This window comes from Pristis pectinata, chromosome 2, assembly GCF_009764475.1.
Source record: "Pristis pectinata isolate sPriPec2 chromosome 2, sPriPec2.1.pri, whole genome shotgun sequence".
NCBI classification, from domain to species: Eukaryota; Metazoa; Chordata; class Chondrichthyes; order Rhinopristiformes; family Pristidae; genus Pristis; species Pristis pectinata.
This window is the reverse complement of record NC_067406.1, coordinates 103,194,315-103,474,128: the sequence shown is the minus strand read 5'-3', so window position 1 is coordinate 103,474,128 and position 279,814 is coordinate 103,194,315. Positions and strand designations below refer to the sequence as shown.

General features: G+C 40.0%; 6 protein-coding genes across 7 annotated transcripts; 2 read left to right on the top strand and 4 right to left on the bottom strand.

Annotated features, from left to right (window-relative positions):
* Positions 1 to 7,208: 7,208 nt before the first annotated feature.
* lrit3b (leucine-rich repeat, immunoglobulin-like and transmembrane domains 3b) lies at positions 7,209 to 19,520 on the bottom strand. Its single transcript, XM_052040778.1, has 4 exons — positions 19,405 to 19,520; positions 15,892 to 16,361; positions 12,543 to 12,848; positions 7,209 to 8,260 (listed from the first exon to the last, which is right to left on the bottom strand). Exons 1-4 carry the CDS (start codon positions 19,518 to 19,520, stop codon positions 7,209 to 7,211), a joined length of 1,944 nt encoding a protein of 647 aa, XP_051896738.1.
* A 7,724-nt stretch (positions 19,521 to 27,244) lies between these two features.
* Positions 27,245 to 40,541, bottom strand: rrh (retinal pigment epithelium-derived rhodopsin homolog). Of its 2 annotated transcripts, none has more exons than XM_052010429.1 (7): positions 38,068 to 40,541; positions 37,180 to 37,370; positions 34,523 to 34,622; positions 33,237 to 33,390; positions 28,295 to 28,463; positions 27,531 to 27,709; positions 27,245 to 27,446 (listed from the first exon to the last, which is right to left on the bottom strand). In XM_052010429.1, exons 1-7 carry the CDS (start codon positions 38,183 to 38,185, stop codon positions 27,341 to 27,343), a joined length of 1,017 nt encoding a protein of 338 aa, XP_051866389.1. In that variant the 5' UTR covers positions 38,186 to 40,541; the 3' UTR covers positions 27,245 to 27,340. The 2 variants fall into 2 exon arrangements, with proteins under 2 accessions (XP_051866389.1, XP_051866390.1); XM_052010430.1 differs by having other exon boundaries at positions 37,258 to 37,370.
* Positions 40,542 to 40,670: 129 nt separating this feature from the next.
* Positions 40,671 to 53,116, bottom strand: gar1 (GAR1 homolog, ribonucleoprotein). Its single transcript, XM_052010432.1, has 7 exons — positions 52,963 to 53,116; positions 50,140 to 50,298; positions 49,225 to 49,379; positions 47,966 to 48,025; positions 45,360 to 45,492; positions 43,294 to 43,380; positions 40,671 to 41,040 (listed from the first exon to the last, which is right to left on the bottom strand). The coding sequence occupies exons 2-7, from the start codon at positions 50,282 to 50,284 to the stop codon at positions 41,024 to 41,026; spliced, it is 597 nt and encodes a 198-aa protein (XP_051866392.1). The 5' UTR covers positions 50,285 to 50,298; positions 52,963 to 53,116; the 3' UTR covers positions 40,671 to 41,023.
* Positions 53,117 to 85,159: 32,043 nt separating this feature from the next.
* htra3b (HtrA serine peptidase 3b) lies at positions 85,160 to 109,471 on the top strand. Its single transcript, XM_052039198.1, has 10 exons — positions 85,160 to 85,614; positions 85,827 to 86,323; positions 89,079 to 89,178; positions 90,311 to 90,536; positions 92,424 to 92,618; positions 95,881 to 95,913; positions 96,229 to 96,343; positions 99,394 to 99,451; positions 105,943 to 106,038; positions 107,525 to 109,471. The coding sequence occupies exons 2-10, from the start codon at positions 85,849 to 85,851 to the stop codon at positions 107,688 to 107,690; spliced, it is 1,464 nt and encodes a 487-aa protein (XP_051895158.1). The 5' UTR covers positions 85,160 to 85,614; positions 85,827 to 85,848; the 3' UTR covers positions 107,691 to 109,471.
* Positions 109,472 to 123,320: 13,849 nt separating this feature from the next.
* On the bottom strand, positions 123,321 to 243,894 carry acox3 (acyl-CoA oxidase 3, pristanoyl). The gene is given in 19 exon segments (XM_052041392.1): positions 123,321 to 124,368; positions 126,253 to 126,339; positions 127,846 to 127,913; positions 129,432 to 129,606; positions 150,310 to 150,425; positions 172,383 to 172,493; positions 177,431 to 177,553; positions 177,758 to 177,878; positions 180,943 to 181,065; positions 181,760 to 181,942; positions 182,824 to 182,920; positions 206,062 to 206,150; positions 209,070 to 209,213; positions 214,090 to 214,179; positions 217,652 to 217,726; positions 218,629 to 218,790; positions 218,792 to 218,860; positions 233,431 to 233,617; positions 243,761 to 243,894. Coding segments are annotated over 18 exon segments (2,118 nt in total). The 5' UTR covers positions 233,596 to 233,617; positions 243,761 to 243,894; the 3' UTR covers positions 123,321 to 124,248.
* An 88-nt stretch (positions 243,895 to 243,982) lies between these two features.
* trmt44 (tRNA methyltransferase 44 homolog) lies at positions 243,983 to 270,337 on the top strand. The gene is made up of 11 exons (XM_052041405.1): positions 243,983 to 244,377; positions 249,563 to 249,686; positions 252,094 to 252,313; positions 253,312 to 253,380; positions 256,141 to 256,248; positions 257,864 to 257,935; positions 259,586 to 259,692; positions 260,192 to 260,375; positions 262,257 to 262,671; positions 266,520 to 266,636; positions 268,857 to 270,337. Exons 1-11 carry the CDS (start codon positions 244,050 to 244,052, stop codon positions 269,069 to 269,071), a joined length of 1,959 nt encoding a protein of 652 aa, XP_051897365.1. The 5' UTR covers positions 243,983 to 244,049; the 3' UTR covers positions 269,072 to 270,337.
* Positions 270,338 to 279,814: the final 9,477 nt, after the last annotated feature.

Below are 279,814 nucleotides of genomic sequence, written 5' to 3'. Positions count from 1 at the left end.
AGGCTGCTTGCCTAAAGAACCCTCCAGGCATCTCCTTTCATGCTACCCCTGCTCCTCCTCTTCATCCTCACCCAACCAATGGTGGACCTTCTCCTTGGCTTACTCTAGGCTGCCAACTACTGTTCTAATCTCCCATATCACGGAAGATAGAATATAGAACAGTACAGCACAGGAACAGACCCTTCAGCCCACGATGTTGTGCTGAACTAAACTAGTAATTAAACACCTCATTAAACTGATCACTTCTGCCCACATAAGGTGCATATCTCTCCATTCTTTGCAAATGCATGTGCCTATCTAAGGATATCTTAAATGCCTCTATTGTATTCGCCTCCAGCACCACCCCGGCAGCACATTCCAGGCATCCACCACCCTCTGTGTAAAAGACATGCCCCACACATCTCCTTTGAACCTACCCCCTCACCTTAAATGCATGCTCCTGGTATTAGAAATTTCAACCCTTGGAAAAAGATAACGGCTGTCTACTCTTTCTATGTCTCTCGTAATCTCATAAACTTCTATCAGGTCTCCCCTCAGCCTCCACCACTCCAGAGAAAACAACCCAAGTTTGTCCAACCTCTCCTTATAGCACATGCCCTCTAATCCAGGCAGCATCCTGGTAAACCTCTTCTGCATCCTCTGCAGAGCCTCCGCATCCTTCCTATAATGGGGCGACCGGAATTGAATGCAATACTCTAGATGCAGCCTAACCACTGTTATAAAGCTGCAACATAACTTCCTGACTCTTGAACTCAATGCTTCGACTAATAACGGCAAGCATGCCAGATTCTATTCTTCACCTCAGGAGCTGGCAATGTAACTTTAAACTCTTTAAAATGCTTACTGATGGTGGTAATTTAGACTCGCCCCCTCAGAAAGAAGGAAAACTCAGAGTTGTACATAATAACATGAGGACATAAGAACATTAGAAACAGGAACTGGAGCAGACAGTTGGTTCTTCAACCCTGCTCCACCATTTGTCAAGATCAGAACTGATCTCCTACCTCAACATTGTTTTTCAGCACTAACTCCCTATATCGTGATTTATTTTATGTCCTGAAATCTAGCAATCACTCTGTTCAAAGATTGAGTCTCCACATCCTTGCATCTCCATGCAAGTTGTTTACCTCTTGACACTGTGACCCCCAGTTCTAAATTCCTCAGCCAGGGGAAACGAATTTCCTGCATCCAGCCTGCTGAGTTGTGTAAGAACTTTGTGAGTATCAGTGAGATCTTCTCTCATTCTTCTAAACTGTAGAGAACACAGGGCAAAGCTACTCTATGGTATTGAAGACAAAAGAGGCTGCAGATGTTGGAATCTGAAACAAGAAACAGGACACTGAAAGAACTCAGCGGTCAAGCAGCATCCATGGAGGCAAAGGGTGTAAGTTGACATTCTGGGTCGAGACCCTGCATCCGAAAAATTGACTTACTCCTTTTGCCTCTGCAGATGTTGCTTGACCTGTCGAGTTCTGTCAGCGCTCTGTTTTTTTTGTTCTATGGGATTGAAATTAGTTTGGACAAATTGAACACACAGATTTAGCAGTGGAGCATTCTGTGGTAAATCATGGGTTCAAAAAGTACCCTTAGAACATGAACATATGTTAATGAGAAGGCATAATGCTTGCTTTAAACCTTCTTCCTGAAATCGGGCTTCTCCATTTGGATTGTCTGTTGTCTTCAGAATGCTGGAGGCCACCATCAGAAAGCTAATTTTCTTAAAATATTCTTGCTTCAATCAAGATGCAGCTGGAACAGAACTCACCCCACCCATTTCTGTTATTACCCATTGGTCACTGGACGAGGTGCCTGGAGACTTCAGGCATCCACAGCTGTCAGTATCATTTAAAAGAAATCCAAAGCCCAATTCTCGTTTGGTCTCAGGACTGTCTGTTTCAATGTAACGATAATTCCCTAAAACCAAATCACTCAGACAGACCTCTGCTATCCTATTCCTGACTCAAACTCTTTACATAGTAGGCCAAAATTTGACTGGGAAACATTGACAGTTCTGTGGCAGACCATCAACATTAACCTTCCATGGGTGCCAACAAGCTTGGTACTTCCAGGATGTGGGGATCAAAACACAGAAGCTCCAAACTTGCCAATACATTCCAACCAGCAGATCAGTCAGTGTGCTCCACATGTTGCCCGGCAGTGGAGCACAAACTTGCTGAGATCCCCCAGCACTTATACTTCAAGATGAGTGGGAATCTGCTCATGGATACCATGTCAGGTTAGATCTGATGCAGGATTCAGGAGTTCATTTATTTCTGTGGAAATTTTAATGCTGAAAGAAAAGCTCAACTTACTTACTTTAACATTGAAAGTGGTCAGTTGCCCTTTGATACAATGCCAGCTCCCAGCAGATTAATCCCATTTGCCACGTTTCCCTCTCTTATTTCCCTGTGACATGCCCACTAACTCCCCTTTGTGGTTGAAAGCAATGCAGCAAATCTAAGCTACTATCCTTTTACTTTGCTTTGAAACAACAATATATTTTATTTATATAGCAGCTCTAAGATTGGAGGCTGCAGCAAGAGGGATACAGAACAAAATCTGACACCTGCCATGTAAGGAAATATTAAAGCAGGTGAGAGAGTGATTTTAAAGGAAAAAAGGGAGGTAGAGGAATAAAGAGTGTAGGGAGGGAGCTGCAGATTATGAAGTCCTGCTATGAGATGCCTTAACTACAAAAGATAAGAGCAATTAAACTTGGGGAGGACCAAGGGGCCAAAACTAGAAGTTTGCAGGTAATTCAGCAGGTTGTGGAACAGGAGGAGATTCCAGGATCAGGAAAAGTCAAGGCCACAGAGAAATTTAAAAATAGAGAGACTTTTAAAACTTAGATAAAAACAGAAACAGGTGGAAACATTCAATAGGCTGGTCAGCATCTTTGGGGAGAGAAACAGAGCTAAAAATTTAACTCTCTTTTTCTGCAGACCCTGCCTCACCTGTTGAGTTGTTCCAGCACACTGTTTTTATTTCAGATTCCCAGCAACAGCAGTGTTTTGCTTCCTAAGCCTGAATCTTCTTTTGCCCACGTTCACCTCAGCTCAGTATTAAATTGATCTCTCAAAGAGTCACTCACCTTCTGCAGAGTTTTTCTTGCTCCAGCATCAAAATTGGAACAATTCCTTTTTCCTCAATCATTTCACTCTTGACAGCATTTACCTGCATGTCTCTTCCAAATTCGTAGGCGCCAGTCCTGCATGCACTCATCAAGGACTAACTCCTGCACATGTCCATTGCTATTCATTGCTTTCTCCTTTTTTATATCTCTTTATCTACTCTTGTAATGCTGTCCTTGCTCTTTCCTCCATCTCATTTTGTCACCGTAACACTTTCCCCCTTTCTTTCTTTTTTTTAAATGCTTCTTTTCTTTATCTTTCTTACATTTCCCTTCCATCTCTGCCAGAGATGGTCAAACTGAGGCAGACAATGACAGATGCCATTGTGGGTGGAAGGGTCAAGCTTAGAAAGACAGCTGGAAGACCATTTAGAAAGCTAAGTGGTAACAGGAAATTGCTATTGTTGCCCTGAGACGAATACAAGAAAAGTTGAATGTAATCAACCTATTTACAAAGAACTTCCATTTTGAAGTAAGATCTTCTCAGGATCATATGTATTCATAACACCTGGCAAGATGCTACATGTGAAATTGAGGGTTGATTTTCTTTTGGGAATATGTTCTGAGTACTTCCGCATGTGTTTTTTTTGGGAAATTGTTACATATTTTTGTGATAAAATATTTTCAAGAACCTTCATTAGTTTGGAGAATTTAGAACCTAGAACATAGAACACTACAGCACAGTACAGGCCCTTCGGCCCACAGTGTTGTGCCGACACTTTATCCTGCTCTAAGATCTATCTAACCCTTCCCTCCCGCATAGCCCCCTATTTTTCTATCATTCATGTGTCTATCTAAGAGTCTCTTAAATGTCCCTAATGTATCTGCCCCCACAACCTCTGCAGGCAGTGCGTTCCACGCACCCACCACTCTGTGTAAAAAAAACTTACCCCTGACATCCCCCCCTACACCTTCCTCCAGACACCTTAAAATTATGCCCCCTCATGTTAGCCATTGTCACACTGGCAAAAAGTCTCTGACTATCCACTCAATCTATGCCTCTGATCATCTTGTACACCTCTACCAAGTCACCTCTCTCCTCCTTCTCTCCAAAGAGAAAAGCCCTAGCTCACTCAGCCTATCATCATAAGACATGCTCTCCAATCCAGGCAACATCCTGGTAAATCTCCTCTACACCCTCTCTAAAGCTTCCACATCCTTCCTATAATGAGGCGACCAGAACTGAACACAATACTCCAAATGTGGTCTGACCAGACTTCTAAAGAGCTGCAACATTACCTCATGGCTCTTGAACTCAATACTCCGACTAATAAAGGCCAACACTCCATACGCCTTCTTAACAACCTGATTGACCTACGCAGCAACCTTGAGAGATCTATGGACGTGGACCCCAAGATCCCTCTGTTCCTCCACACTGCTAAGAGCCCTGCTATTAACCTTGTATTCTGCCTTCAAATTCGATCTCCCGAAGTGTATTACTTCACACTTTTCCGGGTTGAACCATCTGCCACTTCTCAGCCCAGCTCTGCATTCTATCAATATCCTGTTGTAATCTATAGCAACCTTCTACACTATCCACAACACCACCAACCTTTGTATCAGCAAACTTACTAACCTACCCTTCCACATCCTCATCCAAGTTATTTATAAAAACCACAAAGAGCAGGGGTCCCAGAACAGATCCCTGCACAAAACCACTGGTCACCGACCTCCAGGCAGAATGCGCTCCATCTACCGCCACCCTCTGTCTTCTATGGGTGAGCCAATTCTGAATCCACACAGCCAAGTTTCCCTGGATCCCATGCCTCCTGACTTTCTGAATAAGCCTTCCATGAGGAACCTTATCAAACACCTCACTAAAATCCATGTACACCACATCCACTGCTCTACCTTCATCAATGTGCTTTGTCACATCCTCAAAGAATTCAATCAGGCTCGTGAGGCACGACCTGCCCCTCACAAAGCCATGCTGACTGTCCCTAATCAGCCTATGCTTCTCTAAATGCCCATAAATCTTGTCTCTGAGAATCTTCTCCAGGAATTTGCCCACCACTGAAGTAAGACTCACTGGTCTGTAATTCCCAGGGTTGGGAATTATTTATTGCAAGGAAACTTGATAAGAGAAAATAAAAATGAGATACAGATTAAGTGTAATGTAATTAATAAATAAGCATAAAAATCATAACAAAGATGACAGGGATTTAACAGTGAGGAAGAAAATTAACAGATTACTGCCTGTTTCAGCAAGGAGAAAAACATGGGGAACTCAGAAATCCAGGAAGGCCATGTGTAAGTCTAGCCTTTTAGACAGAAATTCAATAAGATGTTGATAATACCTCACCCTGAATTCTCCATTCAGCTTCCATAACAGCCTGAATGAAAAACATGATGATGCTGGAGGAACTCAGCAGGCCAGGCAGCATCCATGGAGAAAAGCAGGCGGTCAACATTTCAGGTTAGGACCCGCCTTCAGGACTGAAGATAGGAAAAGGGGAAGCCCAATGTATAGGTAGGAGGGAAAAGCAGAGCAGTGATAGGTGGACAAAAGAGGGGAGGTAGGGTGGGCACAAGGTGGTGATGGGTAGGTGCAGGTAAGAGATAGTGATAGGCAGGTGCGGGGGAGGAGGGGAGAGCAGATCCACCGAGGGATGGGTCAAAGGTGAGGGGAGAAAGGAAAAAAAGGGGTAGAAAAAAGAGAGATTGGCTAGGAAAGGGAAGAAAAGAAGAAGCATGGTGGGGGGGGGGTGGGTTGTGGGGAAAGCAGGTGGGGATTACTTAAAGTGGGAGAATACAACGTTCATGTCGTTGGGCTGCAAGGTTCCAAGACGGAAAATGAAGTGATGTTCCCCCAGTTTGTGCTTGGAATTCTCCTGGCAGTGGAGGAGGCCGAGGACTGACATATCAGTGATAGTGTAGGAGGGGGAGTTGAAGTGACTGGCAATGGGGAGATGCAGATCACGGTTACAGACAGAGTGCAGGTGTTCTGTGAAACGGTCACCTTGGCTGCGTTTGGTCTCACCTATGTAGAGGAGGCCACACTTGGAGCACCGAATGCAGTAGATGATATTAAGAGAGGTGCAGGTGAGACAGAGATTCACCTCTCCCCTCCTCCCCCGCACCTGCCTCTCAACTGCATCTACTTATCACCACCTCGTGCCCACCCCGCCTCCTCTCTTTTGTCCGCCTGTCACTGCTCTGTTTTTCCCTCCTATATATTGGGCTTCCCTTTTTCCTATCTTTTTTCCTGAAGAAGGGTCCTGACCCAAAACATTGACCGCCTGTTTTTCTCCACGGATGCTGCCTGGCCTGCTGAGTTCCTCCAGCATCATCGTGCTTTTCATCTAGATTCCAGCATCTGCAGTCCTTTGTTTCTCTCCATGACAGCCTGTTTGGTATAAACCCTCTGTCCAACACAAATATCACCCATGGGATTACAAGCGACAGTGATAGGAGAAGAAAAGTTGATTTCCTCATTTCCACCCTCTTTTAAACCTAGTACCCTATACCCAGAAAGCCAATGCACTGGGGCCAGAACAGCACATAAGAGTTGGGATTTGACCATACCAGGTCAGTTCATACTGACCACTCCAATTATTAGATTGGACTCCATTGAAAAAGATTTGATGATAGAAGGAAGAAGGATTATTGGCCAATGGCCAGGAGCTACATTAGTAGCTGGGCAGCATCATATTCCTTCCACCCTTCCTGACATGCACCAAGGAGATGCACCCATGGCAACTTGGGAAAGATCAGTGATATTTAAGTCATGAATTTCCAATTCTGCATTCTCTTTCAGGGTTAGAAGCTGACGTCACTGGCAGATGCTCACTGGCACTTATGCCGGAGGAGTTATCCGATACAGTTTTAAGGCCAAAGACACCAACATCCAAAAAGAAAGAGCATTTCCAAATTCCCACCCATCCAATTTAGATGATGATCACAACAGACACAAGCAATTATATTACAATTTTATTATAAAGCTTTGCATTCAATATGAAACTCTTTATGTGTTGAATATTGTTTGAAAAACTAAGACATTATAGAAATGTGTGCTTAGCCAATAAACAATAACCTACGTACACTTCAAGGTTTTCACTGTACACTGGTGCTTCACAAATTAGCAAAGGTACTCAGACCTAGAACTGTCACTTTTGAAGGTTATCTGTGAATCTATGCTGGATCTTGAGCATAGCAATAGTCTTTGGGATTCAGTGTCACGCCGAGTCCACAGTTCATTCCCTCTCTTTTTTGGCTCTGCTTTGAGGGATACTGTTTCAAATTGTATGTAAGAATCTTTAATTAGCTCTTGTTCTGCTGGTTCTTTCCTTTTGCAGTGGCCTTTGATGATGACAGAGCACAGTGCAAAAACAATTCCTAATCCAGAAACACACCCTACACTAATACCGATAATAATCAGCAGGGATTGATGGCTACCTGTGCTGATATCTCCTTCTGTTGAGAAAACAATGCATTGTTCTCTTTTAGGTTGGATTCCCTTTGGGCATATACAGACTGTATATTTTGTGTTGGGCGTCAGTCCGCCTATCGAGATTTTGCTTTTGCTAGGATCTACATTAATTTTCTGCACACGTTTATCACCATACTTTGAGTAGAGTGCATTTAAGGCTGTGCCACTTCCATAATCTGAAGCTTTCCAGGTCACAAGGACTTTCTGGTTCGTCTCACTGATAACGCGCAGATTTTTAATAATAACATTCTGTTCTGATGTTGCTGTTGTATTTACAGATACACTTTCTTTCTTGTTTTCATTGACTTCTTGAGTTATTTTGTTTGAATTTCCCTCTACTTGCACCTTACTAAGCTTCTTTTCATCTGCCATAGCCTTGGCTTGGTCAACAGAAGTGACTTTTTTCTTAGTCGCTGTTGTGGTGGGGGTGGATGATGATGCTTCAGTTGTTAAACTTCCCATTTGTTCCTCCACGCTCGTTTGAGTTGAATTATTTTTCTCTACAGTCTGTTTCCTTATAAAGTTCCTCCTTTGTGGGGCAGCTGTGGTGACGGTTCCTACAACAGTGAGAGTGATGGATGCTTCTGAAGTTCCAGCCAAATTTTTTGCTCTACATCTGTATTCACCAGCATCCTTGTAGGAAATTCCCGTCAAACTTATTATCGACCATCGGATCCCATCTGCTGGTGATTCTTGTATGACTAAGGGGAATAATATTTTAAATATAGTGGAAAAATTAATTAACACAGTATAATATTACCCAGTAAAATATATTTGTAATTGTGATTTTTTTTTCACCAAGGACTTTAGTATTTCGATCATAATTAAATACAAGTGAACCAAATGGAAAATACATTTATCAATAAACAAATATTTACATTTGCCCTGCACCAGAATCATATGATTTATTGAATTTCCAACTTAAAAACAATTCTAAGTCAATGGTGATATAATGAAAGAATAAAATAATTCGAGACAATCTGGTCAAAGATATTATTGCCATAATTGTATAATAGATTAGAAAGGAGCAAAGTGGTATGCAACATTTCAGGTCACATACTTGAAGGTTTGGAACGTCAATTAATACCACAGCAATAACAACTTTGGCCTTGCAGATCAAATCTAGCCCCTTTTTCAGATTTATACATCCATGGAGCAGCTCTACACAAGAACTGGCCCTCTGGCTAAATGCACCTCAATATAGCACTAAGCATAGCTGCAGAGATGTGAATCAGTGATGAAAGCTTTAACAATGAAAATCAGTCCACCCTGAAAACAGAAACAGGTGGTCAACTATGAGGATGAAAGACTTAGAGAGTATGGTCGGTACTTCTCAGAGGGAATGTACTTGGCATTTATCTTTCTCCTGACTGTGCTATCTAGCCCCTTCTAATCAACATCTCTGGAACCCAGCATGATATAGACTTTCAAATCCATAATGGGCTTTCAAATCCCTTTGGGACAGCACCATACCACCTGCAGTCCTTTGCCCATAAATGACACATGCTCTCAAAATCTGAATAACCATGGTTGGATCTCTTTGCCTCCACAGAGCCTTCAGCCAAATGCTCTTTCACACTGTTTTCTTGATAACTCCTGTGCCTTGCTACTTCCTATTTTTAACAACACGAAAGAACTGCACGAAAGGCCGATGTGGAGGTGAGGGAAAACAAGAGGAAGGGGACACAGTGGTCTCCTTTGCGTGTAGGCAACTCTCTCGTGATGGAGTGTGCTGAGCAAGGTGCACATGTAAGTGACCCCCACAGCACTGTGAGGTATGTGATGGTCAAGGGAGACTTCATGGTGACTGAATTAAATCAGCAATGAAAACCTTGGATTGACCTTGCTGCTCTGTCTATTTAGTGAAGTTTGGGAAATCAGAGTTTGCAGGATGTAGCTCTGACATGAATCATATAAAATGGCTGTGATCACTGAAAGATTTACCAACTAGGTTTCCAAATCCTGAGCAATGAAACTGGCAGGTGCTGTGTGCTAGACATCAGTATCACAGTGCCAATCCTTTAATTGACATTTCATTGCCAATCCTAATGCCAATGTGCTGCTAATTTTGTTTTTTTTTTGAGTGTTCAACAAAGATCTTGGAGTCCACCTAAAAAAACCCAGTTCATGCCAGAGATCAAGCTAATATTTGGTGACTTGAGATGTCAGATGTGTGACTGACACCAGGTAACTGTAAGCAGTGCAGTGGTGATTTGTACAGGGTAGTGTTCAGACCATTTCCTGATGCACACAACTTCTCCCGGAAATCATCACAAGCATGGTCTGATACAGATAAAGTCATTTTCATGTGCAATCTGCACATATAAAACAAGCGTTAATGGATCAGATTTCCAGTTTAGGATGTTTATGTTGAGAAATTCCTGCTGAAACCTTTTGAAGCTATCCACCATCAATCACCAAGATGATGAATCTTTCTTGGACCTCACAGTGACTGAATTGAATCAACAATTAAGACCAAGGATTGACCTTGTTGCTCTGTCTATTCTGTGGTTGCAATTGTTTCTTTTTAGCAACTCTCTGCTGTAAACTTTGGGAAATCAGAGGAATCTGCATCCATAACCTTAAAGCTGATATGTCCCTTTAGGTTCACACCATTCTCGAGCCCTGGTTTCTTAGGTATACTGTATTTCCATTGGAAACCATGCTTTCAGTCATCCAGAACCTAAGGTCATAAAAACACACAAAAACAAAGCCAGAAGTAGGTCACTAGACCCCACCCCAATTCCCTCATGCCATCCTTTATCTCAACTCAATCTTTCTGCACTAACCCTTCTTAGGTAAAAATTATTAATGCCTTGGGTAGAGAATGTAGAGAATTCCAAACATTCACAACCTACTGGGAGAAGATATTTCTCTTCATCTGCATCCTAATTGACTGACTCCTTATTTTGAGACTATAATCCATTGATCTAGACTCCCCAGCCTGGGAAAACATCAACTCTGTTTCTGACCTCTCATAGGCCATGTCTTCTTATTCGCCCCTCACATGACAAATCCATCATCTCAAGGATCAATCCAGAGAACAGTTGCTGCACACCTTCAATCCCAAGTCTTTGAGTAGGGTGACCGGACTTGTGCACAATATTCTAGATGCAGCCTTACCAGGGCTCTACATAATTGGAGAAAGGCACCTCTAGTCAAATTCTCCTGCAACAAAGCAAAATTTGATTCCTAATTGTTTACTTTGCCCACATGTTAACTTTCAGTGATTCACGTTCAAGGTCCCTCTGAATACAAAGAACTTTCAATCACTGGAAGCACAAGAGAATGCAGATGCTGGAATTTGGAGCAAAAAGCAAACTGCTTGAAGAACTCAATGGGTCAAGCAGCATCTGTGGTGGTAAAGGGGTGATTGACATTTTGGTCAAGACCCTGCATCAGGACAATCCTCCATCATTACTCTTCATCTTCATCTCTCACCATGGCTTTGTGAAGGGAAGATCTTGCCTCACAAGCCTGATAGAGTTCTTTGAGGAGGTGACCAGGAAGATTGATGAGGGTAGTGCGGTGGATGTGGTTTACATGGATTTTAGTAAGGAGTTTGATAAGGTTCCTCATGGTAGGCTTCTTCAGAAGGCCAGAGGCCAAGGGATCCAAGGAAGCTTGGCTGTGTGGATTAGGAATTGGCTTGCATGTAGAAAGCAGAGGGTTGTGGTGGAAGGAGTGCCCTTGGATTGGAAGGCAGTGACTAGTGGTGTCCCGCAGGGATCGGTTCTGGGACCTCTACTTTTTGTGATATTTATAGATGACTTAGATGAGGGGGTGGAGGGCTGGGTTAGTAAGTTTGCAGACGACACTAAGATAGGCGGTGTTGTGGATAGTGTGGAGGGCTGTTGGAGCTTACAGAGGGATATTGATAGGATGCAGAGCTGGGCTGACAAGTGGCAGATGGAATTCAATCTGGAGAAGTGTGAGGTGGTACACTTTGGAAGGACAAACTCCAGGGCAGAGTACTGGGTGAATGGCAAGGTACTTGGCAGTGTGGAGGAGCAGAAGGATCTGAGGGTTCATATTCACAATTCATTGAAAGTTGCCTCACAGGTGGAAAGAGCAGTTAAGAAGGCCAATGGGATGTTGGCTTTCATAAGTCGCGGGATTGAGTTTAAGAACCGCGAGGTGATGATGCAGCTTTACAAAACTCTAGTTAGGCCACACTTAGAGTACTGTGTTCAGTTCTGGTCGCCTCATTATAGGAAGGATGTGGAGGCGTTGGAGAGGGTGCAGAGGAGATTTACCAGGATGCTGCCTGGATTGGAGAGCATTGAATATGAGGAGAGGCTTAAGGTGCTAGGGTTTTATTCACTGGAAAGGAGGAGGATGAGAGGAGACATGATAGAGGTATATAAAATATTGAGAGGAATAGATAGAGTAGACAGTCAGCGTCTCCTTCCCAGGGCACCAATGCTCAAGACGAGAGGTCATGGCTTTAAGGTTATGGGTGGGAGGTTCAGGGGAGATGTCAGAGGGAGGTTTTTCACCCAGACAGTGGTTGGTGCATGGAATGCACTGCCTGGGGTGGTGGTGGAGGCAGATACATTGAACAGGTTCAAGAGCTTGTTGGATAGGCATATGGACGAATGTGAGATAAAGGGATATGCGGGAGGAAGGGGTTAGGTAGTGTGAGGGTGGTCTGATGGACGGCACAACATGGTGGGCCGAAGGGCCTGTTTTGTGCTGTATGGTTCTATGGTTCCATGGTTCTATGTTCCATATGTCCTTACCCATTCACTTAACCTGTCTATATCCCCCCTTGAAGTCTCTCTACACCCACCTCACAACATACAATGCCTCCTAGCTTTATAAGCTCTGGAATTCCCTATCAAAACATGCTTTCCATTGCTTCATCTTTTTAAGCAATCTTCTTAAAACTCTTCCACTTATGCAGTTTGGTGTCACATTGCTATGGAGTAATTTGGGATTTTTACCATGTGTTCTATAATAACTACAAGCTGGAAGAATTACCTGTATTATTAACTGGTAAGCCATCTGCCCTGAACCAGATGAGAAATGGGGTGGGATATCCAGTTGAGTCACAACGGAGTAGAACATTGCTTCCAAGTGGTGATGTAATTTTGGTTGCTGAAGTCATGACTGATGGTTTGAGACACTGTTCAAGCTCAACCCGCTGGAATAAAAGACCTGCAATGTCATCAGGCCCACTGCATGTCACCAGAGGATCCATGAGAATGACTAATGTTTCTTCTGACTTAGAAAGTTCAATTAACTTTGATATTCTACAGTCACAGAACCATGGATTGTCTTGGAAACCTAAAAAAAGAGAATGATATTTTAGGCCATTATTCTTAAAAACTGTGAATAAAATGCAAATAAAATCCTGTTTTTGTAATACATTACCAAAAAACTTCACTCAAACTAAAACCTGCAACTTAACATAAAACTCCTTCAGTAAGTTATGCATAATTTTTGGCATTGCAGACTGATTATCTCCCCTTTCAGAAATCCCGTCCTACTAATTAACAAGTGGATGTTTTATTTGTTGTTGCCAAGGCATTACTTGAAGTACTGGACAAACTTCAAAAAATTGTGGCTGCATTTTGAACATGCAAAATTGAGGAAAAGTAAAATTTACTTTTATTACTTTCAAGGTTTTGCAAAAGTCAGCTTGTCATGGCTGGTTGTTGTGGGTGGAAAACAGATTAAACTACATAAACTCTATTTATACATTTTTATAAACAAGTAGATCATGCTATTAAATCAGTCCATGAGGGTTTTACCTTTGTAACTCTGCTTGCTTTTTTTTTAACCAAATATCCCTCGGTGCTACGCATTTCCTTGATCTAGTCAAGGGACATGATTGTTCAGGTTCTTGGGGTCTGCTGAAGAAACAGGCAAGTCTGGAACCTGACATTGTGTGAACAGACAACAAACGTCAGGAAGTCAGAGAAGCCAGTAGCAACCGAGACGGAGGACAGATATCCAGGAAGTGGGTATGGGTAAGATGATACAGCCCACCATGATAAAGGCCTGATATTGAGGAATATCTTGCAATTTTCCCAACACTACCATTTAGTGAATGCCTCAGCTACTGCATATAATCATTCTCAAAAGCTTTGTACAGGGCTTCCAACAAGACCACTTAGAAATTAAATGCTTTCTTTATTCCACGGGAGTAGCCCAACAAATGGACACTTTATGGAATTTTATATGTTTTTAAAGCAGGTATGTAAATTAAGTTTAAATGTGATGGAGATGAAAACCACCTTTTCAGGGTGTTTCAATGTAAATGGGGCATGTTTATGGTAAAGGCTGCAAAATAGATGAGAACTCAGATAGCTCAGGTCTTTAAGTTGAATATAACAGATAAGAAGCTGGATTTCTGCATTTGGCCAAGGAGGGTGAAGGCTGGGATCAGAGCCCCTCAACAACTTGAATTCCCACATTCCCAGTCCTTCATTGGCTTTGTGGCAAAAGCCAAATGGTCCATAAAGGAGTTTCAGAACAGCAGCCATAAAAACTTCAGGTAATTATTTGTCTTGTCATTTTACATAACGATGAAGTATGGTAGGTAAGGAAAACCATGTAGCTCATAATTGTTTATCCAACCAGAAGAACCCCAAATCCTTCCAATGTTATGTTGGTTTGATTGTAAGCTCTATCCAAGAATTTTATCTTCAGTAGTTTGGCCAGAAATCCATTCCAAATACTGATCACTCTCTCCATGAAGAAAATACATGACTTCAGGAATGACAAATCATAAAATGCAGAATAGAGCACTGTTCACTGCCAATATGATATTTAATGATTGAATAAAGCTGACAAGTCATTCATATTTTATAATAAATATAACAGTTTGGTGCCAGAGCAGAGCAGAACTTTGGAAACTTATTCAATGAGCTGGGATTTTGGACAAGATTTTCTTTTTAAACTACAGCTGATGTTCATTATTGCTAATAATTTTTTCCAGATGGTTTTTGACAATTGAATGGATGGAAGAGCAAGCTTTGGTTATAAGGAAATGCATCTTGGCTAATACAATAAAAATTGAAAATAAATGTCTTGTAAATGCAAGGATGGCAAATTTGGATTAAATGATGGACAGAATATCCCCAGGGACCAACATGATGATAACTAAGCATGTGTTTACAGCACAAGACAACACCTGCTGTAGAGGATTTGACTGAAATTCTCACTCCCAGAATTACTTCAGTGCCAACAGCCCAAATAACTTTGCTTGAAGACAATGTTACTAATATCTGATTTATGTCTACACTTATAATGATGCAGAACTCATCAAATAACAAGTAATTTTCAATTGTACCAACTGGAAGGAAACTGCCATAATGGATAAAAAATTATGACGTACAATTAATGCATTCAAATACATGAAACAGAAATGAATTGGTTTGGGTAACAGAAAATGTAAATCAAAAAACCACTCCTGTGAATCTGAAATAAAAATGCTGGAAACACTCAGCAGGTCAGGCAGCATGTGTGGAAAGAGAAAAGGTAACATTTCAGGTCAAAAACCCTTCATCAGAATTGGGTTGGTTAACAGTTGGGCTACCTGTTCCACTGGTTAACTGACCTGTGACTAAGTTGAAAATGATCTCAACACCTTTATTGCATAAGTTATTATGAGTAATGTTTTCACATGGCTAACCAAGGCAGCCACAGGAAATTTTGGCCCATATCTTGGTGGAGCAGATCCACTTGCTGGAAAGCCTATCATTGGTAGTTGCCAAGTGTAGATTGTAACAAAGCTCAGCAGAAGGGCAACCTGTGCTGGTGGAATCATCATGACATCCACCTGCACAGCACCAGCTTTCAGGCTGGGAAGTCTGTGCTCTGAGAATGAAGCTGGTATGTAGACTGGCTCCATTAAATTTAGTGGTCGATTTAATTTAGTTTAAACATCTTTAATTGCCTTTAAGTATGTGAGTGGATGTTTTACAGTATTTTAACTTTCAATATTTTTATTTGTTTAAACTTTGTTTTTTAAGTCCTAGGTGATTTTTAATATTTATGGAAGTCCTAGACATTGATTTACATTCAGTAATAGTGGCAACTTTGACAGCTTTTGAGTTAGGTGACAGAATGCCATCAGCTGTTAAAGCCATTCACTTCTGCTGAGAGTGGCCCTGCACATAAGCTCTCCTGAGCATAAAGCTTAGGGCTGACTGGGGACTGTAACCAGACCCTTTCCCTTGCATATTACTGCTTCACCACTGAATTCAATGATGGATCCAGTAATGCAGCAGACAGGCAGATGCACCAACATTTGACCCCCTAATTGACATCAAACAGCCAGTAAGCACAGTTCAGTCCATTATATTCAGAGATTAGAACATACCTAGGATCACTCTCTGTATTGGACCTTTGTCAAACATTTGGTGTGTTGAGTAAGCTGGCCAGAGGTCCAACAAGTCAGATGGCAGTGTGGTCAGTTTGTTGCTGGAAATATCGATGTTGGTTATATTCCTGAGGTATTGAGCTGCATTTGCAGGAATACTTGACAGCCTGTTGTTGTGCAGGTCAAGGGTTCGAAGGTTTGGCGTTTCCTGCAGTGAATCCCAGGGAAAAGTAGACAGCATATTTCCATCGAGGCGCAATTCATGGAGTTCTTTTAAATTGTAAAAGCTACGAGGATCTATGGTGTTGATGGCATTATATGTTAACCAAAGATATCTTAAATCAACAAGGTAATAAAACGCTTCACGTGGAAGTCGTCGGACAACAGTCTTCTCTACTCGAAGTTTAACAGTGTCCACTGGCACATTGACAGGGATCTCAGACATATCTGGGTCATTGCATAATATGGACCTGTAAAAGCAAAGTTATTCACTTTACTTGTCTTTTACTGAACATTTTTCATGTTATTTCACTTTAAAATCCTCATAAACTATTAAAGAGAAAGATTTTAATGTGGTGCATTTGTCAACTTCTGTTTTTTCTGTAGATTTTTGCCTTCTGTTTATTAACAAAGATTTATTGCCTGTCTTTTGCCCCCATCTTCTTCAATGACACTTTAATTAAAAGTGCATGTGTTTTTGTTTTACTGTTGTATAACTTCTAAATGTAACTAGCTCTTTATTGTGCATTTTATTCTCTTTAAAAGTTACAAGTTAAGATACTCATGATTGATAAATAAAATAGGTTATTATGCTTTATAATAGACTATTTGGCCACAGTTTTACATTCATAGGGTATGTATTTCTTTAAGACCATAAAGCATTCTTCAGAAATTAGGAAAACAATTTCAAGAGCTATTGACAATAAACAAATAGGTAATTATTTTTCCTAAAATGATCCACAAGAATATTGGCAGATGAGATTTCTGCATGATTAAGAATCAATTTTATGTTTTTGTTCGCAGCATGGGACTTTATTTCCTGACTGCATAAATCAGGGACTCAGATAAATACATTTATTCCTACTCTCTGTTTTCTCTCCATTGAACAGTACTCAACCCACCCATTATACAACCCCTACACACTGTGCTCTAATTGTGTTTGATAATCTCTTGCATGGCATATATTGAGGACCTTCTGAAAGTCCAAATACCCCACATCAACTGATTCCCCTTATCTATTGTGCCAGTTGCAACCTCGGAAAACATTAACATTAAGTATAATTTCCCTTTCATTAATCCAAATTGATTCTGTCCGATCCCATTATTTTCCAAGTGCCTGTTGCTATTTTCTTAATAATTGATTACAGTAATTTTCCCAATACTGATGTTGGGCTAAACCATGTTTTTCCCTATTTACTTTCTCCCTTCTTTCTGAAATAGTAGCTTATAGCTACACATCTGAACCTTTGGGAGCTCTCCTAGAATATACAGAATTTCAGAAGATGACAATAGATCTCCACAGTCATCTTCTTGAAAACCCTAGGACGCAGGACATCAGGTCCTAGGAATTGATCACCTTTCGGTCTCATTAATTTCTCCAATACCAGTTTTTTTGCTTATGCTATTTTCTCCAAGCTCTCATTTCCAGGAGTTCTTTCTGTTTCTTCTTCTGTGATGATAGACTCAAAATATTTGTTTAATTTCTCTGCCGTTTCCTTACCAGCCCCCTGATATCATTTCTCCTGTCTCAGTCTGTAAGAGGCTGACATTAACTTGTGTTATTTTTGTTTCCTTCTTACATATCTACAGAAGCTCTTACAGTTGTTTTTCATTAGGTATTCTGGTATTCCACTATAGCCAATGTATTACACCTCATGCTTTTATAGCTTATTTTCTTCAGGTGTAAGACCCTGGTTCCAAATTGAATAATGTAAATGCATTTGTAATCAATATTCATTTTTATTATCTCACAATTTTATGGCAAACTTTGAGCAGATTTCTTACACTGAATAATGGGACATAAATAAAGTGCACTATGGTACATAGAATCATAGAAATCTGCAGCACAGAGAGGAGACCATTTGACCACATTGTCCACACCAGTCAACAAAGTACCTTTTTATGTTAATCCCATTCCCACTTCTCAATCTGGAATGTTGAAGTTCATCAAATACTTGTCCAGCTACATTTTAAACATGATGAAAGTTTCTACCTCTATCATGCTTTCAGGAGGCAAGTTGTAGAAATCACAACACTTTGGGTGAAAAAGATTTTCCTTAATGCCCTACAGCTTGAATGCAAGTCCTCAAATTATTGATCTACCAAGAGAAACAGGTCCCTTCTTTTCAAAAATAAAGTCAGAAAATGCTGGAAACACTCAGCAAGTCAGACAGCATCCCTGGGAAGAGAAACAGAGCTAATATTTCTCATCAATGCTCACGTCAGAAAACAGTAACTCTGCTTCTCTCACCATGGATGTTGCCTGATCTGCTGAGCATTTCCAGCATTTTATGGTTTTATTTCCAGTTCCAATCATCTGCAGTATTTTGTTTTTCCCCACTCTCCCCCGTCTAGTTTCTTATAGTTTTATACACCTCAATTAATCTTCTCCTCAGAGAAATAAAGGACTATAGATGCCGGAATATCTAGATGAAAAACACCATGACTGAAGAAGGGTCCTGCCAAAACATTGACTGCCTGCTTTTCTCCGCGGATGCTGCCTGGCCTGTTGAGATCCTCCGGCATCATCGTGTTTTTCATCTAACTTTCTCCTCAGCACTCTTTCTTGCAAAGAAAGCAAGATCCTGGCCAATCTCATTCCACAATTAAAATTCTCTAGCCTCAGCAAATTGCTTGCAAATTCTCTCTGCACCTTACAACTTCCCCGTAGTATGGCGACAATTGTACACAATTCGCTAGCTGTGGCCTAACAAATGTTTTATTCAGTTCTACAATGACACACCCACTCAACCCCACTATCTTCCTATTCTTATAGTCTATGTCCATATGTCATATATACATTATTGCATTGACTCGTATGGCCGAAAACATTCATTGATAACAGGCAGCATAAAAAGCCTTCACAGTATTATGCTCAGCCTTGTGAGATATTTCTATTACTCATTTAATCTTTTTATTTGAGGCTTTACTACACAACAAAAATGGAAAACATGCTCTCAATAGATTGTAGATTCAGGAACATACACCTGATTTATCAGGATTGTGTCAACAATTAGCAACATTCACAATCAAGCATGTAGTAGAAAGCATTGTGTACTCACTGGCACTTTGCTAGTGAAAAAAGGATTATAAGTAATCTCACACCATCGTACAACATTAAGAAAATATATTACATCTAAATTATTGGAATTTTTAAAAAATGGCTTTTAACAACTATTATGGGATGGTTTAAAAACAGTGGAATCAAAATTTATTTTTCTGCTTTGCATTTCACAAATCATCATCTAGCTCTGGGACTACTTCCATCCATCTCTCTAATTTTAATTGACTTACCTAGTCCCGGTGCCATCACTTCTACCGTGGAAAATGCAGGTACATTGGGAAGGGCAGAAGGGGGATACTTCTTTACAAATAGTAGTCAACAAAAAAAAGATAGTAATCAAATACATTATTCAAAGTCACCAAAACTAGGCACAAAATAAAGCATTTAGTCTCTATTTCGATGCATCTTCTGTTTCAATTCATGGAGGAATCAGACCGGTAACAGAGGATTACAGGAGATTAGCTGAGATTTGTAGGTCATGTAACCTTCAGGCATCCCTGGGAAGAGCTTAATTTTCAGCTAAACATACTTAGAGAGGTATTGTTTCATTGCCCAGCAGTAAATAATCTATGCTTGGTGCTGTTTACAATTACATTATCTTAGTTACATTTCTATTACTGCAAGTCCAGTTCATCAGATTTAAATATTCTTCTTAAATAATATCAACTAGCTGCCCAACAATTCATAATTTACAGTTGAAATTGGTATATTGTGGAAAAAGAATTAAATCATGAAAGCTGATGCACAATACAGAAGTGTGAAGTAGATCGCTAAAATGAATTCAACACTTCTATCTATAAAAAAAGTCAAATGAAAATGTTTTCCTCAAAGGGATATAAAATAGTTTAGTCCAAATGGTTGACTGTTAATGATGATGAATTACCGAGGAAGGCTACCATTAAAGTCAGTGTCTGTTAGCTGATGCTCTGAATCATCCTTTTCTTACTAAGCCTGCTCAACCACACTATAACATCTTACATATTTATTAACATATCACAACACGGAATGAGGTGTCATTTGGCTCATTAAGTCCATACTGTCCCATGCAGAGCAATCCCATCAGTTCCATTTCCCTTCTCTTGATTTCCCTGTACCCCTGCAACTTGTATAAATGCCCACCAACTCCCCTTTGATCCTTCTTACCACCCAGCTAGAGGAGGGTAATTTACAGTAGCCAATTAACATACCAGCCAGTGTATCTTTGGGTTTAAGGAAGAAACTGGAGCTTCAGGAAGAAATCCTTGTGTTCATGGAGAGAATTCACAAAAGCAGCACCCAACTGCAAGATCAAACATGTGTCCCTGGAGCTGTGAGGAGCAGCACTAACTGCTGTGCTGCATAATAAAGGAACCAGGCGCAAGGATTTCATTACACTTCTCATCAAGAGGTACATGAATTAAATGAAGAGCATAATTATTTTTAAAATGAATAAAAGAACTTTTATTATTTAGCCTGAGAGTCAGAAAGAATAAAGACCACTGACAGCTTTCTCTGATACGTGTCTCATATGGGACCAGTAGTGACACTACTAGATTGCAAAATAATGGCATCAAAATCAGTAATGAATGAATTTGACAATAAATAAATTTTGCCGTTCCTTTCCAGTGCTCTTCCCTGTTCTTCTGTAGATGTTGAATTGCGATGGGTGCAATCCCAAGGATGTCAAAATCGCTCTGAATTTTCCACTTATTGGGTGTTTTTTATTTGAGTATTAAAGTCCATATTGGAACTCCACTGTTAGTGAATCACATGAGAATCTCGGGCAGATTGCTCTCCTCCTCAGCCTTGTATCAGTTACACCCATGATATTGACCCAACTGTAATTGAATAACTCAGATAGAGTAGGAATTGAAAATGGGTCTCTGATTTGTCCGATAATCAAACACAGGGCACTTTCTTTACCATGCTGAGAAGCGAAAAGATGTACTTCAGATTTCACAAAAAAAATTAAGTATTTTAATCAGTTTTCCACAGAACTAACCAAGATTATACTTGGGCTTGTGATCTTGGGGATAAGTGTGAGCTCTACAGACTAAAGGTCTGGAATGTGTGCTTCTCACGATAACAAAATGCCTGAACATTTTGTCATTAAATTATATGTTATAAAATTAAATTCTTAGAAGTGCAAGTCTAGGGCTACTCAATAACACAGCTCATTGGTTCATCCATTTCATATGATCCAGCCAGTCGAGGGACTGAGTTATAGAGGGAGAGTGAGCAGGCTTGGACTTTATTCATTGGAGCGTAGGAGAATGAGGGATGATCTTACAGAGGTGCATAAAATCACAAGGGACATAGGGTGAATGCATACAATCTTCTTCCCAGGGTTGGGGAATCAAGAACTAGAGGATGTGGGGTTAGGGTGAGAGGGGAGAGATTTAATAGGAACCTGAGGGGCAACCTTTTCCCCCAGAAGGTGGTCAGTACATGGAATGAGCTGCCAGAAGTGGTTGAGGCAGGTACATTGACAACATATAAAAGGCACATGGATAGGAGAGGTTTAGAGGGATATGGGCCAAACACAAGCAAATGGGACTGGCTTAATTGGGAATCATGGTAGGCATGGACTAGTTGGACTAGTGGGGCTGTTTCCAATGCTGTGTGACTCTATCTTCTTGCTGGATTTCACCTTTTCCGACATTGGTTGCTGCCAAACATCAGACCTAGGTGACCAATCGGCAGTGGAGCGGTAACATCTCTGAGGAAAATCCAGGCCTTTATTTAAACAAATTGAGCAGCTCTAGGCACTTATCCTAGGGAGAAACAAATCTTCTCATCTTAAGTACAACTATACAGTGAAGTTTCTCCTTTCCAACCATGCTATCAGCACATTTTACTCCAAGTGGTTGAGCAATGATAATTAAGAGGTGCCAGCCTCTGTAATTCAGCCCCCTTCACTGGCAGAACAAATGTACCTGTGCCATAGGCATGCTATCAAGGAAGATTTCCCAGTTTATGCAAAAGAATGCTTCGAATCAAAGTAACTTTGACCCAGAAGCAGCAGGATTCACACAATTCACCATTTTTCTCCCCAAAAGTCAGTAAAACCACTGGAGGTGCAAACTAATTGGAATTGGGGATCTGGGATGACTAAACCAATAGTCTTTCATTTTATGGAGACACAAGAGATTCTGCAGGTGTTGGAATCTGCAGCAACACACACAAAATGCTGGAGGAACTCAGCAGGTCAGGCAGCATCTATTGAGGGAATAAACAGTCAATGTTTCAGGTCGATACCCTTCATCGCTCCTGATGAAGGGTCTCGACCCGAAACATCGACTGTTTTATTTCCCTTCATAGATGCTGCCTGACCTAATGAGTTCCTCAGCATTTTGTGTGTGTTGAGTCTTTCATTTTAATCAATAACACTTAAGGAATGATTAGCTCTGAAGTATCAGCTTGAAAATCATGTAAAGGATATTCATCACTGAATTACATACAGGAACGTGTTTTTTTTTCCCCAAACAGCATGAAGTATCGGCATGTGAATAAGAACATTTTTTGTACCATTATTCATTTTTATAATTCACATGTTCGTTGTGGAGTCAGCATAGTGGCTGCGAGCTACTTGCAGATTAATTGGAGGGAGGTGGGCTGTAGAGGGAAAGGAATTGCAACAACAAATCAATTTAATCAATTAAGAAAATCACTTTATCTTGCATTCTTAATGCAGCTTGTGCAATTATCATTTAATTATAAATAAAAAGGGACCCAATGCCCTTTCTACGAAGAATTTAATTCACTTTTACTGACAAATACCACAACTTCCTGACACTTATCAGGAGGTTAGCAGTGTACTTTAGTTTCTGGGCGGCACATGGCAGAGTTGTCACAAATCATCCAGCAATTTGCAACTATCACTTCCTAACCACTAATTGCTGAGCATTTATTTTTAAGCATTATTAATGACACATACCTTTAAGTTGTCATTATATTGCCAGAAAATTTGAGGGTGGAGAGGGTGTGGGTCAATAGATTGAAAAAGGCTGAATACACATCTTTTCTGTTCTTTTATTGAATGCAAATGGACAAGGTCAGCTCCCTTACAAGCATACACCCAGGAAAATAGAGTTTATACGTTAAGATTACATGTAATCTCACTGGAAAATCATCAAAACTATTGTATGGTTTAATTAAAAAAATCCCCTCCCTAATTTCAGTGTACGTCTCTGTGCTGGCCCCTGCTGGTGAAACAATTATGAATTCAACCACAACGGCCTTTGAAAAGGAGATAGCAGTTACATTGTGCCTTCTCTGCTTTCAGCACATCCCAAAGCACTTTATACCTAATGAAGTGATTATGCAGGGGAAACAGGGCAGCCAATTTATACACAATGCCCACACAGAGCAACCTGATTATGAAACAATATGCTGGGGCAACTCAGCAGGTCGAGCAGCATCTGTTGGGGGAGGGGGGGGGGAAGGACTCATCGATGTTTCGGGTCAAAACAGTGAATCACACTGAGAGTGGTGAGACAGGAGCCTGAGGTGATTGGTGGTCTGAGGAGGGGTGAAGGATGACGGGCAGGTCAAGCCATGTAGGAGATGGGAGGGGTGGAGTTGGGAGACAGAGGCAGGTAAATGGAGGCAGAGGGGCTAACACAAGGAGGGGCAGATAGAGAGAGGTGGGGGAGGGGAGAGTGAAGTTGGAGACAATTGACCACTCTCTTGAAAATAGTATCATCTTTTAGGTTTTCTTGTTTTAACATCTCATAGAAATTCAGCACATCCACCAATGTAGTTCCACAATGTTAGTCCATAGTTTTGTGCTTGTGACAATTGAACCTAACACCTTCTGATTCTGAAAGGAAAGTGTATCAAATTATCCATGGCTTACACAATTACAGAGACGTGCAAGTTACCCAACATCCAGCAAGATTAACTCACCCCCATCCAACACCTTCACTAATCCTTCCTGAGCACTAATGCCTGCAGATTAGACTATCATAGAGACCGGGGTTGCCAGTGGATTGAGTGACTGTTAGTACGTACAACATAGTAAGTTCGCACTAGCATCTTCTCCCTCTTCTCTTTTAAACCCGAGCATAAGCAATAATAAAACAAAAACTAGAAATGCTCTACAGGTTAGGCGGTATCCTGGGATAGGGAAAGAGAGTTAACATTTTGGGTTAATTATCTTTCATCACAACTTGTTGAGTATTTCCAAGAGTTGCTGTTTTATTCTGACTCTCCATCATCAGCAGTATTTTAGTTTTGTAGAATCAATCAGTACAAAAGTCTGCTCATGTTTCAGTCTCCAGAAAGTCTACAATTTGTCTACATTATTCATGATGTGAAAGGTGTTTGAAAGCATTACAGATTCTATGTCTAAAAGTAAAACAATAATGTACTGCACAAGATGGATGTAATGCGCAGTGATGAAAGCTTTCAAAGTAACTTGGCAATTCCACCCTGGCTCCTGTAAAGACACTAGATCACTTTTTTCTTCCTTGGGTCAAACTGATGCATTGATAAAGATCATGGAGTCTCTTGCGATTTGTTTAGGATTGCCTTTAATGACTACAATTGACATTACCTTGGATTTGCTGCAACACAATTTCTCACAAAATAAAATACAAATGGATCAGTGAACACTATACTCCACGTTATTTGATGTCCTGATCGTTAGAAGTCTGAATTTAATTTCAGTTTTTCTTAATGATAATCTATATACTCAGAGTGTATATACATATTTTAGTATGTCTTAACAATGAAAAGCTCCATAAAGCATTCATTTATGATGGGCACATTGCAATGCTGACTATACAAATGCACCTGGAATTCTAATGTCATTACTTTCAGATTAGAGATGATGAATGGAAGATGCTACATGCTATATGAACTAATTTTGAGAGTCGAAAAGTCTGCAGAAGCACAGGTGGAGGATTTTAAAGGAATTAAGTTCAGGTGGGAAGTCAAGAGCAAGTAGCACAAAACATGTGATTTTTATCTGAGATTTTTAATTTAAAATAGAACTGAACCTGTCAATTAACGGTCAATCATCTGCTAGTGGATCATTGGCCTTGTGCTACTATACTGTGGCCTCAACATTAACCCTTCTATGATCAACAGGAGAGAATTGGAGATAGTTGGCATCATGGTTATAAAGTCAAATGTGTGAATTCTTAGAATGGCAGATATCAGGGCCAGAGTGAGCAACCACAGACAGATAGTGTGTTTATAATCATATTTATAAATGAATTTGTATAAGTGAGAGCATAATATAAAATTTCCTGCTGATATCTATTTGTTTTGAAGGTGAACAAGAAGGATCTTAAGCATTACTAGACATGAAAAGATCAAGGGGCCGAAAGCTATACTTTGCCAAGTGTAATAAATGTGCAACAAACTCTTCTTCTGAAATTTGGTTCCATTCATTTCAGAAGATGAAATTCTGCTCACATAAGCCACACTCCTATGAAAGTGTGAAATGGGAGAAACTATTTACCAACAAGGATGTGGAGGAAAACGTTCCTTTAAGATGCAAAACTAAGTTATCTTTAGAAAATTAAATAAAGAAATTAAAGAGTAAAATATTGCATGGGAATTGGATTACGAAGTCTGTGATTGGTGTTCCAGGTCCCCATACATCTGACAAGTAATGCATTAAGAACCCTTGCACATGGGTTTTGCCACCCAACCATCCTGGGCATTATTCTGGGATTCTCATTCTCTTTTCAGTGGTCCACAGACCACTCCTGCAGAAGCAAGATTTCACAGCATGAAAGTAGTGGGGACTATATGTATGCTGCTCCCAGACTCCTTTACGTTATTTGCTTACATGACAGGAGGGGGAGTAGGTCATATTGCACTGAACTTGCTCGACCATTTAATGGTTTATGGTTAATTTGATCTTGGCATTAGCTAACTTACTGGCTCCATCAAGCCCACAACCTCACTTCTCCCATGGTGCTAAGCCCACACACACCCAAAATCTTGATTTCTCGAACATGCCACTCACCAATCAGCCAACGAGACCCTCCTGCCCTTCAATCACCTCTTTACCCCTTATGACTGGCCAAACACTCATAATCCCAACCTGACTGGACACTGCAGCCTTTCTTCCCCCACCACTGATAACTAGCAGACAACATTCACCCCAACACCACTTCCAATCCACAAGAGGAATCCATTTGTGGATCTCTTTCCAAATGAGCATCCATGTTTCCAATTCCCTTCATGTGCTCTGCAGTAGTACAGCACATAAAGCAAAAGTTTTCCTGCACAGAAAGATATAACAAAAACTTGAGGTTGGTTCTTTCCTTCATGCACTGCACCAATATTGAATGTACTTCCCTCACGCAAGGCCAGTCCCACATCTTGGATCTTACTGAATTCCCAAGAGGCAGGCCCATGACCGTGACCAACACAATTTTTGATACACACTCAGTGGTCCTTTAACACAGTTCAGCAGTGCTGAGGAAATTCATGGCCAGCAGAGATAACTAAGGAAGTTTTAGAAGATATCAGGAAGAAGTGTAGAAATGTTAACATGTTGAAGAAAGGAGCAAAATGATGAAATCAACAAGGCCAGGTGGATTTGGAAAGCCAAAAAGTTGATGAAAGGCTAAGAAAGGAAAATACACAAGCTGTCGCCGTAAAAATAAATGAAATACCTTCAAGCGTGTCAGAATCAAGTAACTGATGCAAAGGTTTTGAACCTCGAAAATGTATATAGGAGAGTGATTGAGGGCAAGGAAACTGCTCTAATAACTGCATTAAGCTGCAATGATATTTCTAAGACAAAATGGTGAGAAGTGCCAACATTGAAACTATGATTCAAGAGTGATGGTAATTTTCTTTTCAATTTTGGCCATGACGAGGACATAAACATATAAATTTATTGGAAATAATTTAGAGGGGTCTATAATGCAGAAAAGATTTAGAAGAGTGGATTGTGCAAGATTTTCTACACTGTCTTGTAAACCTACAAGGAGGTGGAGGGCATTATATAAAGGTCTTTAACATTTTGAGGGATGTGCAAAAATTACATCCTGTAATGTTTTTGCAATATACTAAAATTCAGTTTAAAATAAAAAGATCTAAAGTAACATTAACAACACTAGAAGATAAAATAAAAGTCTAACAGATGAGGAGGAGGATGGTGGAACTATATATCACAGCACAATGGCGCACATTTTGGAGCATATTTAAATGTAAAGGGTTTCATTCTGCTAAAGGAATTCGGGAAGTGGTCATTGGTAAAGTGTGACTGATGGTTAAATCCTGTTGAGTCTGACAGCGTATCATTGCAATGATGGCTCTTCGAAATCTGAAAAGGAGAAACGTACATTAATATATTAATGTACAAGTACTGTGCATAAAAGCCTCTATCTGCGAGCAAGTAGACTCTTACTTCTTATTTGCAATGACGTAAATGCAGGGATTGTAGAAAGTGGAAGACTTGGCAAAAAGTGGAGCAATAATCGCCATTGCAGGTGGGATGAGTTTTGGATTTCCAAAGGACGACCATAAGCAGACAATAGAGTAAGGAGACCAAGCCACAAGGAACATGATAATCATCACGACAGACATCTGGAAGATGAGAACATAAAGTTATACGTGCATCATTTAAATTCATAATTTTTCTTCTGCCACTGTGGAACCCTAGAATATAAACTGTCTTGATAATAAGTAAAAACGTGGGCAGACTAAGATGCACCTGTATAGAAGGAGAGCTTTTGGCTATATACTGTGCTGGGACACCAAAAACTTGAACCATGAGAAGGTAAGGTCAGGCAAGAGGATTGCAGAGGAAAAGAGTGAAGGAGAATGGAGTGGTTCATTGATCTGAACATCATAAAGTACACAAGACAGCATGCCATGGCTGAAATCATACCAGGGTTTTGCATTGTATATGGATGGGCATGTGACTGGAACAAAGCTCAAACAAGCTGTCAGGAGAGAGGCGAAGGTAGAATTAAGGATATGACCATGGGATATTTGAAGGCATGTGACTGGAACAAAGCTCAAACAAGCTGTCAGGAGAGAGGCGAAGGTAGAATTAAGGATATGACCATGGGATATTTGAAGGCGACAAGAGTATAACTGAACAAAAACTTAAATATCCATTTTTTTCCTCTAGGATGTTGTAATTATGTTGTGAAATAAATTTCCTACCTTTGTAACGTCTAGTTGATCAGACCAATCCAAGGTTACATTTTCCAGGCCATTGTGTTGTGTAAGTCGTTTCATTGTCTTTGACACATTGTAGTAACAGAAGAACATGATCGATAGTGGCACCACAAAATTAACTGCAATTACAGTCATAGTATAGGAAACAAATAGCCTAGGAATAAAGCCAGGCAATAAATAAAATCAATTCACAATGATTGGCTGATGTTGCGATGATACCCTGAATAATTTATTTGTAGTCAGTTATGCCTTGTTTTGTAAACTGAATAATGCAAAGTCCATATCAGTATATTGGTTTGGATCCATTCCAACTCCAGATTGTAAAACAGATTAACTCGAATGTAACGGGAAAGCCAGGGCCAAGAATAAACATGAAAAAAATATATATATAAATAAATAACACACACATAAACACACAGTTAAAAATAACACTTACACCCTGGCCTTCACATACATGCATTTTACTTTCCTAAGATAAAGAATGGGTAAATGTAACAATTTCTGCATGTACGATTGACTTCACCTGTAACTAAAATAGCAATAAGCATTCCGCATGCCAAGCAGAGAGAGTGGAGAACATTTGTACCTTACTACCTGCTTGTATTCTAAACAAGATATGCGAAAGATCGCAGATCCATAGCATCATAAGGGCAAATGATCATTAAATTTAACTCCACAGTACAATTTGTTTAAGCTAGATATCTTAAAAGCATAAATCAAGCCTGCAGGTGACAACTGCTTTGTATTTTTCAATCATAACTGGTTCTGGCATAAAATCATCTGAGCTCCAGGGTGGAATCCGCCCAGTCACCTAACTAAAACTAGTAATGGACAGTAATGGTAAGATTAGAAAACAAATACTGAGTATGTTTACTGCTATTTTAATGGTAGTCTTAACATTTTATTGTAGAGTTTTTCTTTCTTTCTCAATCTTTTTATTGAATTTCAAATTAACTCAAATTGATGTACATAATATTAATAATTATACATATGATACAAAGAGATCGGGATAACAATGACAGTTAATATTTATACTTACAGGAAGTAAAATATATAATCTAGATCTCCCGCACTCTTGCTAAGTGTACATGATGGGGAAAAAAATCATTGAAAAGAAATTTAATTTTATGAAGAGAAAACCCCCAAATCAAAAAAAAATTAAACAAAAGCAAACCAAAAACTTCAAAGAAAAAAAAAACTGGACTGATATTTCTTCGATTAAAAAAAACACATTCTTATGTAACCAGCTCTGCTCCTCTATATTCAAAGGTTATTGAAGGGGATTCGAAAAAGGTCTGTTCATATCGTATGGAAATATTGAATAAATGGATTCCAAACTTCCTCAAATTTAAGCGAAGGATCAACAGCACCACTCCTAATTTTTTCTAAGTTTAAACATCTTATAGCTTGAGAAAACCATTGAAATGTAGTAGGGGGTATAGGGTCCTTCCATTTAAGTAGAATGGATCTCTTGGCTATTAATGTAACAAAAGCAATCATACAACAAGCAGAAGTGGATAAGTGGCCAGAATCCATCAATGGTAACCCAAAAATTGCAGTAATAGGAGGGGTTGTAAATCAATATTCAATACAGTTGAAATAATACTAAAAATGTCTTTCCAATATTTTTCCAAAAGAGGACAGGACCAAAACATATCTGTCAGGGAAGCCACCTCTGAATTACATCTGTCACGTATAGGGTTTATATGGTGATAAAAATGGGTTAACTTGTCCTTCGACATATGGGTCCTGTGGACCACCTTAAGCCGTATCAAAGAGTGTCTAGCACACATTGAGGAAGTATTAACTAACTGGAGAATTTTCTTCCATGTCTCTGTAGGTAAGAGTATCTGGAGTTCTCTTTCCCATTCATTCTTAATTTTATCAAGTGTCTCTAGACATATTTTCATAATCAGGTCATACATTATTGCTATCAAGCCCTTCTGATAAGGATTAAAACCTAAGATTTTTCCCGTAATTTCAGTTTTATATAGTATCAGAAAAGAAGGTAAAGTGACTTTTAAAAAGTTTCTAATCTGTTAATATCGAAAAAATGTGATCTAGGCAAATTGTATTTATTAGACAACTGTTCAAAAGACATGAAACAGTTATCAATGAATAAATCACGAAACATGTTATTCCTTTCATTTTCCATAAAGAAAAAGCTAAGTCAATTCTAGACGGTTGAAAGAAAAAATTAGATTGAATAGGACTTGATAAAATGAATTTATTCAATTCAAAAAATTTACAAAATTGAAACCATATTTGTATTGTATGTTTAACTATTGGGTATACAGTTGAATTTTTAAAATCCTTTTCTGATCTTCTCTCTCCCTGGTTAGGTAAAATTTTTAAAGATGCCCTATTAGTAGGTAAATTACCACAATCTTTTTATGAAGCAACTATCTCTATAATTTTGAAAAAGGATAAAGATCCTACTGAATGTGCATCTTACAGACCCATTTCTTTATTGAATGTGGATTCCAAAATTTTGGCTTCTAAGACTAGAAAAGGTACTCCCACAAATTATTTCTGATGACCAGACAGGATTTGTTACGAATCGTTATTTGTATTTTAATATTAGGTGAATGAATATTGTATATACTCCTTCATCTACAATCCCAGAACGTGTTATCTCGCTAGATGCCGATAAGGCGTTTGATAGAGTTGAATGGGAATATTTATTTAACACACTTGAGAAATTTTAGTCCAAATTTTATATCCGCGATTAAATTGATTTATCATATACCTATGGCTTCAATACTTACTAATAATCAAAGATCCCCTTTTTTAGGCTTTTTTGAGGCACTAGGCAGGGTTGTCCTTTGAGTCCTTTATTATTTGACATTGCCTTGGAACCCTTGGCAATTGCCCTTCGGGACTCTTCTAACATATTTGGTATTACTCGTGGAAAGGGGATCCATATCACTATATGCAGATGACCTGTTACTCTATATCTCTAACCTAGAGAAATCTATCCCTGCAGCATTATCATTGCTTGCTCAGTTTAGTGTTTTCTCTGGTTATAGATTAAATCTTGATAAGAGTGAACTTTTTCCACTAAATATGCAAGTCTCAATTTATAGGCAATTACCATTTAGATTAGTGACTGATTAGTTTACGTATCTGGGTGTTAAAATTACCAAGAAGCATAAGGACTTATTCAAAGTTAACTTTTTACCTTTAATTGATCATGTTAAACAATTGTTTACTAAATGGTCCCCATTGTCTCTAACATTGATTGGTCGAACTAACGCGGTTAAGATGAATATTTTACTAAAATTTTTGTATTTATTTCAGGCGGTTCCAACTTTCATACTGAAATCCTTTTTCGATTCTATTGATTCTAAAATTCTTTCATATATATGGCAGAATAAAAATCCAAGGTTAAGTAAGAAATACTTACAAAAATTAAAAAAAAGATGGTGGTATAGCTTTGCCTAAATTTAGATTTTATTATTGGGCAATTAATATTAGATACTTAAAATTTTCTGGGCACAAGATTTAGATGTAATTCAATGTCCTCGATGGGTGTATCTTGAGTATGAATCAGTGCAAGGATTTTCTTTAGCTTCTATTTTAGGAGCCTCACTCCCTTTTGCACTTACTAAATTGAGTAAACAAATGATTAACCCAATAGTGGATTTTTAATCTTGTGTAATACAGTCTTACAATATCATGGTCAGGCTTTTCCTAATTCTGGAGTGAACCAAAATTAAACAAGAAAAAATGAACTAGCACACTCTCCTTTCACCTCTTGAACACCAATTTGTTTCCAAGAAGATAATGGAATGAAAGGCTCCAATCTTTATGGTCCTTAAAAGGACTTGTGTGAAGTAGGTTAGAACATAGAACAATTACAGCACAATTCAGGCCCTTCTGCCCACAAAGCTGTGCCAAACATGTCCCTACCTTAGAAATTACTAGGCTTACCCATAGCCCTCTATCTTTCTCAGCTCCAGGTACCTATCCAAAAGTCTCCTAAAAGACCCTATCGTATCCGCCTCCACCACCGTTGCCTGCAGCCCATTCCACACACCCATCACCCCGAGTAAAAAAAACTCACCCCTGACATCTCCTCTGTATCTACTCCCCAGCACCTTAAACCTGTGTCCTCCTGTGGCAACCATTTCAGCCCTGGGGAAAAACCTCTATCTTCCTGATCAATGCCTCTCATCATCCCATACACCTCTTTCAGGTCCCCCCTCATCCTCCGTCGCTCCAAGGAGAAAAGGCCGAGTTCCCTCAACTTGTTTTCATAAGGCATGCTCCCCCAATCCAGGCAACGTCCTTGTAAATCTCCTCTGCACCCTTTCTATGGCTTCCACACGAATTTTGTTTATTTTGAGACAGAAGGCAATGTCATTAAACAGCCACTCAACATCCCAATTCAGTATGATTATGATTACTACAGGCAATGGATCGATCTTCAGTGCTGAAGCAAATATGCGCCTTTCAAAGTTGTGAGTGCAGGCAAGTTATGGAGTTAACCAGGGAAGGCTGGCCCCACTTTTGATTCTGAATACAAGTTGGGAAGTGCTTTACTTTGTTAATGAGGAGAAAATAATTGGTCACTGCAGAGAAAATAACTGGTCATTGTTCTGGCCATAATGGGAAGGATCACTATTATAGTCACATAAGTGGATGTTGTCTGTAATAGAATCAGGCTTTACCATGAAGCTGCAATAGTTAAGAACCTCACAGTTAAGGCTCAGGAAAGAAGAATGGTGGAATACTCGAAATATTTCACGAGGTGAGAAGGAAAATAGTAAATTACATTAAATGTAAATAGAATTAATTGAAAACATTCCACTACGACAATATTTCCCATAAAATGTTTTAATGTGTTTACTTTCAAAGTTAGAAATAAGGAATTTTTTTTTGAGGAGAGAAAAAAATATGCAAAGCAAATATGTAAAAAGCATACGAGTCATTGTTTCTCCAGTTAATGGTACATGTGGCTCCTGTTGGATCAGGTCCATAGCTTGCCCATCCCACCACTGGCATGAGAGCCCAGAAGAGGCCATTCACCCAGGCAACTGTGATGAGAGCTGTGTAGGTAGCACCAGTCATCTTCCTTCCTGTTGAAAATAATTGATAAATGGACCACAATAGATTTATACAACTATGCAAAATTCAACTTATCCACAAAACAATGCAAATTGTAGGATGGCAAAAGCTATCCCCAGCTAACTGCAAGGTTGTGCTACAGATGCAAGGTGCTGCAAAATTGATATACTGTATGATACAAATATGCATTACTATAAACTAGATATGGTTAAAAAAAGTCAATATGTTTATGAAGGCAGATTTTACCACTTGGCTCACTAAGAATTTTTGCCCATGCTTTGGTCTCCATTGTACTCAAGAAACAGGGGTCAGTGATGTCTGTCCCTATATTGCACAGTTATTAATCAAAGGGTTATTAGAATAATGTAACTAATGGATATGAAATAATATTGATGTGCGATTGGAAAATGATTTGCCTATCAGAGATTATGTGATTGCAGCCTACACAATTACAAAAGTGCAGAGAGCAAAAGCCTTGCAACAGTTATTTCCTTATGATATCTTTTATATTTCATTGTGATGAAAAACAAGATTGTAGTACCACTCTGATGGCTGTAATTAACTGAAATCCAGAAAGTTTTGCAAAGAGCAATGTCCTATTACAATCTTAGGAATGTCCTATAACAATACTATTTGGACTCAGCTGCTCAGAGCTGAGAAAATATCAGTGCCTACATTTTGCTACGTGGGAAGTTTCTCATCTCAGCTGTGACTTCTGGGGAAGACACCCAAGTGCAAACAGGTAGATCCCCACAGGAAGTGACGGAAAAATAACATGAGTGTTCAGTCTGGGCCACTCTCACAAAGCACAGAAGCTGCACTGATAGAGGCCTAGGCAGGTCTCCTATTGACAATGCAGCACAAAGTACTTTTGTTTGACCCAAAGATGCAAGAAGAGAGAAGAAATTGGTACAAGTGGATGGAGAAGCAAACAACATCCAAGACTCCACTTACAGTCTGCATTGTACCTCCTATGTTTAACTGTTGACCCTGGCCATTCATATTTTGATCTACATGAACTGAAAACTTTGGTATTTTTACCTTCAATAACTATGAAAGTTAAAATAAAGAAAATGTTAAGGAATTCAGAGCAATACAATTGTCTTAATTATTCTATAATCAACTTATGACTATTGGTTTTACCTAGTTCAGGCTTACTAATGGTCAAGTACCGGTCAATAGCAACCACTGTAAGCAATCCAATGCTTGCCATCCCAAAAAAGATATTTAGAGCTGCATATGCCTGAAAGAAAGCAAACATAATTGAAACAGAAAAAGGAACAACATCCTATTGGACGGAAACACTTGCTTTAAGATTGCGGGGCGTAAGGTGCTGTCCTTTAGATGGCTCTTCTCTGGCTGCACAGCTGGTTTCTGGTAGAAATTAATGCACCACTCTTCAAAAAGCAGAGAGATCTGTCGAAGTAACTTAAGTAATCCATTGCAGACAAAATGTTTTGTGATGAGAGATGATATTTCATGTCAAAGATTCCCTCAAGGCACACTCTAAATACTTTTATGGTACTTGTGTGGAAGGACGTCAGTAGTAAAATTATTATTCTGTGGATTTACAAAATTTGACAAATCTTCTCACTTTAGTGCCCAAAGATAAAATATGCATCAACTGCCAATCTGAGAAGTCCAAGACCTGGGGTCACAGATTTAAAATAAGGGGTCAGCCTTCAGGATAAACATGAGAAGACTATTTCCCCCTCACTCAGAGGCATTTTTCTACCTAAGAGGGGAGTGAAGACTAAATTGCTCAATACATTCACGACAGAGTTCAAAAGATCAAGGGATTGAGTTAAGTGTGGGAAAGTAACACGGAGGTTAAAAAAAATCAGCTATCATAAAAGAAAGCATCGACTATTCATTCATACCTTCAACCAGTAAAGGGACAAAATCAGTTTGACCACCCAAGCTTGACTTTCAAATCAATTAAAGTAAAAATATCAGATGCATATAGGGCAATTTATCTCTTGTCCATTTAATGCCGAGCAAAAACTAAACCTTTGCTCTTGTACCAGGCATGTCAGCAGCTCTGACAAGCCCATCCTTAGTGCCCTAGGGATATGGTGATGAAACTTTACCTTAAATGGTACTTAAGCACTAGGATTGTGAATATCAGATATGGCATTTTTTATGTCATTTCAATTATGATGTGAAAATAGAAAATTCTATCAAAGTTAGGATAGTGAATGATTAGAATGGGAACTTACTTCACTACCTGTAACTTCATACTTAGCATTTCTGTGTGTTTTAAAGACGGGCTTTCTAGACTTTCTTACTATCCATTTTGAATAACTGTTAAAATACACCACATCTAATCTTTTGTCAGACAATGTGCTGCAAAAAAATGACCAAATCCGATTCCAAGTCTAACTCTCGTAACTAAAACATCTAAATTTCAGCAGAGTCCATGCATCATTCTGCCCAGGTCTCATCTCCTCTTCTGTGCCATCAATTAAAAAAAAATCAACTTCCTCTTTAAATATCCCCAATGAGCTGCCCTCCACAATCCTGCAATGTAGAGAATTCCAGAGATTCACCAGCCTCTGCAAGTCCTACAGTTTCAAATGACTGCCCTCTAATCTTGTAACTACATGCTTGTTTGAGATTCTCCCTCTAGCAGAAATATCTCAATATCTACCCTGTCATACCCTCTGTTCTAATGTTTCAATACAATCACCCCTCATTCTTCTATACTATAAAGGATGTAGATTTTACTTCTTTGGCCACTTGTGACAGGACAATCATCTCATCCCAGGAATTAGCCTTGTGAATCTCTTCTGGACTGCATCCAAGGACAGTACTTCCTTTATTTAATTAAGGGGGGCAAATACTATGCACAGTACTTCAGTGCAGCCTCAGCAGTAACCTGTAACAATACTTCACTATTTCTAAATTTCAAACCTCTTGCAATAAAGGCTAAAATGCCTTTTGCTTTCCTAACCAGTTGCTACATCTCCCTGGTAACCTTTTGTTATTTGTGCACAAGTACACCTAGACCCTTTTGTGCTGCACTCATATGTCGGCTTTCTCCACTTAAATAATACTCTGCCTCTAGATTTCTCTTACTGAATGCATTATCTCCCACATCCCTGCATTAAAGTCTATCTGGAAAGTTTTTGCCCACCTTATCCTAATTATATCCAGCTGCAGAGTCCCAACATGCCCTCCTACTTACTTTTGTGTACCTTATATTATCCCTTCCTCCAATTATTAACTGTTTATATTAATGAACTGAAGGCTAAAGTCTGATCCTTGGTACACTCCACTAGTTATACCAATCATGAAACTCCCATAACTGCTGTTGAATCGAATGGTGCACATTTCATTGTTCCCAACTCAAACAAGATCACTTGAGTTGTTAAATACAAGTGTTTTCACCGATATTCTAAACGACTAGTATTTAAGCATATATTCTAGTCAGTAGGAAAAAGATTATTCTTTGTCCTTCCGATGCCATAAACAAAGGCAAATGTTTCTAAAACTTGTAAAATTATATAGACCCCTTTGCTGCAGATTGAAACAAAAATGTTTTTCAGTCCAATGTACTGAGATGCCTTATTTTGGATTAGGACACTTTAGTAATAACAATTAAAGTCATTTTTCTGGTTCACTATGGTAAAGAAAACATACAAACTCAGGAGGAGAGGGGAAGAAATATGGAACTGAATTGCCGACAAAATTCGGCAGTGAAGAAACTATAATAATGAATGAAAATTAATACATTTTCAAAGTACTGCATGTTTTTTTTTCTCCACCAAACATTAACAATAGAATGTCCGCAAACTGACCTGACATCCCAAATAACCAAATTTCCAGCTACCATGCAGGTCTGAAGCAGCTGACATGGGGTAGCCAATGGCACTCACCCCAATGTCAGTGAAAGCCAGGTTCACAATGATTGCATTGGTTGCTGTGCGGAACTCCTTGAACTTAACAAACATAATTAATACTACTATGTTGCTGAGCAGACTTAATATTCCTGCAACGAAGCACAATGACAAGTTTCTCATTAATATTTCTATTGTTATCAAATTTAACATTCATTTTTAAGATCTACACTGCTGTTCTTTTTGTAACACCATTAAGCTTTCATTTATTATAAAAATTACACAAAATTTAAGACATAGAAGGAAGATGTTTGGCCCACCATATCCATGCACTCAAAAAATAATCCAATCCAGTATTAGAATCCGTAACTTTGCAGGGCACAGCTCAAGAACTCATCCAAATATTGTTTATACTGTGATGGGGTGGGAGGTTGGGAGGGGGTGGGGGGGGGGGGGAAATGAGGGTTCTTCCTTTATCAGTCTTTCAGTGAGTGCCAGACCCCTACCCTTACTTGGGTGAAAAATAGCTTTTGTAATTTCCCTCACATTCTTGGAGAATTACTTTAAATCTATGCCCCCAGTTACAAATATGGAAACAGGCAAACAATATTGATATTCTGCCATAAATTTCAACTTACTGACTCAATTACGAGTTCAACATTTCATAAATCTGTGTCTCTATGCTGCAGCATGATCTAATTTGATGTAGGAATTAGTTTGACTAATAAAATATTCTTACTGGTCCAAAGAAAATCATTACTCTTTTCTAACCATAAGCATGCAAAATACTTTATACCCACTGTCTTCTTCACTATCCATCGCTACTTTTAAACAATAACAATCAAGTACCTGCTGTTATCAAGTATGCTGCAACAATGTTATGCTCCATCTGGGAAAAGACAGATTTGGGTTCCATTTCAGTAGAACCTGTGGAGGAATTGATGGGGTTTTCCAGAGGATCTTCCATTACAGCAATTAGAAACCCCTTAGGATTCAAATAGAGTCTGAAAGATTTTGTTTATATCTATTCAATTGTAAATTTGGAGGCAAAGACTCGTCTTCATACAATAGTTTGCCGTAATTCTGATTGCTGAAGGGTTAAACGGATCAACCAGTGAAAGGATTTAAAATCTGGAACACAAACTCCCTAGTTACTTGAACAAAGAGTACCACAAATCTGGTACTTTACAGAGCACAGGATTACTCAAACAGGGTTTATGGTAAGTCACATGCTGTTTTTCCCTGCTTACAATAAATAAATTGTACTTTAAGCACCATTCTGATACAAACAGGTTTCAGCTACGTACATTCCAAACTAGCAAATGCTTACACAAGCATTATATGTAGAAGTGACAAACCTACATTAAAGCAAAGTTCATTATTGGCACCCTGAATATCTTTCTGCATGTTATGTCCATATCCATGTTCAAGGAAACAGAAACACATCCTGCAAGTTTAATCTACCTTCTCTACAAAATAACTATTCATTACATTACAGAGTTCTTTGTGGAAAATTGGAGGCTAGAGTTCATTAAACAAGCATAAACAGTTTTTAGGATACAAACACACCCCAATCTGGACATGACAGCTCACACTAACAGACTGAGAACCTTAGACATGCAAGGGTAAAAAAAATTGCAAAGCTGCAAATTGTCAAGCAAATAATCACGCTGCTGCTTTTTTCCAACATTAGCTTTTGCAGAATTGTCCAAGATTACACAACCTGATAAACAGCAATTGACCAGAAACAGTACACTGTTTCTCTCCAGATACTGCATATTTCCAGCTTTTTCCATTTTTGACAAAATTCTGAATTTTGCAGACTTTACATGTTAATGTCAAAGAACTGCATTTTTGATTTCAAAAGTAGTCAATTAAAGACGTTTTCATATGTGTGGGTATTTAAATTATTCATAACCATTAAGAATGGTGGCATAACTAACAAACACTTTAATAAGTTTGAATTTAAAGCAGTTGCAGGCTGTAAACCAAAATAATTCAATCTTAAAAGAGCAGTTACCATGTGATTTAATCATATGCCACCTGAACCTGTCATTTAAGTTTGAATGCAGTATGTTCAAAGATCCAGAAAATTATGCTTTTCTGGGTCAAAAACATTCTGTTCAACTAAACATCAGTTTAGAAAGGGAGTAGGGTAAGGAGAGAAGGTAGGGTCTGGATCAATTCCCAAGAAATGTTAGATTAATTAGTCTTTCACAACAGAAAAGGATACATCAAAAAAAGACAAAAATTAAGTCAAATACCGGAAATGTTTCATTTGGCCCATAGTTGTTTGGAATCTTGATTTACCATTATTATATAGCATTAGGCTACTTATAGTCTTGTTAGCTTTCATTTAACTTTTTTTTAAAACTTAAATCATTTCTGCCAATGATGCTCTACTAATTTAGAAGCTTAAAGGGTAATGACACACATCTGGCAGCCAATGCACTTACCAGATGGGCGAGCGGCTTTCTCTTCTGAGCAAAATACCCAAACCTTAATTAGACTTTTTAGGCAAAGATGTAGAAAAATAATGGGGATATGTAACTGCAAAGTCAATCATGGATCAAACAGTGGGAAACACAAAATCACTTTTTGTTCATTTTCTTTTTAAAAAAAAGAATTCCATCAACTGCCTAAGTTTTAAAATGTGGTTAACCATTACAATCATAGGTTTTCAAATGGTCTGCTAGTCTAATTTTTGCCCAAATTCAGAGGCCATTAAAAATCATCCAGGCACAGCTCCTGCAAATCAAAAAAGCAATTTCTTCTTTGGCCATTTGATCCAATCATAGGATTGAGAGAAATTTTAAACTAGGGACTGGTTGCCATGTCAATATGCAAATTTTTACCAAAACATTTTTTGTAATGTTTCCATTTGAGTGGCTGAAAATTTATTTTGAAAAGATCCTAGACTATTGATATTGTGCCAGGGATCCTCCCTGCTCCCCTGGATTGAAACATTTGAAAACTTACTGCTCAATGACAGGGTGAACTTATCATTCACATTGTGTTACAATAAGAGGAGGCCAGTCAGCCCAATGAGTCTAAGCTAGCACACAGCAACCCTATTCCCCTCTAATTGCTTTCAATATATCCTATTCTCCCCATAGTCCCATCAACTACCTCCAAATTCTGGCACCAACCAACACAGTAAGGCCAATTTACAGTGGCCAACTAACCTACCAAATTGCATGCATTTGGGATGGGAGGAAACCAGAGCACCCCAGGGAAAATCCACATGGCCACAGGGAAAACTCCACAAAGGCGGCACTGGATGCCAGGATTGAACCCAGTTTGTTGGAGCTGTGAGGCAGAAGCTCCACGTGGTGAGCAACTTATTTTATGTAAATACCATCCCAATGATTATTTTCGTGCTAAAACTACTTGCACGTGGTCTCAGTCAGTGGGCTCCCAGGTAAAAATCCACACAAGTCTTTGTAGTAACATTTACTTTAAAACAAATTTTTACTGAACCATTATCTCAGAATGTACTATGTTGTAAACCAAGTACTTTTATATCAGTAGAACATTGTAAAATTTAATTAATTCAATAAAAATGACTGCTTTTGTACTTGTGTACAAATAGGTTCCGAACTTGTTGAATTAGAATACAAACAAATTACATACAAACTGGACCCTCAAGTACATCTAAATCAATTATTACTATGCAAATACAAAAACCTATGCTAGATTTAAAATATACTTCAATTTGGTACAGTCCATAAATGTAAAAGCACGGCTTGCAGAACGAATGAAGAGTATGTTTGGAGGTTGCTGCCCAAATCTTAATTATCCATGTTCACCTTCCTCCGCCACCTAATAGGGAGAATAAAACAATATAGATCACAAGTTCAGTCACCCAACAAGCAATACATGATAGAAAACTACAAAAATACATGAATACAGAGGTTTAGGCTTGGCTGAAAGCCTGATGAAATTTAGCTCAAATGGTTACATGGTCTAGAGGACCCCACGGAACTGGACACAAGCATAAACTGTTAGAGCTTAAATTGCTTTTAAATGACTAACCAGATAAGTTAAAAATCAATGCAGTAGATGGGATTCTCAGAAGGCTGAATGAGGTGACTCTAAATTAATATTCCAGAACACAAGAAGACATGAATTGCTTGGATCTAAGGAAAGTATAGAAATGTTGTGCATACCAGCTCCATTTTTGTTCCCATCACATATAAACTTTAAGTTTACCAGTGCAAGGACCACAATCTTAAATTGGGCAACCATATACCATTACAACTACGCATTTCAAAACAAAAATCACTCTTTAGCAACAAAGTACAAACAAAGTTTGACAACAAAGTGCCCAAGAAGATATTTAGACAGATGCTTGATCAAAGTGATTGGTTTTAAGGACTACGTTGATAAGGGAAAAAGATATAGAGGGAAAATAATTCTAAAGCTCAAGAGCTTATTAACTAAAACTTGGCTGCCAACAATGAAACAATTAAGATCAGGTAACCTAAAGGGGCCAGAACTGGAGGACCGCAGCAATGTCAGAAGACTATAGGGTTCAAGGTGCCAACAGGAATACACAACAGCAAGACAAATAAAAGGAAACTTGCAAATTGGTGAATATTTCTAAATCAAGACACTGCTTAAGGTACCAAGACCAGTGAGTACAGGGTGAAAGATGATTGAGATAGTGAGAATTTGGACACAGAACCAGAGTGCAGCAGAGTTTCAGATAAAAGTTAGATTTACCGAGAATAGAAAATAGAAATCCAGCAAGGAGTACACTGGAATGGTCAAATCTAGGGATAACTGTGGCATAATGAAGGTTCTGGCAGCCAATGGATTGTGGCTGGCTACAGTTGGGCAATTTTACAGAAACAAAACGGGAAAATGCTGGAAGCACTCAGCAGGCCCAGCAGCATCAAAAGGGAGAGAAGCAACGTTTTGCTTTAAACATTCTTCATTACAACTGGAAAAGTGAGAAGGCAAGAATGTTTTAAATTGCAGAGATGGGTAGGGGTGAAAAGCACTGAGAGAATATCTGTGATAGGGAAGAGACCAAAGACGTCAAAGTAATAATTACTATAAAAACCAACAGAAAAGAAAAAATAAACAAATTGAAAGAGACAGACACAATGAAAAAGATGGGTATCAAGAATTGTTAAATCTAATACTAAATCCTTAGGGTTATAACATACCCAAGATGAAAGACAAGATGCTGTTCCTCAAGCTCATGTTGGGCATCATTGGAATAGTGTAGAATAGGAGTGGGATGGAGAACTAAAATGACAAGTCACTGGAAGCTTAGTGTCACCGGTGCAGGTTGAAAGAAGGGATTGCCCAAAGCATTCGCGCAACCTGTGTTTGGTTATACCAATGTAGGAAGATCATAAAGTGAGAATTGAAACCAACACACTAAATTGGAAGTAGTGCACATGAATCAATTCTTCACTTGAAAGGACTGTTTGGGTTCCTAGATTGTTGGAAGCAAGGGGGTAAAAAAGGCAGGTGTTGCATCTCCCACAATTTCATGGGAAAGTATCATGAGGAGTAATTGATGGAGATGATGGACCAGGAATGGCAGAAAGAACAGTCCCTTTGGAATACTGAATGGGAAGCGTCAGGGGGGGCGGGGGGGGGGGGTGTGATTGGTGAGAGGGGAATCAAGCTTGGTGGTGGAATTCTGTTGGAGGTGGCAGAAATTAAGCAGGTTGATCTGTTGAATGTAGAGGCTGGTGGGGTGGAAGGCAAGAACAAAAGGAACATCATCCTTTCTGTCTAGGATTGGGCGAGAGTAGAAGCATGAGAAATAGGGATTGAAATTATGTTAACATTGGTAAAAAGCCACAGTTAAGAGATAAAGGCAAACACATTAAGGGCACTGATGTGGAAAGTCTCACCATCAGACCAGATATGACGTTAACTAAAAATCTGGTAAAGTGGAATAGAGACCTTACAGGATGGTGGGAAAGATGGATTTTTTTAAGAAATGCACAATTTTTTTTATTATTTAAAGTCTGCATTTTAAATTTAACTTGTCTAGAAAGCACTGAAAATGACTGTAAGACAGTGTAGTATAATCCAAGCTCTGTAATTTACCTCTATAGCCACGTCCTCCTCCTCCTCCTCCTCCACCTCTGCCTCTGCCTCCTCTGAAACTACCTCCTCTGCCTCCTCTGAAACCACCTGGATAACAATCAAAAATACAATCATGAATTTATTTTTCAAAAACTTTTACTCACCACCAATAATTCTTAAAATAGAGATGTCTGCTGCACCAATGCAACATACAACTTTTAAAATTTCTACTGAACAAGTTACTTCAACAAGTGTACATAGTTAAATTTTACAAAAAACAATTGAGCAGTGTACCCTTTCCAAACAACTCATCACTTTAAAGTGTGACCAAAGCCCAACTTTACATACAAACCTTAACCTGATTAAATTGTTGAAGGTAGTTGATTTTCAAATGTTGGGGTTTTGCAGAATCAATGATCTACTCTCAGTCAACCCCTAATCAATACCAATTAAAGTTATTCGAAAATTATGATCATTTGTCCTGAATTCCTATTTGTCCATATATTCCTTTGAAATACTCAATTTCATATACATTGAGGAAGTAACCCCATTAAAATCTATTTTCAAAGAACTGTATACCAAATCATTGAATATAATGCTTTACCATGTTATGGAACTTCATCAGCAATACCAGATAAAATTCAAATCATATTATCAAATTTGACAGTTAAGGTGTAGAGCATAAAAATAACATGCTTTAGATTTGCCTGTTAGCCAAAGAACAGCCCCTCCCAAAAAAAACCAATTTAAACATATGTTTTCTGGTTTACAGTGAGATGCCCCATTTGTGAAACATCGCCCACCTGCCCATGCTTCAGCTAGTCTGCTGCTAAGACCCCGCTTCCTAGCACTTATCTCTGGAATTCACTATTTCACCTTCCCTGGCCTTGAGGTAATTCAAAACCCAGCTCCATATGTCTTCATGCACATTACGCCATTCATCCACCACTTCTATACTTGGTGTCCTACATTGACTTGTGGGCAGAAAAGTCTCCATTGTTGTTTGCAGCTCACTCCTTTGCCTGTTACGGATTAGGCTGCTATTTGGTGAATGTCCCTTTAAGACAGAGTATGTGTGTGTGTGTGTGGGGCGTCATTATGACAACAGCAAGATAACAATGTGCTGATGTTTATGGTTCAGTCAGAAAAGAGAGAGAGGGAGAGAGACACACCGACTGCTGGTCTCTGTATCGATGGATGAAAAACAATAACTGTGTCTGTCACTACAATCCACATATGGATTTGTGGAGTAATCCAGTGGAGTCCACTTTGTCGTTAACCTGTAGAGGGAAACAGATATTTCTGTGGACGGCCACGTCTCGAATGCCTTTCAGAGTGGCAGATACTTCGGAACAAAGCAGTGGAGATCATCAGTGACAGGTATCGTATGGGTTCCATCGTGGAACATTTGGATTTCGTAATTTCTCCCTATTCTCTCTCTACATTTCCTCTTCAGTCAATAGTGGTTTTGCAAAAGCCTTTGCTCACGTTTCACCTTATGACTTGCTGAACTGAACTTTGAGAACCATTCCTGGACTTGGAGTTTGGGAATTTGCCACACACACTTCGAGTTTAGTTTTGGGGTTAATGTTTAATATCTAACATTTTTACTTTTCTTATCATAAGTAGTTATTAATAAAATAGTTTCTAACACTTATACATGACTTGGTGTGCTTCTTTTGTTGCTGGTACGTAACACCTCACCTTACCACGACCGCTCTCCCCAGTCCATACAATTCCCCTCAGCCTCAACACGCATACAAACATCTAAGCTATCTGCGCTCCTCCAGTTCTAGCCTCTTACTTATTCCTTATTTTAGTCAATCAATTGGAGGACTTGTCCTCTGCTTCCTAGGCAGTAAGCTCTAAAATTCCCTCCCCAAGTCTCTCCACCTCCCTACCTCGTCTCTCTCTTTTATGGTATTCTTTAAAACCTACTTCTATGGCCAAGCATCTCCCTTTCGTGATTTAACATCAGATTTTGTTTGACAACACTGCTGTGAAGTGCCCTGGAACGTATGCAACATTAAAAAGGTGCTTGTTTAGCTACCTTGTAGATCTTATTCAATTAGTGGAACATTTCTTACCGCCCCTGCCACCGCCTCGACCACCACGTCCACCTCGGCCACCACCACGAGCTCCCCTCCCCTGCCCTCTTACACCAGGTGGTCTAGGCAGAAATCGCTGAAGCGGGAGTAGTTTTGCTGGATCGATATAAAACTGGAAGGGATAAAAAAAAAGGAAATAAATCCAAGTACACTCGAGGTAGTTAGTTTCACATAAAAAAATGCATTCATTGTGCTCCAAGAAAAAGATGGATTAACGACCTTTTGCCTGTTCTTATGTGCATGACTGCAATAACATTTATAAATTGGGTTTGAAATACGTAAGTTACATATGACTTTTTCAAAGAAGGATTTTATCTTGAAGACATCGCCATCAAATAGTCCGTTGTTTGATCCAGGATACTGCTTTCACTGGTAGGGAGGTTGATTTGCCACTTATTCATTAGATAGCCACATCACCCATGGCACGTTGTTTGGTTTGTTTGGATCCTGAACTTCAAGGCTGGCAGAACCCAGGGAGATTGCTGTCGAGTCTCGAATGAGTTCCTCATTTTGGCTAATGCTTTTGAAACAGTCTTTATTCCATTTGTCTTCACTGTTGAAATTGACATGGCAAAGGCAGCACAACCAGAAAGAGCTCCTTGAAACCCTGCAGTCAGCTGGGGTTTCGGAGAGGTACTGAAGGATATGCTGGTGCAGCTAGACAGCTTGGATTACTGACAAACTACACAAACCCTGGGTGTTTCAGCTTCTTGACAAGGGTGAGGAAAGGCAATATTCCACAGCACCATTGAGTTGGGGATGAATGCAAGATGGTAGGCACCAATACGTTTAGCTGCATGCCAACAGGTTTTATATAAAGCGCCTTCCTTATCAAACCAGAGCATGGTACTCAGTGATACAGTACATGTACACGAAAGCGGAGAGTCTGTAGCACCCCCGGGTCGGCACCTTAAGCAGTGCCTATGAATTTGCTGATTATGCTAATCTGTATTTCAGTCTTGGTTGCAACCTTCTGCAGATGTTTGCCAAATGGTTAGTAACCAGTCAAAGGTATTGTGGTGTTGGCTCTCAGTAATTTTTTCTCCACAGAAAAGAATGTAGAGTTTTAATGCAATGCTGTGCTTGCCAGGCAGTTTGCACAACCTGGCTTTTGCTGGCTTTGGTTGTAGCCTCTACTTTAAGCAACATTCAATCGCTGCAGTTAAGCCTACCATCACAGTGATCTCAAGGCTCTTGAAGGATTTTGTCTGCATCACAAGGGACAGATCATTAGTATAGGCAGCCATAATCATTAATGACATTAAGAAACACTGGAGGAAGAACATTTTCTTGGGGTATCCAATTATTATGGGTTAATGGCATTCAGATCTTATCCCACAGGTGATCCTCATTTTTCAAAAGCTTATAAGTCTTCATTGTAGGCATGGCAACTTGGCACATGGCAGCAGCTTGAAGAACTTGAGCATAACCCAGTGTAATTTTGAATTAATTTTGTGCACTGACAAAGGGATAATTAATAATCTTGTGGTTAAAGGGCTTTAAGGAAAGAACAATCATAATGTGATAAATTTTACAAGAAGACTGGAAGTGATTTAGTTCAATCCAAGACCAGTTTCTTAAATCTGAACAAAGCAAATTGTGAAAGCACGGGGCACAAATTGGCTCTGGTATACAAGGAAATTACACAAGAAGGTATGACAGTAGAGAAGGAATGGGTAACAACAAATATATATTCTGTATAAAGCACAACACACAAGAGCAAAAGTGATCCAAGCATGGCTAACAGGAAGTGTTAATGGTGACAACAACAGCTTCTAAATATGTGGAAAGGAAAAGAGAAGTTAATGTGGGTCCTTTACAGACTGAGATATAAAACTGGGGATCAGCATAGAAACTCAACAATAAGGTGGAGGAAAAATAAAAATAATACTGCTGAAATAAATTAATCGTTGATAAATCCCCACAATCTGATGATGAGCCTCAAAAAATTTCAGAACCGTTCACACAAATTGGAAGGTAGCAAATGTAACCCCACTATTTAAAGAGAAGAGAGAAAACTGGGATGACAGATCAGTTACTCTGATGTTTGTAGAAGGGAAAATTCTACAATCCATGAAGGATGTATGAACAGGGTACTTAGAATGAACATGGATTATGAAAGGGAAATCACATTTGACTTTCTTTTAAAAAGAATATTATAGGTTTCGACTATCAGAATAGACAATAAGGAATCAAGGGATATGATACATTTAGACTTTGAGGGTCTTTGATAAGGTACCACAAAAAAGTTTAAACAAAATTAGAAAACATGGGATTAGAGGTGTCAAGAGTGTCATACAACATAGAAATAGGGCCTTCAGCCTGATGAGACGAAGCAGACCATTGAGCACACATTTCACAATTCTTTGCAGCAAGTATAAGGGTGTGCCAGTCAGTAAAATCCACAAATATTATCGAGTACCCAAATATCACTTGCTGTAACAAGAATTTGCTGTGCAATTTGTACATGTTGCTAATCTAAATGGGAGAAAACTTTTTACAAGAGAACTGTAAAACTGGAATATAAATGGCATTATTTTCAGAGAATTAACATTTTTAAAGTTAATCTTCACAATAAAACTTGCCTTCTGTGGTCGCTTAAAGGAACTAGCACTCATGTTGTCTGATAATTTAACTGAAAAATACTATTAATTTCAGTTAAGGAAAAATTAGATAGCATTATTTTTCAGCAATTTTAAGCAAAGAGGAAATGATTTTAATATTATTCCATGGAAATATAATTTTAAGATAAATGAAGATGGTGCACAGTATTCTCGTGAGTGTACTGATCAGTAGGATTGTAGAGATGTTTCATTTCCACTGTACCTCAAAATGTTCACCTGCAAGTAATCAGTCCCAAATAAACTATGAGCTCCCTCATAATGTTGTCCTTCCAATCCAAGGAGATTTCTGGCATCCTCTTTCTTCCCCCAGCCTACAGCCAATTCAACAAGAGTTGAGGGAAAAAAAATGAAAATACAGATAATTCTAATTAAAAATGAAGTGAGCATATCAAAGTGAAAAACAACTTTGTGGAAACACAGGAAGGAAACAGTATAAATTGAGTTTGCACTTCAATGCCAAGTAAAACTGATGATTCTCAAATTTCAGTTTTTCTGGTGAACAATTGACAGTGTTCATTCAATTTCCCACAACCTTGAAAAGCACAGCATTTCATTAAGCTAATGGATTCTGCTCGAATGACTATGAAATTCTATCTTTCACAGCATCTGCGTCCATCACACACAAGAATAAAAGGCTGAACAGTGTCATTTTTGACACTGTAAAACGCTGCCTAGTGGCACACTAACACTAATATGACTCCCTCCTATGGATGGAATGGTCTGAGCAAAACTTAGTGATAGGGTTGGTGATTTGGACTGAGTGGAGGAGGAAGGGTCCAAGACACGGATGTGGCTCTTTTTAGTATAGGGCTCATATCACAAGTTAACACAAATGAATAATCTCAATCTAAGCAAAGTGCATGTATCAAAGTGAAAACAGAAGCACAGTGAGGGGTACTTTTCACGAAGCTGTGATCAGGGCAGCAGTTCTGCGAGAACTTGCTGTGAACTGCAGAATATGAAATACATGTTTGGAATCCCTCATCTGTGATTATTTACATATTTTAGTAATAGAATTCTTAACACTGTGAAACAACTAATATTAGCAATTAAACCCACATGCTAGCTGGTGTGTAGCCAAGTACTTTGGTGTTTTTTTTTACCACTGGTACACCCGAAAGCAACACAAGCTATCAAAGAAAATGTTGACTGATGTAATGTCTTCAAATGTAGCCCAAGAATCTTCTACGAATTCCCAACAGTAACTCTCAAAAGGATACAAAATTTCTAAGCTGTCCAAATATTTCATCAACTTTTCCGATTTGTTCTTTGTTTTCCAAGTAAACTGGTGCATTGAAGTAAGGGACTTTATTTTCTTCCGAGGTGCACTTGCAAATAATGTCGTCTTCACACGGATGCATGAAATGTCCCAGTTCTACACAAAGGCGGCCAAGAGTTAAAGAAGCATAACCACATTTAATCTGCACATCAAAAATCATTAACTATACGTGGAAATGTTCTCCTTCCATTTTTTTAAAATTAATTTTCCATCTGAATCCAAGTCCAATGGAAAGTCTGCTGAATCACTGTACCATCCAGATCTCCCAAGTTCATCCATTTACTTTAAAGGACTTTTAAACAATGTAAATATGGAAATCCAAACTAGATTTAGCACTTCATAAAGACAATAAGTATTTGTGATTAAGAGGCTTGGAATCAATCCAAATTTAATCAAGTGCATTGATTTGACAGAATGAATACAAAATATTTCCAATATCTTATTTACAGACAGGGTGTTACACCAAGGTTTGCACCAGCAATAAGGTACTTGCAGTACTTATTATTTTACGTGTGTTACTGCAGGTTATTACTATTGTTACCGAAAGCCATGAATAAAAGAAAAAACAGAATCCCTACTGCAACAAAGAACGGAACATATGCTCTACAACAGGTTTATTAGAGATGCAGCATTTATATTGTATTTCTCTCTGTTGTGCAGCATTTATATTATTTCTGTAACAAAGACCAAACAGTTGCTAACATCTGTAGCCAGCCAGCCTTCTACACTGGAAACCTTTTCAGTAAAAGTGGACTAATGACATAGCTGCAGAGGTATTTGAAATATTTATCTGAATTACAATTAGCTCTTGGTTTAAGACAATGCAATTTTAGCTAAACATGTTGTTCTTACATACCTACTACCCTTTCAGGTGGCCCCTGATCAAATGTTCTATTGAAGCTTCCTCGCCCACCACCTCGGTACCCTCCACCTCCACCACGTCCTCTTCCTCCGCCGTAGCTGCCACCTCTTCCCCCGCCCCTACCTCCACGAAAAGACATTTCAATTTAAATTTCTGAAAAAGATTACATTTAGTTAGTAAATAAAGATTGGTTCTCTTCACTGAAGCACAGTATCAAAGCATGCAATCTTGCACCCTGGATTTATTATTCACCATCATTGAAACATAGCAAGAGACATTGTGCATCATCATCAAATTTATTATTTACCACTACTTGAAGCTAAGAAGCAAGCAAATATACCAGAAATTCTGCCCTGTCACATAGCAGAATTATTATTCATCAAGGAATTGCTTCTCTCAGTACCACCAGGAAATGCAATTAAAATCCTAAAAGTGCAAAGGTGCTCAGTGTTTCTGATCATCAAAAACACCAGGTATAAAGCAGAATGGAGTATCAAACAGCAACATATTTAGGATCACATTCAGGTTTCTTGAAGTATGGCTGTAAATAGTTTCCGGAAAATGGATGAACTTCACAGCCAATACCTTCACTTTCATCGGAAGACATCAAATGTGAGGAGTTTATGAACTTAGAACAAAAACTGAAAAGTTGTCTCCAGCCACCTTCCCACTGCCTTCTCACAGCAGTGGGAACCTGGTTGAATCCAAACAGAAGAGCACAAGGAAAGAGATGCAGGAGTATGCACCTGGTCCCTCAAGCCTGCCCCATCATTGAGTATGATGCCAGCTGATCTGCATCAGATCTCCACTATTCTTCCGTCAGTTCAACATAACCCTCCCTAATCTTTCATGAATTTATCTACAGTCCAAAACAAAAGATCAGGAAGCATTGGTTCAGAAATCCCAATGATTTGGTACCTGGCTCACTCATTAGCATACCACGACTCTATAGATTGGCATACTTGCAAGGTCAGCCAGGTTTTATTCGGAGTGTAGACAGGTGTGCAGCAGGAGTCGGGAATGCAGGTGGCATGAACATGGATAGCTTGGGAGCTGGAGTCAGAGCCTGGAACATGTCCCTGGTGTGGAGCCCAAGACAGGATCCAGAATGTTTGTATGTTTTCAACAAGCTGAAACTTATAAATTGAAACTCACCAGGGCTCAATGGAAAAATTATATCACTGTGTATAATGCAAAAAAGGGAAATAAATAACTCAAATACCGATGAGTTGGAATACAGGAAGGAGATAGAGAGCTTAGTGACATGGTGTCATGACAACAACCTTTCCCTCAATGACAGCAAAATAAAAGAGCTGGTCATTGACTTCAGGAAGGGGGGCGGTGCATATGCTCCTGTCTACATCAATGGTGCTGAGATCGAGATGGTTTAGAGATTCAAGTTCCTAGAAGTGAACATCACCAATAGCCTGACCTGGTCTAACCACGTAGAAGCCACGGCCAAGAAAGCTCACCAGCACCTCTACTCCCTCAGGAGGCTAAAGAAATCTGGCATGTCCTCATTGACTCTCACCAATTTTTAATCGATGCACCACAGAAAGCATCCTATCTGGATGCATCAAGGCACGATATGGCAACTGCTCTGCCCAGGACCGCAAGAAACTGCGGAGAGTTGTGGACACAGTTTAGCACGTCACAGAAACCAGCCTCCCCACCTTGGATTTCGCACTTCCTCAATAGAGCAGCCAGCATAATCAAAGACCCACCCACTCAGACATTCTCTCTTCTCTCCTCTCCCATCGTGCAGAAGATACAAAAGCCTTAAAGCACATACCACCAGGCTCAAGGACAGCTTCTATCCAGTTGTTATAAGGCTACTGAATGGTTCCCCAGAACGATAAGATGAACTCTTGACCTCACAATCTACCTCACTATGACCTTGCAACTTATTGTCTACCTGCTCTACACTTTATTCTGCATTCTGTTATCATTTTGCCTTGTACTACCTCAATGCACTGTGTAACGAATTGATCTGTTTGAAAGGTATGGAAGTCATTGTACCTCAGCACATGTGACAATAAAAAACCAATTCCAAAAGTGTGCTGTAACAGGAGCAACTTCCAAGGTGGGCAACAGGGTGGGCACAAGGTGGTGATAGGTAGATGCAGGTAAGAGATGGTGATACGCAGGTGCGGGGGAGGAGGGGAGAGCAGATCCACCAGGGGGTGGGTGAAAAGGTAAGGAGAGAAGGAGAAAAAAAAAGGTTAGGAAAGGGAAGAGAAGCATGGTGGGGTGGGGTCCTGACCCGAAACATTGACGCCTGCTTTTCTCCACGGATGCTGCCTAGGCTGCTGAGTTCCTCCAGCATGATAGTGTTTTTCAGATCTAAATTACGTCAGCCATTCGTGACAGGACAAACCTCTCACCCTAGCTCTCAGAAACCTCCCGTCAATCCTATTCTTCCCCCCTCCCCCCATTTATTTCCATGCAACCTATTCTCTCTCACCTACCCAGCCACAACGTCTGGTTCTTCCACCAGCCACTCACCGTGATTTACAGCGGCCAATCAATGGAACATATCCATCAATCCCCCACCACTCGGTGTTTACCGCGGCAGTGGGCAGGCCCCCGGCCCCCAACCCCAGGCTTCAGCTCAGCGCTGCCCGAACCCTGCGCGGGTCCCGGAATGTTGCCCGGAGCGCCCGCTGCCCGAACCCTGTGCCGGCCGTGGAACGTTGCCCGGAGCGCCCGCTGCCCGAACCCTGTGCCGGCCGTGGAACGTTGCCCGGAGCACGCGCTGCCCTCCCGCCACGCGTGGCCGCGACAACCAGCAGCAAAAGCAGAGACAAGTCCACTTACTCCTCAACCCTGCTGTGGGAAAACGTGGGTTTGTTCGATGAATGGGTTTAATTTGCACGATGAAGGTTGAATTCCCAACTCCAACTCTCCCCCCCTCCGGCTACTCTATGGGACTCCTTCTTGGCGTTGTTTTTTTACGACAGGATGCGACTTCCCTCTGACCTGCCGTATCACAAACTCACGTGGTGCAGCTTCTGCAGGAACCAGAGCCACTATTGCAGGAGGGCGACAGTATGTAGTAGGTGTGCACCCTCCAGTGGCAGGCTGCTTCCTCGGCTGCCGCTCAGGATCCGGACTCACTTGTTTCCCACTTTACTTCTCGCTGTTCCACTGTGAACTTGCAGGCTGTGCCACCGGTGGGATGGGGCGAGCCGGTGCCTAGAATGAGACGTAGTAAAGTCTTGTGCCAGTGGCGATGGGGACCAAGCTAACAGGAGACCAGGCTCGGCTGTATGGAGACAAAAGAGACTGCAGATTCGGGAATGGTATATTGCTGTGTGGGTGATACTATAAAGGTGGGCACATAAACAGGTTGACACCTGACATATGTGTAACTCACAGGCATGCACGCTTACACGTTTGGGCTTAGGCACAGGACACCTTGTTCCACGCATCCTTGCTTTCCTCCTCGTTTCTCATCCAGTCACTAATTCCTGAGCCCATTATCACGCGTAACCCTGTTCTGGATCCAACTGCAAATCTACCCACATTCCTGACACTTGGCTCTGACCACACATCCAGCATTTTTTCCCAACCCCTGCACTGGCCACACACCACCCCACCCTGGTCTCACACCTGCACACAGTCCTAGCTCTGGCCACACAACTGGCCCATGTTCCCAAATTCCCTGCTGCAGCCACACACTGACCCACTCACTGGCTCCAGCCTCGCATCTATCCCAGCTCTGACCTCACACCTATCCACATTACTGACCCTTAGCTCCAGTCCCACACCTTTTAACATTCCTGAACCTCTGCTCAGACCAGGTTCAATGTATTGACACAATGTTAGATCATTGAAGAACAGGGACAGATCAAGATCCCAGGGCTGGCATAAAGCTCATGGTGTACTGGGCAGCAGTGATCTCTTCTGTATGCTTCTAAAACCTAGACTGCCTACAGCAGCACCTCAATGTCCTGGAAAAACAACATCCAATTCTGTCTCTGGAAAGTCCTTCACTGGAAGTATAAGCAAACTAAGGCCAACACTCCCCACATTGAGTGCCTAGTTACTTTTGGTCAGCTACATTGGACAGGCCACGTGGCTAACATGCATTACACCAGACTACAAAAACAGTTGCTATATTCCAAGCTCTATTATTGGAGAAATTATCAGGCATTCTGAGAAAAAGGTTCAAGGATTGCTCAAAGCTTCCTTGAAAAAGGTGCAACATCCCTAATTCTGGGAACCTCTGGCCCATGACCACTCAGTGGAAGAAGAGCATTTGAAATGGTTCTGAGAATTTTGAGGCTATGCGATTCAAACACATGGTAGACCTGTGTAAGTGGTAGAGGGAGTGTGCCACCTTACAAACTACTCACCCACCCACCTGCTCCATCAGCCACCTCCTGCCCCATCTGTGGTATGGACTGCAGTTCTCACATCTTCCTCAATAACCACCTCAGAATCTACAAAACCAGAGTGGAACAAGTCATCCTTGAACCCAAAGGACTGCCTAAGAGAAGTATGTGCGTGTTTTTCCACTGTTTGTTCTTGGAATTCCATGTGCTTCAGATATGAGGTTCTCATTGCCTTCTTGGATTCTGCTTCTCCCATTTTGAGCTGTCATGGCCAGAGATTCCCATGTCGTGGGGATGCTACACATTTTCAAGAAGACTTTAAATAGTTCCTCAGTTCTCTTGAAAATCCTTTGTCATGATGGAGCCTAGAAGAGGGTGACTTGTTTTTTGGAGTCTGGTGTTGGGACATGTGGATGATGTGGCCTGCCACATTGTGCTGGTTGAGCAAAGGTTTTACGTTGAGGCTGTTGGTTTTGGGAGAAGACCCTGAAGTTGGTTCATTTTTCTGTCAATGTATCTGGAGGATTTTTGCAGAGACAGTGTTGGTTGGTACTTTTTCCTAGCTTTGAGGTGCACTGCTGTAGGATGTTCATGTCTCTGAAGCATACAGGAGGGCTGAGATTCCATGAGTGGTAGGGTTTTGAGATCCAACCGCTCTTTTGCTCAGTCAGTTGATGCCTGTCATGATGGATTGGAGGCAGTGGTGAATTTCATTACTGATGTTTGCCTTGGCTTCCAAGATAGGAAGGAGATCCACATATTCCAGGGTCTTGCAATAGATCTTAATTGTTGGGGGGGTGGGGTGGGGGGTGGAGGTGGAGGTGGTGCAGTGTCATGTGCCAAGGGAACCCTTGTCTTTCATGTTTATAGATTTGTAATTTCATAATGACACTTAAGGAAGGCCATTTGGTCCATTAAGTCTATGATGGCTCTCAATCAATACCATACCTCTTATTTATTCCCGTAATCTATTCTTTCATACACACCCATTAACAACACCCCTCCTCCCTTCCAATTCTCTCACCAGCCACCTACACAAGGACAGATTTACTGCAACCAATTTATCTACCAACCCACCTGTATTTTGGGTGTAGGAGGAAATCAACCATGGTGGTTCTGATTGGAACCACAATTCATCATTATTGACAGGGTGAACCTTTTACACCTTGCTTATCAACAGTCTATGCCTCTGCCTTGAAAATATTCAAAGAGCCTGCTTCTACAGCCCTTTGAGAAGAATGTTCCAAGGATTCACGATTCTCTGAGAGAAAATAATTTGGAGCATCTCTCAAATGAGCAACTCCTTATTTTACACTGCAGTTTGAACTGCGTCAACACCAAAGTGGGACTTCATCTGCTGATGTGAATTACTGCTGTACATAATTTGTTCCACATCTGCAGTGGAGAAACATTATCATATTGACGAATACCAAATTACTGAAAAATTTACACAGCTGGACATGTTTTTGATTTTCCAATGATGAGTATGTACAAGTTTAAATCCAGATGGACATGAGTGAAGAATCAGAGGATCTCAAGTAAGTTCATAAATTGGATGAGCTACAAATATGCAGTCTTCCAGGGCAAGATGCTGCTGTTTCCCACCACTTCCCTACTGCATCCATTTGGATATTAGTACAAAAACTATCCAGAGCAGAGTGAGAAGAACTCCATCTCACAGAATTTACTGTTGAGTCACATATATATTTCTCATAACTCCTAACAACATAGAAAGGAGACCATTTTATCTACTGAGTCTATGTCGGCTCTCAGAACAATCCCATCAATCTATTCCCCTTATCATAGGACGCTCAAAGCGGCTGCGCAGGTTGACTCTGTGGTTAAGAAGGCAGATGTGTATTGTCCTTCACCAATCGGGGAATTGAATTTAGGAGCCAAGAGGTATTGTTGGCAGCTATATAGGTCCCTGGTCAGACCCCCACTTGGATTACCGTGCTCAGTTCTGGTCACCTCACTACAGGAAGGATGTGGAAGCCATAGAAAGGGTGCAGAGGAGATTTACAAGGATGCTGCCTGGATTGCGGAGCATACCTTATGAAAGCAGGTTGAGGGAACTCGGCCTTTTCTCTTTGGAGCGATGGAGGAATGAGGGGGGACCTGATAGAGGTATATAAGATGATGAGAGGTATTGATCGGGTAGATAGTCAGAGGCTTTTCCCCAGGGCTGAAATGGTGGCCACAAGAGGACATAGGTTTAAGGTGCTGGGGAGTAGGTATAGAGGAGATGTCAGGGGTAAGTTTTTTACTCCTGACATCTCCTCTATACCTACTCCCCAGCAGAGTGGTGAGTGCGTGGAATGGGCTGCCGCAGCGGTGGAGGCGGATACGATAGGGTCTTTAAGAGACTGTTGGATAGGTACATGGAGCTGAGAAAATAGAGGGCTATGGGTAAGCCTAGTAATTTCTAGGGTAGGGACATGTTCAGCACAGCTTTGTGGGCTGAAGGGCCTGAATTGTGCTGTAGTTTTTTCTATGTTTCTATTTCCCTGTAGCCTTATTTTCTTTCACTTCCCCAGCAACAACTGTTCTACCACCAGCCAACTACTGTAATTTACAGTCATCAATTAATCTAACATACCCATCAACTCTCCACCACATTCCCAGTTCCTCACTGCTTGGTGTTTACCAAGCAGTGTTGGAGTCCTGTGGACCTGCTTGATCTGGGGTTCAGATTGACAATCTGCTTCAGGGAGATAAATGGTTTTGGAACACAACAATTTCATTTTATAGCGACTATCAACTCATATTATGGCACTAATTACATCAGAAAACATTATTAAAATAGAATAGTTAAAAATAAACTATATTGGTGGTTAATTTTTTATTAATATTATTTAAATATCTGAGACCCCATAACTCAAACATTTCATCAACATTTGAAGGGGCTGAGGTTTTTTGAGCATTGACTCAAGTTGGTGTCATAAAGAATATACTTCAGAATCATTGATACTCATAAATCAAAATAACACATTCACAGACGTAGCCCAAAACACGGAAAGATTTCTTGATGCAAAGAAACTTAATTTGGAATAATGTGGTGTCAGGTTGTGATAAAAATTTAGTAAAATCAATGTTGGTAAACAAGTCCTTCAACAAACTAATGCACTGCTCTTCCATAATTTGTATCTGAAGTTACCCTGGTACATTATGCATCCTTTCCAAAAATGGCATGCAGTAAATTGAAATTCTTCATGGTTCCTAAATTCAGAGTTCCTTCAAGTTCCTCTCTCAGTTAGGTAATCTACCATTTTGCGTTTTGAATCTTAACAGTGTCCCCAGCACTGCCATGTAATGTAGGAAATGAATCAAATTAGTCTGGGAAATCTGAGTCTCTCACAACTGAAGCTTCATCCCTAAAGTTTTTAATTTTGTTACTCTATTTTGTTTCATCTCAATTGTGCTGTTGCATTCTTCTGTCAAGTCCGTTCGGGGGCTCTGTAATATCCACCATGAAAGCAAGTCTTGGAATTATCCTACAATTCAATAATGTTTTCCAAATCTAAAATTGACTTGTGGGCAGAGAGGAAAGAATAATGGCCAACAGGTCTTTTAGCGACTGGAAACTGCATTGCAGTTCTGCAAGGTTATGTGTAAGGTTCCTTGCTTTTTGTAGTAAATGATTTAGTTGATCAGTATATTTACCAATGATGCAAAAATTGGTAGTGTGGTTGATAGTGAGGAGGAAAGTTGTAGCCTGCAGGAAAACATCAATATGCTAGGCAAGTGAGAAGAAAAATGGCAATGGAATTCAATCCACAGATGTGTAAGATACAGCATTTGGGAAGAGCAAATAAGGCAAGAGAATAAATGGTTGGATACTCAGCAACACAGGGACATAGAATCCACAGATCCCTGAAGGTAGCAGCATAGATAGATAAAGTATTAAGAAGGCATTGACAATTCCTTTTCTCCCACAGATGCTGCTTGCCCCGCTGAGTTCCTCCAGCCAATTGTAGCTCAAGAAGGCAATTGATATTTTTTCCTTTATTGTCCAAAGATTAGAACTTATGAACAGGAAAGTCATTCAAAAGCTATAAATTCTAATTAGACCACATGTAGAGTACAGAATACACGTGCAGTAACACACTACAGAAAGCATATGATAGCACTAGAAAAGGTCCAGAAGAGATTTACAAGAATATTGCCAAGACCGGAGAAGTTTAATTATGAAGTAAGATTGGCTAGCCTGAGGTTTGTTTTCTTTGGAACAGAGAAGACTGAGGGAAAATTTAATCAATTAATAAATTATGTGATACCTAGATATGAATAATAGGAAGGACCTGTTTCCTTTGGCTGAGAAGTTAATAGGTAGGGAAATTAGATTTAAGTTCATTGGTAGCAGGAGTAGAGTGGAGTTATAGAAATAATTTTTTTCACCAAGAGTGATGGTGGTCATGAATTTAGTGTCTGGAATGGGGATGGGGGCAGAAACCTTCATCACAAATTCACCAATGACACCACAGTTGTTGCAGAGTCATGGATGGTGACAAGGTTATATATAGGAGTAAAACAGGTCAGCTGATTGAGTGGTGTTGTCACAAAAACCTGTGCTCAAACATCAGCAAAACAACTAAGGAACTGTGTGATGATATTGAGTGTACCATTGAAGAGCTCTAAACTTAAGACTTTAAGTTCTATCTGGCATGAGTATCTACAAGTACCCTCACTATAGGGAGATTATACTGTATCAACCTACACTTCAAGGACTAGTTTACATCACTACTTTAATCTCTACGGAAAGGACTAGCTGTCAATAATCACTATTCAAGTGGTGGATCCCTCCTCTACAACCAAGGAGAAGATACTTCCACCTAAGGAAGCAATTTAAAACACCGTTTATTTTAAGTGAGACACGTTTAATTGTAATAAGTAATTCTTAACAATGACTTGTGTTTGGAAATCTTTTGTAAGTTACAAGTACAATTCGTACAAGCTAAAAAGTCATACCAACAAGTTGCAGACAAACAAGTCATCTGTCGCAAAAAACAAAGGCTGAGGAATGAATTCTAGGTCTTCTTTCGGTTGCCCCTTCTCTCTGTCATTTTCCCCTACCCTGACTGCTTACTAATATTTATGCTGTTTTTTCACACTGAGTTGACATCATTGGCATATGACGTTTTTTCAACCATTTTTTCAGGCCAGGTGACTGGAGTGTTTGATTAAGTAGACGTGGATCAGTTGTTCTCTTGTTGATGTTAACAGGCTGAGCAGGGAATATTAGTTAGAAGTTTTAACTTAGCAAACAACAAACATCTTGAGCCTTGAACAATTTCATGCTGTTTTTTGCAAAAGGGATTTTAGCTTAATGAGCAACCACTTCTTGACCTTTGGACGGTCATGCTGCTGTGCTAAAAGCTGAGGTTAGCAATAAGCCATTTTGGGGGCCTGAAAAGTGAATATCCATCACAACTGATTGTGGAACTTTAGGAAGGGGAAGTCGAGGCGAACAAGCATCAGTCCTCATTGGAGGGTCTGCGGTGGAAAGGGTGAGCAGATTCAAGTTCCTGGCTGTCAACAACTCAGAGGATCTGTCCCTGGGCCCAGCACATAGATGCAACCATGAAGAAGACCAGCATCTCTACCTTTTTATAAGTATAAGGAGATTTGGCATGTCATCGAAGACTCTGACAAACTTCTATAGAATGTACAGTGGAAGGCATTCTGTCTGGTTGCATCACAGCTGGTATGGAAACTCCAATGCACAAGGAATGCAACAGAGATTGGTGGACTCAGCCAGTTCCATCACCGGTACGGCTCTCCCCAGCATTGGAAGACATCTACATGAGGTGATGTCTCAGGAAGGCGACATCCATCATTAAGGATCCCTGCCATCCGGCCATGCCCTCTTCTCGTTGCTGCCATCAGGCCAAGAGGTACAGGAGCCTAAAGATCCACACCCTCAATGTTCAACAACAGCTTCTTCCCACTGCCATCAGGTTCTTGAACCGATCTGAAAAACCCTAATTCTACCTCGGACTATATTTCCCTCAACTTGCACTAATGTTGTTATGTTTATTTTCATTTATTTTGTCGTGTAAGTTATGTATAATGTATGTTAATTGAAGCTTAAGTCATTTATGTTTGTCATGTTTGTAATGTACCATTCTGCTGCTGTAAAAAGATAATTTTTATGGTGTTTATACCTGCATATGATAGGTTCATGACAATAAACTTGAACTTGACGTCCCTGACCCTGGCACCAGGAAGGCAACAAACTATTCTGGAGTCTCATTTTCTGTACCCCTCACTAACAATGGCACTTGCCTAAAGTTTTCCCTCCCATACTGTGCACCAGAACCAACCAGTGCCACAAACTTGGTGGTTGCTGCCACTTTCCTCTGAGAGGCCATCACCCACAACAGAATCCAAAACAGTATACCCGTTTGAGAGGGGAATGACCACAGGCGACTCGTACACTACCAGCCTGCACTTACTGCCTTTCCGGTGGTCACCCATCTCCTCCCTTTCTGCTATCTGCAGTGCAACCAACTCACTAAACATACTGGAGGACATGAGAGATTACAGATGCTGGAAATCTGAAGCAACATGCAAAAGGCACTGGATGAACTCAGTGGGTCAGGCAGCATCTATGGAGGGAAATGGGCAGTCGAACGTTTCAGGTTGAGACCCTTCGTCTGGACCAGGTGAAGGGTCTTGACCCTAAAAGTTGACTGTCCATTTCCCTCCATAGTTGCTGCCTGACTCGCTGAGTTCCTCAGTATCTTTGTGTTGCTTCACTAAACATACTATCTACTACATTTTCCACATCCTGCATATTCCATAGCAAGACCAACCACAGTTCCATGCAGTCTGACAGAAGCTGCAGGTGGACATACCTCTGGCAGGTAATGTCCTGATCTTGCACTGGAGGAGTCTACCACTTCCTAGCTTTGATATCCTTAATCTCCGGTCCCTTCAACTGAGAGAATAAAAACCCACCTAATCATTTACTCACGTTCCTCACCAAAGCTCGATGCTCACCAAGGCTTGTACTTCCACCTCACAGACCCTTCAAAATGGCCACTCCCAAGGTAACTGCTCTGACTCTACCTGGAGCTCCTTTTATAACTCGCTGCCGACTATCCTGCTGGTGCTGCTGGTCCCACTGATGTCTCTAGGCCTTGCCTCTCTCGCTCTCAATTATCACGTAGGTGTTGCTGCTTCAATGCCTTACCTTAAGTATGTTACCAGAGCATGGCAGCAGAGTGTAACAATGTAAGTGACACCACAGTGCAACACTTAAAAGAAAGTGACACCAGAATATGACTCCTGAAGTGTATAATGTCGTCAGAAACCTGTACCTGGGTTATGAATGGATTCCGATTTTACAGACGTCCATAGGTCAATTTTGTCCAAAGTCCCTCAATATGGTAACCATACTGCCATCCTATTGTAAGGAAGGGTGTCGATGACAGCCATTAACATAAGCCTTTATTTATTATCTTCCCCTGCCTAGTTACAAGGGTACAGAGGCACAAGAGATTCTGCAGATGCTGGAATCTGGAACAATACACACAAAATGCTGGAGGGACTCAGCAGGTCAGGCAGCATCTATGGAGGGAAATAAACAGTTGACGTTTGGGTTGAGACCCTTCGTCAGGACTCTTGAAGGGTCCTGATGAAGGGTCTTGACTCGAAATGTCGACTGTTTATTTCCCTCCATAGATGCTGCCTGACCTGCTGAGTTCCTCTAGCATTTTGTGTGTATTGCTACAATAGTACAGAATCAGGATTGTCCTACACTCAATGGCTGGTATGGATGGGCTTGAAGTATCAGGGGCCATTACATTGTTTCATAGAATACTATTGCACAAGTACAGGTCCTCCACAGCTGATAAATGCCTTATTTATGTACAGTCCCACATTCGAACAAGTGTTTGGGAGACCAGCGGGATGGATTTTCCGGCAGCTGCGGGACTGCAGGCATCTCCTACTGTGTGGGAACTTGGTTTGCGGCAGTACTTCCGACTTGAGAAATGTTTGGGTTATGAACAGTTCACGGGAATGGAGCCCCATCATAACCTGGGAAGCATCAATAAAAATGATTGCTTGTCAATTTCCAAAGCAACCCTCTTATGTGGCCTTCAGCGGTGAAAATGCCAGCCTGTGTTCTTAAAAGACAATGATGTCTGATTACTGTGGGGAGGTTACATGTAAACAAGTTTTTTTTCCAAGACTGGTTCTCATTTCAATGTAATAATATTTATGGGAGCTCATTCATATGTACAGGTGCCCATAAGTCGGGATTCATAACCAGGGGAGGGCCTGTTAATAGATTTACAGATAGATATCTTCAATTGCTGTAGCATCACTACCTTTCAATGTTGAATTTTCTGTTTCTGTTTTGCTCCTGTGTTGGAGATGTTCTTTATGAAGCAATGTGATAGAGTTTCCATGGAGCCTATAGAATCATCCACTGTAGTTTTCAGTGAAAGATTAGCAAAGACCGAAGAGGAAGGCAATGCAGGCATCTGGCATAAGTTTTTAACTTCATCCAGTGGGTGGTGCATTATTGTTCTGTGTAAAGAGAAACATTACCATGACTTACCACAGAATGGCAGCACTAAGCTGCTTGTTGGATGATACTTGAATAGATTTTGTCCAGCACTTTTCATAGAGTCATAGAAATTTACAGTACAGAGGGCTGCCATTTGGCCCAGTATGAGTATCTGGTCATAAATGGATGCTAAATTAATCCCACTTCCCAGCTCTTGGTCTAAAGCCCTGAAGTTCATGACTCTTCAAGTGCTCGTCCAAGTACAGTTTAAATGCAGTGAGGATTTCTCATAAAGACTTATAATGATATAAAAGGATACCATTCAAGCCATCAGATCCATGCCGGCTCCCGAGATCAATCCCATTTGTCCTCTTCCCACTTTCCCTGTTTCCCTCACAAAATGCTGGAGGAACTCAGCAGGTCGGGCAGCATTTATGGAGGGAAATAAACAGTTGGCATTTCGGGTCGAGACCCTTCATCAGGACTGGAAAGGAAGAGGGCAGAAGCTAGAATGTAGGGGGAGGGGGAGGAGCACACCTGGCAGGTGATAGGTGAGTCCAGGTGAGAGGGGGAAGGTAGGTGAGTGGGGGATGAAAGGGAATGATGTGAGAAGCTGAGAGGTGATAGGTGGAAGAGGCAAAGGGCTGGAGAAGGGAATCCAATAGGAGAGGACAGTAGACCATGGAATAAAGGGAGGAGGTGGGGAACCAGAGGGAGGCGATGGGCAAGTCATGAGGGCAGGAGAGGGGAAAGAGAAGGGGAGAGGGGCCCACAGGAATGAGGGAAAACAAAGAAGTGGACTTGAAGAGGCTGGCCCACTGGGAGATCCAGGCTGTAACAACAGACAGAGCAAAGGTGTTTGACAAAGCGGTCACCAGCCACTTCAGTTCCACTTCCCATTCCCACACTGACATGTCTGTCCACAGTCTCCTCTGCTGCCACTTTGAGGCCAGACACAGGTTGGAGGAGCAACACCTCATATTCCATCTTGGTAGTCTCCAACCTGACGGCATCAACATCGATTTCTCTAACTTCCAGTAACCCCTCCCCTCTATTTTACCTTCCCCCCTTTTGTTTTCCCTCATTCCTGTGGGCGCCTCTCCCCTTCTCTTTCCCCTTCCCCGCCCTCACGACCTACCCATCACCTCCCTCTGGTTCCCCACCTCCGTCCCTTTACTCCATGGCCTACTGTCCTCTCCTATCAGATCCCTTCTTCTTCAGCCCTTTGCCTCTTCCACCTATCACCTCCCAGCTTCTCACATTATTCCCTTTCAATTCCACCCCCCCCCCCCACCTTCCCCCTCACACCTGGATTCACCTATCACCTGCCAGCTTGTGTTCCTCCCCCTCCCTCTACCTTTTTATTCTGGCTTCTGCCCTCTTCTTTTCCAGTTCTGATGAAGGGTCTTGACCTGAAACATTGACTATTTATTTCCCTCCATAGATGCTGCCTGACCTGCTGAGTTCCTCCAGCATTTTGTGTGTGTTGGTCCAGATTCCAGCATCTGCAGAATCTCTTGTATCTCCTTGTTTCCCTGTACCCTTGCAAATCCTTCTCACTCACACATATTCATCAACTCCCTTTAATTCTCTTTTGCCATTTAATCGACACTCAGGGGTAGTTAACAGAACCAATTAACCTACCGACATGTCTTTGGGATGTGGAAGGAAACTAGGGTATCCAAAGGAAATCTGTGCAGTCATGGAGAGAATGTGCAAACTCTGTTCACACAGCATGCAAGTCAGGAGCAAGTTTTACACCTCCATCACTCATTGGATGAAATCATTTTTTTCTCAAATTCCCCCTAACCTTTCTACGAGGTAAATTAATGTTCCTAGTTACTAATCTATTGTAAGGGAAATACGATCTTACCATTTATCTGATTAAGCTTCCCATTAATTAATAGAACTCAAGTAAACCTCTCCTCAGTATCCTTTATTCCAAAAACAGCCCGTCTCTCCTTATAACCCTGATATCCCAGCCCTGGCAATATCCCCAAAATCACTGCACACTCTCTACTACTCCTATATTTTTCCTGTGGTGTGGTGACCAGAACTGTTTTTGGTACTCTGGCTGTGGCCTAACACTTGTTTTTTTTTAATGACGAGGACCATTTGACTCCATATGTCATCAAAGATTTAGTCCAAACATGCACCAAAGACCTGAACTCCAGAGTGAGATTGAATGCCCTTGGAGTCAATGCAGCATTTGACAAAAAATAGGTCAAGGTGATAAAACTGAAGTCAATGGGCATCAAAGAAAAAAACACTCTGATTGGTTGGAGTCTTTCCCTCACATAGAAGAAGAGGGTTCTGGTTGTTGGCGATCAGTCAGCCCAGCCCCAGAACATCAGTGCAGGGGTTCCCGATTGTCCTGAGCCCAATCATCTTCAATTGCTTTGTCAATGACTTTCCTTCTTCTATAAAGTTAGAAGTGGGTATGTTGGCTGATGATTGCACCACGTTCAATGACATTCACAACTACCCTGCAAATGAAGCAGCCCATACCTGCATGCAGCAAGACCAAGACAATAAATTGGTGATTGTTTAGTGTTTCAAATAGTTTGTATATGCTCTGTTTATTAATTCCAGGTATAGTTTTGGACTTAACTTTAACACAAAAGTGGCTTCAATGTAGCTAAGCCATAATTTATATCTTCTGGCATTGCACATGGGAGAGAATTTCTTGTGGAAAATTGTACATGAAATTACATCCATTTGCCAACAATTTATTCTTAAATTTCCTGAGAAATTCATAAATTACACAGGAACATAAATTTTGGTGTAAACAAAGAAACTGATGTGAATAATCAGAGCTTAGCAATGATTGGCCAGACTGTATAAATAGCCAGCTGGCCATTGCAGGAAATATTTTCTGCAGAGCACATGTGCAGGGGATGGCCTTGGGCAGTACTGAATTTTGCTGCAACGGGCCCACAATCAAAGTGATCATTAGGACCCTGCAGAGTGACCTGTTAGCACACTTATAATGGTACAGGGTCACTCTCTAGGCAATACCATTTAAAAATCTGTCATTAAAGTGAGTACTTATGTGCGTATGTTTTCAAAAAGCTTCTGTTTGTTTATATATTCATACTGAAAGCTTTGTGAAGGTAGGAGAAACATTGGATAATATGGGGCCAAATTTCCTTGGTTCTTCAAACAAATACCTGCTGTAACTGTGGGGAGTTTACTAGAAGGCTGCACTTTCACATTGGCCAGGGTAGACTGAAGATCATTAGTTCTGTTTTCAGACTTCTTTTGAAATAGGAGCACCATTTCAAGCAGAGCTGAGTGAATTTCTGATCCTGGATGGTGCCCCTGACTTTCTCGCTCACAGAACTGCTGGATTTCCCATTAGCTTAGGACTAGTGTATGGCTGACATATTCTTATCAGGCTATGAATATCCATTGGCTCTGTGGATATACTCTCCTGGCCCTGAAGAGGCCGGTTCTGGGAAGTACCTGTGATGAGATCACATGCCATGGAAAGTTAGTCCTAACTTGTATTTACTTCAAATTGGGATATCAAGCAATGGTATATGTAGGAAGCTTTGAAGGTGGGGGAGAATAGTGTGGAACACCGTTGGAATTTCAAGGTACGATCCAAAGAATAGGGACTGAGAAGCTTACAAAATTCTGACAGGTTGAATATGAGGAGGAAGGTTCCCAGACTGGGGAGTTTGGAACAAGGGTTTATGGTCTCTGATTACAAGGCAAGAGATCTAGGAGTGAGATGAGGAGAAATTTCCTTACACAGAGGCTGTCGAACCTGTGGAATTTATTACCAAAGTGCATTCCAGAGGCCAAGTTGCTGACTATTCTAAGAAGGAGATGAATAAGTTTCTGACATGCAAAAGACATCAAGAGGTATGGGGAGAGAGTATGAATATGGTATTGAGATAGATGATTGTATTGAATAGTGAAGCAGGCTCAGATGGCCGAATGGCCTACACCTGCTCCTATTGTTTGTGTTTCTAGGAGATGCATTAAGCTCATCTATCAACAGTAGAGAAGGAGCCAGATTCAGAGAAATAAAGTGCATAAGCAAGAAACTGCAGTTGCTGGAGGTCTGAAACTAGAACAGGAACTGCTGGAAATACTCAGCAGGTCAGGTAGCATCTGTGGAGAGATAAACAGAGTTAATCTTTCAGGTTGATAACCTTTCATCTGACCCACTGAGCATTTCCAGCATTTTCTGTTATTGAATGAAGTGTATAGTTGGAATATGGGATTTACATGCATAAGCTGAGTTAGTGTGTGGGGAGAACTGTAAAAAGTATTTAAATTTGTTGTGTCCAGTGACAGTGTTGTGTTTTATGAATGAGGTTGATGCTACCTTCCCCCAATCTCCCCCAAAGTAGAATGTCTCACCTTTAAAAATAGCCCTTTGGAAAAGGAGCCATGGTCGTTTTATGTGACCATTGCCCCTTTAATTGTTCTTTTGCCTGAAGTTTGAACAGGGCTTTATCCTATGAGCCCTAATTTCCTGGCTGAGACCTTCACTGTTCCATTAAGTATATGTGCTACAATGTTGCAGCAGTGCCAACTGATGTCGCTCTCAACAGCTTTCATGCATGGACACATCATGTGCTTGGAACAGCATAATTCATGTTCCCATTGTGCAGTATGTGCGCTCAGAAGGGTTGATTATTTGTAGCATTCAATTCTGCATTTTGATTCTGCATTCCCTTTCAATCACAAAGATCATAACGTACATCAGCAATGCAAATGGAATCTTGGCCAAAGAGCTTACACCATCTGATTTTATATCTCAAAGCACAGAAAATGTTAAACGTTAACTGTTAAAATGAATTTAGTCAGCAGGTGCGAGTGGTTGAAACTAAAAACAGATATAAGGGCATTTTTGCAGAAGATCAACAAAATGGTTGATATTATTCTGAGGCAGTTTTGCTTTATCTGCCACATGATGTTGGACAAATAGGTCTAAAATTCAATCAGAGTGCTGCAATTTTATGAACATAAATATTGACTTCAAATCTATAGGGTTGCTTTCCTTCTTATATCTCACTTTGACATCCCACTCTTTTGGTTGCTTCCCAAAGCCATTTGTCTTCCTCATAGTAGAGTTCCCTTTTAAAGTAATTTACAAGCTCAACAACCGTTTTGGGACAAGGAATTCCAAATTCAAGCCACCCACTAAATAAAGAAACTTCCACTTTATTCCTTCTATGATTATCTAATTTGTGTCTCACTGACAGTGAAAATCAAACTAGGACTATGATATATCTCTTGATAAACTTTAACCTCTTTCTCAGGTCACCACTTAACCTTTTTTACCCCAGGGAAAAAGATTCAATTTCTCACATCTCTCTTCACATTTGTACATTCTTTCTCTGCCAGTAACTGTACCTTTCCAGCACTTCTTACATCTTTTCTATGATCAGGTTTCCAACGTTGCACAAATCCTAAATGTAGCCTTGAATAGGTTTAATATAATTTCCTTGATTTCTTTACTTGCTTCAAGATATAAAATCAATGATCTGAATGCCTTTTGCAGACTTATTTTTCTGGTAAGTTTTGGAGAGCTTGCTTCTGCACATCAAAGTCACTATGCTCTTCTGCCTTATGTAAGTCTTACCAACTTCAGATCCACTCCATTTCCCATTCTTATATAATAAAGATTCTGTTGGTTTTCCACACCATTTCAGATTGTCACTCTGGATCTGGCTTGAAGGGGTGCAAGTTGCTACAGGAGTAGAAAAAGCAATAGCTCTAGGAGATTGTGAGCACCCATGTGGTGATGAGGGCATTAAACACAAAGCTAGGGGAATGATTGAGTAAAGCAATTTTCCATTAGGGTGAGAAAATGCAATCAATGTTCAGGCCATAATTCTCCACCTCTGTCCCTATGTATATATAAAAATTCTGGTTTCTGCTTGTCTATTGGCTCTCTACAAATTGTGTGGAGACATTTTCCTACAAGAAAGGAAGAAATGGGTTCTGCAAACATGGCAGACAAGCAAGCACTGCAAGGTATTCATCACCCTGACATACAATGCAGGATGTCCCATACAGCCTGAAAGGATGCTATTGGGATTTTCCTTAAGAACTTCATCCAGGATAACAGTTCGCCAGACTTTCATGTTTCATTCTGATTCAGCTGGTTTAGGAAAGGTGAGAAGTTTGGGAACGAAGACTGGTTCTAATAACATAACCATGCTAATCAAAACTGTTCCCACTGGCACAACCAGGTACATTACCCACTGTTGGTGATGTGTAGGAGATCATGGAGCATCTCATGGAGCCCAGTCTGCCTGATGCCTTTGCAGTTTGTCATCTTCCTCTGAAAATATCAGTTTGAGCACATACTCTGGAGCCAGAAAAGAATGCTTTTGGCAAAATATCACTGATACAACGGCACACGGAAGCCGAAAGAAAATGTAAGTACAAGGTGGGTCTTACTTCGTAAAAGCAATAACTACTGAGTGCTCTCCTAACTGTAGATCTGTCCAAGGCTTCTTCATCAGCCTTCCCTTTAATATTCTGGAACCCAGCATTCAGTATGTTATCCACCTACGCCACTGTCCTGCCATTGTCCTCCAACCTGCATCAGATAGGAACCTTAGACACTCAAAATAAATCCAACCAGAAGATTCAAAAGAGCCCAGAATTTGTGACAATCTGGCAGAATTGATTTCTGCCATAGTTTCCAGTTTCTATTGCTTCAATAATGATCCATCTAACAAATGATTAAACTTGTATCTTCTTTGTCAGGTGATAATTAAATGTTTAATTATAGTTATCGATAAAGATGAATCTCAAAAGGGAATTACTAAATGCACTGTGGCACTCTAGCCCCAATATTGGTAGGCTTTTTCTATGGGTTGCAGGCAGATTTGGACAGGATAGGATGCAACCATTTTACTTGGCGGTTCCATTCCAAGAGATAGCTTGATCAACAGATGTGCTTCTAGTTGGGCAGGATTATTTCAGGACAGTTGTTGTTACTGTGTTAATTGGGAAGTACCAGCTCTGTTAAGACCATAAATGGTTGGGTTAAGAATCAAATATAAATTTTTATAAAGTCTCAAACTGACACCAACTGACCTGCTGTTTGGGGTTAAAGCTTTTCCCTTTTCACAAAACATGAATCTCTTAGGAGCTTATCCATATTGATTTAAAAAAATCCTCAAATGAACAATGCAGATGTCTCATAGTTTCAACACCGTTTCTTTCCTGTCTTCTCTGTTTTCATTCTTCTATTTGCATCTCCTCCAGAAAGATCAGCTGTGATTCATTAGTTTTCACCACCTTCTCTCCGGCAGCACCAACACCACTTGTGTCATTTAGTCTCTCTCGATCTCCCCCTTATCATAGCATTTCCTTTATTTTCTCCATCCCTCCCCTTCCTCTGCAAGTTAGGACATGTTCAATTTTGGGGCAGGCACGGTAGTATAGTGGTTAGCATAACGGTATTACAGCGCCAGCGACCCGGGTTCAATTCTGGCCACTGTCTGTAAGGAGTTTGTACGTTCTCCCTGTGTCTGCGTGGGTTTCCTCTGGGTGCTCCGGTTTCCCTCCCACATTCCAAGGATGTATGGGTTAGGAAGTTGTGGGCATGTTATGTTGGCGCCGGAAGTGTGGCGACACTTGTGGGCTGCCCCCAGAACACTACACAAAGATGCATTTCACTGTGTGTTTCGATGTACATGTGACTAATAAAGATATCTTGTCTTTTTAACCTTTCCTTGTATGAATGAAAGGTCATTGACTTGAAACATTAACTCTGTTTCTGTTTCCACACCAGCTGCCTCTCCTGTTGGGTAATTTGTGCACTTTCTGTTCTTATTTCAGAATTCCAGCATATGCAGAATTTTGCTGCAGGAGTTATCTGACATTGGTAGGTATCTGATTTCTCAGCTTTTTTTATTTCTAGTGTATCTTGTATTTTGCAAACTGAACCTGTTCTGCCTTGTTCTGATTGTGAAAAGTGGCATACAGTATATTTCACCCTATAACATCGTGCTTCCCATTTGGTTAGCATTTGAATTATTTCATAGATGGAGAATTTTGGATAGCAGAATTAATGATAACTCCAGCAGCTTGTCACTGAAATGTGAGTTGGGAGATGGAATATGTACACTTCTGTAACTTACGGAATGCATTCCATTTCTAAGCATAATATTAAAAAGGAAACTATAAAAATTGTACAATAAACTATAAATTTGTATAACATAATAGCCCAGCAGTTTACCATTCCAGCACACTGAATCCAGAACTATTAAGATATAGCTGTAACTAAGTTCAGCACTGTTCCTGCAATCAGAGGAAGGTGTTGAATGAAAGGCATGCTCCATTTCACAGGGATGGCAGTAACGATGCTAACATACTTAGTGGGCCGTTGTAGTTTGTTGTAGTTTCATTGGGAGAAGTCTGTGAAAAGGTCACTTGCATAGCATGGTTTAGCAGAGCAGAAAATAAAGAGGGAAAAGAGAAAAATAGCATGAAAATAAACATATAAAATTAAAATATGTAAATTGTATCTATCTTACTAACATACACATAAAATAATTTAGGAGAAAATTTCCTAATAATTACATTCTTAATTGTACACACCAGAATCATAAACACTCTCATAAGGAACATGTTTGTGGTTATTTCTTTTCTCCCCCCTCTAAGCAACATTAAACAAAATTCTCAATCAATATTCCCTTTATAGGACACAGAAGAAACAGGTTTAAATAAACAGCAGTATCCCATCGTAAATATGATCCAAATGCCCAAAATAAACAAAGTAATCCTTAACCAGAAGATGTAATGAATGCCCTCCATTCACTCTAACCATTTTTTTCTATTACTGGTATAATGTGTGATCCACCAGAAACTGTCTATATTGATGCTAACCTCAACATCCTGACCTGTCACTGTCTGAAGGTTAGAGCTGAATTCCACATTTCCTCCATTATAAACAAGGGAAAATTCCACCTACATAATGTCCACTCTCACCACTCTGTAGAGCTTATTTTCCAATAATAGAAATATAAGTAAAGAGAAAGGCAGAAATATGTCTGATCAGCTTTACCAAAGTGTTCAGATACTGAATTTATAGTTAATAATTGCCATATAATATTAGATTTTCAACAAATTGTTTTATATGTGTGATGTTATTTTTAAGAGTTTTGATAATTAACAATTGTTCATCTCCACTGCTGCTTTTACCAAGCTTGGTATTCTCCACCATGTTTTCACCTTTAAGTCTATAGGAAGGCAATGTTATAAATCAAGCCATTCACTTGTTGTTGTATCTGGCAGTACTTTCCTGCAGTCATATACAGGACACAAGAAGAAGGCCAGTAGCTCCCTCAAAAAATCAACTCTTCTGTTGGTTGTAACTTTTATTTTAACAATTGTCATCCTTTCATTAATATTCATCTGCACTTTACTCATTTTTCTTTCAGAGTCAAATATGCTTTTCACACAGTCCCTTCCTCCCTGCATCATTCCATTTTGAAATCAACAGAGTTATTTTCTGAGGACATAGAAGTGACTCATCAGATGCCAGTGTATTTTGCAACATTGTGGGCATGTTGCCTACATTTCATTTATGTCAGTGATTTCAATAGACTGAAAGCCCAATAAATCATTTTTCAATAATAAGTACGGCCAACCAAAACCTTCTGTTGCAGCCTGTGCTTGAAAATTTACTCCCTGCTCTCTTGAGGGTTTCTTTATTTCAACCCATTTTATCCCCAGAATCTGAAAGCGATAGAACTTCTTGCTTCCTTCACTGTTTTCCTTTTTTTTCAGTATAGACAAATTTGGTGTTTTCTGATCAACATTTTTGATCGATTTGTTTTATATTTTACATTTTCTAACTTTGGTCATGCAGCCACATAGGCAGGTTTCTACCCACAATGGGCAGGTGTGAGAGAATAAATTACAGAGAAATAAATGAGGGGATGAGATTGCTCTGAGAGCCAGAACAGATTTGATGGCTAAATGGCCTCCTTCCGTGCTTAAAGAAATATGAAGTATAATATGGAATATGTTACTTTGAAAAAGGCTGAAATTAATATGTCTTTATTTTGCAGCAAATACATGTCCACTGGTTTAAATATCCTGGATATTTGTAGTATTTACTGGTGAACAGCAATGAGATTAAGTGGGACACAATATAGCTGTGTACAACAAAATGCAGAATATCCCTGAAGTAACAGTTGTTTCACTATGGCATAACAGCCGATAGAATTCTATGTCATAAGTTCTAAAATTCAGATGAAGGCTCCCTGACCTGAGATGTTAATTGTTTCTCTTTTCACAGATGCTGCCTGATCTGCTGAATGTTTCCAGCACTTTTGAATTTATTTCAGTTTTCCCAGCATCTTCAGTTTTTTTTGATTATCAGAAATTCTAATAACGGCTTACAAAATGACCATGTAAATCTGCGTCTTTGTTCAATTAATCACGCAGATATTGTAAAGTGAAATATTTCATTGTAGAAAACAGAATATTGCATGTAAAGATCATTTGTAAGTAAAAATCCTGTATGTGCAAGATTGAGGAACAAAAAACATGAATAATTGGAGAATATTTTGGCCACAGCATTCTGCTGCATTACATTCTTTGTTAGGGTCTACAGATTCAGATTTGTGTCCGGCTTGCAGTGCCTTGAGGTGTGTGCATATTTTAGCAAAGATTGGGTAGACTGTCCACTAGATGTATGTAGATTATTATATCAATCAGCATGTGACATTGATTTGATTCTAGTGCTAACAAATTGCAGCTCCATTATGCAGCTAACACCATATGTTCAACATGCACAGACAACCACGCATTTAGCAGCAGGATTCAGGACTCACCTCTGCTATTTGAGGGAAGGTTAAATACTGTAAGTTTACTGTTGATTGATTTATAGAGTGTTTTCTTGAAAACATTTTGATGGTCCAAACTTCCTCAGAGTAATGCAAAGTCTACCAGGAGTGATTTGACAAGAGCTCAAGGAATTTGACTACTGGAATGCCTGTTGCTTAGAGACTCTGGTCTCATAGTAGTCATTACTTTCAAAATGCAGAGTGACAGAGAGAATGAAGAGAAAGTCAAACTGAGAGGCAGCGCTGATGCAAAGTTGGGGGGGGCGGGGGGGAGAGGGGTAAAAGAGCTGTTTGCAAGATGTCTTATCCATCAATGGTTCTTCCAGGAGCAGTAACTTTGCGTTTACTTGACCAAGGAACAATGCTCAAGATATCTGTGATTCAATAAAGAAGTCAGCACTAAAAAAGAACATAGAACGCTACAGCACAGTACAGCCCTTCGGCCCAACAATGTTGTGCCCACATTTTGTCCTGCTCTATCTAACCCTTCCCTCCCACAGAGCCCCCCTATTTTTCTATCATTCATGTGTCTATCTAAGAGTCTCTTAAATGTCCCTAATGTATCTGCCCCCACAACCTCTGCTGGCAGTGCATTCCACGCACCCACCACTCTCTGTGTAAAAAACTTACCCCTGACATCCCCCTTATACCTTCCTCCAATCACCTTAAAATTATGTCCTCTCGTGTTAGCCATTGTCGCACTGGGAAAAAGTCTCTGACTGTCCACTCGATCTATGCATCTTATCATCTTGTACACCTCTATCAAGTCACCTCTCATTCTCCTTCTCTCCAAAGAAAAAAGCCCTAGCTCACTCAACTTATCCTCATAAGACATGCTCTACAATCCAGACAACATCCTGGTAAAGCTCCTCTGCACCCTCTCTAAAGCTTCCATGTCCTATCTATAATGAGGCGACCAGAATTGAACACAATGCTCCAAGTGTGGTCTGACCAGAGTTTTATAGAGCTGCAACATCACCTCGCGGCTCTTGAACTCAATACCCTGACTAATGAAGGCCAACACTCCATCCGCCTTCATAACAACCCTATCGACTTGCATGGCAACCTTGAGGCCACAAGAAATTCTGCAGATGCTGGAATCTGGAGCAATACACAAAAAGTGCTGGAGGAACTCAGCAGATCAGGCAGCATCCATGGAGGGAAATAAACAGTCAATGGTTCGGGCCGAGACCATTCATCAAGACTGGAAAGAAAGAGGGCAGAAGCTAGAATAAGGAGGTGGGGGGAGGGGGAGGAGTACAAGCAGGCAGGGTATAGGTAAGTTCAGGTGATAGGTGAGTCTAGGTGAGAGGGGGAAGGTAGTGGGTTGGGGAGGGGGAGAAGATGTAATAAGCTGATAGGTAGAAGAGGCAAAGGGATGGAGAAGAAGGAATCCGGTAGGAGAGGGCAATGGACATTGGAATAAAAGATGGGGGAGGGGAGGAGAGGAAATGGTCAGGTCATTAAGGAGGAAGGGAGCCATAGGAATAAGGGAAGACAAAGGAATGGGGGGGGGAGAAAAAGAAGGGGTAGGGCTACCAGAAGTTAGAGAAATCGATGTTAAGGCCATCAGGTTGGAGACTCCCAAGGTGGAATATGAGGTGTTGTTCCTCCAACCTGCGCCTGGCCTCAACCTGGCAGTAGAGGAGGCCGTGGATAGACATGTCAGTATGGGAATGGGATGTGGAATTGCAGTGGGTGGCCACCTGGCTAAATTAGGCCACATGGTTCAGTCACGGCTACATGAGCCAGAAGCAACATTTTCACAGGCTGTGTTGAGTTTGCTCCAGGATGGAACTGGAGCTATCTGCAAGATATCTCAGTTTGCTTTACATTGTTGCATAAAGGAGGACACAGTCAAATCAAGCCAAGTCAAGTCAAGTTTATTGTCATATGTACAAGTACAGTGAGGTACAGGTACAATGAATAACTTGCTTCCAGCAGCATCACAGGCACGTAGATGCTTTCTAGTTCAAGAAAACTGAACACTTCTCTTTCTCCCTTAATGGGGAACAACAAGAAGATCAAGCACTTCCCAAGTAGGCTTCCCAAGGAAGTAGGGTGCCTCTGATTGCAACAATTTGACATTGCTTTAAAGACACTGAACGTCAACTTGGATATATACCGCAGTAGGAGGGGAAATAACTCCCAGAATGTGCAATTGGTAATGATTGCCATATCTGGTTTTCCGGGCAGGAATTGTGATGCATTCAGTTTACAGAAATACACTGTGTCATCAATATATAAACCTTCACAGTTTGTGCCTGGTTGACCCCCTGGCCCTGCTGTGGATGGATCCTGCCTTATACCCATCGCTTCCTTTCAATCTTCTGGTGCAATATCAAGAAGTGAATGGAGCCCTGTTAATGTGGCCATGCATGTTTAGCCATATTCACTGTTACATGCTCCACTACTTCTCAAAACCACAAAGCACTTCCTACTTGAGAAAGCAGTCTGTAAGTGATCCAGGCAAGCTTCCACTGGCACGAGACATTCACAAAGTTGGCTCCTCTTGTTAATTCACTAAAAAACTTAATGACAAGGTGAATGCTTGGCAAATGCCACAACTAGGTCAATGGGCAGGCAGCAAAATGTTTAGTCCTTACTGTTACATATGCACGGAGCAAGAACAACAACAGTGTGGTAGAATAAACGTCTTTACTGATTCATATTAATCACAATACAGAAACTGAGCAACTTACAATTGTAGATCCATGAGAAGGTCTGCGCAGACCTAAAGGCATGCGAGTCCCCGAAGTCCCATGCCAAAAGTGAAGTTGCGTGTGTCATAGGGCGTTGTTGCTCCGCGTGCGACTGGCCGGACAGTGCATGCATGCGTATAGGTGTGTGCATGTGTACTGCCACATTCGCGCCATTGATCCACTGGACGATCGACCAACCAGCACGTGCATTTGCCGCGTTCTCCATATGGTTCATCCATACAGTTCATCCCTTCCTCCTATAGGGGGGACAGCAGGGGAAAAAATAGGTTAGGTGAACATAGGGAGACGTTGAGATTTTTCCACCACTATTCTGCCTGGTATCGGTCGACCGGCTGACGCACCCTCATGGACCGCTGCAGGGGAGCGGCTTCTCTCTCGGTGTCTTCCCGATGCCGAGGTGGGTGGGCTGTGAAGGTCCTCCCCTCTTGATGAAGCTTCCATTGGTTCATCTATTTAAAAGGTAGCTTCATCGGCAGGGGACGCTTCTGTGGCTTCACCGGGTCCTCTGTCGGTTCGCCGGCGAACATGATCCAAATGTCTCCTGATAATTCGTCCCTCCGTCAGTTCAAGTTCTGCAACTTGACTATTACAATGTCGGATGACGGCCGGTTGCCAGTTTTGATTGGTGTTTCATCTAGGCTTTGTAACAGGTGAACAACTTCACACAGAGGGGTGTTGGATGCTGTGCCCTCAACAATTGGTAATCTGCTTAAGGCGTTGGCAACGACATTTTCATTTCTGGGGGCATACTTCATTGTGTAAGAGTAAGCGGATAAGGTCAATGCCCATCGTTGCATTCTCAGTGATGACATTTGTTGGATACCTCGTGTCTACCCCATTAAGCCTAGCTGAGGCTTTTGATCTGTGTGGATTTCGAGAGGCTGCCCAAATATATATAAATGGAGTTGCTTGATGCCAAACATAATAGCTAGGGCTTTTCAGTCAAGCTGTGAATAATTCGTCTCTGCCTGAGACATAGTCCTTGAAGTGAAAGCAATAGGCATCTCTGTTTCGCAAAGCATTCAATGTAGGAGGGCGGCTCCGACCCCGTATGGCAAGGCGTCACATTTCATGACTATAGGCTTTTCAGGATCATAATGCACCAACACGTACGAAGAACTGAGGACGGTTTTTCTTTGTTCAAATGCCTGTTGCTTACTTCTTGACCATACCCAGTGTTGGTCCTTCTGGAGTAGTCAGTATAAGGGCTTTAACACTGTAGCTGATTGATTTAAAAACCAGTTGTAATGTGTGACTAGTCCCAGGAATGAGCGTAAATGTGTCATGTTTCGTGGATGTGGAGCCTCTTCAAAGGCTTTGATTTTGTGCTCCTGCGGATGGAGACCTGTTTTGTCGACTTTGAAGCCCAGGTAATCGACTGAGTCGGCCAAAAACGTGCATTTCTCCTTCTTTAGAGTAAAGCCGGCTTCCTCTAAATGGGAAAGTACTCTTCTAGTGTCTCAAGATGATGGAGATCTGATGTACCGGTTACTAAAATATCATCAAGGTAAGTACAGACATGAGGAATATACTTCACTAAATTTTCAATAAGGCATTGGAATATCCCAGGTGCAGAACTCACTCCAAATGGCAGCCACTTGTACCAAAACAGGCCTCTGTGTGTATAGATTGTTGTAACATCCCTGGAATCTTTGTCCAGGGTGACCTGATTGTAGGCGTGTTTCAGGTCTAGCATTGAGAACTGTTGGCCTCCCGACATGGATGCATACAAGTCCTCAATCCGTGGCAGTGGATGCGCATTCAGTCTTGTCGTGGGGTTTGCGGTCAGTTTGTAGTTGCTGCAAATGCGCCCTGATCCATCAGACTTGAGGACAGGTACGGTCAGAGCCTCCCACTCTGAGTACTGCACCTGCTCTACCACATCCACTTTCTGTAGGCGGTCAAGTTCTTCTTCTACCTTTGGGCCCACAGCATACGGCACTGGGCGGGCCTTGTAAAACTTCAGTTGGCAGTTCTCCTTAAATTTGAACTTAGCCACCGGACCATGGTATTGACCTGAAGCCTCGGCTTGGAATACATGCTGGTGCTTTCATAGTAGAGTATTCAATGCAGGGCTTCCCCTGATACGATTGATGCAGGATAGCACTAATGGAATGTTTTTAATCCAGCTTCTGCCCAGGAAATTAGGCTGTTGGCCTCCCCTGACAACATGGAACAGTAAGTGGAACAGGTCTCTGTGGTGGACCACTTCTGCTGTGAATACGACCCATATGTTGATGCTGTTCCCAGTGTAGCTGCAAAACACCGAGCTTGGAGGTTGTAGTTTTGGAATCCGGCATAAAGGTGATTTGCAGACCAAGGTGACGGCTGACCCGATATCCAGCTCAAATTTCACGAGCTGTTTGTCCACTGTTACCATAACCAGAGGCTGGTTCTGATCGCCCAATTCATGGGTTTGGAAGATAGTGTCCTCTTCTTCGCCGTGGCCGTCTCCTTGCGTGGAGTTGATGGTCAAATTCTATCGCTTTCCCATGGCGCGTTGCTTTGTGAAGCACACCTTCTCAAGGTGCCCTACCTTCTGACAGAACTGGCAGACGGTCTTTTGATGCTTGCATTTGGATCACTGGACATGACTTTCACCACAGCGATGGCATTTCTGTGAAGGCTGACATGATTTTGACTGGAAGCTGCAGGTCTGCAAACACTGTCAAACACTGACGTTTTTGGAAGGGGGCTCTTGCTCCAATACTGCCTGAATAAGTGGTGCTGGGGTCAGTTGAATCTGTGTAAGGCCTCCCTGTGACAAACTGTGGAGCATGCTTTGTCCCAGGACAAATCGTGCTTTTCGGCCAGGAGGTTCTCCCAAGTGCATGTGAAGCAGCTTGAGTTTGGTAGCTTCCTCCAGCTCCACTATTGGTGTTAAAATTGGTTCAAGTTCTATGTAGTCCTGGAAGGATTTTATCCATTGTAGCCAGGTTTCTGGTCTTGGTTTTGCCACAGTTGCGGCCCAAAATGGATTGGGTGCTTGAAGTAGAGAGGCCATTCTTGTTTTGATCCTCATCGCCAATTGTTACGTATGCACGGAGCAAGAATGACAACGGTGTGGTAGAACTGATTCATATTAATCAAAATACAGAAACTGAGCAACTTACAATTGTAGATCCACGAGAAGGTCTGCGGAGACCTGAAAGGGCGTGAGTGCCTGAGGTCCGGCACCAAAAATAAAGTTGGGTGTCATTGCTCTGCTGAGCGATCGGCCGGCCAGTGCGCACATGCGTATAGGGGCGCGCATGCATACTGCCACATTCGCGCCATCGATCCACTGGATGATCGACCGACTGGCATGTGCATTCGCTGCATTTGCCACGTTTTCCATACGGTTTGTCCGTATGGTTCACTTACTCACACAGGTTTGAATAGGCATGTGGTTAATTGAGAATTATGATCCTTGTATCCATTTTTCAATGTTATCCAGTTTAGCCTCTATTGCGATTGAAAACAAAAATTAGACAGAAAATTGAATGCAAAACAAGTCTTGTGCAGCATGGTGGTGCAGCAGGTAGTTGCTGCCTCATAGCTTCAGCGACCCAAGTTTGATCCTGATCTCTGGTGCTGTGTGTGTGTGGAGTTTGTACTTTTTCCCTATGACCATGTGGGTTTCCCTTGAGTGCTCTGGTTTCTTCCCTCATTCCAAAGAAATGCTGGTTGGTAGACTGACTGCCTATTGTAAATCACCGCTGTAAATTTTATGCAGTGGAAGATTCGGGTACTTGATAGATATGTGAAAAAGAATATGTTGCAGGGGATTTGATGGTGGGTTGGGACTGTGGAAGTGCTCTGAGAGCTAGTATAGACTTGATGGGCTGAATGTCCTATATCATAAGGAAATATAAGAAATATGAAATATGTGAGTTGATTCGTTCTAATTCAGAATCAGAATCAGGTTTATTATCACTGACATAAGTTGTGAAATTTGTTGTTTTGTGGCAGCAGTACAGTTAACTTAATGATTAGAACAATCACATACTTATATGCTATCAACAGCAAAAGCATCAGGCATTAAACAGAACTAACAGATCAGATGAAAACTGTGATCCTGCCACATCAAGTCATGAATGAGTGGAATGTTTGCTGATGATTGCACAAATATTCGGTTCCATTTCCAACTCCTAAAAACATGAACAAGTCCATGCTTGCCTGCAAAAAGACCGGGATGACAATAAGGCATGATCTAATATGCAGTGGGTTGTCGTTTGCACCACGAGAATGCCAGGAAATGGCCATCCCCTATAAGAGGCAGTAAAAGGATCTTCCCTTGATATTTAATTGCATTTCTATCACCGAGGTCCCCTCATCAATATATTGGGAGGATCACCATTGTCCAGAATCTCAATTGGATCTGGCGCATGGATACTATGGCTACAAGAGCATGTCAGAGGTTGGGTATCCTGCTGCGAGTGACTCGCCCGCTGATACCCAAAGCCTCTCACCATTCACAAGGTACAGTGAGGGGCATAATGGAATAAGCTTCAATTGCCTGAATGATTGCAGCTCCAAAAACATCCAAAAAGCTCTACACATTCTATAAAGCAGTCTATTTGATTAGCACCTCATACTGCTCCTTAGACGTTCATTCTCTCCATTAATGTGGCTGCAGTGGTACCATCTACAAAATGTACCCGCTGCAGTTACTTGACCTAGCTACCTCAACAACACCTCCCAGACTCAAAATCAAGGACAAGGGCAGCAGGCTCATTAGGTCTTTAGGTTCCCCTCCAAGTTGCATATCATACTGACCTGAAAATATATGGCGACTCCTTCATTACATGTAATTATTATTCCTGGAATTCCTTACCTGACAACATTGTGGGAGCACTATCACCAGAATGCCTGTGGTGGTTCAAGAAAGTGGTTCACCACTACTCTGTAAAGAGTAATTTGGGATTGACAACAAATAATGGTTTGCCAGCAACACCTACAACCTGAAAAATGAATATAAGACAAGTGTGTAAATAATAACAGAAACCTACAGGTCAAGTAAGCTTGGAGAATGAATGTGTTCACTATAGTCTGGATGCACAGGACTACACACTAACAAATCATGAGGAGTCATTGCAGACAGTGTGTTTGCTTGGCTCTGTCGAGTCTTAAGGAACGTGGCCAAACCAAATACCACAGTTTATTTGTATCTTTCTGGAACTCCAAAAACAAATTGTTGTATATTTGCAATTACTTAATTAAAAAGCATAGAATTCAATGTACTTAAGTACACTCATCTGATGCTCTACTGAATAGCTTAATGAGACCACATTTTATACACCTTTTGTGCCCCAGTGGATTGACTTTGATCCAAATTCTTACCTTCAATCATTCACATTACTTCATCGTAATACCTCAATAATCTTCCATAGCCTTATGTCTGTAAATATATGGTCTTACTCTCCATTTCTTATTTGTTTTTGACCACTTTTCATTCATTGGTCAATAAAACAGTTATAGATATCTAACTGTATATAAAGAAAGCTATCAAGGCACAAGTGACTTATACTTCATTTGGCCTGTGGATGACACACAAGGTTCAAAACAGGAAGTTGCATTGCTCCTGAGGTGAATACATTTAACATTTTTCTCAAATGATAGAGGTTGAAATGCTATGGGGAACTCACAAATGGCTCAGTAATAAATTATTGTGGATAGCAGCTTAATGAGGATAAGATATCTTTATTAGTCACATGTACATCGAAACACACAGAAATGCATCTTTTGCGTAAAGTGTTCTGGAGGCAGCCCGCAAGTGTCGCCACGCTTCGGGCGCCAACATAGCATGCTCATAACTTCCTAACCTGTACGTCTTTGCAATGTGGGAGGAACCTGGAGCACCTGGAGTAAATCCACGCAGACACAGGGAGAACCTACAAACTCCTTAAGTGGCTGGAACTGACCCGGGTGCTGGCGCTGTAATAGCGTCACGCTAACCACTACACTACCGTGCTGCCCTCTACACTACTGTGCTTGCCCTATTAATGGAATAAATAGAATGAGTCTATATATTATATATTCATGTCTTTGCTAAAAAGTATGAAATGTCATCTCATTATAACACATAAACCCAAATGGAATGCTAACATTACTTAAGACAATCTTACACTCTATTTTATTTGTGATGTACTACAGCTTTTGGTTAAATGCAAATCTGTTTCGTTTAAACAATTGCAGAGGTATTGTTCTCCTTCCACTGCTGTCTTTCTCACCTTATACCTAAATATATATTTTGTGTAAAATTAACAGGGAAGGAAAAGGGAGGGAGGAAAGGAAGGAAGCAAGGAAGGGAAGGGGATGAGGGAGGGAGGAAGGAAGGAAGGGGAGGAGGGAGGGAGGAAGGAAGGAAGGGAAAGAGAGGAGGGAAGGAAGGAGGAGGAAGGGGAGGAAGGAAGGGGAGGAAGGGAGGAAGGAAGGAAGGAAATATTTCACTGCATTGTGGAGTTTACTACATGCAGTTGCCAGTACCATGTTAATTCTAAATCCAGCATAATGAGCAGAAAATTTTGATATGGTAAAAATATGCTTGTATAAAGGAACATTGCATTAGCATTTTCTTGCAGTAATACAAATCATGATGTCATAATTTTAAAACTTTTGTATTCATGAAACTTAAAATTTGGATGTTATTCCTTCTGCCAATAACATTTGCAAAAGAAATCACAATTTTGGTTTTGAAAGGAGAAATTTCATCTACACTCAGTGGATAACATCTGGTTTATTGTTCAGTTATATATAACACTTCTTAAAAAATTACACATGGAAGCATTATGCACATATGTAGCTCAGAAGAAAAATTTGAAGCATATCACTGATTATTTTATCCAAAGAAGTATTTAGGAACATAAAGAAGGAACAGATAAATTGAAATACATTAGATACCAGTATTTAGCCTCAGTCAACATAACTACACAGTCACATAGCATGGAAACAGGTCTTTCGGCCCACTGAGACTAATCCTTTGTTAATCCCATTTTTTATTTTTCCCATATTCTTTGCAACACCCTCCAATTCTACCATTCACCTACACACTAGGGGCAATTTACAGTGGCCAATTAATCTAACAACTGCACGTCTTTGGAATATGGGAGGAAACTGGAGCGCCCAGGGAAAACATGCAAAGTTCACACACAGCAACTGAAGTTGCAATTGAACCCAGATCTCTAGTAGCTGTGCCATTGTGTTGTGCTATAGCTTTTGCTTCTTTGTACTTTGCTGCTTGTGGGAGCTTGCCATGCATAAAATGGCTGCTATGTTCCTACATTAGCTCCAAAGCACTTTGGGACAACCTGAGTTGTGAAAAGTGCTATAGAAATGTAAGTCTTTTTCCTGGAGCTGGCAGTGGTGGGAGTTCATTCTTTTCTGAATTTTCTATGTATCTGCACAGTAAATCCATTTCCAAAGGGCTGCTTCTGGCTGTGATCCCCAACTGTGTATTCAATATCAAAGCCGTAAGGTTTAAAATTATGCAGCTGCAGCTATTTTATTCAGCATGAGGAAAAAAAACACAGCTTGAATTATTTCCAGGTGGTTGTATAAAATGTGTCAATATGAATTAAACTGGGGGATCATGCATGTGGTAATGGTATTTTAGTATACTATTTCTGCATTTGGGTCTCCCTCAGACTGTCAGCACCTAGAACCTTGTCCCTTGCAAATAAAGAGTTCAGAAACAATTTCTATCTTGTTGTGGCTGGAGAGAAACTTATTTTCCTGCTCCTGAACTATAATCTTCTAGCCCCCTGGGAATCGGTTCTTGCAACACTATTCCCCTTCATTTTTCTCATCTCCATATATAACATCGTTCAACTTCAGCTCTGCCTAAACTCATTTGCTGCTGAAATCTTCATTCATGCCTTTCTTACTTCTAGGCAACACGTGCACAAAGCCATGGAACTTAGTCCTTTTACAAGTACAAATAAATACAAGTTGTTATTGTTGTAGCCCTGGATGTTCATTATTAACCTGGCTGACTTCCTATCTTCCACATCTCATAAATTTGAGTTTATCTGAAGATGCTTTCCCACTTTGTTTGCGAAAATTGGTAAGTTTTTGATTTTCAACCGATTAATTTCAGAATTCTTATTTTTAAATCTTTCTGAGACCTTCCCCCTTTCTATCTCCCCCCTTATTTGAGTGCTTTTTAGAAAATCTCTCCTCCATTAAGATGCTCCTTCAAGCATACTTTTGACCAAGATTTTGGTTTTCTAACATTTCTTCGTGTCAAATTTTCCTTGATAATACTCCTCTGAAGAGCCTCGGATTATTTAATGATACCAAAATATAAGTTGTGGTATATATATTTACATGGTAAACCAAAAATTTTGGTGCTTACATTGTGTTCTGGGATATATACAATTCATTTGTTTACTAATTTCCTTTAAAGACACAGGAGATACATTATGCATTATTACAGGTGCAATTTAAAATGAATAATAAATTGTATATAATAAATGCATTCAGTTAAATGCGTAATCCAGATACACTTGTTGAGCTAACTTTGGAGCTCTCATTCTAAACTGTTCTGCTAGCCAGTTTGTAAATTAAAATATAACCAGTAAACAACTCTTTGCACTGCTTATTGTGTCTTGCTATCTTAACTTTTGTGTATATATAAATCTTCTCCCAACAGAGGTTAGTTTTTAGATGAAACGGTGCATATAATATGGTTTGAGAAATTATTTATATACTGTACATAACTGAATTATGAAGAAAATTAAAGAACAAGTACAAAATCAAAGATTAAATACAGAATACTGTATTTGGTATATGTGTGTCATTGTGGTTGGGTCAGTCCAGCTGCGGGATCTGGAACAACGCTCCAATTTCATAAACATTGGCTAAAGCTTGGTGAGTCAGCCGGAAAACTCATCAAGGCTTCTTTATTACCGTTTGCTTTCAAGGCTTATACATCATTTTCAGCAGCGGCTCGGAGGCTGATTCCACCCTTGGATAACTTCTTTTTTCTCTTCTGGGGGAGATTAGCATTTTACAGTTAGAAAAGTCGCTAATGCTTCGGGTTTTCGTTCCTCGTTGTAATTTTTTTGTGTGCAAAGGTTTGATGTCCTTTGTTTAGTCGTGCAAACTTTAAATACTTCAAAAACGCTTCGGTTTTAAACAAGATTTTCACTCTTTTGCATTATCTTCCACTTCGTAACAACCATTTAAAAATACTGTCGTTTGTGAATCGTCGTTTTAATCTTACAAATTGCAGAAAGTATATTTTTGGGAAGTATCTTTACAGGTCAGTCTCTTGTTTTTGTTTCAGCTCTCCCAGTTGTGTCTATCCAATGCACGCATTGAATTTTGCTGCAACAATGGCCAAGTGCCTTTGGCCTCTGCTCCTGGGGACCTGGTTGCTCCACTCCAGCTGCAGAGCCGCCCCCGAACCCGCGTACTCCCCGGACACCAACCAGCCTGCGTGTCCGCAGCGTTGCGACGTATCCACGTGCCCGAGTCCCAGCTGTTTCCATGGTTACGTGCACGACACCTGCCACTGCTGCCTGGTGTGCGCTGCCGCCGAGGGACAAGCCTGCGGGAGCGCGCACGATGTGGCTTGCGGCGATGGTATGGAGTGCAAGCCTCTCTTCGGCAAGCGTGTGGCCAAGGGTCCAGGCGTCTGCCGGTGCAAGTTCAACTACAAAGTGTGTGGCAGCGACGGCAAAACCTACGACAACGTATGTAAGCTCAAGTCAGCCAGCAGGAGAGCCCTGCAGCTCAGGCTGCAGGCAATAGTACAAGTTCACAAAGGTGCCTGTGAACCAGGTGAGCACTGCTTTCATATCTCGCAGCTACTGGTATTTTTAAAACACTGCTTCACACACCCCCTGTAATTGTTTTAAATTCTTAGATATAATTTATGGACTTTATAATAATGCATTGTATCTTTCAATATCAAGGTCATTGCACATAAAAAGTAAACAGTGTACACTTTGCAACAGCCAGAATTAAACCTGGGCAAACTATTCTTCAAATTTTGGCATAATGAAATTCAAGCATTAGTTTTAGTTTAGTTTTCAATGCTTCAAAGCTCATGAAATCCCTGTCACTTAGTTTCGAAGCATTGAAAACTAAACTAAAACTAATGCTTGAATTGCCTGTACATTGACAATTATAGTTTAATTTGAAAAATAGTATCTAGGGTATTAGTTCTCTTATGCATTTTTCAATACATGAAAGATCTTGAATTTACATTGAATGTTAGCATTCATTACCATGTATGAGATTTGCTACCAATTTCCTATAAATAATAAATACATATTCTTGGATATATGGTCATTTGAATACAGTCCCATATTTAAGATCCTTTTATTGGTAGATTTTGTCAGTTTAGTGATAGTAATGTTAGCTATATATTTTTCAGTTACCAGTTGATTGAAATGCAGCTGTTTACTACATTAAAGTGCATCATTGTTGTAATGCCAGATGTTGTGCATAGTTTATAACATCTCCAGGAGGAATGCCAAAGTGGGAATATAATTGGCACAGCCAAATGGTCTCGCTCTCTGCAGTGTGATTCCATGATTTCTAAAACAGTTGTGTTTAAATGGTTTTCATTACAAAATTCTGAAGGAACTTTATACTGATTGCAGGAACTTGCTGAGGGTTATTAATTCTCGCTGCATATAATCCATTGCTGTGAGAGGAAGGTTTGCCAATGTGTAGTTATTGTTGGAGTAAGGCTGCTTTCTATCATGGCCCTTAGACCCTGAAAATGTTAAAAAAGGAGGCATATTAGTACACCAATACTCTTGTAGTGGGTTAATAGAAAATAATAAACTCCATCAATTTACAAAAAGCTTTACATCTATCACCACGTAGAAGAATAAGTAGCCAGCTGTTATTAACAAATGGTTGGAGGTGATATTTCACATGGAAAGTGACGGTAGATTCACCTGTACAGGTTCTAGATAAAACAACCAATATTTGAAGGGTGTAATTTATCTTGTTGACTGTTAAATCAATTCCATTGACTTAAATGGAACTGAATTTCAGAAGCAGAGTAGTATGCAAAATTATTGTTGTTGTAATGTGCGTTTAGCAGATGGATGAAGAATGATTCTCTACTCCAGGATATATTGTGTTAAGATATTTTGTGTTTTTAGGATCATCCTTAGATGTAGCAGAGTTTTTCAGGAGGTAGAGCATCTTACAAAATTGAAATTGTGTTGAGTACTATTTTGATGTTTCTGTGAAACTGCAGCCTTGGGAGAGAGCTCATTTATTAAGTGGAGTTCCCAGGTGGCCTCCTGACCAGGTTACATCCTAGGTTTGTAAGGCAGCAATTGGAGTGTTATAGTTGATGTTAGGACCTTTTGATAAAGAGTGGGTTTTTACTTCCAATTACCATACCAGGTCCCCTCCTGGAAATATGCCAATGAGGTGAAATAGCCTTGGATTCGGCTTTCATATCCTCCATGATATACCATCCAGTTTTTCTGTTCAAGTGAAATGCGTTCATATTTTTCAATCAAGATTAAAGATGTAAAGAGTTTCTGGTGTTAATCTCCAAAATGTTTACTGTACACTTTCCTTTACTCTAATATTCTTCTATAGCAAGAGTGACCAGAGCCAAACTTAACAGTCTAACTACAGTATAACTTGCATGTTAAATTACTTTGGCATCGGTTCTTCAGTTTTTATATTTAATAATAGCATGTGCAAACCTACAAATCCCATTATCCGATGTGACCAAAAACACTTCACACTAATACTTTAATCAATGTAAGCTTGGCAAAATAAACTTGTAAGATAACATTCTTTGGAATGTTCACTTGGCCACTAAAAGTAACTGGGTGAAGCTCAAGGACATGAATCCAATATTTCCAAGAATACTCAACCCTGACCACCTGCATTGCATGAATGACATTTCCTCAGTACTAACAGTATTAGAAAGTTGATACTTTGATTATCTGTGATTAGATGTCCTTTTATCCTCCAGTTCAAATTCTAAACCAGATATTTAATAAGCACTTTAAGGCTACAGTGACATAGCTTGTCAGAAAAATAAATTACTGTATTTCAGATACCCACCATTTTGTGGAAAGAAAGCATATTTTCTAAATTTTGATCAATTTTGAGAGTTACCAATGCATTCACATCCTTTAATTGTGCATGTGTCCTTATGGCAAATGATCTTCATTGATGGATTATATAGTAGACCCCTGCATTACAGGGGTTGTGTTCCTTGACAACTGTCTGTATCATGATTTTCTATATCACAAAAATTGACAAAATTTGTTGTTTCTTTTGCATTTTGTGTTTAGTTATTTTTTTTCTCACATAAGCACCATAAGAGTGAATTATTATTCTGTATTTTTGGTAGTGATTTGTGAATTCTGTAAGGGTGAACTTTTGTTACTCGAACTGCAGTAATGCAGGGGTACACTACCAGAGTAGTATTTTTTTAGCATACAAACAACAGTTCTGCTTACCACTTAAATGGATATGTCTGATTTTATATGTCAGGAATATTATGAATTTCATAAATAATGTCCAACATTTCTTCTGCGTAGTATAGATCATTCACATCCAAACAGTCCAAGATATAAATTCAATTTTATTGCTGATGTGGTGGAAAAGATTGCACCTGCAGTTGTTCACATTGAACTAGTTTTAAGGTAAGCCTGATGAGAATAATGTGCTTTGAAACTTGCACAATGTACTTGATTTAATTCATTAATTTTATTAATAGTTTTTCTCCTGGGATATGAGAGTAGCTTGGAAGGCTGGTGTTTTGTTTCCATTTACAAGTGCCCCCAGAAGATAGTCACTAGATAAATGTTTGACATAGTTGCCTAATTGGCCTTTTGAATAATCCTCTAACTTATAACAATAAGTTGGTTTCTGAGTATTATCTGTGCTTTGGTAGTATGATGTGGACTTGAATTCACCACCATCAACCCCCACCCCCACCAGCATTTATTCCACATAATATAAAGTCTTTCAGTTTTGTGAGCTTTACTAGTCATCAGCTGTCCAGAAAATAACGTGTGCCCGCTCAAGCACAGTAGAGGGAGTTCACAGTGGTCCAATTAAAGTTTTGTTCAAAGGCCCATTGATGGGAAATAAAGTCATATGAAGTCTATGTGCTTCATCAAACAGACCTTGTTCAAAGAAAGGCCTTTCCTTCACTTGCTTCACCATTGTGAAAGGATTCGGGTAAATCTATATCCAGTTTGTGCAAGGGTTGGAGGGGACGGGCTGGCAAGTCTGGGATGAGAGTAGAGAGCCCAGGGAGTAGGCAACAGGTCAAAGATCAGAAGACGAGCCATTGGGTTGGGGTTGGTAGGAAGAAGGTTTGAGGGATGAGATCATAAAAACACTTTCTCAGGATAAGAATATTAAAACATTTATTGCTCAATCAGCATTTCCCCTGATTTCATGTGTCCAAAAACGTATCAATTTCAGCCTTGAATATACTCAGAAAACAAGCATTCAAAATAAACATAACAGAATTCCAAATAGTCCCTGCATTTTCTTCCACTTTTTTCTGTTGATGTTCAGTTACTTTGTGCACAAAAATGTGACAATTGCAATTGAATAAAAAGGTGAAATTTGTAGAAATTTGATACTTCTAATCAAATTCTTATACTTTTTCAGTATTTTCCTAATATTTAGTACATTAAGATGTTGGTAAGGATGTAGATTTAGTACAACTTAAGTGCTGGCAACAAAAATTGTTCATTGCATGCTCTAAAGAATGCTAAAAAAAATGTCATGGCCTTGTTTCAATTTTCTCCATTTGTGCAGGCATCCTTTGCTGAGACGAAACATTCCACTGTCAAGTGGCTCTGGCTTTATAATATCAGATAGTGGGCTAATTGTGACCAATGCCCATGTAGTAGTATCCAGCAACAATGCAGTGTCAGGTCAGCAACAGCTAAAGGTGCAGGTACACAATGGAAAAATCTACGAGGCAACAATAAAAGATATTGACACAAAGTCAGATATAGCAACCATAAAGATTAACCCTAAGGTGAGTAAACCTTCTTTTAGTTAGAAATTAAGTTTTGTATTATTTTAGCACATTCATTCATTCCTATTTATCATGGCAAAGGATGTCAGTACTGAAGAATATCAATCACTTGCAAGTTAGATACTTAGTTGGTCAAATGACCAGTAAAGCTTAGTTTGTTCTGTTTTCTTGAGTTTCTTCTCCAACAAAATCAAAATGAACTTCATCCTTCTCCTTTGCATTTGTGTGAATTTGTCCACCTCCTTTATCAGCCATCCTCATGCCTTTTAAATAAGATTCCAAATTCCCTGTCAGGCATTGCTGATCTTAAATCAATAAATGCTATAGAGGTAACCCAATCTTGTGTCAAGTAGACCAAGCACAACATTTAGAAAGAGAAGTTTCATTCCACCCTGGAGGGCTGGATCAGAACACAGAAGTATAATAGCAGTTGGGTGAAACTAATCATGGGTGCCAATGCAAATAAGAGAAGCGAATTAGCTATCCATCGTGCACTACTTTATAAGACAAACTTCACCCTCATTATTTAAACTACAAGACATCCAATTCCAAAATAAATAACTTTGATGTAGAAAAATAACTGCTACCAAAATTACAGATTCCGATTAAAGCTGATAGGACAATAATGCAATGGGGAGCACCCTTGCCAACAGTGCATGTCAGGCACAGTTGATCCAGAATTTCAAGATTTGACACCATTTGTGTGTTCTTTGGATATTTTATAGGTTAATGTAGTGGGGAAGTGTCAGCCTCATTGGAAGTAGTCACTGAGGCTTTTTCAGTGCTTAAAATACAGAGCAAAGTGTATATGTGCTTCTTAAGTGTTAACAATTTTCTCACTAATCAGATCACAGGAACTTGTTGTGGGTAAGACAGTATCCACTTTTTTCCCCAATCTCCACCGAGGCTCCTTTCACACTCTTCTTCAGAGGGGATTGGCCCTTTTCTTCAAAACACTTGGCAGAAGGACCCATGCAGCTGCATGTTGTAAAGGTGCCTTTTGCCAACAATATTTTTGCTGTAGCTTCCATCTCTCAGTTTAAAGACAATAAGCAGTCTTGAAGGTGATGTGACCATTTGTTTCATACACTTTGTGCTGAGAACTGTGCAAGTATGTGAACAAGCATTATGTCACAAGGTCAACTTGTAAGTTTACACTCTACCCAGACACCATTACCATAATTTCCATTGTTCCAGAACAACATTATTATTCCCCAAATATTGTAGCATGTGAGGAACTTGGAGAAATCAGTAATCATTTAAGAAGTAGTCTTGAACATTAAGATAGACTTTTGCAAGATGCTTTATATAACCAGATAGCTGGTGGCATTGCTGAAATCAGTTCCTATTTTACAATCAAAATGCATCTTTAAGAATTGATTATAAACCTTTATTGCATATGGGCAAAATGCAGCAAAGGGTATGAACAAATAGGTAAATGGTTAGTGTTGGATTTTCCATATCATTTTCACAAATGGGGGAAGACTTGTGAGTTTATCAAAGTCAAACCCAAGAAAACTACAGAAATTTTCTTTGTCAATGTATTCTTGTGGCCACTAAGCTGTATGTCTTGCATCGCTGACTGGTTAAGCCCATAAATTCACTGAGAGTTTGTAACTAAGCTACAGGATATTTGAGGGAGTGCCTAAAAAAAAAAGGAAATAAATGGTTTAGCTGCCTTAAGATGCTACATAGTCAATGAAGTAATTTTGAAGTGGAGTTACTGTTATAACATAAGGAAAGAAAAACTATTATACCTGAATAGTTCCTGCAAGTTTGGAATGATCTGTTTTAATGTTAATATTTACTATTTAGACAATAGGAAATGAGATATTATTTGATAAGATAACCTTATTATATTGATATAAAATATGTGATACTTTGCAGAGGAAACTACCTGTGCTACCCCTGGGTCGGTCAATTGACCTCCGACCAGGAGAATTTGTAGTTGCAATTGGAAGTCCTTTTGCTCTGCAAAATACAGTAACAACAGGAATTGTCAGTTCTGCTCAGAGGGATGGAAAGGAATTGGGTCTAAGAGACTCAGACATGGACTACATACAAACAGATGCTATAATCAATGTAAGTATAATATATCAAGATACTTTCACAGCATGATGAATACAAGCTGAGTCAAGTGATAATCACCCAGCTTAGCTAACATTTATGGTGATGATTGTGCAATTTTAGTTAGAATCACAAATAATATCTGTTCCCAGAGTTATTGTCGGTACAGCAGCTGTGTTTGCCAGTAAGAATGCAACTGTATGAGAAAGCAGGAAATCAAAAAGAGACATTTAGCCATGTAGGCTGTCTAGCACACTCCTTTGAGGACCCTCTGTCAACTTGGTAAACCCCCTTGGTCAACTCACATGTTGAACAAAGAATTTTAACACAAGTTATAACTTCTGACAATCATTATGTTATTACAGTTATTATTAAAATGATCATTAGGTCAAGCAATTCAATAATTACATCCTAGTTTAAATTCAGATTTTGCCCAATTTTAGAAGGAGCTGGCCAGGCTTACACAAGGGTGCTGGTTTTCTCTAATCTCCAAACTTGGCGTCCTTCCTTCTGCATTTGTTCCTGGGGATGTCACTGATTCCAGGGCTGAGTTACCTTTTATATAGAAACTGCCGTTTGAAGTTGTAAGCTCCTACAAACATTTCTACATGCATTGTTATTTCCTTTCTCTGGAACATCCTTGCCGCAGGCTTCTTTCTGCAATTCACTTCAGATGTTATCAGTGTCCCATTATCTCCTTTTCCACTGGTTCCAACTTTTGGACAGCTAGTTGTAAAGGAACATTCACTTGTCTCAATATTCTTTAATCTGCCATTATTAAACCACCTTTGTGATCAGGAAGGATACATTGTTTCCTAATATCACAATACAGGCTATTCCTGGGTGCTGTACAGGTTCCGTTTTAACAGACATCCATAAGTCAACTTTGTCTGTAAGTCAGAAAATATACAAAAGTCACTCAATATGGCAACCATACCTTCACAGTGTTGTAATGAGTGGAATCAAAAGCACATAAGAATGATAAGAAAGAACAATTACTAAAAATGGAGACATTTGCCATTCGTAGGAACAAACTTATGTACATACGTTGGACTTTTGAATGTAATAATATCATGGGTGCTTGCACATACATAGGGGTATTCATTAGTCATGTGTATGTAACCTGGGGATAACCTGTAAACTGATGCTCACATAAAATTGCCCTCTTTTTCTATCTTACATGTAGAAGTTTAAAGGCTAGCAATACGGCTACGCTCTCATGAACATTCATGCCACAAGGAAAGTTTAATTTAAATGCTTCCTGTTCTTGGTTTTCTAGAATATCTATCCAATTATTCATATCTACTATTCTTTACTTATCATTTACTTTCCACAATTGCTTTTTTTTTGCCTTGGACATACCAGCTGTGCTTTAATGAATAGTCGGAGGAACAACCCTCAAAGTTACCTGCTTAACACCATTGAGCATCTTCATCTGTGCTATAAATTACACACGTTGGTAGCTAGAATCTAACACAATTGAAGCATGGAAACCTAATTATTAATTTTAGAGTAATCACATGCTTATATGGGCTTTGGTTTTGTCATTCACAACAGATGATACAGATTTTATATAACAATTTGTTTTTGATAAAGTAGGAGTTTTTGATAATAAGTTGCATGGAGCATGGATTGGTACTTATGTTGGTATTTTGTTTTACCAGTTCATTTTTAAATCCTTTGATGCAATTCTGTGTGATCAAGAAAGTCAGTTAAATATAGCCAAGGAAATTATTCATTTATATCTATAAAATTGTTTTAGATTATTGAATTATTCTCTCTATAAAAAAGCTGGGTGGGAATGAAACTTGGGACATTATTACTTAGCATGTTGACAATTCAGCTGACGTATATATTTTCGTTGCCTAATGTTAACTCTCGTGGATTCCTTGACTGGACTAGATACAAGGTGAAGGGAATAGTAATTCAGAGTTGGCGTATTTAAGTATATAAAGGATGCTAGAAGTATATATTTTGGGTTCCAAATATTTTAGGAGAACCAATCTGTTCAAAGGTATAATATAATTCTGTATTTGTGCACCTTTTTGGGAAAATTAGTATTTAATCACTTTAAAAAGTCATGAAGGTAAATATAGCAGCTTATTGTGACAAGAAAGGAAAGGTGAGAAAATATAACCCACATCAAAAGCCTGTAGTTGTGCTTAGAATGGATGGCTTTTACTTAAATAATTGGCCAAAAGTTCAGATCTTTGGAGAGGAGGCTTCAACAACTTCTAGACTGATTGCAAACCCTGGGGCAGCTATACACCAGTTTTTGACTCCTTATGAATTCAAGAAGAGGAGAGCAAACATGCAGATGTCCCAGCTGAATCTCTGCGGGAGTAGCACTGATAGCCCAGTAAACCCATTGAATTCGATGGGTAAAATTAATTGGAGAGAGAAGGTTAAGTGCAGGCTAATGTCAAGGACGCTCTCAAATATTCAATTTCCTCGACAACTTTGATAGTTAGGGAGCCTGAAATGGGGCTTTACCAACTCTGAAAGCAACTCTGGGGATGGAGTTACCTGTTAAGATTAGGCTTCCCCATCACTGGGTTCTAGCTTCCAAGTGGAAGGTTACGCCTGGGGAACAACAACAGGTAAGAGTGAGCTTTGAGGCCATGCATCTGGAAAGCTTGAGCAGTTTGTCCATCAACAAGCCAGTGTTTTTGATGGAGTCAATGGCTGTTAACTTAATTGTGTTTGTTTTGAATCCACTGTACTAAGTGTGAGTTACTTTGTATTGTAAACATTGAACCTTTGCAGCAGATGTTAGTGCTCTGAATTAAGATGAATGGAAGAGCAGTTTTGTGTTTGCATGTTGTTTTTGTTTTTGCATAACCTTAAATAAAATATTAATATGCTGGGTATCAACTGATGTGTCCTCCTCTGCCATTTAGCCAGTCACTGTTTGGGCATATTGGCACAGATGTTAATAACAGATAAAGGCAGAATTGAACTTAAACCTGATGCCTATTCAGTGCAACTCACTGTTAAGATTTTGCAAATACGAAGTACTAGTAGAAAATACCAGTGAGTCAGCTATCAGGGAACAATAAGTCACTGCCTTGAAATAGTAAGAAGAGAAAAGTTGGAGCGAGAGATAACACTACTTTCCTTTTAATGTATTCTGACTTGCTGGTCTAAAATAAAGATTGAAATAATGGCAGTTAATAGTAATTTGTGCCTAAAGCTGCATAACTTAATAGTATTAAATCTACAGTGTGATAAATGCTGACTGTCTGTGCTCTTTTCTGCTTATTGCACATATCTGAAGTATGGAAACTCTGGAGGGCCGTTGGTGAATTTGGTGAGCCAAATTATGTTTCATTCCATTTTCCTTCACATGCTAAGCTAAAATCTTTACAACTTCATTGAAAAGCAACGCACTTTATTGTATTGCATTCCATGTGTGATCTTGCCATTTTTCAAGTTCTCCCAAATTGACTATCATCTTGAAGTTGTTAAATTTTCTTTAAAAGCATGATATTATCTGTTATAAAAATAAGTGTTATGCAAAACGTCAAAATGCATTTCATTCGCCAAATCTAACCAGCAAATGGTAATGTGCATAATCCACCCTGAAGAATTTTTTGAACTTAAAAAAAAATATTATCATCTACAGGATGGGGAAGTTATAGGAATAAACACACTGAAGGTGACTGCAGGAATTTCATTTGCGATTCCATCAGATCGCATCACAACATTTCTTTCTGATTTTCTGGATAAACAAACCAAAGGTAAGAGTTTTTCATTGCATAAATTAAGCTAATTTATTTTCAAGTGTGGTACATACTATAATATAAACACATTATCTGGAGAGTTATAAGAATAAGGAATAAATAGCATCTTGCAGTATGTACTATAATGTATGAGCTCCACAGCCCAAACCAACACCAATTACTGGACTTGAGTACTCATTTTATAAATATGCTGAGCTTTGAAGAATGCTTCCTGTAATGCAGCATACCCAACGTACAACCTGACATGCTTTTCCATAAACCAAAATGAGCAACCTGAAACAATGGAGCTAAACAAATGAGCCATGCAAATCAGCCTGCAATCTGAGGTTCTGCTTTAAAGTTTTTATGCAATAGATTGTAAATGTCCATTCACAAAATTTACAAATAATTTGTTTCTACTTAATATTGAACAAAGTATTATAAGTGTACTCTAAGATGCAGCTTTGCTGCCTAGGTCTATTGCAAAAAGATCTCATTCTACTGACATAATCATGTATAGTTTTATGTGAGGTTCCAACAAATAACAAGATTAAAAATACCAGATATTTGGATTTCTAGATTATTTGCATCCTAAACAAAAATCATCAATGAAATTAAGGATGCTGATAAATATCCCCCTTGAAAGGAAATTGCAGCACCCTGCAGCTGAAGGATTAGATGATCTGTAGTTAGCTATCTGAAACCATAACAACTCCTCATTTGAGTTATATGATAGTGATAAATTTCAAGTTTCCTTGTATTCTGTCAATTTAGATTCTACTAAGAGATATGCTCACAACCATTTCTCAGCAGTTGTAATTGGTTATATCCACAGTTATAATTGGTTATAGTTTGGCAAATGACCCAACCGTGCCAATGCCTCATAACTCTCACTAATCAACCAAACAAGTTTTCTTTCATGTAGCAACATTAACATCTTGATCAACAGAAATTAGGGCACAAAAAGAACAAACTACTGTAGGAACTCAGCAAGTTAGGCAGCATCTGTAGAGGGAAATGGACAGTCAATATTTCGGGTCAAGACCCTTCATCTGGACTGAAAGAGAGGAGATAGCCAGTAGAAAGAAATGAGGGATGAGCAAGAGCTGGCAAGTGATAGGTGGATCCAAGTGAGGATGGGTGTTTGGCAGATGGAGGAGGGAAGAGCAGAGATAGGAGGTGATCGGTGGAGGCAACAAAGGGCTGTAGATGATGGAATCTGATAGAAAAGGAAGGTGATGGATGCATGGAACCAAATAAGGGAGTGCAGATGGGAACAGTGGGGGGAGGGAATCCAGTGGGAGGAGTGTGTGGGCGATGGGCAGATGGCGTGGGTGGAAGAGGGGAAAGAAACAGGGTGATCGGGGTTGGGGTGGTGGTGTTGGGTGTGTGTAGGAACTGGGTAGATCAGAAGGAGAGAGAAAGGGACAGAGGGGGACCCAGGTAGCTGAAAATGGAGAATTCAATGCTCATGCCACAGACTACCCAGGTGGAATACAAGGTGTTGTTCCTCTAGTTTTCATTGGGCCTCACCCTGGCAGTGGAGGAAGCTGAGGATAGACAGGTTGGTGTGGGAATGGGGAGGAGAATTAAAATGGCTAGCAACTAGGAGCTCTGAACAGCCATGGCAGGCAGAGCGTAGATACTAGGCAAAGCCATTGCTTAGTTTGCCCCTGGTCTCACCAGTAGAGGAGGCCTCCTCATCTTTATACTGGCTATTTCCCCCTCCTTCTGTCCAATGAAGGGTCTCGACTTGAAACGTCAACTGTCTATTTCCCTCCACAGATGCTGCCTGACCCACAGAGTTCCTCCAGCAGGTTGTTTTTATTTTGCTCCAGATTCTGGTATCCGCAGTCTCTTTTCTCTCCAGAGATCTTGTACAACTGGTCAGTGTTTTGATTACATAATTGTCCTATTGATGCTGCTTGACACCAGCTGCTTTTTGGAATAGGATTCTTTCTACATTTTTATCCTCTTTGAAAGCGTGAAGCTGAGCTTATTGGCAAATAGCTTCACTGAAACTCTATCCGGTTTAGTCTATTTTCAATCCCTCAGATGGTCCTTCATTTCCTCCAGAATGACGAAAAAGAAGCTTCACATTGGGGAAACTCCAAGGTGGTAGTGGTGCAGTCAACATTTCTGGAGGACTATTAGAAAAAATTGACTATGTAATCCTATGCTGTGCTAAAGTAATGAATAGATTTTGGAATGAAGATGAATATGGCTATATATTTTAGGAGGAATAATGTACAAGCGGAAATCAACATGGAAACCAATAACCCCCACTAAATTGGGTCTTGGGCCTCATTTTAATAACTTTTTTTAATCTGTGAGCAACAGTACACAGCATGAGAAGGGCAGCAGGTGCATGGGGACGCCATCTCCAATTAGCCCTTTTATGAAATACACTATTCTGATTTATATGTACTGTTGCTCCTTCATCACTGGGTGAAACGTTCAGCAACACCCTACCTACCAGCCCTGTGGGAGCACCTTCACTGTATGGCTTGCAGCATTCAAGAAAGCAGCTCACCACCACACTGTCAATGGCAATAAATTCTGGATTTGTTAAAAATGCTTTTATACCAAGAATATAAAAAAAAATGCTTAAAATAAAGGGGAGGTGAAATAATAGTTATTATTAGTTCACAAGAAGGAAAAGTAAAAATATGAACAGTTTTTTTTAATTGTTACTTTTCTGTATGTCATTCTGAGACTGATACTTGGAGCACAATTAATCCGTACTGATGATACAGTCGAGCAGGTACATTGGAATGACACTCTGATGGATGCCAGCACTACTCACTCAGAAATTTAAAAACATAGAACATACAGTAGCTGAAAAAGGAAAAAAAAAACATTCAAAACTTTCAGGAGATCAATCCTAGTCAGATCCCTTTGGCCTAATTGATATTCTGATGTAATAACACGATAAAGATAATCATTACTTGTATATGTTGACAAACACAAGAAATGTTATTGTAAAGTTGGATACTTAATAAAAAGGTAATTATCAATTTATATTTTAAAATTCATTAATTGTACTTTTATTTGTGCTTATAATTAAGATGTCACAGGTGTGAAGAAACGTTTCATTGGTGTGAGGATGTTGACCGTAACTCCTACGTAAGTTAGTTTATCGCTGCAGCTACTTGCCTTTCTAAATCTGTTCCATCTGCTCAATACAATAATTCTTTGATTCAAGAATATTTGACTTATGAACTTTCACTGTAACACCATTGACTCTTTGTGGTTAATGCTTTGATCTACAAAGCAGTTTTTCACTATAATGAACACCGCACTACACTCTGGATATACACTGTATTGAAAAATCCATTGTACACTCTTTCAATTTAGAAAATTTTACATAATAAAACATTTTCGAGGAGTACAGCTCTTCTGCAAATTTAAGAAATTACTATAATCAATTTCATATGCAGCCAGATATATCCCAAATCCTGAAAATCACCTCAGCATTTAATGAGCTCTTTAAATACTTCAGGAAACAGACTCCTCTCAACCCATAACACCTTGTATAATTGGGCAAAATCTTGAACTAGCAGTACTTAGAGGTGAGAATAGTGTTCAGTGTCCTACCTACATCGTTAAACCCTGACTTGTATATTTAGATTTTTGTGTGTTTCCCTGGCTGCCCAGTTGGTGATCAGTTCATAAATTGGAATGGATGCACAACCGGCAGTTTGTTGGCAATTCTGTTATCTATAATGTTTTAACTCCAATGTTACTAGAATGTTGAGGTGAAAATGATAGGAGTGCAGATCAGGGTTGGTGATTCCAATGTCATGAAAATTGCACATTGAGTTTTGGTCTATCAATTATTACTGCCTCAGTTTGGAGACATACAGTATGGAAACAGGGCCTTGGGCCCACTGTGCCTGTGCTGGCCATCAAGTACCTTTCTATGCTAATCCCATTTTCCAGCCTTGCCCTTTCAAGTGCTAAGGGGAAAATTTCCTCAATATCTACCCTATTATGACCCTCATAGTTTTGTATTCCTCAATCAGATCCCTTCTCAGCTTTCTCGGCTTCCTGGAAAACATACCCAGTCTATCCAGTCTCTCTCCATTAACTGAAACACTTTTCTGGATTCCTAGTGAATCCTGTCTGCACCATCTCCAGGGGATAAGCTTCCTATAGGACTTGAATTGCACACTGTACCTCAGCTGTGGCCTTGCTGATGTTTTATAAAATTCTGCAAAAGTCTGTTCGCTTATTTATTCTGTGGCCCAGGTAAATAAAGGCAAATATCCCATATGCCATTTCAACGACCTTTTTATTGCCTTCGGGGATTCTTGAATATGTACACCAAAGTCTTTCAGTTCCTCAGTACCTCTGCGGGTCCTACCTTTTATTGTGTATATCCAAGTCTTTTAGTCCTCTCAAAATGTAACATCTCACATTTTTCAGAATTAAATTCCATCTGCTATTTCTCTGCCCTTCCTACTATCAAATTAATATTGTTCTGATGCCAAAGGCAACTTCTTCACTATCAACAACATCACTGACTTTCATGTCATCTGCAAACTTACTAATCACTTCCTTCTATATTCACATCCAGATTGTTAATGACTACCACAAACAGCAAGAATAGCAGCTCAATTTCTGCAGTACTCCACTGGTCATAGACTTTCAATCACAAAAGTAGCCTCTGACCAATGCCCTCTGCCTCCAATCATCAAGCTAATTTCAGATCCAATTTGCCAAATTGCCCTGGATCCTATGGGCTCTGACCTTTTGGACCTGGCTTCCATGTGGGAGCTTGTCAAAAGCCTTACTGAAATCCATGTAGACGACATCAACCGCACTCCTCATCAACGCACTTTGTCAACTCTCAAATATTCAATCAGTAAATGGTAACTTGGCGAGAAATTTGTTGTTGAGTAAACTATTAATATTTACTTTTAAGTATAAATTAGGCTTGTTAAAGACCTCTCAGTTAAACTCTCAGACATTTATTTGCAAGAGTTATAGTCATTGGAAGCAAATCTGCTTCAGTGGGTTGAGCATTTTATATACTACATCGAGAACTGCGTCTGTCTCATGTTAGATCTGGATAAATGATGTGGTTTTAAAATTCATTAATGGTATATATTAAAATATCTTTACATCTGCATTTCATGTCCATAAGGTTTTACTTTCTGCTGTCACCGTTTGCTGTGCTCTTGTTTTGCTTTTGCCGTTATAAATTCCTGCGGCTGCACTTATAAATGAAATTGCTATGTAAGTTTGTCATCCTGTAATTACAAATTCTCTTGCCAGCAGTGGGGGTGTCATAGCTCAGTTTACTATTTTCCAGACTCACTGACCACTTTGCAGATTTCTGTCCTTAAAGGTGACCCTGAGTTTCCATTTTCCTGTCACTTTAATTCTTCATCCCATTCCCACTCTGATCTCTCTGTCATTGGCCTCTTAAACTGTTATACTGAAGCCCAATGTAAGCTCTTCACCTTCAAGCTAGGAATGAGGATGAGGTGCTGGTATAGTGGTTAGATTAATGAACTAGTAATCTAAAAGTCTGAATTAATGAAGCAGAGGTCCAAGTTCAAATCCCACTGTGGTACCTGTGGAATTTATATTAAGTTAATGATCTGGAATGCTTTTAAAAGAACAGCCGATCTTAATAATGAGGGCCACAGAACTATCAATTGACATTGAAAATAAACCAATTCACTGGTGTCCTTCAGAGAAGAAAGTTTGCTTTCCTCACCCCATCTGTCCTTTATAGGCTCCAGAACCACTCTTAAATAGCTGAGTAAGTCATTCAGTGCAGGATGAATTGGGGGTATAAATGCTGGCCTTTCCAGTGACGCCCAAATCCCAATAAAATCAGAATGAATGAACAAAAATTTATAATCCTCAGGATTCAACATTGAATTCAACAATTTCAGATAACCAGCCTTTCCAGTTTGTGTCAGAACTGAAACCTGTTCCGTTAATTCAGTTTTTCTCTTTCTGCAGACGCTGCCTGACCCAATGGATATTTCTAACATTGTCTTTTGGATTTCCAGTAGTTGCATTATTCTGTATCTCATAGTTCTGGCATTCTGTTTTTATTCTTCTCTATTCTCGTTCTTCTTCTATTTACAACTCCTTCAAAAAGGTCAGCTGCAATTAGCAAGCCTTCACTAACACTACCTCTCAGCTGGCACTATCACCATCAATCTCAGTCTCTGATCATGGATATCCCCTCTGCTGTCGTCATCTACTCGCTCCCTTGCCCCCTACATGCTTGTTTTTCAACAATTCTTAGTTCTGAAGGTCATTGACCTGAAACTCTGTTTCTCTTTCCAAAAATGCTGCCTAACCTGTTAAATAATACCAATATTTTCTGTTCTTATTATAGATTTCCAGTATCCACAGCTTTTTGCTTTTCAAATAATAAGATGAAAGTTATTATATTCCAAAAAAACCCGCAAAATACTTGGCTTTAAAGTGGAACTAACTTACATCTATATTCTCAAATTCAACTTGCCTGAAGATTATACTTTTAATTTGGTCTTGGAATCGGGTGGGCGAAAGCAGAGACCTGAAATCCTGAACTCCCTGACATCATCTACACAGCCCTGCTCAGTTTATTACCTGAGAATATCGAGAGTTGAATAAAGAAATAAAAGGTAGCTTGTGGCAAATTTAGAGAATTGAAAACAAGTGAGACCTTACAGAGTATAAGATGTATGTAGGGTGAGAAGGGTAGTGGGTTACCTTAAAAAAAATGTAATTCGGAGGTTGAAGAGCTGGTATGAAATGGCATTGGCAGGCAAAATTAAGGAAAATCTCCAAGCATTGTATAAGTAAATTGAGGGCAAATGGGTAACCAGGAAAAGAGTAGGGACCACAGTGGCAATCTGTGAATGGAGCCAGAGAACATAAGCAAGGTCTTGAATGCATACTTCTCATCGACATTTGCTTTGGATAAGGAGATTGCAGTTGGAGAACTCGGAGAAGAGAACAGTAGAACTCTCGAATGTGTTATCAAAAAGTAGGAGGTATCAGATGCCTTAAAGGTGGGTAATTTCCAGGGCCTGATGAGATGTGTCTCAAGCTGTTATGGAGGCAAGGGAGGATATTGCTGGCGCCCTGACAGATTTTTTTATTCTTCACTTGCCACAGGTGAGATGCCAGATGACTGGAGGACAGCAAATGTGGTACCTTTATTCAAGGAGAGCAAGAGGGATAAGCTAGGTTGCTGTGGGCCATAATGATCAGTGGATGATAAATTAATGAAAAAAAAATCTAAGGAACAAGGTTACTTGGAAAGGCAGGTATTGATCAGGGATAGTCAGTATGGCTTTAAGAGCTTGGTCCTGTCTGAGTAATTTGATTTTGTTTTCAAGGAGTTAACTAAGTGTATTGATAAGTGTGGTGTGGCTGATGTAAGACCTCTGTCAAGGATCCATTTGGGGTACTGGTCCAAAAAGTAAGAGCCAATGGAATTCGGGGCAATTTGGCAAATTGGATTTAAAATTGGGTCAGAGATAAGAGGTTGAGGGTTGTCTGTGGTCACAGGCACCACAAAGGTTGGAGCTGGGACTCTTGTATTTGTCATAAATGTTAATGGATTAGATATGAATGTGGAAGGTATGATGAGTAAGTACATAGATGACACAAAGATTGATGGTGTTATGGATAATGAGGATAGTCTTCGGCTACAGAACAATGTTGATCGGTTGGTTAGCTGGGAGGAGAAATAGCAGGTGGAATGTGATCCCAAAAATTGAGGTGCTACATTTTGCTAAGAGTTGGATATACACAATGAATGTTAGAACCCTAGGAAGTATTGAGGAACACCGGGATCTTGGTGAACATGTCCAGAGATCTCTGAAGGCAGCAGCACAGGTAAATATGGTTAAGAAAACATATGGGTTGTCTTCATTGGCAGGGGCGTAGAATATAAAAGCAGTGAGATTATGGTACAATTATATGAAACATTATTTAATTCACATGATAGGAAGGATGTGCTATAAAAAGTATCCTGACAGGTTGTATCTCAGCCTGGTATGGCAATTGCTCTGCTCTAGACTGATAGAACCTGCAGAGAGTGGTAAATACTGTCCAGTCCATCACAGGCTTGTTACTTCCTTCCAGCCATGTCCATCTTCATGATGCATTGCTTCAGGAAGGCTAATAGTATCATCAAGGATGCCTGCCACCCTGGCCATTCCTTTCTCTCTCTTCTACCTTCTGGGAGAAGATACAGGAGCTTAAAAGCCCAGATGACCAGACTCAAGAACAGCTTCTTCCCCATTGCTACCAGACTTCTGAACCAACTACCTTCCTGGTGGTGCTGCCACGTCCTTAGACTCTTAATTCTACTTCTCTCAGTCATTCCATTATTGTCACTTTAGCATTTCTTTTCACACTATTTCAGATTGCACTACTATCTTTGCACCATTCTGTTGTTATGTGTTTGTAGCTGTATTTATTGTATTTATTATTACCATGTGTACTGTTTACTCTGTGAGCTTCACGTGAGCAAGACATTTCATTGCACCCTGGTGTATAGGACAATCTGATCTGAGGGTGCAGACGGGATTGACCAGGATGTTGCTTGGGATGGAATTTTCAGCTATGAGGGGAGACTGGATGGGCTGGGTTTGTTTCCCAGAATAGAAGAAGCTGAGGGGGAATCTGAATAAGGTATACAAAACTTTGAATGTCATAGATAGGGTATATAATAGAAAATTTTCTCCCAACAAAAGTGTCCAAGACCAAAGACGTGTTCAAGTTAAGGGGTAGGAAGTTTAGAGGGGATATGAGGAAGAATTTTTTTTTATCTACAGGAGCTAACTACCTGATGGGGTGGTGGAGGCAGGTACTCTCACTACATCTAAGAAATATTTAGATGAGCAATTGAAATGCCATGCTATAAAGGGCTTTTGAGAATAGAGAGGTACTTGATGGCTGGAATGACCAGGGTGGGCCAAAAGGCCTGTTTCTTTTCCATATGACTCTAGAAGAGCGGCACCTTGGAGGCAAGTGGGAATACAATGTTGCTTAAGCCACTGCCACTGTGGGAAGGTGACTTTGGAGGGCCTAACGAGTGTTAAGAATAATAGCAGGAAATGAAGTTGAGTGAGTTTATTGAGTTGTGATGTTTACTTTCACTAAGAAAGTGGGAGGATTGTTACTGTTTAATGTCACAAAAGGAAATCCAAAAAAAACTGATTTCCCTTTCTGGGCCTCTCCCAAAGCCAATTACACTTCCTGTTGGGTTGAACTGTCAGTAAACCAACATCAGCCTCCCTGTTCAAGTTCATTGCTTCTTTCTCGCTCACTCAGACAAGCAAATTAAAGTCACAGCCTGCAGGGTTACAGGATCAGGGTGGAGACATTGGCAGGAGGGAATCCTTTTTTCAGCACATAGTCAGATTATACATTAACAACATTAACTGCTGGTAATACACTAAAATGATAACTGGTAGACTTTAATCAGAAAAGCTTTGTATATTATTAATGTTTATTATGTCAAAGGGATTCCATTGGCACTAATTTTGTGCGTTCTGAGGACTTATCTCTCATACAATTATATTGAAATTGGATGGAATGATTTATTTGTTGTCCAGCTAATTTAGTCATTTGATTTCATTCTTCTCCAGCCTAATAGAAGAATTGAAGGAAATAAACTCCGATTTTCCTGATATCAGTTCTGGCATCTATGTGCATGAAGTGATTCCAGATTCACCTGCATACAGGTAGGGTTTATCCTTTTGAATACAATGAAAGAAACCTGCAGTAAAGAATGGTAAAATAAATGAATGGAAAAGATGATCTGCAAGCAGCTCTGGGGAATTCAGCAGCTGTTTCTTATTCTGTTGCTGGAAATATTCTTGAAACATGCTTGAAGAACACTATTTCAAATTGTCAGACTGCTTTATTGGCATATTGACTGAGTAGAAATTTCTCTCAACTAAACATGGGAAGAACACAGCCATTGTCTTTGTCCCTACCTCCATCCCGAGCCACTGCATACACCCCTTTCCCTGGGATTCGGTCTGAAATTGGTTTGGACCTCATCTGCCCCATCACTAAGTTTGCCTTTTTCGTCCCCACAATGTCCCTTGAATTTGGCCCAGGCTTAATTTCCTTGCTGCTGAGATGCCCATTCATGCCTTTGCTAGCTCTAGAAGAACTGCTGGCTAGCCTCCCTCAGCTCACCTCTCATAAATCTGAAATCATCTAAAATTCCTAATTTTCAATTTCCTGTTTACCAGTTTCTGCTGTGCTTTCCAAATCTACAATTAAATAGGGGGCATTGTAAGTGACTATTCACTTTTAAAGATTGTAGGAGCCCTTGTTACCCAATATTAGTGGGGTAGGGATTCAAGAGTGAGATTAGAATCCCTCATGTGAAGATTAGCAGGGTATCATTAAAATAATCTTCAAATGGAGGCCATATACTTAGCCTGGCTGGTGGGTGGAGGACTGGCAACTGGCAGGAGGCCCCAGCCAGAGATCTGCAAGTTTGGAGGTGTCGAAACTAACTGGTGTCTGGGCTGAGCTCAGGACAGAGGGAATTGGTAGGCACAAGTGAGTGCAGTGTGGTCGCCATTCAAAGATACCGGAACCAAATTCAGGGTCAGAGAAGGCCTGTGGGAGCATTCCTTCTCCTCTTGGCACATAAGGAGCACCAACTGGGGAGATCTTCAGGGTTTGTGTTTGCCAGTTGGACCTTCATGCCTCAGGAATCGACACATGATGGGCTACCTTTTCATATTCTTCAGTTTGAAGGGTCTTGTGGGATGAAGTGATATGTGCTTGTTAAATTTTAAGCGAGAGGAATTGGGATTAGGCTGCTTGATCTTGATACTTTAACTGTTCCAGCTCTCTCCCACCCATTGGGAAGGGTGGTTTGTTGAATGTTGAGATCAAGGCCATGGTGCCTGCCACTGACACAAGAGCTCTGCTCATACCCATAAAATTGCATCAACAGACAACATAAAGCAATACCACTGCCCATAGAGCAAAGTTCAGCTGTGCTGTTGAACCTATAACATATAATGTGCCAGAGTCCGTGCAAAGCAAGTGATTTTGTTGGTAGCACAACTCTCGGTGTCCACTGGGATTTAACTTGTCTGTGAATCTGTTCTTCTCCACATTAAGATTTCTTGTTCCAATTGAGGTAAATGTTTAACAATAGGCTTATTGTCACTTCTTAATATTTTATTTCCTTATCACCAGGAGTGGAATCAAAGATGGAGATGTTATTGTCAAAGTAAATGGAATCCCCTTAAAGACAACAAATGACTTACAGGAAGCAGTGATGAATGAATTTCCCCTGCTGCTTGAAGTTCGCAGGGGAAATGAAGACATACTTTTCAACATTGAACCTGAAATAATTATGTGACTGAAACATGGCCAGTATAGTTAACCCTTTCGAGCCTGAAGTAATCATAATTGCTGTTTTCTTTGTTAAGGACCAATAAAGCTACTGGAACAGAGAGCAAAGTGGAGCAAAACAGCTGTTTACAATGGTACCAGTCATCTACAGGGAAAAGCACCCTTCCAGATTACACCCCACTGGAAGGGATTGATTAAAACCTTAGATTAAAAATTTTAGTGCTTCCAAGTGACAAATGCTATTCTTCTCATTCTTGTCTTCAGTTCATTTGAATGCTTTAGTACTTATTGGAGAGAAATTGCTTAACTGCAAACCTATGTTACCCAGTGCAGTCGAAGCTGCTCCTCTGTATTTGAATGTTGTTATTTTGATAAGCGTGTCAAGATTCTTCCACATCTGCCATGGAAATTAAGGGGCCCAATTTTTAACTGCCCCAGCCTAGCGGAAACCATATGGCAGAGGTGAAGATGCAGTTAAAATGAGAGCTGTCAATTAACCCCTTGGAACACACTACCTTCCTGTTCTGTCCCAATCTTAACCCATTCTTTTGAGCAGAAAATTAATAAATTAAAAGTGTGTTGGTTTGGGGGGGGGGGTCTTTATTTATGTAGTTTTGATCTAATTGGTGGTTTTATTGAAAAGACCAAGCGGGGAAGTAGTGGCAGCTTCCCTGTTTAGTTAACCAACTGAGAGATGAATTATAGACCAGAATTTGCCAATAGATAAGCTTCAGAGTTTTGCCTTGGGATTCCTTGTGTATCAGGAGCAGGATTGTTATTCTAGGCCTCACAAAGAAACCGTTTGGAAGTCAGAACCTTCTAATCGCCTTCATACCCTATCCCTAATAGTCTTCAGCACCACCACAACTCATTCCCTCCTTCCTCCCAGTCAGCTCCATAGGTTCTCATTGATTGTCTCTAATAACCCCGCAACCTTTGCTTTCACTGACTGATGAGAACCATTCATGCAGGTTCCTGGACATGGTCTCTTGCATCAAATTTCACTCCTGTTCCCACTGGCCATGTTCAGCTGGGTGATCATGTCTCTGAGCAAGCAGGGTCTCTGACCATTTTGGGGCCTGTGTAGATCATACCTGCTCTGCCTTAATGCAGAGTTGGAAGATGCCATAGAAGTGGTTTCATTATCTCTTCTTGGGGTGGCAGGTGGGGTGGACTCAGTTTTTGTTTGATAAGACAAAAGTTCAATAACCTTAAAATTCTAGTTTATTAACTTAAGAACACTTGTAAAGCACTAAACTGATGCAGACTGCAAAGGGTTATACTCACATACCTCAGGCAAATCATAGAGTTAGAAAACATTTTTAAAATGACTCTACAGTATTTTGTATTGAAACACCAATTGAATTATTAACTGTAACTAAACGAGTATTACAGAGGTACAGCAACTACAGAAAGCACGTGAAGTATTTGTAACCATTTTTTGAAGCATGTTTTTGAGTAACAAATGGATACTACAATGCATAGAGCAGATATACTATCTGATGTGACAAGATGCAGTAATCAGTTAACATGACAGGTTTAAATTGTTATGGAGTTATTGTGAACAATTAAACTGCCACAGTTTTGTAAAATCACCAACCGTAAATAGTAAATCTGTAGTGACTGGAGAACTTGCCACGTATATTTATATTAGCACTTATTCCTTCGATGTACTACAATGAAAACCCACGTACAACTAACTGCCTTCTGTTTCAAAAATCCTTATTTTCTGTTTTTGGGTGGTAGGCCCTTTGTCATCTGAAAATGAGCAAGATTGGCCAAGAAAAGAAAGCTACAGTCTTCAGCTCTAAAGGGAGTTAGCCTCTCTCTAGACAAAAGGCAATAAATCGCCTCTTCAACCTGAGATCAAACTAGCTAACCTTTCAAAGGCCTCAACTATATTGAAGAACCAGTCGTTCCAGTACAGGTGCAAATCCTGCACACACCTAACACGGTTCAAAATTATACGGGTAAGGCCTGTCCACAAAAGGCAGGAAAAATCTAATCTGGCCAATTACCTACCACCCATGGTCTACTCTCAGTTGTCACCAAAGCGATTGAAGATGTAATTGAGAGTGCCATTTAAGCAGCACATATTCACCAATAATTTTGCTATCAGTGCTAAGTTTGGATTGCATGACAATAACTTGTCCCCAAGGTGGATGGAAACTGAATTTCAAAGGCGTATTAAGAAGTAAAGGAATGATGCCCTTGACATCAAGGTGGTAGTTGATCAAGTGCATCAAGAAGCACTGGTAAAACTGAAACCAATGGGAATTGAAGGAAATCTCTCCCTTGGCTGCTTTGGCAGCACTCCCAAATTAATGACTTCCAACAGCAAGCTGTGTACAAATGAGGACACCCATACCCCCAGGCTCGCCTCCAGTAACATCCTGACTTGGAATTAAATCATTCCCTCATTGTTATTAGGACTAAATCCTGGAACTTCCTGAGTTACAGTGATGTTCTGGCTGTTGTGACTGTGAACTGAGTCACCGGAGAGACACCAAAGCTGGTGATATAAAATCTTTATTCATCATGACAAGCAGGCATTCTCCAGGAGACCTTCTTAGTAGACTCTCCCTGACTCAAAGTACAACACACTTTTATTCTCTTAAGGACAAAGGTAACAGCAGGTGATTCAATAAAATTTCAATAGCTGCAATGGCATCATTTACTTAAATATTTTGAGTCTGACAGTGATTCCATTGGGAGACTACAATGAGAGACACCTCTGAATGTTCAAACACCTTTGCTAGGACAAACTGATTCACATAGATGGTCTAAATGCTTCTGAGGAGAGAGGACCCAGACACCCAAAATTAGTGTGAGGGTTGATTTTTCTGAGTACACAAATATCCCAACTATTGATAGATGAAATATGCCTGTGACTATGTTTGATGTGCTAGGTGACAATATCAGTCTGGTCTGGAAGCTTCCCTGAACTTGGTCACAATGGTGCAAAATAATTTAGCCATAGTTGCCTGCTTTGATGCAGGCCAATTAACATAACCCCATTGTGTCAGGGTTGGCTGATGCATTATGAGAACGTCTCATGGTCACTTCAATTTACAAACCATATCTCTTGAGCAGCCAGTTCCCTGTTGTGGGTCTGTAGCCTGTGCTCTGTAGACAGTACAGTTTGTTTACAAAGCTGTCCTTTTAATTTCAAACTGATTAGTGCTTGGAATTTACCTTAAGAACTGAAGACTGGTTCTTATTTGAATTAATGCATGGTATACTCACATAACTCCTGAATCCCTAACACTGGCTACCAGTGCATATGTGATTGTTCCAAATGGTGAAATAAATATGGCTCCTCTTGCTGGAGGTGGGTTAAGAGCTTCTCCTTGTATAGTTGGTGAATTACTGGTCTTCTCGAAATGGAGTTGGGTGATGGGTGCTCCAATCGCAGAAGTTTAGAAGCACTACTGTACTTGCAAGTAGGTTTAATGGCTGTTATGGTTATAGATGGGTTACTGGCCTTCTCCAGCTGTAGATGGATGACACTTGGATTACAGGCCTATTTCTACTTTTACATGGGTTACAGAGATCTCTTGACTGCAGTTAGATTAGATTGTAGGTGAGTTGGATTACAGGATTGTCCCAGCGGTAGAGGGGGTTACATTGCTGCTCCAGCTGTAGGTTGGTTACGTGGTTTAGAGTCTCTGTCTCTGCTGAGGGTTACAGTTTTCCAAGTGTAGGTTGGTTATAAGCTGCCTTTGGCTGCCAGAGGATGATGGGGGGTGCCTTGGCTGTAGGTAAGTCACAAAGATGCTTCAATAGTAATTAGTTATATGGTGCTAATGCTGTATGTGCATTACATAAGTTGTAGGAATGCAGCTGCTGGTGGGTTCCATGGAATACGCCTATTTAGCCTTTAGGTGGGTTAGCTGGCGATTCCAACTGTTGATGGGTTATATGGCTGTTCAGTCTGTGTTATAGGGCAGCTTCATTTCCAGTTGGGTTGTTTATTTGCTCTTTGTAGGTAGATTATTGGCCTAATCCAATTATAAATGGATTGTGTGTCTGCTTGGCCATGTGGGCTGCAGAATGCTTCAACTTTGTGTGGATTGTAGGCCTGTTCTGGCTTTAGGTGGGTTACTGTGAGGGAAGGCAGGTGGTTATGTGCTTGCTCTAGCTGTGGGTGAATTGCATGTCTGTTCTGGCCTTAGGTTGATTACAGGGGTGATCTGCATGTAAGTGAGTTATGTGACTGCTCTGGCCATGGGTGGTGTACAGGGCTGTTCTAATTCTAATTGGGTTACAGAATGTTCTGGCTACCGGTGTCTTTATGTTTGCTCAGGCTCTGCGTGGGTTACAGGGTTGTAGGTGGTCACTGACCTGAATTGCTTCTCACTCACAGATGCTTCCTGATCTGTCAGTGTTTTCAGCTTTTTCTGTTTGTTCCAAACAGATGTTAGTCTAGAATTCATAATTACATAGAACATGGAACAGTACAGCACAGGAACATGCCCTTTGGCCCACAACATCTGTGCCAAACATGCTAAATTAAACTAATCCCATCTTCCTGCACATGATTTCTATCCCTCCATTCCCTGCCTGTTCATGTGCCTGTCTAAATGCCTTTTAAACATTGCTATCGTATCTGCTTCCACCACTTCCTATGGCAGCTGTTCCAGGCAACTACTATTCTCTGTATAAAAAAAACTTGCCTCATAAATCTCCTTTAAACTCTCCCCCTCACCTTAAAGTTATGACCTCCAGTATTTCACATTTCTGCCCTGGGAAAAAGATTCTGACTGGCTACCCCATATCTGCCTCTAGACAACATCCATTGCCCTACCCTCATCAATCACCTTCGTCACCTCTTCAAAAAATTCAATCAAGTTTCTAAAACATGTCCTACCCCGCACAAAGCCAAATACAAGTAAATCGTATCTCTAAGAATCCTCTCCAATTACTTCCCTACCACTGATGTGAGGCTCATCGGTTTATAACTTCCTGGATTATCCATATTTCCCTTTTCAAACAAACGCACAACATTGACTATTCTCCAGTCCTCCAGGACCTCATCTGTGGCTAGGTTAAGGTTAGTAACTGAACAGTTTGACACTTTCAGTTGATCAGAGGGAGCAAACGTGGGTATTGAAGGAATCATTTTGAGGAGGGTCTCAAGTGGTAGACTGCGGAATGCCTATGGAAGTTATGAATTTGGACTTCCAGAGGTATTGCCTTATAAATGTTGGAAATACTGGAGCACTGAGGAATTTTGGAGATCATTGATCATTATGTGTAAATCATTAAAGTGTCATGGATGAATGTAAAATTTAATCAAATTATTAATGGATTTCTGCCCTTTACAGCTGAAAGACTGTCGTACAAGAAGTTAGATGTTACAGAGCTCCGTTTAACCACATCTTGAATGTAATGTTCAAGGCTGTGTACCACATAAAAAGAAGGCTATATCAGTCTTGGAATGGAATGTAGTTCCAAGGGTTCAACTGCAGAAAGATTACACAAATTAGGAATGTATTTCCTGGAAGTATAATCAGTACTTTTATGTAGCCAAGTAAGGCTTATTGCACACAGCAGAACACAGTAAATTAGCAAGGGACCATCCCTGTTCCTCAAAGAGCACCACAGGAGCTAGAAGAAAGTAATAGCTTTCCTTAAAGTGAACATCTCTGACAATGCAATCTTAAATTTCACTCTAGACTAGTGAAGAATCAGCCTGGATCATATGTTTCTTTTGCAGCAGAACTAACTCAAAAGAAACTATGAAAGTGATTATCAACTAAAGTGGACATAACAGAGTCAAGCTTATGGCTTAAAAGAAAGTATTTCATGGTTTTCTGTATAAAAAGGAGGCGTTTAGCATGTGCTATTTGGAATATCTGAGAAACCTTGAAACATTTAAGCAAAACATTGTGGGCAATATGCTTGTGACTTTACAAACTGATGTGATAATCGGCAGGGTTCTTCACCTCCAGGACTCCATTCTTCAATGTGTAGGACTCCATTCTTCAATGTGTAAAATAGTTAGATACACCTCAAGAACATACAAGTACAAGCTGAAGAAACGCTTGATATGTTTCCAGTTGAAGACACTTCTGCATTGTAAAAGTGGTGGGACAGTTAAACTTACAATAGTTAAGTCTAGCACGGTGACTAATTTGCATTTTAGAAAATGCAACACTTACTTCAAATCATAGACCAAAGTGAAAACAGTGCCAACACTATTTATACTCTGGGCCAACTTAGTTGGCTTGTCGTGCATGAAATATTGGCTTCATTCTGTGAGCCCTAGATCAGAAACAACAATAAAATTCCATTTGTTCAATTTTCTTCCTAATATGAAGAAGGATGATTATCATTATTGCAGAACTTGTTTATACAATAGATCTTCAGTTTCACATTGTGGCCGGTAATCCTAACCGCCAGGATCTTCTGAAGAGACACCCGTCACACAACATCTGAAATTGCTTAATATTCTGTTAGGAACTAGAAAACAACTGCAGCAGCTATCAGAACACATTTCTTAATTTGTAATGGAACAGAAAAAATGCCTTAAGGGAGTCAAACTTTCCAAAAAGGATAAAAATAATGGCCTAGAAATTCTTTCAGGCACCGCAATATCTTTGAGCTTTAAGAAAAAGCCAAGCTGCTGAAGATATGCATTTCAGAACTAAAAAGTCTCTATCCAATCTGTTCCTCTACAGTTACAACACTGGTATCTTCCAAATAAAATGAAAAAGTGGCTAGATTTGTCCTGACTACAAAAAGCAGAAGTCCAATCCTGTCAACGACCATTTGATGAATCTACTCTCAATGATCAGCAAAGTGATAGAAGCCGTTGTGGACAGTGTGAGCAAGTGGCACTAACTCACCAATAACCAACACACTCTGCTCAATTTTTCTTTCACTAGTACCATTCAATCCAGACTTCATCACATTCTTGGTCCTAACATAGCCCAAAGAGTAAATTTCCGAAGGCTGGTGAGAGTGACTGCCCTTCAACACAGCATTTGACTGGGTATATCATCAAGAAGTCCCAGTAAAACTGAAATGAATGAGCATCAAAGGGAAAACGTAGCTTACACAAAGTAAAATAGTTTAGAAAGTTGGAGGCCAATTAGCTCAGCCCAAGCTCATTGCTGCTTCTAGTTCCTAAGAACTACCAGAGGAAGTGGGTACAAATACAATGTTTAAGAGACATTTAGGCAAGTACACGGATAGGAAAGATTTAGAGAGATATGGGCCAAACGCAGGAAAATGGGACTAGCTCAGATGGACGTCTTGGTCAGCATGGATGTGTTGGGCCGAAGGGCTTGTTTCTGTGCTGTATAACTCTATGACCATGACGCTATGATCTTCCACTACTTCATCAGTGACCTTCCATCTATCATAAGGTCTGAAGTTGGAACATTTGCTGATGATTGCTGATGATTCTGTTCCAACATAAGTCTTCAAAAAACAAAATAATCCATGCTTGAAGACCTGGGCAACACACAGGCACAGGTTGATAAGTAACACTTGCACAACGGATGCTGTGAAACAATCATAGCCAATAAAAGATAGTCTAACTGAACAGATACCCTTGACGTTCATGCTGAGTTTCTCACCATCAAAATCATGGGAGCACCAATAACTACAACCTTAACTGGACCAGCCTCATGGAAACTCAAGTCAGCACAGTAGTGTAGCGGTTAGCGTAACACTTTACAGTGCCAGTGACCCGGGTAAATTCTCCCCATGTCTGAGTGGGTTTCCTCCACAACAACATCATCATCATCATCAAATGATGATGATGATGATGATATCTTTATTAGTCACATGTACATCGAAACACACAGTGAAATGCATCTTTTGCGTAGAGTGTTCTGGGGGCAGCCCACAAGTGTCACAACGCTTCCGGCGCCAACATAGCATGCCCACAACTTCCTAACCCATACGCCCTTGGAATGTGGAAGGAAACCGGAGCACCCGGGGGAAACCCACGCAGACACGGTGAGAAGGTACAAGCTCCTTAATGACAGCGGCCGGAATTGAACCCGGGTCACTGGCACTGTAAAGCGTTACACTAACCGCTACACTACTGTGCTTGTGCCACATTCCAAAGATGTACAGGTTAGGAGCTGTGGGCATGCTATGTTGGCACCGGAAGAATGGTGACACTTGCGGGCTGCCCCCAGCACATTCTCAGTAACGCAAAAAGATGCATTTCACTGTGTGTTTCGATGTAGCTGTAATGAATGGATGGATGGATGGACAAATATAGATAAATAAAAACTGTGGCTGCAAGAGTAGATCACAGTGTTGGCATCCTGCAGTGAGTGACTCGTCTCCTGATACCCCAGAATCATTCCAACATTTACTAGGCATAAATCAGGTAGTTGATGGAATAGAATCAAACTTGCTTGGATAAATGTGGGCTTTGATTCAAGAAACTTGACACCTTCCAACCGCAAAGCAACCCGTTTTGCCTAGTACATCACAACAATGTTAAGCATTTATTTACTCCACCACTAATTCAAATTGTGTCCGCAATGCGTACCATCTACAAGATCCACTGCAGATGTCCACCTAACTGTGTACAGTTGTGGCCATCCTGTTATAGGAAAGATGTGGTCAAACTGGAAAGAGTGCAGAAAAGGTTTACGAGGATGTTGCCAGGACAAGAAAGCCTGAGTTATAGGGAGAGGTTGGCCAGGCTAGGTCTTTATTCCTTGGAACATAGGAGAATGGGGGGGCGACCTTATAGAAATGTTTAAAATTATGAAAGGCATAGATAAGGTGGGCGGTAACAGTCTTTTCCCCAGGGTAGGGGAGTCCAAAACTTAGGGGGCATAGATTTAGGGTGAGAGGGGAAAGATTTAAAAGGGACTTAAGGGTCAACTTTTCCACGCAGAGAATGTTGAGTATATGGATCGAGCTGCCAGAGGAAATGGTTGAGGCAGGTACAATAGTATCATTTAAGAAGCACTTGGACAGGTACATGGAGGGGCGGGGCTCAGATGGATATGGGCTGAACGCAGGAAATTGGGACTAGCTGGGTGAGCACCATGGTCGGCATGGACTGGTTGGGCCAAATGGTTTGTATCCATGCTGTATTGCTCTATGACTCCTATTGTTATTGGTTTATTATTGTCACGTGAACTAAGGTACAGTGAGAAGTTTTTGTTCATGTGCCACCCAGACAGATCATCCCAGAGTTAGGCAACTCTGACAACAACTTCTCAACCTGTGACCACTACCTCTATAAGGAAGACAAGTGCAGGGGAACAGCGCCACCTAAAACTTCTGCATGTTGCACAAATCTTGACTCAGAAATATATATCTTTCCTTCATGAAACAAAATTAGAAATGCTGGAAGAACTCAGCCAGTCAGGCAGTATCTGTTGAAAGAGAAACCAGTTAATGTTTCAGGTCAAAGACCCTGGATCAGAACTAAGAAAGAGAGAAAGCAAGTTAGTCTAAGTAACAAATGATGTGGGGGAGGGCAATGGGTGGAACAAGGGAATGATGGACAGCTTTTGAATGGACAGTTTAGGTCCTTTAAGTGAAAAGCGAAAAAAAAACTACAGCTGGTGAAATCTAAATAAAAAACAGAAAAATGCGAGAAATAATCAGCAGATCAGCCCACGTCTGTGGGAAGGGAACCAGAGTCAAAGTTTCAGGTGGGAGACCAGACGTCAGTTAAGCTTCTTTGTCTGTGTGATGTGTTGTAAACGTTGTGATGGTTGGGCTACTGGGAGGTGCCCTGCAGGCTAGGATATGCAACTGAAAGAGAAAAAGGGGGAGAGGAACGACAAGCCCAAATGGCCAGTCCTGACACAAACAGGAAAAAAGAGCAAGTTATTCGAAGTTGTAGAATTCAGTCTTGAGTCCTGCAGGCTGCAGCGTGCCCAGATCAAAAGTGAGGAGTTTTTCCTGGAACTTTCCGGTTGTAACTATGCAGGAAGCCACAGACAGAGGGGTCAGGGTGGGAGTGGGATGGTGAATTAAAATAGCAGGCAACCAGAAGCTCAGGGTCATTCCTGTGGACATAGAGCAGGTGTCCTGCAAAGAGGTCACCTAAGCTGCATTCGGTTTCTCCGATGTAAGGGAGACCACATTGTGAACACCAAATACAGTAGACTAGATTGGAAAATCTAGTCCAGACTATACAACATTGACCTGAAACACTGACTGGTTTCTCTTTCCACAGATGCTGCTTGACTGGCTGAGTTCTTCCAGTATTTCTGTCTTTGTTTCAGACTCTAGCATCTGCAGTTTTATTTCTTTTCCTTTTGTTTGCCTTTCCTTCTTCGGTGCTGGGTCTAAATCCTGGAATTCCCACTCACTGTGGGAGTACCTCCTTCACTAACTGCTGGCCTTATCAACACTAGCTTTATCCCATATGTGAGTAAGTAAAAATTTAGTGCACCAGTAACACACTTCAGAATTTTTGTTCCTCTATCCATGTGCATGTGCAGTGATGTCAAATGACATGCAAAGCACATTTTGATGACACTTGTGTGAAATATTTATGTGAATCTGAAAACCAAAATCTGGCATATTGAGAGTTTGGGCCTATTTCCGCATTGTTTATAAGTAGCCTGACCTTACCATTGCTGCAACTAAGGAGCCTGAGGTATGCTTCACCTTCCCAGTAGCTCCTCAATGATCACTTGCCTCCTCTCACCAGCAGCAGGTGCCGGCCTGCGGGTCTTCTGTCCTTAGTTCACTTACCACATTTTAAAACAGTTTCCCTTACAGTTTTCTCAGACTTTCCAAACAGTTTGTCTAACAGTTTGCAAAACTATATTGCAGTTCAAACAAAATATTTAAAATGTGGTTAAAACGCCGGTTGTTACATTCCTTAATCATACTGCATTCACTTGAAATGCTGTGAAGTCTGTGGTGCAGAAAAGCAATGGCTGTGTTGTGATAATGTCTACTGAGGTCAATAAAGGGTCAATATTTAATCATGTAATCTCATGTCTGCTGACTGCAAAAGTTCACTCATGGGAAATTTGATGATTGTTTAGCTTTTCTGACTGAAACCTGTAGACACCAAATCCAGTAAGACAGTAAATTTTGGCCAGATATCAATCAATTATTATCTAATTTTGACTCACGCAATGTAATTTGCCCTTTTGCATTGGTTTATCAGAATCAAAGCAAGTCAAATTCTGGGTACCTAAAGGCCCTTCTCATTCTTAAGGCTATACCGTCATAGAAGGTGGAAAGACGTGGATGCAGCAAGATAAAGAAAGATTTACCTCATTACGTTTTTAGAAGAAAGCTGGTCACTTGTAGAACCGAGGGACTCAGATGGATGTAACACTTTTGCTGAGGAACGAATGAGAAATCTGATGGCCTCAGGAAGATCACTAAAGGTTTCATTACATTTGCCACCTAAACATCTTAAAAAACTCTTCATCTTGGAACAGCATTGCAGAGAGATATACAAAGCAACACCAGTTCATATAGATTACATATACAAATATATCTGCATTGGGAACAACTGGTATCCAGAAACCTTGTTGTCCTAAAATAAGTTTCAGCATCTGTCACATCACTTGTCATCTTTTGAAAATGGAAATAACTATAGAAGGCAAAACATGTAGAATTGAGATAAGAAAACAAACAGTAAAAATGCAAGTTATCTGCAAGTAGCTGATATTTCTTAAATAATACCGTTGAAGGTCTTATAAGCGGCTTAATGTTGTATTCAGCTGTTTGAATTAATGCCTTGCTGGAGTGTGAAGTTCCAAAATGCCAATACAGGCACTAAGTGAGTGTTGAGCACTGTTTGATATCATGATCTACCTGCCCTAAACGATTATGGCAGAGGTTAGATGCACACTTACTAATCGCTTTATCAATATGTCACTTGAAGCACTTTGCAACAGAAGCTTGCATGCATGCTGCTGTCGACACATTGGAACTTTAAAGGCTCTAGTGTGTCCAGAATGCAAGTTCCCATTCGTAGTTTCATTGCACCAACCGCCATAGCTCTTGTTTAGGTAGTTATAGTTCCTTCAGCTAAAATCTAGATGATTTACGCCAAAGAGTAGCAAACAGTGAAACCCAAGAACACAATGAAAAGAACAAAGGTACAAAAGAAAAGTACTCCAGGTTTGGCAATCTGAAATAAAACAGCAAATGCTGATACACTAAGTTTGTCTTGCAGAGTCTGTGGAGAGAGAAACATTTAATAACCTTGCAATGCATCAAGGAGGGAGAATTTTATCTGGATACTTTGTTCCAGGGCGCAGCCATACTTCTTAGATTAATTACTGTACAATTGGTCATCAAGAGGAACAGGAGAGGAACAAGTGAGACAGCTATGGGGATTCAGAAGGTACTGCTGGAGCAACCTCAGTCTTTGCACTTGTCCGACAGGTAAGAGGTTCTTGCTGCATGTGGATGAGCACAGTGACCATAGATAGCATTATAGTACAAGGGACCATTCATGTTGGGAGAATGAAAAGGAATGTGGTGGTAACAGAGGGTAGTACATTTAGGGTATTGAAAGTTCATAGCTCCTTGAGAGTGGCAACACAAGTGGATAGGGCGATAAAAAAGGCACGTGGCATGCTTGCCTTCAGCAGTTGAGTATTGAGTATAAAAGTTGGGAAGTCATGTTGCAGCTGTATAAAACTTTGGTTAGGCCACATTTGGAGTATTGTGTGTAGTTCTGGTCGCCACATTATAGGGAGAATGTGGAGGCTTTGGAGAGGGTGCAGAAGAGGTTCACCAGCATGTTGTCTAGATTAGAGAGTATTAGGTATAAGGAGAGGTTGGACAAACTTGGATTGTTTTCTCTGGAGCATCACAGTCTGAGGGGCTACCTGAAAGAAGTATATAAAATTATGGGAGCCATAGATAAGGTAGCATTTTTTTCCCAGGGTGGAAATGTCAAATAATCGAGGGCATAGGTTTAAGGTGAGAGGGGGAAAGTTTAAAGGAGATTTATGTGGCAAATTTTTGGATAAGTAGGTGCCTGGAACCCGCTGCCAGGGAAGGTGGTGGAAGCAGATATGATAACAACATTTTAGAGGCATTTCGACAGGCACACGGTCAGGGAATGGAGGGATATAGACCATGTGCTGGTAGATGGGAGTAGTTTAATTTGGCATCATGGTCAGCACAGGTATGGTGAGCCAAAGATAATGTTCTATGTTCTCTGCAACCATAAATGTGTGGCAAAGGCTATGTTGCCTGCATGATGCCAAGGTTAAGGATATCTTCTTGGGGCTGGATATCAACTTGGGGTGGAAGGAACATTTGTTATGTCAATGTCATGGGAGGGGAAAATCCAGTTGTTGTGGTCAATAACATGAAAGGACAAAGAAAGATGTTCTGATATTGGAATATGCATACCTAGCATCCAAAGGATCACAATGATAACAAAATCTGGATTGGTACCCGTGCCACATGCATATTGGTATGGGGTAAATAGTTCAGATAAAGAAATGCATGACTCAAAGATTGTTGTGGGATAAATAGGTTTCAAGTCTTGGGGCAATGGCTTCAGTACTGAGGTGAGTGGGGGCTGTTTGTTTGTGACGTGGTTTTGTCGGAAATGGGCCGAATCCAGTGCTCTAGTGAGTGAATAAAGACACTGTCGAGGCTTTAAACTAACATGGGCGTGGTGGGTTCTGGTGAGGGGGAAATTAGAAAGCAAAAAAAGGACAAAGTGATAGTACAGGGTGGTAAAATGCATAATGATAAACAAGAGTTTTGTGGGAAGAGAGATCATACAATGGTAAAAGTGTATCCAATCTGAATCAGAGCTGGGAAAAATGATAGACAAAATTGAAGACTCCTTATAAATGCATACAGCATCCCTAACATAGGTGAATTAATGGTACAGACAGACATAACTGGGTGTGAACTAATATCCATTATAGAGAGGTAATTGCAAAGTGATCGAGATTGGCAATTAAATCTTCTGGGATATTTAACCAGCTTTGCTATAGTGATTTACATTGGACAATTAAGCTACTAACCAGCAAGTTTTTGGGATGTGGGGGGAAACTGGAGGATTCAGGAAAATCAACATGGTCATAAGAAGAGATAGGCAAAATGAAAAGGGAGGCTGGGTAGCCCTAATAATAAGGAATGGAACAATTACAGTAAAGAGGAAGGACTTTAGCTCAGAAAAATAAGAAATAGATTTCTTGGGTTCTGCTAAGAAATAACAAAGGACAGAAAATTTATGATGAGAGGCCTCCAAGAAGTAATGATAATGCAAGATATAATATAGTTGAGGAATACAGTAGAGGTGGAAATAACAAGGATAATACAATAAGCATGGCGGACGTTCATCTACATATAGATTGGGCAAACCAACATAATAGTAATAGTCCAAGTCAGCATGTTGAGAAGCCAATCAGGGAACAGGTCATTTCAGATCTAGTAGTGTATATTGAAAAAGGATTAATTGATGATCCGATAACTAAGGGGTCTCTAGGGAACACTGAACATAACATGATAGAATTTAATATAAAAATTGGACATGATTTACTTCAATCTGAATGAAGAAACTAGCAAACTACAAAAGCATGAAGCATGTGTTGGCTAAGTATATCCAGCCTTGTTTTTATTTCACACTTCCAGCATCTGTAGTTTTTGATTTTCATCCCCAGGATATGATGCCCTGCATACCAGCATTCTTAAGGAGATGGGCATAGTGGATGCACTGGTAGTATTCTTCTAAAATTCCAGAAGTTTTAGAATAGCTCCCAGCAATTGGAAGGTGGAATATGTAACCCCAAAATTTAAAGGAGGGAGAGAGGAGCTATAGAGGGAGCTAAAGGTAGCTATGGACATTTAGTCTGACATCAGTATTAGGGAAAATGCTGCAATTGGTAAAAGAACACTGAGAAAATAATAATAGGATTGGGCAGCATCAGCATGGATTTATGAAAGGCAAATCATGTTTAACAAATTCAATGGAGTTTTTTGAGGTTGTAAGTAGAGGAACAGGTAACAGAGAACCAGTTGATTTGGGGTATTTGAACATTTTTCCTCAAAAATGGTCAGTAAATGTAAACCCTCAAAATGGGCTGATTGGAGCCAGGTTAGAGTTTAAAATTATAAACATGTCAAAGCTGACATCAATACTCCTCCTATCTGTTGATTTTTGTTTAGCAGAGATGGGGTGGGGAGCTGGGGCAACCTGCTCCCAGGAAGCAGGTAGTCTATTGAAGTATGATGAAGTTGGGAGCCTTTGATTTAACAACTTTAATGTTGGTGTGGCCCAGTTATCCAGGCCTTGAAAAGGGACAGGTTTGGGGAAAAGGGAAGTGCCACACACACACACACACACAGACACACACACAGACAGACAGACAGACACACACACACACACACACACACACACACACACACTGAAAGGTCCTCAATCCTGGAGCAATATGATATGGGTAGTTATAGAAAACAAACATTTCTGACTTACAGAGAAATCGGCTTACAGACAGTTCTCAGGAATGGATCCCTTGTATAACCTGGGGACTGCTTGTAAATTAGAAACTTTTATTTTGCAACTTTTTGAACAATAATATAGATTATATAACAATCATATTGTATGCAACCAGTTTAACAGAAGTACATTCTCTGAAAAGCATGATATTAAACCAACTGTGATAATATAAAGTAGAATAACACATAAGATAAGATATTTAAGATATTTATTTATTAGTCATATGTACATTGAAACACACAGTGAAATGCATCTTTTTGCGTTACTGAGAATGTGCTGGGGGCAGCCCGCAAGTGTTGCCACTCTTCCGGCGCCAACATAGCATGCCCACAGCTCCTAACATTGCCTTTAACAAAATAATTATTTCCCTTTGCTTGTTGCTCCCAGAAAGTATGGTAGTACTCTGTGCAGGTACACTCAGCACACAGACTACAAGCTTTGTAAAGATTTACCACGGATCCTAAACCAACAGGAAAACAAATATCAAGTTCCTTATAGTAAGGCAAATGTAGAAAGCTTTTCTCTTTAAACAACATTATTTTTGATTTCTATGTTAGCAATGGTTATGATATTTTAAGTCAATTGAAAATGCAAAAGAACAGACTTGCATTAATTTGCAACAACTACCATTCATATACTTTCTATAAGAGCAAAAAGGTTCCCAAAATGCTCTGAATGTGAGATCCCAACATACTTCACAACCACTCAATTAACATTACATAGAAAAGTACAGCAGCCAATCTGAATGCAGCAAGGGGTCAAGCTTTCACCATTCTTTAAACAGTGCCAAGGGATCCCACACACGTTAACCTGTACACAAGACCTAATTCACATCTCACCTGAGAAACAAAGTTTCACAATAGAATTTTGTTTCTTTTTCAGCTCATGTCAGGTAGGCAAGTTTACAAATTTAAACTCCCAGCCTTGCAGTCTTTTCCCCAGATGGGTAGTTACTGCAAAATCTACCCTCAGATCTTTGTTGCATTATTTATGTAAATCTTCTGAGAATATATTAATTAATCACAGATTAATCATGTAAAATGATAATCATTACTAACTTGATGTCACACTGATTAACCCCTCATTATGCTTTGGTTTATTGATGAGTGTTTCCATGGAAGATAAATTAGAGCTTTGACTTCATGCTTCCAACAGAAGGCTTCTTGGTACAAAATTCAGCCCACCATGATGGTCTCTCAAGTGCATTCTTGTCTTGAAGAACTGCTGCCCACAAGTTTTTATAAATCTGAACAGACAGAAAAAGCAATTTATCCATGATTTTGCAAGATTAAAAAACTTCAGAGTGAATCAGCAGATAATGGCTAACTTAATAATTTGAGATTTATTAACTGGGTGGCAAAATTGCACAGTAATAAGTGGTGCTGCTGCATAGCTCCGAACACCCAGGTTTAACCCTGACCTAGGGCAAAGTCTGGAGTTAGCACGTTCTCTCTGCGATCACATGAGTTTTCTCTGGTTTCCTCTCACATCCCAAAGATGGGTTTAATTGGCTACCGTATGTTACCCCGTGTGTAGGTGGGTGGCAGGAGAATCATGGGACAGTTGATGGGTTTATGAGAGAGAAAACATTACAGGGAAATAAGTGGGGCAATGGGACTGGTGGGAATGCTCTGAGAGATGGAATAGACTCGATGGGCTGAATAATAAATTATTTTAAAGCATTTAAGAGTAGTTTTGTTAGAGAGAGAAAGTTAGGTAAATTCATATGAAGCTTAATGCCTCAGGTATGTAAAAATCATTGAAATAATGTTGGCTGTTGACTCTCAATGAATAAAACTACAGCATGGTGTGGGATGGAATTATAATAAATGTTTTTTTTTGTGTGATTTCACACAAACCGTGAATCACCAAACAATGATGAGTCTCTGGCTTCTGTTGTGGCGATCAGCAAGTGAAGACTATATGTAAAGGAAGGAAGCAGCTAAGGTAAGTGTGAGACCTCCAGAGAAAGAGGCTGGCGAATTACTAACAGGAAACAAAGAAATAGCAGGCAGGTTAAATTAATTTTTTGCATCACATGGAGGAAACTGCAAACATACCTAAGATAACTAATTTCAAATAAGGGAAGAACTTGTAAAATTCCCAACCAGAAGGCATAAAGTATTAGAGAAACTCACAGGGCTGAAGGCAGGGCTAAATCAACAGTATTGGATGGCTTACACAAAGGGTTCTAATGGAAGTGGCTGGGAGATAGTGGACTCATTGGCTGAAATTTTTCAAAATGTTCTAAATTCAGGGAGGGTACCAGAAGATTAGAAAACCGCCAATGTGACTCGTTTGGTCAAAAAGGGAGTGAGGCTAAAGGCAGTACTGAAGGCCAGTTCTAGAAATAGATAAATACTAGAAAGATTGAGGAACTGTGGGTTATGGGGAACTGGCACAGAAGAGCAGTTGAGGCCAGCACAGATCAGCCACGATCACATTAAATGGAGGGGCATGCTTGAGGGCCCTACTCCTGCTCCACTTTCTTGTGTTTCTGTGTTCTTGGGAAGACTCCTCAACAGGGAAGTAAGCAAAGAAAAACAACCAGTCACCAAGGATATTCAAGCACCCTGACTGGGGTTGAATCATTGATGAATACCAGGCAGCAAATGCCGAGCAAGTTCCCTGTTGACTCACTTGGCCCATGAATAGCATACTGGAGACGTGCAGTGAAGCCAAAAAATTGGAATGGGGAAATAGGGACACTTATATTTGTAGATATCAAAATACAAGGACATATTTTTGTTTTATATATTATTATGCAAAATATATTTTATGCAGAATAAGCCTTAGCTGAAGCTGGGAAATTGCAACGTATCAACCTCCTTGTGAACTTTTTACTCACAGTTTTTGAACTCATGTTAAACCTGTGGTCTGGCACGCTCAATAAAGATATGTTTCATTGCCCTATTCTCACTCTATGTTGACAAGCTATGAAATTTCTCACAGAGTTGTGAGTGACGTTGCTCATAAATCTGAAATTCCTCAGTAATCAGCACATGGGTGAGTGCCTTGCAATATGATAAACCTTATTTGACCTCTTTCTTCACAATAGTATATTCAGAAATATAAAGGAGAAAAAAAGCACGGACTATCTAAGAGAGTAAATAATCAAAACTGGCTTTACCTCTCCATCTGCTTTTCCAATTGGTGAATTCAGAACAAAATCAGATGGAGCAAGAACATCTACTAATGCCACCGAATCATCCTTTAGCTATTTTAACACAAAAAATTAACATAATTATTAGTCATGCTTTCAATTTTACTCTTACTGTCAAACAACAATGAACTGGACATTGTTCTAAGCAAGAAAGGAAAATGAAGGTTTATAATGATCTTTATTTTACCTTCAGTAGTCTTTTAACAGTAATTCTTCATATTCAGAGTACAGTATTTGTTTAGTATTTTGCACTGTAAACTATTACAGTTAACTAGAATGGACAATTATTCCACCTTACATAAGCATAGTTATTTTGAATATTTAGAATTATGAAGTTAAACAGAAAAAAAATAAACTGCTGCTTTTTGTGCTCATCAACAGAAATTTTCTCATTGAGGGAATCCCTTTCCATTTTGGGTACTGAACATCTGGTTCAGCATTAAACCATCATTGGTCATGTGCTCCACAGTTAAGTTACAAAAAAGTCCCTCTTTTGCACCAAAAATATATGTCACAATTTTAGTTTGTAAGAATGTTTCTTTTCCCAACAGTGTGACATTTTTCCAGCTGGTGATTGCTGAAGTGCGATTAATTTTGGGAGCATTTTATTTTTCTCCTCAGATTTGCCTGTTTGGAAGTGGATTTATTTTATGCAAATATCTTTCACAAAGGAAATTCATAGCCAATAAATATAAGAAATTTTGAACTCAAGTTCTAGAGGAAGGTATTTGTGCCTAGAAATTGTATTTCATCAATTTTGGCGCGCAATGTTTGCTCTGATGCCAAATCACAAAAATGATATCCTTGTTTTAAGAAATTGCTGGCCCTGTGATTTTCTCCCATTTGAAAACATTTGAAGTTCACTTATGTATTCTCAGAGATCAGATGCTGCCACAGCTGCTGTCTCATTCATGTGTTATCCACCAAGAAGTCTGTCAGTGCTGTTGAAGAGTTCTCTCTGTGTATCTGCCAGAAAATGGGCTGAGGATGGGAACTGTATAGAGGGCAGAAAATGGAGGGTGAAGGTGAAACTGGGAAATTGAGGAAGAAAAAGGGAAATTGGTGGGAAATGTGTGGAAGGTTAAACAACGCAGGCTTGCAGAATGGTCCCTCCCTGCATCATGGAATGGCCCAGTCAGGCCCCAAACACCACTGTCACCATCGTCATCAGGGACATAGATTCCAACATCCACCGCGCAGAGGTGCAAGATTTCACAGTGATACCGATTTGCAAAAAGGCATCACTTGTCAATTAATGTGAGGGAGCTAGTTAAAACAAAAGGTATCTCCCAGTTTGGTTACCAGTTTTCTCTGTGCCATTCTCCTTGTTTTATAATGAGTGACTGAGCAACAACACATAATTTCTACTTTGATCCAATTTCTGTTAGCACTTATAAATGTATGATATGCACATCCTTTACATGCAGGAAATGGGGAACTGATACCTGTGCTAGGGTGAAAAGTGAATGGAGGTGCCTGGTGCAACTTCTCAATGGGCAAGGCTTCTGCCAGAAGTAGGTGCAAACACTTTGAAATGTTTATATCATGCTCATAACATACCTGAGTACACAGGTTTAGAACAGAATTTTGCAAGCTCCTTGCAGGCTGATCACCTGAGAAATATCCCCCTGCACATAAACAATGAATTGATGTGATTAGCTGTTGCAAATTATAACATCTTTTGACTGTAATTTGAAGTAAAAGCTCAAGATACTAATAATTTACAAATGCTTCTTGCTTCCATTGGCACTGTACATTTGTGATTCAGACATCCGGCGAACAAAAGTTCCATATAAGTGGTAATATTTACTCTTATAATTAACTATAAAGGAGAGGCTAAAAAATGTAATTTCAGAACTTTCCACTTTAAAAGTACGTGAAGTTCTACACACCAATGTTCCAATAAATATTCAGAGAATGATTTCACAGAATGTCCAGTCTGAAGTACCTACTGGGAATATAAACAAAAAATACACACTTTTGTTCCTATTTTTAAGAAAAATCTTACATTTTTCAAGTGCAACATGATGAAAAAGTCATTATACTTAGTGTGCAGAATTTCATTCTAAACTGCAAAATTATTAAATTATGACAACTTTTTTGGCCTCTCCCGATTGTTAATCAGAATAGTAAGCATAAACACTTACATGGTGTTCAACAAAAAAAAGCCTTGACTGAAGACAAAAAATGCCAAAAAGTAAGTCACTTGGATTTCTTTTTTGCTACACTGTTTAAGGAACACAGTTAGGTAGGATTTCTATCTAATTTTTGCCTTCATCTTTAAGCCGAACTTTTTCTTGTGATCAGATGTGGAGAGGGAAACAGGTCAGAATGTTCTGACAAAAAGTTATTGAAACAAAATATTAACTTTTGTTTTTCTACAGATACTGGCTATCCTGATAAGCATTTCCAACATTTTCTACTTTTACTTCCAGAGACAAGGATGCTCATTTCACTTTCAGAATAGGTAAGAAAATCTAGTTTTAGTCCTCTGCATGTTCATAACTTGGACAGAATCTAAAGTACTTCCACAAGTTAATAGAGAAACAAGTTAATAGAGAGTCCTGAAGAAGGGTCCTGACCCAAAATGTTGACTGACTGCTTTTGTCCACGGATGCTGCCTGGTCTGCTGAGTTCCTTCAGCATCATCGTGTTTTTCATCCACAAGTTAGTAGTTCATCTGAATAAAGCTATTATGACTTAACAAAGTGCAAGAGGTGACGGTTACAGGATCAGTGTTAAGTTGGCCTCCTCATAAGTAACTTGCAGTAAAGTTCAGAATGGTGAGCTTGACCTCCCTTTTTATTAAATTTATTCTTTACTAAAAGAATGATTTTCAAAGAGTACTTTGTTGTTCTTTAGGCCAAAGATATTGATAATGAAGTAAGCTGTAAAAACACAGTGATAAAAGGGAGTGAAATTCAGCTCTAATAATGAAACATGAAAAATTACCAGGAAGAAACAGTTAAAATCCACAATCAAATGATAGCTTCAGCCGTCGACAATCCTGCCTGAAAGGTATTGGCATACAGAGGTATTGGTATTGTTACAGTATAATTACGTCATGACAACTTCACGAAAGCAAATTCCATGGCAAATGTGGGCATATGAATTAGTCTAACGATGTTGTTTCCGATAGAACTCACCTTGGTATAGGACTGCTGTGTGTTTGGTAAGAGCCCAAAGACCATATAAGGAAGCCAGGCGCTTTAACACAGGCTGTAAATTAACTGGTGTGCTGGAACTATGAGTAAAATCGTGAAATTTTTGTAACACGTTGTGCTCGATGAATGCTATTGCCAATGATCTGCAATAATACACCTAGAGGGGAAAAAGAGAATAGATTCACACAACAGTATAAAAAAAAACTCAGACTAATTTAATTAGTATATTAACCGAGGATCCTCTCCAGTAACGGCAATACTGTTAACAGTTCTCCAGAGTGTAACCTGTTAGTGATGGTGAAATTTAGGTGGTAGGCGAGATGTTGGTTTCCTTCCTTTCTGTGTTTTCCTGTTACTCATTCTTGGCTGGGCTCTTGGACCAAAAATGCATCTAGTTTCTCCATAATGACCATATAATTCCTTATAGCTGTTGGTTCCTTTCCATCTTCAGCAACCAGAGTTACTTCATCGGCTGCCTCTTAACTCACTAGTCATTTTACAATGAAAATCAACATTATTCCACCCAACAAATAGGCAGTCGTATAAAGGAGACAATAACTACAACTCTGATGAATAGCAAATGCTATCTACCACAGATGTAGCTAATGTCTCTTGAGTTATTGATATATAAATTTTGTTCATACTATCACAAAAGATAAAAAGTAAAATAAAACAGAAAATGCTGGACATATTCAGCCATTCTGGCAGCATCTAAGCAGAGTAAATATTTCAAGTTGATGATCTTTCATCACAATAATCAGTGATATATAAGTTTGAAGTTGTACTGGGAGGAGTTTGGGCCAGAGAGAACAAAAAGATGGACTGTGATAGGTGGAGGAGTGGGAGAGAAAGAGATGTGACTGTGAAAATGAATTTTGGACGAAACTTTATCAAAAACAAAAATGTAAACAAGATAACATGATAAAAGAAAAAAAACAGAAACCCTGTCATAGAGAGGAGCTGAGCACCTTCAAGATGGACATTGCTGGAAGTGCTCATAGAAACATGGTGTCATACAGCAAGGAAACAGGCCTCCGGCCCAGCAAGTCCATGCTGACTATCCACCATCCATCGACACTAATCCCATTTTATTCTCCCCACATCCATGTCAACTCCCCCACTACCCTACACACATGCCAATTTACAAACGCTAACCAACTGCATGTCCCTGGGACGTGAGAGGAAACCTGAACACACGGACCACAGGGAACCAACATGGATACAGGGAAAATGTGCAAGCTCCACACAGAGAACACTAGAGGTCAAGTCACTTCCATGGCTATATCGCTTTCTCTCCTGCTCTCAAATGTTCAAGTTCAAGTTTATTGTCTTAGGCATACATACAACAGGTATAGATGCCATGAAAATGAGCTTTTTGTCGCAGCAGCACAGTACTTTACAAACATGACAAACATAAGTTAACATAAACTTAAATTAACATAAATTAAACATAACTTACATGGCAAAATAAACATAATGACATTAGTGCAAGTTGAGAGAGAGAGAAAAAGAAATATCGTCTGAGGTAGTGTTCAGGCTTTTCAGGTCAGTTCAAAAACCTGATAGTAGTGGAGAAGGAGCTAATGTTGAACCTTGAGATGTGGATCTTCGGGCTCCTGTACCTCCTGCCTGATGGCAGCATGGAGAAGAGGGAATGGCCTGAAGGGTGGGGATCCCTGATGATGGATGCCCAGCATCCATGGTATTTTGTATTTGCTGAAGTGCAGAAGTAGAGTGAGCTGGTCACATTAGTGCAGTCCTTTGGAAGGAAGATGTAAAACACTATCCAACATATTGACAAGTGAAAGGAGGTGTAGCAAAGCTAGTCAAAGGCACTTGTGGGGAGTGAGAAGCAGTTACAGCAAACCTTCCCACTTGGTTATTGGTTCACCTGCCAAATAGAGGTTGGAGCATTCTCTGCTTCCTGACTCACTGATGGGCTGGCATTGTTGGTGGCTCTTCACACAGGTCTTGACCTGATATTTCTAGACTGCATAGTTGTGAGCAGGGTTCTCTCGGTTATCTGTCGGAAAGCTGATTCCCAATGCATTGACAATATATTGAAACTCAATGAAATGTATCATGAAGGCCTAATTCAAAGGTACTTAACTGTTTTCAACTTCAATTGTAGGGGTCTATGGAGGGCACAAGATTTGCTATGGGAATGTGAGCTGCTCGGCTAATTTTCCTGCACCACTCTGGCAAAAGAACATCCAAAAGACGTGCATTAATTGGCCACTGTAAATTTCCCCTAGTGTGTAGGTGTGTGGTAGAATTTGGGGGAAGTTGATGGGAACATGGGGAGATTAAAAAAATAGGATTAGTGCAAATGAATGAATGATGGTTGACACTGACGGTGGGCTATATGGAGTGTTTCTATGCTGTATCCCTCTGAGTCTACGACACTTCAAGGATCTGGATATTGAAAATCAGCTGTAAATAAATGTCATTGTGTTTGCTACCCCAGTAGGAATGTAATATACAGAGACAGTGGTGGATATTAATTTATAAAAACTGCTTGGGAGCAGTTTGCTGCCTGCATCAATAGACAAAATGTAGCTTCATTATAAGCTAGCCTAACAATGCACACAATCTCAGAATTATTAGCCTTTTAATGCTTTAAATATTTGCTGAAATTATCTGACTTTTATCAGATCCTAAGTCCAATTATCACCCAAAAAATATATGCCTCCCCAATCTACTGGTTAAGGAGTATATGAACTTAAAAAGCAAGAGAAAAGTGCAGCTAAGTAACACTAATGACAAAATGATTTATCAAAGAGATCGAAAGCTTCAGATTCTAGCTATTCAAATACGAAGCTAAAGGATGAGGGCTGGCATTTATTATTGATCCTGAACTGCTGCCAGAGTAGTGGGTCTGGAGTCATATACAGTATATGCCAGAGCAGTGGAACAGCAAATTCCCTTCCCTAACTTTGGTGAACCAGAAGGGTCTTCCAACCAGCTGGCAATTTTATTCAAGTTTCCAGCTGTACCAGTGGGATTTGAACTCTGTCTGCGGATTAGTGGTCTGAACCTCTGACTGTTAGTCCAGGAACATAACTACCATGCTGCTGTCCTGCTGCACGGTACATGGCACTCTCATAAATAAATATTCAGCTGTGTGATCAGGATGCCCATTTTGGATTTTGCTGAGATCACTTGGGTCCAAACCTCATGGAACAAAGAGGTGAATTGGGGAAGTGAGGTGGCTTCGAGGCAGCCCTTTACTTTATGTTTTTTGAAGAGGTAACCAAGAGGCTAGATGAGGGCAGAGCAGTGGATGTTGTCTATATGGACTTTAGCAAGGCTTTTGACAAGGTCTCGCATGGTAGGCTAATCTGGAAGGTTAGATCGCATGGGATCCAGTAAGAGCTGGCTAAGTGAATACACAGTTGGCTTGATAGTAGGAAGCAGAGAATGGTGGTGGAAGGTTGTTTTTTGGATTGGAGGCCCGTGACTCGTGGTGTAACACAAGGACTGGTGCTAGGCCCACTGTTCATCATTTATATTGAGGTGAGAACGTACAAGGTTAGTAAGTTTGCGGATAATACTAAAATAGGTGGTATCACAGACAGTGAAGAAGGTTATCAAAAATTACAGGGGGACCTTGATCAGCTGAGTAAGTGGGTCAAGGAATGGCAAATGCTGTCCAATTCAGGTGAGTGCGAGGTGTTGCATTTTGGAAAGTTAAACCAGCGTAGGAGTTTCACAGTAAATGGTAGGGCCCTGGGGAGTGTTGTAGAACAGGGGGACCTAAGAGTACAAGTACACTGTTCCTGGAAAGTGGCATCACAGGTAGTCAGGGTGGTGAAGAATGTGTGTAGCATGCTGGCCTTCATCAGTTAGGGCATTGAGTATAGTATATAGGATGTTATATTGCAGTTGTACAAGACGTTGGTTAGGCGGCACCTGGAGTATTGTGTACAGTTTTGGTTACCCTGTTGTAGGAAAGACGTCATTAAGCCGGAAGGAGAGCAAAGAAGATTTATGAGAATGTTGGCAGGACTTGCGGGCCTGAGTTCTCGGGAGAGGTTAGGCAATTTGTAAAAATTATGTATAATTTATGTTTAATTTATGGTTTTCTTGTGAACGCTGCTTACATGATACTATGTGCCCGTGATGCTGCTGCAAGTAAGTTTTTCATTGCACCTGTGCATACACATACTTGTGCAAATGACAATAAACTCAACTTTGACTTTGAGGCTAGGACTTTATTCCTCAGAGTATAGAAGACTGGGAGGTGACCTTATAGAGGCGTATAAAATCATGAGGGGTATAGATAGCGTGAATACGCACAGTCCTTTTCCCAGGGAAAGGGAATCGAAAACTAGAGGGCATAGATTTAAGGTGAGAGGGGAAAGATTTGAAAGAGACCTGAAGGGCAACTTCTTCATGCAGAAGGTGGTGCACATATGGAACAAGCTGCCAGAGGAAGCGGTTGAGGCAGATATAACAGCAAGATTTAAAAGACACTTAGATAGATACATAGTAGGAAAGGTTTAGAGGGATATGGGCCAAATGCAGGCAAATGGGACTAGCTTAGATGGGCACTTAGTTGGCATGGACGAGTTGGGCAGAAGGGCCTGCTTCCATGCTGTATTATGCTGTAACTCTGTTAATAAATCAACATCATGTAAAGTTCTTCTATAATTGTGTTTCAGGAAAGCAATTGTGACTGGAGAGGCTGTAAAATTTAGCAGCAATACACTCAGTATTTTGGCAGGAGGTAAAGATGGGCTCCCAAGAGGAGACCATGTTCATTTAGGGTCCGGGGAGTCAATCTCCCACCAAACTCTGAGTGACGAAGAATGTGCAAGGACATCTGTGTTTCTATAGAGGTCTTCACTGAGATTTGCCACCTGCTTCAGCCACTTCCAATTAGATAGCAAGGATCCTTTGGAAGTACTGTACTTGGTTTTCCTTGTTCTTTCCTTGTTGACCTGCAGAAGGTCATAGTGACCATGAATTTTTACTCATCAGCTTTATTCTGAATATATCTCATTCTTTCTTGATAGAAACCAGCAAGCAAAACAAACACACTCCTTTACAAACACTCCAGGCTTCCCTGTGATGAAGGCTCCCACAGAATATACACATCATACACATCATATTGTAGGTACATGTTATTCAGAGCTGTGTTGCAACCAGAAGAGATTCCACTCCCTCAGTCCAGTAGCAGTGTGACCAAACAAAGTATATCACATAGGTTAATATTTAGCACCCTCGCAACAGACATAAAGCCTTCATTTTTCAGCAGTTCAGTGTCCTATCTACATTTGAGGCTCGTGAACAAATTCAAAAATGACTTCTACATGACAAACGCTGTTCACTAACCAGATGACTCTGAACTTTAGTGTGAAACCCATGAACGTATGCATACAGTAATTAGCATTCTGCCAGAAACAATGTGATACAGCAGACCACTGGCGTATTCCTGTATGGACCAGTCTGCAAAACTCAGCACAGCAGGTTTGAAGATTTGTTGTGCTCTACAACCTTACAATCATACCTAGCCTCCTGGTATATGGTGAACAAATGAACAGCAGGAGAAGAAGAGAAGGTACCTAAAGTCCCAGTATTGTGCTGCACGTTGCTGGCATTAAAGTCAGCAATCTAGACAGGCTGACTGGGTGACAGGCAATAGTAAGAGCATTGGCAGATCCGAGACCACAAATGCTGTCATCCTGAGAAAGGACAGAAGTGTTGCAATCCATGGACTTACACTCAACGGGATGATGTTAAACAATTCTAGAAAATAGTGTTAGATTACAGATTGCTGGAGAGCTGTAATATCCTGTCAGTCCCCCTGAACCATGGATGGATTCCTAAATTATAATGGCCTCAGTGAGTTGTCATTGCTGTAAGCCAAGTGGTTTCTGCTTTTGTTGTAATGAAAACTGAAAGATTGGCTAATGATGGTCTGCAAACATGCTACAGGAGTTGTCTGCTACCTTGTTACTAGGATGGTTGGGTTCCAAGATCTCCACAAAACCCTGTGCATGAATGGGCTTCTTCAGACTCTTTGACGCTGCATGTAGGCTTTCTGGGAAATCAGTCAATGAATCTAACATTGTGTATAACTCATCATCCATCCAGTGCATGGTATCCTGCTGAAATCAGTTTCTCAGTCCTCTGCTACTTCCATGGCTACAGATGCCAGCTACCACTTTCAAGTAATCGTCATGGTGTTGACTGTACTGGCATCTGAGCTGGTTACTGGGAATAGTAAATCTTCACCTTCACTCTCATCTATCACTATCTCGACAGTATTGACTATGCGAAAGACAGTGCTGTGCTGTGCTGTGGGGAGGTGGGGGAAAAATGGAGTGGGATATAAAGGGTGGTGGAGTAAGGACATGGGTGAAGGGGTATGTGAGGGAGTGGGAGAGAGGGAAGCTGTGGAAAGGGGAAGTGGTGTACAGGAAGGTGGGGTTGTTGAAAGATTGTGTTAAGTGGGGAGAGGGGATGAGGAGGGATTAAGGGGAGGAAAGAAGAATGGAGTAAAGGACGTGGTTGAAGTGGAGTGGAGAAGGTAAGAAGAGATGGTTGAGATAAAAGGTGAGGGCAAGGGGTGCAAGATGTGTGGGGGGATGTGGAGGTAGACTAAAGGAGGAGGGGACAATGATGGAGAAGACTAGGCTGTCAGGTGAGGAGAGGGATGAGTGAGAAGAGGTGTGGGGTGAAAGGAGAGAGCATAAGGGCGAGGGTATGGGGACAGGGGGATGGGGAGAGGAAAGTAGAAGGGGGAGGGGTGCGGGTGTGAGATGAGCATGTGGATTGCAAGATTGTGGGAGGGAGGGGTAGGGGAATGGTAGGTGAAAGGAAGAGAGGAGAGGGAAGGAAAGTGGGTGGAGTGCAGGGTTGGATAAAGGCTTGGCGTGGAAGAAGTGAAGGGTGAAAGCTGGGGTGAGGTGGTGAATACAAATATAGGGGATGTGTTCCAGCCAAACCTTGTGGGCATGGCTTACCTTGGCTCTACGGATTTGATGGCTTTTGGGTGTAGTAAGCAAATTAGCATGGAGAGCTTTGCTGTAAGGAATTAACCTTACTGTGGACATTAATTTCCAGTAATTAATGTTCCTTTCTCTTAAACTCTACTGGCAATGATGTTTAAAGCCAGTGGGCTAGAATTGGATATTCACATTGTAAATCACCACATTGGTGGTGAGCAATTACGACCTGGAACGTTTTCACAGTACTGAATGCACCAAGCGGTCAATGTGACAGTGCAACACATTGCAAGAACAGATTTGGTCCTCACTTAAAGAGGAGCATGAGCTTCAGCTGTGGCAGAGTGGAAGATTGCTTCCATCTCCTCTGGCCTTCAGCACTGATCCATCTTACCTCCCACTACTGTTCTCATTGTGTCCTCCCCCGCGGCCCCCCCCTTCACCTTCACTCCTGCCACTTGTTGCCTTCTTCAGGAAGTCTCTGTCAGGTCTCAAGGGAGAGTGGAACAGGTGCTGTCTTGCAGTATGCGGGCTGGTACTTGACTTTTGTGGGCCAGGGCTATGCAGAAACAGAGGGATGGGTGGTCACTCTACTTTTAGAAGATACAGTCTAGTGTTAGATGCATGCTAGCCACTCACAAAAATGGACACCCTGCTTAAGTAATAAGGCAAGTAATAGAACAGTGGGAACTCGCTGGATGCTGAAATAACTGTAATTTCATACTCTGCTTGCACTGAGTCAACCAAGTTAATTGTTATTTCTGGTACTATCCAATATAGCCCCTGTAGTTCCCTCCTTTCTTTTGCTTTAAAGAAATTCAGTGTCATGCAAGACACTAATAATGCTTTAAAGAAACTAATGTCATTTGATTAGGCACTGCAGGTTATGAATACAGGAATCCTATCACAATTTCTAGCATGCCTACAGCATGCTACACAAAGATACACAGCATGCAATAGCAGAGTCAGCTACAAAGTTTGGAAAAAAGCCAATAACAAAATATTTTTTAGTTGTCATTATTAGTGAATAGTTGGGAGAAAATATTTATTAATTCATCCCATATAATTAATTTCTTAAAGAAAAACAAGAACTAGGACAAAATAAATCATCCAAGAATTTCATGATAGCTAATTAAATGTGGCATTTATGAATATGCACCCTTGTGTTCCAGGAATCCAGTATATCTTAGTCAAATGAAAATCTATGGATGTACTGGGAAATCATACTTATTGAAAACAAATGTTCACTTTGGATAACAATGTTCACTGCTGAACAGCAAGATGTCCTGAATTCTTTGTCTTTGCTGCAGGGAAAGAAGATGAAAAGATAGCTTTCTGTACGATTATTATGTCAACTGCTAAAATGTTTAAAAGAGAGCAGTGTGATGTTTGGGTCATTTACCAAGGTAGAAATGGAAGTAGTGGGACCTCTGGGTACCAGTGGCTGTTACATGATGAAGGCCCACTTGATTATCAGTCCATTCTTTTCTTGAGTCTACCCAACTTCAGAAAGGTCAAATTCAAGGGTATTGGGGAAAGAGACAAAAGTGATTAACGATTTACTAAGGAGAATATCCTGGACAGTGTGCAGGATGAATATCCAGCAAAAAAAAACAAGTGGAGAGAAATAGATCAACAGAACCCAATTTCAAATAAAAACAAAATACTAGTTTCAGAAAGTATGTGCAGAGCAAGGTGAGAGCTCTTTGTTTTATAATCTTGCGGACTGGCATAAACAATGAGCAAGAAGTATCTAAAAAACTTCCCTGCTCTCCTAGTGTTTTTTTGTATAATTTACAGTGTACTTAAAATGTATGATTTGTCCACAGAAATGAAGAGAGCTGGGGATTTTTTTTTGGTTAGTTGAGATATGTAAATGCTGGTCTTACTTCCACAGTTCTAAGGTGACATGAGAAGTGGGAATACTATACAATTAAACGGAGCTGTCTTTGTCCATAAATACTTTTTATAATGCCTAATTGTAATATATTAGAAGTCTTGCATCAGATACATGCTTACTGTTTGCTCATTGCCTCCCTTGTCATGATTTGATGAGACTGGAGTTAATTCATTACTATAGTTTTTTACCTTTCAGTTTTTCCAGTGCTGCTGTTCTGCTAGGCCTTAAGCCAGTCCATTGCTTTAAATGATCCCAAAGATAGCTTATTTTATTTTCATTTAATAATGCTTATTAAACATAATCCCATTTTAAATTGAACTGCTATGTCTCGCCACCTGAATAACGTAGCTTTGTCAATTGCCCATGGCCTGTTCTGCATTAATCCTGGTTGGAAGCCATCCACCGTCCTACAGCAAATTGTTCTTTCTAAAGTGTTTAGAAAAGTCTGATTTTTCTAATATTTTGGACAGCTTTACAAACAAATCCTAAATTCTCTAGTAATAACAATCAAATAATACTGAAGACTATTGTTTGGGTTGACGATGGATAGGAGAGAGGTCAAATAGGAAAAGAATCAGGACTAGGAATACATTTGAGAGAACCAGGACACATGGATGGTGATGAGCTTTAGGTTAGTGTGTGTATCTAAGGATAATAGATGAAACCTTAGATGTGAATGTGCTGGGTAGATGAGGAAGTCAAAAGAAAGGGTGGGTAAGGTTCTTGAGGTGAGGTAGGATGCGATGACGTAGAATAGAATGGATATTAATGGGTAAAGGCATGCAGAGGAAGGAGATGATGAACAAAGAAAACCAGCCAGGAATTTATTCCCAATAGTAAATCCATTGAAAAGGTATTCTGCACAATGGGACTTCAACGATACCACCTATAAAATAAAGCCATATGAAAGGGAAACAATAGTGATATTGTTTAAGTCCAAAGTAGAGGTTCAAATCCAAACTTTAAATCCAGTTATTCCAATCATGCCTCCATCTAATAAATACATCTTATTTGCTGCAAAACTTACAATTACATATTCCAAAGCAAGAAACTTTTTTCAAAGTATCATCACTGACTTTGTACATCCATCCAACTGTTATCTGTTCTTTTTGGCTATCCTTCTGTTGCACTGTGAGCAACAGCTGAATTGATTCATTCTTTTCTTCTGATATCACAAGGAAAACATGTTCTGAAGAGAATGTTAACATGCTTCAAGCCATTGAAAATGGCAAATATGTGTGTGTTGTGTTGCATAGCAGTGAACACCATAGTGAAGTCAAATACTAAACCCACAGTACTGGTATGAAACTGGCTTTATTTGATGTTGTGACTGTATTAAAAAAAAACTTGTTATTTTGGTATTCACATTGTTTTGTGCTGTGATATAAATCTGCATTCAATATTCTATAACCTATTCTAATTTTCAGTTAATGTCAGAGTCACTGGTCTCAGGTCTTCCATTTTGGTGACATTGGTTTAATAAACTGCAAAGCAACAATATCTGTTTCATTAATTGGATGAAACCATCAATATTTTAATCTACATTACCACTAGGACAAAGTAGTTTGCTTGATCTTTATCCCATTCACACCTAGAAATTTGATTGGATCCATTTTTGATAAGCAAAAAAGTTAAGCTGCCACACCTTGCTTTAAGAAATTATTGTCATGGTTTTCTCTCTTCAAGAAATGTTAAACCTGACCTGTGTGATTAAGTCGGTAGCTACCACGTCGTTTATGCACTGACTCACAAGAAGCAAGTCAGCCTACGGGGAGGAGGATGGTGGGAAGTGGGGGGGGGGGGGGGAAGAGCAGTGGGATTACAGAAGGTGGGAGGAAGGGGCACAAGATGAGCTACAGCACATGGAACTGCAAAGGGCCACTACTACCTGACACATACAGAAGGTCAATTACACCCATGCTGAGGGTGACTCATGCTACCATAGGCAGCGACAACATTACAACCACAGACTAGGATGCTTCGATCTGGGGTTAAGACTGCCTGCAATCGGACTTTTAATTCATTAAAATAACTGGGGGAGGGACTTATAAAATGTGAAAATGGACATCACCTATGATTACCTACTTTCAGCATGCTTTGCACATTGTTTTATTGATGTAAACAAAATAAGGTCATAGATCATGATCTTTTGATTTAAATTCAGTTGGTAATTAATTAATGGCAGTCGATGACCTCATTAAATGTGAGAAAAGCTTCTGGGAAATAACACCAATGTTGTGTTGAACCTTAATAGAAAGTAACTGATGGAAAGAATGTCCATTGGAAATGAATACATCATAACAAAAACAAGCAGGAGTAGGCCTTTCAAACCTTTGTGTCTGCTCTCCTATTTAATAAGATCATGACTTATCTTTTCACTTAGTGTTACTATCTGAACTAACTTCCAATCCTTTGCTTCCCTTAATATCTAAACATCAATTTATCTCTGAATATACTCATTGATTGAGCTCAACGGCGCTCTTGATAGGGAATTCCAAAGGTTGGATGAAGAAATCTCTTTACTGTCCTGAATAGCTGAACCCTTATGTTGCGACTTTGATCCCTGGTACCAGACACCTCAGCAGGGGAAACATCAGCTCTGCATCTCCCCTTGTCAAGCCCTTTAAGAACTTTGTACATTTCAAGGAGATCATCTATCGTTCTTACAAAATGCAAGCGTGTAAAGGCCTAGTCTTCTTAATCTGTCCTCATATGAGAAACCCGCATTCCTAGGAGCATGATTTATGTGTAAAAAAGGGGTGTAAATAATTCTTTCTAATTCAATTTCTTGGCTCTGGAGTTATCTCTCCATGGCAACCAGACACACTGTCAAGGAGATGAGGGAAAATGGGAAGGGAGTGGTGGGTGGAGGGTAAAAATGGAGTGGGAGGGGGAAGATCACATGGGGAAGGGAGAATTAAGGGAAGGGGTTATTTGAATGGGGGAGAGGATAGGTAACACTGTTTAATCCTTCTTCTACTGAGGCTGTCCCTCAGGGTCCAGCATGACTTGCTTCCACTTTGCTCTTATGGGTTCTGAGTTGATTGATGATGTTAATATAATGTCCACAGACTCTTCCACAGGTGGGGCAGGACCTGCATGATGGGGTGGGTAAGTGGATAGTTTGAGGGATGGTGCGCTCCTTCCAACATTTATACAGGGCTATGCTCCTACTGCATGGACCCAAGGTTCTCAATACCATCCTGAATGCATCTCCTACACTGCGTGCAGTTATGGGCCAGGGTCCCTCTCACTATGGAGTTGTGCTGTCAGGCTGCTCCAAAGCATTCAGTGAGGCCACAGATTGCACCATCTGGTTAACAGATGTTATGGTCTTTTTACGTGCTGTCTGTATAGAAGACAGCACATTAAAATCAAATTTGAAGAGTTAGTGGAAATGAAATCAATTTCCCCAATAGGGACCCTTTAAATCACATAAGGTGGCTGCCTTATTTGTGATTGTGATCTTTTGATCCAATTTCTGATGGTAAATCAGAAATATGTATGTTGACACCATCAGGTTTGCAAACTTGTGGGGAAGTTCACAATTCAATTAACTGATGAGCAGGACTTCAACAGGAAATGGGTGTAAATACTTCTGTGCAATTTATGTGTAAGATACAAGGGCAAATGTGTTTTTTTGTTAATCTCATTTGTAATCTTAAATATCCACTACCTCAACCTTTAGGACACTGTGACTGCATAATGTCCACAGGATTCACTGTACCATCTCATCAAAGGTCTTTTAGCAGCACATTTCAGTTCACAAGCTTTACAACCTAGAAAGATAAGGTCAGGAGATGCATGGAAATATCAATACAGGTAAGTTACACAATCCACACTTGGATATACACCAGAGTTTCTGGGTCAATATTCTGAAACACACTAGTTAAGAATGTTGTAGTAGCACATTCACTATACTTCTTGCAAAGATTCAAAAAAGTGGCTCACTACCACCTTCCCAAATGTATCTACTGATGGGCAACAAATTCTACTCATGCCAGCAATGTTCAAAATTCAAAAATGTGAGAAAAAATTACTGAGCTGTGGAAAAATAACCAGGAAAAATTAAATATTTAATTATAACATAACTTGCTGGAAGCATGTATTTAGCTATTATGCATTCACGTTCTATAACACAGCAGAATATAGATACTACAACTTATTCAAGGCATAGAGGCAAAAGCATAACAAAGTAGAGAGTAGACCTTCCCACCTGAGGGCCTGACTGTCTGAACCACCCTATTTCAGGGTGCACACAGCCTGTAAAAATAAGCTCCTGCATCCAGTTCAGGTAAACGAAGATGTGAGGGAATTCTGGTGGTGATTCAGTCTGGATGCCAGCACAATCGAACCCATTATGGTTCTCGTGATTGTGTCACCACCATATTGGATATCTGGACACAATCACCTCAGCAGCTGAAATTTAACTTTTCTTAATTCTTCAATGAAAGTACAGCCTTTAGACCATCTACTTAGAAGTTCTTGGAATGTTTTAAATATTATAATTATGTCAAATATTGGTCCTCTCTGAAAGATGAAATAAACAAAATATTATTTTTAAAAATCTATAAATGCTTTCCTTTGCATTTGTTTGGGCAAAGGAGAATCAGTGGATGTTTGTTTCTTGGATTTTTAGAAGGCCTTTGACAAGGTGCCGCACATGAGGCTGCTAATCAAGATAAGAGCCCATGGTGTTAGAAGCAAAGTACTAGTATGGATAGAAAATTGGATGACTGGTAGAGATTGGGAATAAAGGGGTCCTTTTCAAGATGGCTGCTGGTGACTAGTGGAGTTCCGCAGGGGTCATTGTTGGGACTGCAACTTTTCACTTTATACATTAATGATTTGGATGAAGGATCTGAAGACATTGTGGTCAAGTTTGCAGATGACACAAAGATAGGTGGAGGGACAAGTAGTGTTGCAGAGGCAGGGAGTCTGCAGTAGGACTTGGACAGGTTAGGAGAGTGGGCAAAGGAGTGGCAGATGGAATATAACGTAGGGAAGTGTCGGATTATGCACTTTGGTAGGAAGAATAAAGGTGTAGACTATTTTCTATATAGGGAGAGAATTCAGAAATTGGAGGTGCAAAGGGACATTGGAGTCCTAGTTCAGGATTTTCTTTAGGTTAACTTCCAGATTGAGTCAGTAGTAAGGAAGGCAAATGCAATGTTAGCATTCATTTCTAGAGTACTAGAATATAAAAGCAAGGATGTACTGCTGAGGCTTTATGAGGCATTGGTCAGACCACATCTGGAATACTGTGAGCAATTTTAGACCCCATATCTAAGGAAGGATGTGCTGGCCCTGGAGAGGGTCCAGAGGAGGTTCACAAGAATGATCCCGGGAATGAAAAGCTTTATGTATGAGGAGCATTTTGTGTCTCTGGGCTTGCACTCGATGGAGTTCAGAAGGATGAAGGGGAGAATCTCATTGAAACCTACCGAATACTTAAAGGCCTAGATAGAATGGAAGTGGAGAAGATGTTTCCATTAGCAGCATAACCTAGGATCCGAGGGCACAGCCTCAGAATAAAGGGACATCCTTTTAAAACTGAAATGAGGAGGAATTTTTTCAGCCGGAGGTTGGTGAATCTGCGGAATTCATTGCTATAGAGGGCTGAGGAGGCCAAGTCATTGGGTGTATTTAAGGCAGAGACTGACAGGTTTTTGATTGGTAAAGGGGTTAAGGCTTTTGGGGAGAAGGCAGGAGAATGGGGTTGAAAAAAAATCAGCCATGATTGAATGGTGGAGCAGACTTGATGGGCTGAATGGCCTAATTCTGCTCCTATATCTTATGGTATTGAATGAAAGGATGCCTCCCTCTGCAGTAGGGCAGGCTGATTTGGAGCTGAAGATCACATTAGCAGTAAAAGAACAACTCCATGTTGCCTGGAGAGAGTTTGCCAACTGCAGCAATATATTTCCTAGTTTCCCAGTCTTTGCCCAAATTAAGAATCTTTGTTGATAATTTAAGGCGTGCTACCTTAAAGTACAGGTGGATTGTTCAGGCTTAAAGTCAGGAAGAGTCTCTTTACACAAAAGGGCAATGGAAAGTCTGGAACTCTGCCTTCAATGGATGCTGAGACAGGGTTAACTGAAAATTTTAACACTGAAATCAATGGGCCTTTTTTAAAATCATGAGTAACAGTGCAACTGAAGCAGTGACTATACGTATGGGAAATAGGACTCAAGTGTTGTCAACTTTGGTTGAGATGGTTTCAAGATGGCACCTACTATTGGAAGTAAAGTGCGGTCAGCCTTCAGTGGGAACTTTGGTATTCAATAGTCAGTAGGATCGGCTGGATGCTTTGACTGGTTTCTAGGTCTTTAATGAAATCCAGTGAGTTGGGCATATTACTGGGAGTTGCAAATAATCTGGCTCCTGATAATATGGCAAATTAATCTTTCAGAGACAGCACCGATTTCACTAAACAAGTAGCAGGAACCTCAACAGAGACTTTGTTAAGTAAATAAGATATTTTAGCTGATTTAATCCAAGAATTACCTCAGTAGTTCTCAAAGTTTACACAGTGTTTTCTTTTCTCTTCCCTGTTTTGTATAATTTATGTATAATTTATATTCTGTATGTTGTCTGAACCTACGTGCCCGTGATGCTGCTGCAAGCAACCTTTTCATTGTACCCGTACCTCACTGTACTTGTGCACATGAGAATAAACTCAACTTGAAAGACTTGAAAGTAAATTCTCCGGACTGGATAAATGTTAAATTTCCCCACTCTGTTTATCTCATTATTGAGATGAACATATAGTCTACCTGTACTAGGTTTACCACGTGGTTTGGAGAAGGTTTAACATGGTGAAGAGTTTCTACACAGTATTAAAAATGGAACTTAAACTTTATTTACTTTATTTTAATATACATTATGAAACTGTCCTGACAAAAGAAGAATTGTGGCATCTTCTACTTTTAGCTTTTGTTTCTATTAGTCTTATATTATGACAATGTGGCTCAAACATTAAATGTAACTTTCCTACATAATTGGGAAAGATAAAGGAGTGGCTATTGCAGCAGATAGAACAGGACTGATCAGACGCTATTGTCCAAACAGTATGTTTCCTCTGCTAGCTCTACAGTGGTACACAAAGCAAAATGAGAATCTTCTGGTTACAATTTCCCATCTTTATCACACATTTAGTCAAATAAAATGAAATAATATTTCTAAATTTTTACAGTGTACTTCCATAGCCTGTTAACAATCCACTATATCAACACAAAGTAGAAGACTTAATGCACTTTAATTACTGCAATGAAGATTTAAAGATTGCATTGTTATCCTTTTAAAACTATACCGAATCATACCAAGATATAAATGAATGCAAATTTATGTACCGTCTTCTTATTTGCGTAACTGCTGATATCATAGATGAACACACTATCAAATCCTTATGGTGGGAAGTATAATGGTTGAATTTCATTATAACGCCAAGTTGTCAAACACAGACATAAAATGTGTTTCTAATTTATATGTTGGTGTTAGATCAATGGGTAATAAGTTATCTAAGGGGCCAAATAAGGTGCATGTTATACTGAAAACAACATTATTGAATGCTGAACAAAATAGTGACCTCAATAATATAAAGGGAGCCTGGATTTTCCCGAGAACTGTCAGCCATTCTGTGTGGAATGCAACCATCTCAAATTTGGAAATGCTCAGCATCTTGAGAAGTGCACTCTGGGGTTTTGCTGACTGCACTCAACAGCTGGACTTCCCATTGAAAGTCTGCCTGTAGTACTAGTGCCTGATTACATACAGTACAAGTAAAGTAACTTTATTAATTTTATTGGAAACGAACAGCTGTGACTGGGAAAGGTAAGGTTTAAGTACTTTGTACTTTCTGTATTAATTGCATTTAGTCAAGTATTTATAATAGTATCTTATTTTGTGTCTTTCGAGTTTTAATTTAAAAAAAATATTTTAATTGTTTGATTAATTTTAAATGGTTATTGACTGTTTGTGAATGGTACTGAATGTTAGAGACATTCACAGATGCATTACAGAAAATGGCAAATGATAGCACTCATCTTTAGTTGTTCTTGCAACTGCCCAGAGACTGCTCTATGGGGAAACTCATACAAACAGCCTCCAATTAATAGGATCTATGGTATGTATGACTGGGAAATGCAAATGCAAGGCTCTTGTTAAGCAGAATGAGACAGAGAGCTGCAAACTTCAGTTATGTGGGGCCTGTTGTTTGGGCACTATAGATACTGATATACTTAAAATTTACGTATAATGCTAATTTACTGCCAATGCTGCCTGCAAAAAAGCTTGCTCCACACATTCAACACATACTGAAGGTCATAAGCCATTGTTGATAGTTGCTGAATGAATCTTACTTCAAGTCAGTTAGTGCTTTATGCTTTTTTACTTATTAAGAATTGTTAAAATCTTCAGAGGATTATATTATAGCAGCTTAAGAGATGGTCCAAACCATTGCCTTTGCACAAAACAGTTGCTACCAGACACAGATGCTTTGGCAGACATTTCTTGGAATATGACAGGGAGAATAAACAGAGGGCATGGAAAGCAGGACAAGCCATTGGATGATAGGAAGGGAGGAGAGGATAAGAGCTCCCAGCAGGAGAGCACATCCACTAAGGGTCTTCAGGGAGCAATTCTCCTACTTGCACTTTAGCAAGGAACAATGCTCAAGTCATTAATGATTCAGGAAAGACATTTTCAGCAAACCTTGTAATCTGTTGCTCAACAAACTTGCCAACCTCTTTGAATGCTCATATGATAGCAATGATCTCTGCTTGAAAGGCAGTGGGATGAGTTTCCAATTTAACACATAAAATTATTGCAGGTGCTACCACAATTAGTAGCATGGCTACTGATGAGGGTGGAACAAGACATCAATGGACTGGTTACTGGACATAAGTGCCAAGTTTATTTTGATACAGAGAAGGATGAGGGAATACATTTGGGAAGAGCAAATTAGGCAATGGAGTACACATTAAATGGTAGGATATAAAATGTATTGAGGAATAAATGGACCTTGGAGTGCATGAGAATAGATCCCTGAAGGCAAGCAGATTAGTAGGTAAACTGGTTAAGAACCTTGTCATCATTGGCCATGGCATGGAATACAGTAGTAGGGAAGTCACACTATAACTGTATAAAACACCTGTAAGGCCACAGATGGAATGTTTTGTGCACACATTACAGGAAGGACAACTTTTCTATTGCAGTGGAAAAGTTGCTGAGAGGACTTATGAGGATGTAGCAAGACCTGGAGAGATTTAGCTAAGAGGAGAGATAGCCTCGACTGAGCTTGTTTTATTTAGAGGAAAAGAAAATGTGAGAATATTTAACTGAGGTATATATATTTATGAAAGGTGAACAGGAAGACCAATTCCCTGAGTAACGAGGTGAATAACAAAATGACATACTTAAGTTGACTAGTAGAAAAATTAGAATGGAGTTTTAGAACTTTTATTTATCCAAAGAGTTTGGAGTGGTGATCTGGAACGTGCTGCCTAAAAGGATGGTGGAGGCAGAAACCTTCATCATATTTAAATATTACCTGGATAAGTGCTACAATAAAGCTTGGAAGTGGGATTAATCTAAAAACACTCTTTATTGCATGGCTTGGAAACAATATGCTGAATGGCTTCCTTTGCTGTACTGTATTCATCCGTGACTCTATGACACTTAGATGTTAGGTGGCCTCTGATGGTGCTGCAATGGGAGATGCAACAACAGCTCTCAGATGGTGTCTGATAATTGGTTTTGCATATACAGTTGTCCACCATTCCAATGTTGGAAAGAATAAGCTGAGTCTAAATGTTATGCAAAAACCTGCTTGCTCTTTGATATTGTCCACAGGCTTTCTGGCAAGCTTGACTTCAAAGGAACCAAATTTAAGTGGAATTCAACATCCTTTTTACCTATTTATTCATGGGATGTAGATGCCAGTGCCAATGCCAGTATTTATTGTCCATCCTTAACTGTCCCTGAACTGAGGTGACAGTTAAGGGTCTGGAGTCAAGCATAGGCCAGAGTAGAAAAGGTCAGTTGATTTCCTTCCCAGAATGGGTTTTTACAACAATCCAGTCTGAAACTAGCTTTTCATGTCAAATTATAGGTTTATTTAACTACTTAAATGTAAACCTCAACTGCCTTGGTGAGGTTGAAAATCATGCCACTGAATCAGTAGTCCAGGCCTCTTTACTACTTCAATAACTCGTCAACACACTAATGTACATGCAGCTGCCAATATATTTGTATGTGGATGCAAATGATCAAAGATGAGTTTCTTGCCCTACATAGCTACTATGCCAAGCCTGTACATGAATGTTCTTTGTAAACTGTATAATAACTTGTTGATATATCGTGACAGTTTACCATATTTATTTACCTGGCACACTTGTATTTACCTCCTGCCACAGCTGGTTTTGCTCTTTAGTAAATATCACCAAGTCATATGCACTTAAATTTATTTGGACTTAAACTAACAGTAAATCCTCTTAGGGTCTCCTTCAGGATTGTGGATGAATTGCTCCCAATCCATTTCTGTGGGTTCTGCAGAGGCTGATGACACTAATGTGGGACCTGCAGAGGTGGAACAGGAAGTCCCTGACCTGATGGTCAGTTGGATAGTTTTGAAAGTGGTGACCTCCTACTACTATTCGTGCTGGGCCTTCTTGAACTCCTGGCAAATGGAATCTCAATCCCATCCCGAATGCTTATCTTTCATTTTAAAGGGTTATAGGCCAGGAATTCCCACAAACTGGTGTTCGTGTTACATTATTGCAAAGAAGCCTTGATAGTATCCTTGAATCTTCTTTTGTCTACCTGGTAACACCTTGCCGTAACAGAGTTTGGAATGGAGTTGCTGCTTTGGGTGTCTGGTGTTGGGCATGTGAACATGCCCATAGAGCTGACTGAATGTAGCTATGGTCTCAATGCTGTGAAAATTAACCTGAAAGAAGACGTAAATAATAGTTTGCTTATTCTCCTAATGGATTTGAAGGTTCTGTGGAGATAGCACTGGTGGTTTCTCTCCAGTGTTTTGACATGTCTGTTGTCACTACGCCATGACATAGGTGCGCCATGGCTGTACAACAGCCCTTGAGCTTTGTGCCAGGTTTAAGTCTTGATCTTCAAATACTCCTTCCTCAGATGGCCAAGGTCTGCGTTGGTGCACTGAAGATGACGGTGAATCTCACCATCATCATCTCATTCACTGAAGCACATCAGAGAATGGGCCTCACTATTGCATAACAGAACCCTACCAATCTATGATGAAATCCCAGAAAATGTAGGCCACTTCCCACATCTTAATGAAAACAGACAACAGAGTAAGTGCAGCCAGGCAAAGAACATAGAAGTGTATAAAAGTATAAAACATTGCATAAAAGGGAAGTATAGAGGTGCATAAAATCATGAGGGACAGAGATAAGGTAAACACACATGGTCTTTTTCCCAGGGAAGGGGAACTTAAAATTAGAGGGCACAGGTTTAGGGTGAGAGGTGAAAGATTTAAAAGGGACAACATTTTCACGCAGAGGGGGTTGCGTATATGGAATGAGCTGCCAGAGAGAGTGGTTGAAGCAGGTACAGTAACAGCATTCAAAAGTCATTTGGATAACTATATGGAGAGGATGGTTTTAGAGGATATAGGCCAAATGCAGACAAGTGGGACTAGTTGGTGGGCACCATGGTTGGCATGGACGAGTTGGGCCAAAGAGCCTGTTCCCATGCTGTACTACTCTATGACTCTTCATCAAAAGGAAGTATTTTTTCACTGATCGCATGTTGCTGCACAATACGCAAATGTTCTGTGAATATTCGCAATTGACGATTTTACTGATTGCTGGATAATATTGTGGTTGAGTAGCAGATGATGTCAATCAATACACAAGAGCAATCATCTCTGATCAAGCAATAAATGAGTGCAACAAACTTTTACAATAACTAAAGGGCTAAACTATTATTCAGAAGTAGCCACTTCAACAATTTGCCACTGAAAACAATTTACCTGACAATTGTTTCTGCACTCGAAGTCTGATTTTCCTGAATTCTTTTCATCATCAAGTTTCACATAGCTCTCACGTAACAGGTAGCAAACTAGCCATTTGTATGCAGCCAATGCAACTGAAAGATAAGTGTAAATAAATTAGGAAACAGCATTCTCCAATAGAGACCTAGCTTTCACTTGTCAGAGCCTAAATTGTAATTTTCTTCCATAATTCTTTCCTTAAGGTATTCTTTGGATACAGAGCAACACAATGGTTTTAAACTAAATTTAGTATGCAATGTGTTCCAGCAGACCTTAAAGTGGTCTCTGTACCATCAAGAATATACACCAGGGACTCACTGCTAGAAATTATCATTGAACACATCTTAAATGCTCCACTTAAGAGTGAAGTAACCCCTTGCACATTTGTATTTTGACCTTTCTAATCTTCTGTGCTCTGAATCAAGAGCATGTCTTTGCCTTCTGTTATGTTTGATGCAATTTCTTTCACTGTTGAGGATCAGAGGCAAAACTGAGTTGGTTAATTCAGTAGCAATCATGGAAATTCAGAAGCAGTCATAATTCATTTGTTATGTAAGTCAGAGCTGATAAAACAACATTGTAACCAGTGTATTGACTCTTCCACTGCCAGACCTAATTATGCTTTGGATAACCTGGTTGTTTGGCCTCTGTTTAGATTTAAGGAAATAATTATGAATAAAAGAAAATAATTAAGAAGAAATTAGCTTCCCCTCCTGAAAGGCAGGGCTAAAATCCTCATTGAAATTGATGGGGTCTTAATCCCACTCTGACATTTCTATCATTGAGCTTTTATGTTGCTCCAATGAAGCCCAATGTAGGCTCAAGGAACAGCACCTCATTTTTCATCTGGCTACGTTAAAGGCCTTGGGATTTAATACTGAATTTAGCAATCTTAGATAACCTTCAGAGACATGGCTGTAGCTTTCTGTTTTACTTAATTTGTTCCCTTGTACTTTTTGGTCTTCAACTGCCAGTTTTTAAGGTATTTGTCACCTTAATAACTTTGGTCTGCACCCTATCACAGACATTCACTTTGTCCTCTCCATCCCTCCCCCTCTGTAAAACTTCAAATATATTTGTCTTTTCATTTTTCCAGTCCTTGTCCTTGATCCGAAACATCTGATTTTTTCTCCCTACTAATGCCATTTGATCTGCTGACTGTTTCCAGCACAAATTATTGAGAGAAAATTTGATAATTTGTTTATGCACCAAGATATTAGAAATACCTTCAAAAGTATGACCCTCAGATCTCAGAACACAGAATGTATAAAATTAAAGCAGAAATTAATTTCTTATTATATTATAATCTTAATCTGCCTTCTAAGTACCCTTGTTTCCATACCTTGTTTGCTGTCATTAAATATCTGTGCACAACACTGACAATCCTTTCTGGAGTCAGAATTTGTGAAGTGCCTTGGGATATATATTAGTGTGAAAAGCAATACATTATAATTCTCTGTAGTTTACAATTCAGCATGATGCTGTTTAAGTCTATACAAGTTGTAAAAAGATACTCCTGAATTTGGTATTATAAGTTGTTATGCTTTTCCTTTCTTGTACAAATCTAGTGAAGAACAATTGAGACAAGGTGAAGTTTCCAATGAAATAAACCATGAAAAAAACCCCTAAAAACTACCTTTTCATTTTATCTGGTCCATGTGCAAGATTTAATAATCCAAATATTGTTAGCAAGAGGAATCCTGCAGGATTCTAGTACCTTGTCCTTTTAGATTGCATTTGGCAGATTGCAGTGATGACTGTTTTTGCCTCTTTAGGATAAAATTCCTCAAATTACAATGGATGGTCACATTAGAAAGAGTTTCTTAAAAAAAGTTAAGTGAAGTACTTTCATTGAAATTTTAAATGCCTTTGTACACGTGTACGATTTCATTAGAAACAATAAGAGCATATTTTATAAACACACTAATGTTGCCACCCAAAGGAATTGCTTAATACAGAATTCATCTGCTATTTCCCTTGTCAATATTGGCATCGGTCCAACAACAGCATTGTGACAGAATATACGAAACCAAGTCTTATCCTTTTTAATTGAAATGGCATTTCAGTCACAGAAAATAGTTGAAGGTGTTTGGTGGGGCCTTAGATATTTGGTTTCCCACATCAAACTTTCATCAGATCAATTCAAATAATGTTACTAAAAATAGCCAAAAAACTTTCTCCATAAAACTGGGTGGGCACAAAGAACCCAGATGGTCACATTTGTCTGAAATCATATTGTATGTGAACTCACCACTTGTTTCACCTTTGCTTGAATTGACAAAAAGCAATAGCTAAACCAGAATGAGGAAATGCCAATAAATCACAGGCACAGACAAGTAATGTGTTCACAATTTTTCAGTGCATTAGAGTCCTGATGACCTAATCCTCTGTTGTTAATTCACAAGTCCATACACAGAAGGAACACATTTGTGTAAAAGAAAGAATAAATAAAAGCACAAACAACTAGTGCAGTGTATTTTTCTAGTGGCCTATTCCTCAGAAACCAATGGAACGTTGTTGAGATGATAAGTTACATCATCTCACATGATCCCCCTCTGAGCTTGTCAGGATTTTAAACATGTATGTAAATATTTTACCCTCCTCCTTTCCATGTTATCTTTTTGCCTCTTATATTTCAGTTTTGAAGATCCATAAGATGAAGAACCAAAGAGAGGCGGTATCAGATTCAACTATGTACATATATCTAAAGCTGTAGAAGTGAACATCTTAGTTGCTAACATCAGCAGAAATATTTATGATATATTTAAACTTGCACAAAAAACAGTGACTGCTAAGCAAAGGAACGAAGGCAGAGTGGAGGCCAATACAAAATTAATCTGTCCAGGATTCAATTTTGACAGCAGAATGCTGGATGTTTATTCAGATGAAAAAGTGCCAGCAGGAGGGTATCAGAAAAAATATGACTGGAATGATGTTCACTTGGATTAAAAATTATGCAGCATGACCATGAGATATACTAAGGAATGACTAAAGTTTTGAAGGTTGAAGTGCATTGCCTGCCTGAAGGATCTGTCTTCACCAGAATGGGGATCGGCCACTAGGTCATGAAGGTCTTTGCAGGGGACCAGAGATGTATAGCTGGGTATCCCTTTTTGACATAATTTTTATCCACAATAACATTAAAGCAATAACTGAAAGCCACAGGAAACACAAACAGTTGCCCTCAACAACAATGCAATATTTAAACAAGGATGAAAACAAGATACCCTAACAAAGCTGATGTCTCTGGGTTCAAGGGCACCTAATGGATAGGAGTCATACATTACATTAAAAAATTATGTTGTTCCCAGAAGCCAACTGTACGGCTGGAGATTATTTTTGATGCTATTTCTCCCAGTCGAATCCTGAAATAAGTATGTCCAGCTGCTTTATCAATGACATTTTCTAGGTCAGGCTGTTTCCAGTCCTCAGCAAAATTCATAATGTTGACAATGGAGTAGTCCAAACATGGACCACATCTAAGTTTGGACTGGCAGGAGGCATCTCATGCTGCTCTGGTCCCACTGTATCCATCATCAGCTCAAGAATCCAAAAATCTCTTGCCACACATTCATCAGTCCTCCTATTTCTAAACTGGGCATAGCGTTGGGAGTAATCCAGAGATTACTATTTTTGAGATCCTACTTCTTAATCTCTTTCCTTACTCTGTAAAATCTTAACGCAGGGCCTCATCTAATTTCTTGCTATCTTGTTGGTAATAATATGGATCACAACCTCTGGCTATTCATCCTACCCTTCAGAATTTATCCAGGTATTTTCTGTGCATGATGAACTACGAGTGGAGGTCATGATAAAGTGCAATGACATCAACAGCATGAAACACTCATTTTCATTTTACTTATACAAATTTATACCACAATTAAGAGGCATGTGAGTGCTTCTGCACTAGTTAAAGCCCTTGACTTTACCTGGGCTGTTGGCAGAGTTTGAGACAACTATTTCCTTCAGGCAGCTTCTCCTTTATAACTTTAAAGTTACTGATTGGACATCCTACCAAGCCCACAGTCCTCTAGTTGTCTCCTCAGTATCCCAATTATCTCTCCTTTTTCCCTTCCAATCCCGTTCCTGATCAAGTCACCCATCCCCCACTCATGTCCTGGCTCTTCTACTCCCCCAAACACAACACCTAACCAAATCCACTGAACTGATTTCTCCCATTAACTTTGCCAATCAATACAAGCTGCCTAGTTCATCCCTCAAATCTCACCCCCTAGCCCTCTGCTCAAACTAACCCTATTCCACCAGATATCTTCCCCTATTGCCTTGCAATCTTCTTTTGATCTTTCTTCCATCAGTCTTTTTCTTCCCCGAATTGCACTGCCCCCAAATCTGCTTCTGAACTCATTTGTCCCACAATGACCACTTTTTGCAATAACAAGGGATTGTGGAAGTAAACCCTGTGTAACTTTGATTGTTTAATGCCTTTTCTACTGCAACAATGCAACTGTTACAGAAATCATGCCACACACATACTGCAACTGGCTGATGCACAGTAGATTATTGTTGTCTGAGGGCCTCAAATAAAAGTGCTGCAGGCTCCCCCACAATCCTGGGATAGCATCACTTTAATATACTATACAATTCCTAACTCACTGTCTTCTAATGCCATATTGAAGCCACTTCTGCCTCCTAAGACATCATGGCATCTTTCAGACACTGGCTAATTATCCACTGTTAGGGATTACTCTGGACCTATGAAATTATGGTTAGTAGACATTAATTCAAACAAGAACCAACCATTCTTCAAAAAACAACCTGTTTAACTGTGAAGTACATTGCTTTTACTATAATCGTTCTACATTTTTAAATTTATTCTGTTATTGTTTTTATCCTGTACTACCTCAAAGCACTGTGTAATGAATTGATCTGTATGAATGGTATGCAAGACAAGTTTTTCACTGTACCTCGATACAAGTTACAATAATAAACCGATATCAATATCAGAGTAAAATCAGTAATCAGTTTTGAAATTAAAAGATGTCCATAGACCACAGGCTGCTGGCCCACAACAGGGGACTGGCTACTCAAGATATGGTTTGTAAAGTGAAGTGACCATGAGATGTTCTCGTCTGCATCAGCCAAATATAAAACAATGGGGTTATGTTAAATTGGCCTGCATCAAACAAGGCACCTCCAACTAAGTTATTTTGCACTCTTCCTCCAGAGGTCAAGGAGGGCTGGGAGACCAGACTAAATTCTGTCACTTAGCATATCAAACATGATGAAGAACACTATGATGCTGGAGGAACTCAGCAGGTCAGGCAGCATCCGTGGAGAAAAGCAGGCAGTCAACATTTCGGGTCAGGACCCTTCTTCAGGACTGAAGGTAGGAAAAAGGGAAGCCCAATATATAGGAGGGAAAAGCAGAGCAGTGATAGGTGGACAAAAGAGGGGAGGTGGGGTGGGCACAAGGTGGTGATGGGTAGATGCAGGTGATAGTGAAAGGCAAGTGCGGGGAGGAGGGGAGAGCAGATCCACCGGGAGCTGGGTCAAAGGTAAGGAGGAAAAAAGGGGGGTAGAGAAAAGATAGATAGGATAGGAAAGGGAAGAAAAGAGGCATGGTTGGGGGGAGTGGTGTGGGGATTATTTAAAGTGGGAGAATTCAATGTTCATGCCATTAGGCTACAAGGTTCCAACAACAAAAATGAGGTGCTGCTCCTCCAGTTTGCACTTGGAATTCTCCTGGCAGTGGAGGGGGTTGAGGACTGAAATATCTGTGATGGAGTGGGAGGGGGAGTTGAAGTGACTGGCAACGGGGAGATGCAGATCGCTGTTATGGATGGAGCGCAGGTGTTCTGCGAAACGGTCACCTAGTCTACGTTTGGTCTCGCCAATGTAGAGGAGGCCACACTTGGAACACCAAATGCAGTAGATGATATTAAGGAAGGTGCAGGTGAATCTCTGTCACCTGAAAGGACTGTTTGGGTCCCTGGATGGACGTGGTATAGGGGCAGGTGTTGCATCTATGGTGGGGGCAATGGAAAGTTCCCGTGGTGGGAGCGGGATGGTTGGGGGGGGGGAGGGGAAGAGTGAATTAGGGAGTTGCAGAGAGTGTGGTCCCTGCGAAAAGCGGAATGGGGTGGGGAGGGGAAGATATGCTTGGTGGTGGGGTCCCGTTGGAGATGGTGGAAATGGTGGAGAATAATGTGTTGGATATGTAGGATGGTGGGATGAAATGTGAGGATATGGAGGACCCTATCCCTGTTGGGTCTGGGAGGGGTGGGGGTGAGAGCAGAGGTGCAGGAAATGGGAGAGATGCGGCTGCCAGCTCTCTCGACTACAGTAGGGGGAAGCAATGGTTAATAAAGAAGTTGGATATCTTGGATGTCCTGGAATGGAAAGCCTCATCATGAGAGCAGATGCGGCGGAGGCGTAGAAATTGAGAAAAAAGGATAGCGTCCTTGCAAGAGACAGGGTGAGAGGAGCTGTAATCGAGGTAGCTGTGGGTGTCAGTGGGTTTGTAGATGTCAGTGGATAAGGAATCTCTTGAAATGGAGATGGAAAGATTGAGGAAGGAGTGAGGGGTATCAGAGATAGTACCAATGCAGTCATTGATATAGTGGAGAAAGAGTTGAGGAATGGGGCCAGAGTAGGCTTGGAACAGAGACTGTTCAACGTAGCCAACGAAGAAGCAGGCATAGCTGGGGCCCATGTGAGTACCCATGGCTACACCCTTGGTCTGTAAAAAGTGAAAGGAACCAAAAGTGAAGTTGGTTAGGGTGAGAACAAGTTCAGCCAGGCAGAGGAGGGTGTTAGTGGAAGGGGACTGGTTCTGTTTCTGGTCAAAAAAGAAGCAGAGGGCGGTGAGGCCGTCATGATGGGGAATGGAGGTATATAGGGACTGGATATCCATGGTGAAGATGAGGTTGTGTGGTCAAACATGGTCATGGCATATTTGCTCTATCAGCAACTGGGATATCTGTGTACTCAAGAGTCAGCCCTCACAGCATTAATCTTGGGTGTCTGGTTCTCTGTCCTCAGTAGCTTTTAGACCCTCCATGTGAATTAGTTTGTCCCAACAAAGGTGTTTGAATCTTCAGAGGTGTCTTATCAGTTACAATGTGCTCCTGCTGTAAATATGTATTGCGATGGAACCATTTGTCGGACACAAAATATTGAAGTAAACAATGAAATTATTGAAACTGTATTGAATCACCTGCTGTTACCTTTGATCTTAAGGGTATAAAAATGTGATGTACTTAAAAAATGAGTTTGGGAGACTCTGCTGTGAGGGTCTCCAGGAGAATGTCTGCTTGGTGTGATGAATAAAGACTTTAATATCCAGCAGTGTCTACAGTCTTTCCAGTGACTTAGTCACATTCACAACATCCACAATGGGCAGGCTAATATTTATACCTCAACCAACATCATTAAAATATTTCTGATGAAGGGTCTTCACTGAAACATTAACTGTCTCTCTCTCCACAGACACTGCATGACCTGCTGAGTGTTTCCAGCATTCTCTTGTTTTTGTTTCAGATTTCTAGCATCTGCAGATTCTCTTGATTTTCAGCATTAAAATAGATGAGCTGATCATTATAACATTGCCTTTTGTGGGACTTGGCTCTGCACAAATTGGCTGTTGTGTTCCTACATGAGCAACTATACCCCAAATACTATGCAGTATGCCGCAAAGCTATAAGTGCAACTCTTACTTGCTTTTGTGTTTTTCTCTCCCGTCTGTGCAATTTTATGAAGAACTCTGAATGCTATAAAGCTGTGGTGGTAACTATATCCAGTGTTTACTTAATTCATAAAGCCTTGCCTCTTATTATTGTACCCTTATATTATTTTCCACATCATATATACATGCTGATTTTTGCATTTTTAAGTCTTTGTTATATGAGAGGAGTTCTTTAGTTACTTGAATTGCCACATAATCAGAAACATCTAAGAAATGCTAATCTCTCACTTACTGGTATTCTTAATTTGATTTGTTTATTATTTACAACTGCTGGCCTGAGGCAAATGGGGAATGGGAATTATATGCACAATTTTTGTAGCAGTGACATCCTGAAATGATGTGTTAAGAACATTCAACTGGATTCTGAGAGATTTCAGCCATCTTAAAACTGATGTCATCTGAATAAAACTTAAATACTTCACCACAGGGGAACTTAAAAATCAAGATATTTCCAAGTAGTCTCAGACCAGCAGTGCAAAGCATGAAATACTACCACAGGGAAATAAATGTTCTCAATACTATGCATTTCAATAGCATAAACATATTTAATATGTTAAAATGAATTTGCATTACCAAGTCTCTGAAAATACATCACTATTTTTCCATTGTGTGTATTTGTTGGCCCAGAAAATCTTCTGCTCCAATTTTGTAATGTTAATATTGTTTGAAAATGCTGCAAAAGGCTCACAACCTTCCTTCTCATACATAAATACAGACACTTTTTATTCCCAATATTTCCTTATATGGCAACTATCTAAAGCAATGTAGTGCAGCTACCAGCACTTAGCTGCACTGCTTAAAGGACCCATACAACACACACAGTCATACACACCATTGATGCAACCAGTAAAAAATTATTCAGGATGGGAAAATGGATGACAGTGATAGGAGAGTGAAGGAAGTGGGCTCCCAGGTTCCCTGATAGGGATCTGGAAATACTGATGGAGCAGATCCCCAAAAGGAGAGAGGTTCTATGTGTCAGGGGGTATGGAGGTCATCCAGAGCAACAGTCAAGTACTGACAGCCAGGAGTGGCACAAATTGAGGGGATATGAGAGGGACCTTCTTTACCCAGAATGGCAAGGACCTGAAATGCACTGCCTGAGAGAGTGGTTGAAGTTCCTGGCAGCATTTAAGAAGTGTCTAGATGAACACTCCAATTGCTTAGGTATAAAGGGCTATGGACCAAATGCTGGGCGATGGCATTAATAAGGAAGGGTGCCCAATGGTCACTGTGGACAAGTTGGGCTGAATGGTCTGTTTGTAGACTGTATGATTCTAGCAGAGTTAGATATGTAATGACCTCATAAAATATGTGAAGGTGAGAACTCTACACTCAACACCAGCTACTCACATCTCCAGGTCAAAACCAATTACTATTCATCACCAGTTCTCCCTCCACCACTCACTGACAGATGTACATTGATATTCGTTCTTGTTTTGCCCTCTCTCATATTCACTGACCAAAATAAAGCAACATATACTCTTTTATTTCCCTTTTCCCTCACACAGATATATTGACTTCCTGATTCACCAAATCCCCCTCAAATAGACTTGAAGTGAGACACACGCTCACTTCTTCCCTGCAAACCCTTCCATACACCCAGGCCCACATAGACACCCAGTCACCAATAAGATAACTCATTATCTTACAGGCAAAGGTGGCATGGAACACACAGTTCTGACAGACAGGAGGGTGGGTGGGGGGGGGGGGGGGGTGCTTCCTATCAAAGACCATTCCAAGCACAATGACAGCTTTGGCAGCTGGCAAGTCAAGGTGGGGCTTCACTCGATTTCAAAGTAGACTATGCTGACCACAGCCATATCAAGCTGCTGGGCGCCCTGAGGACTGTGCCTGGGCCACACTGAAAAGAACAGCAGCCCAGGGATGAGCAACTAGTGACCCTGGGGTAATGAGAGATCTATTTGATAATTTAGAAAAAGACATGAACATGTTATTTACTACGACACACAGACAGGTTATCCAGTCCCTCAGATTCATCCCAGTTCCCAATCAAGCAATCCCATCTCCCTTTCCTTATTTCCATGTATCCCTGCAAATTATTCTTTCTCACATGCACATCAATTCCCCTTTGATTCTTTCGTCACTTTTACAGTAACCAATTAACCTGTCAGCTCATCTTTGGGATATAGGAGGAAACCGGAGCACCCAGTGGAAGCCAATGTGGTCATGAGGAGAATGTGCATACGCCTCCCAGACCACACCCAGGTCCCAGCAGTTGTGAGGCAGCAGCACTAACTACTGTATGTGCTCATGTGCCACACTGATATGAAAAAAGGAAATTACACATTTGTAAACTTCAACATATCCTAACAGTTGCTGATGATAATGTTAATTTAATACATACAATTTACTTCAGTGACCAGGGGTTCCCTTCATTGCTTGTCAAAAATATTACAACTGGATGTTCTGGGTTAAGTTCAAGGTGCCATTTTCTCATTCCCCATCACAAACACAATTCCCTAACTACTCATTCCACATTTATCACTGGTGTTTAAGCAACACATTGATTTAAAAATTCTCATCCTTGTTTTCAGATCTCTCTACATTGTCACTATTCTTAAACTTTAATCCCTTCTAGCCTTACAAACATCCATGATTTCTGTGCTCCTCCAATATTGGCTTCTTGAGCATCACTGAATTTAATTGCTGTACCACTGACAGCCATAACTTTAGCTGTTAAGGCCCTAAGCTCTGGAATTTCCACCCAAAACCTCTTTGTCTCTTTACCTTTCTTTCCTTCTTTAAGATATTCCTTGAAACCTCTCATTGATCAAGCAATAGTCATTTGTTTTGACTGCTGACAACATAATTAGTGCAATGATTGTTCTTGGGATATTTCCAGCAAAAATGAAATCCAAAATGCATTGTTATAGGGATAGGTAGAAAAGGAATAATATAGAGATAAAAACACAGAGAAAGACAGGTTGATAGAAAGAGAGAGTGATCTACCAAAAACATGTGGATAATGTATTAGTTAACTGAAGAAGGACATTTCCATACGCACATTCCTGCAAGAGAATCTGTAACATCAAGATCAGTAGTTTAAATGGATGCAATCCAATATTTATGATTATTTTAATAATAATCAGAATATTGTGGTCAATTTTAATGGAACTTCTAAGATGTACTTTTGCAAAGGTACTAAACTAATTGTCAATTATCTCTATTAACTTAGCAAGTAATTTTAGGAACCGATAAGATTAAAACACACTGAAATTCACCCACTTCTCTACAGATATAAAAGCAAACGAAACGTTCAACATACCTATGGAGGTATCGAAGAAAGATAAATAGGTAATACTGAGGAAGACCACAACAAAATACAATATTTACAAACACGAAAAATGGACATGCATTTGGCAACATAATTTGAATATTGTCTTATCTAGAAAAAATATGAACAGGTTTGATGGGATAGATGTAGATAATTTCATTTGTTGGGGAAACTAGAGACTGTAAATGTAAGATCATCACTCGTTGAAAAAATGTCTTCACTCAGAGTACAAGTAAATATTAGATGAACAGCATCAATTAGAGGGAATCTGTATAAATACATGAAAGATATGTGGGCTCTGTTGTAGGGCCCAATGAGGGTGGGAGGGAGGAGGCTTACACGGAGCATAAACAATAGTAGGGACTAAACGGGCCAAATGATCTGTTTCTGTGCTATGCATGCCAAGTAAAATCTGCTATAATAAACAGTTTAATCAGTTGGACTATACTCCATTTTATTTATGAAAATATCTCTACAAAAAGGCTGGTTCTTGCACATTAATTTTCTTGCTTCAAGATAAAGCACATATATGTTTTATGCCATCCGGATTTATCAGGGTGAGACGCGTTAATTTTTTAAAAAGGTTATTAAAAAAAATTCAAGGCTGTTTTGATGAGATTGCTCTTTTAGCACAGTGTCTTGGGCACCAGGGCTTGCAAAATAGCAGTTTGAGTGCCTAACTCTTTAAGCCTTCTGTTTTGTGTAATGAAAATCCTGAATATGTAATTGAATTCTTGGCTACAAGCTACCACATCGGGTGGTAATTATAGATGTAAAATCATGGACAGCACATATTTAAATTCTCTCTGTGTGACCCCAGTCTTGGAATATAATTTCACAATATCACTGCTTAGACACCATGTGATGACGGGAATATGCTCAGTTATGAAATATAACAGATGAAACTGAACAAAATATGTTGAAATTGAAGAAAATAGGTCACAAGGCACAAAAAGAGACAAAAGCAAAAGGTCATTGAGAGAGGGAAAGAGGGAAATGAACTAGAGACAAATCAGAACGATGCGTTGGAAAGAGAAAGAAGCTTAAGAAGCAAGAGAAATTTGAGAAGAAAAATGGATCAATGCAAGGAAGTTATTGTTCTGTGACATCACAACTGTGAAATTGTAAAGCTTCAAAAAATATTGTGCTGTTGTTTCTTGGTGTAATGAATACTTGTTTACTCGTATCCATTAAAGATTTCCTCTGATGTTAATATCCACTGAGTAGAGATGTGAACATTACTGTGTCAAGTAGAAAAATATTCCAAATGGAGATAGAGTTCATGAGGTTGAGAAAACAAGACCCTACACACCCAATTGCAGCTGTCCAAATGAGACTTCTCTCATACGGTTGTGAAGTGTACTTGGGCATTGTTTAATCTGGTTGCTTTTACAGCTGTAGCAGAATTATGTCGCAAAGCACTTACCAAAAGTGGTCTCATTACTTACTGCTATTGTTTTGACGTTAAACCATTTGTTTGAAAGCCTCTGATTATTTGACAAAATTCAACTTTTCATTCTCAATTTTACTCAAAGGGACAAACACTGAATTATAACACAGGAATATCAGTCTTTATCACATTGAGCGACAGTAATTAGGCTCATTTCCCATTGATCACTCTGCTCTAACTGGGTAAAAGGGCAGCAAATAGGAAAGCAATATAAAGATTCTTAAAACCTTTTAGTGCCTGAATCAAGAGCAGAATGTGAAAAGTGATGTCTTCAAGAAAAATCATCATGTTTCCAGATGACTAGCCAGATGAAACTGTGATTGATAAGTAGGGCTGATGTTGGTTAGACATTTGGGTAGTTGCAAAACAAACATTTGAGAGGAGGGCAAGGGTGTCAGATTCCCAGGAAACACACTCTTCTCATGACTCACAAGCCGTGCAATAAAGACACTTACTTCATGGATTGGTCTTTCTTGCTCCTATTTGTTTAAAAATAAACATTAGAACATATAAAGTAAGACTTCTCCACCAATCAACAGGTCTAAACAGATATTTTACCTCAACTTTACATTCCTGCCTGATCCCCAATCACTTGGTTTCTTGGATTACAAAAATGTATTGATCTTAGCCTTGAATATATTCAATGGCCAAGCACTCATGATCCTCTGAGGTGGAGAATTCTAAGGATTTCCTATCCCAAGTGACAACATTTCTCTTGACTTCAAACCTAAATGATTGATCCCTTTTCCTGAGATCAAGCCCCCTAGTTTTAGATTTCCTGGCAAGGAAACCAACCTCTCCACAACAAGTAAGATCACCTTTCATTCATCTGAATTTCACACAACTTAAGCAAATTCTACTCAGTTTCTACCATTCTTGAAATGAGGCCTCTCATTCTGTAGAGATTACATGCCTCCACTTCTGACCTATATCCATTTAAACTGGAAGCTGGCAGTTTTAGAACATAGAACAGAGAATAGTACACCACAGGAACAGACCCTTCAGCCCACAATGTCTGTGCCAACCGTGATGCCACATTAAACCTATCTGCCTGCACATGATCTATATCCCTCCATTCCTTGCATGTTCACGTGCCTGTCTAAATGCCTCTTAAACACCACTATTGTATCTGCTTCCACCACCATCCCTGGCTCACGTTCCAGGCACCTATCACTCTCAGTATAAAAAACTTACTCTGCACATCTCCTTTGAATTTTCCCCCTATCAACTTAAAGTTATGTCCTCTAATTTTTGATATTTCCATCCTGGAAAAAGAATCTATCTATCCTGACTATGCCTCTTATAATTTTATAAACCTCCATGAGATCTCGCCTCAGCTTCTGACACTCTAGAGACAACAATCCAAATTTTTCCAACCTCTCATTATAGCTAGTACTCTGTAATCCAAGCAGCATCTTGGCAAACCTCTACTGCACCTGCTCCAAAGCCTCCACATCCTTCCTGTAATGGGGTGACCAGAACTGCAAGTTATACTCCAAATGGTGCCTAACCAAAGTTTTATATAGCTGAGAAGTGAATGTTAAAAATTCCTCCATGAAATGAATTTCAGATCTGAGGTGACTGTGACCTGAAATACGTGTGATATTACAGCAATAAAATGCTTTCTGTCACTTGTTTTATTTTTTATATCTTTTAAAATGAATATACAGTACCTCTGTGCTTGCTGATTTACTCTGGCTTCCAGTTAATGGTCTCCAATAGCCCGTCTTGTTATACTTAACATAAAATGAAAACAATGTAGCCCTGTGCTTGCTAATTTACACTGGAAACTTAATTTTCAATATTTCGATTTTAATATTCACAGGTTTTCAGTTCCTCCATGGTCTTGCCCTTTTCAATCTCTGTAATCTCATTTTACTTGAAAAAGATATCTGCACGCCTTGAATTTTCACCTTTTAATCATCTGAATGTAGTTGATCCTCTAGTGCCTGCTGCATCTTCAGGTGCAAAGCCTATAAGCTCTGGAATTTGCTCTCTATATATCCACGTCCCAACCTTTCTTTCCTCCTTTAAGATGCTCCTTAAGACTTAGAGCATGCATTGGGTCATCTGCTCTAATAATTTAGGCTTGTTATCAAATTTTATATGATTTTCGAAGTGCATATAAATGAAAACTATTGCATTTTCATTTTAAGTGCATAAAGCCTTGACAATAAGTTTACTTTCAATTGCTGTTTGTGTTAGGGAACTTTAGCTTCAGTGTTGAAGACTCATGTAATTAGTTCACCACATTCCTTAATAGAAATTGGAAAAATTAATTTTGACATTTGTGCCATGTTAACAACCTTTTATAGAAGACTGATTTGTAGCCAATGAAAAAATAGGGACAGAGAAAAAGGAAACAAGCTGCTGACTTTCCTTTGTAGAAGCCCAGAGTCAAAATGATTGAGCTTGATTTTTAGGATCAACTACTTCTTGTAGTCCACAGACCAAGGGTTAGGTAACCCACAGTTTAGAAAGCTTGTCTGAACTACAATGATATTTTGAAACGCTAGATGCAATTTTTAACACTTTAATTTACTGTTTGCTCCCTCTAATGTGAAAAAATAGCCCAGAGTACTTTCATTTCAGTGGTCCAACCACTGCAGTTTATAGTGCAGTTACTTCAAATACCTTTAAACCATTTGATAAGTTTCCTGAATGAAAAGATGAAATATATACAACTTGGTGGTAGTTCTTCTATCCAAAGTAATAGAGAGAACAAATGCATAAAAGTAAATTGAATAATTCTACAAAATAATTACAGAGTAAGCATGGCAAAAAATAAATTTACAAAGAAGTTCTGGAAAATATGAGCTTCATTTACAGATAACATACCATGCATTTTACATTCATTTACAGGAGGTGGGCATTGTTTGCAAAGCTGATATTCATTGCCCATCTCTCATAGCTCTTTAGAAGGTGGCGGTAAACCAATTCAGTCCATATTGAGAAAGTAATCTCAGAGTTTTGACACAACTCAGTGGTCTGTTAAGGCATTTCAAAAGCAGTTAAGAATAATCTACAATGAGTCATGTAAAGGCTGGATTGGTTAAAGATGGCAGACACATACAAGCCAGACTGGGAAAGGATAACAAATTTCCTTCCCTTAGGGAACCAGATGGGGTTTTACGGCAATGCTATAATTTCATGATTACCACTCCCAAAACTTGTTTTTTATTTTAGATTTATTTAATTAGCTGAATTTTAATTCCAAAGCAGTTGTGATGGGAATTGAATATGTCTCTAGATCATTAGTTCAGGCATCTGGATTACTAGTGCAGTAATATACCATTATGACATTACATCCCTATAAACACCGAAGAAACTAAAGGATTCTAAAACGTTGGAATTAACCATGCTGAATGTGGCAGGCATTCTGTTGGGAACCGCCAACATGCAGCCATCCTGTGCTGGCCAGATGGGAACTCAATGTAAACCCTTATCTGTCACTCTGTTTCATCACTGAATTCCATGTGGAGCCTGGCCTTGCTGAGATTCCCCTGCATAATATTGGGGAATTTGCCTCCCCAAGCCTACACCAGTCATCCCTGGCTTAGAATTGGAGACTCCATTCACTATAATGGAGATTTTCATTTTGGTGAATGCAGAATTGTTCCTTATTTAACTATTTTATTTCAGTTTCTTATTTTTACTCATTTCTAAAATTTTAATTAATTTTTGCTTCTGTTAGTGCTGTTAGCAGTTTTTAAATACCTCAGAACATCAAGGACATTTGAAAACTATAAGGAAGGCCCAACAGTTTTGTCAGGAAACAAACCCCCTTCCTTTGCCCATAGTTTTGCCTTCTGCTGTTACTATGAGAGGCATAGATAGGGTAGATAGTCAGAGCCCTTATCCCAGGGTGGAAGGCTGTCAGAGAGTTCTAAGGATAGGGCCTCTGCAGTGCCACTCGAGACCTACTCCTGGAGCAAGACTGGCCCTTCACATCCAGCCTAGGTAAGGGAAAACATGCAGGGATTGGAGGGGGCATTTCTGTTGGTGGGCAGGATTTTGGCATGTTCCGGGCTATTGAATTTAGAAGCATTAAAATAACGATGTGTAAAAGTCACCACAGCACCACAACCCAGTACAATCACAAATTTAGAATTTAATTCAAGTCAAATGTTAAGAGGCTCTGATGAACTTAATTAGAAACTTACAGGCCAGAAAAGGAATGGGCAAGGCTGTCTCAGCTGCTTCCAGCTGTCTGGAAAAAGGGCTCTGAAATGCTTACAAACAGGATACAGTAAAACCATAAAGTAATTCATCATTTTATTTTAATAATAATGGTGATGGAAGGCCATGGGAAAGTTTTCAAAACTATCAGGAAGTTATTTATTTGTTCTGAAAGTACTTGCATACTTACCAGCAGTGATGTGCAAAAAATAAGTTTATCAGTAAAATATTATACAGGCCAAGTGATGCTATTGAATTATATGAAACATGGCTTCCCATAGCAAATTTTGGATCCTAAATTGCTCACTGGGGAAGCAATCACTGAAAGTGAGATGGGAATACAGGAATCCAATTTTTTCTGGAAGTAGGTGGTCTGATCATTTTTCGATCAGTGAGAAAGGAACAAGAATTAAAAGTGAAAAATCTTCAAACTCCTGAGTTCTTGTGAAAGAACTGAGGTAATTTGATTGCTTTGGCTAATAATTCCACATACTTAAGTGCACATCATGAAAAATACTCCAAAACGATCCAAAATATTTCTGCAGAACTCTAGCTTTTGACAGACATTTCAATTACAGGGGAGTCAAGAAGTATGGGGAGAGAGTAGGAAAGTGGCTTTAAAATTGGATCAGCAGTGATCTTACTGAATGGTGGAGTCAGCTCTCACTCTTTCTTATTTTATTTTCTTACTTTTTTTTTCTAAATACTTATCAAGGTTTACTACCAGGCATGATTCTGTGGATGTTGATGGGTGAATTACAGTGAATTCACCTTCCAGAGCAACATGGGCAGGCAACATTCAACATATGCATGAACCACACCCAGTTGTACCCCATGGCAGCTGCTCTCAACACTGCCAATATCCTCCCTTCCCCCTCCAAAATTGTTGATGCTTGTTCAATATCCAGAACTTCTTTCCAATTAACAACTGTGAGTTTTAGCCCTCACCACAAAATCCAACCAGTCCACTGTTCCATCCCTCTTGGTGGCCATAATCTGAGGCTGAATTACCTCATTTGAAGTTAAGATAAATTCCAAACTACATATCTTCTCCACCACCTTCTTCCACCTCAGTAATATTATCTACCTCCAGCACTATATCAGATGATCTATTGATGAACCCCATATCTATGCATTTGTTGAGTGAGACTTGACTGTTCCAGTGCTTAACTGGCTGGCCTATCATACAGCATCCTGTATGGCTGTCAAAGATGAAAGCTGATAACATCTCTAAGAGGGAAAATGGTCAAGCATTTTGTATCTCCTTAATCAATCAGAGTGAAGGACTTGAAATCAATAAAACAAGGAATTGGAATCAATAACACGAGGAATGATCCAAAAACAGATTCTGCAGATACTGGAAAACTGAATATTAAGCAGGTTAGGCTGTTTAATTCTCAACAGATATGCCTGATCTGCCAAATATTTCCAGCATTTTCTGTTTTATAACAGAATGACAAAAATACAAATCAGATTGACTGAATTCAATGTCAAATTAGGTACAGAAAGAAAAATAACAAAAAAAGAGTATTGGACTAAGGGAAAACAAACTACAGAAAAGTTTTTAAAAAAGTGTTTTTAATTTTAAATTTGACATTTTAAAAATGTTCAATATTAAAACCCTGAAATAACGGCTAAATTTTAATGACAGGAATTATTGATCACTGAACTCATAATTAAAAGTATAGTTAGTCTGTAACAGGCAAGAGTTAACTTTCTGTGATGAGTCAAGTTTGTAGCTACAGCGCCATATAGTTACTTGAACCCATGCAATTCAATTCAGTGGTGCTGTTCAGACATTTTTTTCTATATTTGACATAACCTCTCATTATATGATGCCACTGAATCACTTATTCATACCTAATGGACCATCATTAGTTATTAATTTGATAGAAAAATCTGGTCCAGTCTAGGCTGACGCACCAGGGCAATAATGAGAGAGTGGAGCACTGTTAGAGATACTGTGTGTGCAACATTGAACTGGAGTCAAATTCTGTTTGTTTTGTCAGCTGTGACTTAATTGAGTCAGAAGTTTGTGGGATGAATCTTACTTCAGAGATCTGAGTCCAGGAATCAAAGTTGGCACCCTGTTTGAGCTTAGTCAGATGAGATTTAAGCAGAGGTTTTGCCTTCTCCCTAAGGTGCTCATAGTAGATTCCACTGTCAGAACTTTGAAGAAGAACAGGGGAGTTATCTACATGTCATAGTCAATACTACCTTTCAATCAGCATAAAAGTTATCTATTCACCATTATATGTTATTTGTAGAAACATGCATCATTTGGCTGCTATGTTTCCTGCACTGCAATAAAGGCACAATTCAAAGGGCATAATTTACTATAAAGTGCTTTGGAAAATTTGAAGGTCACAAAAAACTCTATCTAAATGCAATGTTTTCTTTCTCTTGTGAATGTAAGTGTATACATGGAATTACTCAAAGAGCTTGAACCTACCAATGTCATAACTAGTACTAGTTATTTATTTAATTTTTTATGGCACCTTGCTCTGCAGAATTTTGTTGACATCTTCTTTTATTACATTTGAAAGCAGTTAAATAAATGACAAGACAATTATTTTAGTGATATTGTTTGAGGAACAAAGACTAACTATGACATTGGCAGGTCTGAGCTCTGAGTAATTGTGTTGACATCTTTTATTACATTTGAAAGGTTCTTATTTGGTTATGTAGTGCTTTGGGGCACCTAATGGTTGGGGATGACCACTTATTTTATTGCTTTTATTTCATGAAAGGAGAATTAATGCATAATGTGTTATTCCTATGATAAAATGAAACTGTTTCATGGAACAACTTACTGTTAATTCTTTTAGAGCTGAATTTCTGTTTGGTCAAGGATCTTCATGAATTGGAGGTGCACCTGCCTTTTAATCACCAGAATCCCGACCTTCCAGCATTCCAAACACCCAAATTAGTGTGCTGCATGAGCTGCTTGAGGTGAGGCTTCTCCTCTGTCCTTGGTCTTCTACACTGTTCTGAAGAGTTTTAACAGAAGCTGGATGAACAGCACCTCATCTTTGGATTGGAAACTTTACAGCCTTCAGGACTCAATATTTAGTTTGGATTATAACCACTGCTCCTATTTTTACAGGATGGCAGCATCTAGTAAATTCTGCTGCTGGTACCTGCAGCTATAGGCCTATCATCTATTTCTTTTTCTGTCCCATTACCTCTCTTCTTTTGCCTTGCAACCATCATCCCTTTTGACATTTAAAATCTTCAGCACTGCACACTGACTTAGACCCTCTCTTTTGTTCTTTCCACTCTCCCAGCTTTCTCTGGATCTCTTCTTTCTTAAAGCCTCTTGACCTTTAACTCTTTAAATCTTCTGCCCTGCACAGATACTTCATTTCTGTACTCATTTGAAAAATGGAACATGTGTGTCAGGCTAACAAGTAAGGAGAGCAACTCGCCTTACAGCCACACTTCAGCAAAAAGGTTACGGGTGAACAAAGGAAGACAACAAAGGGCAAAGGCTGGATTTTTCTCTGCATTTCTGCAGCCGGAGATCCCAAGAGCAGGAAGAGGAGCTAGGGGAGTACATCTGTAGTTGTGAAACTTCAGGCACTTAATTCAGACACTTGGACTGAAAAATTGAAGGGGTTTCAAGGTACTGGAAAAAATGGAAGAGGAGCTGAGCTACAAATGCTTCTGCAAGTGTCAGCTTTTCATGTTTCCTATTAAAAGATAGGGAAAGGTGATACTTCGCATGTTAGTATCTTCACAAAGGCATTAAGTGCTTTAAATAATGAAATACTTTAAATGAAAACTACTGTTCCAGACTCTGTATCCCAGGATTCAATCCAGGTTCAGAGGGAAATTAAAATCAAAAAAACTGTAAATGCTGGAAATCTGAAATAAAAAGAATCGCTGTTCACAATGTGGTCTCTTCCACATTGAAGAAACCAAAAGCAGAAATTGTATGATGCCCTTGTGGAGTATTATGTTCATTCTGCTGGAGTGAGTCTAAACTTCTGGTTGTCTGCCATTTTAATTCCCCAACCCAGTCCCATTCTGACATTTCTGTCAATGCCTCCTGCATTTCACAACAAAGCCCAACATAAACTTGAGGAATGACATTCCATCTTCTATATGGACACGTTGCAGCCTTCAGGACTTGGTATTAAATTCTCCAGCTTTAGGTAACTCACCCTTTCTTTCTGTCTGTTGCAAAACTGGCCATTCTACCATTGTCATTTTGGCTCAATTTTTTTTCTATTGGTGTAGTCTGGCCTGCTGAACCTGTTCCATAGCTTCGCTATTAGCAACACATTACACAGGCAAAGATGCATGATCTAATTCTAGCTGCTACTTCAATGGCTACATTAACCCATTTGGTCTCATACTATCAGACATATTCCCTTTGTTCTACCCATTCCTTCCCCACCTTCTCTGCTACTGAAAACTAAATAGTTTTCTCTCTTTCCAAGTTCTGACAAAGGGCCTTGGGTCTATTAGTGTATTAGGTCATTAAGGGACCACTATTAATGGGGTATTTGACATTAGTGTATTGGGTCTATTAGGTCATTTTCTGTTTTTCTCTCTCTATAGGTGCTCCTTGACCGAACTGAGTGTTTTAAGCACTTTTTGCTTTAATTTTGTGTTCAGAGAGATCTGTGTAACTTGATCACTGAAAGTTATTGTGCAAGTACAGCAAGAAATGAAGAAAGCAAACAGCATGCTGGCTTCTATTCCAAGAGGATTTGAGTACCTGAGTAAAAATATCATTCTGCAATTATATAAGGTGCTGTGAGACAGTATCTGCAATACTGTGTTTTTCTACCTTCGGATGGATGTACTTGCTTTTGAAGGAGTGCATCAAAGGTTCACCAGATTGATTCCTGGGATGGTGGCTTTGTCATATAAGGAAGGATTAAGTACATATTTTCCTGAGTAGAAGAATGAGAGGTGATCTCCTTGAACATACAAAATTCTTATCTGGCTTGATGTGATAAATACAGGGATAATATTTATTCTGGCTAGGGTGTCTAGAACCATGATCATAGTCTCAAAATAAGAGGCCAGCCATTTAGGACTGAGATGGGAAGGAATTTCTTCAAGGAATAATGAATCTTGGAATTCTCTGTCCATGAGGGCCATGGAGCTCGGTTGCTGAGTGTATTGAGGGCAGAGATTGATAGGTTTTTGAATATTAAGGGATTCAAAAGATATGGGATTAGTGCAAGAAACTGGCGCTGAGGGAAATGATTAGCAATGATTGAATGGTGAAGCAGACATGAGGGGCCAAATGACCTATTTCTATTTATTATGTTCCAAAACAGTACTGGTATCTGGGGATTCATAAAACCAAGGCCATTTTTAATTAAGTATGAAATTCGCTGCAATTATTTTCTCCAAACAAACATGGTTGAAAAATCAAGCCTTTCACAAACATGGCATCTCACCTGAAGAATCCAGACACTCAGCTGCAGTTGATGTGAATTTTTGGCTAAGAATAATGTTGAAATCTTCCAGAAAGTCAACAGACTGTAATGGAGACGTGATGACAACATGATCTAAAAAGTAAGAACATTTTTTTAAAGAATTAGGGGAAACTGCTCTTGACTGGTCTAAGTTCATCAACACTGGCAATCCAGCAATGGAACCGATCTGAGGTTTTGACACAACACTTTTACACCATGTGGCAAACAAACATGTTCAGATAAATGAGGAGAGTACTGAGGGAAGGGGGTTTGGGGGTGGTGGTTTTAGTGGGGAGGAACTGCAATCCCTACTTATTTTGTGGATTCAGTAGATGCATTCCACAAAGAGAGCAATTTAAGACCATGTTAGGCATCAGGGTTTGAAAAAGTCACAGCAGCTTCAGAACTGGAAAGAAGCTCAATGCTTATTTCAATGCCCTGCCGAGGCTGCCTAAGAGGGTACCGAACAATTCAGCACCCAAGCAGCCATTTTGCTGTAATAACCAGGCTTTATCTGAACCTGTTCATTGCCTGAAAACTGAGAAGAATAACATTGAATTTAGACACCACAAGCACTTCAGTGAAAATAAAACTTAGATCTCAAATAACTTTGTTGTCTGAGAGGCCCAAAGTATCTAAAAACATTGGGAACAGAGATCTGAAGTGTTTAAGAACAGTAGAAACCGAAGCACATGTTGAAGAGAAAGAAGAAGGAAATAGTGCAGGGCAGTGACAGAGATAATGATAACCAACCAGGGGGTATCAGGAAGGGGCAGAGTGAACAGCACAAGGCTGCATCAGCAAACAGAGTCAGATTAAGGGAAAATAAGGAGATACAATTAAAGTGTCTTTATCTCAACATTCAAAACTAGATAAGTTGGTGGCATAATAGAAATAAATGGGTATGATCTTAAAGCCAATACAAGGACAAGTCCAGAAGAAGGATCTTGATCCAAAACGTTGACTATCCCTTTGCCTTAACATATATTGCTTGACTTGCTGAGTTCTTCCAGCTACAAGGTGACTAAAGTGGAGAATTGAATATTCAGGGGTATTTGACATTTTGAAAGAGTAGCTAGAAAGAAAAAAAAGAGATGTAGTAGCTCCTTTAATAAAGAATGAGATCACTGCAGTGGTGAGGAATGCTTAGAAGCTCGAGACATAGAATCGGTTTGGGTGGAGATAAGAAATAGTGAGGTTAAGAAATTACTGGTGGAATTAGTATCCGGGTCCCTCAACAGAAGCCATACTGCAAGGACAGAGTATAAATCAAAAAATAATGCAGTCTGGAAAGAATGGTGATGCACTTAGTCACGGGAAATTTTAATTATCATATAGATTGGACAAATCAAATTGGCAAGGGTACAAGTTTGTAGAGTGCACTTAGGGTGGTTTCTTGAAGCAGAATGTTGAACCAACTAGGGAAGAGGCTATTTTAAATTAGTATCATGTAACAAGGCAGGATTAGTTAATGATTTCCAATAAGAGTGATCAACACATGTTAAAATTTCAAATTCACTTTGAAGGTGAGACACTTGAACCTGAAAGTAGCTGAGCTTAGATATAGACAATTGCCATGAAGACAGGGAAGATAAATGGTAGATCAGCAGACATTTAAGGAGATATTTCAAAATTTAAGTAAAGGTATATTCCAATGAGAAAGGTTCTACGAGAAGTATGCACCATCGATGACTAACTCAGGAAGTAAAGGGTGATATCAAATTGAAAGAAATGTCATATAATGTCGCAAAAATTAGAAGCCAGAAGATTGAGAAATGTTTAGAAACCAGCGAAGGATGACGAAAAAAATTATAAAGAATGAGAAGTTAGATTATGAGAGTAAACTAGCATTTAATAAAAAAAAAACTTCTACAGATAAATAAAACAGGAGGAATGTATCTGACATGAACATTAGCCCCTCAGAAGATGAGACTGGGGAATTAATAAAGGGAAATAGCTAAATAATTATTTTGGAACAATCATCAGGGTAGAAACAGTAAAAACATTCTAATAACAATAATAGATAATCAATGAACTACAGGGAGGGAGGAACTTAATATAATCCCAATCAGTAGAGGAAAGGTACAAGGCAAAGCAATGGGACTAAAGACTGACAGGTTCCCTGGACCTGATTGCCTGCATCCTCAAATCTTGAAGGAAGTGGCTGCAGAGGTAGTAGATGTATTGGTTGCATTCCCTGAATTCTGAAGAGGTCCCAGCAGATTGGAAAACTACCAATGTAATGTGGTCCCCAATTATCTAGTTCTATAGCAATACACTACTGATCAAAATCTAGTTCTCCGTAATAATAGTTGACCAGGTACAGATCGTTATTATGTATTATGGTATTTGGACCATGGTAAAGACCAAAAGTATTATGGTCTTTTTTAAATGTGTTTACAGAATGCCACAATTACTCTAAATATAATGTTTCTTTTAATGTACAGAGTTTTCCATAAAATTGTTACAGAAATCTTCACCTCATGGTATAATATTTATGTACAAAAGATGTAATATCAAAAAGAAAGGTTTTAATGCTATAGAGGGCAGGATAAACTAGACAGAAATGAATAAAACTGCATGACTCAAATGGACCTCCTCTGACCTGCTCTTGGAGTCACAATATTTAAGTGGCTGGTCCAGTTGTGTTTCTGATCATTGATGACTCCCATGGTGTTGATTGTATGACTTGGTGATGGTAATGTAGTTGAATTTCAAGGGGAGGTGGTTAGAATTTCTCTTGGTGAATATGGTCTTTGCCTAGCTATTAGAAGTGGAAATTTTACTTAGTACTCACTAGCCGATGACCAATCATTATCCAGGTCTAGCTCCACACAGGCAAGGATTGGTTCATTTGCTGAAGGATTACTAATGGAATTGATTATTGTGCATTCTGACCTTATGATGGAAGGAAGGTCATTGAAGATGGCTGTGACTATGACATTTTCCTGATGTCCTGGGGCTGGGATGAAAGATCTATAACAACTATAACCATCTTGCACTGTACAATTCATGACTCCAACCATTAGAGCATTTTCCTCTTGAAACCCATTGATGCAACACTTAATCAAGTGCTGCCTTGATGCCAAGGACAGTCATTTTCACCTCACCAGTGGAAATCAGCTACTTGGTCCATGCTTGAACCAAAAGTATGATAAGAAGTGGAGTTGCCTGGTCCTGGCAAAAGCCAAACTTGGCTTTGGTGACTAGGCTATTGGCAAGTAAGTCCCATCTGGTAGCACTATTGATAACACCTTCCGTCACTTTGCTAATGTTCGAGAGAAGATTGATTGTGTGTAATTAGATTTGAATTGCCTATTTTTTGTGACCGGGACATATTGGAACATTATTGGATTGATGTCAGTTTTGGAATAGCTTGGCAGGAGTTGTAACTAGTTCTGAAGTGCAGTGAGCTGCGAATTTTTTAAAAAATGTATGTTACTGGTATTTCACCTAGAGAGCTTCTCTGGTCCCTGAACATAAGGAAGGGAAGAAGTGTGCCATATCCTGCACCCACAGTATTCTGCTTTTGTTTTAGTTGTTCTGATTTCACATATAAGTGCCTCTGGTTCCACATCAAGATGACTTTTAACTACTCTGTGAAGTGACCTGTTAAACCACTACAAAAAGTAAACTGCGTGAACAATAAGTCATGGATATGACAGTGACAGCTAATTCAGTAATGAATAAAAAGTGTGACTAGAAGCTTAACCACACAACACTGTTGCCTTCTGTTTTATGAGAATCGTTTTCCCCTTGAGTGAAACAGCCATTTCCAGGTCAGTTCATGTCACTCTGAAAACTCAACCCATGCATGACTCACATGCCTCTGAATGATTTCCATGTTGGGATGCAAGACTGGTGTCATTCTCCATGTATTATTCCTTTTGGAGCATTATGGGTGAGTTTGGACCACATTGCTTCTGAATCATTGTTGTGAACTACCTGGACATCTGGGTCCATCAGAACAATTGGAGGATTGCTGTACTGGATTGGGATTGCTGCACTGCACTATCAGTTAAGCACAACTATTCTCCCCCAGCCACACTGCACCAAGACCCAAGAGCTCCAAACAACAAACTGCTGGAGGAACTCAGTAGGTTCAGCAGCATCTGTGGCAGAGTGGGGGTGGGGGTGGGGGGCGCTGCGGGGATTATCGACGTTTTGGGTTGAGACCCTGAATCAGGACTGAGAGAGGAGAGGGAAGATAGCTGGTATAAAGAAGGGGGGGGGGAGGGGAAGACAGGGGCCAGTAGGTGATAGGTAGACTGAGGAGGGGTGAAGGATGATCAGCAGAAGAAGCAAGGTCAGGGAGGAAAGGGGTGGAGTTTTACCACTAACAGCTCAAATGTCACTGTCAACTCCCAGGCTATACAGCACCTCCAAATCTCTGATTATTTTTCTCCAATGGTTTTCATCCTTGACCCCCTTATATCCCTACTATCTGTCCCCTGACCTCTAACCTATCAAAGCTGAGGCTCAAGTTGCCCCAACTCTTTGATCTCCCAAATCAATATGGCCCACAACCCCCAATAGAGGGTATCTTCAAACTCTCTCCCCACAGTCTCACTAGCCTCATCACTGCCACAATCAGCATCATGGGCCCCTTCCCAAATCCTTGGACACGATCAAAAGCACAACCTCTCATCTTTCTTTCACCTCCCCACAAATCTAAGACAGAGGCGTGAACCATCTTCCCCATTCCTGGCCACAACAGAGGGCCTAACAAACCAGTGGTCATTGGCCATCTTGATCTCTGGACCCAACTCTGAGGACATATCATTCGCTCCCATTCTACTGCACCTGAGGCACCCTGCTGTAATGTCCATCTAGAGTCTGCTTTCCAGAATTTCTTGGCTAATGTCATTTTCTCACATTTATTTTCTGTGATTCAGGAGGTCAGTATTACCTTCTCATTTTAACCTATGTAGAAGACATCTAGAGAGTTTTCATACAAGTTTTCAAAGCAGTTATAGCAATTTTATTAGGATTAAAGGAAATCAATGAGATATATATTACGTTAAACTAACCTTGCTGTTTAGTTTTCAGCCAACTAAGAAGGTAGTTGCTTGTTTGTTGTAGTATGACATTATTGTCACCTTCAACAGTAGAGGTGACATCATTGTCATTTCTTGTGTCTCCAAGACGATTTACTGCAATGCAAATCACGTTTGCACATGAATAATATCACTACATTATTACATTTTAGATTCTTTTTAAAAAATTTCAGAAATATTTTTCATTAAAACTTGTTTGCCAAACTGTTTTATTGGTCTTTACCATTCAGTAAGTTCAAGCTAAGTTTAAGCCATGATTGTTATTATTGCTTACATTCTATTACTTATATTAGCACTTACTGGCAAGGTAGCCATGACCACCACAAGCTTCACGGGACTCCTGTATTCCTTGTTGAGCTGTCCATGAACTAAGAGGTTTACTTGCACAGGACAATGCATGTATTTCTCCAGCAAGCTCTACCTATATACAATAAAGTTAAAACAAAAGCGTGCAAAACGTGATATCATTTATGATAATTTTTTTTACAAGAATTCACAGTTGATCAGTTCCTTGCCAAGCAGTTGGACCATTTTAAAAGAAAATCAACTCTACAGTTTTAGACAGCCCCGATATTTTACCAGGGTCCACCTAATTTTTGTCTAACAATCTCAAGCAGGAAAACACACAAAACTCACCTTCATCCTTATAATTTCCTCCTTCCAAATATGTCCTTTGCCAAATATTTATGAAAGGCATTTTCATCTTCCTCTTAAATTCTAACTTCTCTCTAGATAGCAAAATTATGCAAAATGCAGTAGTAGATATTGACCTTTGAGACCTGACAAGACTCTCCATTCAACAGGTATCTCTTTCTAACTAACGTAAATTATTGAATTCCAAATTGAATTTATTTGCATGTTCTGGACTACTATCTTGTGTTCTGTGATATTCATGGATTATTCAGAGGATAACAACTACTTAAAGATGGAAAAGGCTTCCAAAGAAATCAATTGCTCAGTCTCCCTTCAAATAATGGTGGGATGGTGGACTAATAGAAAAGTAAGGCATTTTGAATGCTCCTAGCAGTAATTAGTATCCTTCTCATTATCATGATCAACTGAATGTTAATGGAATTATACACTTTTCTGTTCATGTTAAGAACAAGTGGAAATGTCTGCTATTACTGAGACCTTCCTTGCGAAATAAAATGCTGAATCCTTTGGAAGTGCTGCATTCCTTTTTCCCCACAAGTGAAAGTAATGAAAAATTTTCCTCTGATAAACAAGTCTTTAATTATGTTGATACGCAGATTATTGGCTGGTTTTACAGATACCCTCGGTGTCTTGTTATCCATGGCCTGGAACAATTTCAATTATAAATTGTTGTCCCCCACCTCCATTGTCAGACTTGTCCATTTGGCGGAAGTATGCTTGAAGTTGGCACAGAGATACAGTATGCCATTAAAGTGAGCTCTTTAGGACAAAGGCAGTTTAAGTCTCATTTACTCAGGTCATTATGACTAGCTCCTAATGCATTGTTCTTAAACCAAATACAAGATAAATGACAAAGGTGATTGATGAAGGTAGTGCTGTGGATGTTGTCTACATGGATTTTAGTTAGGTGTTGACAAGGTCCCTCATGATAGGCTCATCCAGATTAAGATGCACGGAATTCACAGTGACTTGACCATTTGGATTCAGAATTGGCTTGCCTTTAGAAAGTTGATGGGACTCTTTCTGGCTGGAGGTCCGTGACTTGTAGTATTCCGCAGGGATATGTATGGGGACCTCTGCTGTTTGTGATAGAAATAAATGACCTGGATGAAAATGTGGATGGGTGGGTTAGTAAGTTTGCAGACAATACAAAGATTGGTGGTGGTGTGGATAGTGTAGAAGATTGCCAAAGGATACAGCAGGATATAGATCAGTTGCAGATATGGGCAGAGAAATGGCAGATGGAGTTTAATCCAGCTAAGTGTGAGGTGTTACACTTTGGGAGATCCGATGTAAAAGGACAGTACACTGTTAATGGCAGGGCTCTTAACAGTGTTGATGTATAGAGGGATCTTGGGGTCCAAATCCATAACTCCCTGGAAGTGGCTGCACAGGTTGATAGGGTGGTAAAGAAGGCATATGGTATGCTTGCCTTTATTAGTCAAGGCATTGAGTTCGAGAGTCAGGAAGTTATGTTGCAGATTTATAAAACTCTGGTTAGGCCACATCTGGAGTATTGCATTCAATTCTGGTCGTCCCATTACAGGGAGGATGTGGCGGCTTTGGAGAGGATGCAAAAGAGGTTTACCAGGATGTTCCCTAGATTAGAGGGCATGTAGTATATGGAGAGGTTGGACATACTTGGGTTGTTTTCTCTGGAGTGGCAGAGGCCGAGGGGAGACCTGATAGAAGTTTATAAAGTTATGAGAGGCATGGACAGAGTAGACAGACGGTATCTTTTTCCCAGGGTCAAAATGTCTAGTATTAGAGGGCATGCATTTAAGGTGATGGGAGTAAATTCAAAGGAGATGTGCGAGGCAAGATTTTTTACACAGAGAGAGTGGTGGGTGCCTGGAATGTGCTGCCAGGGTTGGTAGTGGAGGGAAATACCATAAAGGCATTTAAGAGGCTCGTAGAGAGGCACATGAATGTACAGAGAATGGAGGGATATGGACATTGTGTAGGCAGGAGGGATTCGTTTATTTAGGCATTTGATTACTAGTTTAATTAGTTCAGCACAACATAGTGGGCCAAAGGGCCTGTTTCTGTGCTGTACTGTTCTAAGCTCTAATGCTTTTGCAATTATACATGTTCTTATCACCATTAGAAATTGATCTTCTTTGAACAAGAATGAATGCCATGTACAGTATTCCCAACAAATTCCACATTAATCAATAGATTTTTAGATATGAAAGGAATTAAGGGATATAAGTTTAATGCAAGAAAGTGGCACTGAGGTAAAAGATCAGCCATGATCACATTGAATGATGGAGTAGGCACGAGGGACCTGTTTCTATTTCTTGGGTAATATTCTTTTGTTAACTTGTGGAAGGGTAAGGTTGTTACAGAAAAAGCAATAAAAGTGGAGGTCAGGGAAGGATGGATAGTGGATTATTGTAATGCTGTATGATTGAAGTTGAACAGATGTAATACTCTTCAGTGCAAGGGTTCCAATTAGAAAAAATGCTTACAATCACCAATAACAAGACCAACATGCCATTACGGTCCCAATTTTTTAGGTCTCCAGTGGGTCTTTTGTATGAATGATTGCTGGTAGTGGAGTCAGCAATTGAAATGATATGCTGATTCATTATGTGTTTAACTTTCACCTGATTGACTCAGCTTATTGCTGCAATGACACACTCTCACAAATCATATTGCTGAAACAAGCAAGTCATTTTGCTTGAATTGATGAGATGCTCTTTGAACAAAGGCCTTTTGCACATAATATTTCTAATTGATACTGTTTAATGATTATAATTTTGAAAATAATTTTCAAAAGCAGTCTAGCTTGAAAAGATACAGATGTGTTACTTTTAAGTAAGAATCACCTGTTTCTTACTCCTGTCCTTCATCAAATTTCTCATTTGATATTCGACACAGGCCATGAAAAGTGACTTGTAAAAGAAGACAAGTGCATAGGTGGCTGCCAAATAGGGAATAAGACGCCATTGCTGAAATAAAAGAAAATATTTCACTCAACGTATATGACTCAAGAAAATCTACTGTTTATTAAATTGCCAATAATTTAAATGGAGTATTGCCTGATCTTAAAATTGCAGCAGAAAGTTCAAAGAAACAATGTCATTTCCTCCATTTTCCCAGGCTTTCTGACAGTGATGCTTTGTAATTAAACAATGTGACAGGCTATGTGACATGGTTAAACAACTAGGAGGGATTTTTTTAAAATGACAAACACATCACTTTATTACATGTCTCTCTATTTCAACCTTGTGGCAGAATTCCCCAGAGCATCAGGAATTATTGGTTGCCTACATAATGATACAAACCCAGTGGCACTCATGAATAAAATCAAAGGGACATGACCATGAAAGTGCAGTCAGTTACCAGGAACTGATTGGCAGCTACCCTGAACTCTTTCATTCATTAAATGAGCAGTTATGCAATACACTGTGCTTCATATCTAATGGCTAAATTTAATAACCAAGTACTTTACATGTTGTGTTCTTTACGTAAACAGTGGTAAAGATAATAACAACTTGTATTTAGTTAGCATCTTTAAGTTAGAAAGATGCCATGAAATAAGAAATAAATAAGGAGCATGACTGGTTGTCTACTTCAAATTTACGTATACTGACTATGTTGCAGTTGATGGCTACTCCTTGATAACTTATAATTGTCATATACCTGCATTTGATATTCAAGCACTGGTATTTCTTCGTGATCCGTTGGTCCAAACTGACGACGCACTGCAGAGTAGCGAATAGCAATTGTCAGGCTGAGCTTAAGATTCGAAACAGCCACTCCCATTACTGACACTCTACCAAAAGATAGTGCTCCAAGGGAAGCATTAAACTGACGATTAGAGTCCTAAACAGAATCAAAAATATAGAGAATTACGGCAGCTACTGGAAGAATTTTTAAATTACCCTCAACAACTTTGTAAACAAGTGTACAACAGAGAACACTGCCCTGATATGAGCCTGCTCAAAAGAAATCAGAAGAATCCATGAGAAAAGTTAACAATACAGTACAATCAGGGAGAAGGGGAAGATAGAGGATGAGATGAAAATGACATAGTGGAGAGGGACAAGCGAAAGGAACCGATAGAACAAATAACCAAACCAATGGACAGCCAAGATTGCAACAGCAGTTTCACTTAGATAGCATAAATGAAAAAATAAAGAGAAGTAGCAGCAGCTCTGTATATAAATGTAGTAGTAAGCATGGTGTAAAGTACTATTTCATATTTTCGTTATGCCTCTAGTACTCTTCTAACTCCTTCAGAACATACTGTTCGTCTCCACAAGAATGCTAACACTGAGGTAGACAAAGCAACTTTATGGCCATTTACAAAATATGATAAAGAGTGTTTCCAAAATCTTATTTATAAAATAAAATAAACAGATGCAAAATTCTACAGCTGTATATTATCAACTTTTCAAGACTCAAGTGAAGGAATTAATCTCTTTTGCAGTACCCATTTAGGTACTGAGCCTTGTTTGCTAGAGTAACCTCCTGTATTAGAGGACCCCTCATTAAAATAACATTCTTGATTGCGAAGAGTCTTTTAATGATCTGTGCATGATGAAGAATACAGTAGACCTCTACAGCCAACACATGGAAAATTGGAGCTATGGCCACCTATCATTGATCTATTAGGCCTTTTAATTAACACCAAAATGAGCTTAGGACATATGTAATTGTTGCACTAACAAAGTACAGGGAATAATAAATTTAATAGGAAATACCTTCAATGAAGCTACATAATTCCCATCAGGTGTCACATCTCCATTTCTGTTAAGTAGATTTTCCCGAGGAATTCTCACATTGTTGAACATGGCAAATCTGTTGAAGCATACCAGAATCATGTTAGAGATTCTGAAATAAATTTTGTGAGGTCTCACATTGTCAGCAGTACCTTGCATTGAAATTAGTTGGGAATTTGCTGCACAATTAGGAACACTCACCCAAAATGTGTAAAAAAAAAGCAACCAGAGTTTACTCTTGTAAAAACTGGAACTAAAAGGCCAGATCTTCTGCTGAGCATAAGACTGGCATCTAACTGCACAGGGGCCACTCTGTTTCTTCCAGACTGGTCCTGGTTTTAATCTTCTCTTGAAAGGCCAGCTCCCAGCTCATCAGCATGGTCTAAAGCAACACAGCACAGGTATTCTCCAGGCATAAGTAGCTGGCTACATTTCCATAAAAGCCTTGATAGCATTACTCTCAGGTTCACTGTAAAGGTCTCATTGAAAGTGAATGTTTGTGAGTATCTTTGACATTCATAAACATTCAGTAACAAAAGTATTAAAAAACTTAAATGATAACACTTAAAAAATTAAAATATACAGTTATGAACATTTAAACTTTCTGAATTAGATCAAATAAAAATGTGTGCTTTCCTTTCCTCCAGCAGCTCTTTCATCCTACTCATTTACTGCTCAGCAGGTAGATTTCCAAGCCCAAGTGCTGAAAAATCTGAGGGAGTCTTGTGTTGTCCTGTTAGATTTGGGGAGCTGGCAGCATAAGTCAGCAAAGTGACTACTGGGTTAAACTATAGCTGCACTGAACTTGGAATTTCCACAAAGAAATGTAAGTAAATTCAACAGAATAACTGACTTTATGTTCATTATTTTAATAAAATCTTACTGTATTTATAACCTATTGGAATTTGACAGATTAAATCATGTCAAATGAGTGTTAAATATACAATAAATAACTTCATGTGAGCTTCACATCTTGCTGGAAACTGCTAGTCAGTGGCTTAGTCCATTTTTATGAAACAAAATAGATTACTTCATTAACATCACATAAGAGTCTGAAACAGTTCACATCTTTTCTGCCTGATAATAAAAAATGCAACTTTTCAAAGCGAAGGAGCAACTGCCATGTTTGTTTTTTCAAATGGAAAAGATCTAATTGGATGACTTACAATTGGTATTCTAGATTTTATTGGTCCTTTAACTGCAATATCAAGATTGGATTCAGACTGGAAGATATTCCCACCCACTGCAATGACAGGTTTGCAGAATTGTTATTAGCAAGATTAAAATTTGTCTTTTCCAATAAGCTACTGTCTTACAGAAGAAATAAACCTTCTTTACAAACACAAAAACAATATTTCTGTGAGTTTACATTAGGGTGAAACAATCACTCTTCCAATTTACAGTTCTCCTTTAATATCTCAATATATTAACACTGGGTATCACTACTGTACTGGTGTTTTAGTAAATTCTATTATTTATTAAATCTCCAAAAGTAAATCCACAGGAATTTGAATGCATGTGAGCAAACATCAATTTCTTATGGCAGAAAAAAAACATGTGGTTGACATTTTAAAGCTGAAAATGTTTTCCTCAAGGAGTGTATGACCACATGCAGAAGATTGAGCTGAATATTGTGAAATTCTTTTGGCAATGCTTCCCGGATGCAGTACTCTAACAGTCAGTTCACTTCCATGGCAAATAAAGCAGACATCTGGAAATAAATACTCCATATAACCAAATGCAAACTGTTATGAGGGCTAGGGACCCAAACATAATTAATAAAGTTCTATAATATGAATAAAATGATACCAGCAAAAACGTCTTAGTTAATGATAGTTGCAAGATAAAATGTTACAGCAAAACAGCAATCAAACATAACCCCAATATGTGCAATGCACCAATTTGGAAAAACAGAAGTCCTGAAAATGCTGCCACCTTCTATTGACTTGGAAACTTGCTTATTTCTTCAGTGTTAAAAAAGATGTTTTGGTAAAGGACTATTTAATGTTAGCAATGTAGATATTTCATAGTTATTTTCTATGCATTTCCTCCTATTCGAACACATGATAGGCCATGATCTGCAGGGCTACAGACATAATGCAGAAAGGTAGGGTTAACTGCATAACTCTAATTTGACCAAGCACAATGGGTGGATGGCTTCACATTCAGTAAATCTGCTTGGATTATATGACTAACATTCAGTACATATTTGTACAACAGCCAATAACTAAGATTCAGACCATTACATAATTTTTCTGCCAGCCACATGCATCTTCCTGTTTGTCACCTCGCAACTTTATTTAAAAATGCATCACCAGCAAAACTCTAGACACAAGCTAGACAATAAAATTCAGATTAAACCCAGGTGTGAGAAAAAAGTAACAGAATAATTACAGCAACTGTTCCAACATCAATTTTTCAGTCTATCTTCATTTTCACAACAGCATTTCCCAATTGCTCATCATTTTACGAAGTATTTGTTTTTTTCTACCCAAGGGGATGACCTCACATTTTTCACATTATACTCCACTTGCCATATTGTTGCTTACTCAGCTTGCCCATGTTACCCTTGAAGACACTTTGTGTCCTTACCTCTCCTCACATTCCTAATTGATTTCATGCCATCACTAAGCTTGGAAATGATACATTTGGTCACCTAAATCATTGCGAATAGCCAGGGTCCAAGCAACAATTCCTGTGATAACCCACTAATCACAGTCTTCCAACTTGAGACAAACTTGTTTATTTCTTCTCTTTGTTCGATATCTGTTAAACAACTCTGTAAGAAATTAAATTTTTAATATAAAGGACATAATTTAACTGCTCCATTAAATCTGTAACTTATCAACAACACTAACAATACTCCATGGATTACTACAACACCTAATGGCTGAACATATGTTTTTATGCTCATGATTGGGACTTTAGTGGAAGATACTTTATTAAAGGGTTTATTAAAGGGATATTTCACCTATAGATATCAAGAAAATAATTACGTAAAAATTGTATTTATCTGTACATGTTCAGTTACATGGAACAAATATAGCATTAGGATAATGCACACTAGGGTAGAAATTTGTCACTGGTGCGAAATATGTGCTTGAATTTCAACTTCTTATTGTACTTATGATTGTGCAATGAAGTCAGCAGAGCTGAATATGCACAGGAGGGTACAGTGGGGGAGATACTTGCGCATATGTTTAGCATCCTTGGCCAAAGACTTACTTCTCCTTCAGGGGCTCAACCACACATGATTTGTTCCTGGTCTTTTTTCACTGATAATGATAGTGCAGTGTCAAAGACTATATCAGGACCTTGTGTTGCACCTCTCCCCAATGAAGAGGCAAAAATGAGCACTTTTTTTTAGACACAAACATATCCAGTTACTCCTCTTGAGCAGATTAAAAATGATCAAAAAACAGTAATATATTTTTGTATTTACTGGAGACAAGGATCTGGAAGTTGCTCTATACCATTTTTGGACATTGAAACTGCATTGTAGGTCATCCGAATCCGGTTTTTGGAAGTTACTTAAAAACCAGAACTTCAACAGCCAGGTTTATGTAATAGCGTTACTGGATCTCCAAGTGCAATGTTGCACTGGAACTAACACTGTAGACTTCAACACTGCATGCCTTACTCACATGTTTCAAGTTGTCACTGTTCCCAACATGTAATGGAATATGTATGATCTTTGCAGGCAGCTCTTTATACCACAGGTAATATCCTTCTAGCTATTGGGGAGTTTGCTACTGAATAAATACATCGGAAACAGGGGCAGGGGGATGGGCGTACACCCAGGAAGGTCAGAGGGGCATAGAAAATAGTATCTGCAGTTACCATTTTTTTGTGCATGGGAGCAAGGAGGCCCACCAGGACTAAAGCAAAGCAGTCCTGGTGAGAAATTGCCAAAGAGGTCTCTGAAAGGAGATGAATGCAGCCTTCAAAATCCTGCACTTTGGGGAAGCCTACTATGCAAGTAAATGCCCATGGTTATTCTGCTTCCTCCTGTAGCCTGAAGGGAAAATAGATTACTTTTCTTCTTAAATGTAATGATCTCCCAAATGTAGCAAAGTGAGATGTGATGGAGATCAGCAATTGCAGCCTAGAATGATACTGAGACTAGGACACTGATAGTGACTGTCCCTGACCTAATGGTTCAGTGACATATCATCATGGGTTGGTATCAACTGAGAATAAATGACTGTGGTTTAGTGTGTAATCAATTTGTTCTGTGATGTTCTATATGTCATGATTGATGGTAGAAATGTGAAGTGGTGTGTTCAGAAGAATTACTGGAAAATTCCTGACTGCACATTCAGAGAAGGCCTCTCTTCCGCAGTACTTGCCATGGTACATTTCTGAGCTTTTCTTCCTCTTCCTTGAAGTCGTTTTAATCCACCCCCATCATCTCCCGTTCCTCTCATTGCTTTGGTTCCCCAGCCAAGGCCCAAGCTTACCTATTGGTTATGTTGTATAGGGTGACAATGCATGAAGTCCTGCTTGGTGCAGCTGGAGAGTGGCTTTGAAGTGGTGCATTTGGAGGAGGGCAATGGTATTTTCTATTAGGGTTCTGATGGTGTCATGGGTTTCATTGTAGTGATGTTCAGCTGGAGTGGTTGGCACACAGATAGGAATTGGGAGCCAGGAAGGAGGGGACTGTTCTTATCCCCCAGGATCCAGCCCTTGGGGGCTGTGCAGGCAAGGTGGACTTCCAAAATGAATGTTAGGTGAGCTACTTGGAATTATCAGAAAATAATTCTCATGGTCAACCATGACTTGAATGTTGAAGGACCTGTAGCCCCCAATTCATGAAGAGCTCTGGGTTCTGAAAGAGAGCCTGACACTCCACATAAGAATAGCCTAACACTGTCTGAATTTTGAATAAGCCTGCAATGTTGACAAATCCACATGGCTGCTTAGCCTCATGTTCTCCCCGAAGGAAAAACAGACACATCCACTCTTTCCCAGACAGATTATTATTGCCCACCTACTATACTGAACAGCAAAAGCCTTATGAGTTGCACATGCCTGGATGGATTCAGATGCAGGAAGCTGAGAGTGACAGTGTGAACAGTTGAGCCAAACATGCATGGTTGAAGGTCACATACCTCGATTGTAACTGACTTGGAAAACTTCAGCCTGCAAAAACACTGCTCCTCATGAAGGTTGGTTCAGGAATGAAGGTCCCTGTAGGCTATGGGGAAATGGTTTGCAAGTGGGTGCTCTTCTAGGTCCTTCTTTCACACCTTCCCCTCCCCCCCCTCCGCTTTCCATAGGGATCACTCTCTCTGTGACTCCCTTGTCCACTTGTCCCTCCCTGCAGATGACCTTCCTGGCACTTATCCTTACAACTGCACTAAGTGCTACACCTGCCCCTACACCTCCTCCCTCACCACCATTCAGGGTCCTAGACAGTCCTTCCAGGTGAGGCAGTGCTTCACCTGCGAATCTGAGGATTTATTGCATCCGGTGCGGCCTCTCCATCGGTGAGACCCAATGCAGATTGGGTGACTGCTTCATCGAGCACCTTTGCTCCATCCGCCACAAAATCAAGGATCTTCCGGTGGCCATCCACTTCAATTCCACATCCCACTCCCATACCAATATGTCTGTCCATGGCCTCCTCTACTGCTACGTTGAGGCCAGGCGTGGGTTGGGGGAACAACACCTGATATTCTGCTTTGGTAGCTTCCAACCTGATGGCCTCAACATTGATTTCTCTAACTTCAGGTAACCCCTCCCCTCTTCTCCCTCCCTTTTTTCCCCCTTTGACTTCCCTCATTCCTGTGGGCCCCTCCCCTCTTCTCTTTCCTCTTCCCCCACCCTCATGACCTGCCCATCTATTCCACACCTCCTTCCCTTTATTCCATGGCCTACTGCCCTCTCCTACCGGATTCCTTCTTCTTCAGCCCTTTGCCTCTTCTACCTATCACCTCTCAGCTTCTTACTTCTCCCCCTTCCCTCACCCACCCTTCTACCTTCCCCTCTCACCTGGACTCACCTATCACCTGGACTCATCTATCACTGCCTGCATGTATTCCTCCCCCTTCCCTGACCTTATTCTGGCTTCTGCCCTCTTCCTTTCCAGTCCTGATAAAGGATCTCGACCCAAAACATGGACTGTTTACTTCTCTCCATAGATGCTGCCTGATCTGCTGAATTCCTCCAGCATTTTGTGTGTTGCTCCAGATTCTGGCATTTGCAGAATCTCTGGTATCTCTGCTCTTCTAGGTCCCCTCCCTTGGAATTTCTGGAAACGTCTGTGCCATTTTCAACACCTGGCCTGAAGCTCACCTTGAAAAATCCCACGGAAAACCGGCACTGAAGCACCTACAGTAAAGAGTTTTCTAGCAATCAAATCACAGTGGAGTTTAGTATAGATGTCTCTACAGTTGATAGCAGCAGGTTTCTGAAGGGGCAGTCAGTCTCTAGAGTGCTTTACATGAAGTATGAATGGCTTTCTGAATGATGCCATGTAGCACAGTAGCGTAATGGTTCGCACGACGCTATTACAGTTCCAGCGATCAGGGCTCGATTCCCGTTGCTGTAAGGAGTTTGTATGTTCTCCCGTGTCTGCGTGGGTTTCCTCCGGGTGCTCCGGTTTCCTCCCACATTGCAAAGACGTACGGGTAGGTTAATTTGGGTTTAAAATGGGTGGCGCGGACTCGTTGGGCCAGAAGGGCCTGTTACCACGCTGGAGATAAAATTTAAAATTTAAATTTAAAAAAATAATTAATTAAAAAAAAAGCTGAACCTGAGTTTGGTTGTTGATTACCCAATGACAAAAGTCCTTTTGACCAAGCTTTGCATAGGAAATGATATCATTTGTGAATTGGCATCAGAGGTAGACAGAGTGCTGAATAAGGCGTTTAGGGTACTGAGTATAGGAGTTGGGACATTATGTTGCAGTTGTACGAGTTGTTGGTGAGGTCGCATGTGGAGTACTGTGTACAGTATTGGTCACCGTTATAGGAAAGACGTGATTAAACCAGGAAGAGCGCAGGATGTTGCCAAGACTAGAGGGCCCGAGTTATAGGAAGAGGTGGGCCAGGCTAAGGTGGATCATAACAGTCTTTTCCCCAGGGTAGGAGAGTCCAAAACCAGGGAGCATAGATTTAGGATAAGAGGGGAAAGATGTAAAAGGGACCCGAAGAGCAACTTTTTCACACAGAGGCTGGTGAGTATATGGAATGAGCTACCAGAGAAAGTGGTTGGGGCAGGTACAATAGTATAATTTAAGAAGCACTTGAATAGGTACATGGAGTGGCAGGGCTTAGAGGGATATGGGCCAAATGCAAGAAATTGGGAGTAGCTGGGTGGGCACCACGGTCGGCATGGACTGGTTGGCCCTAAGGGCCTGTATGCGTGTGGCATTGCTCTATGACTCTGTGCAAAATGTGTCATTGGCACAGGGGTGAATTGCAACTGGAATTGCTTAGTCAACTTTCTGGAATGGAATAATACAACCTGGAAATGTTTGCAATCAAATTCCATATGAACATAAGGAATAGAAGCAGGAATAGGACACTTGACCCCCTGTGCCTACTATGACATTAAATAAGAACATGGCACATCTTTTACTGAATTTTCCTGCATTAGCAATACATTCCATGATTCTCTTAATATCTAAAAATGTATCAATGTCTGTCTTGAATATATTCAATGACCAAGTCTCTTGGGTAGAAAATTCCAAGAATTCACTACACTCTGGGTGAAAAGAATTCTCCTCATCTGAGTTCTGAATGGCTGATTCTTTATTTTGACATGATGACTCCTGGTTCTAGAAGCTGGAGCCAGGGGAGAAAAATCAACACCACATCTACCCTATCAAATCTGCAGTAATTTGATATGTTTCAATTATGTCACTGCAAATTCTTCTAAACTTAAGGAAAGCATTGGCCCAGTCTGCTTAATCTATCCTCATACAGCACACCCACAATCTGAGGAATCAATCTGATGAACATTTGCCGCACTACTTCTGATGCAATATATGTCCTTAGGTTGGGAGACCAGATCTATACACAATATTCCAGATGTAGTCTCATCAGGGTTTCATATCACTGGTGCACTCAAATTGTCTTGTAATAAAGGCCAACATACTGTTTGCTTTTCTAACTGCTTGCTGTACCTGCATTAACTTTCAGTGAATCTCATACAAGGACACTCAAGGCCCTGAACACACTTTCAACCTCTTGTCATTTAAAAAAAAATCTACCTTTCTAATATTTTCTACCAAAGATTGCTCCCATTCTGAGAATAACTGATAATCTTGCACAAGAAATAAAAAGTGCCATGCAGATGAATTTCTGGGCAACTGTATTAAGGTAAATGTTGCCATCTTATGGTGAAGCCACATGCAATTACTCTTTGCTTTACTTGATGCACATTAGTAATTAAATGCTCAGAATCTCTACTATCAATTTTTTCACTAAGTTTCTAGACTATGTTTTCATACACTGATGCCAAAACTGCTTGAATGGGAATTCAACGGTGCAAAATATAAAGTACATACTGAAATTATGTTTTAAAAAGAGAGTTGCACTTATTTTTAGCAAGTAATTTTAAAGGAAACCAAAATTTTAGTCTGGAGAGAAATATTCCCAAGAATATTTGAAGGTAGACATTTTTTGTAAGTCTGTTACATTAGAAAAGTACTTGTCTGTAATTGAGAGTAAAACAAAACAAATATATACTAAAATGTCATCAGCAAGCTGAAGTTGATGGAAAAGGAATGCATGTTGCACTTGTGTCTTTCTCAGCATCTTACCTTTTCTCCCCAATTTGCCATTACGTGAGCAACTTATGACTTTTTTGATCTTAGGGGGACTCTGTGATTCTGAGAAACTGGAGTAGCTTGACATGTTGCTAGGGAAGTTTATGGACCCATTGTTTCATGTGGTACAGATGTTAGTCATTCAGTCCATCCAGTTCATAGAACAGAGAACATCACAGCACAGTACAGGCCCTTCGGACCATGATGTTGTGCCAACCTTTTAACCTACTCTAGGATCGATCTATCCATTCCCTCCCACGTACCCCTCCATTTTTCTATCATCCATGTGCCTATCTAAGTGTCTTAAATGTCCCTAACGTACCTGCCTCTATCAGCACCCCTGACAGTGCATTCCACACATCCGTCAATCTCTGTGGAAAAAAAAACTTACCTCTGATATCTCCCTGTACTTTCCTCCAATCACCTTAAAATTATGCCCCCTCCTGTTAGCCATTTCCGCTCTGGGAAGAAGTTTCAGGCTGTCCACTCAATCTATGCCTCTTATCGTTTTGTACACCTCTATCAGGTCACCTCTCATCCCCCTTCACTCCAAAGAGAAAAGTCCTAGCTCGCTCAACCTGTCCTCATAAGACATGCTCTCCAATCCAGGTAGCATTCTGGTAAATCTCCTCTGCACCCTTTCTAAAGCTTCCACAGCCTTCCTATAGTGAGGCGACCAGAACTGAACACAATATTCTAAGTGTGGTCTAACCAGAGTTTTATAGAGCTGCAACATTACCTCGCGGCTCTTGAACTCAGTCCCCTGACTAATGAAGGCCAAGACACCATACACCTTCTTAATAACCCTATCAACTCGTGCAGCAACTTTGAGGGATTTATGGACTTGGACCCCAAGATCCCTCTGTTCCTCCACACTGCTAAGAATCCTGCCATTAACTCTGTATTCTGCCTTCAAATTTGACCTTCCAAAGTGAATCACTTCACACTTCTCTAGATTGAACTCCATCTGCCACTTCTCAGCCCAGCTTTGCATTCTATCTATGTCCCGTTGTAACCCTTGACAACCTTCTGCACTATCCAAAACACCACCAACCTTCATGTCATCTGCAAACTTACTAACCCACCCTTCCACATCCTCATCCACGTCATTTACAAAAATCACAAAGAGCAGGGGTCCCAGAACAGATCCCTGCAGAACACCACTGGTCACCGACCTGCAGGCAGAATACGTTCCATCTACCACCACCCTCTGCCCTCTACGGGCAAGCCAATTCTGAATCCAGACAGCCAAGTTTCTCCAGATCCCATGCTTCCTGACCTTCTGAATGAGCCTATCATGGGGAACCTTATCAATGCCTTAAATAAAGACCATATACACCACATGCACTGCTCTACCCTCAATGTGTTTTGTCACATTCTCAAATAATTCAATCAGGCTCATGAGGCATGACCTGCCCCTCACAAAGCCATGCTGACCATCCCTATCCAAATGCTCATAAATCCTGTCCCTAAGAACCTTTTCCAATAATTTGCCTACCACTGAAGTAAGTCTATAATTCCTAGGGTTATCCCTACTCCCTTTCTTGAACAAAGGAATAACATTTGCTACCCTCCAATCATCTGGTACTACTCCTGTGGCCAGTGAGGATGCAAGTACTGGCATATTGCAGAGCAATCCAATCAGTCCAACTTCCAGCTTTATTCCTGTAGTCCTGGAAGTTTATTTCCCTCAATTTCCTATCCCATTTTCTTTTGAAATCATTGATAGGTCCTACTTCTACCATCCTTGGAGGTAGTAGGTTCCAGGTCATTATTACTCACTGCATAAAAAGCTTAGACATAAATTCCACTTCACACCTTGCCCAAAACATTAAACCTGTGTGCTGCAGTCCTTGTACCATCAGTTTAAAGAAACTGCTTTTCTTTGTCAACCTTATCTTGTGCACTACCAAAACTCTCCTCAACTTCATCTCTTCCATGGAGAACAAATCCAATGTAACCTTGTTCCTAAACATTCCTTATCTCTAGTGATTCTGATAAATCTTTTAATGGAGAGGATTCTTAGGGATAGGATTTATGAGCGTTTGGAGAAGCATCGCCTAAAAAGGGACAGTCAGCAGGTTTTGTGCAGGGCAGGTCATGTCTGATAAAACTGATTTGAGTTTTTTGAGGAAGTGACAAAGGTGATTAATGAAGGTAGAGCAGTGGATGTTGTATACATGGATTTTAGTAAGGCATTTAACAAGGCCCCGCATGGTAGGCTCATTCAGAAAATTAGGATGCATGGGATCCACAGTGACTTGGCTGATTGGATCCAAAACTGGCTTGCCCACAGAGGACAGAGGGTAATGGTGGATGGGTCTTATTCTGGATGAAGGTTTGTGACTAGTGGTGTCCTGCAGGGATCTGTACTGGGACCTCTGTTGTTTGTCATATATATGTAAATGATTTGGATGAAAATGTGGTAGGGTGGGTAAGTTTGCAGAGGACACAAAGATCAGTCGCATTGTGGATTGCATAGGAGATTGCCAAAGGATACAGCAGGATATAGATCAGTTGCAGATATGGGTGGAGAAGTGGCAGATGGAGTTTAATCCGGGCAAGCGTGAGGTGCTGCGCTTTGGGAGATCCAACATAAAGGGAGAGTACACAGTTAATGATAGGATCCTTAACAGTGCTGATGCACAAAGGGATCTTGGGATCCAGGTACATGGCTCCCTAAAAGTGGCCGCACAGGTTGATAGGGTGGTAAAGTCGGCTTTTGGCATGTTTGCCTTCATTAGTCGAGCCATTGAGTTCAAGAGCCAGAAAGTGATGTTACAGTTTTATAAAACCCTGGTTAGGCCATATTTAGAGTATTGTGTTCAATTCTGGTCATCTCAGTATAGGAAGAATGTGGAGGGTTTGGAAAGTATGCAGGGGAGGTTTACCAGGATGCTGCCCAGTTTGGAGGACATGTGCTATGAGGACAGGTTGGACAAGCTGGGGCTGTTTTCTCTAGAGGGGCAGAAGCTGAGGGGAAATTTGATAGACTTATAAAATTATGCGAGGCATAGTTAGAGTCAACAGCCAGTATCTTTTCCCTAGGATTGAAATGTCTAGTACTAGAGGACATGTATTTAAGGCGAGAGGGAGAAAATACAAAGGAAATGTGTGAGGCAAGTTTTTTTTAAACACAGAGAGTAGTGGGGGCCTGGAATGCACTGCCAGGGGTGGTGATAGAGGCAGATGGCATAGGAGGGTTTAAGATTGGCACATGAATATGCAGAGAAGGGAGGGATATGGTCAACCTGCAGGGAAGAGGGATTAGATTAACGAGGAGCCATTGGTTTAATTAGTTCGGCGCAACATCATGGGCCAAAAGACCTGTCCTGTGCTGTACTGTTCTATGTTCTCTGCACTTTTTCAAGGACCTTTACATCCTTCTTTACTCTGGTATCCAAAACTGAACATAATATTTTATTTGTGCTTTAATGAGAGATTTATAAAAGTTCAGCATAATTTTTCTGCTTTTGCACTGAATATTTATAAAAGTCCAAGATCCCATTGCTTTGCTAACTATTGTTTCAATATCTTGCCACTTTTAAAGACCAATGCACAGGAACGGTGCTGTTAAGTCTTTATTGACTTTCTCCTCCCCTTCTGCCAAAATGTAGCACCTTACAGTTCTCTACATTAAATTCCATCCGCCCGTTGCAAGCAATTAGTATCATCCTCACTGCCTGCTACTGTACCATTAACAAGTTTGAAATGTAATATTCCATTATCCTCAAAAGAAGCATTGTTCCTAGCTTTGACTCTTGGAGACACCACTGTTTACTACCTGTCTATTTTAAAAAGTCATTTACCATGACTTACTATGTTTTCTGTCATTAAGCCAAATATTTTCCTCGTGCTGAGATTAATCCTCCAGTGCCATGAATCTCAGTTTTGTTAACCAGCCTTTTTTATGTAATACTCAGTTAAATGCTCCCTTAAACATCCACAGCACTCTCCTCATCAAGCATAGAGTCACAGAGTCGTACAGAGTAGAAACAGGCCCTTTGGCCCACTGCATTTATGGTGACCATCATCCCTATCAATACGAACCCTACTTGCCTGCATTAATTCCATATATTTCTGTGCCTGTCAACATATCTCTTAAATGTTGCTACAGTTTCAGTCTCTACCACATTCTCTGGCAGCTCATTCCAGATATCAACTACTCTTTGTGTGAAATATTTACTCCTCAGATCTCCTTTAAACCTCCTCCTTCTCACCTTAAACCTATGGCCTTTAGTTTCAGACACCCTGTCATGAGAAATAGATACTAGCTCCCAACCCTATCAATGCCTCTCATAATTTTATAGACTTTAATCATGACACCTTCTTTGCTCCAGAGAAAACAGACTGAGCTTGTACAACCTGAGGACTGGAGAGTGGCTAATGTGGTACCGTTATTTAACAAGGGTAGCAAAAACAAACCAGGAAACTACAGACCAGTGAGTCCGATATTGGTGGTGGGTAAATTGCTGGAGGAGATTCTGAGGGACAGGGTCTGATTTGGGATAGTTAGTAATGGCTTTGTGCATGGGAAGTCGTGTCTGACAAATCTCTTGGAGTTCTTGGAGGAGGTAACCAAGAGGGTAGGGCAGTGGATGTTGTCTGTACAGACTTGAGCAAGGCCTTTGACAAGGTCCCTCATGGCAGGCTAGTCTGGAAGGTTAGATCACATGGGATCCAGGGGGAGATAACGAATTAGATTCATAATTGGCTCAGTGGTAGGAAGCAGAGGGTGATTGTCAAGGGTTGTTTCTCAGACTGGAGGCCTATGTCTAGTGGTGTACCACAGGGATCGGTGCTGGGACCTTTGATGTTTGTAATTTATATCAACGATTTGGATGTGAATGTACAAGGCGTGGTTGGTAAGTTCGCAGATGATACCAAAATAGGTGGTGTTGTAGATTGTGCAGAAGATTATGAAAAAGTACAAGAGGATCTTGATCAGCTAATTATGTGGGCTGAAGATTGACAAATGGCTTTCAATCCAGATAAATGTGAGGTATTGCATTTTGGGAGATCAAACCAGGGTAGGACTTATACAGTGAATGATAGGGCCCTGGGGAGTGTTATGGAACAGAGGGACCAAAGAGGGCAAGTGCATAGTTTGCTGAAAGCAGTGTCACAGGTAGATAGGGTGGTGAAGAATGAGTTTGGCACACTGGCCTTCAGTCAGGGCACTGGGCATAGGAATAGGGAAGTTATGTTGCAGTCATATAAGACATTGGTGAGGCCGCACTTGGGAGTATTGTGTACAGTTTTGGTCACCCTTGTTATAGGAAAGATGTTATTAAACCAGAAAGAGTGCAGAAAAGATTTACCAGAATGCTGCCTGGACTTGGGTGCCTGAGTTACAAGGAGAGGGTGCATAGACTAGGACTTTATTCCCTGGAACTAGGAGATTGAGGGGTGACCTGATAGAGGTATACAAGATCATGAGGGGCATAGACAGGGTGAAAGCACATAGTCTTTTCCCCAGGGAGGAGGTGTTAAAAACTAGAGGGATTGGGTTTAAGATCAGAGGTGAGAGATTTAAAAGGGACATCAGGGCCAGCTTCTTCACTCAAAGGGTGGTGCATATTTGGAATGAGCTGCCAGAAATAGTGGTTGAGGCAGGCACATTAGCAACATTTAAAAGCCATCTGGATATCTACATGGATAGGAAAGGTTTAGAGGGCTATGGGTCGAATGTGGGCAGATGGGACTAGCTCGCTGGGCAACAGAGTTGGCATAGACGAGTCGGGCCGAAGGGCCTGTTTCCATGCTGTATGACTCTATGACTCTGTTATCTCTTCTGATAACTCAAGACCTCCAATTCTGGTAACACCCTTGTGAATCTTTTCTGCACCCTCTCTAGATGAATCATATCCTTCCTATAGTGTGGTGACCAGAACTGCACATAATACTCCAAGTGTGAGCCTAATCAACACTTTGTACAATTGTAACATGACAACTCAACTCTTATACTCAGTGCTTCAGCTGGTGAAGGCAACCTTGTCTAGCTGTGCTCCCTGAGGTCTCTCTGTTCAATAATACTCCCTAGGGCCCGGCCAATCAGTATGTATGTCCTGCCCTTGTTTAACTTCTCAACAGGCATCACTTCAAACTTGTCTGACTTAAATTCCATCCGCCATTCCCTTGCTCACTTTCCCAGTTGATCTATATCCTGCTGTAACCTTAGATAACCTTCTTCACTGTACATTATACCACCAATTTTGGTGACATCTGAAAACTTCCTAATCATGCCACCTACATTCTTATCCAAATCATTAATATATGACAAACAATAGAGGACCCAGCACCAATCCCAGCTGCACACACTGGTCACCTGACTCCAATCAGAAAACCAACCCTCAACCACCACACTCTTCCTCATACCACCAAGTCCATTTTGTATCAAACTGGCTAGCTCACCCTGAATTCCATTTATTCTAACCTTCTGGACCAGCCTACTATGTGGCGATCTTGTCAGAGGCCTTGTTAGAGTCCATGCAGACAAGGTCTACTGCCCTGGTCAATCCTCTTGGTCACCTCTTTAAAAAAACTCAAATTCGTGAAACATGATTTCCCACACACAAAGCCATGCTGACCACCCCTAATTAACCCTTGCCTTTCCAAACACAGATAAATCATGTTCCTCAGAATCCTTTCCAATAACCTTCCCACCACTGATATAAAGCTCACCAGCCTGTAGTTTCCTGTCTTATCCCTGCTGCCCTTCTTAAATAAAGGCACTGCATTAGCTTTCCTCCAGTCTTCCAGTACTACATCTGTGGCTAATGAAGATACAAAAATCTCTGCCAAGGCCCCAGCAATCTCCTCTCTTGCTTCCCATAACTTCCTAGGGTACACCTGGTCAAGGCCCAGGAATGTATCCACCTTTGTGTTTCAAGACCTCCGCCACCACCTCCTTTGTAATGTTGATATGGTCCAGGATATCAAACTTACTTATCAGTCTCATGTTCCCTCCCCTGAACTCACTAGCTTCCATGTCCTTCTCCATGGTAAATACAGACAAGAAATATTCATGTAAGACCTTTCCCATTTCCTGCGGTTCCACACATAGATCTCACACTTTCCCTAGCTACCCTTTTGCTCTTAACATTCTTACAGAATCTTTCCCCTTTACCTTATCTGTCAGGGATATCTCTTGGCCCCTTTTTACCCCACTAATTTACTTCTTAAGTGTACTCCTATATCCCTTATACACCTCAAGTGATTCGCTTGATCCCAGCTGCCTGTACCTGACATAAGCTTCCTTTTCCCTAACCAGGCCCTTAATATCAGTTGTCAACCAAGATTCTCTAATCTTGCTGGCCTTGGAAGATGATCACCCTGAACTCTTCTTATCACATTTTTGAAAGCCTTCCACTTGCCAAATATCCCTTTACATGCAAACAGCCTCTCCCAATCAACTTCTGCACGTTCCTGTCTGATTCCATCGATATTGGCCTTCTCCCAACAGAAGTTTGACTGTTGGGGGAAGACCAATCTTTCTCCATAACTATCTTGAAACTCATAGAATTATGGTCACTGACCCAAAGTGCTCCCCTGCTGACACATCAACCACTCGTCCATTTCCTATGAGGAGATTGAGTGCAGTCCCTTCTCTGTTACTTCATCAAAAAATACAATAAAGCAAATCAAACATGACCTGCATTTAACAAATCTGTCTTGACACCCCTTAATTAACTCAACTTTCCAAAAATGTGTGTTAACTCTGGTTCCTGATTACTAATTCTACAACCTTACTCATCACTGTTTTAAATTGACTAACCTGAGGTTATTAGGTATGTCTTTACACCCTTTTCTTGACATAATTTCTACTTTTCAACCATCTGTTACCTCCCCAAGTTTATGATAAGCCTTTCCACCATCTTCACTCTTACTTCCCTTAGTAACCTGGGAGACAATCTATCCAGATCAGGCTACTTAACCAGTCAAAACATAGCCAATCTTTCCGGCATAGTCTGGCTCCAGCTGCATACCGCACTCGAACTCCAGATCCCCAGCTCACATTTCAGACTAATTACTGAGTCGAATGCTGAACCATCAGGATTTACCAACAATTAGGCACTGGATTATTAGAGTTTTACTGTATTTACATGCTGACAAAAGATATTTGAATTCCCTTTCATGTTAACTGTCATTTTATTTATCTTTGCCAGTCTTATTTTCCTCCTGACTTCCTCTCAATTCATTGTGTTTAGCCTTGTTCTCACTTGAAGGATTCACCTGACATGCATCATACATCATTGGAGTTCAGCAACAAATGGTTCCAAGACTTTATTAAGCTAATAACCCTAGTGGCAGTCTGTAATGATCTAATGGCAGAAAGATTTACATGGTGTGATCTTTAAAGGTGCTGGCAGTGATGGAGCTTGTTGGTAGGTTATATTGAGCTGTGCAACATTAACTCTGATGGCTTTCTGTGAAGTTCTGCCCTCACGAGCACCACACCTGTGGAGGTAGACGGGACCTGTCCAAATTTTCTACTATGGGAATGTTGACAGGTTGGTGTCATGTGAATCTTATTTTGCTTGACAACTCAGTACATCTATCTCTTCACCTTCTCTTCCTTCAAATTAAAAAAAGCAAATATAAGAGATACTGTCAGAACTCCATAATGCATATCTAGGATCAAGGTGAAGCAAACTGCATCCCACAGCAGAAAGAAAACATGGACAGTAGATTAAGAATGGAAAAAAAACTAAGAAATAATTTTTACCAGAATTATTTCTGAAGGACCTTTTTCCAATCACTGCCCAGCAATGCTGGACAATCATGTTATGAGACATTCAGTCATCCTAATGTTTGACCAACAGAAATTGGTGTGAATATTCCACAATTTCTCACAAGTACTGACATAAGCATTAACCCACTTCAGGGAAGCACTTCCAATACCACAAAGTCCATTTCCCAGAAATGCAGTTGGCTGACACATTCCCAGTTCCCACAGCTAGTTACCAACTTTACTCATGTGGAAAAAATATTTAATTCAACACTCAAAACAACAACCCTCATGTGGTGACTAACTATGTTACACATATTTCATTAAATGTATTGTGTTTAAATGTGGGAAATGTAATGGTTAGTTTAAGAAGTGATGCACTCCTTCTGCTGTTTATGTATGGCTACCCTGTACTCATGATTCATAGATTCAAAGTTCTCAATACCATCCCAAATGCTCCACCTCCACTTTAGCTGATTCCCAACAGTCAGTGAGGATGCTGCAATTTTTTCCAAGGAAGTTTTGCGCACATCCTTGAATCTTTTCCTCTGTCCATCCAGTAATTGCTTCTCATGGCAGGGCTTGGAACAGAATGCTTATTTTGAGAGTCTGATGTTGGGCCAGCTGAGTGTAACTGGGACATTATCTCATTTATACCCTCTACAATTTTCCTATAATGTGGTGACTGGGATTATAAGCAGTCCTCAAGCTGTGGCCTAATGAGAACTGTATACACATCAAGCATAACCTCACTGCTCTTATATTCTATTTCTTGGCTAATAAAAGAAAGTATCCCATATACAAGTCATAAGAGTTATACAGTCCAGAAACAGGCCATTTGGCCCAACTGGTCCATGCTGACCAAGGTTCCCATCTAAGCTAGTCCCATTTGCCCACGTTTGGCTTATATCCCTTTCCTATCCATGTACCTGTCCAACTGTCTTTTAAACATTGTTAATGTACCTTCCTCAACCACTTCCTCTGGAGGCTCATTCCATATATGGACCACCCTGTGGGTGAATAAGTTGCCCCTCAGGTTCCTATTAAACCTCTCCCCTCTCATCTTAAACCTCTTGCCCTCTAAGAACTCTGGGAGAAAGACTGCGTGCATTCACCCCATCTATGCCCCTCATGATTTTATGCACCTCTTTAAGATCACCCCTCATTCTCCTATGCTCCAATGAATAGCCTGCTCAATCTCTCTCTATAACTCAATTCTTTGAGTCCTGGCAACAGACTTGTAAATCTTTTCTGCATTTTTTCCAGCTCATTGGCATCTTTCCCATAGCAGGGTGATCAAAACTGAACACAATATTCCAAGTGCAGCCTCACTAACATCTTGTACAACTGCAACAAAACATCCCAACTTCTATACTCAATGGCCTGACTGATGAAGGCCAGCATGACAAAAGCCTTCTTCATCACCCTGTCTACCTGTGTCGCCTCCCCGGGTTACAAATACCTAACTTATGGACACCTCGTACATATAACAGAGCATTTGGGAGACCAGCGGGATGGATGGGGATAAATTTGCCGGCTTCCACAGGGCTGCAGGCATCTTCTGCCAGATGGAATAGGGCATTTCTGTCGGCCTTCTCTCCCAACCCCTGAGCCACAGCAATTAGGGGCTGGATCGACCCCAGCAGAGCTGGGAGTGATGAGCGGACTCACTCGCTCACTCACTGAATCAGTGAAGCCAGATGGCGGCTGTTCTTCCCTCGTCTGCTCACACTCCCGGCACAGCTGTTTCTGTGATCCTTTCCCACACACTATTTTTGTTCATTTCTGACTTACGAACAGTTCAGGTTACGAACTGTTCTCAGGAACAAAATCCTGTCGTAACCTGCGGGTTGCTTGTACCTTGTTAACCGACTCACTTACCTGTCCTGCTACCTTTTCGAATCTGTTCTTCCACACCACTCAACATTCTCCCATTTATTGTTGCCCCTCCCCAAATGCATCACCTCACATTTCTAAAGATTCAGTTTGATTTACCTCTCAAAGTACAAAGCACTATACTCTGCTTCTACAAATACAGCATAAATAATTCCATTTCATTCCTTTCAGCATCTGGTCCCACACACATTTCCTCCAATGCCAGACCCTCATGCTCTTGCTCCTGCTTAGACCACAATGGATCTCAGCCTGACCTCCATCCTACCACCCTACACTTGCACATTTCTAACATCTCTTGGTGTCTTCCAATCTGATCCCATGGCCCAGAGCCAGCCTGATAGGATTTACTTCATACCTTTTGGTATTAACACTGAGATTTGTATAAAAACCATACAAGAAAAATGGAAATGACACAGAAATAAAAAAAAGTTAAAAACACATAGCTAGTGAGAGTAGAGAAATGATACAGAAAAGAGCTGAATGAAAGGTCACGGTCTGAAACATTAACTCTGTTTCTATCTCCACAGATGCTCCCTGAGGTGCTGAGTGTGTCTATCATTTCACTTTGATTACAGAAATGACTATCTTGAATACAAAAACACAAAAAAGTAAGAGCAGGAGTAGGCAACTGGCCCACATGTCTGCCCTGCCATTCAATATGATCATGGCTGATCTGCCTTAAGCCTCAACTCCTGGGCCTATTCCTCATCGCTCTCAATTCCCCAATGTTTTCCTAACCTCCGTAACTCTCTGGGGTAGAGAACTCTAGATATTCACACCCTCAGCAAGAAGAAATTCCTATGCATCTCAGTTTTAGATGACCACCTACTTATCTTGTACCAATATCCCCTAATACTCTAAAGTATACAGGTCTAACTTTAAGCTGTTCGTGATAAGACAATTCTCACATGCCAGGATTTAGTGAATCTTTTCTGGACTGCCTCCAAGGTGAGTATATCCTCTTTAAATAAGAGACTAAAACTGCATATGGTTCCCTAGGTAGGCGTCACCAACATCCTGCACAATTGTAACGATATTTCACTATTTCTAAGCTCCAATCCTCTTGCAATAAATGCCATGTGCATTTTCTTGCAAACTCCTTGTTTCACCTGCTTGCTAACTTTTCATGGAAGCGATCATCAGTGATCTTGAATGCATTCTCCAAGTCATTAATATTTATAATAAATAATTGAGGGCCAAGAACGTACTCCACCAGTTACATCCTTCCATCTTGAAAAAGACCCATTTATTCCAACTCTGTATCTTCTATGTGATGATCAGTCATCAGTCCATGCTAATACACCTCCCCCATATTGAGAGTTCTTAGTTTGTGCACCAGCTTTTTATATGTCACACTTACTACATGTACAGGTTTCCCTCTACTGACTCTGCTTGTTACATCCTCAAAAAATCTAGCAAATTTGATGAATGTGTTTTCTTTCATAAAACCATGTTGACTTTGTTTGATTGCATTAAGCTTCTCTAAATGATTTGCTATTTCATCCTCGAATATAGATTCCAGCATCCTCCCAAAAACATATGTTGAACTAACTGGCATATAATTTTGCCCTTTGTCTCCTTCCCTTCTTGAACAAGGGTGTCACATGTGTGGTTTTCCAATCCACTGGTACCCTGCCAGAATTCTTGAGTTTTGAAAAATTTCAACTAATGTTTCAACTCTCTCTGTGGCCACTTCCTTGAATACACTTGGATGCAGGCCTTTGGGTCCTGATGACTGGTCTGCCTATAGTTCCATTAGGCTTTCCATTATCTTCTTGTGATAGGGATTATTGCAAGTCCTTCCATGCTATTTGAAACTAGCTCATCAGCCAACTTTGGGATATCTGTAGCGTCCTCCACCGCGAAGACCAAGATAAATTATTGGTTTAAATTATCTGCTGTGTTCTTGTTTCCTATTATTAAAGCCCCAATCTTATTCTCCATGGGTCCCATTCTTACCCTAGCTACTCTCTTCTTTTTACAAACCTATGGAAGCTCTTGCTGTTTGTTTAGATATTACTTGCCAGTTTGCTCACATAATCAATTTTCTCCCTCCTTATTTGCTTTTTAGTCTCTTGCAGCTGGTTCCTCTAAAATTCCCAGTCCTTTGATCTATCACTGGTTTTTGCCACTTTGCATGGTTCGGTTTTTGATTTAATATTTTCCTTTTATCTCTTTTGTAAACAATAGATGATTTGGGTTCTGTAACATCTTCCTTTGAGATACAATCCCAGATCTACTTCACATATTCCTCTTCCATGGTATCCTTGCCACTTTGGTTAGTCCAATCAATAGACAGATTAAAATCATGCTTCTTTGAACACAGAATCCAGGTAACTCTCCCCCTCTGGGATGTGTCACAGCATCTGAAGCTCAGACTCCAGCTTATCAACCCTGAGGCAAAGTTCTTCGGCAGCCAAATTTGCTGCAGATGTGGTTACTGTAAACAACATTGGAATCCAATAGTTCCCATATGTTGCAATTATAACACATTGCCTGACCAGTTATCTTCATTCTATTTAATTAAATAAATTGGATTTGATTATTTTAAATATGCACTCCTTAGATATACCAATGACCCTGATTTAAATCTTTTGTTCAATCTGAACAGACTGCAAAGTCACTCACCCTTCTTAAAAGTGATAAAGTGACTTAAGGCATCCGAAGCTTATGGAAAGCTCTATTTGAATGTAAGTTTTTTTTCCTTTCTTCTGCATCTCCTTTGTTACACAATTCCCATTTTGTCTTAATATATCCCTGCAGCTTGGGATATTTACAGTAGAACATTAGATCCAAATCATTATTGATTCAACAGCTATGTAAAATACATTCACATTTACCTGTACCTCCCCTAATATCATCTAGTGCATTCGGTGCTCTATGTGTGGCCTCCTCTACATTGGCAAGACCAAATGCAGACTAGGTGACTGTTTCGCAGAACACCTGCGCTCCGTCCGTAACCACAATTTGCATCTCCCTGTTGCCAATCACTTCAACTCCCCCTCCTACACGATCACTGATATGTCAATCCTCAGCCTCCTCCACCGGCAGGAGAAGTCCAAGCGCAAACTGGAGGAACAGCACCTCATTTTCCATCTTGGAACCTTGCAGTCTAATGGCATGAACATTGAATTCTCCCACTTTAAGTAATCCCCACAACTGCACCCCCCCCCCCCCCCCCATCCAACCATGCCTCTTCTTTTCTTCCCTCTCTCTCTTTTTTCTACACCCCTTTTTCCTCCTTACCTTTGACCCATCCCCCAGTGGATCGCTCTCCCCCCCTCCCCTGCACCTGCCTATTACTATCTTTTACCTGCATCTACCTATCTCCACACCGCTTCCCCTCTTTTGTCCACCTATCACTGCTCTGTTTTTCCCTCCCATTTATTGGGCTTCCCCTTTTCCTATCTTCAGTCCTGAAGAAGGGTCCTGACCCAAAACGTTGACCTGTTTTTCTCCATGGATGCTGCCTGGCCTGCTGAGTTCCTCCAGCATCATTGTGTTTTTCACCTAGATACTCCATTAACTGCAGCCCTTTGTTTCTCTACATTCACATTTTAATTTGGATAAACTAAATCGTAAGTACACCTTAGTTGATAGACACAAGGCCAAATTTCATTTGAATTTTATTTTTGGAAGTTATATTTGCCTTCTCTATAATTGTGTCCAAAAGTTTAAGTAGTGATGTGTCTGTACTTGCCAAGTGATCAGTTTGTTGTGATTAATTATTTCATTTTAAAAATGAGAAAATAATAATGTAAAGATTTTGAGAAAACTCACATAAAAACAGAAAAGAATAATAGCATCAATACTTTACCCATTATCTACACCATTCAATCCTATCTTCTTTCCAATATCTCCAACTATTAATCCAGGCTTTGAAAATAGGGTTTTGGGGTCTCTGATCTAAATACAAAAAACAATCCATGGAAATCAAACAAAATAAAGGATTAGAAAAGGACCATTCAATGCTAGAGTTCAAACGAGGCCAATAGACAGAATAACAGCAGGCTGCTATTATACAAGTAATGTGGACAGTTGGATGAATTAGTTTTCTTGAATCAAACATTCTGCTTCACTGTGGCTGGCAATGACTTATCTCCCACTTTCTTCCCTTCTTCACTGTTCTCCTCCCTCCTAGAACTGTGATAAGAGTTCCTTAATGCAACCAATAAAATGTATGAGACAAATGAGCTGATGACTGATGAATTAGCTTTCTTGAAATTTTTGCATTAATCTTTTGCTAGACATGTGGAAATATATTTTAATGACTACAAAAATATGGCTTAAGGGAGGGCAGGAATGGCAGGAGTCACGGAGGGGAGAAGATATTGAAGCAGATCACAGCTGTGTCAAGGGATTAAATCTTAGAAGGATCATTAAACAAGGCTATATGGACTGTACTAAGGAAAAAATAGTGGTAATATACTGAACATACATTCCAAACAACATTCAATTTCCCCTTTTTTGTTCTTGGTCACCTGAGAATCAATGGGATACTAAAGAGCAAATTTGTGGGAACATTTCTAACAAATACAATCAACACTAGGGCAGTATTAGTGGGGAATATTAATTATGCAAGTGTTCCCTGGAATATAGTCACTGTGAAGCTCCAGGGGGCACAGAATTCCTAAACTGCGCTTAAGAGAACTTCTTTCGCTAATATGTCACAAATCCAACATGAGGATGCTCAAGTCTAGATTTAAAGAATGAAGCTGGACAGGCAGAAGATGTATCATTGGGGAGAGTACTTTAGTGGCACCAGTCATAATTCAGTTATAATTAACATAATAATGGGTAAAAGTAAATAAAATGGGAATTAAAGTTCCAAAGTGGTGTAAGGCTAATTTCACTGGGTTAAGAAGTTACTTAGCAAAAGTGGACCAGAGTTGGCTACTTAACAATCTATTGGGTGGCATTCAAGGAGATTCAAGAGATTGCAATGAACAAAGACTGTTATATATTACCTTTATTAACCTCACAACTAAAGATGATTCTCAGGAAAATTGCCTGCCTGCCAAAACTGTTCAGTGTGATATATTTTTGCGACAACAGCACAGGTAAAATTAGCTACAACAAGGCAACATCGGTATCATTTGAGCTCAACAGTTGGGTCAAACAAAGTTGTTCTGTAGCTGACACTCTTTGGCATATTTTTTTCATTATTGCCATCATGTTCCTTCAGTTCATCCACAGGGGTGTCTTCCTACACCAGAAATGACAAAAGTGTAAAGGCTTGCCTGTCTGAGATGCAAGTCAAAAGTGTACCAGTTCCTCATCAGGCATTTGGTTTATGCTGATGATGCCATACTAGTATGACCCATCAAGGAATACTTCCAGTGAATAACAAATATACTTTGTCATGACTATGATGAGTTCATAGGCCTAGGATGCTGCCAAATCACAACTGATAATGTGTTCCTGAAGGTTGACATCTCATCATATCTAGACTCTATAACTGCTTGCCATCTATCACTTGGTGCTGAAATTAACATGTTCATTGAAAAATCTACAACTGTTATGTCCAAATTAAGTAGGAGAGTAAGGACCAACTGATGGATTACACCAATCTGCGAGTCTACTAAGTCTGTGCCTTTAGTACATTAAACCATAACTTGAAATATATATATATAAGGCATTAGAAAAGGCTTAACAGTGTCCACTTTCACTGCCTCAGACATATCCTAGGCATTTTTTGCAGGACAAGCTCAGCAACTAGGGCATCCTGGAGTTGGCTAAATCTATCCCCATGCATTTGTCACAAAATCAACAATGCTTATGGTGGATCTGATGCATGCATTGGGTTGACAATGGTTGCATTCCCAAAGACATTATGCATGGTCACCTGGCCACAGGGTTATTACCTGTTAGATATACATACCTCTGTTATAGGACTAATTGTAAGCAAGATATGAAAATAGTAAGCATTTACTCAACAAATGGGAGACAGCCACCAACAGTTGGGACCTCTGGAGACTGAATGTTTAGGAAGGCATCAGAAGAGGTGGGGAGAAATGGAAAGCTCAGCTGGCTGAGAAAGGTTCCACAGCAAACAGAGGATAGCAAATCTTTCACCTTCTTGACCCACAGCCTTCATCTGCCACATCAGATGATACTCAACAGAGTTGACCATCAAAATGTAAACATCATCCTGTGAAATGGAAGGCTGCTGAACTGAGAATTGTGGTCTATAAACACAGATGCTTAACACCAGCAGAAAAGGTAGGTAAGGTTGTTTAAAAGGCACATGGGATATTTTTGTTCATTGGCTGAGGTACAGAAGATTACAGCAGGGAAAATTTGTTAGAATTGTACAAAATCATTGCTAGATCACACCCTGAGTATAGTGTACAGTTCTAATCACAACAAAGATGTGATTGCACTGGAAAAAATGCAGAGATTTGTAAGGATATTGTCAGGGCAGGAAAACATTAGCTTTGAGGAAGGATTGGATTGGCTGATTGTTTTCTCTTGAAACAGTGAAAATTGTGAGGAGACTTAGTCTGGAAGGTGGTTTAAGACTGAGCAGCACTTTTTGACCTGCTCATGTACTATATGACAAATGACCTCTTTCAGTGTGGTAAATTTTCTATGATTATATGATTGCATTGGCTTTATCTTTATTCAAAGGATCATCAACATTTTTTGTAATTATTTGTGGAAAATATTGCAGTCCAGCAAATACTTCATTCCTTGTAGCTATTAGAATTTTCTGATTGGTTTTAACCATTATTTAAACTGTGTTTATCTTATGCTATAATCCTATCATGCATTATTCATAAAAATAATTACGAATGGGGCTTAATAGTAAACAGCAAGCCTTACCTGAACAATAAAAGCATGAAGCCCATGACAGACTCCATCTGGTGTATAAAGCTGTGCAAATACTATAGCATGTGTGCTATTTTTCCCCATGTTTCCAACCCAGAACTTGGCTGCTTCAAAATCAGGAGAATTGATGATAAATTCCTAATATACCAGAAAAATAAAGAGCCAGATATAATTGTGCGTTTTTTTAAATTTGCATAAACAATGTATTAGAAAACTCTATGATTACTGCAAACAATAATGGTATATAACTAAATGTAATGATTTCACTGTATGGGATTATTAACAGAAGACACTGATAGACACATGGAAACACACTGAATTAGGGCCCAGGAAAGGCAGGATTATTATGTAAACATTCTTGGCTTCAGGGATTTTGGATGATAGGCAAGATAAAAAGGTAGTGGCTTTAAGAACCAGTGAGAGATCTGAGAAAGGATCCTATGTCAGAATCATCAAATAAGGGCGCATTGAACTAACAAACTAAACAGGAACAATCATATTATTGGGAGTGCACTATGGATCCTTGGGAGATAGAAGAGCAGATATATGATGACTGTAAAAGCATTACGACAGTCATGTGCAGGGAGAGGTGGAGTGGTTCATTTTCCCTGAATTGAGATGCATCCAATATAAAAAATATAGAGGGTGTGTAATTCCCAAGTTGCATTTAGGACTACTTTTTTTTTAGCCAGTATGTAGCAAGCCCAAAGCCCAACGAGAGGTAGTGGGATGAGGAGTGGGAGGAAATTATGGATTCAGTTTCAGGGAAAGAAGCTAAGTAGATAGAAAGGGTATCCATGGGAAAGATCTTTTGTGGTATTGATCATAATTCATTTGATTTAATTCACTTTTGAAATAGGATAAAAATAAAATAAGAATAAAGCTTCTTATTTGGGGTAGGCTGATTTTACTAGATTGGGAAGTAATTTAGCAAAAGTGGACTGGAAACTCTCAGATCAGTGGAAGCCATTTAAGCAGGAGATTCAAGGGGTTCAGGCTAAACATGTTCCTCCAAAGAAAAAGGGATGAAAAAAGTATAATAAGGCAAACAAGGAAGCTTATGTGATACCAGAAGTAAAAAAAAAGGTTGGGAATAAAATTAAAAGGATATTTTGGGAGTTCTGCTTTATTTCCCCAATTCAAGCTTTATTCCTTGAAGTGCAGCAAAACCTCCCTAAAGCACTTCTTTTTTAAACTGCATTCAAGCTTTGATCATTCCCTTGGACTTAAGGTAAATTTCTTTTTGTGTATTTTTCCAGAAAATAGTAAATGACCTCATAAATCTAAGTCCATGCCAGATGAAGTCTTAAATCTAAGGTGTCACAATGGACATCAGTTGCATTAATTGTTTAAATCATTGCATTAATTGCTTAAATTTTTGAAGCTGCTGGATCTCATGCAGAATTTCTTGCAGTTTGAAAGTCATCATCATCTGTTTACAAAGGTGAACAACAGAATCCACTGTGACTCTGTGTAAGCTACAAGTGGAAAAGGGTTAATCTCCCTGCAGGTTATCCACTTTGGTAACATTTCAATTTATAGATTACAGTAAACATTCTTTTATAGTCCTTTTTGATTTTCAAAATCCATAATGTAGACATTGTGAGTTAAAATCCAAAACCACAACTAATATCTCCGTTACCCTAAGGGAAAGAAACATCCTCATTAAGGAAGGCAACATTAAGATGATTCCCCAATTGTTCCCAAACTATTTCCCAAAATGCCAATTCAAGATATTCACAAATTGACACGTTTTAATAAGATCTCATCTCTGGAAGTAGAGTTTCTCACATAGCTCACAACATTAATCCTATTTGCACAAGGCCATTGTAGAACTCATGTCTTATTCCATCCAATATTGATTCAAATTCATACTTATTAATGAATAAGCCATAAAAGACAGAAATACAGACAGCACATGCTTGTAAACGAACACAGTAAATTACACCTTGCTGCTATTCTTTCTTCAGGTACCGTTGGGTTTCTTCAGATAACTGGAAAAACTATATTAAACTGTTAAGAAAGTAATTCATATCCTTGTTCACAATAGATAAAAACAAACATTACCAACTACATAGACAAGATTATAAATGGTTAACAGCTTTAAGATCTCAGCATAACTGTGAAAGGCAGCAGACGGAGTCTCACACAGTTGTCATATTCTCACAGGTTCTTAAAGTGACACTACCCCTTACCCAGCAGCTAACAGCCTTCTCTCTCTTCTGGCTGGCAGCATGTCACACTCCAGGAGGAAGGACATTATTACCCTTACCAACAAGTAGAGGGGGAGAGGGAGGACATCAGGAATTGGAGACCCATTTTGCTCTTGAATGTGGATTATAAGATCCTGTCCAGTCCATTGCCAACTGGGTCAAGTGTGCTCTGGGACCAGTGATCCACCTGGACCAAACCTGTGCTGTACCTGGCAGGAAAACCTTTGACAGCCTTGAGCTACTCAGGGATATTATCACTTATGTGCAGAACAGAAGGGTGGATGCCTGCCTGGTCAGCTTGGACCAGGAGAAGGCCTTTGACAGGATATCACACACGTACATGATAGAAGTGCTCTCCAAAATAGGCATTGGGGAGGGAAATGGAAATTGGATCCAACTGCTCTACACAGATATCTGTAGTGCAGTCCAAATTAATGGGTGGGAGACAAATAGCTTCCCCATCAAGTCTGGAGTCAGGCAGGATTGTCCACTCTCCCGTCTTGTTTGTGTGCTGCATAGAACCCTTTGCTGAATCCATCAGGAAAGACGAGAGCATAAGAGTGAATACGTTGCCAGGCAATGGAGGCACACAAATAAAAACCTCCTGTACATGGACAATGTCGCTGTCTTCTGCTCGGATCCACAGTCAGCTCGCAGGTTGATCAACATCTGTGACCAGTTTGAGTTGGCATCAGGGGCCAGAGTCAACCGCAGGAAGAGCGAGGTCATGCTCTTCAGCAACTGGCCTGACCGATCCAACGTCCCCTTCACCGTCAGGTCCAACTACCTGAGGATGCCGGGGATTTGGTTCAGGAGGGCTGAGGCATGTAACAAGAATTGGCTGGAGCAGATTGGGAAGGTCAAACAAAAATTGGATTTGTGGAAATGACGTTCTCTATCAATAACTGGGAAGAACTTGGTCATCAGGTGCATGTGCTCTCCGGGCTGCTGTACTTGGTGCAGGTGTGGCCTGTTCCCCACTCCTCCCCCTCGGTAATCACTTGGGCCATCCTCCTGTTCATTGAGGGGTCCAAGATGGAGCAAGTCCGACGGGTCACGATGCACAAGTCCACAGAGAATGGGGGCAAATGCAACATTGCCCTCATCCTGATGACCACCTTTGTGCGTGGCTGCATCAGGCTGTGTGTGGATCCAAAGTACGTGGGCACCAAGTGTCACCACATGCTAAGGTTCTACCTGTCCCTGGTGTTGCGGAATATAGGCCTGGCCCCGTTGCCACGAAAGGTCCCAGTCAGCCGGACGTTGTCGCACTACCTGTCCTTTGTGGAAGAGTACTTTCAAGCAAACAGCTTTGACCACAAATCCATCAGGCGGTGGTCAGCGTGGAACGTCCTGCAGACAATGTGGGACAGGGAAACTTGTTGATCTTCCAGCACAGCAAGATGTCTGTAAGGGAATGTTGCTCATTGGCACATTCCAGGCTGCAGGAGTATGTGCTGAGGGATCCACTGAAGCTTAGTGCAGCCAGTGCAAAGGCTCTGTGGGGAAGGACCACAGTCTAGGCTCCTTCCGCTACCCCACATGGAGGGGCTGAATCAGGTGGGGAAGCCCCTCAAATATTGAAAGGGTGTATCACCCCAGGGGGCCACATAAATGGCAATAGTGCTATGGTTTAAAAAATAAGTTAACATGACTGAATACAATGACCATGAATGTAAAAGTTTTGCACAGTTTTTTCCTTTGTATAGTTTTTTTTTATTAAGAATAAAGTTTACTTTTGATTTGAAATCTCCATCTTTCTCTCTACCCCTTCTAGATAAAACATAGAATTATTGTCTGTGTTGTAAATTAATTACAATTCCACAATTCTACAATTCTATGAACAGGTTGCAAAAATGACTCCTTGGCCCAGATCTCAGTGGCTGGTCTCCCTGCCTGGAATTGACAACCACTGTTTCCCCAGGCTTGTGCATACCTGGTCAGGATGCAGAGGGTCAGCTTTGCTGACTCCACCAGCACAACCTCAAAAACAGCAGGACTTCTGGCGGCACAGTGACACAACCCTATCTCTGTCACAACACTACTTCCAAAACACCTTTGACAAATGGCTAGGTTCATTGGCAACTTCACTTGTTGTAAACACCATGAGTAATTTTTTTTTACAAGTTTCAGGCAATTAAAGACCATTTAAATAAATTATTTAAAATGTATTAAAATGAAAATAAACTAAAACACCTAAAACACATAAATCATAAGAATGTAGTGATGTTAAATGATTACAAATTGCAACTTGCTTTTCCCTTTTCCTCACAATCCAAAGCTCTAAAACCCCCATTGAAATGGGGTCTGAGTGGTGAGTCCCCATCACAATATTGAAGAATTTAACAAGATTTTTTCTTTGTCAATGGATTCAAACAACAGAGTGAATTGTCAGAATTGGCATCCTAAAGCAGTAAGTAAGTCTGAGTCTACTGGATACGATAGCAGATTTGCTGACATTTGGGACTTTCTGAAATTTGGAACCACTGGCATTAGCCTGTGAAATTAAGCCAATTAAAGTATCCTTCCCTTCATTGTTGATGCCACTTAGCAACTTCTCATAATCATACACATGGGAAGTTAAGATTGTGGTTTTCTAAGTTCACCTGGGGCTAGAAGGTGGAACCAACAACACCAAGGTTCAAGGAGGACTTTGGAAGGATCCTGGGATTAGACATTGCCAAGTAGTACACCCAGCAGGCCTCCCCTCACTCATCATAAAAGATAAAAGTCAGAATGGTCAGTTAATGGAAACAAAGTACTTTAAGCAAATAGTCAATGATTATAATGCAAATACAAACCTGAGTCCTGGGATCATATTTGGCTGTTGTTCTAATCGCTCTAGTATTGCTGCCATGGCTCAATTCAGTCAAAGCAAAACATCCAAAGATCTACATTGAAAAAAAATTATAGGATCAATGTATAATGAAGCCTCCAATAATTTTTTCAAAAGTATTTGAATATTATTTCAAGGAACCAAATGGAGAGAAAAACGTGGGAACAGGAATACTGAGGGAGGTACATGGTTCTAGCTCCATTTAGTTGAGGGTGAGAAGGCAAGAGGGCGAGGGGGGAAGGGGGAGGAAGAGGGCGGAGAGAGAGAGAGAGAGAGAGAGAGACAGAGAGAGAGAGAGACAGAGAGAGACACACACACACCCTGCTTCCTCTCCCTCCCCCACTCATTCTTTCTCTCACTCTTACCTCTGTCTATCACAAACCTCTCTCTCATTTTCCCATCTCTCTTTGGCTACCCCATCAGTCCCTCCCCTCCCCATTCTTTTCCTTATTTTCTCCCCTCGTGTTCCTCCTTTCTTCTCTTCATTCTCCCCCCACTCCCCTCCCACCCTCTGTCCACTTTAGCTCACATCCCTAGCCTCTGCTCCCTGACCTTTCTCCCGTCTCACCTACCCTCTCGCTCCCTCACCCCTCTCTCCTCTTCCCCAACTCTCTCTCAATGTCCCCAATGCAGATTCTTGCCCCTTAACTCTCTTCTAACCATCCCCCTCTCCCTTTCTCAATCCCCTGCATTTTATATCACCCCTTCCTTTTGCTCTACAATGCATTCCTCCTCCATACACCCCTGCTTTCCTTTTCCTTTTCTTTTTTTCTTTCCCCTGCTTTACCTCTCTCCTTTCTTTCTACTCTCTTGCTCATTTACTTTCTGCCATCTTTTCCTTCCTTTCATCTATCTTTCTTTATCCTCATTCTATTCCGCTTTGTCATTTTTTTCCTCCTTTAACACTTTCACCCCCTTACTCTGCACTTGCCTCCACACACACCTCATTCAGTCTTCTTCTCCCCACCTCCCTCTCTTCTATCCCCACTGTCTTCCTCCCAGTCTCTCACTTTCATCACCTTCCTCCCTGTACTCCCATCGATCACACTTAGCTCACTCACTAACACATTCTTCAATTTCCATCTTCACTTCCTTCTCTCCTATCCCTCTATCTCTTCCTACTCCCTGTCTTTCCTGTCCCATCTCTCTCTCCTGCTCCCATCATCCTGTCCATCCGCCTTCTCTATCTCCTTCCCTTTCATCATCTTATTTCCCTACCCTCTCTTCCTATCCTCTTCCTTCCCATCTTCTGTCCTCTTCATTCTCTCTCTCTTGCTTCCCCTTTCCCAACGTAAATCTCTCTCCCCTCCCTGTAATTATCCATTATCTCTTTGGAGAAACAAGAAACTGCAGATGTTGGAATCTGGAGCAACAAACAATCTGCTGGAGGAACTCAGCCTGGTGAGCAGGATCTATGGGGGGAAAGGAATCATCAATGTTTTGGGTCGAAACCCTGCATCAGGACTGAGAGTGGAGAGGTGAGATGGCCAATATAAAGAGGAGAAGTGGCATGCTGAGAAAGGAGTCTGAGGAGGAGTATAAGATGACAGGCAGGTTGCACCAGGTAGAGGAGGGAAGCATGGGTGGAGTTGGGAGTTACTGGTAGGTGAAAGAGATGGAGGCAGACAAAGAGAGAGAGAAATAATATTACTGAGAGGAAGATGAAGCAAGGTGGGGGGGGAGGGGAGTGTGAAGGTTGGAGACAGCTGCTGGAGGGAGACAAGCAGGAACACAAAGGGCTACCAGTGCTGGACTCTGATAAGTAAAGGAGGTGAGAATTGGAACCTTTAGTGGAGAGATGTATGGCAGATGGGACTAGAACCAGATAGGGGAGGGGGAGATGTACTGTGTGTGTAGTGGGTGGATGGAACCAGGAGGGAGAGGGGACAAAGATGTGTGATGGGGGGGGCTGGGGGGGTTGGTAGATTTGAAGGAAAGGGAACAAAAATAGAGGACCAGAGGAGGATCGGAAGGAAAGAGAGAGGGGGGAGACGGGGGAGGGGAAGGGGGCAAACAACACACCGGAGGGGAGAGTTACCAAAGATTGGAAAACTCAGTGTTCATGCTATTGGGTTGTAGACCACCCAGATGGAATACGAGGCATTGTTCCTCCAGTTTGCATTGGACCTCACCCTGGCAGTAGAGAAGGCTGAGGATGGATGTCAATGTGGGAATGGGAAGGGAAATTGAAATGGCATGCACCTGGGAACTCGGGATGGCCATTGCGGACCCAGTGTAGGTGCTCTGCGAAATCAGTCCGCGCTTGGTCTCGGCGACGTATAGGAGGCCACATCAAGAGCACTGAATGTAGTGTCCTCTCTTCCTTCCTCACACTCTCATCCTTTGCACTCTCTCTTTTCTATCTCTTTCCCTCACTTCCCCACACTCTTTTTCTCCACCTTCATCTTTTGCTGCCCTGATTTATTCTCCCCTCTTCTCATCTGTTTCCCTATCCCACTGATATCTCTTCTTTTCTGCACTTCTTCCCTGCTCTCTCACTACAATCTCCCTCTATCTTCTTTACTCCTTTCCACCTGACTCTCTCCTCTCCTACTCCTATTTCTCTTCCTTCCCCTCTCTAGTCCTTTGTGCTCTCTCTCTCTGGTTCTCTCGCTCGTTGTTCCTTCCCCCAACTTTCTCACCCCCTTCTTCTCTTGCCCTTCTCTCTCCCCCTCTTTTTCGATTCCTTTTTCTTCACCCCACTTCTTTCTCACCACTTATTCCTGCTCCCCATTCTCTCTGTTCCATCTCACACTACCCTTTCCTACCGTTTTCTGTCTTCTATGTGTTTCTCGATTTCTTCCCACATTTTCCTGCTCTCTCTCTCCCCCTCCCTTTCTCTTGTACTGCCTCTTCACAGATCTCCCTAGCCCATTCTCTTTCCCCTTCTCCTATCCCTTTTCTTAAAATTCCATTCCCTCTCTCTATAACCGTTTTTATTTCTCTTTCCCTTTTATCTCTTTCTCTCCCTGCCCCTCTTCCTCCCTCTTTCACACCCATATCCCTGATCCCTGGTCTCCTCTCCTCCCTACTTTCCTCCCCATTATCTTTATCTCCCTCTTCCTCCACAACTTGCCCTCTTATCCCCCTCAACTTTTTCTCTCCCAGCCCCTCTGCTGTCTCCCTCCCCCATTCTCGCTCACTATTTTGGCTCTCTCCCTCTCTCTCTTTCTTATTCTCTTCTTCCCCATACTTTCTTCATGGTCCTACCTTTTCCTTTCCCAATTTCTCTCTCTTCCCACCCCCATCATGCCCTATCCAGTCCGTCTCCTCTTCCTTTTCTCCTTCCCTTTCTTCCTTACCCTCACTCCCTTTCTCCATCTCTTTTCTTTTTCCATTTTCTCTATTCTTTCCCCTCACTCTCTTCTCTGTTACTATCGTCCTCTCTCCCCCCTGTCCCTGCCCTTCTTCATTTCTCTCTCTATGCTCTACCTCTACCCTCTCTTTTCATCCACCTCTCTTTATTTCTCTCACCCATACTCAAAAAATGTAGAAAATTATTAACTTGTAATTATTAAAAGCATTACCTCCATTTTGCTTATAAGCTGTACCCACGGATGATGCCTATCAGATCCCATACTGATAATGATCCCTAAAAACAACTGAAATTTAAACAGATGCAGGTCAGAACACAGATCAGAAGAAATCATTATTCAATTGATTTTATTTTTTTATAGAAATAAATGTTATGAACTAATTTAAAATTATCAAATTGTCAAAAATAATCCTGCTACTAATCAATATAAAAGAAAATTAATTTTAAATGCAGCTAGCAGTATTGAGACCAGAGTTTATATTCACTAAGAGGGATTTCAATACTGACCCTAGGAGCCTCCCAATCAATACAACTTCATCTATGACATACCTGTTTATAACTCCTCACTTTTTCTTCTCTGTAGCTGTTTACCGCTGCATTCTTCCCTGAGAAACACTTTAACTAGATAACATTTCTCTCCTTTGTTACTATAATTCCCAACAACAGAAACTTCACTTTAAAGTACTTCACTAAGTGTAAAATGATTCAGGGCATCCCGAGGACATGAATGGTACAACACAAGTACAATTCTTTCTTATCTCGCCACTCTCTCTTTCAGCCCATTTGCTGCCTGTTGTCAGACTGCTGTCCAAGATTCAATCCTTGATGATCTGCTATTTTTCCAGTTAAAGAATGGAAAGATCAAGCCTTTGCATCCCTCCTTGACTACCGAAAATCTATACCCTTCCACATCCCTCCACATCTACTTTTGTACTGAGCAGATCCTCGTATTCTGTGATATCAATGACAAATTTGACTCAAAACTCAGCACAGAATGTTTACCCTCTGTATCACAAGACCACCCACTTCATCCTCCATAACAATGCCTTCCTGTACCCTTCCCTTAATCATTTGTTGAAACACAAATTTTAAGTCATTTTTCCCTCCAGACACAATCTGGCTTTAAAAAAAGCTGCGTGCTTTTTATTCAGCGTTGTATGTACTCATAAATTATTACAATGTACTTACCTGAGCATTTAGACTATTCATGACACCTAGTGACATGTCATACATATTTAAACAATCAATAAATGCAAGAAGCTTCAGAGGGTTTTGTGAAGCTTCTTCTAAGGTGCAAAAGTCATATTCAAACAGTCTTTTGCAGCGAAGGAAAGTCAGCTCACGATGTTTTTTCCAAAGAGAGATCTTCAGACTGACGAGCAAAAAGTGGATCATTTTCTAGAGCTTGAAATATTTTTTTCTATTTAATGGAAAAAAAGAACAAAATCTTAATATTATGATAGCTGTGACATCATACATATATCCAATTAGCAAAATTTTATTTTTTTTTCTTGAAGTTCACAGCATACAAGCATCGGTTTTCAGAAATGAGGAAGGGTCATTAACTCAAAACATTGATTGGTTTTGCTTTCCATAGATGCTGCTTGGCCGAGTTCTCTCAGTGTTTCTGATTTTATTCCCTGCATAACATATTGTTAAAACTGACATTGTCAATCTCAGAGCTTTGCTCCTTGTTGATTTGTTGCAAATATTCATAGCTCTCAGCATTCAGCACAGCAGATGCTAGCTTTGTAGCCATTTTTTAAAAGGAATTCACAATAGAAATCTCCCATGTTTAACAAGGTGGTTAGGAGCCTAAAGAACCCTTCATGGTGCAAAAATTCATCTAGCAAGTAGTACAGTAAACCCTTAATTTTTGTGGAGGATATCAGCTGTTGTGGATGATGAGAAAAGAAGTCAGAGCTGGTCAATCTACTCTGTTAGGATGCAGTAAATCAAAAGCAAACTACATTTGTTTTGACAAACTGAAACATTCAAGTCATTTATCAATGGCCATTACCACCAGATGGAAGACCGCAAATGCTCAAGAGTTTTTTTTCCATTTTAAATAGACTCTTTTTCATTGACACAATCAAAAAAAAACTATTAAATATAACTTTATGGGACTGTTTTTGAAAGTCTCCAAATACATCAGCATCCCTTCTTATAGTGAACAAAAGTTCATTAAGCAACAAATTAAATTAAATAAAACCCTTCATCATAGCAAAGATTCATCGACTGTATGTTCACCTACTGGGGATCAGCTGTACCAATAACACTCCTTCACTTACTGAATGATGTCACTTCTAAACTTGACTACTCCAGTGCATTCCTAGCTTGGACCACATGCCTCTGCTTGCTAACATTTACTCATGATTAATCAAGGACTTGATTTAAATATTTTAATGTTCAAATATCTCCTTGGTCTTCCTCACCCTGTGTCAGTAATTTCTTCCATCCTTTTAACCCCCTGAAATATCTGTATTCCACTAATTCTGATCTTTTGATAACACTAGAACACAATCTCCCCACTGGCAGGCATGCCTTCAGTTCCCAAGGCCCAAATGTTAGAAGTCCCCCCCCACAGACCTTCTGCTTCTCTACCTCTCCTTCTTCATTAAAAGTATAAAACTATCCTCTTTGACCTTGCATTTGGTTATCTGCCCTAATATTCCCAAATGTGTCTCAATGTCAAATTTTCCTTTGTAAAAAGTGCTATATAAATTGAAGTTGCTATTGTGAGGTTATTCAAGGTGGGGACTTCAAGGATTTTGACCAAGCACAAGCAGGAACAACAAAATATTTGCAAATCAGGATGGGGTGCCACTTGGAGAAATTACAAGAATGGTGTTTCCCATGCATCTGACTCACTGTAACAGGTCTATAGTGGATGCCATCTCCCTGGCCCTACACTCAGCTCTGGAGCATCTAGACAGTAAAGACACCTACGTTAGACTATTGTTTATTGACTACAGCTCTGCCTTCAATAGAATAATTCCAAGCAAACTCATCACCAAACTCCAAGAACTGGGACAACACCTCCCTCTGTAACTGGATCCTTGACTTTCTGACCAACAGACCGCAATCAGTGAGGATAAGGCAGCAATACCTCCAGCATGATTATTCTCAACACTGGTGCCCCACAAGGCTGTGTCCTCAGCCCCCTACTCTATACTCATGACTGCGTGACCAGATTCTGCTCTAACTCCATCTATAAGTTTGCAGATGATACCACCGTAGTAACCCTTATCTCAAATAACGATGAGTCAGAGTTCAGGAAGGAGATGGAGAGAGCTTAGTGACATGGTGTCATGACAACAACCCTTTCCACAATGTCAGCAAAACAAAAGAGCTGGTCATTGACTTCAGGAAAGGGAGCGGTTGTACATGCACCTGTCTACATCAACAGTGCTGAGGTCAAGAGGGTTGAGAGCTTCAAGTCCCTAGGAGTGAACATCACCAATAGCCTGTACTGGTCCAACTACGTAGACGCCACGGCCAAGAAAGCTCACCAGTGACTCTATTCCTCAGGAGGCTAAAGAAATTTGGCATGTCCCCTTTGACACTCACCAACTTTTATCAATGCACCATAGAAAGCATCCTGTCTGGATGCCTCATGGCTTGGTATGGCAACTGTTCTGCCCAGGACTGCAAGAAACTGCACAGAGTTGTTGACACAGCCCAGCGCATCACTGAAACCAGCCTCCCCTCCATGGACTCTGTCTATACCTCTCCCTGCCTTGGTGAAGCAGCCAGCATAATCAAAGACCCCACCCACCCAGGACATTCTCTCTTCTCCCCTCTCCCATCAGGCAGAAGATATAAGAGCCTGAGGGCACATATCACCAGACTCAAGGACAGCTTCTATCCCACAGTGATAAGACTATTGAACAGTTCCTTTATACATTACATGGACTCTTGACCTCACAATCTACCTTGTTTGACCTTGCACCTTACTGTCTACCTGCAATGCACTTCCCTGTATCTGTGACACTTTACTCTGTATTCTGTTATTGTTTTTACCCTGTACTACCTTAATGCACTCTGTACTACCTCAATGCACTGTGTAATGAATTGATCTGTCCCAACAGTATGCAGGACAAGTTTTTCACTGTACCTCGGTAAAAGTGACAATAATAAACCAATACCACTTGTTCTCAAGGCAACAGAAGCCATTATTTTGGGAGGAAGTGCAAAAAGCTCAGCCAGCTCTTACGATTATCTCGCAGGCGATACACATTACAGCCATGATATTCCTGCGGTGAAGGATGTTAAAATGGTGTTGCTAGTCAAGGGCTCCAAGTGTTAACTGGCCTTGATCCATTTAAGCAAATGAACAGTATTCTGTCACATTATTTCCTAACATCCCCTGTAGATGGTGGGAAGGTCTTGGTGGGTCAGCAGTCTAGTCACTTCTGATAGAATACCCATCCTCAGAAACTACTCTAATACTCAAAACATGCATGTCTGGCTTACAGAGACACAAAAAACTGTGGATGCTGGAATATGGAGCGAAAAACAAACTATATTTAGTGATGACTAGGTTGGAACTGACTCGAAGTGAATGGAGTGCTATACATTTGGATGGGTGAGGTTGGAGTGGATGAGAGGAGTGGATGTCACAATAACAATTGGAAATGAAAAGATCAAGAGAGGATAAAAGGCCCAGAGGCGGTGTCCAAGAGGAAGGGGAGTGTGCAATCCTCCAGCAGTGAGTTCATCCAGCATTTGTTTTTTTACATATCTGGCATAGCTAAGTTTCTGATCAATGGTGAGTCTGGTGGTGCTCTACAAAAGACATCACAGGAAAATTTGGTCCAAGCTCCTCTGTAACTCTCTGAAAGAAGCATTAGTGAACTCCACTCAGTGCTCACAAAGTAGTATCAGTATTGGAGAAACCAAACAGAGATTTTATGGTAGCTTTGCAGAACACCTCCCTCTTGTCCACAAGCCTGAGCTTCCCTTTGCCTGACACTTTATTTGTCAATTCAACTCCCAGTTTGTCCTCTCTGTCTTTGAATTCTAACACTGTTCTAACAAAGCCCGATGTAAGCTCGAAGAACAGCATCTCATCTTCTAACCAGGCACATTACAACCTCAGCAGTGAATTCAGCAACTTCCATTGTGCACCAGAAAAGACCAGTTCTGATGAAAAGTCATCAAACCACAACATGAAGTCAGCTTTTGTCTCTCCAGAAACATTTAATGACAGTGAAACAGGCCTTCCACAACGTGAACTCTCAGACGCCCTCAGGTTGATGCTGGGGTAGGGCCCAAAACCATGCAACATTTTAAAGGAAAAGAGATGAATTGTTAAAGGAAACTGATGTGTGGCTGATGGAAAAGGGAAAAAAATCAGAAACAGGATATTGGCTTCGCAAGATTGATGAATGAAATATTAGAAAGTAGACAGGAGAAAGGTGCAATTAAAGGAAAATAGTGAATGAACTGCAGGAAAATGAAGTACAGGAGAATGATGCAAGAAAGGCTTACAGAAGAATTATCACAGGTTAAACAGGAGAAAAAAGATAAAAAGAATGAATGCAGAGTTCAGTTATTTAGAAGGACAGACAACTGATTTACAACATCAGTGCAGTAAATTATAGAGGGAGCCTGCATAGTGAACAGGAAACAAAAATATCAAGCGTTTTAGGAAAACAGTGATTTAAAGACTATTTTCTCGGTGATGTCAGAGCAGCAAAGTCAAAGCCTGTGCTGAGCATTCAGCATGCAAGGAAAAGGTTGAACAGCTGCAACAGAAATTTCAGAGACAAAGAGGTGTGATGTATGAAATAAGGGGCTCTACAGGATGGGAATGCTTTACACACTTAGTGGAAAAGTTAGAAAGGAGAACTATAGAAGGTAAAGGGAAGCATCATGGTGTAGATCAAGCAGTAATGTAGATGGGGAAAGGTAGTGGTGTTGACTAATGTTGAAACATACACTTCTTTACAATTAATGGCAAGGGGAAGAAATGTGAAATGTCACCCATTTCATTTAGGAATATTAGCTGCAATGCAGGGTTTTGATAAAAAAGTGTCTGCTATTTAGTTTGAATGGGGCAGTTCTAGCTGGTTTATTCCTAGACACCCAGGGTGCCCTGCTCAAGGTAACTTGGAGTAATGCAATATGACATGGTAGGGAATCTTGTGGGTATGGAAGAGGTATTCTATTAAAAATCATGATTACAAATTATTCAGAGGAAGGAGGGACACACAGAAGCATTGGCTATCAGACTATAGCTTACTTTTAGGAATTATAGTTAGATCAGAATCAACTGGCAAGAGAAAATGGCCACTGATCGTTAAGAGCCTTTATAACTTGCACAGAATCTTTTGTTAAAACAGACACGTCAGGGTTTGATTTGGTAGTCCCAAGCACCACCATGCTTTGGAAGATAAACAGAGAAGCCTCCACCAAATGCACCTCTAAAGGATCAGCGATCTGTGGTTCTGTATTCTGTGGAGTTCAACTCCTACTGATTGATGATGAAGAAGTAAAGCTGTAGAGGGAAAGTCCTACAGATAAATGAAAACAAGGAGGGTCTGAAATGAAGGGTGTCCCAAGTACAGAGTGTTTTAATTGTGGCATGATTGGACACTGCCCAGGATCTCAAGCAAATGGGTCATATAACCTGAATTCTGTTGTAAATCAGAGATTAGAAGTGAGGAGACTTCATGGATGCAAGTTGGTTGATGTGTGACATTGAATATATGTCATTGCATGATCAATAACTTCCAACATTCCTTTGTTTTAATGACTCAGTAGTCTAAAAATCCTTCTGAAGTGTGCATGGTTGTCCTGCATTAAGGGGTGGTGTGTGTGTGTGTGTGTGTGTGTGTGTGTGTGTGTGTGTGTGTGTGTGTGTGTGTGTGTGTGTGTGTGTGTGTGTGTGTGTGTGTGTGTGTGTGTGAGAGAGTGAGAGAGAGAGAGAGAGAGAGAATGTGAGGTGGGTGGAGGCTATTAAGTGTTTGTTAATGAAAGACACGATAATGCTGGAGGAACTCAGCAGGCCAGGCAGCATCCGTGGAGAAAAGCAGACGGTCAATGTTTCGGGTCAGGACCCTTCTTCAGGACTGGAAGAAAACTTCTTCAAAGTAGGCATCCTTGAAGAGACTATGCAGTGGATCAATAATACTTGAGAAACAAAGGACTGCAGATGCTGGAATCTAGATGAAGATCCGTGCTTTTCTTCATGGATGTTGCCTGGCCTGCTGAGTTCCTCCAGCATCATTGTGTTTTTCATCTAGAATACAGCATCTGCAGTCCTTTGTCTCTCTAAGTGTTTGTTAAGTGAGTGCTGGGAGGAAATTTAAATTAATCCTATGTTAAATTAATCCTATCAATGGGATTGCAACTGATTGAAAAAAATGTGTTATTTAAAGTGAGGCTAAGTTGCAGAATCTTATATCTTAATAGTGTGAATATGAGAGCTGTGAGGGGCATCACTCACTTTTACTCTTGTCACATATCCTTTCGAAAGTTTTATTTCACTTTGAAAATGAACCTTTTATTAAAAAAGTGTTACAGTTGTTTGCGGAGCTTCCCAAAGAAAGAGAATACAATTCTAGATCCTGTATTTCTCCATTTTTCCTTTTTAAAATTTATCTTTGTTCCTTTTCTTTCCTCTTCTGTTCATTGTGTTTTAGTAATAAGTATTGATGAGTGTCAACACTGAACAAAATAAGATGAGAACTCCACAATGGTTTTTGCAAATCTGGTTTCAGATTCTGGATACATGATGCTCACCTATTAAAAATTGGGAATAATAAACTGGCATTTTGTGAAGTAGTTTGAGACACGTGGGAATAATTTCAAATGATGTTTGCCTGAATAAGGATGTTGGCTTAATCCTGATAGTGACTCTCCATTTTGCAAAGTTTGTAAATCCTATTTCAGATATGGCTTTGTACATGGGAAATCATGCTTCATGAATCTGATTGAGTTTATTGAAGAAGTGACGAAGAGAACTGATGAGGACAGGGTGGTATATGTTGTCTGCATGGACTTTAGTAAGGCCCTTGACAAGGTCCTGCATAGTAGGCTGGTCTAGAAGATTAGAACACATGGCAGCTAGAGTGAGCTACCTAATTGGAGACAAAATTGGCTAGGCGGTAGGAGGCAGAGGGTAGTAGTGGAGAGTTGTTTCTCAGAGTGGAGACTGGTGACCAGTGGTGTGGCACATGAATCAGTGCTGGGTCCTCTGCTGTTTGTCATGTGGATGAGAATATGGGTGGCATGAGTCATAATAGACTCATAGAACACTACAGCACAGAAGCAGGCCCTTCGGCCCATCCAGTCCATGCCAGCCTGTTTTACTGCCTAGTCCCATCTACCTACACTCAGACCATAGCCCTCCATACCTGTCTTATTCATGTACCTATCCAAACTTCTCTTAAATGTTACAATTGAAACCACATCCACCATTTCCATTGGCAGCTCATTCCACACTCGCACCACCCTCTGTAAAGTAGTTCTCCCTCAGATTCCCCTAAAATATTTCACCTTTCACCCTAAACCTATGACCTCTAGTTCTAGTCTCACCTAACCTGAAGGGAAAAGCCTGCATGCATTCACCCTATCTATACCCCTCATAATTTTGTATACTTCTATAAGATGTACCCTCATTCTCCTGCACTTCAGAGAATAAAGTCCTACCCTATTCAACCTATCCCTGTAACTCAGGTCCTCAAGTCCCACAACATCCGTGTAAGTTTTCTCTGCACTCTTTCAAGCTTATTGAATATCTTTCCTGTAGGTAGGTGAGCAGAATTGCACACAGTACTCTAAGTTTGGCCTCACCAACATCTTATACAACTTCAGCATAACATCCGAACTCCTACACTCAATGCCTTGATTTAAGAAGGCCAATGTGCCACAAGCTCTCTTTACGACCCTATCTACCTGCGATGCCACTTTCAAGGAATTATGGATCTGTATTCCCAAGTCCCTTTGTTCTACCGCACACCTCAGTGCCCTACCATTCACTGTGTAAGTCTTACCCTGGTTTGTCCTCCCAAAGTACATCACCTCACACTTGTCTGCATTACATTCCATCTGCCATTTTTCAGCCCATTTTCCCCACTGTTCCAGATCACTTTGCAAATTTTGATAGCCTTCCTCGCTGTCCACTACTCCCCCAACCTTGGTGTCATCCGCAAATTTGCTGATCCAATTTACTACATTATCATCTAAGTCATTAATATAGATGTTAAATAACAACAGATCCAGCACCGATCCCTGTGGCACGCCACCAGTCACAGGCCTCCAATCAGAGAGACAACCATCTACTACCACTCTCTGGCTTCTCCCACTAAGCCAATTATATGGATGAGAATATGGGTTGCATGAAAGTTTGCAGATGACACCAAAATTGGCAGTATAGTGGACAGTGAAGAAGGTTGTCTAAGGTTACATCAGGATATTGATTGAATGAGAAAGTGAGCGAAGGAATGGCAGATGGAATTTAATTTAGACAAGTGCAGAGTGATGCATTTTGGGAAATTAAACCAGGGCAGGACATACACTGTGAATGCACAGGGCCCCGGGGAGTGTAGTTGAACTGAGAGGCCTTGAGGTACAAGCACATAGTTCCCTGAAAGTGACAACACAGGTTGATAGTGTGCGGAAGAAGGCATATGGCATGCTTCCTTTCATCAGTTGGAGCACTGAGTACAAGATTTGGAATGTCATGTTACAGTTACACAAAACATTGATTAGGCCACAGTCACACTACTGGAATGACGTGATTAAGCCAGAGAGGGTGATTAAGCCAGAAAGGGTGCAGAAAAGATTCACAAAGATGTTGCCTGGACTGGAGGGCTTGAACTATAGGAGAAATTTTAGGTTTGTTTTCCCTGTAGCAGAGGAGGCTGAGAGGTGACATGAGAGAGGTATATAAGATTATGAGAGAGACAGATAGGGTAGGGAGCCATTGTCTGTTTCCCATGATAGGGGTGCCTAAAACTAAAAGGCATGGGTTTAAGGTGAGAGGAAGGAGGTTTAAAGGGGACCTGAAGGGTAAATATTTCACATAAAGTGTAGTTGGTATCCAGAATGAGCTGCCAGAGGGGCTGGTAGAGGCAGGAACAGTAACAACATTTAAGCGGCATCTGCGCAGGAACCAGAATGAGCAAGGCATATGAGGATATGGAATTAATGCAGGCAAGTGGGATTCCTATAGATAGGGATGATGGTCGGCATACATGCAGTGGGCCAAAGGGCTTGTTTATGCTGTAATAACTCTACAACTTTAAGTCAATCAACTCATAAACTCAAATGACAGTTCTGAAGCAACCAGATTCCTACAGGATTCTTTCTTCTTCAGCCCTTTGCCTACCTATCACTTCTCAGCTTATTACATTTCTCCCTCTCCCCCACCCACCTATTATCCCCCTCTCACCTGGACTCGCCTATCACTTGAACTCACCTATCCCCTGCCTGCATGTGCTCCTCCCCCTCCCCCCCACCCCCTTATTCTGACTTCTGCCCTCTTCCTTTCGTGTCCTGATGAAGGGTCTCGGCCTGAAACGTCGACTGTTTATTTCCCTCCATGGATTCTGCCTAACCTGCTGAGTTCCTCCAGCACTCTCTGTGTATTACTCCAGATTCCAGCATCTGCAGAATTTGTGTCTCTGATGTGAGTATATGTATGGGTAACTGGTTGATAGAGGGAAAAAAACATCATAATCCTTCAAACTCAACACAGGTATCTTCTGTTTATAGTGAAAAGCATAAAGTGGCTTGCATCAGAGGGCAAAATACACCAAGCATTCTATATCAGCGAGATACAGAACAGTTAATTCAGCTATTTAGTGAGATGGAATATATTTTGGAACAATATCTTTTATTTATAGTGATAACCTGATGTACCCAGTTATACACCTGATATTTTGTATTGTTGCCACTCAGATAGTGTACATCAAAAGAAGAGAACTGCATATAAATATATCTGATCAATTGTTTAAACTAGGTTTGGAAGAATATACTAGTGAATTAAGATATAATATTGACTTGCTTGACCATGAAGTCCAATAACAACTAAACTAACATAACTAAACTACTAAATGATCTGGATGTCACTTAGCATGTATTGTGGGAACTAAAACAAAGTGAAATTGCGAGAGGCATAATTACCCTGTGGTGGGAACAGTTATGGAATTGGGGAAATACAACTAAGATAAATCCATGGATACATGTGGTGGTCATTTTGATTGTTTTCTATATCTTGCAATGATTGAGAATCAGCAATCAGCAAAGAGGTAGCAACAAAAACTAATGGACTTAGGTTCTGCTGTGGAAAGAACTGGAGAAACCAGTAAGAAGTGGCCAATGTTCTGATGAGTCAAAACATCAGTCACTTGCGGGTAGATTCCTGTTGGAAGTATCTTCAGGCAAGCAGGTATTTACCTCCTTCAACCTCATGGAAAGGATAAACACAAAGGGGAGGGTGGGGTGTGGGTTTGTGTCAATCAATTTTCACTGATGTGATTCTCTTGCATTACGAAAAGTGGGGCTTGAGGGCAAACCCAGTAAGTTAGCAAAGAAACTATGCACAGCATTATGGATCAAGTGCTAGTAAATGGGGATTATTATAGATGGGTACTCGATGGTCAGCATGATAGGCTGAAGGGTCCACTTTGGTTCTGTATGATTCTATCTAATGAATCTGTTGGCTACCATTGGTACATCAGGGTGAGTTGTGTCCACAATGAAAGTTAGTGTTAATTACATGGGCGTTTCAGTTACAGATAGTTGCAATTACAACTATTTAAGATTTAAAAGCCATCTAGGATTGCTTGAGCTTAAAAGCTCCTGCATTGCATGGGACATCATTTGTAACATTTCTTATCATGTAATCATACAAGTTTTCTGTAATTTCTTGTAATTTATGTCATGTATATTATTTATAGCATTTTACATTACGTTGGGCGTAGTGTTACTAAATTTCAGTAGACTTTTAACAAGAGTTCTAAACTGGTGCTGCTCTGTGAGACTTGACTAGTTTTATCCCAACCTGTTGAATTCATAGAGCCGATGCATAGGTGTAAGGGTTAACTACCATACACAATTGGTGTAGTTCAACCTGAAAATGGTCACAAGAAATACTTACTCTAGCTTCAATCAATTTTCAATTGCAAAGCACTGAAAAATTTTATTAGTCAGGATAAGAACCTTGCCTGCTTTTTATGAAACATAGAGCAATGAAAAGTGTTAGCTAAACAAGATATCCCATCAGAATACAAGGATTCATTGAATGGTCAAGTATAGAGCCCAGAAAAATCTGAGATGAGCTTGGGAGAGGAGCCGCATGGTGTGCTTATCAGTGAATGACCAAGAAAAACCTGCAAGATGTACTTATAGAAGACCAGCAAAGGCAGGAGAGGTTTTCATCTTGTAAGCATATGCTCCTGTAATGTGGGCAACTGATTTGGATAATGTAATTTGAATAATGATTAACAATTATATAAATGGGCAGTAAGAAAAAGAGGTTCCTCGATGACATCACTTCAGTATGAATCAATACTAGCTTCAGGTTAAAGCCTAGTAGGTTTTTCATTGCACCTGTGCATACATGTACCTGTGCAAATAACAATAAACTCAACTTTGACTTTGAGATTGACTCAAAATGACAACTATGAGGAAATAACTGTTGCTAATTGCAAAGGCTGGACAGCTTCCTGCTGCCAGCCATCTTAGCTACTTGTTTGACCTGCCTGCTAACTTTTTAAATTCACATGCTAGAACATCGAGACCCCTCTGAACTTCACTCATTTGGAGTAGTGTAGCAGTCAGTGTAACACTATTACAGTGCCAGCAACCCAGGTTCAATTCCTGCTGCTGTCTGTAAGGAGTTTGTACACTCTCCCAGTGTCTGCGTGGGTTTCCTCCGGGTGCTCCGGTTTCCTCCCACATTCCAAAGACGTAAAGGTTAGGAAGTTGTGGGCATGCTATGTTGGTGCTGGAAGCGTGGCGACACTTGCTGGCTGCCCCCAGAACACACTACGCAGAAGATGTATTTCACTGTATGTTTCGATGTACATGTGACTATTAAAGATATCTTATCTAATCCGCTTTTTGATTCCTCTTACAGAAGTGCATGATCTCACACTTCCCCACATTAAACTCCATTTGCCACATTTTCGTCCAATCATTTGATTTGTCTCTACCCATTGCAGAATCACAATGTCCTCATCAAACATGTTCTTTCACCTATATTTGTATCATTGGCCAACTTGCAAATTTTACATTTTGTTCCCTTCTCCATGTCATTAATGTAAATAGTAAACGAGAGCCGAGAACAATCACTAGTTACATTCCCATGGCCTGAAGAGGATCCATTTATTATAAGTTTTCGATGTGACAGTTAGTTTTCAATCCATGCTAACACACTTCCTCCAATACCTTGGGCTCTTAATATATGCACCAGGCTCTTAGAACATATAACATAGAACAGTACAGCACAGGAACAGGCCTTTGATCCATGATGTCTGTGCTGACCATAATGCCAATTTAAACTGCACGTCTGCCTGAATGTGGTCTTGTGTGGCACCTTGTCAAATGCTTTCTCTGCAGCTTGAAACTAACTTGCTTTCTCACTTTTCCAGTTCTGATGAAGAATCTTTGATTTGAAGTGTTAACTTTGTTCCTCTTCCCACAGATGCTGCCTGATCTACTGAACACTGCCAGCATTTTCTGTGTTTTTTCTTTCTGCAAGGTTTGACACAAGAAAGTTTTATTGCTAATTCTTACGGAGTTAAATTTTATTAGAGCTCTTTTATGTTACACTCAATAAAATGTGCTTTCACTTGCTGAAGATAGTTTCAAATAATCCAGCATTGTTTACAGCATTCACCTGTTTAGGATGTTTAAGTTTCCTCCTTTATTATCCACTACCATTCACAACTGTATATGGCAAGGTTACAAAACTTTCTTTTGAATATATTAGTTTTTTTACTCACAATAAAAACAGAAAATGCAGGTAGTGCTCAGCCGGTCAGGTAGCACCTTAGAAAGAGAAACAGTTAACATTTTGGGCCTGGGTCCCTTCATCAAATATTTGTTTAGCACAGATATGGTCCCTTGTCATAGCTCTGTCTGGTGAACCCCTCAGTTTAGGGGCATACCTACTGCTGCTCCTAACATGCTTTTCTATATTCTTCGCTGAATCATGTTTGCTTCCATAGCATGATGGAAATGGGAAAGTGAGGGAACTGCTGACCCTTGAGGTTACAGGTTGTGGTGGAATACATTCCAGCTCTGCAATGCCTTATAAATGCCCAATTTTTGACTGATAAATCATTGAAACAATCCACACAATATAGTGGAGGTATCACACAACATGGAAGGTATAATTAACATGATGAAATTTTTCACATGAAGGCTGTGTTGTTTTTGGTAGATGCAGCTATGACAGGTATATGGGCAAGGGCAAGTTTAAATAGAGCTTTTTCTAGTTTTTGTTTTATCGTCACCTTCTGCAGACCCAGTCTAGTAGCCAATACCTTCAAAATTTTGCCAGCTGAAAAATGATTTGTTAGCTTGGTAATGGATAATATTGGCCTATCTAGGGTATGTTCTACACCCTTACAACCTTTAGTATTTCTCTTGGATGATGTTCAATATGAAGAGGTAGTAGGTAGCAATCAGCAAGTTTCTTTAACCATGTTTAATCTGCTATCTTTAAACTTCATGGAATCCAGATTCAAAGTTCAAGACTACTGATGCCATTCCTTCCCAATATACCATCAACACTGTACACATGCCAGTGGTACTCAGCAAGTGCCAATGAATGATGATGGAGGAATCAGGGACAATGGCGAGGTTATGGTATTGTTACACTCTCAATTTTGCTACAAGCTCTTAGATATACATGAGGAAGTCTTTGAAAGGTTGATTGGACTGAGTATTCCTTTGTTAAAGCCACGTGAGCTATAATGTTTTTTTTTGTCTCAGTTTATACATTAAGCTTTTCAGATGGCATTCAGGAATCAGCTATATTTTGGATGGTGTGGAGTCACATATATTGGCCAAAATGGACAAGCAAGATTTCTTCCTTCTGAATAAGTAGAGGTGAAGTAGAGGTTTTATTTATAAATAAAACCAATAATTTGGTAATTTCACTCATCATTTAATAATCAGAAAACTTGCAGTCTTGACTAAGAGAGAAGATGTAGGGAGGGGGCATGAATTCCGCCCACCTCTGATTATATTTCAAATCGTAGCATTGAGTATTTCAGGCAGATGCTTATATCTCTATCTACTCATCCACCCAGTGCAGCAATGTATATTGGAATGATTCAAATTGGGGTGAAAGCTATTATTTATACGATTCTTTCCAACTCCCTTAACAGTAAAATATTTACTGTTTCTGTCTCCTTTAAATATTCCACATGATCCATACAATTGAATATGCATAGAACGTTCTATTCCATATTTATTTAAATTCACGGTTGGAATTCAGTCTCTCCTCTCCGGATACCTTTCAATTACTAGTCCAGTAACTTAACCACCATGTTGACTTCAGGATAAAAGATTGTCTGCCTACTTGTCATTTTGCTCCAGAAGGTGGAAGTCATTTTGGACGCTTTGAAATTTCTGGATATCTTCCAGAATTCCACTCACATTGCCAGATGATCTTTAATGCAAACTCAGACTCCGCACGTTCAATTGTGTGAATCATATGGAAAAGTTAAAGGAGACAGAAACAGTAAATATTTTACTGTTAAGGGAATTGGAAAGAATTACGCTTTCACCCCAATTTGAATCATTCCAATATATATTGCTGCACTGGGTGGGTGAGTAGATAGATATTTAAGCACCTGTCCGAAATACTCATTGCTACGATTTGAAATATAATCAGAGGTGGGCAGAATTCATGCCCCCTCCCTGCATCTTCTCTTTTAGTCAAGACTGCAGTTTCTCTGTCCATAGATCCTCCACCATGACAATTGAAGGGTGATCAAGAATTTTTATTTGGTGTCCTCTTACCTTCACTCTGATAATCTCTTCTCCTTCCCAAAACAGAGCCAATTCCTTCCAATTAAAGGAAGTTTTTTTCCGATATAAATCCAATGGACCTTTGGGAAAATCCGGCAGCAGGAAATCCAAGATATTTTCCTTAGTATTGCTTTCGGGAGGATTGATAGTGCTCATCTCTGCTTTAAGGTGTGTCAGTCTACAATGACAAATATTTTGAAGTAAATAATAGCATTGGAGCTATACAGAGTGTTTGAGTTATACAAAAAACACAGTGCTAGATCAAAACCTTATAATAGTTTGAAAGACACTAAAAATATCAAGTTTAAATCAGAAAAATTGAGGATGCTGGATATCTAAGACAAAAACAAAAAATAGTGGAAATATTCAGCAGGTCAGGCTGTATCTGTGGGAAGAGAAACAGAGTCAATGTCTCAGGTTAGAAGTCTGTAGAGCTTCCTTTGTCTCCTTTCCAAGTTCCGACTAAGGGTTCTGGGACCTGAAACATTAACTCTGTTTCTCTTCCCACAGATGCAGCCTGACCTGCTAAGTATTTCCAGCATTTTCTATAAAAATATCAATGTAACAGAAAATAAAATTTTATATTTTCATGGTTGGTGGTATATTGCATCTACAGCATCATGATCGCATAATAGTAAGAATCATTAATCACCATTCTTTGAAATGTAGCCAAGATGGTTAATAGCCACAAACATTAAATTGCTACCAGGCAGGTAGGAAGTCATTAGCACTCAGCAAGGAACCGGTCAATTAGCTTTTGACAATTTCCTTTCAAAGTACTCCTGAGTATAGCTGAAAACATAAACATTTATTGCCCATCCCCAATTGCCCAAGAGGATGGTGGTGAGCTGCCTGTCTGTGCAGTGAAAATAGTTGTGTCGCGTTTTCAGGTAAGGGATTTCAGGATTCTGACAATAAAGTAATTCCTGTGTGCACAAGTTTGGAAACTAATCAACAAAACCTTGGTGACACTGCAGTGCATCATCACACCACAGACGGTATGCCACAACTGGACAGGAAGCCGATCAAGCAACTGCTTTGCCTTTTAAGGCACGGTGCTTCCTGGGCATTGTTGATGAGCCACCCATCATTACACACTTGATTTGGGCCTTGAGGACAATCAAAAAGCTTTGGAGTCAGGAAGCGAGTTACTCTCTGCAGAATATCCAGACCTCTCTTGCAACCACAGTATTAATGTTTGTGGTTCACTTAAGTTTCTGGCCACTGACAAATCCCCAGTGTGCTCTCAGTCAAGGATTTGACATTAGTAATACAAGTAAAGGAGAAGGAGAAATTGGACTCTCTTTTATTGGAGGGTTTTTGCCTGGGACAATTTTACTTGCTAGTTATCAGATCAAGCCTAAATATTAAAGAAGGCCAGGCTACACGTAGAGCAGAAATACAAGACTAGATCCAGAATGTTCTCAGGAACATTTCCATTTACAGTGCACTCAGCTCCTTCTCAGTATCATGTGGAGTGTACAAAGTTGACTAGACTGGCTTCCGTAACAGTAAAGATCAGAGATGGAAGTCAAGGTGAATCATGCAATATGCTTTTCTGACTGAAATTAAGGCAAATACTTCAATCTCATCTGTTAGATTCACATACTGGCACTGTCATTGTTTGGGTTGAGGATGTTCATGGGGCCTACTCCTCCCATTAGTTTTTTAACTTTTTAAAATTTCTTTGTTTATAGGATATTAATGGCATTGTCAGTACTGGTAGTTATTGCTTATCTTGAATTGTTCCTGAACTGAGGATGTGATTAAGAATCAACACATTGCTGGGTCTGAAATCACACACAGACCAGGCATACAATCTCAATATGTTTTCTTCCCTAGAGGACACAAGTCAAACAGATTGGTGTCTACAATGATCTAGTATATTTACAGTTAGTGTGCTTTTTTTCACTTTATTACTTGAATTTAAACTTCCCATCTGCCACGATGAGATTCAAACTCATGTCTCTGCATCAATGGTCCAGATGTCAGACTGCTTGTCCAAAAACATAGCCACAATGCTACCAATTACTATTATTCATGACATGATATGGTATGGCATGACTGCAGAGCTCTAATCTAATCTGCTAATGTAACACTACTCTGTCCATAACATGCTTCTTCTGTTACTCAGCACACATAACCTGTCCTGAGCTTTACCAGGATGGAACCTGGTGTACCTGGTGCTGCCCCTGACATGCACCTCTGTATTCTTCATTGAATCAATATTGGTCCCCTGGCTTGAAGGTAATGTTAGAAAGTTATGCCAAATCATAAATGCATATCACTCCACAGGCCATCAAGGTTTATGGCATATTACAGCAGGGTTCCATTCCTGTGAATGGTTCATAACCTGAAGAGTTCACAGGGTCTTCCAAACTCCTGTTCATGTGTACAGGCTGTACACAAGTCAGGTGTTAGTAAGCTGGGGAGGACCTGTATCTCTTGCTTTCTGTTGGCTGACATTACATTTATCCTAGTCCAAAAAGTATAACTATAAATCAGAACAGCCATGGTTTGACAATCTCTAAATATATTCCAGCTAATTGCTAGGGTTTAACTAAAATTACACAGAGTTAGCCAGTGTAGAGTAAATTTTCTGTAGCTTATCCATGTTAAAATACTGAGCGTGTTAGGGCTCTGGCTTCAAAATTATCTGCTAATTAATCCAGGTATAAAAATAAAACCTAATCTAACCAAGGCTAATTTGATCCCAATTACTTATCCATGTCTGACCCAACTATCATTTTAAATACAACTTCAAATATACTATTCGCATACTGCAATGCCATATTGAATAAAATACTGTGGCAGACTGACACAGCACAACCCAGAAGTGCCTGGCTCACCCAAATACAAAGGTTTTATCAGAATATACATTTGATCTGACCAAAATCAAATCCACACGTCATGTCTGGTCCCATCTATCTCTAATCCAAGTTATAGGTCTAGTTACCTAAATTAGATTAGGAGCCAGATCAATTGTTGCAGTACCCCAGCTTGCTGTAAAGCTGTTTACTTCAAATATTGTTCCAGTTCTGCAGGTTTAATTTTGTCCCAAAATTACTCAACTTGGTAGATAACACAAATTGCACAAATACACACCATGTCTGGAAGATAAAACAGGTGTTGTAAACAGAAATCTAAAGGGTGACTGCCAGGAACTATGAACAATATCATTTTCAGGCTCTGCATTTTCCTTTCTTTTTTTTTTCAGGTCTCTCAAAAACATATTATAAACAATCCACTAAAACTTAAGTCACCACATTAGGAACTACTGGAACCTGTAAGATTTCTTAGTAACTTTTGTTCTTGACAGAATCACTGTTAATGATCTAAAGAAACTCTAAACATACCATCAAATATAGACATGTATATGTCCAAACTTGCTATCTCCTTCTCTTGAAATTTCCATTATGCTTGACTACCAATGATAAAAGTCAAACCCTAAAGATGTCAGCCATGGCTTATTGGAGCATTCAAAAGGTTGTGGGTTTGAATTCCACTTTGAAGGAGACTAGGCACAAACCAAGGTGCTGTCTGCTGCTCCCTCATGTGGTTGTTTTTATCTTCTTTTTAAAAGAAAACTTTATTTCACAGAAAACATTTCCATGTTCTGTTCATATAAGCTCATGCAGCATTATAACTGAGAGTGGCATAGAGAATATTGACGGAGAACATGAGTGCGAGAGTTCTGGGGAAGAGTCTAACATCACTAAGACTCATTAAAAGAATAACTGGATTGTTTGAATCGAGTGCAGGTTGAGTTGGATGATTTAAGAGAAGACTGCATTGGACTGTGGAGGCAATTCCAAATCTCTGAAGATTCAAAGAGGGATGTAACAGCATGTATAGATTTATTAATGCTAACCCAGTACATTGTTGCTAAAGTGCAGCAAGACAGACTGAAAACTGTCATGCAGAGTTGAAAGCTTTGGAGACAATCCAGAAAGGGAAAGTCAGAGGCACGATTTTCTACCTTCAAAAGGAACAGCCAGAAAGTGGAAAAACGCAGGAAGAAGAATGGGAGATGGGATACAAAACAGGGTGAATGCAAAGGCACAAAGATGGAGGGTCTCAAGAAACAACCAAAGTAGAGATGGTGCAACTGAATTCATGGTATACAATAATACACCAAGTACAATGGACAACTGAGTTGTTGATTGGAGTTGTTAGCCATTTTAAGTTATGTGAATGTTTGTGTCTATAGACAATATCAGAAAATTGGTTACTTGAGCACAGCACTCATCAGAGTGGATGGATCTTGGAGTATGGGTTTTGGTGAGGTAGTGATGACAATGAGCAAGATTCATATGAGCAACTCAATGTTGGCATCGATTTGAAAGTAACACTGGCAATCAGGTAGCTAACTGGTGAGCAACCAGAGAGCTTTTTCTGATAAATTTCTACTTTATATGTTATCAATAAAGATGAGGCACGGCAGAGCAGCTTAGCCAAGTAGAATGTACATCCTGTGCCACATGATAAATTGTGGACACTTCCAGTAACCTAGACAACTGCACACGAAGGAAGCTCCTCGAGCTGCAACAATTTGAACTCTGGGTTTCAGAGCAGGAGCACCAGCTGGAGTCACTGTGGAAGATCTGCAAGAATGAGAATTTTGCGTATAGTACATTTAGGAGATGGTCAGACTGAAGCTTGAGACTGTGCAGAGAGATGGAATGGGTGACCACCAGGAGCATCAGGCAGGTAGTCCAGGTGTCTCCTCAGTCTATCTCACTCCCTAAAAGATTATCCCTTTTGGATACAGGTGAGGGTGATGGTTCCTCAGGGAGTGCAGCCAGAACTAGAAGTGTGACATCATAAGTGGTTCAGCTGCACAGGAGTGGAGGAAGAAAAATGACAGAGCAATTGGATAAGGCTTTCAGTAGTTAGGAGGATAGATCAATATTTCTGTGGCTCTAGGTGTGACTCCAGAATGATACGTTGCCTCCTTGTGCCAACAATTCCTTTCCTCCCACAGATGCTGCTCGACCCACTGAGTTCCTCTGGTAGATTGTTTGCTGCTCCAGATTCCAGCATCTGTAGTCTCTCGTGTCTCCAATGATAAGTTATAGTTCAGTTTGATACCATCGACAAAGGTAGAAGGAGCAATGAGCGCCGGAAGCAGATTCTAGGAAGATATGAAGGAGTTTGAAAATGGTGGGAACATAAGCTTGGAGAATTAAAACGGATGGAAGCAGAACCTTAGAGACTTTAAAAACAGGCAGAAATAAGACTCGGAGAGTTTGGAAGGAGTAGGAAAAGAGTGTTAGGGAGTTTAAGAGGAGAGGGAACAGAGACGATAAGTTTAAAAACAGCTGGAACAGAGGCTGAGAGAGTTTAATCACAGTGGGAAAAAATGGCATGGAGAGTTAAAAATGTCCAATTATTGTGTGGGGACTAATTAGAGTAAAATAAGCCCTAAGTGTAATTAGTAGGCTTTAATTTAGTTTAATTTAAAGTAATTAAAGGGCAAATCATGGCAGGAGATGATTTGCACCCATACTGTACTCCTCCTGCACTATCTGGGAAATTAGGGACACTTCCACTACATGTACAGGAAATATATCAGCTACACGTATTGACTAAATGCATTACGGAGCTAGAACTGTGGATGGATTCATTGTGGCGTATCTGTGATGCTGAAATGTTCATAAATAGCATATTTAAGGATGTAGTAACACCACAGATAATGAGTGTACAGGCAGGAAGGGATAAGGTAACTGCCAGGCACAGTGAAAGAAGGTTTGTAGTGCAGGAATTCCCTGTTGTCATTCCCCTCTCCTACAGATATACTGCTTTGGATATTGGGGGAGATGACTTTCCGGGGGAAGGCAGCAGCAACCAGGTTCATGGCATCACAAGTGAATCTGCTGCTCATGAAGGGAGGGAAGAGAGTGGGATGAGGACAAAAGAGCGCATGAGGGTTGCTGAAATGACAAACGATTTAATTATAAGGGCAACCAGACAGTTGTTTCTGTGATCGTCAACATGACTCCAGGTTGGTATGTTGCCTCCCTGATGGTAGGATCAAAAGGATGCCTTGGAGTGGCTGCAGTGCATTCTGGAGGGGGAGGGTGAAGAGCCAGTTAAGAGTCAGATAGTCATTGAGCAATATAGCACAGGAACAGGCTTTTCAGCCCAACTGGTCCACATCGACCAAGATGCCCATCTAAGCTAGTCCCATTTGCCCGTGTTTGGCCCATATCCCTCTAGACCTTTCCTATCCATGTACCTGTCCAAGTGTCTTTTAAATTGTTGTGATGCAAATCAATACCAAAAATATGGAAAAATACAACAGATAAAACACTACAAGCTAAAATGTAATCAGTTAAAAGTAAATAAACAGAAGAACTTTCAAAGGCAGTAATCTCTGGATTGCCACCAGCACCACATGCTGGTCAGAGTAGAAATAGAAGGATAAATCAAATAAGTACATGGCTAGAGGAATAGTGGAGAGGGATTCAAATTCCTGGACCTTGGGGAGGTGGGACTAGTACAAGTTGAATGGGGTGACCCTGGGCAGGAATGAGACTGATGTCCTCAAAGAAGTCTTTGTTAGAGCTGTTGGGGGGACTTAAACTAAAATGGACAAGCAGGGGAACCGATGTGGGAAGACAGAAGAAGGGGAAACTGGGATAGAAACAAAAGACAGGAAGTGGAAAAGCAAAGATGAAAGACAGAGAAATCAAGGGCAAAACAAACAGGGCCACAGTGCAAAATCATGCTTAGGGATCTAAGAATAATGAAAGACAAAACTAAAGGTTTCGTGTCTCAATGTGTGGAGCATTTGCAATAAGATGGATGAATTTATCATGCAAACGGACATGACATATTTGGGATTGTGGGGTTAAGGCTATAAGAGGACCAAGGATGGGAGCCGAACACTCAAGGATATTCAATATTTAAGAAGGACAATAAAAAAAAAGGAAAAGAAGTAGTGTCACTGGTTGAAGAGGAAATTGACACAAAAATAGGATATTAGCTCGGATGATGTGGAATATTTATGGGTAGAGCTAAGAATTACCAATGGGCAGAAAATATTAGTGGGAATTGTATACAGATCCCCAAGGCAGCACGGTAGTGTAGCGGTTAGCATAGTGTTATTACACCGCCAGCGACCCGGGTTCAATTCTGGCCGCTGTCTGTAAGGAGTTTGTACATTCTCCCTGTGTCTGCGTGGGTTTCCTCTGGGTGCTCCGGTTTCTTCCCATATTCCAAAGACGTATGGGTTAGGAAGTTGTGGGCATGCTATATTGGATCCAATACAGAAAGTGTGCAGTGCTGGTCTGAGGAAATAGATGAGCTTCTATGCAACTGCTTTGAGTCAGTGGACTGGTCCATGTTCAGAGACTCAGCTGCCAGCCTAGATGAGTATGTCACCACCATCATGGACTTTATCAGCAAGTGTGTGGAGGATTGTGTACCAAAGAGGACAACATGGGTGTTCCCAAACAGGAAACCATGGATGAACTGGGAGATCCACTCCCTACTGAAGTCGAGGACTGCTGCATTCCAATCAGGTGACCCTGACCTTTACAAGAAATCGAGGTATGTCCTCCATAAAGCTATCAGAGATGTCAAGAGACAATACCAGTTCAAAATCAAGTCCCAGACCAACTGTCAGTTGTGGCAGGGCTTACATGCTATAACGGGCTATAAAACAAAGTCAACAATAGCACTTCCCTTCCTGATGAGCTTCACAATTTCTATGCATATTTTGAACTGAAAGGTATTGGTTTGTCACCACCCACCCTGACAGCCTCCAATGCACCTGAATCCGTGGTCACCATTGAGGACGCAAGATCAGTCTTCCAGAGAGTGAACCTGCGGAAAGCATCTGGCCTGGATGGTGTCCCTGGGCATGTCCTCAGATATTGTGCTGATCAGCTGACAGAGGTATTTGCAGACATATTTAACCTCTCCCTGCTTCAATCTGAGGTTCCCACCTGTTTTAAGAAGACCACTTATCATCCCGGTACCTAAGAAAAACAAAGTAACATGCCTTAATGACTACCAACCGGTGGATCTAACATCCACCATCATGAAGTGCTTCAAGACGCTGGTCATGACATGCATTAACTCCAGCCTCCTGGAAAACATCGACCCACTGCAATTCGCCTATCGCCGAAACAGGTCTACAGTGGACACCATCTCGCTGGCCCTATGCTCATCTCTGGAGCACCTGGACAATAAAGACACCTACGTTAGAATATTGTTTATTGACTACAACTCTGCCTTCAATACTATAATTCCAAGCAAATTCATCACCAAACTCCGAGACCTGGGACTCAACACCTCCCTTTGCAACTAGATCCTTGACTTCCTGACCAACAGTCCGCATTCAGTGAGGAAAGGCAGCATCACCTCCAGCACGATTATTCTCAAAACTGGTGCCCCACAGGACTGTGTCCTCAGCCCCCTACTCTACTCCCTATATACTCATGACTGTGTGGCCAGATTCTGCTCTAACGCCATCTACAAGTTTGCAGATGATACCACTGTAGTGGGCCATACCTCAAATAACGATGAGTCGGAGTACAGGAAGGAGATAGAAAACTTAGCGGCATGGTGTCATGACAACAACCTTTTCCTCAATGTCAGCAAAACAAAAGAGCTGGACATTGACTTCAGGAAAGGGGGCGGTGCACATGCACCTGTATACATTAATGGTGCTGAAGTCGAGAGGGTTAAGAACTTCAAGTTCCTAGGAGTGAACATCACCAATACCCTATCCTGGTCCAACCACAAAGACGCCACGGCCAAGAAAGCTCACCAGCACTACTACTTCCTCAGGAGGCTAAAGAAATTTGGCATGTCCCCTTTGACATTCACCAATTTTTAGCGATGCACCATAGAAAGCATCCTATCTGGATGCGTCATGGCTTGGTATGGCAACTGCTCTGCCCGGGAGCACAAGAAACTGCATAGAGTTGTGGAAACAGCCCAGCACATCACAGAAACCAGCCTCCCCTCCCGAGTCTATACCGCTCGCTGCCTTGGTGAAGCAGCCAGCATGATCAAAGACCCCACCCAGGACATACTTCTCCCCTCTCCCATCAGGACGGGCACATACCTCCAGGCTCAAGGACAGCTTCTATCCCACTGTTATGACTATTGAAAGGTTCCCTTATATGATGAGATAGACTCTTGACCTCACAATCTATCTTATTATGACCCTGCACCTTATTGTCTACCTGCACTACACTTCCTCTGTAGCTGTGACACTTTACTCTGTATACTGTTATTGTTTTTACCCTGTACTACCTTAATGCACCGTGTAATGAATTGTCCTAACAGTACGCAGGACAAGTTTTTCACTGTACCTCAGTACAAGTGACAATAATAAACTCAACAATATAGGACATTTATGGAATACAGAAAAAAATCTTCATTCTCCATTCCAGAGTATTGTGAATGCTCAGTCATTTAATATGCTCAAAATGATGACTTTTTATTACTGGGCATTAAAGAAATCAGGGATATGGGGATAGAGTAGGAAAAAACTGTAGAGGTAGAAGATAAACCATTATCTTGTTAAAAGGTAGAGAAGGCTTGATGTGCCAAATGGTTTACTCCAGTTCCTATTTATGTTCATATGTTTTATTAAGAACTAATGCAATATATTCACAGCTATGCCATTAATATTGCTGAAGAAGATGGATGTGAAGTTTAACTATACAAGTGATCCAATATAATTATCAATGTTGATATTTCAGAGATGTCAAATGCAGTTTGCAATGAAAAGTTTCATGAACCAGGGAGTAAACATATTGCTGGTTTGAATTTTCAATTACAGGTTGATGTGAACAGTTAACCAATTGCGCAACTTCATGTATGTAAATAGTTGATGGGTATTTATATCAAAAGGCAAATTTATCGCAATAAATAAATTATCTGCACTGCACTTTCTCTTGATAGCATGCAAAACAAAGCTTTTTACTTTATCTTTCCCAGTACATATGACAATAATAACCCAATTAGCAATATGAAAATCAACTGTACTTCATGGCCCGATCCTAATGCATCGTTGTGCAAGGCATGGCCACGAGTTGAGAGCAATTGGGACAAGAAAGGACAGATGCCGTTTAACGGAAAGAACGACGGAAAATGTTGGAACTCCGCCGGTCAGGTTGCTTAAGTGAAGAATATTGACAATTCCACCTCCGCTGTTTGCCGCTGCAAATGATGGCAAATAAGTACTTCCTTCATTGCAATGATAGGGACAGGGAGACCGACGCTCCCTGGGATGCTACGGAGCACCGGCTGGTGAAATTTGGCTCTCCCCTTCTCCTGAGTGGCCTGTTTCCGTACTCACCATGCAGGGGCCCTGCCAACACCTGTCACCCTCCAATATCTGGAGCGAACAGCCTCAACCTGGACAACTCAGCCTCTTCCGCCCATCAGTGTGAAGGGCAGCTCGGACCCGCCAACCAATCGGCGCTTCCCTCCAACGCCACGTGATCTAACCGTGGGCGCGCGCGCGTCTGTGTGTGTGTGTGTCTCTCTCTCTCTCTCCAACCGTTCTCTCCCCCCCCCCCCGCCGGATTCCTCGCGTCGATGTCACGTGTTTGGGCGGGCGGAAGTGCGCAGTCCCCGCGGTGGTGATGGAGCGTGAGTTGCCGCTGGACCCGGCAGTTGCTTCGGCCCCGCTCGGCTTTTGGGCTGCGGTCGACGTGTGGACGCTGAAGCCGCAGGTGGCGAACCGCCGTCTGAGCGGCTGTCGGCTGGAGGCCGAACGGGAGGTTTCCTGCGGCGCGGCAGCGGGGCTGGGGCTGGGGCTGGTGGTGGCCGAGCTGCTGCCGGGGTTGAGGTCTGGGGCGGTCCCGGAGCTGGACGAGCTCATCCCCCGGCGGGCTGAGCGGCTTAGGGTTGTGCTGCGGACTGTGATTCCCAAAGCCGGGGTGGCAACTGGCAGTGAGATAGTTCTCCAAGGTAGAGTGCACTGGGGCTGGGCTGAGGAGAGGGAACTGGCGCAGTCTCTTCGGACTTCTCTCTGAGCCGCTCAGTTGATTCGCAATTTCCATCGTGGGCGCAAGTCAGAGAGGAATTTTGCTAATTCTGGGGGTCTGGTCAGATTGGTCTCGAGTGTTAAATGCCCATCACATAAGTGGTATCGCACCGCACCTCACCTCACCACACCACACCAACACAAAAATCTGGGACTAAGATTGGTGACCACCTATCACTTTCTGAACCATCAACAGGTAACCACGATGAGCAGTCAGGCTGCAAGTAGCCTCTTGGTTAAATGAGTAAGTGGACCCGTTGCTGGATCCAATCTGGACTTTTGCATCCATATTATCTTGATAATAAACAGCATCTTTCACAAGCTTGAGTAGTTTTTGTACACACCCAAGCACAGAACGAGCTAGAAACCTCTTCCTGTGATCTCCTGTCTTGCCCACCATCATCTATGACATCCTGACTACTTGCTTCAATTATTTATTCCTTGGATTGTCTACCTCTCTAGACTCCCCTTCCCACTCTCTGCTTCTGAATATATATATATACCTACTCTTTTAAGTTATGGAGCTGCTGGAATAATGCTTGTATTATGTGAAGATGATGCAACATGTCTTGTTCCTGTATTTGATATGTTGGACTTATAAATGCAGATATTTATTCATCCCATCCATATTTATCTTCACTAAAACAACTTGAGAGCAAGAGAATAGTAGGCCAATCACCTTATGCCTGCTGTGCCTTTCAATAAGTGCAGTTGATCTTTTACGTTGGCACCATTTTCCTGCACAGTCCCCATATCCCTTGAGTCTTGTCTTGAATGTATTCAGTAACTAAGCCTCCATAGTCCTTTGGAAAGAGAACTCCATTTTTATTATGGTAGAATCATAGAAACACAGCACAAAAAAGGGACCTTTTGGGCCACATTATCCATACTGAATGTGATGCCTATCCATGCTAATTCTATTTGCCTGCATTAGGCCTGTATCCCTGTACTCTGAAGCAACTGTCCAAATGCCTTTAAAATATTGTAATTGTATCTGCCTTCATTATCACCTCTGGCAACTCGTTCCAGATATTCACCCCTTCTCTGTGGGGGAAAAACCCACCCTTCAGATCCCCTTTCTCCCCTTAAACTAATGCCCTCTAGTTCTAGACCTTCTGGGTGAGGAAATTTATTCTCAACTTTGCTCTGAATGGCTAACCCTGTATTTTGAGATACTGATCCCTGGTTCCACATTCCTCATTTAACCACACTTCTGTACATTTCCATGAAATGATGTCCTAAACCTCAGGCACGTGGACCAAGTCTACTTCGTGATAGAGCCATCATCCCAAGAATCAATCTGGCGAACCAACACTGCACTCCTTTAACCACAAAATTATCCCCCTTAAGGAAACTAGATCTGTATACAACATTGCAGATGTGGACTTACTAGTGCTTTTATTACATTGAAGCAACATGCATAAAGGCCAATGTATTAGTTAACTTCCTAATTGCTTGCCAAATCTGCATGTTACTTGTCAGTAATTCCTGAACTCCAATTTCTTTTGTTTTCTACCAAACTAGATACTTTCACATTTTTCCCACATGATAGCATATTTGCCATGTCTTTGCCCATTTATTTAGCCCGCCTAAGATCCCCTAGGGCCTTTTTGCAACATCCTCACAGCTCGCACAATCTAATATGGTATTATCTAGAAAACACTATTTTACAATTGATTCCCTCATCCAAATCATTCATTGTAAATTGTGAACAGCTAGGGTTCCAGCAACAATCAATCCCTGCAGCACCCCTTTCATAACAGCCTCCCAACTGAAATTGACCCACTTATTTCCTACTGTTTTCTGTCTGTTATCTACTCCTCAATCCATGCCAATATATTACTCCATTATCTTCATTCCCCCCCCCCCCCCCCCAAAAAAAAGTACTGGGTGCTCTAATTTTATTCAATATCGTTTTCAGCAGCCCTCTGTCAAAGATCTGCTGAAAATTTGAATACATTATATGTAAATAGGATGGCATTGTGCACAGCAAGTAGACCTGTTGCCTCACAGCACCAAGAGACCCAGGTTTATTCAATCAATCCTGATCTTCTGGTAATGTTTGAGTGGAGTTTGCACATTCTCCCTGTGACCATGTGGGTTTCCTCCAGTTTATTACATACCAAAAACATGCAGGTTGGTAAGTTAATTGACCACTGTAAATTGCCCTTACTGTGCAGCTGAGTGGTAAAATCTGGGGGGAGTTGATAAGAATGTGGGGAGAAAAATGGGACTAATGTGGAATTAATGTAAATTGTTGGTTGATAGTGGCAACTCTGTGGGTTGAAGAGCCTATTTCTGCGCTGTATCTCTTTAACAATCCTGCCCATGAAAATTGACTTCATTTAATTTCACCTTTCTTAATAACCTTGTGCTCAACTTATGACGTATAAAACTGAATTCAAATAGACAATATGCAGCACAGTATACTTTTAAAAGAAGCTCTAAACATTGCAAGAAAAGGACACCTGAAAGTATCACTTTGGCATGTTCTGAGTAAGCACATTTGCCAAAAATGTTGAGGCTCTATCTTGCGAGCAGTTTAATTTCACAGGTGAAAATCAATAAGATCTGGAAGTATTGCATCCAGGCAAGTAACATGAAAATCTCACAACTTTGCATCAGAAATATAGAATAATAAAACACAGAAGGAAGCATTAATTCTGTCATGCCATCAAGTTGTCGAATTAGTTTTATTTCTGTTATTCCTCGTTATTTCTCTATTGCTTTGCAAGACTCTCCCATTTGTCAAATACAGAAGCTAGTTAAAGCAAGTCCTCACTTATGGTGAAAAATCTGCACCTGTGGGGATGGGCAGCTTCTCATTCAATGAAGGGCAATGGCTGCAAAGGACATCAGTTTTGTTTTTAAATATTATTTAATTTTAAATGTTTCTGAATGTTCAAGTTCTTCAATTAAAAGATTCAAAGTTAATAGTTTGAATACTTATTCACTTTTGATTGTGGGAAACATTATCCTATTCCATTTTATAAATTGTTATTAATCCTGCACAATCTTGTCAGTGTGTTCCATTTTATTATGATCAGGAGTAGGCAGTTGTTGTTGAGCTATCATTTCCAAATTCAGTTTGGACATGAATGGTTCCTCCATACGGAATTTGTGAGCCACAGTAGACTGAAGCTTTTAGTGAGTCCCCTGCTGTCAACAGAGCCTTCTGCAACATAATCCTACAGTCCTACCTGAAAAAGGGCTGAAAATTTTGACAGCTGGCCATTCCATGTCCTCAGCTTAGCCAGTTGTCAAACCAATCAAGAACCAAATGTTTCCGACAATCAAAAGCGAAAAAGTATTCAAACTATTAACTTTGAATCTTTTAATTGAAGAACTTGAACATTTAGAAACATTTAAGTTTAAATAATATTTAAAAACAAAGCTAATGTCCTTTGCAGCCATTCCCCTTCATTGAATGAGAAGCTGCCCTGTCTCAACAGGTGCAGATTTTTCACCATAAGTGAGGACTTGCTGTAACTAGCTTCTATATTTGACAAATGTTGGAATGCATTGAAAGAAAGAAACAAACAACTGCAATTTCTTGATTTCATACCTGCAAAAAATTTTTAAGTTGATAACAGTTTTGCAGGGAGTTACTGACATAATTGGTGTTTATTTCTCTGTATAATAATTCCTCAGATGTCTCTGGTTCTTTTCCCAGTCATCTTAAAAGTCTAGTTACTATTTCTTCTGCCATTGAAAATAGTTTCTCCTTATTTTGTCAAAACTGTTCACAATTTTGAACACCACCATCCCCAGTTAGCCTCTGCTTTAATGAGAGCCTTAGATTCTCTTGTCTTTTCCCCAAATGACATTATTGATTCCTGATGCTATTCCAGTAATTTAGCCTTGGTAAGGTTTGACATGGTTTCTGAAATGTAGTCTCCAGAATTGAATATGGCTATCTTTTTAGGTCTTACAAGTGTTTAAGTAAGATTCGACAGTTTCTTTTCTTCTATACTCTATGCTTTTTAAATTTAAAATTTAAATTTTTAAAAAAATTTAAAAAAAAATTTATTTGCAGTGTGGGAACAGGCCCTTCCGGCCCAACAAGTCAGTGCCGCCCATTTTAAACCACAAGTAACCTACCCATACGTCTTTGCGATGTGGGAGGAAACCGGAGCATCCGGAGGAAACCCACGCAGACACGGGAGAACGTACAAACTCCTTACAGATAGCGACGGGAATCGAACCCCGATCGCTGGCGCTGTAATAGCGTCACGCTAACTGCTATGCTACAGTGCCAATACCAATGATACTGTGTAATTTCTTCAATTTAACCTGATACTTCTAAAGATTTATATCTCTTAGTGCCAATGGTATCTGATTCTACATTAGCTTTAAACTTGTACTATGTAGTTTGTGTTCCCTTTTCTTATTATTCATTCCAAAATCTTATCAACTCGCTCTTCTGTGTTAAATTTCATCTGCCTTTTTCATTAGTCAGCTATACATTTCCCTGGGCCCTGTGATGAAAGGTGGTTATCATATTTACAGCTATGTAAGCAAAATTAGGTGAATTTCTGTGCAAAGTACCTAGCAATCATTGGGGCCTTTCAACAATTTGATCTGAATACTTATTAGATTGAGGCCAGATGCACAAGCTGGAATTTTTTTTTGTATGTTGGAAAGTAGAAGCAGTGCATATACCCTCTTTTAGTTCTTTGTCACCATAGCTTCACATTGAAATCAATGGAAAATATATCTTTGCACAGGTCTGGTCAGGAACAGATTATTCATGTGAATTTTCCAACCTAAATGTTGGGGAATTGCTGCAACTGTATGCTCCACGCATTACTCATCAATGTATTTTAATCCCCAACTCAGAAAAATTTGTTTTATCATTAACATCAGTTAGTATGAGTGAATTTTTTTAAATTGGTGTTCTTTTTCAATGGCTCCAGGTCCCTTGGGCAGAAATGACTTTTTTTATAGAGGACTCAATAGTTGGTAGAAAATAGTTCTTAGAAACAAAAGGAGTATTCCAACCAAATGCACCACCTAATTAATTTGAATTTTTTTTTAATATTGGTTGTACATTATTGCTCCTGAACCACTTTCTCTTTTGAAGAATCTGTATATTTCTGTCCATTGCAGATTTTCTAAACAACACAGCGACATTTATACCAGTAGATGGGCAGATTGCAGAAAGTTGTACATTCAAGAAGAACAATATATACAGAATTAAACTTCAACAAGTTAAAGGAGATGAATCATCATGGTGAGTTCTCAGCCAGACAGCAGTACCAGTGCTACAGAAAAAGAAGTTAAAGGCTAAAGGCTTTACTGAAAAGAAAAATCCTTGGTAGCAGTGCTTCTTCAATAAGAAAAATGTCTGCTGAGTTCCTCCAGCAGATTGTTTGTTGCTCCAGATTCCTGCATCTGCAGTCTCTTGTGCCTCCACTGGTAGTCATTTTGTCTTGTTACTATTCTAGATAATTGTGTATTGTGCCTTTTTGTTTGAGCTGAGGCAAAAACATAAAGAGCTACTTCGGGTAACATTTGTTCTTGCACCCTTGTTCTTGTTCCCTTACCACCACCCAGGGACCTAAACAGCCTTTCCAGATGATGCAAAGATCCACATACACCTACATTTAGTGCCCTGAAGTGGTCTGCTCTACATTGGCGCAACTATGTTTTGCCTGCAATGGCCATCCCGAGCTCCTAATTGCATGCTATTTCAATTCCCCTTCCCATTCCCACATTGACCTGTCCATCCTTGGCCTTCTCCATTGCTAGGGTGAGGCCCAGCACAAGCTAGAGGAACACCACCTGATTTTTCTGCTTGGGTAGTCTGCAACCTAATGGCATGAACATTGACCAATTTTAGGTTACCCTCTTCTCCACTGGGTTCCTCGCCCCACCCTGATTCACCTCTGGTCCTACGATTTTTGTCCCCTTTCCCAGCCCCGCCCCCCGCCATTACCCATCTTCTTCCCCCTCCTGGTTCCATCCACCCACTACGCACATAGTTCACCCGCAGGCTCCACCTGCCCCTCCCCATCTGGTAGTTCCTGTTCCTCTCCTCTAATAGTTCCCATTATCACCTCCTTATCAGATTCCAGCACCGGTAGCCCTTTGTATTCCTGCTTTTCACTCTCCAGCATGTGTGTCCAGCCTTTACCCTCTGCTCGCCCCACCTCACTCCATCTTCCTCTCATTTTTTTCCTCTTTGTCTGCCTCCATCTATCGTCCACTTGTCACTCTCTCCCAAATCCACCCCCTACTTCCCTACCTGGCACAACCTGCCCATCATCTTTCACCCCTCCTCACTCCACCAATTTCCCTCGTGCTCCTGTCTTACCACTCCTTTCTCATCTTTATATTGGCCATCTTCCTCTCCACTCCCCACAGATGCTGCTTGACCCACTGATTTCCTCCAGCAGATTGTTTGTTGCTCCAGATTCCAGTATCTGCAGTTGCTTGTGCCTCCATAAAGAACTACCTGTTCTTTGTGGTAGATACAACCAACCCCACTGAAATATCCTAAATACAATATTCACTGCTTATACTGTTGGCTTAATTTTAAGTATCCTAGTTTTGAGTTTTATTTGCTGGTGTGATCTGGGGAGTGTTCTGCACTAGTGTTGCATTTTGTACTTTTCACTGGAAGACTGCGTAACATATGATTTTAGTTAATAACCAAACATTTTAATATACACTGTATGATGGTTATCAGAGAAGGGTGAACTTCCAGAAGGGCGACTAGTCTTCTGTAATTTCAATAGCAGATTGACAGAAACACTGAGATTTCAGCATCAGATTGGGTGAAACAACCAACCCTTCTGGAAATTTTTGGTGCAAGTAATGCCTGCGTTATCTGCATAACAGTGTATTTTGTAATGCAACAAACTTGTTTTCATCTTGAACTAAAAGAGAAAATGCTGGAGACACTGGAGGTCAGGCATAGAGGGGTTTAAGTGCAGGTCAGTTGAAGAATTAAAGTGGCAGGCAACAAGAAGCTGAAATCAGATTTGATTGCACACCAGATTGTGTGTTCCATGTTCATAGAATGTAGTGGTGTCATAGTGGTGTAGTTCACAATGTGGTCTCCTCTGCATTGAAGAAATCGTCATTCAGACCATAAGTATGATTGTGAGCTTCCTGTTGTATACCATGTTAATTTTCCACCACGCATCCACTCTGACCTACCTGCCTGTGACCTCCTGCACTGTTATAACAAGGCCTATTGCAAGTTTAAGGAACAGCACCTCATCTTCCATTTGGGCAAGATGTAGTCTTTCAGATTTGATATTGAACTCTCCAACTTCCAAAAATGTGCTTTCTATATCAAAAATGGCCATTTCTGCTGTAAGTTGCCCATCTGTGATATTGGTTTAGTTTTTTCCCCTCTATTAGCATGCTATTTGCCACACATCACAATTCTTAGACACCCTCCAACTGGGTCCATTAACAACTCATCCTCTCAGCAGCCCTGGCCTCAGTCTTTCATAGGTATTTCCTTTGTCCTATCTATCCCTCCTCCACTTTCACTGCAACATAACGCTTGTCTATGTTTGAGTTCCAGCATCTGCAGATTTTTAAAATTCTTGTTTTCATTTTAAAAGTGCTATTATCTTCAGTGTTTATGTAATGCTTAACAGTTCTTTTTAAACTCTGTGTTAAAGGTCTATTTCCATTTCCATATTGTACCCTGAAGAATGGGATGCAGACGGGATTTTGTATCCCAAAACAGCATGGCTTACAGATGTTTTGCTTACAAAGATTGTGAAATGGTCTACGGAGAGCAAGAAGAGTTATTTTAAGAACACACTTTCTCTCATTTCTGTGGAAAAATATAGTGAATATTACCATAATTTGAAAGCAAAATACAAAGAAATAGTCAAGGTACAATTCTGAGAAAAAAACTGGAAAATAATAATAACCTTGGTGTGTGTATACTTGAATTAATTTTGTGGAACATTGTCATTCGCCATTTCATAAAAATGTAGTATATACTTCTACATTATTCCTATAAGATTACTCTACATAAATTATACCCAAAACAAGGACCATAAGTTAAAATAAGCAGGCACATATATCTTAAGAAATGACCCCTCAAATCCTTGTTTATTTGTAGCTCTTTGTGATAGAGACAAATGTATATTTTTCTCTGTGATTCAAGCTAAGCCAGTTGATAGGCCTTTACTGGATGTACTAACATGTCATCAAATTCATAGACCAACGTCAAGAAGGCTTCCATTCTGGAATTCTCTATTCTGTTTGATGCAGATAAAAATGTTTATAGATGGAGGGTCATCCTGAACATTCCTCAGTAGAAATGGCAGTGAAGGTTGCCCTGGGAAGATTTCAAATTTCCAAACTTTGTGTTCGTGTAGCAAATATGAGTTTAAAACATCTTTATCGTTATCAGTGTTGATTTTTTATAAGAGAAAGCAAGAGGTTGTATTAGCATAGTACCTTTTCAAAGCACTTATTTGTTAAAATATATCATATTAGAATTAAAGCAGAGCGGGACAGATATGTGGCTTCAGTTGACTGCTGATCACATTATTATGCATCATGCCGTGAATCAAAGTTGGTTTTAAAAAGTCAGTTGAAAAAAGTCTCATTTATTGGCAATTCCTCTCCTTAGTGATCCTGCAGAATGGTCTGTTCAATCAAGAATCTTATAAGCTTCTCATTTGTGCTGATTCATGGGTGATTTTCTGTTTTGACATATTAATAAGTTCTTTATGGCAAATTGGGCAAAGTTGAATAACTTGCACAAAATCTGGATATCTTAAATACCCCCAGTGGAAATTCCTTGCCCGTGTCTATCAAGTGTTTTAAAGCTGCTTTGTATTGGCACTTGCGTAATGTATTTTGTTTTCAATTTTAATTAGATTTGGCCTGAAGTTACAAATCCTGAAAAATTTGTCTATGAAGATGTCGCCATTGCAACATACTTATTGGTAGGGTAATATTTTGAATTTCATAAATTTAGATATCTTGCCCCTGGAGAGGATTGTGGTCATTAATAACAATAATTTATACATTAGTATGTGCTGGGGGATTGGTGTTTGTCATGATCATGAGTCAGGCAGAAAATCCTGTGCCTAATTGTTATAACTTGACGGACTTCATATAAAGCCTATAACAAGTATAAGGAAAGTCTCGGATAACGTTTGCGGGATGGGAGAGCATGTATGTAGTGTTAAGCAAGTACTGTAGTGTAATTGTAGAGGTATCTTCATAGAATAATAATAGGGAATTCCACAGTGGATGTTTTTGTGTTTGCATTCCTTTGTCATTGAATCAAATATCTATAATTAATTCATCTTTTCTAGAATTTTCAGTCCTTTTCTCAAATAGGCAATCATGTTATTCTTTATGTGAAAGAGTTAATAAATTTTGTATCTGCTGTTTTTTATGCTGTTCTATTCCACAAAAATAATGAAATCACATTACCAATTTTTCTAAACTTTTCTAATTCAGCAAGTGTTATTACACTCGGTTTCTCCTCAGAATAGCTACACTTGTTCTGCTGATTTTGTGCTGTATCTGAATGTTGGTTCTTTCTGATTCATGCATGAGGATGTCAAGTTGCTCTGAGCACCAACATTTATTAGACTTTCATCTTTAAAACAAAACATTTACCATTCTTCCTGCTACCATGGCTAATTTCACAATTTCATCATTATATTCTATCTGCCACTTTGCGTGGTCATTTAACTGGTGGTCATTTCATCCTTGCAGGTCATTTTCCAAAATGTTGTTGGAAAACATGAAAATATCCCAAAGTTAGTAATGGTGATGCTAAATAGCTGTGAGTGATCCTTTGGCTTTTCAAACTCCAAATATGCTACTTCTACTGATTCTTATTATCTATCTTACCAATTACACTTTTAAAAAAAAAGTTGATTTGTCAAATACTATTTCCCAATCATAAAATTATGTTGACTATATTGAACACTAACCTGAATGAAATATTGGACCAGAACTTCCTGATAGTGCTGAGCCACCAGCACTGGTGTCAACTTCCTGCATTGTGAGGCAGGTCCTCAAAAGTGAGGCCCTGCACAGTGGTTAGGCCTTGGGTCTATAAGTGATTAAAATATTTTTCTTTAAAAAGATTAATTTTTAAAAAAACATTTCAGTAAAAAACACATTTTACTGAACTTAATTCAAAATCCCTATTTCTTAACAGTTGGTGCGAGTGTCATTCCTCCCTATTTGGTTGAAGTGGTTCCTGTGCTGTGATAAGTCCAGCCTTGGCATCTAGTCAAGAAATAGTGTAAACTATATTAATAAAAATAATAGTACGTGACACCTAATTTAAAACAAGCTCCAAAATTGATTTTTTTTTACAAATTCCACACAATAATCACTGAAAAATTAAACATAATTTAACAGATAAATGTTTATACTGCTGACCATACTAGTTTGTAGGTTAAAGGATCTGCACTCATGAAATATTTTTTGTTCCCCACAGGTGCAACTCTCATTATATCAATAAACTCAGTTTATTTCACCTTTCTATTCCTTCAGTTAGAGCAATGCATTGGAGGAATACCAGTTTCCTCGTAGATATATCAGCAAATGCACATTTTCCTGTTTTTTTTTTGCGAAAAATCATGAAAAACATTGGCACAAAAAACATTAACCCAACTTGCCCATTGGGAAATGTCTATTAGCTCAGACTTGATTTTAGTTTCCTATGACATCAATCAAAAATGAAATAATCAGTGCTACAACTGACTGCATTAATGTCATATGGGTCACCATATACTAAAGTTATTTCACATCCTAAAAGCTTCATTTTGCAGTTCTACACCTTTTCAAATTGCATCATTAATGCACTGTCAGGGCAAACATAAAATTATGGAAGTGAATATGTGATACTTCAGTCATACCTAGCCTTGGTAAGATCCCTATCTTATATTGTGTATTCACTTTTGGACAGCACAACCTCAGAAAGAAGAAAAATCAGTGTGTTGGTTGAAACCCTGCATCCGTCCTGATGCAGGGTTTCAACGTAAAACATAGAAAATTCCTTTCCTCCCACAAATGCTGCTCGACCTGCTGAGTTCTTCCAGCAGATTGTTGCTCGAGTTCCATAAACTGATACTTATTTTACAATAAGTTTGGGTAGTTGAGAAATGGTCTGATGAAAGTTGAAAATGTTTAAAATGATGAATTCAATAATATGGGTGCAGAGGGTCTGTGCCTCTAATAGGAAACCCAGAACAAAGAGAACATAATGACATTTGAACTGCTGCATTTAAGAGTGAAATTAGGAAAACAAAATTCTGCCTAAAAAGAACACTTTAGCTCAAGCCTGTGAGTGCTGAGCCAATTGAAATTTTCAAGACTGAGTCATAGCTTATATTTTTTTAAGGACGTCCAAGGATTTGGAGTAATAATGATTAAGTGGATGAGGTACATATGTGCAATGATCTGATCAAGTGGAAAAATAGGCTTGAAAGACGATTAGGTTACTCTAGTTTAGCAATCCTGAAGTTTATTTGATTTATTTTTTTAACATGGGTATGGGATAATAATACTACTTTATGAACAATATTGAGTGATGATAAGCCATTCTCTGCTGCCTCATGTAATAGGATTGCTGCATACAATGTTACATTAATATTTTGATTTATTTCTATTAAAATATAGTTCGCTTCCCTGCAAAAAATGAAACACTTTTATCATTGCTATTACTCATATTTCAGATTCTTTGGGAAGATGAGCGTGCTGAAAAAGGCCTGACTGACAAACAGTCCTTTATAGATTTGGGATGTGGAAATGGATTACTGGTTCATATCCTGACGAATGAAGGGGTAAATGAATTTGAGCTAATAATACTTGGTATTGGTAATAGGATGTTGCTTAAAGATGTCTGCTTTATATAAGACTCACAATAAAACATCCTGTCATTCTATAGTTCTTGAAATTCCTCACAAAAATGATGTAAGCATATCATTTCAGAATAAATTATTTTTATTTTTGTGAATTAAAATTTTAGTGTTGCATTAAGCCATTAATTTTGTAGTCCATTGACAAACTTCTGCACACACCTTGATACCTGGACAATTTAATAAGATATATCTCTACTTGATTTGTTAAATTGAGAGAGCAGTAAAAAGGGTACAACAGCAGAAAATTAATATAATGGGTTGGATTTTGCTGTAAAATGATGGTGAGTAGACTAGCACTGCTCACTGCCAATTATGCACAAATTGGAAGCATAGTTAAATGTGAAAATCTGGATTCCTTAATTCAAGCTACACTGTTTTTCTGAAAGGCATGTGAAAATAGCACTCTGTTACCTAGTTCACTGCACAAGTAAGTTGAACAGTGTAAGCTTCCTATGCTGACACAATGGCCTGAATTTCCCCTCAGTAGTGAACTTTTAAGTGCTTTTGCTTTCAAATCTGCCATTGTCAACTTGCATTCCCAAACTGGTTTGATCCTCACTGGTAAAGTTTGGTGCAACAGTATTGTCTTGTATTTGTGAATGTCGTCATGTGAGAGCAGAGGTATAACAAGACTCTCCCATGACAGCTGCAAACAAAACTGCCGGCTAAGCCACAGCTTTGTTTTAGTTATGTATGTTTAAAAAAAATCCATCAGTGTAACAGTAAAGTGTGATCTTGACAAGCAGAAATAATTTTTTAAAATATTGTTACAAAACATAATTAGTAACTTTGGGTGTTGGTGTGCTTAAAACTTCTGGGGTATAAATTTACTCATATTCAGAATTTATGTTTCCGGGTCAAACAATTATGTATGTGCAAGGTTCTTTCAATTAAAAACTACTTGTCTAATCTTACTGTTTTAGTTAAACATTTGTAAGAAACTGGGCCAATTTGCACACTCCTTCCTACTGAAAGAAAGTGAATGGACAACAAGAAGCTCTATAGAGTAATGGCTTTGACAGTTATGCTATAGAACTAGAAAGCTACTGCTAAGAATTTTCTGGAATAGTAAATGTCAGCCAGAATATTAGTAGTGTACAAGAACAGCCTCATAGATTTCTGAGAGAAGAAGTTAAAGCAAGAGCCCAGTCTCAAACATCCAGTGAGCCTTGGAATATTATTGGAAGTGGTATAATGCCATTGACTGAGGGGACTAATAAGAAAAATAATGGAACTGAAATTCTTTAAGGCTAATATTTTTACATCTACATAGTTTTGAAAATTTAACTAGACATAAGAATTCCCTGTATCTGCTTTAGAGTCTGCACTGACTGAAAATATTATGGTGAATGGCCACTCTTAAGCTCTAAGTATTGCTCTATGCATACCATTGTCATAAATTTTAAAGTTGTGCAGTCTGAAATGCATAAAATGTGGCTGGATGTTTTTGATTTTGTTGTCAAAAACAAAACTAATTGTGCAAAGAAGCTAGTGGCAATAATGTTTGAATAAAAATATTGCATATTTCACCTTTTAGCACCCTGGCAGAGGTATAGATGTGAGAAAGCGGAAGATATGGGACATGTATGGTCCACAGACACGCCTTGAGGTAAAAATCAAATTGATTACTATATGTTCCTTTCCCATATAGCTACTAAGTCTGCTTCTACATTAAATTCAATACTATCGTGGTTATTTTCTACTGCAGTAATAAGTGGAAACTTAAAACCTAATTCAGTCAGATAAATGGTAAAGTAAGTATTAGTTGTTTTAGGTTTTGTGTTGATAATTAATCCTTAAAAATTATACTTTAAGTATCTAAACAGTTCTTCTTTGAAGTAGCAGGAATCCAGAGGTCACCACAGACCTCAGAACTTTTCCAAAGCACAGATCTCTGTGTCTTAGTAGAAAGGGATGTAGATATTATTGATGTAATTCTGGAAGACCAATGTAAAATGTGTCATTTTCATCCAGTACTTGGTTACCCAAGCAATGTAAAGCTGCACAAATATATCATTCTCAAATGCAAAGAATGTAGGTGTGGACAGCGAAAATTGAACACTGGAGCAGTCTGTGGAGGATAAACAGGCAATCTGGGCTGTTTACAATCCATATGACGGTGATGACTTAAATTTGACAGTTATGTCACTTCCCTTTATTATGAACCAAACCACCTGTTCGTTATCCTCAAAATTCATAGAATCATAGAAATTTATAAATGGCCATTGAGCCAATGCCAACCAAAAGTCAGCTTCAGGTTAATCCCACTTTCCAACTTTGTCCATAGTCAAGTAGATCAAACATGGACCAAAGGGCTGAATTCTAGAGGTGAGTTGAGAGTGACTGCCTCTGATATCAAAGCAACATTTAAATAAGGGAAGCATCAAGACACCTTTTTAAAAAAAAGACTGAAGTAATTGGGCATCAGAGGGAAAACACTTCAATGATTGAGTCATATCTCAGATAAAGGCAAATGGTTATGGTTGTTGGAGGTCAATCATCCTTGCCCCAGGATATCACTGCAGGGTTTCCTCAGCAGAATCCTAGGCCCAATTACCTTCAGCTGCTTAATCAATGACTTTGCATAGCAATACCAGAAATGGGGATGTTCACTGATGACAGCATATTTGCAACTCCTAAGTAGCCAAACTTGTCCATACGTTAATGGAGAACACCTAGATAAAATGTAGGCATGGGTGGATTAATGCCAAATGCATTTGTACCATGAATGTGCCAGGTAATGACAATCTCTAACAAGAGAGATTTTAATCAACTACCTGGATGTTAAGTGACATTATTATTGCCAAATCCCCCACTTATCTATATCCTGGGGGTCAACACTGATCAGAAACTCACCTAGAGTGGCCTTGTAAATTTTGTGGTTGCAAGGGTGGGTCAGAAGCTCTGCATCTTGTGGAAACTGATCCACTTGATGCCCTGAAGCTGCCATCTCATCTGCAAATCGGGATTGTAACAGAATACTCTCCACTTGTCTGAATGAGTGCAGCTCCAACAACTGTCAAGCCTTGTGTCCGCTGCAACTAATTTCTATTTCGCCTATTCCTTAGTGGCTTAGTATGTGGTTGGAGCAGCCCCCAAAACTTTGTGATCCTGATCTTGGAAAACCAGCAGACGTCAGAATTGCACCGTGGTAGCAGACAGAACTCCAATGTCACACAACAATGTAAAAGTCACACGGTAGACAATTGAAGTTGCTGAGAAAAGATCAAAATATAATAAACTGCTGCTATTTTAATAGGAATGTACCATTACTCCAAGCGATGATTTCCTTTTTCCTGATGTGGATTGGCTAATTGGCAACCATTCAGATGAGCTTACACCATGGATTCCGGTTGTTGCAGCAAGGTAATTAGCTATTTTATTTTAAAAATAATTGATTAAACCAAAAAAGTTGCTTTCTTTTATGGCTTTTCTTCCCCTGTACATATTAGTAAATCTACATTAAATTCAGTTTGCAGTATCTTGTGCTGCAAATAATAGTTTGGTATATCTTTTTAAAGAAATAATTAAAAAGATGTACTAAAAGCAGTGTTATTTTTAAAGTTCCAGTCTATCTCTTTATAGCAATAATCTTCATTTTTCCAATGTGAAGAAACTTTTACAGAACTAGATTACCAGCACAGATGCAAGTGTATTGATTCATCACCCAAGCTTCAGCTCTGACGCTTTAATATCTATGTTTGTTGTAACAAAATAAGTTAATGATGCAGGCTTAATTGCAAATAAGTACCAAATAGTTCAATCATTGGTGGTGATGAGGTTAATTGATAGTATACATGATACGATTTCAAAACATTTGCAAAGGTAAAAGGCTCAGAGGAATTTATTTAATTTTATGCCTCAGGTCATCTTATTCGTGTCGCTACTTTGTCTTGCCTTGTTGCTTCTATGATTTCCATGGAAAATACTGTCGAAGGGAAACCACAAACACACAGTATAGGGCATACCTGAATTTCATTACAGAAGTGGGCTCTGTTTGTGGTTTTAAAGTTGAGGAAGACTGCCTTCGAATTCCATCTACAAAACGGGTAAGTATGAGAATGATTTCTTTCTGCAGTAGATATATTCTGTTTGTCTTTTATCATAGATTTTTCTTTAAGGTTCATGTGGTATGCTTGTTTTCTCAAAATTCTCAAAATATTGACTTCAAAATTTCAAAATTACATTAATACCATAATAAACAGCTGTAGTGAGTTTCCTATTAATTTTATTTGCTCTTCAGCAACAATAGTTAAATATTTTAAGATTATTTGTGAAATTTAAAAAAAGCCTGATTTTAATCCCACTGTTGAACAATAATAGAATACCAATATATTTGAATAGCTTAAAGGACATTGCTTTGCAATAATAGTTTCTAATGGTATATTTAAAATTATTATTGTGGTTAATTTTTTTTGTGGGCTTGTCCCTCTGTATCTTTGCATATGGTTGGTGGAGATATTGACAGAGTCAAAGCATGTCGTGATGGCTAAAAATGTTAGGTCTGTATTCTTTGGAGTCTCAAAGAATGAGGGGTGATCGAAAACATATGATGCAAAGGGGCATTGCAGGATAAATGCTGAGTGTTTCCACTAGTGAGAGAGTCTCCAATGGGGGGGGACATTGTTATAAGATAAGGGGGTGATCATTTAAAACTGAGATGCATAGGAATTTTTTTCTTACTAAGGGTGGCGAATCTCTTGAGGGTTGTGAGAGCTAGATCACTGGAGGCATTTAAAGAGGAAGTAGATAAATTTTTGAAAGATCTGGGAATTGAAGGCTATGCGGAACTGGGACAGAAGAGGAGATGAGGCCTAGGGCAGATCAGCCATGATCATATTGAACGGCAGGGCAGGCCTTAGAGGCCAGGTGGCCTACTCCTATTTTCTTGTGTTCACAATCCAAATCTTCCAGTAATTAACTGTTAAGATCCCGTACAGTGCTTTTATAATGCTCTTGTTATCCAAATTTTTTATTACAAATGCATTAAGATCTGGAAATACCAAACAAATTTATTGAATAGGCTAAATTATTTATGGAGAAATATTATTGCTTTTTTGTAAATTTTATGTATTTGTGTTTGATGTAAAAACAGTAAAATGTTTTGAAATGTATTCCTTCATTGGAATTATTTACAGAATTCTTAAATTTCAGGCTTCAATATTAGTGTTATATTCTTTGCTCTATGCAAGTTTCCAACATGCCTTTGCAGAATCACATTACAACAACAGCAACATCTATTTATATAACTTATTTATTGCAGCAGGGATGTCCCAAGGCACTTCACAGGATGTAACAAAAGGAGATTTAGGGAAGATGAGTAAAGACTTGACCAAAGAGGTTGTTTTTAAGGAGTAACAAGGGAGGAAGGAGAGTTAGAGAAGTGAAGAGACTTAAGAATTCTGGAGCTCAGGGCCTTGACAGTTGAAAGTATAACAATGAAATAAAAATAAAAAGACTGGCATGTACATATTGTAAATCACATCAGGCAAGATAATTGTGAGGTCATTAACACACTTTGAATGTCTGCCAAAAGTGTGCAGACTAGGCAGAGCACACTGATCATGAAGTCAATCAACATGAAATGCTAATTTGATGCCGGTACTGACATTTAGAACCTCATAGCTCATCTTAACCTTGTTCAATATGTTCTGCAGAAGACAGATTTTTTGTAAATGGATAATTAACATATTCTGGGATACATTGCAATGACATGTAAAATGTTTAAGGCAATATATTCTTGCTTTAACATTTTTTATACCACCTTGTAATGGGTGCAACCAACGGATTTGCACTAGGAATAAATACTTCTGTTCTCAACATTTTGGTCTTCATTGATTTAAAATCAGCTTGTTTATTCTGCCTTTCATGGTGGAAAATCGGTAATATTATGATAAATTTACTTGATTTGCATTTTCTTGTTCTTGTAGGTTTGCTTGATTGGTAATCAAAGAACATATCCTGTGTTTAATGAAGAAAGATTGGATAAAGAACGAACACAGTATATTAGAGAAAGATGTTCTTTTACTCTGAGTACAGAAACTAATCATTTTAGTGAGGCGATTACTTCTTCACTATTCGCTCATGATATGACACATTGTTCCAGTGCTGAGCATTCTATGGTGCAAGGAACCTCTGCTGAAGTAGATTCATTTGTATCCAGCATGTGGTTGGCTGATTTCCAACCCAGAGAGAAAGCACAAAAAATTAGGAACTGTGCTACTTTGCCTAGGGATTTCACTGATCGTGTTGTGCTTCAAGTAGCTAAAGCACTTTTGAAGGCAAATCAGGACCCCTGTAAAAACAGTAACAATGAGGACAACACAGGATATTGGAACAAGGGAGGTAGGACTTTGTGTTCTAAAGCAATAAATTATCCATATCATTCTGTTCTATAATTACATTGATTCTTTTTGATTTTCTGGATGAAGAGCACAAATTTTTGTTTGTTGAAATGACAGGGATTCCAATGTTGGTTATATCAGTAATTCTTTTTATTGCTTTAATTCATTCATCAGCCATTGTGGTAACTGCTATAGAAGTTGGTAATTTTGTCTTTCTGACAGGTCAGTATATTGTCTCCTCATAAAAGTAATCAGTTATGTGTGAGAGGTGTGGTTGAGATGGGAAGAACTTTTAATTGAAAGTAGTATTTTAAATATCAATTTTCTCATATGGGCTACAAATATTTAAGTTTTTTTAAAAAGATGGTAACATGTTATGGTGACTGATTTTCTGACTCTAAAACTGTGAAGAGCATAAGAACAAATGCTATTAATCTGAAGACACCACTGACTCAGTTTCAGGGAAATAGTTCCAATTTTGACTACAGACTTTTTAGATTATAGAGTGACGGATAATTTCTTAATTTTTGAAGGTAATCAATGTTTAACATTAAATTATAATTCTGATATCCATTTTACAGATGTGAAATGATAATTAGAAGTGCATAGGAGCAAGATTTGTTCAGTTAAATGATCATTTTTGTAAAGTTTCAGAAAATAATTTGGTTTAGTTTACTTATAATCCACACCACAAAAGCAGGTCATTCCTTCAATTCTTATTAGCTCTTCCATGCTGCTCTCTTTATATAACCATCAAACCTCCTATTAAATGCATCCAAGGATTCAAGGAAGCAAGTTCCAAATTCTTACAAAATTAATTCTTGTTCATTTGATCTGTGGCAGCTGTTTTCTACTTGTGTACCTATATTCTAAGCTTGGCCACACATGGTCTCCAAATCCACTGTTTTAAACTCTTTATAATTTTAAGAATTGTATTGGACCTCCAAAATCTTAGATTGATTTACATCAATTTTACAATCCAGAATAGGCCATTTACTTATTTGACTCTTTTCAACCTCTTTTATCTAACCCTTAGATTTGGGTTGTTTTCTTTGGAACAAAGGAGATTGAGAGAAGGTGTATTTAAAACTTACAGAAGTTTGAGACCTAAACAGGGCAACCAAGAGGACTTGTTTCCTTAGGCCACAATGTTGTTATACATGAATTTAGATTTAATTTAAATAGAGTCAAAGGGGATTTAAGGAAAATATTGTGTAGTAGGGTAGGGAGCAGGGATCTGGAACTCACCATCAGAAATGGTAATGAAACAAAAAGCCCTCAGGATAAGCAGTTGAAGAGCTGTAAACTACAAGTCTACAGACCAAGAGCTAAGAAGTGGGATTTACAGAAATAGCTCTCTTTCGGCCTCCTTTCCATGCCATAAATTTCTATGATCTTTATGTTGTTAATATCATAGCTTCTGCCTAGAATGTGATTTATGCACGTTCATTGCCATGGTCATGTTGAGAATGCAGGTATTATTATGATGCTAACAAATGGCAAATGACAATATATTGTTCTTGCTGTGGGTGACGTAGGAGAAAAGCTCCCTGAGCATCTGGGTAGATATGAGCATCTGGATGAATATTCCCTTGAGCTGATTACCTTTCTTCCCCTTTCTCATCCTACTGCTCCTTCTCCATTGGTACAGCAGTTAAGCTACTGTGCTGGTATCCAGAGGCCTTGTCTATTGAGGGTAGAGACCTGTGTTCCAATCCTAACATGACAGTGAGAGAATTAAGATTCAAGTAATTAAGTAAAACCTTGGCAGCGCTGTGCCTCAGTCAGTAGAATTGCTTCATCACAGCTCCAATGACCCAGAGATTCAATCCTGATTTCATTTCTATCTGTGAGGAGTTTGGACGTTTTCCCTGTGACTGCATATGTGGACTCCAGGTGTATCAGTTTCCTCCCACATTCCAAAGATGCAGTAGGTTAATTGGCCACTGTAAATTGCCAGTAGTGTGTAGGCGAGTGGTAGAATCTGGTATAAGTTGATGTGAATGTGGCAAAAATAGAATTGGCTTAGTGTAAAAGGTTGGTGTAGTCTTTGTAGGCAAAGGAGTTGTTTCTGCATTCTACCACTCCTGTCTTTCAATTTCTTGACCTGGTCTGCATGACCCAGCCATGTTGTACCCCATGAGGAACCATATCTAAAGACAAATGGTTTGTGCCGAATCCTTAAGTCAGCACATTACTTCCTATGGACATGGTACAATATTTCCTGTGGGCTTTTCAGGCTAGAAATAGCTATAAAAAAACATCAAAGATGTGGAACTGCACCATACCAAAAGAAATCAGAACCTAATCTGAAAGAGGTTGATAATCACTCTAAGTAACTCTGCAGGATATCTTCAGCAAATAAAAGGAGCACTGAAGTCCAAAATGTCACCACTGGCATTAAATTAGCATGAAGTGCTAGTTGACCTTGTGATCAGTGTGCTCTGCCTAGTCTGTACACTTCTGGCAGACATTCAAAGTTTGTTAATTCCTCACAAATATCTTCTCCAGTTTGATTTGACCTGCAACTGGCCATGTGCCACAGTCAATTCTTTTGGGATCTGGGCATCACTGGCAAGGCTAGCATTTATTGACCGTTCCTAATTGCCCTTGAGAGGGTAGTGGTGAGCTGCCACTTTGAACCACAGCAGTCCTTCTGGTGAAGGTACTCCAAAGAGCTGTTGTATCGAGAGTCCCAGGATTTAGCTCCAGCCATGATGAAGGGTCTGCGATATCCAAATTTGGAGCCTGGGTCAGTGCTGAGTGGTCCATCTGATTTTATTTTCCTCTTTTTGAATGTGCCAGAAATAGTACAAATGAGTAGCTTGCACAGCCATTTCCTAAGGAATTTAACAGTTAACCTTGTAGGCTTGAAGTTGCACATAATTAGGATGGCACATTTCCTTTCCTAAAGGATATTAATGAACCAGCTGGGTTATTATGACAATCTGATGGCTTTTGTGGGCATCATTATTAATACCAGTTGTTTCCCAAATTCAAGATTACTAATTATATTTAAAATCCACAGTTTCCATGGTCGCTCTCAACTCTAGGCATCTGGATTACTGGTCCTATAATTTAACTGCTGCATCACCGCCATACTCATTTTGGAGTTTATAGGCTACTCCAAATATCGGATGCTAGCGATCCTGATGATATTATCTGCCTAACAAACTTAAACTGGCTTTCCCAGTTTCCTGTTAATAGTTTTTTGGGATGGAATCTTGCCAGTTCATTGGGCAGCCTACTCAAGCTGAGAAGGCTAATTGCATTTTAATTATCACGACAGTTGAGACATTGTCCTTGGATAAGTCTGTAGCTAATTGCTATAGAGCAGTAAAATCAGGGCAGCGACGTGGTTGGGCACCATTCAACCAATGGTGTGTGAACACTTCATTTTGTTTAATGAATCCATTTTGTAATTGTTACTAAATTAAGCCTAATATTGAAAAATATGATTTGATACGATGACGTCTATTTCTGTGGATTAGGTTGATATGTTTTGCAATTCTGTTAAATGAGGCAATTTTTTAAGCCCACTCCAGAGATGTACATTTTGTGGTACAAGGAGGTGCTGCACTGTTGGATGTACTATCTTTTGGATGAGATACTAAACAACAATATTTATCATTCAGTTAACTAAATGTATTTCCATCTTCCTGTTTGAAGAAGACCTGGGCAGTTCTTTGTGTCCTTGCCAATATTAATGCCACCAGATTCCTTAGGCGCAACAATGCCTGCACTTCAATACTTCACCTACTGCAGTGACTTAAAGTCATGATGTATACCATATAAAGTCAGAATTTCTAGGCTTTCTCTCAATTTCTACCCCAATATGTTTTACCACAGGAAGCCTGCCACTGAAGAATGTAGCAGCTCTTCTAGGCAGCAGTGCATTACAGAAATTAAAAAATGAGTGTGGTGGTTTGAAGACTCTCTTAAGAAATAATTGTCAGGTATTTGAAGGTATGGTTTGCAGCTCTTATTAATTATCTTCCTAACCTCTTCAAAATCTCATATTTCCTTATGTAATGAAAGGATGCCATTGAATCTTCACTCGCTCCCAGGACAATCCCATTTCCCCCCCAGAGTCACTAACAGCAATTCTCTACAGGTGGCCCCCAGGTTAAATAACTATTCCATTCCTGCGAACTGTATGTGACAAAACACATTGATTACACTGCATTCTTTGAGGATGTGACAGAACACATTGAGGATAGAGCAGTGGATGTGGTGTATATGGACTTTACTAAGGCATTTGATAAGGTTCCCCGTGATAGGCTCATTCAGAAGGTCGGGAGGTATGGAAATCGGGGAAACTTGGCTGTGTGAATTTGGAAATGGCTTGCCCATAGAAGGCAGAGGGTGGTTGTAGATGGAGCATATTCTACCTGGAGGTCGGTGACCAGTGGTGTTCCACAGGGATCTAAGACCCCTACTCTTTGTGATTTTTTTTATATAACTGACTTGGATGAGGAAGTGGAAGGGTGGGTAACTAAGTTTGCAGATGACACGAAGGTTGGTGGTGTTGTGGATAGTGTAGAAGGTTGTCGAGGGTTACAACAGGACATTGATAGGATGCAAAGCTGGGCTGAGAAGTGGCAGATGGAGTTCAACCCAGAAAGGTGTGAAGTGATTCACTTTGAAAGGTCAGATTTGAAGGCAGAATACAGGGTTAATGGCAGGATTCTTAGCAGTGTGGAAGAATGGGGAATCTTGGGGTCCAAGTCCATAGATCCCTCAAAGTTGCCGCGCAAGTTGATAGAGTTGTTAAGAAGGCGTGTGGCGTGTTGGCCTTCATTAGTTGGGGGGATTGAGTTCAGGAGCCGTGAGGTAAAGTTGCAGTTCTATAAAACCCTGGTTAGAATATTGTGTTCAGTTCTGGTCACCTCACTATAGGAAGGCTGTGGAAGCTTTAGAAAGGGCGCAGAGGAGATTTACCAGGATGCTACCTGGATTGGAGAGCATGTCTTATGAGGATAGGTTGAGCGAGCTTTTCTCTTTTGAGCGAAGGATGAGAGGTGACCTGACAGAGGTGTACAAGATGATAAGAGGCATAGATGGAGTGGAGAGCCTGAGACTTTTTCCCAGGGTGGAAATGGCTAGCACGAGGGGGCATAATTTTGTGATTGGAGGGGGGATATCAGAGGTAGGCTTATTTTTACACAGAGTGATGAGTGCGTGGAACATGCTGCCGGGGTGCTGATAGAGACAGGTACGTTAGGGTCATTTAAGAGATTCTTAGATAGGCACATGGATGATAGAAAAATGGAGGGGTATGTGGGAGGGAATGGTTAGATGGATTTAGAATTGCTTAAAAAGTTGGCACAATATCATAGGCCAAAGGGCCTGTACAGTGCTGTAATGTTCTATGTAAACCTAATTTTCCGTAAGTCAGAAATGAACAATTTCTCCTTAAATAGTAATGTGAAATCTTCAGCTTCGACAGCCCTTAGCAGCTGATTTGCAAAGAGTAGACTGGGGAGGGTCAGTGTAGGTGATAGGTGTTATTACCAGCAAGTGAACCATGACAGATGTTTGAATGCATCCTAGGTGGAGTGAAGGGGGGGTGCTGATCTGCTAATCAGCAAGAAAACTATTGGCAGTTTAATAAAAGAAAATGTGCACTAATAAGTGGTGGCTCAGGGTTTGTAATGTTTGACTTTACCTAAAGGAGAGTTTGGAGAAGGGATTAGCTTTCTCTGTGGGTAATCGCTGCATTGTTTCCTGGCAAAGAGATTCGGGCACTCTGGGAGAATTTGCATAAAGTTGGATTTCCCTAAATCAAGTCATCTGCAACTCTGTATTTGTTGCTTTTATTTGCATATGTTTTTTCTCTTTAGTAATCAATGACTAAGATAAACACGGATTATTCTCTATCAATGGCACAGAATTTTGTCTTCCTGTTATTACCAGTTCCAGTGGAGTCTCTGGACTCCCTGAGTATAGATAGTGGGGGACCTAGTGTCAGTGATAACATTGAATGGTTAAGTTCCTTCGATCTCAATTGCTTGGTTTCTTAAATATGTTATATTTAGTTCTTTTGAACCCAACACACACTTATGCAAAATAGCTTTGATGTATTGGTGTAAGACTGTGTATTCACCATGTCATCTGGAACACAAAATATATAGGCAAATGCTTGAAATTGTAATAAAATACTTTTATTCTTTCTCCAATATGTAGTTGTCCATGGCCAGGTTCAGATTCGAGATTGGACAAAGGAGGAGCAAACTAGGAAGCAGACATCAGGTGCAAGGAAAATGCCATTAGACACATGTAAGACGCGTCTTTGCTGGTTCTTTGTAAATCATCCCGATGGATGTCCTCGAAGTGCAGAAAAGTGTCCATTTGCACATGGAACAGAGGAACTGCGACCTCGAACTGCAACAAGAAAGTAAATTATTGACTATGTTTTGTTCTCTTGGGAAATTAGAATGAAATATAGCAATCAAGAATAAAGAATATCATTTTGTACAAAATAGGTTTTCCTTTTTGTTAATTAATGAGCCGTATTGCAGGGCTGTTTGCCATTGGTTAGATTTCCCCTCACATTCAGATTTTTGGTTTCTTGTATTGCAAGCTACTGAATGTGTCAGCTGAAAATAGTGCAGCAAATGAAACCGGACCTCTGGAACTGAGTGAACAGGTCTGCCTCCTTAATGCATTAGATTGAAATTTTATGAAATAATTAGCACAAGGATTAAGAAGACAGTGTAAATTAATGTTGGTGAATTCAATGAGATACAGGAAGAGAAATGAACAGGGAATAATTGTTGAGAGACTGGAAGTGTTATTGTAGTTTTCATTTTTTTTTAATTTCAGTAATTCTTAACACCTGACATAATGAGATTCATATTTATAATACAGGAAGCCCCCGACTTAAGAACGCCCATACTTACGAACCGACCTTTGTGGTCGGTTCGTAAGTGGGCCCGGCCCCCGATCCTACCATGGCGGCGGTAAACCTTCTTTGGCCCAACCCCGGGCCAAGTGTGCACATCCTGGCGGGGAACCCTGGGCCAAGTGCGTACGTGCGGCTGGGGTCATGCGTGGCTGCAATCCCCGGGCCAAGTGCACATGCACAGCCGCGACCCCCGCTCCAAGTGCGCATGTGCGGACACTGTTCCGAGGTGCATACAAAATCGGGTTATGAACAGTCTCAAAAACGGAACTCGTTCGTAACTTGGGGGACTTCCTGTAGTTCGTTTCCAATATGGGTGAGATTGAATGCCAGTCATTACTGATCATTGTTAAAAAAAAGGGTATTTAGCCAGAATTTCCAGAAAATCTGTGACAAGTTTGAATCTGCTGTAAGGCAAAATGATACGCAATGCATTCACTGGCAAGACCTACAGCTTGGTGCTGTTTTTGTGATGTTAATAACAGAGTGACATAATTCTTGGGGCAACCTTTGGATATCTGTGTTTAACTTCAATGGAGGTTGCTGCATCATTTTAAGTGTAAAAAATGAGCATGATTAATCTCACCTGTTTGAGAAAATCTGGCACAGTTTGTTTAAATCCCCAAAGATTTTCAGAACAATTGTATCTTGTATTTATAATTGAAAACTTATGTTAAGTAAATAAAAATGTGAAAATGAATGTGTTTTCTATGTCTATTGTATTTTATCCTGTTATTAAAACAATTTAAGTTGAATTTTATTCAACAAACTTTCCTGTTCACTGTTGTATTTGTTTGTAAGTAGGCATTTTATACACACACCAACACAGCAATAATCATTGTTTAAAAGTTCTACATTTTAAAATATTCTGCCTTTCACTAGTAGTATCATCAATTATGAACAAATAAATCTTGTGGCATACCACCCACTTACTCAATTTTAGTTGCTGTTATTCATGAATATTTCACATTTTAGAATTAAAACTTCTCCTCTTCAAGAATCAAGGAGTTCTTGAGAGAATGATGTTTGCTTTTGTATTGGATTTATTACACCACATTTCTATTGAAGAGGCCAGTACTTTTTGGGGTGCAAGATCATTCTTATCTCAACAATGCAGATTAAAAATGCCTGTACCCATCTGAGCATCTAAATGTTAAATTTGTTCTTCAGCTTTTTTTTTTGCCTCTGCCACCTTACTGAAAATTTCACAACATGCGAAGAAATTCCTGACATCAGGCTTATACTTGCATTTTGCCCATTTAAAACTATGTTGCAAAAAACAAACTGTTGGAGGTACTCAGCAGGTCAGGTAGCTTCCATAGAAGAAAATGGCCACTTGACGTTTTGGATCAAGACCCTTCATCTGGACTGAAAAAGTTGAGGGGAGGTAGCTAGTATAAAGATGTGGGGGGAAGTGGTGGTGCCAGAACTGGCAAGTGATAGGTGGATCCAGATGAAGAAGGGTGATTGACAGATGGAGGGAAGTGTGGAAATAACAACAGAGATTGATGGGGGATAGGTGGAGACAACAAAGGGTGGCAGATGATCAAATCTGATAGGAATGTGGAGCATGGATCCAAATAAGTATCAAGTAGGGTGTGCAGATGGGAACAGTGGGAGGACTGTGTGGGTGATGGGCAGATGAAGTAGCTGGTGGAGGGGAAAGGAATTAGGGGTGGGGGGTGCTAATTAGGAGGAACTGGGTAGACCAGGAGGAGAGAGAATGTGATGGAGGTCAAGCAGGTTGCCATTAATGTTGTGCTAGTGGTCCATTGTTTTAGGTGGGGTTTTTGAATAGGTTTTAGTCTTCTACTGCCAAAACATTAAAAGTTAAACGTCTTTGGCTATCTTTTGACCAGACTCTTATATTCCTTAAATAATCTTGGATTAAATCCCCAAAAGCCTACATCTGCCATGCAAGCTGTCCTTTGTATCTGCAAACTGCATCTGGACATTACAATCAACCAATGTACACTGTATATTTTTGCGGCCTCCTGAATGTTTCAAGTGGACAGGCTACTTGCTCAACTACACAAAGGAAACAACTAAGAGACCTCAGAAATAGGCAGACCAACATACTTTTAAGGAGACACAAGCGACCGCAGATGTTGGAATCTGGAGCAAAAAAAACACATTTCTGGAGGAACTCAGTGGATCAGGCAGCATCTGTACAGGGAAATGGACAGTCAATGGTTTGTGTTGAGACCCTTCATCTGGACTGAAAGAGTAAACGGGAGATAGCCAGTATAAAGAGGTGATGGGAGGGAATGGGGTCAGAACTGGCAAGCAATAGGTGGATCCAGGTGAGGAGGGGTGATAGGCAGATGGAGGATGGAAAAGTGGAAATAGTAACAGGCTGGGAGGAGATGGGTGAAGGCAACAAAGGGCTGTAGATGATGGGTGGAGCATGGAACCAAATAAGGTAAGTGGGGAGGGCAGATGGGAACAGTGGGGCAAGGGGGCCCAGTGGAAGATGTCCTCCTTTTTCAGGAAACAGGTTCACCTCTCCCTCCCCCACACCGTGGTTGGTTGAGCCATCTCCAACATCTCCTTCATTTCCTGTATTTCTCTCACCCCACTTCACCTCAGACAGAACAAGGATAGAACTCCCTTGGTCCTTATCTTTTGCCCCACCAGTTTTGTACTGTGAATTATGACCTATTAATATACCGTATTATTTTTGTGCAAAATTTTATGAATAAGTAGATTTTTGGAGAAAAATAACTGAAAATGGCTCAGAGCTCCTAGAACTGATTTACTTCCCCCTCCATCAGTGTTGGTATGCTTTAAATGTATTGCAAACAAATAATCAAAATTGGTGATGATGCTTATTCATGGGATTGACTGATTCTATCAGCACACTCTACATGATTAAACCAGTGCAAATGCCTGGGGAATTTTAAAACAGAAAGAATTGAAGGCAAAATCACTTATGGTCATGTTTTGCATGATCTTTTGCACTGTTTCTAGATCAAATTTGCCAAAACTTGTCATACTCCCCATCTGTGAAATTTATTTGGTTGGGGAAACAAATTTCACCCATTTTCTTAGTTGCGTAGTGATTTAAGGTTTTTTTAAAATTTGACAAATATTTCATTTACCCAAAAACCAACTAATGTAAACCTATGAAACATCATATGTAGATTTTCTCATGATGTAATTTTCAATGGTTTTTAAATTGAGCTGAAAATGAAGGACAGGAAGCACTCAGTAAAAACACCCTTTTTAACAGAGCAGAAACCTCTAGCTTTTCTCTAATGCAATTAATCATTTTAAACCGGTCCCTTTTCTTCTCCATCCTTATCTCCAGTACACAAAGAAGGAATTCATGAATTTCTTTTCCACTAATTTGGCAGCCATCCAGTCCATCGCTCTAATTCTTAGCACCTTTGGGATGCTTCTTAAAGCCTCTTCTTTTGACCAAGCTTTTGGACATTTGTCCTAAAATCTAAATGCCTCAATGGTATTCTTTATTTGATAATGCTAATAAGAATATTGCCATTAAACCTCAATCTACATTATTAGTACTATCTATATATTTTGTTGGTGTTTATGACAGGTTTAACAAAACTGCACAAGGTAACTTGTCTGAATATTTATTAATAAAACATGGAAAACATCAGTTATGCTTTATTACTCTGCCTGTTCATGCTTTTTATCTATCAATTTATATCTGTGATTATTTGCAAACCAATTTTAGTGCAAAGTTTAAATACTTAGCACAAGTTCATAATCAGAATCAGGTTTATTATCACTGACATATGTCGTGAAATTTGTTGTTTAGCGGCAGCAGAAAAGTGCAAGACATAAAAATTACTATGTTACAAAATTAATAAATAGTGCAAACAAGGAAAAATGAGGTAGTGTTCATGGGTTCATGGACTGTTAAGAAATCTGATTGCAGAAGGGAAGAAGCTGTTCCTGAAATGTTGGGTGTGGGTCTTCAGGCTCCTGTACTTCCTCCCCGGTGGTAGTAATGCAAAGAGAGCATGCTGTGGATGGTGAGGGTCCTTAGTGATGGATGCCACCTTCTTGAGGCACTGCCTCTTGAAGATGTCCTTGATGGCGGGGAGGGTTGTGCCCACGATGGAGCTGGCTGAGTCTACAACCCTCTGCAGCCTCTTTCGATCCCGCGCATCGGAGCCTCCATACCAGGCAGTGATGCAACCAGTCAGAATGCTCTCCCCTGTACCTCTGTAGAAATTTGCAAGTGTCTTTGGTGACATACCAAATCTCCTCAAACTCCTAATGAAGTAGAGCTGCTGGCGTGCCTTCTTCGTGATTGCATCAATGTGTTGGGCCCAAGATAGATCCTCTGAGATGTTGACGCTCCGGAACTTGAAGCTGCTCACCCTTTCCACTGCTGACCCCTCAATGAGGACTGGTGTGTGTTCTCCCAATTTCCCCTTCCTGAAGTCCACAATCAGTTTCCTGGTCTTGCTGACGTTGAGTGCGAGGTTGTTGTTGCAACACCACTCAACCAGCCAATCTATCTCACTCCTGTATGCCTCCTCATCACCCTCTGAGATCCTGCCAACAACAGTCGTGTCATCAGCGAACTTATAAATAGTGTTTGAGCTGTGCCTAGCCACACAGTCATGAGCGTAGGGAGAGTAGAGCAGTGGGCTAAGCACGCATCCATGAGGTACACCTGTGTTATTGTTAGTGAGGAGGAGATGTTATTACCGATCCACACTCACTGTGGTCTCTCGATGAGGAAGTCGAGGATCCTGTTGCAGAGGCAGGTACAGAGGCCTAGGGTTTGAAGCTTGTTGATTAGTACCAAGGGGTTGATGGTGTTGAATGCTAGGCTGTAATTGATAAACAGCAGCCTGATGTATGTTTTGCTGTTGACTAGGTACTCCAGAGCCGAGTGCAAAGCCAGTGAGATTGTGTCTGCTGTAGACCTGTTGTGGTGGTAGGCAAATTACAGTGGGTCCAGGTCCTTGCTCAAGCAGGAGTTAATTCTAGCCATGACCAACTTCTCAAAGCACTTCATCACAGTAGATGTGAGTTCTACCGGGCAATAGTCATTGAGGCAGCTCATCCTGCTCTTCTTGGGCACCAATATGATTGATGCCCTTTTCAAGTAGGTGAGAACCTCAGACAGCATTTTCAGACACATTTTGGGGACAAACTATACCACAGGATATCTAGCACTCTTACAAAGTTGTGTGACCAATATAGATATGATTGCTTAAAATCCAATTAATGACCTTGATTGTAATATATTGTAATTAGATAAAAAGGATATAAATGATTGTTTATAACATTTAATGTTAACTACAATTTGCCTTTGAGATGAGTATGATGGGAAAAGATTTTCCCAAACTTCGGGTTAAGTTATGGTTGAAGAGCAGAAAAAATTCATGCAGTATTTACAGGGGACCATTTGGAAGGGAACTGCAAGATAAACTTGACAATATTAACTCCTTAGCTATTTATCCCTGGAATTCTTCATCTGACTTAATTGCATGAAGTCATTGACTAAATTGTCTTCGATTGATTATATGTTCAAACAAACCTTTTCAGTGAATGATCTGTGAATTTTGACTGTCTAAAACATAAATGATTGCAGTGATAAGTGACAAACGGGTATGAAAATCTAAATATGTTGCTGCTTAAATAACCACATCCAGATATCTTTAATTTTACTGTCATCTGTTCTTTTTGAAAAAGAAAACAAAACTGGTAACACGTGTTATGTAATGATACATTAATCTGATGGTTTGGGCAGATGGGAAAGGTTTATTTCAGCATTAAAAAATTCCAAACCTTGCCGACGATTAATTTAATGGAAAATTAATGATAAGACCTAATATAGTAGCTTTATTAGGATCTTAAATGCTCAATTTAGGTAAATCCTCAAAAGAAACATTTAAAAGATTTATCAAGTATAAAAATCATGCAAACCTTTGATTGCTCTTGACTCAGATAAAATAAAAATAACACAGAAGAATACAAATCCAAATGATAATACAAAAAAAAGTAGTGTAGATATTGAAAAACTGAAATAAAAACAGAATATGTGGAAACACACCGCAGGACAGGCAGCAGCTGTGGGAAGATTAACAGTTAACCTTTTTGGTCCAGACCAATTCTGATGAAAGTTCCCAGACCTGGAAGGTAGACTATAAATCCACATTGATCCAATTTACACTCCAAAGTCCTACTGAATACTATTAAATAAAGCTATAACTTGTTCTCCAATTACAATGCATGGAACCATTTACAATGAATGTTCTTATTTCAAAGAAATCTTAAAATTTTGAACTTCTGAATATATTATTCCATAACTTAATACATTGTCTAATTACACATTTTATATTTACTTTAGAAAGTTAGAAAAACAGTAAAATAAAGTCAGACATGAAAGAAGCAAGGAATTCATGCAACTTCTCATTTGGAAGATCTGCTCCTTTCATACTTGAATGTCCTCGAAAAGAAACGTCAAGTTTGTTGTAATATGCACAAGTACATGTATGCATAGGTGCAATGAAAAACTTACTTGCAGCAGCATCACAGGCACTTGGCATTAGAGAAACAACATTCACAAGAAAACATAAATTATACAGAATTATACAAGAACAAACACAATTAGAACCATTGCAGTGCAAAGTGGTAATAGTGTTCCTATACCGAGGTAGTGATTAGGGTTGTGCAGGTTGGCTCAAGAACCAAATGGCTGAAGGGAAGTAGCCATACTTGAACAGGGTGGTGTGGGACTTCAGGCTTCTGTACCTCTTGCCCAACGGCATGGCCCAGATGGTGGGGATCTTTGATGATAGATGTTGCCTTCTTGAGGCAGCACCTCATGTAGATACTTTTGACTGTGGGGAAGGATGTGCCCATGATGTATTGGGCTGAATCCACTACTCTGCAGATTCTTACATTCCTGCACATTCAAATTGCCATACCAGACCATGAGGCAACCATTCAGGATAGTTTCAACAGTACCTCTGCAGAAGTTTGTTAGAGTGTTCAGTTACATGCCAAACGTCCTTAACCTCCTAAGAAAGTAAAGACGCTGGTGCACCTTCCTTGTGATTGCATCTATGTGCTGGGCCCAGGACAGGTCATCTGATATGTTAACACCCTGTCCTGGACCCCTTACAAGGTGTAACTGAAATGTAGGTACTCTATTCTGCTGTTCCAGATAACTGAAGAGAAGTCAAATATTTTCACAGCAATATAAGTGAATAAAACATCTTTCCATCAAATATGTGTTATTGTTCTCTTGATACATACAGTGATAGAAGAGAATTTGCTGGTGCACTAAGCATATCTTTGTTTACCAGTCCCCTGCACAGCCTCCATCCTGTGTTGTGTGTGACAAGTTTTCTTCTAAATGCTGTCTCCTACCTTTCCTCACTGCAGGCAATGGGCTAACACACGTCTTCTCCAATTAAATTACTTCCCCGTTGATAAGTAAAGGATTAAGAGATGGTTCTCACTTTTTCATTCTCTTTGATTGAAATGTTATAGTCATAAATAATTCTAAGCAGCAGGAATGGGGTGTCCTGTCAAAGAGCTGCACTATATTCCTATTAATACCCAAAGCCAGTCTGAAAATGTCACTTAGAAAACTGAAGTTACAAAAGCAGCATTAACCCACCACAGCAACATGCAATCTACATAACTGTTTTGAAAAGCATAGCCATTAGCTAATTTTGATATTTGAATCATCATGATATATAAAACAGTGACCTTCTGCTAGAATTCAAATAACTCATTCAAGAGTGAAGCATTTCTCAATTCAAGCTGAAAATGGAGAAAGAAAAGCAGTTGTTGCTTTGATTATAGTTCAACTAAATATCCAAAATGAAATAGATAACAGTCATTTCCCATTCACTTAGATGAAAAGAAAATATATGCAATGAAACTGCTGTATAAGTAAGTCATCTAAAATTGTAAAGAGTTTGACTGTGTCTATAGCTACAATATAAATCATTCAAAATCAAAATGACTAAATCACATTGAAAATAATCCATGTAATTTGGCAGCTTAGCCTTTCTTGTGGGGTGGTTTAGTATAGTAATTTTTAAACCATTACAAAAAAAATCACCCGATTGAATTGCAGGAAAAGTAATTTATGCTTGAAATACCTTAATCGTTTGTACTGTTTGGCCAAGGTACTTTTTGAAAAATTGTGCTGAAAAGAAAACGTCACAATTTACAAAAACCCTAGCCTCATGCCTTTATACTTAAAACACTCCCACATCCATCAGCCCTGTTGTGACCTCCTTTGATCAATGTAGTGTAATTTATAATTTCAAAATGATTGATAGATTTTATAGCAATATAGATTCATCACTCCTGGTTCAGACCAGTACTAAGGTAGTTAGAAGAAGCAGGCCTCTTGAATCAGCAATTGTGTGTAATTTCATACTGTATCTGCAGCATCTGTAGGGAATCAGTGTTCTTTTTCAATCATTGACCAGGCCCAACAATGAAAAGGAAAAGTGGTTGCACATGTTTTAGCCCTATAAAGCCAGGTCGACAGGCAGAATGTATGAACATGAACCATATCCTTACAAGTACACATAGGCAGATCCTACTCATAGTCTGAGGATGTACATTTGTAAGTAAAGACAGCAAATTAAAAAAAGTCGGATTAAATAGAGGTGTATAATTTAAAAGTGAGTTACATTAGTTAATTTACAGAAGTCTTACTTGTGTTCCTCCCAGTACAAGAAAATGAAAAGGAACACATCACTGGGATTCTTTAAGGATATGCATGGTTGATGTTTGTATGGTGCACACAACATACTGTTCAGACCAAAAATAACTACATATACCCATTGATTTGATCAACTTCCTGGTTGAAGACCATTCAGACCCACTTAGCAATGAGCTCAAGGGTTCATTACCACATCCACAGCTATAATTGGGTCTTAGGTCATGCACCACCATGCTAAGAGCATTAGTCTATTACCCTCTGGCAAAGGCCCCGAAAATTCAGACCACAAGAGAGTTTAAAAAGCATGAAAGCCTTCAAGCTGAAATGGTACTAAGTTATAGCAAAGGCTCATTTTTTATTTGGATCTACAGCACATGTCTTCACAGGGAAGAATTTAATAAACAGTGGGTGTTTAATCTTTAGTAAACCTGTAGCTGTAATTATTGCCAGATGCACTAAATGCACCACCCAGGGATCATTTATCACACATCTAGGTTAGCAGGCACTTAAGCAGAACATCAGGATATATTCTCTTGTGCAACCTTTTGTTTTTTAAATTGAGCAATCCAACATATGCCAAGAAAGTAAAATCCTGGAAATCTGAAATAAAAGCAGAAACTACTGGAAATACTCAGCCTGGCCCATGTTTCCACCATGTTGAATTATTCAAATACAGTATCTGATGGCAACCTTAGTATCATTCTAATAAACAGTCATACAAGACAATTTATGGCAATACATATAGTGAAATGCAAGATTGCCTGGATCTGTCAGGTCGGAAGTGGAATAAAATTTAACAGTGGTGTAATATCAAAAGTATAAGGTTCTCAGAGAGTAGGATATAAAATTCAGAAAATGATTTAGGTCAAGATATAGTTACATAGCAAATTTCATGAATACATGAAGTAGAAATGAATAGCAGGATATAGGTGGTTGGGACAAGTGAGAAGAGAGCAGAGGGGTGAGGTTTTTATGGAGCATAAACACCAGCATGACAGATTGTTTTGCCTGTTTCTATTCTTAACACTCCATTGTCAGTATATAGTAGTATTTGATATTTTCCTCTGCTCCTGAAATTGTAGTCCATTATGTTCAATGAACCAGACTTTGGAGGAAGCCTCTACAATATTACACTTTATTGTGTTATTGATCAGGGATAATTTCTTGGTATGTTAATCCACATAATCACAATTACTGCAAACATATCTGTTCCACAAATATGTATCAATATGAATTGGCAGAGAATGTTTGATTGCATATTTAAGAACTTGCTAAGATTCCTAGGAGATACTGTATTTGAAGAGTAACTCCAAAAGTGGGCAAGTTGGAGTTGGGTCAGGGGTTAGAATTATAAACAAATCTTAATCTTGAATCCACTTCCAACTTGCTCACTTTTGGGTTTAACAGAGAGTGTATAAGGGGCAGGTAATGAGTGTACCCAAAAGATGGGTTGGCAATTTAACCATTTTAGAGACCGATTGACCTAACCTGTTTATAGTGCCCTTTGGGTTTGCTACGTTCAGGAAACACAGCAGTTGGAGAGAAGTGAAAACAAGCTTA

Coding starts and splice junctions, on each gene's coding strand:
- lrit3b (XM_052040778.1), bottom strand. CDS start 19,520: ATGTATTTGATTACTATCTTTTTTTTGTTGACTACTATTTGTAAAGAA. Junction 16,362..19,404: donor AGTGATGGCACCGGGACTAG/GTAAGTCAATTA, acceptor TTGCTTTTACAG/GTCCATATTATGCAATGACC. Junction 12,849..15,891: donor AATACAGAGAGTGATCCTAG/GTATGTTCTAAT, acceptor CTCTTTTTTTAG/GTTTCCAAGACAATCCATGG.
- rrh (XM_052010429.1), bottom strand. CDS start 38,185: ATGGAAGATCCTCTGGAAAACCCCATCAATTCCTCCACAGGTTCTACT. Junction 27,710..28,294: donor ATCAACTAGACGTTACAAAG/GTAGGAAATTTA, acceptor CTCATCTTCCAG/ATGTCTGTCGTGATGATTAT. Junction 27,447..27,530: donor TACGTCATTGCAAATAAGAA/GTAAGAGTCTAC, acceptor TCTCCTTTTCAG/ATTTCGAAGAGCCATCATTG.
- gar1 (XM_052010432.1), bottom strand. CDS start 50,284: ATGTCTTTTCGTGGAGGTAGGGGCGGGGGAAGAGGTGGCAGCTACGGC. Junction 45,493..47,965: donor CCTTTAAGCGACCACAGAAG/GCAAGTTTTATT, acceptor TATCCCTTCCAG/TTTTATATCGATCCAGCAAA. Junction 43,381..45,359: donor TCGAGGCGGTGGCAGGGGCG/GTAAGAAATGTT, acceptor ATTGTTATCCAG/GTGGTTTCAGAGGAGGCAGA.
- htra3b (XM_052039198.1), top strand. CDS start 85,849: ATGCACGCATTGAATTTTGCTGCAACAATGGCCAAGTGCCTTTGGCCT. Junction 95,914..96,228: donor GAGGGCCGTTGGTGAATTTG/GTGAGCCAAATT, acceptor TATCATCTACAG/GATGGGGAAGTTATAGGAAT. Junction 99,452..105,942: donor ATGTTGACCGTAACTCCTAC/GTAAGTTAGTTT, acceptor ATTCTTCTCCAG/CCTAATAGAAGAATTGAAGG.
- trmt44 (XM_052041405.1), top strand. CDS start 244,050: ATGGAGCGTGAGTTGCCGCTGGACCCGGCAGTTGCTTCGGCCCCGCTC. Junction 249,687..252,093: donor AAAGGAGATGAATCATCATG/GTGAGTTCTCAG, acceptor TCTGTGTTAAAG/GTCTATTTCCATTTCCATAT. Junction 260,376..262,256: donor GAATTCCATCTACAAAACGG/GTAAGTATGAGA, acceptor TTGTTCTTGTAG/GTTTGCTTGATTGGTAATCA.